Here is a 257,834-nt window from a genome sequence, read left to right on the forward strand (position 1 = left end):
AAATATTGTTCTAGAGTTGAACATTGAGATGAATGGTTCTAATATTTTCGACTGTGAGATCAAACCTGACAATCATAATGATATGATTTATCAATTTCAGCTTAGAAATCGTAAGGCAGACAAGATTATGTATCGGGATTCAAAACGAGGCTCCAATCCGCAACACAAGAACCACTATTTAACATCAACGAAGAATTGTTTCATTTTCATTATCCTCATGCTCTTGTGTAATTTTACTTGCAAGGAGAAAAATAAGGCAACTTTATGTCCTTTGAATGGTATTGATTGTGACATGAACAGTGACAGATGAACACTTGATCAAAAGAAAATTATGCGAATTTGTTAACATGAAAAATTTAGTGGCACATCTACGAGAGGAAAACAACAAATTGTTGCTTTGTCATTGATCTACGGAATCGAAGCTCTTCTACCCATCTCACTGATGCAAAGAAATGAAATTTAAAGTGTAAACAAATGTCCTCAAATACACTTTACTCTGAACAAAATCTTCTTACGTCTAACTTACTGATGTTACATAATTCGATATTGTTTAGAAAATAATGAACCTTTCCCATCTACTAGCACAAACTCGACGAATACACGGCTTCTGCAACGCTTATCACGCCAAAGGAACATAACTCAGGCACAGATCGATATTAAATCATATCTGTATTAAACTATTGGCCTACTCAGATTGTGAAAAGAGTGCGAGCCTTCGTCTAAAATTGATTCCCATATTTTTCTAATAACAAGGCACATAGTTTACCATAACAAAAGCGCTTTTGTTTCACATATCTGTTTTAAAGATTGTGATGTGCAACGTATTTATGTTAAAGACATTATAGAAAACAATAAATATTTTGTCGCCAGCCTTATTTTAATTGCTTGACGCCACGTTTTTCTTTACAATAGCCCAAACATGTAGTTTTCATAATTTCGTGCATCAGGACCGAATAAATCAGCATAGAACACAGTTGACAGATGTTATACAACTGGCTGCAATAAACTCGAACTGTGAACGCATGTTTTTGTCTTTTCTAGCGGTTTTCTTTCTTATTCTTTCTGCATCTTCTCTGGTTCTGCTTTTTTAATCTAGTTTATTCCTTATCCCTTTCACCCAATCTTTCTTTATTGTTTCCTTGTAATCAGCCTTTTGTTATTATTTTTATTTCTAGCAGTTATTATTATATTAAAGTACGTTACGACTTTTATCCAGTAATTTCGTGTTGCCTTCTGCCAAATTAGGGGCGCCTGCAGAATTATTTTCGTTTGGCGGGAGGATTGGTAGGGCGGTGGCAAACATGTAATGATCAGTTATTAAGTTTTACAAAAGTATGCCGAAACATATTTAGAGGTGAAATCCGGGGTGGAGCGAGTGCCCCCGTACCCCCCCCCCCCCGCCACACCTATGTGTTGGTGCCCATATGCCATATGATGTGTGAATATATTCTTTTTTAATTTAAGATAGCTAACTCTAATTTAAGATAGCTAAATCTAATTTAAGATAACTAACTCTAATTTAAGGTAGCTAACTCTAATTTAAGATAACTAACTCTAATTTAAGGTAGCTAACTCTAATTTAAGATAGCTAACTCTAATTTAAGATAGCTAACTCTTGATAAGCTGCAATTGCTTTGACCCTGATCCTGTTTCTACTTATTTAATATTGGCAATAAAATAATAAAATAATCCAAGCGATATCACACTAACGTTGGAGAAAACAGAGGGACGATCGGGAGCAATCAGAACAATGCCATTCAATAACAAACTGTTTTGACACCTAAAAAAATAATGGCCTCTCAAAATAAGAGAAAGAAGACTCGTTGTTAATTGCAGTGCATGCAAGAAATAATTGCTGTTCCCATGCAACAGAGGTAATAGAGAATGTTGGCATCAACAATTTAAAAGTGGGGATTGATCATAGGAAAGAAAAGAAATGATACAGTTCGTGATATCTGGCAAGTACTGATAGGCAATCGAATGGACTGATACAACACCTCAGTATTAGAATATAAATATTGGCACCTGTACCAGATATCTACCTCTAATATAACTTCTGAGATATCCACAGATGTGAGTGCTTAATTAGTTTCATCAAGCTGCTTGAAGAAAAGTGTTGGGGATATTGTGATAAACTTTTTTTCCGTCCCTTTATCCGTTATCACTTCTCCTATACCGCCAGTTGGACATTCACGAAACTATGTAGTTATGTTGCCAATGTAGATATGTTGCCAATGTAGATATGTTGCCAATGTAGTTATGTTGCCAATGTAGATATGTTGCCAATGTAGATATGTTGCCAATGTAGTTATGTTGCCAATGTAGATATGTTGCCAATGTAGTTATGTTGCCAATGTAGATATGTTGCCAATGTAGTTATGTTGCCAATGTAGATATGTTGCCAATGTAGTAAAACCATCGAGAGTGAGATCATCCTTGTCTTCCGGCGCAGTGGTTCATACAATATGGTAAAATGTAATCATTTTAAAAATCAGCTACAAAATTATATTTTCGTACATGTTTCACAAATAATTCCTATCTGCAGACAAATCAGGAAGACGCATGATGCATGTGACAAAAGTTGTTATGACCCATAATGCACTGTTCTGTTGGGGGTGGCTGTGGGGTGGAGTATGGGTGGTGTCGTTAGTGGTGATGAAACTAGAGTTTCCACATGAAGAGCTCCAAAATATGTAACAAATGTGACCCTTTACGACACTGACATGTTACAACAATATATATTTTAGTATTCAGTAAGAAGCAGTTCCTTAAATATAATAATAATAATAATGAGGACTTTGTATAGCGCACAATCTTCAGAAGGTCAAAGCTCTTTACAACATTAGACAACACATATAACATAAAAAACGTATAATGATATTATTACATAAAACAAATCACCATGAAATTAATAAACATAAAAAACATGCTGAAAATATTTAAGGTAGGAAACATTATTAGATCTTTAAGTTTGTTCTTGCAGTCGAAATAAGTGAGTTTTAAGAGCACTCTTGAATGGGATCACTGTGTCTTTGTGTCTAAGTTCAGTGGGCAATTCATTCCATGTTGCTGGGCCCTGGTACGCAAAAGAGCGTTGTCCATATGACTTCGTTTTCGTAGTGGGAATAACGAGTATACGATTATCAGAATAGGAACGTAAGTATATTGCTGGTATTTACGCATGGGTGAGGTCGGATAGGTATGCTGGACTGGAGTCATCAGTGAAACGTAGCACAGAGAACAAATTTCGTGTTTGATTCTGGATCAAATGGATAGCCAGTCTAGGGTACAGATCAGCGGGGAGGTGTGCTCTGATCGTGGTACCCTAAGTATGATCCGAGCAGCTGTGTTTTGAACGTTTTGAAATTTCTGAAGTAGATACTGAGATCAACCGAACAAAATTGAGTTACAATAGTCCAGTCTTGAAAGTACTAATGAACACACAATATATTTGCGAATTGAGCTGATGCGTCTCAGCTCAAGATATGCAGCCTTGCATATGTTCATGACATGTTGGTGCAATGTGAGAGTACTGTCCAGAGTGACACCTAGGTTTCGTACTGACTGTGTGAATTTAATGATGGTGTTCTGATATTTATTGTTTCAGGTAAAGGAGGTGACTGAGAAGGTCTTTGTGTTGTGATCATAATGTTCTCAGTTTTATCGTCATTCATCTGCAGCTTGTTGCATGTCATCCATGATTTCACATCAGAAATGCACCTCTCTACACCTTGGATGGTAGCATCAACTTCAGTTGGGTGGCTAGATTTGTATATTTGAGTGTCATCAGCGTACAATTGGTTAGACATGGATGATAATCTATGATACTTGAGAGCGGCTGAATGTACAGAATGAAGAGAACAGGTCCAAGAACAGACCCTGTGGAACACCACAACATAGGTTAACTGGGCTGGAGTGTATTCCATTTGCAGACACAATTTGTGTCCTATTGACCAAGTATGACTTGGACCACAGTAAGGCTGTATCATGAATGCCAAATACTTGCTGGAGACGGTGAAGTAATATATCATGGTCTATTGTGTCAAATGCTGCAGACAAATCAAGGAGGGTGAAGACTGTAATCTTTCCGCTATCCTAAGCAGAGAGAATGTCATTAACTACTTTTAGAAGAGTAGTTTCAGTACCGTGGCAATGGCGATATGCAGATTGCACATGCTAAAAAGGCTGTTTGAATTCAGATGAGATACATGCTGGGATCGATCAAGATTTTCTAATACTTTTTATATGAATGGGAGATTAGAAACTGGGCTGTAGTTCTTTAAGTTGTTATGGTCGAGTGTTGGTTTCTTCAGCAGAGGCTTTACAATGGCACTTTTGAAAAATGATGAGAATTCCCCGGATGAGAGAAAGGTTTTAATAACATCAGTTAGTGAAGGCAATACTGTATCTAAGCACTCAAGCAGCAGTGATGTTGGAATTTGATCAAGTTCACATGACTTTGGTGCATTCTTCATCACGATTGTACGTACAAAATCCATAGAGACAGGTTCAAATGTTGCTAATGGTTGCCGCTGAAATTATGTATACCAACTGTATGGTAAATACGAGTCAATTGAAATTGTGTTGTCAAGCTTATTTCTAATGGTTTGTACTGTGTCACGGAAGAAATTTGCAAACAGGTCCGGGAGGTCGACTGGAGAGAAGGTAGTTGGAAGTGGTGTACATTTTTTGTTGTTGTTGTAGGGTTTAACGCCATTTTCAGCACACGATAGGCTATACATGGCGGCCAGTATTAATGGTGGAGGAAGAACCCGGTAAACCCCCGAAAAGAACCACCGACCCACGAGAAGCTACTGGTAAGCTTTCTCACATACCCACATTGGCTGAATCCGAGACTCAAGCCAACGCAGACAGAGGTGAGATGGCAGTGATCCGTAACGGAGAGCTCTTTAGACCACTCGGCCACTCGGGGTGTACATTTGTTCCTTGACATATGCTTGTTAGTAATCTCGAAAAGCTCTTTCCAACTGGAACTTTCCATGATCTTAGTACTGTAGTGGGCTGAGTTTGCTGCATGGACTATGTTTGTGACGTTCTTCTTAGCGGCTTCATAGATTTGCTTATGAATAGTGAGTCTGGTGTAAAGCCAAAGCCTCTCAGCTTTACAGCGGTCTCGCTTTGCAGTGCGAAGCTGGTCCCTAACATTGCTATACCTGTTGATACTCTGCACTTGGTGGCTGGGGCATGTTTGTCGAGCAATGAATGCAGGCAGTTATCGAGTTGTTCTGCTGTAGGAGGTAAGCAAGTTGTTAGGTTTGTTTGAATGTCACGCATTAGTTTGGTTCTATTTATCATACGGAGGTTTCTCTTAGTAGCAAATAAAAGTGAAGGGTTATGGACTAATACGTCAAGATGGCATATAATGCAGAGGTGATCTGATGCAAGTTCGTGAGATACCAGGGAGAACCGTAGAATATCATCATCAGGTTTATGAAGAATCCAGTCTAAAATGTGAACATGTTATGGGTGGGTTAGTTAACTGACTGTTTGAGGTTGAAATCATTAATGGAATCTATGAGTTTTTATGTGTTTGGATTTCCGGGACAGTTAAAGTGAAAGTTGAAATCTCCAAGAATAATCAGGTTGCCACCTATCGAAATTCCATACTCCAGGAGATTCGGAAACTGCTCCCAAAAGAGACATTCAGTCAGCTTGTTCTTTTCTACTGGGAGGAGGGCGGAATAGGCAGAAAAAATGGACTGGCCTTTGTTCCAGTGTGAGTGTGGTTTGGACTAGTTTAAACGATGTGTGGTCGAAATTGAAAGTTGTCGTGTGGTTAAGACGTTTGATCATGGAGTTCTTTGTGACGACAGCAATTCCACCTCCGCGAGAGTGGCGGGGGAACGACTTGATGGAGTAACAATTATACAGGTGGCAACAATAGCAGGTGGCAACCGTAGTATGGACTTTGCATAGTCTCATTTAACGAGATTCTCGCGTGACTGAGATCTACAGATTGTTATATGTAAAGGTCTATAATTGACTATTGCAAACTGCTGTCGCTCCTTTATTATTTCTTTCCATTTTACTTCTGTTCGAGAAAGAAAACCTCCATCTTCACTTTTAAATTCGTTAGCACATTATGTGCATATGCGATAAATATAACCATATTTGTAATCTACATCAGAGGTGGTTAAACATATTTTGCATAAAGGGAGCAATAAACGCCTATTTTATTCATTTGGTGAGTTGAAGCGAAAACCTATATTACTAAAACATATTGATGTGGTCGGTCGAAAACATAAACTAAATAAATTTAAAATCGTGCATTCATGTGATCTAAGTTTATATTAAGAATGCTGACAAATGCTGTCAAACAACAACTTTATCTCATTTATAATAAGTATCGTACCCAACGTTTTGTAAGGTTTTGTTTGTATTGCAACCGGAGCAAACTCAAGGCCCCAAACAAGCAAAAATAACTTGGATGTACAAGTCGAACTGTTTCCTCGTTTTGTAGGAAGAAAAGCACCATCACTAAATAATCACGCAATCGTGCAGTACGTCGACTACAATCTGTTATCTGAGCATAAATTGGATTTACATTAGGACATTGTAAAAAAAAAAATAATACCCATTCCTATTTAGCATATCTGATTATCTATGCAGAATTGTTACTTAAATTGTCATAGATCCACTTCTACACGAGTCTCTGATTGGAAGCTGCAATTGATTAAGAACAAATTTCTGATATAGTAAATCAGAGAACTGAAAAGACAATAAATATAAAAATGGCTTACAATTAGGGTTTTCAAGCATGGCAGGTATGGCGTCACAGCACTATCGAAATGGACAGCAAAAGATACGGGAACTGTGAAAGTACGAAAATGGAGTATGGAGTGCATATCAAATGCAACACACAAGAACTTTGTTGTAAAAGTTAATACTGTGGGTAAATAAAAACAAGAAGAAAAAAACGCTTGCTCTAGATCAACTATTGTACCAGCCTAGAAGCCATTAAGTAAGGTTGTTTTGTGCCGGCATACTCATAAACCCTATATATCCACCCATCCATCCATACATACATAAATACATAATACATCCATACATACATAAATACATCCATACATCCATACATGCATGCATGCATACATACATACATACATACATACATACATACATACATACATGCATACATACATACATACATACATACATACATACATACATGCATACATACATACATACATACATGAAAATATACGTACGTGAATGGAATGAAATGTATTTTTTTTAAAAACAATTACAAAGAAGGCATACATAATACATACATACGTACGTACGGTGACAAGTCATAAGATATAAATATCAGTATGTTCTATGACATTATTGCTGTAATAAGCTGATAAGACCAAAACTTAACGTTGTCTTCGTAGTTTCTAAAATTGAATATTTTTTATTGTACTTAAAATATGCTACAATGTGGGCATGTGAGAAAGCTTGCCAGTAGCTTCTGGTGAGTCGGTGGTTCTTTTTTCCTCCACCATTAATACTGGCCGCCATGTATAGCCTATCGTGTGCTGAAAAATGGCGTTAAACCCAACAACAACAACAACAAAATATGCTACAAAAGCATCATTGTCCTCTGCATGTGAAAGTCACGTGCTTTTAGTAGCCTTGGAATGGCAACCAGTAATACGAGCATAGCGCATGCGTGAATGATGACCTTGATTTGTCACTACACATGAGGCCTCACAAGAAAAGTATGCAGCATGCAGTCCACTAATTCCTATACTCATTCACGTGTCCAATACAATGTTAACCTGTTGAGGGGAACTACCATAATATGGAATGTATCGCTGATACGCAACATTTACCACGGAATAAACAATTAGCCCTACTTCCAACTGCACTGCTCAGACAGGGTCTTCTGTGTAGGCTATACCGTGCAAAAATCTATGTAGTCAGGAGTTCAACACGAATCTTTAATCTTTGCTAGTAATGCGCAAAATATAGGTCACGGTTACCTTCTTTGGTTGTACGGGTATAGCACCAACTAAGAAGAATTCCATTATTAAGTTTTATGATTGGAACATAAACAATACGCAATAAATAAACTGTACACACAATTGCAACAAAGTTACTGACGCATAAGGGGCCCGGAGTGGCCTAAAGCGCTCTCCGTTACGGATCACTGCCATCTCACCTCTGTCTGCGTGGGTTCGATTCTCGGATTCAGCTAATGTGGGTATGTGAGAAAGCTTGCCAGTAGCTTCTCGTGGGTCGGTGGTTCTTTCCGGGGTTTTCCCGGGTTCTTCCTCCACCATTAATACTGGCCGCCATGTATAGCCTATCGTGTGCTGAAAAATGGCGTTAAACCCTACAACAACTGAGGCATAAAATATAGGTCACTGAGACTTCATTTTGCAATAAGGATACATTATTTATAAAGATACATCACCAAGTGTCATGAATCTAGATATGATAATATGCATAGAGCATATCAAAATCTCAGATGGTCATAAACTAAATCCCAGAAACCTACCCAAAGCCAGTATAAGATGAAAAACTAGTCCCGATGAGGTTTTCTTCCAATGGTGTAGTAATAATAAAATGTACTTATCATCATCAATTTTTATGATTCTAGCATAACATTAACCGAGGATTTAACCCAAGTCATTGAAGTGCATATGTTAGGGAAAAAAATGAGCTGAACGCATAAAAAAAGTTTTTAAAAAAAGAATGTACATCTATGTACAAAGTTAACATACACAACAGGGGTACGTGTTATGAAATCAATTCCAAACTGTTGCCTAGGGCTCTAGCAGAAGGAACGGTTGAGATACATAAGAGGTTGTATGCGCTTAACCGATGGGACACCGATGCCCATTTCGGGGGTGGGGGTGAAATCAAAGGGACAAAACTCTTCCTAAAATAGAGTACAATTATTTGTCGATATGCATATTATCCGATCATGACTATTAGTACCAAGTTTCAATTCAAAGGGGCAATAACTCTTACAAAAATAAAATAAGCACAACATTTACCAGTATGTGCATCTTTAAATGATGACCATCATATGTGCGAAGTTTCACAGCGCTCCATTAACAAACTGCAATACAATCTGCGATGGATCAGATTTTGTCTTATGCTACCTTTAGCCACAAGACAAAAAGGTCATAAACGTTTAGATTGCAGTACAATGAAGGCAGTACTATGTCGACGTGAAACAGATTAGTTGAAACGGGCAACAACTCTCAACAGAAATCGAAAGAGTGCATTGATTTGCAGGTATGCATATATAACAATGGCATTTCCAAATTTTCAATCAAATTCATTGAAATATGTTATTAGTTTTTGAGAGAGAGAGAGAGAGAGAGAGATGGCCATCAGCACCATTTTGATTAGGAACCAACTCAAGTCATCGTGAAAAAGCCAGGAGAATCGCTGCGACAAGACTGTCAAGTTGACCGCTGCGATGGCCATATTAAATATCCGAGCGGCCTCATTTTCATTTAGCATCAACTAGATTAGGGGACGTTTGTGTGAGCAAAATTTCATTGCAATCCGTCAAGTAACTTACGAGTGACGATAGCAAACTTGTAAACGTTTGCTAACACACGGACAACGGACGACAGGACATCCCATAAGATCTTCTGGTTTATGACCAGTTGAGCTAAAAATAGTAGGAGCTTGCTGATTTCTTAAATATGCGCGTCTTCAGGTGATGACCATAGAGAGCATTATCAAGTTTTTATGACAAGCCATCAACTAGGATTTCTGTATAATCCAAGGCCAAATTCTGTATAATCCAAAGCCCATATGGATCTGAAATCGATCACCTGACTGACAGCCTTATAATAACCAAATGCAAGAGTAGGTGACCAATATGTCTGAACCAGCATAATGCTTCCTGTTGAAATTTATCTAGTATTGTTGATTTCATATGTTATGAAAACAGACATTTTAATGTTTCTCTCGCTGTTTTTTTTTTCTTTCCTTTTTCTAATTTTTTTAAAATTACTTTTAATCTTAGTCCATATCTGGTTGCATGTGAGCATTATTTGCAGATACTGAAAGGCCTCTATACTGTAGGGCCTCTATACTGTACCTCTATTCCCGCTATGAAAAGTCATATGGACAGCGTTCTTTTTCATACCAGGGCCCAGCAACGTGGAATGAATTGCCAACTGAACTTAGACACAAAGACAGCGATCCCATTCAAGAGTGCTCTCAAAACTGACTTATTTCGACTGCAAGAACAAACTTAAAGACCTAATAATGTTTCCTACCTTAAATATTCTCAGCATGTTTTTTGTTGCCTAATTTCATGGTGTTTGTTTTTGTAACCATATCATTATATGTTTTTTATCTTATAGGTGTTGTTTAATGTTGTAAAGCGCTTAGAGCTTCTAAGGATTAGGCGCTATACAAAGTCCTCATTATTATTATTATTATTACTGAAAGGCCTCTATTCCAGTATGTTTAGTGTTTTCTTTTCTTCATAAAGCTGTGTAAATGTTTTACTACTGTTAGTAATGCAGCCATATTGACATCATTTGTATAACTGAAATCCCATCATGCTAGGATGTCTTCTGTCAAATTTTGTCAAATTCAATTCATTGGTGTATAAGTCATCTAAAGGGTTTTATATTTTTAATAGCATACCTCATGGGTTATTGGAATCGTTTGTATAAACTTGAAAGGCATTCGTGCCAGGATGCTTTCTCTCAGGTTTGTTCAAATTCTCTTCAGTAGGTTTTGAAATGGAATCGTTTTAAGATTTTATTAAATGCTGGATCATCATCATTTTGTACAAAGTTGAAAGGTCTTTATATCAGGGTACTTTCTGTCACGTTTGGTTAGGAGTATTCGGCAGTTTGGGATATGTCATACTTTAAAGTTTGTTCTATTTTAGTAACGACGACCATATTTTAAAGCCGATCCGCACTTATAAATTGTAATGGTGCTCATCCCAGTAAGCTTTCTGTCGAATATGATCAAATTCTGTTCCGCTGTTTTGGAGAAGGTATTTAGTAGCGGTGGCCATATTTAATGGCGGATCAGCATCACTTGTACAAATTCGATAGGCCTTTATGCCGTGTGCAAGTTTGGTTGTAAATTGTCAGTAGGTGTTTGAGAAGTTGACAATGACAATTGCTGACAGACGATAGATTTTTTTTTAATTTTAATTTGCGCAATGGTGGCCATATGTGATGTCAGATAGCAACATCTGCATGAACGTGATTGTCTTCATGGCAGGATGATTTCCGTCAAGTTTGATAAAATTCTGTTCTGTTATTTAGACAGAAGTCATTGCAAGACTTTTTCTGTTCTTTGTATCTATTTTTAGTAACGGTGGACAAATCCTGATTGCAGAGGACGAGCATAATTTGTATATAACGGAAAAGCCTTTATTACAGGATGCTTTGTGCCAAATTCAGTCAGAATTGATAAGGCGGATTTTATTTGATTTTGGAAATACAAATTGTTGATGGACACCGAATATATGACGGATGATGGGCTCGATCATAAGCTCATAAAAACTCAAGATGCGGAAGCAGTTGCGCTAACAAGTCATACACTATTGAACTACAAAAGGGGCAATAACTCCGCGAAACGAATGTGGGAGTAAACTAGTTTTCCGATGCGCACATATTTGGCTGATGACCCTAACATTTACCAAGTTTCATGCCGTTCTACAGAAATGGGACTTGTTGCATGTACATGATTTATGATACACTGCATTCAGCTGAAAGTTTAAAAAGGATAATAACTAACATATAAAATAAATTTTAATTGTAAAATTAGACTTTGGCCATGAGAATCCTCGTGAAGACCATAATATATAAATTTATCAATCCATAAAAAAACTACAGGACTAGTTGTACTCGCGAGATGGTGTGCCCGATAGAAGGAAGGATAGCAACAAGGATTCCTACATACCCCGCTTCTATAAAACTCTATGAATAGTAAATGACACTTTTTCAGACGTCTGCAGACGGAAAAACTAATCGATGACGTTTGAATGATATATCAGTGTTAACCTTTTTCATTTCCAACTGTGTAACACTCAGTTATGAAAGCTTGTAAAATACTAAGAGATTTTAACTACATGTGATGATTTCATGGGGGGGGGGGATGAATGACCATTCAACCGTCATTATTCATGTCAATATTTTTACAGTTTCCTTCACTAAACAGCTCATTTAAATTGCTTGAAAATACTTTCCCATTATAATGTTTTGTTTTAGTTGGTTTTAGTGACAAATTATTGGCTACAAAATGGGAGCTAAGTGCTTTCCCCAAGGACACTCCGAGGCAGCCGAACCAGCAAGACTCAAGACTCTACTGTAAAAAAAAAATTGAGCCTCAAGCGTAAACGTCATAACATTTATGATGAAGCAAAATAATAACGGCCGACGTATACCAGTGATGTCATTCACCATTCTTGACACCGCATTCTGTATTCCTCAATAAGAATAATGAAGGTAATAATTATGAAGATAAATGAAACGAATAAAAATGATAGATCCCACACAACATTCTCTGGGTTCTGACAGAAAGAAAAGAAACTGTGAATTTCGTATCTTGACAAAGGATAGTTCTCTACGCGGGATGGCTCAATTAATCCTGACCATTTCACTTTCTTATGACTTCAGAAAAACATTTGATTTTGTTTAATTATTTGAGCATAATAGCAGGAAAGGCTGTAAAGATCAGGAACGTGTTCATGTGACACAGTATGTCCTAATAGTGCCTGAAAAGTGACCGACACGCAAAAGCTAACCAATGTGTGATATATGGACTTGTGTACACACAAGGGTAACATTACAAGTCCCAACCACAGTCATGGTGGATCAGCTGGACTACAAGGTACAGGAAAAGTAAAATATCCTTGAAAGTACCATCCAAATATATGCTTAGACAGACAGAGAGACAAAACAGATTAAGCCTGGCAATACAAACCAACAGACACAAAGGTGGATAAACTGAATTTTATTTCACTCTGATCCAAACATTCTTTTGTTGTTTTACATTTACTCTGAATTTCTGAACCAAGTCCTAAAATGTTAGCAAATATTATTACAAGAGTGTTTGGTAAGAAAGTAATATAACACACCCTCCTTCCTTTTCCACTACAATGTTGGTCAGTACCAGCTTTATGTACTGACAACCATTTTTACCTCTGACATGTTTTACATCCCTTCTTTTACTGAAAATTTTGATCTCTACTTTTAGATCTTGTCTTTTTATTTCATCTACTTTTGAAACAAGTATTACAACAACAATTTCACCGAATGATATACATCGCCTGCTCAGCTGTGGCATAATCCACAATCTCTGCCAAAAACACTAGACATGAAAAAATATAGCTCACTGTAATCTAGTTTCATCTGTGGTGAGAAGTATTGAATATACTCCTTTGTAAGTCAAATCCAACTGCAAACAACAGGGACCCTTATCTTCCATCCCATAATGCTTTGGCAAATCTGGACCAATTTGTTGTTTTATTTATTCTACTAATTAGCTCTAAGAAACTGCACAGACCAAGATCTGCTGGTTCATTATGCGACAGCAGAACTTGGTTTGTGCATTTCACAGTTGGACTGAACTTAAAAGCAAGTAGATGAAATACAGTGTCCCTTCAGATATTGGTACATTACTCATCTAATTAATGTAAATGCAATAGCATTAGAGAAAACGAGTTTGGTGCAATCAGTGGAGTGTGAAAATTCATTAGCTTTGACCTTTTGCCTGTGATAAGCTGTAGCTTCTGCAAAGAATACACCCATCAGGTTTTGTGATTGTATATATGTTTAACAACAATGAACCAAAACCAAGCAAAATGCAAAACTTCATGATGATGCCTACAATAATAACAACAACATTGTCGGAAAAATGAACCTATATATCGCTCATGCATCATACACACAATTTAAAAAAAATCTGTTTAATAACATTAGAGGATTAAAAACTGGAAAATAATTCCAGTTCATTGCCAACCTGTTATGGCAAGCAGGCATTCTCATTACATTAATAAGAACGACAAATTACACACTACATAGGAAACAACAGCTTTCTCTAGCTATGAGTATTTATAAGATATACAGTATGTACTGGAATACAAGTTGAGTCAAACTGCAAACAACACAGACCCAGATCTGCCATTGCATAATGTGCTGGCAGACCAGGTTTATATTGTTTATTCTACTGATTACAAACTGGAAAAACCCAGATCTGCAAGTGCAATATGCATACGAAAACCTGGGACTGTGCATCTTTGTAGCTGGACTCAACCAAAAAGCGAGTATGAGTTGGATTTTTATAAATGAACATATACCCAGGAAATGATGCAATGATTAAGAAAATGACTCGAGTACTTACAAAAACTTTGAGGTATGAGCACAAACTTGAAAAAGAGATGTCAACACGAGACAACATGTAAGAAAATGAAATGGAATCAACAATGTGCAATATATATCTTGCAGAATAAAACTGTTATATTCAAGTCTCAGACTATTTATTTTAAAAAATATGCAATTTTCAAGAAATTATTTCCCATATTTTCAAATCCTGAAATATTAAAAAGCTAGACATCAGAATGAACCTGGACATCAGTATTGCATGCAAGCCAGTACCTGGATACATTCATGTCAGTATACAGGTCCACTCAAACCACACCTGGGTATATTCAAGCCAGTACCAAGGTCTTATTGTAGACAGGACTATCACTGAAATCTTAATTGGATAAGATTTTTGAAAAGATTCTAAAATCCAAACAGACAATAAAGTAAATAAAATTTGAATTATTTGTTCTTGTAGTTTTAGAGAATTTTCATTGCTGCTGCTGGAACAAATGTCCCAAGTCATCACATTTTCATGTGCAAGTAAAATTGTCTTGATCACCTATTTTTGACTATCTGAAGAAATTCTTGACAAAACTTTGCCGATCAAGTACATATTTCAAGCTACTCCCACTCAGTTTTAGCACAATTTATGTTTCCTTTCTACTGTATAAATTCATCAATAAAGTTTCTTACATATAACTTTCTCAAAAAAATGTCATGACAGTAGAACACAAAATGACAAGTCATGAATTCCTAGAAATTAAATACAAGGCTTTCAAAAGCATGACTGTAGTCCCTAGCAACAGTGCCTCAGCTCTATGTTCATCCACCTGATACTAAAGTACTCATTCTGCAGCAAACTATTACTCCCGAAACTAAACAACAATTTATTTAGCTTCATTTGGACACCATAATGACTTTGAGGCTGTCAACTAAATTAGCAATTTTTTTGACCAAATGGAAAATATTGAGAATATTTTTAACAATTATCTCACTTTTATTTAAGCTGCATCAATGTTGAGTGCAATTTTCACTTTATGCAAAGAAATGACTGCTATTCCATTAGGTGTGCATAATGTACAATTGAAACCTTGTCTTGCATGTATAATCAGGACTCTGCAATCAAACACACCACATGACTTGATATACCTGAGGTGGGTCATCAAATTCTGAACAGGTCATCTCTGACAAATACAACTACAGAGTATTGCTGAGTGCATTAATTATACACGCAGTCACTGATATTATCTACACACTAAAAACAACTTCAAAATATTTTAAAATGGAAATAAGCTTTTAGATAAAATAGAAATCGAGTATTTTTCTATATCCAGAGTGACATCAGCTATTTGCAAACCTAGACTGAACCATATTGTGTTTATAAATGTACTTTTGTACTCCTTCGTACACATACAGTTGGTACTAAACAGTTTTATGTCAAATAGCTTCATAAATGTTACAAAGGGTAAATATTACGTTAAATTAATTAATAACCTAATGTTGAAACATTTGTGAGAATGACAGAATTTTACTATCCATAACTATATTGCTATACTGCTCCAAAATAAGCCAAGTCTCATGTGTACACCATGATGGTGAAAAGTCATAAATGAATTTCATTTTTTTAAAAACTTTATTTAATTTTAAGACTTCACCATATAGTTATCTTTTAAAATTTCCTAAAATATTAATTTTTTGGATTAAGTAAATGGAATGAACTGCATTTATAAAACAAAATTACAAAGGCATGATCCTTAGTTGAAAGTGGAAAACCTCTAAAATGTCAAGAAAAGCTAACAACCACCACCACCACATAAATAATAATAATAATAATAATAATAATAATAATAATAATAATAGCAATAATAATAATAATAATAATAATAATAATAATAATAATAATAATAATTATTCTTACAGTTAACATTGTTATTATGGATTTACTGTTATTATTGTTGTAGTTGCTGTTAAAAATCTTTTTATTTTTTTTATTAGATCTACATAGTAAAGCATTGTTCAATACATGAAGTTTGATGGCACAAACTATTAAGTAACTTCATAGTATTTTTCATTGGAAATACCCTCTATATTTTTTTCCAGGAAGTGTATTTCAGAACACCCTGTTAAAATGCACAGACTAAGAGCTGAGATGCTGCATGGTTAATTTAAACATGCTGCAATTTCTTTTATATTTTGGAAATGAATTTAAGGGAATCACCCAATCATACAGCACTAGTGGCTTAGCCAATGATGACCTGTCCAGCAGCTGTTGTAGAACATAATCACATGACTGATTTATGGCAGAAATATATGCTTATCTGACTACAGATGATATATCCAACTGGACAAGAATCTATATTCTTCAAACTATGGGCATAAAAATATTTCTGAAGTAACAAAATGTGCCAGCAGTTAGATAAACTCATTCATCAACTACTAATGTCTAAGTTACTCTAACCCTCATAAAAACATAACAGATATGAACTGACCCTCCTATACATTTTGCTTGCATACAAAACTAATGGTACTTTCCAGCCATTACACTGTTTCGGGAACGTTTAAAATTATTGTCAGAATAATGCAAGTACAGTCACTTTATAAACTTACAGCCAATGCTATCACATGGGTAATATAACCACTGTGTTCAAACAATAAAGAAAGGACTAAATTCAAGCAACTTGTTCACAATTTATTTTGAAGAATTCATGGCCCAGAAGTTAAAATCCACAAGAAATTTGCGATCTCACACTGTTATAATAAGGTAATAAAAGTAGAAATTAAGACACAGCTCCAGCAGTTAATGATTAAACAAATACACTATATACTCACATAGAAGTTGAATGAAAACTGCAAAACAACATAGACCCTGCTCTGTTACTGCATCATTCACCAGCAGATCAGGGTCTATGTTGTCTGTTCTACTGATTTCTCCATACAAACTGTATGGACCTGGATCTGCCAGCACATTCTGTGCTAGCTCTGGGTCTGTGCAGTCTGAAGCTGGATTGACTTATAAATGAGTATATACAGAAATAGATTATAATTTAGTATTTAAAAAAAGCATCGTTGCTCTTAGAGCACATAGTTCCTTTGATATCCTGTTATAACAGAATCAGATTTTTTCCAATAATTGTAAAAATATATAAATTTGTTCCTTCACAAGGAGTGTTACAGTAAGTGCTATATAATACCAAACATATCTTCCACGTGGGGTGGGCAAAATACGGCTTATGGTCACTTCTAGCACATGACCTGGTTTAATCCATTAATTTACATCAATTGGGTGTGGCTTTAAAAATCACTTATCCGCCCTGGTGGATGCTGAATATGCCTGTTCTAAACCATACAACCTTTCCAAGAAGCAACTAGAGATTTTTCCCAGATACCCCCGTAACAAAAAAGATATCCCTCTTTTTCATGGCCAACAGCCAAACAAAAGAACTAGTTTTATGGGAAATGGGTTGTTGGTGAGAGACGTTGGTGAGAGGCATTTCAATACAGGTGAATTATTACCATATAAATTTAGAATGTAATAGTATCTCCAAAAGCTACAAGGCAAGATATTGTGAAGAAAAAAAACAATCCTTTCTTTTACAAAAAATAAAAAATAAAATATTTTTTAAAATTTACAAATGCCACTAACCTACAATGTTATCCTACTGACACAGAGGCATTCCTGACAAACACTGAGAAAAATCAGAGAACGAATAGCTTCTGACATGAGTGATAAAAAATGTCAGTTTATATTGATATCAACACAGATATTTCAAGGTATATATTCTAATCCTGAATATCATATGTGTCCTCTCATGGACATTAAGAATATCAACTGTATTTTAAACATTGTACATATATATTGACAGAAGCTGTAAGCTAGGTTAAAAGAATGCAAGAGAGATAACTCTTATAACTAGCAACTAAGCTTGTGAATCATGGAATAATGTACATCTTCATACAAATTTTTGGTTGTGACAAAATCCATCAGTCAAATGAACATACAAGTTATATATTTTCAAAGGATTTATCCAGAGTATGAACATACAATATGTACTGCCATAACCTTATAACTCTGAACTCTGTGTTTCAGAAAAGCTCACGAAGTCATCTTGGATCTTGGTTGAAAGTCTCATGACACCAGGATCAAAATCACACTCTTAAGCTTTGTGATTCATGACCTGAGGCCTTGAACCAATATATGCCAATTAAATTCAAAAGTACAAACATAAATCTTCATAATTCGCATTGATGGTTTGCTATTAAAATGAAAAAATAATAGATGTTTTAAAAATAATTACATATTCTTTCCATATAAAACAACGGTTTTAATTTCAAGGAAAGATCAAGGTACAGTGAACACTGATGACTTGAAGGGCATGAAACTTTTAAAAAGATCAAAGTCATGAAGATACTGATAATCCTGATCCTGTTTTATTATATGAGCCAATACTAATATTCCTCGCAACACTTATAATCTGAAATAAACATTTAAGTTATTACTTCTTTTTATCTCTTAATAGAATCTTTTCTTTATCTATTAATTGATTAAAAATAATTTATTTTAAAAAGCTATTTAAACAATAACCTTTTATCAGCATTTTCTATTAAAAAGATCTATTTTGCAAGTACCACACGAAAGTAGTCAAACTATATCAAGGGAGATAACTGCTTATAATAACTTTCTTTTAGGATTAGAATTTGAGTTCTGTCCCTTTAAATAGCTTAATAGACTTTACGGTCAAATTGTAAATACAGACAGAAAATAGTATCTATGGTTTGACACAAGAACTATCCTTAGTAAACTAGAATAGACAGAATGTCATAGGCTTTGCAGGAATGAAACCACTCTAAGCCAAACAAGATTTCCTGAAGGGACTTGTGCAGTACGATCCAAAGTGAATTCTAGGAATCTAAAAGACCAATTCTTCTGTCATGTGTTGAAACTATCTTCAATATAAATGAGCAATAACATTTTTTTATCTGCCACTGTGGCAGCCAAATTTGGATTTAAGATGGTACCATTTTCTTTTAGGACAAACTAGATTCCATTAGAAGACGTATGGTGAAAACCCCATGTTGTCATAATGATCCATCCAAGAGAATTAGTGACAGCATTTTCAACCTGTTCAGTGTGACAGCCATATTTAAGTTAGATCAGCAGTACTTCCATTTAAGACCAACTAGATATCATCATTAGTCTTCTGGAGAAAATGCCATGTTGATGTGACTTTTCATTCAGGTACAGCAATATCAAAAATTTTATGATAGTTGCCATGGTGATCAAAATGGATGCCAGATCAGCACCATTTTCTTTCAGTATAAAAGAATGGAGTGTGTGTGATTTGGATTTTTAACATAGCTTTAACAATGTTTCAGTCATATCGCTACTATGTCTGCAATGTGGCAGTTTATAGTAATGTCCAGCACTGGGGCATCATGCCGCAGACATGTAGCATGATGTCCTACCCGGTCAAGTTATCCTGACACCAGGCCGACCAGTCCTAACACTAACTTCTTAATGCTAAACGCCAAGCGAGGCAGCTGTTAGTACCATTTTTATAAGTCTTTGGTATGACTCAGCTGGCGATCGAACCCACAACCTCCCATGCAGATGCTCTAACCAGTAGGCTACTGGAGTGGTCAACATGAAAGAAAAGACACAAGTCTTCTGGTAAAGAACCAATGTTAATATGACCGTTCATCCAAGAGGCAGAGGAATAAGATTTTTAACATATCCATTGTGGTTGCCATATTGGATATCCAATTGGCACAATTTAACATAGGAAATCTTCTGATGAAAACTCCATGCTCATATGCCTTCTCATACAGGAGCAATATCAAAACTTTTGACTTTCACAATGGCTGCTGTAGTGATTAATTTGGAGGTCAGACTGGTACCATTAGTCATTAGAAAACTTTTCAAGAAAACCCAAGCTGACATAACCATCCACTCAAGAGAAAACAAGATTTTCAAGATCGCTGCTGTGGTGGCAGTATTGGATGTCTGCTATGTAAAAAATTTCATCACAATCCTCCAAATAGATTAGGATGAGTAGTGATAAAAAACGTCCGGTAATGGAAAGTTCGTAGTTTTCTTTTCCTCTCAAATAAAGTTGTGAATAAATCTCAGAACAAATGCATGAATATTGTTATTATTACTGTTTTTGCAGTTTCATAAGTTTACATTAAAAAAATACAATAAATATGACAGCTTGGTCTGAAAAGTCTTTGCTTAAAATCTCTTCCAAACATGAAAACCCAATATGCAGCCAGCTAATATTTACAAAAATGCATCCTCTAAAACCGAAGAGTTTGTTTTTAATGATTTTCATTCTTGCATTTAATGGATTTATAAATAAATCTCAATTCTTAATTTGTATATTTGCTTTTGAAATTCTAAATTTCAAATCTGACTATAAAACCTGTGGCCCATATTTATAACTTCACACACATACATGATTTTAAAGTAAAACTATCCTTAACCACATCCTATGTTTCTCTAATTATATACATGATCCCCCTGAAAGGCAAACTACTTCAAAAAATTCAGCTTAAATTTTCAATTTTTTCAATTTAATAAAACTTTGTAATTTTTTTATTAAAATCAGATTGCTTGATTGTTGAAAATTTAAAAAACTGTAGCTTTATTGAGATGGCAACACATACAGTTGGGCAAAGTAAAGTCATTCTTCAAATATTTTCAGTTCAAAATTTACCAAGCATGCACTGGAGGGTTCATGAAGCCTGGATAATGTCCATTTAAACTGTGACCTGCGTCAATTTTCAAATATACAAATAAACAGCAATAAAAAACCTCCTGCATAAACTAACAAATGTATTGACTGCAGCCAACTACTATACAAGTTATATCCATCCACAGCTGACAAACAGAACAAAAAAGCCGGAATTCACACAGTAGTTACATACTGATATGAGAATATACCATATATAATTGCTTATAAGTCAAGTACAACTGCAAAGAATAATGATCCTTATATGCTGTATCATAAAGCACCTGCAGATCAGGGTTTATGTTGTTTATTCTACTGAGAACTCCTAACAAACTGCAAAGACCAGGATCAGCTGGTGCATTATGTGCTGGTAGATCGGACTCTGTGCAGTTTGCAGTTGGACTTGTCTTATAAGTGAGTATATATGGTAGAATCAGATACAAAATATAAACATAACAAACAGGTATGAGCTGCAAATGGACAAAGATGATACAATTATAGGCAATTATCATTCAGAATAAAAGGCATGCAATGTTGCATTATTTGTCATTGCCATGGTGCATGACTTACAATGCAATCCCTGAATTACAGCTATGGTCAAAGGCCACTAATTTATCACGGGAGACTGGTTTGAAATAATTCAATCCTTATAAATACTGCATATCACATAATTCTAAAGGTAAAGTTCTTAAAATTTTCAATGGTATAAAAGAATAAATAAAGTCAAGACTAAAACCAAATATACAGCCTGTAACTGTCCTTGTTCCCTTTACACTAAATTCAAAACTTGAAAAGAAAACTTAAGATTGCAAATTGATGTCTTCCTAATGAAGTTGCATTTCCATAATTAAGTCCAGCAAATCAATTATTATTAAAACTATATACATGTAATGGAGCTAAACTTTTATACAAAAATGTACTGAAATAAAACAAAATGATCCATATTAAGTCTTAGCATCTAAAACTAATTATTCTCCCCTTGAGAAAGAAGTAATGTGTTTATATCAAGATTTACATTAACAAATTAACATGGATATTTTCAAGTTAAGGCCATACAGATATATAAAAAAAATTGATTCTACATATATTTGTATTGATTTTTCTACATCAAGTATGTTTTGAATAAAAAGATATAATAACATGATGGACGTACAAAAAGTTACCATATAGATTTGCTTACAAGTCCAGCATAACCGCAAAACTGCAGATCCAGATCTGGCAGTGCATTATGCAACAGCAGAACTGGGTCTATGCAAATTGTTAGGAGTAATCAGTATAACAAACAACAATGACCCTGATCTGTTGGCCCATTATGTGATGGCAGATCAGGGTCTATGCTGATTTCATTTAGACTTGACTTATAAGTGAGTATATATGGTATAATACTATAATTAATGACAGATCTCCAAATTTGAATGTATGACTCAGAAAATAACACCACAATATTCAGATTTAGAAACTGAGATTCATGGTAAAAACAGATAATCAAGGTCTTTGTAGATGCAGAGATTTAAACATTTCTGGAGTTTTGCTTTTCAGAATATAAAACTGATTTTTTATATGAATGCTTTGGTTATCAATTGTCATCAAAACAATAAGTCCATGATTTTTTATGGAGAGTAATACACTCTGACTTGACTTTCAACCTTTTGACCTAAAAAATCCCAAAGAATGAGTGACTTTTGTTTATATTAGACCAATTGTGAAACAACCGGATTAATTCAGCGTTGAGACGCTATTTTACATCAAATTACCAGTGCACACAAATTTTTTGTACCTATACCTTAAAATAATCAGTACATGTCAAGTCCGCCCATGCTTTGATAATGAAGCCATTTATCTAGCAGGAAAATACCATAAGTATCGCTAAAAACATGGGTCCAACTACACAACAAAGACTCTGATATCCATTGCATAATCAGCTAGCTGATCTGTGCCATTCGGGTTTGTGGCTCGATCCAACTTATAAGCCAATATATTCGGTTCTTACAAAAAACTAACACTGAGGTCAATTTTGGAGGGTTGGAAGGCTGGATGTAGAGATGGAAAAATATGAACATCAATGTGACTTAAGTTAAGCTTCTATTACAGGAAGCTGAATAAAAAATATTAAAAGCAGCCTGCCTTTAAAGCAATAAAAAAACAACAGATAACTAAATACTGTGTCAGTTTCTGCAGATCCTGGTAAAAAGGACATGATGCAGCATACATTAATACTGATGCATAATAGGAAACCATGCAGTCTATCAAGATTCTCATAAGCAAAACTTGTGATTTATAACTAAAACGTTATCAACTGTGGAGAACATGGGCATTAAAATGTCAATCATTAAGAAAACTTACTGAATGGAAAATACATTGCTTGTTTAATGCTGTCAAAATTTTGTTAAAATTAGGAAAAAGCCAAGGAAAACATCAAATTATGACCACTGTAATGTTTAACAAATGTTGATCTAATAAAACTGAAAAACAAGAGTCCCTCTAAGGGACTGATGCTCTACTTAATCAGAAGAATTCCCAGAAATTCAATAAAAGTGCTGGGTTTTGAAACGATCTTAGACACTCTTTAGCAATACGACATCCAAATCAGCCACTGCAGCAGTCATATCGGATGTAACATCAGCACCAATTAGGGCAAACTATTAGAAGAATGCTGGTGAAAACCCCATACCAATAATACCATCCATATCCAGGAGAATTTGTGACAAAGTTTTTAATATGTTCATTGTGGCAGCCACATTGGATGTCTGTGGGTCACCATTATTATTTAGGGCCAACTAGATATCATAAGTCTCTTGGTGAAAACACAGTTTTAATATGACCATCAATTCTTCAGGAGTAGTGATAACAAGCTCTTCAAGGTGACCACCATGGTGGTTATACTGGATGTCAGAATGTTATCATTTTTATTCAGGTTCTACTAGACTCCTGGTGAAAAGCCAATGCTGAGACGACTTTCCATTTAGAAGGAGTGGATACAAGATGATTTTCAAGCTGGCTGCCATGGTGGGGTGGACATATTTGAGGTCAGACTGGCAGTATTTTTTTTATTAAGGACCAACTTGGTATCATAGTCTTCTGGTGAAAACCTTGTTTTGATATGACTTTACATTTAGAAGGAGTAGCAATACCAAAATTTCAAGATGACTTTCCATTTTGTTTCCACATCCTGCATCCAGAGTAGAACATTTAGAATAATAATACTTGTGAACTGGCTTAACCAGTGTAAGACAATTTAGTTGCTAATTTCAAGCAGCATAAAACAATTAACATCTTTTGATTATGTTGGCAGGGTCAGCTGGCTTCAGTGTTTGAAGGTTATTGGCATGTACTCTATAAGCAATTTAGAAAGAATTAAAGGCATTAATTGAATATGGTTGTATTACAAAAGAGCTCAATCAGCATACAGCAATTAATATTACTTTGATTCTCTCTGCTGGTTAGGTTTGGTACTTAACATTGTACAAATGGACTAGAGTCCATACTATGTATTATCAAAAATAATTCAGACTGGAATAAAGATATTGACTGATTTTGGTTGTATTACTAAAGAGTTCAAGTGCCATAAAACATCTGGAAACCCACAATCAACATGACACTCCATTCAAGAAGAGTAGTAATCACAAGAATTTTCAAAATGGCTGCCATAATTTTCATTTAGAACTCAAAAATCATAAGAAACCTTTTAGGGAAAGCCCAATGTTGATATGACCATCCATTCCGTGTAGTGATAAGATTGTCAACATGGTTGCTGTGGCAGCCATATTTACACCTTAACAGCACCATTTTCATTCAGGATCAACTAGACCTTGGGATAAATGTGTGCATCAAGTTTCATGGCAATCCTCCATGTAGCTGAGGAGAAGTAGCATAAACTTGTCTTAATGGCTGGACAGATGACGTTCAACAGGGCATCCCATAAGATCTGGCTCATGACCATTAGAGCTATAAAAAAAAAATGCTTCCATGACTAAGTATTTGCAAATATTCACCATTTGCATTAAAGCGGTCTTAAACACAATTAGAACATGAATATGCTATGCTGCACCAATGCCAAATGAAACACTCCTTTGGATATTCATTTTTAAAAGAAGCATCATAAAAAGATCCTTTAAAGGAACTGATGGGTTGGGTAATGGAATAGTGGTAACAATGCTGGGTCCCAGGTGAATGTAAACATTTATCAATAATTTTCAGAATATTAATTTTAATTGAGCATGCCAGTTCCAAAGATTGTTACCTCATGAAAAGTAAATCTCAGTTTAAGATTAATATAGTCAGAAAAATTAAATTTTTCCTTTGAATCATAAAAACACCTGCCGCTGAAAACATTAAAATTTTTAATTATGTGAGTCATTCAAAATACAAAAATGTCTCTTCTTTACAAGTCATTTTTATAACAGAAAAATGCTTAGTAAAATATAAGGCAAAAAAGTTTAAAACTATAAGTTTAAAAGTACAACAGTTTTTACTGAGGACCATATAATTAAGAGTAAAAAGTCTGCGAGAAATAAAGAAAACTCAAAAAGTTTAAGACATGCATACATTCTGGCCTAAATATAAACTGTACTTGCTAAAAATGTCTGAGTCACAGGAGTTTTCAAGGTGAATCCAAGAACTTTAAAGAATATGTATATACATTTTTAAAAAAGAAAAAAAAACTTTTTGAACTAACTTATTAATTAAGGCCAATCTTTCTTCTTAATGTAAGAAATATTGCAACTTATGTGTAAAATCAGTAATGTCAACATGATTAAAATTAGCAAAGAAATGTTAAATATGAACTGACTAGTACTGACTAGTACACATTTGTGTAATACAGTTGTAGATATTATATATCTTGTAACTTTCTTGCTATATTCTACCTCATTTGCTGATGTACCTTTATATCTTTGAGGTCTCCCGCAACTTCTTGTTGCATTGACTTGTATATACACATATGTCCTATTTCCTGACTTGTTTTTGCTACAATAATAAATGTTATTATAAATGTAGGCTGTGTCTTCCTCTTGTATTCCATTATTTTCACATATTAATTGCCAGTACGTTTGATGCACCATTTCCAGCATGTGTGCTACTCTTATAGGTGTATTCTTTTACATCTCTAATGGTAGCCATCGTGGATGCGTGCAGCTTCCTGCACTATTACGCTTTCATTTCCAGAAAGCTTTACATAAGGTGATACCTCCTTCCACTTAATACTGCTATCCTGGAATGAAATAAAAATTCAACAGATGTAAGATGAAATATAAAAGATACTGTTCTATAAAATCATAAATATCATGAACAGTAAAATTCTCCAGTTATTAAATTTTGCAGTGGGAGATAATGTAAAGGTTCCATAATATAATATAAAATACAGTAATAAACATTTTATTAAATACTGTCAAGTCTGGGTTACTGAAGCCAAATTTCTGCAGAGTGCTATGTCTTTCTTGCTGCATCTGAGCATATTCCAAGTGCCTAGCCAAGCCACTAGAGAAAGAAAAGATGATCACTGTGACCTATTGCTAATTTTGAAAATTAGTCTAAAAAATGAGTGGTTGGTCTTGTTTCATGACTCTGAGAGTCAGTGTGTCAAAGAAATGAAGTTCAATATAATAACTAGGCATAATCAGTGGAATTTTAAATATGTGTCACAATAACCTACTTCTTGCCATGGTGAATAGTACCCAAAAACATAAATAAACCCAACAGAAATCTTGACTTTACATTCAATAGTCTGCAGTCAGAGTGTAAAAAGTAGGTCTCCTTGACTTACTTTGCCCATGATGATTGGTCCCTCTACGGATGAATACATCCTGTTTCATAATGGTATATACGTCAGCGTCATACTGTCCAAGAAAATTCAAAAGTGATACCTACCATAAATACTCACTTTTAACTCCAGTCCAAAATTCCAACACAAAAGCTGATTTGCCATCACATAATGTACCGACAGATCAGGGCTATGTTGTTTGTTCTACTTATTAAACACACTGCATAGACCCATCCCTGGGTCTAAGCAGTTTGTAGTTGTGACTGACTTATGAGTACATATATGGTATGTCTTTGCCTATGCTTTTGACAATTAGTGAAAATGTCAGGCTATTTCTTTTCAGTTGCACTTATTGTTAACAAAATGCATGATGGTGGAGTTATTGGTAAATTTTAGGTATTTTGGTTTTAGAAATGTTTGTTAATAGTTTATAAAATATAGTAAATAACAGAAATGAAAGCGAGCAATTAGGAATAAACTTAACAAGACAAACTGATCAACGATCACTGAAGCATCAACCAAGCAATTATTAAAAAATTTAATTTTTCATGTCAGACTTCTTCCTTCATATCCAACGCTAAAAAAAAGAACTTCCACACTGTTAAATTCTCAGTAATTTACCTTTTTTTAAGTGCAACATGTTTACATGTTTATTTCTTTTTTTATTTTGGCACTTAGTGGCAAAAAATGTTTATTCCCTACAATTCCACGATGATAATCTGTTTTTGATTGTCTATTCATCTGCAAGACCTTGAGCTTTTTTTTTTTAGCAATAACAGATCTAGAAGGCATGTGTGCACTTTTTATTCCATATTTCCTTATTTCCATGCACAGCACTCCCTCATTATCATAATGTCCATGGCAGCCATGTAAAACTGCCTTACAGTGAGGTTGCCTTATAATGACCCATATAAGTCTTATTTCACTACCACATAATGAAATGGGATCCATGACCAAACATACCAGATAACACGAACTCTTCATGGGTACATGGGAAAGCCTGCCAGTAGCTTCTCGCGGGTCGGTGGTTCTTCCCTGGGTTTTCCAGGGTTCTTCCTCCACCAGTTATACTGGCTGCCGTGTATAGCCTATCTTGTGCTGCAAAATGGCGTTAAACCCTAGAACAACAACAACAACAACACAAATTCTTATATTGAGAGACATTAAAGTGAGAATTATTAAAGTGAGAATTAACATATTACAGGATATTGTGAATCGGATCATTCAGAACTACTATTTAAAGTCAGTATGGGACCTAATTTAAGCTTAAAAAAGAGTTTTGTATTTGAAAACAAAGACTGTCCAAAAACCAACAGAAAATGTGGTACAAACAATACTTGATATACATACCTCAGAAGCTCTCGCATCAAACATGTCCCCACTTTCATAGTGGAAGTTCCACACCTCTGCTTCAACCCAGGCATTGTCTGTATTTCGTGGGTCATCCAAGTAGCCCTTGTACAGGAGACATGCACTGAATCCTTGCTGATCAGTATCTGTGCGTAAACTTGTGCGTGACCCCGACATGTAAGGATGCATGGTAGTGGTAGTTGCAGCAGACACATCTAGACTGATTGAGGTCTTTCCTGACCCAGGAGGGACATTAGGAATGGCAAACTGAGCAAAGAACTGTAAAAAAAAATAACGCCAAACAGTTTTAGAACAAAGACAAGAAAAGTGAAATCAATGGATCAGAACAATTTTAAGACCGAGAATTTAAAAGAAAAGGAGAATGTCATTTTTAAATTTCTCATCATTTAAATTTTAGGTCTTAATGTTTCTAAATTTTGAAGAAAAGAAACTAGATATGTGGCTTCTAATCGATGCCATATAAAACAGAACCTATTGTGATAGGAACCATGGTGGCTGGAAAAGGGAATTAACTCCAATTTCTTCAGTATGATATAGCCCACTAAGAACGTGTTAAAAGTGCTAATAAATGAACAAAACTAAAACCAGTCATAGCAGCTCTGTGGTAATGTGACAGGCTCAAAGGGCACAGGTTCAGATCCTATCTAGACCAAAGTCGGCTCTTGTGGTGTGTCCATGGGTAAGGCACTTTGTGTGCTCATTGTGGGTTGCTACATTCTAAACCACAACCACTTGGCCTACTGTGATGCATAGTCTGATTGTTAGTATCCTCTTTAATGAAAACCTTTCTCAAGAGACCACCAATTCTGCCAACAAAAGGCAGTCTCTCCAGACAGGTGGTCTAACATAACAGGTTTGTACAAAAGGACCAGTACCCAAGGATGAAATTCTGCACGGTTTACAAAGGAAAAAAGCCCTTATTCACTGTAGCTGTATTGTATTCTTTATTAGTACTTGTTAAAATGTTGCACTAATTCTTCCAGAAACTAATTTTATGTAACAAGATATACAGCCATCATTAAATGTGAATCACATTTATATCTGAAGATCACATGTATATGTATTAGCATCGGAATTCATTTCTAATTCTTTTATAATACCCTGAATTTGAGTTTTATGGATGTTTAAACTGCTTGCTATTTTTTTTAGCTGACATTCTTCCTCTACTTCTTTCAATTACATTAATTCTTTCCTCCAGTGTTAGAATTTTTATCCTTTTTGTTGCAGGTTCTGCCATTGTTATTAAGGTGTTAACGTTATAAGTGATCAATTGCAATAAAGACTGTAGCAGTTTTGGTCAAGCTCTGGGGAATATATATATATATATATATATATATATATATATATATATATATATATATATATATATATATATATATATATATATATATATATATATATATTTTTATCACAGTAGTCAAGGTCCATCACCACAGACTGTGCTATGTACTGAACTATGTTATACTGAATACCATGACATATGGAAGTGTAATATATTGAGAATAGCATAATATACAGAACAGTAGTCTAGTGGGCACATTAAAATTTGTTAAATAATTGCATTTTGAAAAGGAAATGAAGACATAAAACTAAGTTTCACCTTATTTTCTTTCAATCCTTTCTGCTGTATATTGGAATGATTTGGGTAAAGGGGTCCATTGTAGTAACGCATTACATTGTGAATCACATTATAATGAGGCATGTTATAACAGGGGGAAAATTGTACAATGTACATGTACCCTTGAATTAAATAAAAATACATAATTAATTCACCCAGAAGTAGAATAAATTTATTTAGAGATAAAAGTCAAAGACTTAATTTAGAGACAACAAAATCAGAATAAGTTGATAAACAAACTTTGTAACCAGCTGTACAAGGTGAACAGATGTGGGCTGTAAGTACAGAAAGACCAAAGAAAAAGCAATAAGAAACACAACCCTTTATCGATGACAACTGACTCAAGAAAATGATTCTCATTTACTAGTATTAAAGACAGACAAAAACCTCATTCACCCCAATCATTACAAATTAAGTCAGAATACAAGCGATGTACTTGACTGATATGGCATTTAGTGGCATGTACTTACAACTGGTTTACAGTCTATAACAAAGCAAATTATATGCATGACCTGTACAACTTAGGAAACTAACAGCCAGCCTTATTTTATTTATATTTATGTTTAGAGCATTTGTAACTCGTTAAGCAGTCATGGCTACAACAGATTAAAATTAGGTCAGTGGTGTGTGTCTCTCTCCTTGCAATATAGTCATTCATAGCTGTATTATTTAGAACAATCTGCACTTTGCCTGCACACTTTCCTTATTTACAATGGATTAAAACATGGCCACTGATGATTATGTTGTGTGATGTGGTCATTCAAAGCAGTGACAAAACAAACATTTTGCAAAAACATGGTGGTCACTGGTCACATTCTCTTGGTGACTGCACAAAACGATGGGTTATAAAATAAAAAAGATCCATAATAAAAAGGATCTATGCATTATGAATGTGGTCATGAATGACAGATGGTCACTCATAGCAGAGGTCTTTCAAGACAGGTTTTACTATATTATAACTATGGCATTTTACAGACATGCTCAATATAATTTTCATAACACATTTTTGGGGAAAAAATATGTTCATTCCTATTCAACAACTACTGTGTGGCCCAGATAAATAGTCAAATTTTGAAAGTCTACTGCACTCAGAGAAGCATACAATTTGGCTTTGTTTCATTTCCGAGAGTACATGACCAAATGAAAACCAACTCTATATGAGAACTTTTATTAGCAATCTTTTATGTGTCGAGATGACCACAGATACCCCTGATTCTGTGGCATGAACCTTTCAAAAGGGCTGATTCTTTACTAACTGAAAACAATTTACAGAGACCCAAGATAAGACTGTTTCTTCTTTTTAACTGCGGAGTTGAAACCATGTCTAATATTCTTGGACTACCCATGTCAATATGACTGTCGACAGTGCAGTAGCAATAAGAAAGATTTCCATTTTGGCCATAATGGATCTATTACTGGCATGAATTCTGTTTAGGACCCACAAGAAATCATAACATATATCTTGGTGAAAACCCAATGCTGATATGACTCTCCATTCAAAAACTCAATAACAATTTTCAAGATGCCTGCCATTTTCATTCAGAACCAACCAGGCATATCAGAAATCTTTTGGTAAAAGCCTCATTTTGATACAGTAAAACCTGTCATGAGCGACCTCTGCTATGAGCGACCACCTGTCATTTCCGACCACAATCGTAATGCACGGATCGATTTTACTATATAAACGCTCTGTTATGAACGACCACCTGCTGAACGCGACCAGCGACCGCGATTTCTTGGCAAAATATGCATTTTGACACTGCTATGAACGACCGCATCGCCAAAAAATCAAAACAGATTGACACCACTGACCTTAACTTAATCCTTTGTAAACACTAGAGCTCGGGATAAATGTAGTATGCAAACAAAGTGCACATTAAATAACACTATAGTTCAACAACCATATATCGGGATAAACACCTCTAACCATCATTTAATCCTTTGTAACAAAGACTGCATAAATAGCAAAGACTGCTCTAATAAAGTATTTAAAAATAATTTGTCTTGCTACAGTACCAGTTTTGTGAAATTTACAACTCCAGCGTACGGTGTCATTTGTAAACTGCAGTAAACCAGACTAAAGTACATGTCACTAACCGCCATTGTAGTGCTGAAGTCATGTGAATAGCCAGTAAGAGTAACATCAAAGGGAGTAATGATGGATATACGCAGTCAATTTAGAGGTTTGTATTTTTTCTTTATCTGTATGAAAACTCACAAAACGCCGGTAGTCCTTATGTCCAAGTGAGAAATCGTTTGAAAGGGCTTCACTGTTGGTTTGAGTACGTCGTTTGCTTTCCAGTTAATCCATAATGCCTGGAGGGTGAATGAGCTCATTGTCTTTAATACTAGTAAGTGAGAATCATTTCCGGATTTTTTTAAAATTATTTTTTATTTCTTTTGTTAGTGTTTCACCAAGCCACAATCTGTTTACGTGGGTGCAGATGGTTGGAACATTTGTTTATCGAGCTATAACGCTGTTGATTTAAACTTCGTCTCAGAATAAATGTACAGTATTGTTTCCTGATGAGTTAATTATGTCTTTTGGTTTCATTCATTGGTACATAATATATATTTATTCCACAATTCCCCAAAACCTGATCAAAACCGATAGTCTTTATAACGTCAACACTAATAACAACGGCAGAATCTCCGCTGAAAAAAAGAAAAATTTTAACACTGGAAGAAAGGATTAATGTCATTGAAAGAAATGAAAAAGGCGAGACCACTCGCAAAATAGCAGTCAGCTTAAGCGTCGGTAAAACGCAAGTTCAAAATGTAATCAAAGACAAGAAGTCCATTAGAAACGAATGGCAGAAAGGTGCACAAGCACAGAGGAAATATGGCACGGCACGACGGACAGTTTACGGAGATCTGAACGAGCGAGTATGGGAGTGGTTTTGTGTCGCAAGGAGTAAAAACATACCAGTAAGTGGGAAGTTGATTCATGAAAGGGCAATAATTGAGATACATGTTCAGACCAAATAGCTGAGTAAAACATGTCAACAAAGAAGTATAATGGATTTCTTTAAAAAAAAAACAAGTGAATAAGTGTATAAAATAAGATATATACATCATATCTAACTGTTAATTTTTTGTATATATTAATGTGATGTTGAAATATAAATTTTATTCTCGTTTGATAGATGTATATCTTTATTATATAAAGATATTTTGAGAGGAATGCATGCATTATTTAACAAGATTCATGAATAAAGGATATGATACATGTACAGTGAGTATGGGTATTATTTATTTTTCAACAATGCTAACTATTGACCCTGAAAACCAGTCCATTTTCACACACCTCTTATGAGAGACCACCTGTCTTGAGAGACCGCTTTTGGTTGGCAGAAGGGGCGGTCTCTCATAACAGGTTTTACTGTATGACCATTCATTAAGGAGTAGCATTAGCAAGATTTTCAAGAAGGTGGCCATCTTGGAGATCACACTGGTACCATTTTCATTTAGGACCATCTATTTAGGAGGAATAGCAACAAGATTTTCAAGATTGGCACCATTTTCATTTACAACCAACCAAATATCAGTCTTCAGTGAAAACTCCATGTTAATATGACCATCTATCCAGAAGTTGTAGCAGCAATAAAATTTCCAAGAAAGCTACCATGGTGGCCATGTTGGAGGTCAGATCAGCACCAAATTCATTTAAGACCAAATGGACATAAGTCTTTTAGTGAAATACCAAGATTATCCATTCAAGAGGATTAGTACTAAGGTTTTCAAGATGGCCATTGTGGTGGCACATATTCGATCTCTGCACAGCACCACTTTCATCTATGACCAACTAGAGCTAGTGCCGAATTTGTATGTAAAATTTCATGGTAATCCTCCAAGTAGTTCATTAGATGTAGTGACCAACATAGTAAGAAGTGTTTTGGTGAAAACCCAATGGCAAAATGACCATTCATCCTGAAGAAAATAAAAAGATTTTCAAGATTATCACCATACTGGCCATATTGGAGGTCAGATCAGCACCATTTTCACTGAGGACCAAGTAGGCAACATACAAAGTCTTTTAGTGATAGCCCCACGCCAAAATGCCCATCTGTTGAGAAGGAGTAGTGATAATGATTTTCAAGATGGCCACTGTGGTGACAATATTGGATCTCCGAGCACCATTTTCATTAACTAGATTTTGGGATGAATGTGTGTGTAAAGTTTCATCGCATTCTGAATAGTTTATGAGTAGGCTAGATGGATGGTGGACAACAGACCGTAGCCCATTATAAAGATTGATGCTCTAATGTCTGAAAAGAATTTCCACAAGTTGAAGAAAAGAGCATTTCTTCTTTTTAACTGCTGAGTGCCCGAACCATCTCTGATATTCTCAAGTGATATGCACTTCAAATTAACCACTGTTGCAGCCATATTGGATAGGAGATCAGCACCATTTTCACTTAGGGCAAACAGGACACCCTTAGAAAACTACTAGTGAAAACCAGAAGTTGATTTGACCATCCTGTTACATATACCTATATTTCTTTTGCAACTTTTGTCCATGACTGTAAATTATAGTGATTATCTATAACTAATTTTTGTACACAGGTATAGATTCTATTTTAATATATTAAGAGTGCTTGTAGATTGTCTAGGATCCATAAAAAGCTGTGTCATGTTTCTAATAATAAAACAAGCTAACAAATTTGTGGTTATTTCTCATTGGATAGGTTGGTCAGGTGGTTCTTTGAAGAATTAAGTTATTTTCCATTGGATGGGTTAGGTCAGGTGGGTTCTTTTATAATTTAGGATATCTGCAAAATGTCATGCAGCGAGTAGGAGCAAAATGTTTCATCGCCATAGGAACTGAGCAACTGATTTATTCCTATTTTGAGTTCTTAATTCATATGTTCTCGTGTTAACATCAGTCTGCAGATGTATTTAATGTTGAGTTTTGACAATCTGAATGGAGAGATTTGTTGGAATTTTTCACTGGAGTTCAGGGCAATGCCATGTGATACATCAGAACTGTTAGCAGACCAGTAGATTTGTGGATTTAAAATACATTCAGAGCATTTGTCACCTTTGGACTTGAATAACTTTTTAGGATTATTTTGTGCTCAATTCATAATTCTCTAAGTTCCTCTTAAATTTTCAATTTATAACTCTGATTAAATTACATAAATTTTACAAAACCTGTTGGTTTTTCTTCTTTCTGTTACTTAGTTTATTACAATCGAGTCGTAACAATCCAGTGTGGAGAATTACTGACAAGATTTTTAATATCTTTATTGTCACCGCTATATCTGAGGTTAGATCAACACAATTTTCATTCAGTACCAACAAGATATTGTATTAATCTTCTGCTGAAAACCCAGTGTTGATATGAGTAGGAGTAACAATAAGATTTTCAAGATGGCCACCGTGACAGCCATACTGGATATCAATCAGCATAATTTGTGTTTAAGACCAACCAGACATCATGCTAATATGCCTTACTGTTCAGGATAAGTAATATGCTAGGATGTCAGATCAGCGCCATTTTCATTTGGACCAATCAGTTATTATGGTGGCGCTATACAGTTTCGCATTTTGCATAGGGTTAAGATTTTAAAGAAAAAGAATTTCCCCGGCTTTTCTCACTGGTTATACTGGCTATTTAAAAGAGACCTTGTATATCTTAGGTATAATTAAAAGAACCTTTAATTCCCTTTATTTTGATGTATGATTGATGGGTGTACTATGGGTTATAGAGTATACAGCTTGGCCTTACTTCAAACGTGAACCTTTCAAAAAAGTGCTAGCTCTACTTGGTCATTTTCACTTCCTGAACTTCAGAGGTAAATTGTATAAAAAAGAGCCGATAACTTTTTTTACATTTTACATATTTGGTAATTCATTCATTGCACTTTCAGAAGCGGTATTGTCTAGTCTGGCAAAATTCATTTTCCCTATGTTAATAGCTGCTATGTATAGTGTACTTTAGACTAATTCAGGCTGATTTTTTAACACAAGGGAGCAGTCATTTTAGTTAGCAGTGTGCTTAAATCATGTATAATTTCCAAAAGTACAATATCCAAAGAAATATCATCCACATTACATTACTGTAGCATACAGGTATGCCAACATTCTCTCCATTGTGCATGTTTTAAATGCAAACTACTTCACCTTACATACGTCACTCTCTCTAAAGTACATATTAATTGGTGAGCGCCCCCATAAGATGTCTTGGTGAAAACCCTATGCTGATGTTACATTCCATTCAGGAGGAGAAGTGGTTAGAGCGTCTGCCTCGGATGCAGGAGGTCGTGGGTTTCAATCCCTGACCAAGTCATACCAAAGACTTACAAAAATGGTACTAACAGCTGCCTCACTTGGCGCTCAGCATTAAGAGGTTAGTGTTAGGACTGGTCGGCCTGGTGTCAAAATAATGTGACTGGGTGGGACATCACGCTACATGTCTAAGGCATGATGCCCCAGTGCTAGACATTACTTTAAACTGCCACATTGCAGACATTGTAGCAATATTACTGAAAACATGTTAAAGCTACGTTAAAAATCCAAATCACAAAATCACAACACACAGGAGAAGTTAAAAGATTTTCAAGATGGCTGCCATGACAACCACAATGAACATCAGATCAAAATCACTGTTATGTTTAGACCAACTAGACATCGTATAAAGTATTTTAGTGAAACACCCATGCTGATATCATTTTCTGTTCTGAAGGCTCAGCAGACTGCTGCCATGACACATGACATCAATACTGGTTATCAGATCGGCACCCATTCCATTGAGGAACATAAGAAATCTTTTGGTGAAAAGGTAGCAAAAAGAGTTTCAAGATGACTGCAGTGTCAGCCATATAAATGTCTAAGCATCACCATTTTCATTCAGGACCAAAATTATACCTTGGGAAGAATGTGCATGTCAATATTACTTTCAGTAATAAAAAACTTGCAATGTTTTTATATCAGTAATCCAAATTATGTTGTTGTTTTTTCTAGAGGGTAGGGAGGGGTGAGGGACTAGGATTTTCTTTTGAACCCCACAAAAAATCTTTTTGCCTCGGGATAATTTTGCTCCCCACTAAAATAATGGACATAATCAGCACTGTTTTTCATGAATCAGGATAAAGACATTTTTCTCACGCATTCCTGCTGTGACTAGATAACTACTTTTCCCACCATCCAGCTAAAGAATTGCTTTGACCCCCACCCCAATTGCTTTCAAATTTGACATATTGACACTTATGAGTTACAATTATTTACATATTGATTCATATGCTAAACAATGTCTTCCTCATCACACAAAAGTTATATTTGCATGCAAAGACCAGTCATTGTTGATATGCTCCAGTGACTGCTCAAAAGCAGGAAAAATTATTTGTTTAGAAACACGTGGTGAAAGTAGGTTACCATTTTACACATTTATATTTGCCAGGGGTGCGTGGGGTAAATAAGAAGGGCTGTTGTAACCAGGTGACAGCTATACATAGGTGGTCGCTGGGACAGGTTCATAGTGTAACACCTGTGTATGGTGTTAGGATGGTGTAGCTTTCAGTTTCAGCAGGTCAGACTGGACACTCACCGATATCCAGCTATAACCATTATGCACAAAGTAATATTACACCAAAATTTTAAATAAATATATCAAATGATGTGGATGAGATACGACTTTCCTCTAAATCTTAAACAAAATAAAAAAACCTTTATGATGATAATGACCATTAAAAAAAATTCATGATGATGATGACACCAATTGCTGCAAGTTATACCTGTATACCTGATTCACACCAGTCATGGGCGACCCAATAATAACAACTACGTTCAGCTTAGAATGCATCAAAATATTTATTAGCACCAACCTGTATCATATCTGTCTGCTCTGTTGGGAGGATCTGCCCAGCAGTGCTCTCATTAAACACTGAGTTCATGAAAGTTCTGCACAGTTTTGCATATGGATTTTCCAGACCATGCAAAGCATCCTGAAAATTGATTAAAAATGTAGAGTTAGAAATAGACGATTTTACATGAGTCTTCATATAAATATTTTAACATGTGTTGAATGATATTATATGCCACAAGCTACTTGCAGCAAGTGTCAAGTAGTGACATTCAATGAATTTAATAAATTTCATGTCAAATCAACATGTGTTGAATGATATTATATGCCACAAGCTACGTGCAGCAAGTGTCAAGTAGTAACATTCAATGAATTTAATAAATTTCATGTCAAACCAACATGTGTTGAATGATATTATATGCCACAAGCTACGTGCAGCAAGTGTCAAGTAGTAACATTCAATGAATTTAATAAATTTCATGTCAAATCAACACACGTTGAAGATTCCATTTATCACATAACATTATTTGCACTGCTCAATGAACTTATATGAAGTTGCTAAATTTTATGTCACAGTGTAGTGATGACGATTATGACACAGTGTAGTGACTGACGATTATGACACAGTGTAGTGACTGACGATTATGACACAAGTTGATTCCACTAAAAAGTGGAATCTGTATTAAAAACATGATAGTACATATGTCCCATCACTTTTATAAAGCCATTCTCTGTGATATCACCAGACTTTTCACACAGAGGGTGAATTCAACTTTCAGCATATTTGTACATTTTACATTTACAAGGAGTGGGGGCAGGCAGAAGATTTTAAACAACAACATTATCTATAAACTGACCCCGTATATTATGTTTCAGTAAATGATGATGAAACTTTTTTTCTTCATAACTGGCATAGCTGCAGTGTTCATGTGCTTTGACAATGGCACAATACAGTATGCATCAAAACTGATGTAACAACAGAGACATTATCACTAAATACTGAAAACTGAACATCTGCCAATGTACAACCTCACCAAGTACAGTTGGTAAAATATTTTTAAATACCAGGTAATCAACAAAACCATTTCAATGCTCAACTGCAAAGCCACTTATTAAAGCCCTTTAATTGTAGCAGTTGATCTAAAAGTCAAACATAAACATTATCCAATTAAGCTTTGTTAATGATGATAATGCATGTACAGATGTTACGTGTCTTTTTATGCTCGTGGTAAATCAACTAAAGCCAGTTTTCACATGCTCACTTTATAAGTGGGATAATTCAACTTGGTGGGGATTCACACGCTTTAAAATCATGGAGAAAACACTAGTAGTGTTTCTATGCAATAAAGCTGGTGAAAATCATTTACAAGATATCTCATTCAATGAAATCTTTTGCCCTGTTTATTTATGCTGTAATGATCAGCCAAGTGAAGCCATAGATCTGCCACTGCAGGGTGTGCTAGCAGACAAAGGTCTGTAGTGTTGACTACAAATCTTAAGAGAACAGAATATGCCTTGATCTGCAGTTAATTGTGGAACAGATCTTGGACTAAGTTCATCACAACTGGTTTCATGAATGAATATGGTAAATGGGGTAAAGTTATGTTTCTCTTTCTAATAGTACAATCATGTCTAATTCGCCACAACAAAGTGTTTCTTTTTTACATTTCACGAGTGAATTTTTGTACATTTGACAAATTTTGACCAGCTTTCATAATAAACTGAGACAAACCAAAAACAAGAGTCCAGTGATGAAGCTAATGCTCTGTTATTCAACATTAATGTCATATGTTTCTTTTCAGAACAACAATTAATAAGGTAAGCCAGAAGGTTGCACCAAAACATTTTGAACCTACTTCTTAGCACAGGCTCGTTAGAAGGTAACATCTTTTGACAAAAACAAATTTCTGTGAAATGAATTGTAAGTATTACAAATTTGTTTCTAAATAGAACATTTATACTAAAAAACCTTTTACCAGTAGGTTAAGTAGAAAAATGTAGTTTAGTAAAACACATTTTAATGATGTAATACTTATCTGTCAGTACTGAATACCTTACCTATTCTGAGACAGAATTACCATTGTCTGTATAATAAGAATTCATTCTCCCATGGATGAATCTCCACAATGAATCTGGAAAGAATCCAGACCAGAACACAAACCCAGTCTGCTGCCCAAGTAACTAGCACATGCACCATAATCCTCATAATTTTTCAGGACTAGCAAAAACATTAAATGTCAGTGCGGTGGGAGGCTAATGGCCTGAAGAAATGACACAAAGAAGGAAATACCCTACCATAAGAATGTTCACCACTGCTGGTTTCCATTCACCCAGACCATGGGATCAAGAGGATAAATGCCTTGACTCTACTGTAGCAAGGAACAAACACAGAAGGAGAAGGAAGTGTGTGAATGCCAAAAATGTGACTTTCATAACATCCTGAAATGATGAATGCATTAAATAAGACCAAGAGGCCCAAGATGTAACAATATCTTTGACCTCATGGGATTTAGTCCTCATGAATGAAAGATCCCTGATGATCAAGGGCTGATAAGCTCTCGTATCTCTTAATCATCTTACAATCCACATGAAAATAGTGGATACCAAAATGTCAAAAGCAGCTTTCAAGATAGGAAAGATGCATCCTATCCTTTCCTTTCCTTTTTAGTAATACAATATTAATGCGCTAAGTGGGCATAAAAGTTGATCTTGGATATTACAAATACAGACACAACTGAGACTGGAGATCTCTATGGCAAAGGAAAGATACTGACATGTAATTGCCATTGAACTTTAGACAACCTTGTGCAATAGACAGGGCATGTAACTCACTGCTTCGTCTTGTGGATGCTAAGGAGAGTAAGAAAACAGTATTGAGGGTAGGAGTCTTGAGAGAAGTTTCACCCAAAGGCTCATTGTGGCTATTTAGTTGACGACCTTATGACACATGATTGGTTTCGTTTTGGTACAAATGATCAAGACACCACAAAAGATTCTCCACTTTGCATTACAGACCTTGGACACAGAAGTGTCACCTGATCTGAATGATCCACTCAACAACTTAGCTTGTTAGCTTGAAAACTTGTTCTGGTGGATACATTTCATGAGATGAGCCAAGCATGAAGGTGGAGAAATCTGTTGACTGTTGCATTGGTGGAAGAAGCCCCTGTGTTGAGCCAGAAAGTCCCTTGCCTGTGGCAAAGTTCTGGGCTGGTCTATCAGAAGATTAAGACTGCTGAACTACAATAACTGGGGCCACACAAGGGCTATCAGGATGAAAAGAGCAGTGGAGGTCCTGATGTTCTGGAACATTTGTGAAAGATTGGAAGGCGTGAGTGAACAGGCAATTCCACTTCAGGCTGAAATCATCCATTGCCCAGGCTCTCTGATTTGGAACTGGGGAGATGTAAAAGAGGAGCCTGTTGTTTAGTTTTGTTTCAAACAAGTCCACCCAGGGTCTCTCACCTCCCCAGGTCATAACAGGGAGCCCACCAAACATTAGTGCATAGAACATTCTGTAATGACTATCACGCGTTTCCAATACAGCCCAGAATATAGTGGACTCTATGAGTGATCTCCTCTGAGACTGTGCACTGGAGGAATTTCTAGACTTCCATGTAAAAAGTAGCATCTGTACCTGCCTGATGCCTGAGATGTGCTACTACAGATATGTTATCCATGGTGCCATAACACAATGATGTCATATGTAGGGCTAGAAACACTGCCTGCATTTTAAAGTTGTCTATTTGAAAGGTCACTTCTTCCCAAGGCTGATTCCTTGAAGCACTACCCAACTCTATCTCCAGGTGAGCACCCCATCCCATATCTGACGCATCTGTGTAAAGAAATGAGGGTCATTTGGACTCATGGTATTTGTGACCAAGGCAGTAGCCTCCATCTTTAAGTGTTCTTCCTGGCCCAAAAAGATCAGGGAATAGAACCCAGAGTTTGGTCCTTTTGCACCCTCTCAACCCCAACCCCCCCACCCCACCCCCCGAATAAGGGTGTGCTCCTCTTGCATTAGATGAACTAGTTTGAATTGTAACTGAAAAATCTGTGATTGAGAAAGTTCCCTCATCCCTCCTTTAAAGGACTGGGAGGTAAACACATAACTGACACAAAAAAGTACATGACTGGTTAAAAAGTCATTAAAAAACAATAGCAAAGGTGAACTTCAATGAGCATTCTTGATAAGCATGTAATTCAAAGAAGTCAGAGGAAGGAAAATGGTACCAGTATTATTTATGTTGGCTTTTATTAGGACTCAGATAAGGATCATATCCTTTTCAATTCTGGCATCCAATTACTAAATGAAGGAGAGAGTATTTAGCAATTCAATGGTAGCAGGTTATGTTTTACCATTATTAAAATGTAATTTTTGACCAAGCCATGAAATCTGATAGAAATTTAAAGTGATTCTCAGTCTCTAATTATGGCATTTATATAAGGATAGGACATCTACTGAATCAAATTTGTCTGTCTCATGTGGTTTTTATGCATAATAGTGCAAAGACGACTGACAAATAGATATACAGGATCTGGCAAAGATTCCCCTTGCAACCAGTAAGAGCATAAGATATTACAGTTTATATTCTGTCTTTCGGTGTATATAAAATGCACCCCCCCTCCCTTTTCTTAATTTCAGGAGAGTATACTAATTTAACAGATGAAGAAAGGAAAGATTTTTTCCTGGATAATCTGATGAAAGGATTAAAACACTAAATCTACCTACATGTCACATTCACTCCTTGTTAAATATTAAATCTGTCACAATGTAACTAAACTGCTGACTAGCCTTATTAAAGAAAGAAATAATGCTTGGAAATCTTGAACATCTCATCTTTTGATAAATAAATTGATTTAATTTGACATGGCTTTTCGACCAGAAATACATGTACTCTTGTTTGAATTCTGTCAGATTTACCTAAATGCCATACAGTGTACCACACTGCAGTAGTACAAACATGATTATCATACTCACAAGTGTTCAATATTCGATAAATGTTGATGCAATAAAAAAAAATTCTTCTTAATTTCTTATTTCATGACTGAATTGAAATATAATGTTTAGAATTCAAGAATAGTTAAAGTTCTCAACAGAGGCATACTTTTGGGAAACCTTTTTCATGACTACAGTTCATCTTTTATGGTAACAACAACAAACTGGGTCCTTAGTGTGATTTCTGATTTTTAAACCAAAGTACTTGGTATTTCTTTGTAACTATAAAGTTATGAATGCTTCATGGATACAATGTGGCCTTTTCAAAGTTATCAGTGATGTCTAAAGCTTTTTGTAGTGCTAAATGTAACTACACTGCATTGTCTATCACAATTTATTTACTTTCCTTTGGAAAATAAACTTGGTTCTTTATTCTGTTTCTCATTTTAAGTCAGAGATTTTATTATTCGTGACTTGTTTTTTAACCAGTGCCAGCTAAAGCTTTCATGTGCCAAACATAATTACATTGCATTGTCGTGGTAAATTCTAGCTGGACACTGAGATATAAATATTGATGATGCCATAATAGTACAAATAAGTCAAAATACTGAAAATGAACTTTCAAATAGCATCTTGTGTTCAATCTTGAATCAAATGAATATAATCAAAGTATAAACATGAGCTGTGAAAGAAACCTGTACACTGAAAAAGACAAGCAAACCATCAATGCCTATGCAGAAGCATAGGAGCTGCTGGGAAGGAGTTCAATCTAGAAAAGTCTTTTTTTTGAGAGTTGAGAAGACTGATCGATAAGGGCATAAAGCTACATTTCGAGAGTAACAATGGAATTTGATGCAACACACTGAACTCCACCAACAAGACATATCTTTAAGTGACCCTTTTATGGGTCAACCAAAAAATCTGATACAATTTCAAAACTGCTACTTTTTTCCATTCTCTTTAAGATATTCTTCAAGAAGAATAATGGTCATGACCAGGTGCCACATCTTGACAGGAAATACTAGAGAAATAGCCCAAAACTGGTTTATTATAAACGGCTCAAATGTCATATGAGAAATGATTATCAGTGCACTAACCAAAATGGCAGACTATTGCTGCAGTACAAACATGGAGGAGAAAAATTATTTAAGATTTTAAAATGTATTATATCACATGTGTATACTATGTCAGAACTAAGTGTTTTATCTCATTTTTCATCAAAAATCAGAGTGTGCATGATTGATCAGTGTGTGTTATACATACTAAAATATGGTATGTGGTAGTATTACACATCTAACATACCCCAGGCAGACCAGGAGTTGACTCCAACAAATCATCTGCTTTAACTGCAATGAACTCCAGTACTCTCTTTCCCTCCACATACAGATACTCTTGTGGTCCTGATGACAGATCTTTCCCATGCTTCAGGCGCCACCTGGTGACTACTGCCTTGATCACATGATTAGGACCCCATCTCCAGAGGATCCCTTTTCCTCTCATGCCTGTCCTACCCATAGGGTTCCTAGAAGAAGTAGAGAAAGCAAGCATATTAAAACAGTCATCAGTGTACAATCTGCATTTAACTGTATTATGGACAGGTGCATTTGGGTCTATGGTACACTAATAGTTTGAAATCATATATACAATGAAAACAAAAAAGAGACCCACCCTATTCTGTTGGAATTCACTTCTCCATAATGAACTGTATATTAAAAACAAAGCTCTTTATTCACCAAGTATTCATATTGCTTGATTGCCTTGCTATCGTTGATCATATCTGTGAATGAGTCGGTTGATTTAACTTTGTATAGGTCATTATATTATTAACACAATAATATTTATAACAATGTTCGATTGATCAAATGAAATGAGTTGACTTGACAAATGACTGACTGCTAGCTTGTATGCAGGTAAGATTTGCATACACCTTATATTTTCTTTTATTCCATCCACTTTATCTGATTTGATACGGAAGACATTATTAAAAAGATAACAGAGAGAAGGTTGGCTTTTAACTGAGTTTAACAACAAATACTTATGCAACTTGGAAATCAAAAACACTGCTGGCACTTAATAAGGTTCTCAAAGAAATGCTTGCAGACATAGCTGTGATGGCAGATTGACTGGAGATCTCTATGGCAAAGGAAAGATACTGACATGTAATTGCCATTAAACTTTAGACAACCTTGTTCAATAGATAGGGCATGTAACTCACTGCTTCGTCTTGTGGATGCTAAGGAGAGTAAGAAAACAGTACTGAGGGTAGGAGTCTTGAGAGAAGCTTCACCCAAAGGATCATTACTTACATACATACATACATACATACATACATACATACATACATACATACATACATATATTCACACATGCTGGATACATAATCACACACACGCACGCACACACACACATACATACACGCATGCTGGATACATAATCACACACACACACATGCACACACACTAACTCTCTACCAACTGAGCGACACTGGCTCCCATGATGGACCAAAAGGAATTACCCTACATGCCCCAACAACATTCATCATAGGGTTTAATTACAGCATCATGAGTGTGAGGAAAATGAGTTAGCAATAACAGTTAAACCTGTCCAGAGAGACCTCCAGATCTGCTACAGCAACAAAAACAATCTCTCAATAACTCATTTGTACATTAATAACCTTGTCCTGAATAACTGGTGATATCTTAAAACAGTGATCTTTCAAGACATGTTTTACTGTAATAAAAATAAACTCATTAATAATCAGGTCACCATAGACTGTGTCTATAATGCTCAAGATACAATGCTGCAAACTTACTGTGGGAGGCCAGTTGGATCCAGTGCATATCTTAGTGGTTGACCTTCATCAGTAATCCATGACCTCCTGTCAATCTCACGTTTCTTACCATCCTTCTTCATGATAACAACAGCATTCCAAACTGGGTTAAACTGTGGTATAGGAGGCAACTCTTCTAATTCTACCTCAGACATTTGAGCTCTCTCATCCTGAAGTTTCTTTAACCTGTGGAACATATCATATAATTTTTGGAGATAACAAACACCTCCAATGGAACAGTCAAATATTTGAAACTATTCATGTGGGCGTTGACCACCTACAATAAAGCATAAATTTTCCTGCTGCTGTTATTCAGACTTAACAATCAGGTCTCTATATCCACAATTTATTGTACACTATACTATTCTCTCAGAATCCACATTTCTCAATTGGTCCTGATAACAGAAGTTTTACCATTACCAGTGAGTGTCTGTTTCTAAGGAGAGGGATATTTTATTTTTGCCTATTGCATGGAGAGAACATGATGGTCATTAATATTGTCAAAGGCCTCAAATAAATTTAAAAGAGAACATAATAATAATAATAATACATTTTCTTGCTATTTTGTACAGAAAAGGTTACTCATCCTTGGCCACCAGTATGATCAGAGTGGATTTTTCAAGCCCTTCAACTGGAAAAAAATCACATATATATGTCTTGAGGCTGTCATGTAGAACTAATGATACTGTGTGAAGAAAAAATATTTCTACTCTCTGTCAGTGACCTTGGCCTTTAACCCTGAGATCTTTCCTCCTTACCCCATGTGCAAGTCATCCATGAAGCTTAGTAATCATATATGATGGAGAACTCCAGGACGATGTATGCAAATCATTTTCTTCTTTCAGTCACAGTGACCTTGACCTTTGACCTATTGACCCCAAAATCAAAAGATTTCTTCCTAAACCCAAGTTTAAGCCATCAAGAAAGTTTATTAACTGAAGAAGATTGAGAACTTGAGTTCTTGCGCAGAAATGTTTTCTCTTCTTGCAATCATACCTTGAACTTGCCCCTTTTACACACCAAAAAAAAAATCAATGTTTTTTTTTTTTTCTGTGGACAAGTGGGTGGAGAGATGAACATCATGATATAATATGCTCCACCCTGTGATGGAAATATAAATACTGAACAATTTCAGAAAAATTATATGTATGTCTATCCTATGTTTCCCTTGTGACACAAAATGAACTGAAGTGAAGCAAACAATATACACACAACAGTACATTCCAGCTCTAAGTTCAAGGGCTATAGTCATTAAAACTTGCATTAGGCAATGCTAGAATGGTACAATATGTATAAAAAAAGACCCCCAAAAAACAAACAGTCAAGACAGAGGCAGTTTACTGCAAGCAGTCCTGAGACTTGTAACCAAAGGCAAAGAGAAATCAGATATCCAGTTAAATGCCTTGAATGTCTTATGAATAAGAAGCACTGAGACATTTTTCCATGATGACGACTAATTATGGACTTTCTAAAGACACATAACGTTTACGTGTCCATCCATGAAAAAAAAAAAAAAACAGTTTGAAAGTCAGGAAAATTAGATGATATGCCAACTCTACTCAAGCAATTGGCAACCATGTCCAAAATTTCTACAAGAGGATAGGCTGTTCATCAAAACCTAACAATCCTTGGTGCTAAGAGCACAACACATTTTCTTACAGAACACATCCCAGTGGAATGATATGTGCCCCACAAGCAAATATCACAACTCAACGAAAAACTGAGAAACAATTTGCATTTATAAATATGCTCAACTGTCCAATGCCCCTTTAAGTCAATATGGGAATCTCAATTGGGCTCAACAAATGTATGTGCCGATTCTCACTTTCCCACTAATATGCACTCAACGGAAGTGACTGCTGATAATCAAAAGCAACATCATTACTGACGGACTAGTTTAACACTTACTCTATAATATCCTCGTCTACAAATTGATGGTCCGTCTCCGGGAACAAGCTTTTGGGCAGGGTGTACATCTTAGGATCATACACATCATATGTTACCTGAGAAATAAATGTCAAAAGTTACTACCATATTTACACATTTTATCATGTACACAACTGTTAACAACACAGAATGTGATTGACTGGCCAGGCACTTATAAGTTTTTTTGGTTTACACCTGCATGAACTGAAGGTGAAAAAATGAATTTAGCTTTGCCCAGTGGCTCTTCTTTTCACACATTAGCAAAGAACCATGACAAATCAAAATATTGAAATACTGACAAGGCTTTGGTAGGTTCAGGTAATACTAAATTAAACAGGATCAAAGGGACAAACATAGCTTGCATGATACTGATAACCACCTTATGTTTTTTATGATCATAAACAAATACCCCAATTTATGTAATCATAGTTATACAATGTTTCATCTCTTCTTGTTATCTCTTAACAGTGATTTGGTCTTAACAAATACATAAAATATATTGAGAAAAATAATACAGCAAACACCTTTGATTGTAATGTTCTATGATATGATTCTAAAAATGAAGTGCTACACAAAAGCAGTCAAATTACATCATCCCTCAGGATAAGAATTAAGTTATGTCCCTTTGTATAACTTGATGCCTTTCAAAATCAAAATAATAGAAATGTTTAATATAGAAAGTGCATTATTATTGAAAACACAAACTATCCTTGATGACAGTGAATAGACAGCTTGTCATGGGCTTTAGAGGGATTGAAATCACTCCAAGACCAAAATGTGCATGCTACAAAGATGTAATATTTGTCATCAGTTCATGTGTATGGTGTACAATTCATACTACTGCTATGAAGGACCCCAATAAAAATAAACAATGACTTGAAAAACTCTAAAATAGTTCTTAAAAAATGTAGAGCTGAAAGTCTCATTAATAAAATTTTTTGATAATCCACAGAAAGAGAGACCCTGACATTCCAAATTCTTTTCCTCTGAGTTAACATTTTAACATTTACTAAGGTCACAACGACTCTTATTATTAATCGCATTTGAATGAATATCTTTATTTTGCCTTGTGATCAGTCAAGTTCAAGATCTAGTAATATTTTTAGGGTCTTAACGAAATAGTGGCCTAAATGAAATTTAAAAGAACTAATATTCTGTTCAGATGTAATTCAAATATAAATAAACTCTTGTTGAAGATTTCAACTGTTACCACAGTAGCCAATTCCCCCTTAAAATAGTGGATGCTCACCATGATGGTCATCAAAATGCTGGACCAAAAAGAAATCAGCTCAAATTGAAGCTAGTGCTAGGATTTATAGTGGCAATATGTGTGTTTTTGGCAGGAATATTCATTATCAATAGACTCTGGTCCAACAGAAAAGTAAAACCAAAAGTCTAGCCATGTTATTTACCAAGTTTTCTGCTTTGTAATTTGTGTCTCTCTTTCTCTCACACACACAGAAATACAAACATTTTCACAGATGCTGTCAATCAAATATACATCAGTATAAATTTTAAGTTGTCACCTGGTTTGGCATTTGTTCTTTTGACTAATGCTTTCGCTTCAAAAAGGTTCTTATCAAATTTTATCAAATCAAATTTATTTCATTTGGAACATGTTCTTCACATCATGCATTGACATGATCCATAAACAACGGTGACACTCTCCCTCTCTCCAACATATTTTTTATTAGGCAGACCCATTTACCATTTTCAGTAACTACAAACTGGATTGGAAAAATTAAGAAAAAAAATCACTCTTCTTTATTCGCAACTGTTGTACACTTTGTAAATTAGGTATACATTAGAAGCTGCTACTCCAAATTCTGACATTGAGAAACATGAGCATAACCACACGTAATTAAAGATTAAAATTAATGTTTTGGTTTAATCATATACATTCACATCCACCTGGGATTTCAAAAAAGGTAGTCTGTCTACTGTACATACTAGCTTACAAGTCACTGTTAGGTCCCACAGCAAACAACAGAGACCTGAATCTGCTGCCACATGATAGGACAGTAGATCTGGGTCTTTGCAGTTTACAGTTAGATCCACCTTATAAGTCAGTATATATGGTATATCACCCATATGATTTAATGATCAAGAATCAGTTTGTTCCATGTTGCCAGGCAACTGGTTGGCTGTATGCAGATTATGCACAGTGCTGTTTTGCATGTATTCATGCATGATTAAAAAAAAAGGGTCAGAAAAATATATCAGAGTTTTCTTTGTCATCAGTGTAAAATTTAAACAACAAGACTGACCTGAAAAACTTGGTGCAAATTTAAGTATGATCTGCTTCATGAATCATGTGTTTGCATAGCATATTTCTGATTCATACTTTAGAAAAAACATAAATAGTATATCGTTCTAGATTGGTGTGTTGGACAAATGGGTAAATGTTTATCAGGCAATAGGTACAACCACCTTCAGTATATATAAGCATTCTCCCTTCAACCCAAACACCTCACCTTCTAGTTCTGGCACTATGTATTACTTTCACTGTAATGAGCTCAAAGCATTAACAGATGCTAGATATATTTTTTTTGTACTTTTGCTTCCTCTAGTTTTAAAAAAGATCAGTTACACAAATATTCTACTAATCTGCACAAAAGCCAAATACAGTGTGTAAACTGATTAAAGTAATCACCTAAAAAAAATCCTGGGGGGAATATTATTATGCATAAAATCTTTCTGAGATAAAAATTTGCCAGAAGAATATGAGCTAATCATGTGAGAAATACAGGAGTAACTTTCCAAAACTGAGTTAAGAGTGATCACTTGTGCAATGCTGTAGTGTTTAACTTTATGTGTATGTCTGCATAGCTACAAGACAAAACAAACTAAAATCACTTAAAAATGTATAGACTGGTGCATATTTTTCTTTCTTAATAGAGTATTTAAAACTTCATCAAATTTGTACATGCTGATAATTATAGATTCCTCTATTTGTATACCCCGAGAAATGTGTATACTGGTGAGTAAAACAAATTTCAGTAGTAACGCAGTTATGGAGACCACAATGGTTTCCATTAACAGAAATCCTGCACAGTCAATTTACAGCAGGTTGTAAATCACTCAAGATTTCCCCAAGGTCTCGTACTTTTCATTAATGTGATCATTTTATTTCACAGGAATATTATTGTGATTATGAAATCTATATAAGCATTTTCTTTTTCTTAATTATTAATAAGATATCAAGTTGCAATCATGTCATTTAAGCATCTAATCTGTCCCAAATTACAGCATTTCCTGTATTCATTATTTTAATAAATGAATAAATAGTCCATGACATTATGTTACAAATTTTTTTAACATCAGCTTTCTTCTTGTATCAAGTTGCACTTTCTTGTGCACGATTTCTACTCATTTTTATTTGCTTAAATGCACAATCTCTCCCTCTTTTATCTCTTTTAACCAAGGTCATCAAAAATCAGTGTATCATTCAACCTTTTATACTATGTGATGTACCTTGGTCATCATTGGAAACCCACATTTGATTTTTTATTACCACTCCATTGGGGGCCCCGAGTGGCTGAGTGGTCTAAAGCGCTCTCCGTTACGGATCACTGCCATCTCACCTCTGTCTACGTGGGTTCAAGTCTAGGATTCAGCCAATGTGGGTATGTGAGAAAGCTTGCCTGTAGCTTCTCGTGGGTCGGTGGTTCTTCCCGGGTTCTTCCTCCACCATTAATACTGGCCGCCATGCATAGCCTATCGTGTGCTGAAATATGGCGTTAAACCCCACAACAACAACAACCACTCCATTGATGAAGTGAGTGGTAATGGAATCAATCACATGTAGTTTACCGATGATGCACCTAAATCTTCTAATAGGAATCTTTGCTCAGAAATTAAACTTTCATTTCTCACAATACATATCAATGTATTTTAGTGGGTGAGTCTTTGAATATAGTGGGTGAGTCTTTGAATATAGTGGGTGAGTCTTTGAGTATAGTGGGTGAGTCTTTGAATACAGTGGGTGAGTCTTTGAATAATAAATTGAATTGTGTACAGCCTGTAAAGAATATTCTGCCCTGTCTACAAAGGAGCAGATAACAGGTGTTTAACATGATATAGTGAACGTCCATTATCACATAAATATATTGCTTTACTTTCCGATTAGAACAATAAAACTTAATGCTTCCACTATCATCCATGATGTGGATGTAATTACAACCTCTACATCTGATCAGTGATGGAAAAAAAATCATAGCTGGATTAATATCCACTGTGGAAATGGGGATTTTCCTAAATCTGTGATGTGTGTGGTGAACCTTCCAGTCTGGTTTCACAGAAAGGGGATTTAGCATTTCCTACCAATAATACATAAAGCAAACATAGTTATGATTCCTCTGAAGATTAAAAGTGCTGAGGTCAACTGCAAGTACCATATATACTCACCTACGAGTCAGATCCATTTGCAAACTTCATAAAACCAGATCTGCTATTGTATAATGCACTGCCAGCTCTTGGTTTATGTGGTTTCTTAATAATTCACAGAACAAACAACACAGACTCTGATCTGCTAGTGCATTCTGTGATGGTGTATCAGAGTCTATGTTGTTTGTTGTTGGGCCCAATTATAAACAAGTATATATAGTAATGTATAATTGGATCACATAATGTCCCTGCAGATCTAGTCTACTGATGCTTTCCAGCGAATAGTTTAGACTGTGTTTCATTAGAAATCCATACAAACTGGTACCCCATAAATCTAAAAAAAAATTGGTTCCCCACAAATACAAGAAAATTCCTGGTTTGTTATGGCAGATCAGGGTTTATGTTGTTTCCAGTTTAGTGAGCACTGTAAATGAATACAGAAACAATGAGACTCTGTGTAAAGTCTTACCTCCCAAGGTACATATTTATCAAAGACAGGAAATCTGGCCATAGTTGTACTGGGGTAAGGTGACTGCCTAGCAGCTACATGAATGAAGTAACCTTTAACATTGGCAATACCCATGACCTCTGAAACAAAATCAACAAATTAGTCAATATGTATCATCAAAATGACTGGAATAATGCCTTATAAACATGCTGTGAGCCTCAAAACAGTGATAACAAGATTTTTGAGATGGGTATGGTACCATGTATGTCAGATCAGAACAAGCTATATCTTGCTAACATGAAATCTCAATGTGGATACAACTGTCCATTCAGCAGATGCTGCAATATAACAATAATAATGATGGCTATCAAAACAGCCATTTTGGAGGCTCTATGTAGCAACACCTAAAGATTAAATAACTAGTTGTTTTTTTAAATTATAAATATCTGATATATCATCCATGCCTGAGAAATTGTTCACATTTTGGGAGGACACACAAGCATCATTTTTATTTAGGTCCAAGTACATAATTTGAGAAGCACTGTAGTGAAAACCTCATGCTCATGATGATCAGCATCATTCTTAATTAAGGCCAACCAGCTATCATAAGTCTCCTAATGAAAACCCTATGTCTATGCAACCATCTGTTCAAAGAAGATGCTATAAAAAGATTTTCAAGATGGCTACTATGGCAGCCATATTGGAGGTCTAATCAACACTATCTTATTTAGGACCCACTTTTTCATATTATAACTTTTTTCAAGTGAAAAATAATTTTTTGGTAAATTATATTTCTTTGAGAATCCAGCCATCCCAGACAAACAAAAATTTCAGTGCCACTTTAAGCAAAGTGATACATTAATGAACATGCTTGCATTTGTCGGGAGGTGTGGCAGGGTTTAATTCCAAAGTGATCATGTAAGTATTCCCAAAGAAATATAATTTACAAAAGAATCAACTTTCTCCATCAAATATATTCCCTGAATACATTAACATAATTGGTAACATGAGGAGGAAATTGACAAGCATCCAACCACTACCACTGGTACATTTTGTGAGATGAATCAATGGAGTTACTACATAAATGAAGTCATCGTTAACTAATGCTCACTTAATGCACGATATTAATATGAAACAAATTATATCTTCTGAAAAATAACTGAAAATCTTCTCTGTGTGTATTTCATCAGCTATGTCTTGTGGCCATAGGTACCAGGTCAACCAGATTCAATTCTCATCTTTGCAACACTATATTTCTGAGACAGAAACTTGACTGTTCAAAGCCAGCCAACTGCTTCAATAATGTCTTCTATACCGTCTCTGACTGGAACATTGCAATTGAATGTAAAGCTTGCAGAAATCACTCTAATCTCATGACCTGGAATTGTATGGTGTGTATCGGAGTATGCTCTGAATATTACCCACATAAACAAGACGATGGGGCTAGTGTTACATTTTCCTTACCAGCCTTCATCTGATGAAAGAGATGCTGTCAGGTCCCATAACCCTTTTCCATGCATTTCAAGTAGTGCTTGAAAGAACCAACTGGTCTTATATCACTGTCTCTTGGCATTTCAAATAGAGGGAGCAGATGGACATTTTCTGGTTGCCTGCCAAGAGCAACAAATCTTAGCTATGAAGCCTGTTTGTGTCATTAGGAACATGGATCCATCTGATCTGAACTGGAGATAGTGCACGTCCATCTCACTTACCCTGCATAACAAAATGTGGGCTATCAGAAAACCTATTTACATGATGGCACCTTCAGTGAGATTCTGGCTAAAGACTTGGACTAGTCTGAGTTGAGCCAAATAAAACCAACGAAAGATTCCATTTAGGAAACAAAATTACTTCATGTGACTGACGTTTTACTGGGTGAAGACAATTTCCAGCAATTCAAGATTAAGACTGATTTTCCAGTTGGTTATAGAGGTTAAATGCTAATTTTGGCACATGATGGGCTATACATGGCAGTCAATGTATCTGGTGGAAGAACCACCAACCCACTGGAAGCTACTAGCAAGCTTTCTAATATACCCACTTTGGTCAAGCCAAAACCAGAACTCACAAAGATATGTGCAAAATTTCCATGACAGGCATCATGGCACTTGGACTGGATGCATCACTGGCACATTTTCATTCAGGACCAACTAGGTTTCATAAGAAGTCTATTGGTGAAATCTCCATATTGATAGAGCCATCCATTTGGGAGAAGCAGAGATAACAATATGTTCATGATGGTCAGCATGGTGACTATATATTGAGGATCAATTTGCAAATAGACACCATACGGACTCTTCCAGTGAAAACCCCATGTCAATATGACTTTCCATTCAGAAGGAGTAGCAATAACAATATTTTCAAGATGGCAACCATGGCAGCCATTTTGAAGATTGGACTGGCACCAGTTTCATTTATAACTATCATGCCAGCACAAGTCATTCAGAGAAAACCCCATGTTGATATGACCATCCACTAAGGAGTAACAATAAGGTTTTCCTGATGGCAGGTGTGGTGGCCATTTTAGACAACTGCACTAAGAATCAACTAGACCATGGGATGAATGTGTGTGCAAAGTTTCATGGCAATCCTCCAGGCACTTTAGAAGAAATAAAAGGTACTGTGAACAGATGGATGAACAAACTGATAATGGATGAAAGATCATACCATAAGCTCTTGTGGTCTATGACCAGTACAGCTAACAAAAAGAATGATCAGGGCCCTATTCACACCACAACTGGTCAGTAAGTCTGATAGGTCCTTACTGTGACTTGTTTACCCATGACATCTGAAAGCATTGGAAATCCCTAAGAAGTAGCTTCTGATAGTAATTGTAACACACTTTTCTCTTCAAAAAACCCACAGAAAAAAGTAAGCCAGCTGAAGGAGTGAGTTGGATGGTGCTGTTATCTATGCACCAGTTCCTGAAAGGACAACAATTTACTTCACAGTTATAGGTCTTTCTTGCCTGTGTAATTCTCTCATTGATTGAAGGTTCAAATTTCTTTTTATGCAAAGTTCAAGTTACAAAGACATAAAGTAGAAGCCCCTCTGGGGAGGGAAAGAAGGTTTCTGCCCTTCACTAAAGATGAACTTGAAAAATCTTTTTAAAGCAAACATTCAATGCATCATCTTTGATTAGGGGGAGATCATCATGAAGCTTTTGATGATATCTTCCGGTTAAACTTCCATAGGTTGCTTTCCACTGATTTTGACTTCACCCATCTCTCTTTACTCTTTAAGCTCTTGCACAGATCTATGGACTATATCATCTTCCACCAAATTTTCACAGAATTGTGGACCATCCCCTTTCCAACCACTCTGCACAGAATTGTGAACCATCCCCCTTCTAACCACTCTGCACAGAATTGTGGACCATCCCCCTTCCAAACACTCTACAAAGAATTGTCGACTATCCCCTTTCCAACCACTCTGCACAGAACTGTGGACCATACCCCTTCCAACCACTCTGCACAGAACTGTGGACCATACCCGTTCCAAACACTCTGCACAGAATTGTGCATCATACCCGTTCCAACCACTCTGCACAGAATTGTGGACCATCCCCCTTCCAACCACTTTGCACAGAATTGTGGACCATCCCCCTTCCAACTACTTTTCAGACAATGGATGACATTGCAGATGAACACAGTGCAGGTGATGCATGTACCATGTGTTGCATTAAGAGCATTTCAACGTCATGTTTTAACCAAAATGACAATAATGGTAAAAACAATGGAACTGTTCACATATACTGGTTACTAAACAATTGAAAAAATGCATGCAGTGTGCATGAACAACCAGTGAGTAGCAATGATACTCTGCTGAAACACAGTCAGAATAAAATCCACCAACTCTTATAATTTCATACAAATATCAATAAATAAATCAAAATGCCATTTTATATTTATGATACTGCACATTTGTTTCACTGTTTATACCTGATTTATCCAGTTTGTGAGAAATGTCTTCCAAATAAAGTCGGCATGTCTGAATCACCCTCTCCAGCTCCACTATCCTGTTGTTCAGTCGCTTGTTCATCTTTTTCTGTGTGCGGAGGTCATCCTGAATATTCACCAACCTTTCAAATACAAGTGATCTTACAGTTAAACAGATGTAATAATGTTATAACTAGACATAAATTATCTCTTCTTCCTTTCAAGTACAAGTGATCTTACAGTTAAACAGATGTAATAATGTTATAACTAGACATAAAATATCTCTTCTTCCTTTCAAGTACAAGTGATCTTACAGTTAAACAGATGTAATAATGTTATAACTAGACATAAATTATCTCTTCTTCCTTTCAAGTACAAGTGATCTTACAGTTAAACAGATGTAATAATGTTATAACTAGACATAAAATATCTCTTCTTCCTTTCAAGTACAAGTGATCTTACAGTTAAACAGATGTAATAATGTTATAACTAGACATAAATTATCTCTTCTTCCTTTCAAGTACAAGTGATCTTACAGTTAAACAGATGTAATAATGTTATAACTAGACATAAATTATCTCTTCTTCCTTTCAAGTACAAGTGATCTTACAGTTAAACAGATGTAATAATGTTATAACTAGACATAAAATATCTCTTCTTCCTTTCAAGTACAAGTGATCTTACAGTTAAACAGATGTAATAATGTTATAACTAGACATAAATTATCTCTTCTTCCTTTCAAATACAAAGTTTTGGGTATAATGGGTCATAATACATATTTCTAATATCAACCCATCTCATCTTTTTTAAAGATATCACAAACACTAACTGAACCAATCAACTGCTATTGCTTTTGATTCACCTTGAAGAAAGTCAATAATGTTTTCTCTGATTTTTATTTTCGTAAACTGCAGTTAGGGTTTGGAAATAGGATCAACATCATAAAATTAAATAAAAAGTCATAAATTGTTACATTTTCTTTGAAAATTTCTTAACATACTGTGAATGAAACAATGTGATGCAACATCAATCCATGAAAATGACGGTATTGCCTACAGGTGGCAACACACCAATGAAATAAGTCTTTTCAAGTGAAATTCATGTTTCTGTTTTATCTTTTAATTTGTTTTCAGTGTATATTCATAAATGTGATACGCCCTTTTGTTTTCAAATTTGAAAAGTGCTAATCAACTGTCAAAGTGATGCCCATGAACATTTCCATGAGAACCTAATTAGTGCTGTCTGTGTTCTTATCTGTAATTGGTGGAAGTGTTTGTTGCATTGTTAACATTAATTAAAAGTAGACCCACTTTGCATTATTACCTTAATGATTTCTTTTGCATCAAATCAAATACAAGAGTTGAGTAATATCCATAAGGACATGCAAATCTTACCTGCATAAGAGCTAGTGGTCACAATTATGTCAAGTCATTTCAATTGACCAGTTGAGCACAGTTTTAAATAGCATTATGTAAGTAACGTCATTAACGTATCAAATATTAATCAGTGGTTTGTTCACTTGCAAATGTGATCAGAGTTGGCACGAAAACCAAATGGTGCTTGAAAACCTTGGTTTTATAGATATGGTTCATTACAGAGAAGCAAAATCCAAAGTTGAAATGAGATTTAAGTGGCACTCAGAGGTCTCCTCAGGAATGAGCTGAACATTTGCAATTACTTGCAATGAAATTAGAACCATAGTATTTTACCAGTAGAAGAAAAGCACTAGAAGCAATGCCAATCCTTTCTTAATAAAAGAATCTTGTTTAATTCTGAATCAACCATAACACAAGAATGTATCCACATTTCACATGTAATAAGTAGCAATGTAATACACAATGTTTTTGCCTGTACCCATAATGTGTATTGAAACCACCTGGGTAAAGGTCTGAATGACCTTTCAAAGACTGCTTTTTTTAAAAATGAAGGTAATTTATACAGAAAAGTAAACAAGATATTTTTAAGGAAAAGGCCATCTACTGATAAATATTCCCAACATGATTAAACCATTTATCCATCCCCAACTCTCTTTCTCTTCTCAATGTTGATGTCCATCCCTTTCTTCCTTTTTTGTCAGAGGTACCTCAGTAACTCATGCCCTTGCTAAGGCTGCAGTCTATGTTTCTGGATCCTGTTGTGTGTGAGTCGTTGAGGGAGAGGTGTATATTTTTCAGGCACTAAGTAACTTGATAAGAATCATATACTGAGCCATTTCTTATCCATTTTTTTCTTAAGAAAAGAATTTGTCCATTCAAGATGACACAGAACTATGATGTTGGTAATCTTGATCTGGTCAATTTTGTCAGGAATATATTATATTTTTGGCTTGTAAGGTATCAAATTCTAAATTTCACCATCCTCAACTGTTTAAGCAGCTTGTGACGACTGAAATCAATATACAAATGAGTTTTTCATTCCAAAGTTTATTTGTTGAAATTAACAATGTTAATAATTATGCAATATTATATTTCCCAACATGGTAGTTTAATCTCAATACTTCCCATGTTTCACACCTTGGGCAGACGAGATGTAATTTCCTCAAGTCCTACATGCTGAGATTATAAACACCATTTTAAACTTTTGTGAACCATCATAATTCCAAAACAATAACCTAGGTGGAGTTTGTATTTCTTAATTCAAATAATTAAAAAATATGCCAAATGTGAATAAAATGACTTGGTCTTGTCAAAAGAAATTATGATTTATTTGCAGAAATGTATTCTAACTAACTCAAACATATCAAGGAAGCTTCATTTTGTTATAAGTATGGAAAGTTTGTCCATGTATTTTAAACATGCATTTGTCACACGTATGGCATCACACGATGCTCCACTTAAACCACTCTCTTGTACGATAAATTGTACTAAGCTATTACTGCATCACAATTAGTCTCTAAGAAAATTATTAATGGTTTTTCTGATTTTCCTAGAGAATCACCGACCAGTGAAAATGTTACCTGTATTTAACAAAAAGCAGCATTACACCCATAAACATAAAATACTCATTGAGTTCAGCTTCTTGGTTTTTCGTGTAGGAAGACAAATCAAACGGATGTGATTTGAATGGTTCCAGAAAGGTAATTTGCATTGAAAGCCTCCAGTCATTTCATTGAAATGCAACTATTTCCAGAAAGTGTTTTGGTATAAGCTGTGTCTAATTAGTGACGAACATAAATAAGACAGTTTTGGTGCATTTGAACTTATAATTAATGTATTTAACTGCATTAAAAACAGAGAAAAAAGATGGGAATATATCAGAACTTACTTAATACCTTACAACACATGCTGAGAAAGAGGTAATTATATTGTATAATAAATACCTCTTTTGAAGTTGTGTGTAATCAATCAACAGTAACATTCAATAAGAACCATAACAGTGCAACATCATTATAGGAGTGCACAGGCAACAGTTAAGCAAGATGCTTTCATGCCACAGTAGTATGTCAATAGAGTGCAATCAATGTAAACAAGCTCAATATTGCTTATCTTTCATATTGGAATTTAATTAATGACTTGTGTTTACATTTTTTTTACAAAATCCTCGAGTACACCATGTAATGAAATAAATTTTCTTTCAGGCCTAATAATTTCTGAAACTAACTGAAATGATAAGGGAAAACAAAATGCTGAAGGTCAGCAGGGATGGGGACATCAATTTCATTCTGCAAGCATTACAACTTGCAGGGATGGGATATCAATTTCATTCTGCAAGCATTATACCTGTTGGGATTAAATAAAAAAGGTTCATTCATCTCTCCTGCATATAGTAAAGAGGTGATCAATGGAAGCCAAAGCTAAGTAGGCATTGCAGTTAGCATGCGAGACTCATGACTGAAAGATTGTGGGTTTAAATCACACCACTGGATCAACTCGGGTCAGTTACCTATGTGTATCCTTGGGCAAGGTGCTTTAGTCCCATTGACTCGGCACTAAACATCTACTTGTGTTTTGCTGTGGCATAAAACACCAAACCAAATCAATTATTTATACTGATTCCGCAAAACAAAATGTCTTTCCAGTGAACCAGCTATGATCTACTTCCCACATGCATATGACTTTCACCGTCACTGCACTGCTAAACACAGACCCAATAAAAATCTCACTTTCATTTACTACTTGAATTTGACACAGGGGCTACAGATGAATTCAGGTAAACATGTATCTTACTGAAAAAATGCCCTGGAATACCATGAGTGGTACATTATTAAGCCCATCCTGTGTTAAACAGTCTCTCTGTAGGAACTAGTAATGGCATTATTGACTCTGGAGATTACTGACCTTGACCTTTGTATACGACCTATGAAGTCTTGAACTAAACTACTTTGCAAAAACTACCATTTTCTTTTTATTAGAATTGACCATTAGACCCCAAAGTCTACAAGTTTCTTTCATAATCTAAGTGAAAACCATCCAAGAAAGTTCGGTCAAGGAGCTTACTCTAAGACAAAAATTATTGTGATGAACCCATTTTTCTTTCAGTCACAACAACCAAGAAATTGGACCATTTGACCTCATCCTTAACCTTTGACCTTTCATATTGTTTGACACCAACATCAACCAGCTACTTCCTTACCCTAAATGTAAGCCAATAACAAAGTTTGGTAAGGGTTGATGATGTAACACTAAGTCACTGTGCAAAAACATAAACGTGTAACAAACAAATGGATGTCATATGTGAATGTAATGATATGAGATGGTACAAAGATGAATAGGACAGAAAAGTAAATGCAAATGGGAGCCAAATATATCAGAACTTTAAATGAGAAATGGTACAATGGGCAAATGAAAAGATTGGAAACAATATACCAAGGTATAATAAAAATGGCAGAAAAATGTAAACTAAAATTGTTGCAGGCTGACTGAATCAATTTTGCAAAAATACTTTCACATTTATCTCCAGTTTGCAAATAAAATCCACAATTAAAGGGATGAACTTTTAAAAAAATGAAAAAAGCGGCACAAAAAAAATTTAAGATGTCTTTTATTTTCATAGTAATTTTCAGTAATTCCTCTATTTAGCCACAGTATTTTCAAATACAGTGACATTTTGAAAACAAAATTTATGTTTCATTCCACACAGCATCATGAATGATATGTCTGTAGTTCACTTAAGTTTCATCTCAACATTTTTAAATGTACATAAAATTAATTCGTTTTGTGCACAAATGATTTTCAACACTTGCCACTCATTACATGCTGAAACATGGTGGTCTGTTTACATTACAAGTAGATTCTTTGATGCCACCATCACTTATAAAAGCACTGATTTGTTTAGTAAGGAGTGATCAGCTTTCCTATTCAGCCATAATTTTGTTGCCTTTGATTTCTTTTTTGCAGTATTAAAAAAGAAAATGACTCTTCCAAAACTCAGGATAAGCATGGTTATTACATGTACACAGACATTTACTGAATGAATAATGATGCACTGCATATCAATATAAATCATATTTAAATCAACTGCACACAAATTTAATTCAGTAATTTTAGCGAAATTTCAAGAAAATGAAAATTCAATTAGAAACAGACACAGATATCATTGTGGAATGCATTATAGTAGCAGATGAATCAATTAAAATTAAATGGCATATTTAATAATCCAAATTTTGAAACAATTAAAAAATCTGTACATAGGCATTATCTGTCAAAATATTTCTGGAACAATCACTACAAATCTGTACAATGTGGAAAAATCTGTACATGTAGTCAGTCTGCAGATCCAACAATGTTCAATTACATGTACTGTAATAAAGCTATCCGTTCTCAGCTTGGTCATGATGCAATATATATCACATTAAGTGTGTGATAAAAACTGACTTGATATCATATGGCTAGATAGCAATATGTGCTAGAATATTGAAAAACACACTTTTGGACAAAACAAGACTCTTCAGAGGCTTATCACAGTGAAACTAATTTGCAGTTGTTTGAAAAATGGATTGAGGCTTCCTAAACAGTCTTGTATCATACATGATAATTAAAAAGGTATTGAAAAACACTGATGGCTGAGAGGGTTAAAATGATACTAATTTACATAACATGTGACAGAAGAACATAACACTATATATAAATGGTGCCATTCAAGCTCTTTTTTACTACCTTAAACATACAGCTCATAATAATCTTTATAATATTATTCTAATCTTGTTTTCTTTTTATGTCACTACAAAATTTAAATTAACATCTTAAACATTTTTTGTCTAATTACTGTTGCGATTTCCTTTCAAAAGCACTAATTTCTATTGTTCCAAGTATCACCATCAGTGGAATATCCAAGTGAGATAAGTACCACGAGGGCTGATAATTTGCCACAATCTGAGTTGTCTCTCTTGGCATATTAAACTGACCTCAAAATGCTTTTAGTCAGAGCATAAAGTTTGTTATTATTAATACAAACTACATTTGGTTCAGAAAAAGATGGACATTATGACAATAATATGGAAGGGGTAGAAAATTAATCATATGCAGTCTTCTTTTATGCTTGACAGAACAAGCTGGTTTTAAGATTATGTCATCCTCTCCGTCATGTTAAGATTACCAATTATCACAAAACATACAGACTATGACATTATGAGCTTGTTTTGTTGTATATTTTTCAAATCTTGACATACTGGTGTTATCATGCAGCAATGATGTCACACAAGATTAGGACATAATGTTTGAGGAATCAGAATGTACCGTACTTATGATCAAATAACTAAAATACAAAATAAGTGATATCTCTCATCTTTAAGGGTGTGTGTGTATGATTTGGATTGTTAACACAGCTTAACAATTTTTTCAGTCATTTCACTATGATGTCTGCCGTGTGGTAGTTTATAGTTATATCTAGCACTGAGGCATCATGCTGCAGACATGTAGCATCACGTCCCACCCAGTCACATTACAGTGACACCAGGCTGACCAGTCCTAACACTAACCTCTTAACGCTGAGCGCCTAGTGAGGCAGTTGTAAGAACCATTTTTAAAAGTCTTTGGCATGATTCAGACAGGGCTCATACACGTGACCTCCCATACCTGAGGCAGATGCTCTAACCACAAGGCCACTGGAGCAGTCTCGTCTTTAATTATAATCTTAAATTTATCCTTATTTCACATGAAATTAATAAAACTGGATTTATGTTTAATTGATGTGATATGATTTTCCTAAACTTAAAATTTAAACGTATAGTTTTAACCCCGATGAAGTTCACAAGGCCTGAAAAGCAACATCTTGCTAAGGCAGCTGACAAGCAACAATGTTTTAAAAAGTCTTTCTTGTTGCAAATAGGAATGTGTGCTGCTTGTCTTCACAAGCACATACAAAAATGCTGAGAACAGTTTGTTGGGCAATAAGAGTAAAGTGCAGAAGAAGAAATAGATGAAACCTTAAGAAGTGCTGGGTCATTTTATTAAAAAAGTGATCTACTATGAAAATGAACAAGTGAAAGGGATGACTCCATACGTGCCAGGAGGACCCCAAACTATAAAAACAGGTGTCAAACAAATAATGCAGGAATGGCTTGGGTGCATCATCAAGCTGACGTGCTGGAACATAACTTATTCAGGACACTGGAGGGTTTCAGAGAGACTAAGCTATTAACTTTATGAGCCATGAATTACATGGTCTGACCACAATAATCTCATATTAAGGGAAAAAATATTATTCAGCTTCTATAAAAATGTCCAAATGAAGGCTTACAATGTCTCTACCACTCTTCTTAAATATCTGCATGGTATATATATATATATGCACCTATGTTTGATATTCACAAAGGAAAATTTTAGATTTTTTTAAAGACTATTTCACACTACATAATTTAACTAAATTTGCACAAGTCCTCCAAGTATACTGCACATAAAAATAAATTATATTTTATCATTCTCTAACTGCATGAGTTTTTAGATTATCTTTATATAATTTAAGTAATGTAATGCTCCTGTTTGTGAAAAAAACACGGTGGGATAAACCTTACATCTGATGGTTTCTCATACCTTTTCTTTCTTAATTTCATCGAGTAAACCAGTAGCATACAGTTCTCCCTCATAATAAAACGACAGATTAGGTACATAACTGTCAACCATGTTATTTACCACACCGTAGTACAGTGAGATTGATTGATAATTCAATCACTGCATGCAAAAGTACCATGGTGAGATACTTTAATTCCTGCTTATAAGTCAAGCTGCAAACAACAAAGCTCCTAATCTGACACAGCATAATGTTGTTTTTGTTCTACAGATTTCTCCTAATATAATGCACAGTCACATATCTGTTGGTGCATACTATGATGGCAGATCTGGGTTTGTGAAGTTTGCAGTTGGACTCAACTTACAAGAGAGTATATACAGTAGGTGGGGTGGGGTGGATACTAAACATACCAAAAGTCATATGTATAGCAATAATGTAACAGTTAGGGTATATAACTGCCAACCGTATTACATTCGGAACTGCAGTAATTCAAGAAAGATCAAAAGTTTAATATTGCATGCACGTATGTGTGGGGTGGGTAGGGGTGGATGGTGAGAAACAAAATGCCAGTCAAACATACAGCAATGATTTTTAGCTTATGTAAATTACAAGGATTTTTTTCTCACTTTATGGTATTTGTGCATTAATTTTGTCCAATAATAAAGTTTTAAAATGAAATATAGGTATATTTCAATGCATACTGTCATCTGATAGATCAATTAAAGTACAATGGCTTAATTTTGGTGTGTCCATAGCAGTACCATATTAATTCTGGAATTGATTTTAATGAAGGGAGGTATAAGGAGGGAGATCTCTAATAGGATAATGCTGATAGAAATTCCTCACTGTCACTGTCTGCTTAAATTTGGTGTTTTGAACATCATCTTGAGCAAACATTACATTTATCTACAGTATATTTAACTTTGTACTGCAAATATTAATATTTCAAATCTACATATTTTATGAAGAAAAAAAATCATCGCTGAAGCTTATTGCTAAATTGTGTACTTCTCACCGATTGCTGAAAAACTTGATTTTGAAGAATGGAGACACCATAGCTTAGTTAGTCAAATGTCAGACTTGTTTTCCAAGCATCAGATTTGATACTCACCCAATCCAGCCCAAGGCAAATGCCTCAAGATGTCCTTGGGAAAGGCACTTACCTATTTCTTGGGAATGATAATTTGTAAATAAAGTGGTGAAAAACCAACTAACAACACTGGATTTTACTGTGTGACATGTAAACAGACCCTCCAATGTCCTATGCAACCTCTCCCAAAGCTTAAACATATGTATACGAAATAATATGAGTATTGTAAACAAAATCACTGGTATATGTGACACAGTAAACTGGGAAATTTCTATGGTGGTTAATTTTGTTCTGAAGTCATGTAAAATGGTTGGGGTTTTTTTTTTTTTTGCAGAGTGTAATAGCTGATCTCTAGAGATGATAATAAAAACATGATTTGCCCTTTGTAAAAAAAAATTTCAATTACTTTAATCCCACTGGTCCAATAACTGCAAATAAAGTGAAAATTAATTGGTCATGGAAATCTCCCAGTATACAGTAAATGGCCAGCCAAACTTTCCTCTGTAAAGTGCTTATTCAGTATTGTTTTGATTTTTATGTATCCACCATAGGCATAATGTAATGGTACCATATATTTACTTCTAATTATGAAGTGACCATAGATGTGGAATTTTATTCTATGCAAAAGTACTTTTTCAGCAAATAATATCACTGCTAAAAAGATTTGTCATTTTTTTCTTCTCAACAGAAATGGTAAAGAAGTCCAATTTCTAAACAATTTGTCTGCATTTGTATTTCATTGAAATTCATTTTTAACCAAATCAATAAACATTCTAAACAGAGGGAGAGCTCTTGTTTTAACTACAAGTTGAATTTATATCACACACTAAAAAAAGAAATCATTGCTAAAGACTACATAATGGATTATGATGAAAGCACAAGACCTTATTCAAATGGAATAATAGATCAATCTTTACTTGAACAGTTTGGCTATCCATGTATTTGTGAAGAGTTATGCCAAGATATTTGTTGCAATTTTCCTTGAAAATTCTTAGTTAAAGCAGTCTGTTGCATTAGCACCATATTTTTCCTAAGATTTGTAACCATGGATAAACAAGCTTTACTTGTAAGTGCACCATATTTTTCCTAAGATTTGTAACCATGGATAAACAGGCTTTACTTGTAAGTACACCATATTTTTCCTAAGATTTGTAACCATGGATAAACTGGCTTTACTTGTAAGTACACCATATTTTTCCTAAGATTTGTAACCATAGATAAACAGGCTTTACTTGTAAGTACACCATATTTTTCCTAAGATTTGTAACCATGGATAAACAGACTTTACTTGTAAGTACACCATATTTTTCCTAAGATTTGTAACCATGGATAAACAGGCTTTACTATTAACTGCACCATATGCTGCTACCAACCTACCATCTATATTCACTTATAAGTCAGATCCGAATGCAAACTGCACAGATCCAGATCTGCAATCGCATAATGCGCCAGCAGATCTGGGTCTGTGTAGGTTTGTTAGGATTAATCAGTAGAAGAAACTAAACAGACCCTGATCTGCTGGCACATTATGCAATGGCAGGTCAGGGTTTATGTTATGTGCAGTTGGATTAGGTTTGTAAATGAGTATGTATTGTAACTATGCAGTACAAATCACGATTGTTGATAAGAAAAGCTATATCAGCACTTTTGAAAACAAATACAGGTCTCCCTTATTATAACATGACTTCAGATATAATTTAGTCCTGCTATGGACACTGTGACCAAACTTAAACCATTGTGCTTTGAATTGGTCTATCAAATGTATGACAATAAAAGTTGAAGAAAACAACATGAAGCACAGTATTATAGCTTTATTTCCTTTAAAAACATTATGATTTGACAAAACCAAGGCACAAATACCAAGAAGTGACGAAACAATTTAATTTACAGAAACTGAAATTATTACTAGTGTCTGACTGGTATTTTGTTTATTTCCTCACATCGAAACATGCATATATGCATTCAAAGAATTATTTTATATTGTTCAGTACAAAATGCAGTAGGCAATTATGGACCTGAACTAGCAAGTTATAATGAGGGAGAGCTGTCATTATTTGTGGAATAAGTACCTGAAAACTTTGCACTGTAATACTTTAATTCATTATTCAATTAATTTTATTAAAGAAAGAAGAGGGAAACAGCTCAAAAAATGATATGATTGAAACATAATATAAAACAACAATGAGCCTGTGCAGCATCAATTTTACTTAATTCCAAATCAGTAAAATAAAATACTTCAAATTAGACCACAAATAGAGTAATCCAAACTTAAACATATGTATTTACAGTTTTAGGAACCATCTGTAGTCACAATACATAACAACACTAAATCCAACCAACGTATGATCCAAATTGGAAATGACCCAAATGACACATTCATCCCCTCAGCCTCTAGCACTTAAATATTCTGGTGAAAGTTACAAAAGGCTACCGTAAATATATTTGTTTGGTGCTGGCTAAGCAATAAAACAGTTGTGAAAATCATAACCCACATTTTAATATATTACACGTGGCTATAATGATACTGTTACACAGTACTCTGCACTCAGTTGCATGCACACTGATGTCAGACTGAGCAACGTATCTTTGTATCAATGATGTAACTGATCGTACAAACTGATACAGGTACTGCAACAAATACCTAATAAGATATTCAGAAGTAAGCGAATGATGAACAAACTTTAAAAAATGTAAATAGCAATCACAACAACTTGCCCTGGCCCTAAATTTACTACTTTAGGTGGTGGTGGCGGGGGTGGTGGTTTCCCTCTTCTTCTTTTACGAACAGGTTTTCTAATGAATAAGTAAATAAATATGTGGAAAATATAACAACAATAAATATTCATCAAATATTGCAATACCAGTCTAGATGTTATAATCATTGACCCAGATAAGTTGTTTTATTTGCCGACAGTCCAATTAATTGCTAATCAATTTATCCAAGATTTTAAAATATGACCCTTTCCTGCACAGCTCACATCTATTGAGATTTGAATCCAATGTAAATCACTCTGAAGCTTTTTTCACACATTAATGCATGTGCGTCTGAACATCATTCTTGGGGCAAAAAGCTGCAATTTTTGTCACTTTAAGTTAGATACAAATTGCATAGTAAACACATTAAGAGCAATGATTTTACTTGGATTTTAACTCAGTCAGGAAATTATCCCCTATGGCGTTTTCATAAAAAGGGATATTCAAATTTTAGGTTAATGAGTTTTTATATGAGAAGTGTATTTATGAAAAGACCCCATACATTATGCTTCAACAAACATACATGTAGTAAATAAATCTGAACGAATCAAGACAGAATTTACAATTGTTTATTTTTATTATTGGCACTGCAGCAATAGAATTTACAATTGTTTAATTTTATTATTGGCACTGCAGCAATAGAATTTACAATTGTTTATTTTTATTATTGGCACTGCAGCAATAGAATTTACAATTGTTTATTTTTATTATTGGCACTGCAGCAATAGAATTTACAATTGTTTATTTTTATTATTGGCACTGCAGCAATAGAATTTACAATTGTTTAATTTTATTATTGGCACTGCAGCAATAGAATTTACAATTGTTTATTTTTATTATTGGCACTTCAGCAATAGAATTTACAATTGTTTATTTTTATTATTGGCACTGCAGCAATAGAATTTACAATTGTTTATTTTTATTATTGGCACTGCAGCAGTGAATGCATGTTATAATAATGGCACTACTCCATACATCTTAGAACTGTCTCCAACAGCAACGACATTACCAACAAATACCAAAACCTGCTTGTTTGCTATTGATCAACCTCATCAATAACATTTTTAATAATGAGACTATCAACAAAAGAGTCTCACTAATTAAGTAAAAAATGTCACTTACCATGTGTTGCATTATGGTAATTGATGTCAAGCATTCTGCATGATCAGACTGGGAAGTGGAGTATCGAAATTGGGGTGGGGGTGGGGGTGATTCAAGCAATTATGTGTCTGAGAGTGTACAAATAACTGCCATTTTAAATCCCCAGATAGACCGCTCCGGTGGCCTAGTGGTTAGAGTGTCCAACTCAGACGCTGGAGGTCATGGGTTCGATCCCTGGCTGAGTCATACCAAAGACTTACAAAAATGGTACTAACAGCTGCCTTGCTTAGCGCTCAGAATTAAAAGGTTAGTGTTAGGACTGGTTGGCCTGGTGTCAGGATAATGTGACTGGGTGGGTCATCATGCTACAGGAGACATCGTTTGATGATTTTGATTTCAATATAGATTACCCAGTGCTGGGCATCACTATAAACTGCAACATTGCATACATCATAACATTATGACTGATGTTTTTTTAAAGCTACGTTAAAAATCCATGTACATGTTGTTCTCTCCCAAATTTATGTACCACGCAAGATTACTGTATCCGGCTGACTTGAATCCATTTTATAAATTAACTTGTCACTGACTTAAATAATCATGGATTTTATATTGTTTTGTGCACCATGACAAAACAATAATTTCACTAATGATTGACAGCTTACATATGACTGTAAAGCAGAGGACAGACTCTTTGGTCAGAAAACTAGTACAGTTAGCGAGTTGCTCAACTCAATGAGATTAAAGGTCAGTTGGGGCTTATGTGAGAAACGTGATGAAAAGGAAATCAAAACAAGTCATATATAGCTATTCTTTGTGACCCATGAACCAAAACTTCCACCGCCTTTACAGACAAGCACAGATTTTGCCAGGATTTTATGTAGAGGAGGTAGTTTCCCCCTTATCATGAAAATAAGTGTGGAAATAACCGTAGTTCATTTACCTAACACTCAAATATCCATCTGTATTTTTTTAAAAATTTTTAGATGTATATTGAAATCAAAATCTTCAAACGATGTCTCCTTTAGTTGTATTAGAACTTAATCTGTTCCATTTGTTTTATTCATTACTCCTAACAAACTACAAAAACGAATTCTGCCAGTGCATTATGCAATGGCCAATCTGGGTCTTTGCAGTTGGACTTGACTTACAGTCAAGTGTATATGATAATACAAATCTTTCCATACCATACACATTAAATATATGCATGGAAATACATATTTATTGAGCAACTAGGCACAAACAAATAATCTAGCACAAGTGTGTAAAATCAAGTCACTGGTAAATTGAAACAATTAATGTACGACGATTTCACTCACTTAACACCTACATGTGTGTTTTCCCCTTTAGATGCCCATGCTTGCTTGTCAATGTTCATGAATATAATACTGAAGTCAATTTTTTTAAATTTAAAAAAAAAGAAGTACCAAATACAGCACACTTGTCTTGTGCCTTGTCCTAACTAATAACCTTGACCTTTCTGCTAGTATGGTAACGTGTTGAGCTGGCTAAAGTTTCAACATTATATCTGATGGGGTTGAAACATGGAAACATACCACTGAGGTACATCATTTCTTAGAGTGACCTTCACCTTAAAGCAAAGGGTATGACTGTAAATATGCTAAAAATACAAAATGATGTTGTGGTGACCTTGAACTTCAGGCTGAGGGGATGTTTATGGTATGTCGTAATGTGATAAGTTGTCTATTCATGGTATATAACTGATTAAACTTTCAATAAAATATCCTAAGTGGTGCAAAAGTTATTTTCTGGACAAGAATACAAACCAGTTCCATTCTACCTTGGGGCCCCGAGTGGCCGAGCGGTCTAAAGCATTCTCCGTTACAGATTACTGCCATCTCACCTCTGTCTGCGTGGGTTTAAGTCTACGATTTGGCTAACGTGGGTATGTGAGAAAGCTTGCCAGTAGCTTCTTGTGGGTCGGTGGTTCTTCTCAGAGTTTTCCCAGGTTCTTCCTCCACCATTAATACTGGCCACCATGCATAGCCTATAGTGTGCTGAAATATGGCATTAAACCCTACAACAACAACAACAACAACAACAACATTTTACCTTCCTGTGACCTTCCTCTTTGAGGCAGGAGCCATGAATATAGTATGCTTCACAATGTGTACATGATATTTAACTTGTTAAAGTTTAATTAAGATATCTTCAAAAAGAATTTCTTCCTTTTAATTGCTGAGTGCTGAACCTGTCTCTGATATTCTTCATCAATTACAAGTGTTGTGTATGTTTGATTTGTATTGTATGATTGAGCTTTGTCCATAACTGACTATAGAAGCTTGGGCCTACCTGACTAATGTCTATTTATGGAAAACAACATATTACACAGAGCAGCATTTTTATGGCTTTGATTGTAGGTTATACTTTAAGATTACTATTATTGTAGGTAAACAAGTTTATTTGGATTTGAGTTCAGGACACTGGTTTACCCCTCGGGAATTCCTGGTGCACCTAACATTAACCATATTCTATACTAAACTTTTAACCAGAGACTTGATCTTCTTGACAACTTGGAATGTTCAAGAAAAGCACTTCTGACCCTCATCCTGGTTTTCTTATTGTGTTGTAGGTTTTTACATTAATGCTGTTTATATTAGAACTACTAATTATAAACTTAACATCTGAAGTGGAATCAGTTTTAAATTGTACTCAGTTCTAATCTGAGAGAATTGATTTATTTATTTAAATTATTTACTGGAATTGCAAAGTACTCATTAATACTTTCAGATTAAATGTGTGTGTGTGTGTGTCTGTTCTGGGATTTTAACATAGCTTTAACAATTTAACAAGTTTGGTCATATCACTGCAATGTCTGCAGTGAGGCAGTTTCTAGTCATGTCCCATCTGTTACATTATCCTGACACCTGGCTGACCAGTCCTAACTCTAACCTCTTTATGTTGAGCACCAAGTGAGGCAGCAGTTTGTACCATTTTTAAAAGCATTTGGTATGACTCTGCCTGGGATTGAACCTGGAACCTCCCACATCCAAGGCAGATGCTCTAAGCACTGAGACCACCAGAGTGGTTTCAGACTAAATCACTATTCTGGGATTATTGTGAATTCATTTAAAGACATTATGGATCATGCCATTGTGATATATCAAGACACATCAACACTATTTTGGGCTACTGGTACATCAGCACATTCAAGAGTGGAATTTATTTGGAACACCACCTGAATTTATTCAGAATACTCTATACTCTTGGACTCTGTGAGAGAACTTGCATGACTATTTGGGATTTAATTTAAGACATAGTAAGTTCTTTATAAATGTTCACATTGTATTTTAGAGAAATAAATTATTTGTTGATATTTACTATACTTGTTGCTTTTACTCTTTTTTGTTACTTACTTTAAGACCATAGAGTCATAACACAAGATTTTCAAATCTGATGCTGTAGTGGACATATTGGATGTCAGATTGGCACCATTTATATTATGGACGAAGTAGACATCATTAGAGGAAATAGTGACAACAAAATTTTTTTATGAAAGCCATCATGGCAGCCATATTGGATGCATGACTGGCATCTTTTTCATTTAGGACCAACTAGGCATCATAAGAAGTCTACTGGTGAAAACCCCATGTTAATATAGCCATCCATTTGGTAGTATAGGTTACCTGGAGTATAGGTTACTGTATGTGCTTGCTTATAAGTGTTGAGTCCAGAGACCAGATGCAAACTGCACAGACCCAGATCTGCTGTAACATAATATGCTGGCAGATCTGGGTCTGTGCAGTTTGTTAGCAGTAATCAGTAGAACAAACAACACAGACCCAGATCTTGCGAAGCAGTATGCTATTGCAGATCAGGATGTGCTTTGTTTGCAGTTTGTCCTGACTTACAAGCAAGTACATAGGGTACATTATTTTCAAGGTACTCACAATGGCAGTCATACTTAGTCATTATCATTTTGGACCAAGCAAACACCATATGAACTCTTCTGATGAAGACTCCATTATCAAAATGACCTTCCCTTTAAGAAGATAAGATTTTCAAGATGGCCATATAGTGGATGTCAGATCAGCACCATTTGAATTTAAGATCAACAAAACATCATAACAAGTGTTTTAGTGAAAACCCCATGATGATATGAACATTATTCATTCAGGAGAAGCAGTGACAAAAAAATTCAAGCTGGCTGCTGTGGTCGACATTAAACCCCACCACTTTCTTTAAGGACCAAGTAAACGTCATAAGTCTTTTGTTGAAAACTCCATAACAGTACGATTCCATTCAGGAGTATTGATAAAAATATTTTCTACATGGCTGCTGTGGCAGCCATATTGGATGTCAAATTGTGCACCATTTTCATTTAGGACCAAGCAGACATCATAAAAAGTCTTTCATTGAAAACCTCATGTTGAATTGACCATCCATTCCAGAGGAGTAGCAATAAAAGGATTTACAAGATGGCCACTGTGTGGAAGCCATACCAGATGTCAGATAGACACCATCTTCATTTAAGCCCAACTGGACATCATAATAAGTTTTTTATGAAAACCCCACATCAATATAACTTTCTGTTCAGGAGCAGTTGCAATACAATTTTCAAGATGGTGGCCATATTGTACTTCAACACTACTTTTATTTAGGAAGAACTTGACATCATTAGAAGTCCTATGTAAAACCCCATGCTGATATGACTATCCATGAAGGAGGATTATCAAAGACAAGATGTGTGTAAAGTTTCATGGCAATCCTCAAAGGAGCTTAGAAGGAGTAGCAATCAATGAACAAGTGATGGATGTTAGACGGATGACAGATTGTCCCATAAGCTCTCTTCTAGTCTTTGACTAGCAGAGCTAATAATAATAATAATAATAAAAAAGGCAATAATAATAACAACGCTAATCATAATGGTATTCACTACATGATATCTGTTCACAAACCAAGTTTGAAATGTGAACCTATAAAGAGAGGTCACCCGTGTACAAAGGTCAGTTTAACTTTACCTCATGGTTGGCTGCTTTTGACTGGTTATACTGTATTAATAATTACATTGTGAACACTCAAGTAAAGGAACATAATTTTTATGTGACTAATTCTATTGATCAAATCTGAATTGAGTCAGGATTTCGAAATTTAAGGAGAACAAGTCTGTTGGTCATGAATATTGCATTTGGCACACAAGTCTTCAAAGCATGCATATGAAGATCAAGTGCTAGCAGATTAGGGTCTAAAGTGTTGCTTGAATTAATGAACAGAATGAACAGTGTAAAACCAAGTCTCCTTGAGCACTGTGTGACAGCAGAGCTCAGTTTACACATTCAATACAGCACCCCTCATAATAATGCTGTTCATGGCAGATATGGAGTATACCACCGTATAGTGGGACTGCCTTATAATGAAGTACATTATAACACTGTCTGTTGGAGCCATGTAGTATACTGCTGTATAGTGAGACTGCCTTATTATGAAGTACATCATACATTATAACACTGCCTTATTATGAAGTACATCATACATTATAACACTGTCCATGGCAGCCAAGGATAATACCACCTTATAGTGAGACTGCCAGTAACAGGACAATTACTACCTGGTCATTTACCTCCTACCACCCAGTCAATTACCCTCTGGTCCACAATCAATTCCTGGTAATTATACCCCCACCTCACCAACGGTGTTAACTACCCCTTGGACAACTCCCTCCATGACATGATAATTTCCCTGAATGAAAGAAACTAATACAATAAAATACACAAGTAAAACCAGAAGTAAGAACTGTGCATGGAGTCTCTGTACAATACAAATAAGATGTTTTTGTTTGAGAAAGTGGATGAGTTATAACAAACAGGTTCAAGCACTTAAATCAAACAAAATCATATGCTCCTATACCATAGATTACCCATAAACAACAGGTTTTATGACTTCAATTAAGTGGGAATTTTCCCTGTAATTTGGATAAGTTCCAAAACTCTTTAATTGTCCCCGTATTAGTCTTTTATCTGCCTACTCTATGTATAAAACATGCTCCTTTACAACATATTATGCATACCCCAGCTGTACAATATTAATAACAAGATGCCAAACAGTTGATAATTTTTTACCGATTTGTCATCTGTAGCTGTCAGAAAACGTTAGATATTACATCTGAAATTGAGTTTGGTCGACAGCTTGTGCATATGAAGATGTGTACCAAATATGACCCATATTTATTTAAGTATAATAACAATTTTAAAGTGGGAACCAAATATATAACTTTTGTGACTTACATTAAATTCCAGTCATCCCCAGTGTATACTCTTAGTACTATTCAATTTGCAAAATAATCCGATAGTCTATAATGTGGTTTAAACTGCTTTAGAAGTTATGTCAAAAGTGCAACTTAAATTCTAATACTACATAAGAAGCAATAAAAGTGTAAGTTGTATGCAACGCCAAGTAGGTAACCATTCCTGCTACATTGATCATACTTACAAATTACACCTAGCAGGGGAGCAATAACATCAGCACTGTGCTTTATTCATTGCTGTTGTATACGACCGGTGAAATATTGCGTTATATGAGTGCTCATGTTTGATGCAATCTATAAATCTGTATATGGATGGAAGACAATGTTAACATTAGCTAGGAAGCTGTGATGCCAGCCTTCAACAGGTGTTTGTTTTGTGTAATTCTTCTTCTACATGATTAAACATTTTCCAGAGATCGATGAAGAATGATGGCTGACGGCAATCATGTCTTTGTGGCCTTCCAAGACACACATCCTCGAAATAGTCACTGTGTATGTGTTTCTTTTAGACAGGGAATAACAATGTCTAGGGGTAGTTGTCCTGGGGGTAATCGACTTGGGGGAAAATTTAAGGGAGATAACTGACTGGGGGATAACTGCCCTAGAACCTTCCTGTGATATGTTAAGTATGATAATGGATCCATTTCATCAAGTGGTTGTAAAATTATATGGATAATGTACTTCAAAATTAAATGGTCTCTCTATAAGGTGGTATACCCAGTGCATGCCATGGACAGTGTTATAATGTATAATGTACTTCATTATAAGGCAGTCTCACTATAGGTGATACACTCCATGGCTGAAATGCACCATATTATAATGTATAATGTACTTCATTATAAGGCAGTCTAACTATAAGGTGGTATACTCCATGGCTGCCATGAACAGTGTTATAACATACTTCATTATAAGGTAGTCCCACTATAAGGTGGTATACCCAGTGGATGCCATGGACAGTGTTATAATGCATAATGTACTTCATTATAAGACAGTTTCAGAAATTCTTTATAACACTGTCACTGGGTATCATTTAGTATTCCACCTTATAGTAAGACTGCCTTATAATGAAGTACATAATTCATTATAACACCATCCATGGCACCCACTGAGTATATCACCTTACAGAGAGACTGTCTTATAATGAAGAACATTATACATGTCAAATTTTTCATTGAGGCACATGTCTTTGACTTTCCTATTCCAAAGCTTGGGTCACTATGTGACAACTATTCATCCATTTGTATGAGAACTTTTGAGTAATTTCTGAGACAGGGAACATTACTTTAACTAGATCTGAAGTATTATATGCTAACTTAATCAGGAGATTGTGTTCAGCTGCATCTCCGCACATATATCTTTATCCATATTTTACATAGATTCTGCTAACATAGATTTCAGTGATGGCATATTTATTGTCGTGTTTACTATGCTGCATGAAACATAATGTCATTCTTGCCACCATAACAGATTTTAAAAACAGCTTCACAAGAATGACAGAATGCATATCCATGTCCTTTCAACTTGATTAAAACCACTAAAATTCTTGTTTTCATAAATCCACTGAATTTCTAATGATATTATGGTTGCTAAGATTTTGGCATTTTAGCATCAGGAGATAAAGCACACTTCTTCATCTTGACAAACTTTAAACACCAAAGCTGAATTGACCCTGTATTATGCTGACTAAACTCTATAGATATTCAACGATAAGCAATTATCTCTTTAATTCTGCTAGAGTTACTTTTGCTCACATGTAGTATAATCCATGTCGACAAACTTCAAACACTGAAGCCAACCAACCCTGCTGACAGAATCAAAAGGATGTCGCTTTATGCCGCTTGAAGCAACTAAATTGTCTTGACTGGCTTAAGCAAGGTCACTGTCACTCGACCACAGGCAGTATTACCGTAAATATACAATGTAAGCAGGGTGTGAAATTTATGAAAATAAATAAAAATTCTGAATAATAGTTCTGCATACAAGGGAGATTTGAGTGAATGCCAGTAGGGACAGGAGAAACTCCTTAGTTTGTGATGAAAAAATTCCTCCCGTCGGGTAGGTCTACATGTATACTACTTACTGTTCAGTTTGTTTCATATTTAATTCCTCCTGCTGCTTCTTTTCCTCTTGGCAAGTTGTATACTCCCGAGCACACTTCTTCCAGTAGTTGTAATCATCAGACCTTCGGAACTTCTGAATCTTGGTGACTTTTACAGAACTCTTGTGATCCTTTCTCATACTCTGTAAAAAATATCAACAATGCAGTCTCTCTTTACCTGGCACCAATAGGATGAAACTATTTCTACTTTATCAGCGAGGTGGTTATTTAGAGAGGTAGAATACTAATGGAAACTAAATTTGGAAAACCCTGATACTGCAATGCAGCTGATAATGGGAGACTACCATTATGGAAAATCAGATTGTATTCACCAACATTGTTTAGATGTCTGATGGCATGCACATGCTTGATGATATCCACCCATTTCTAGACAATTCTGGCACAGAAGTAATCAAACCTCATAGCCCAAAGTCTTGGACAATTATTTTCAAAATCAGACAAATATGTTTTTGAAGGCACTAGTGCAAGTACTTGTTTCTTATTTTAAAATAAGTCAGTCTAGTGCTTATTTTCATGTTTTAATCACATTATGTAGTTTAATCTTGCTATTCATACCCTCTGGATGTACTAAATGCTGGAATCTACATCTATCCACTCATTTACATCCTATTATATATCACATCTAGCATAATCAGTCACTGATAACTGTTGCATCTGCACAAATTCTATTTAATACTTCACTGCAAACAGCATAGTTTAGCAGTGGCCCTTGTGCCAATATATTACCATTTAATAGATTTTTTTAAAATGTGTGGTAAAAAAAGGATATGAAAACTTAAATTCTTGTTATTAGCCAGGACCTTGAGTCTTTTTATCATTTCTGTAACAAAAAGGGGTGTGGGGTGTTTAAGATCAAATTTGAAAGGCTTAGTTTGTTTTACTCTATTTAAACTAGGCACAGTTAAATAGTTTTAATTTAAAATGTATTTTATTCTTGCAATTCACTTATTAAGATTTACAAATGAATTGTACAAAGATCAAATAATAATAATAATAATAATAATAATAATAATATTAATAATAATCCCTCTTACATCTTTGCAGGGTAAAACAATGCAATAGGCAGTAACAGCCAGTCCAATTTCAATATCATCAGTGTTACACAACTATTATTTTAAAGTACCTCTTGGACAACATCCAAAAGTTATCACATAGATAAAAATGAAAAATAAAAACAAGGTTTACTGAACACTGTATCACATGTTTGTCTGAAAACAATATGGCTAATGGCACAACCCCTAGTGGGTAAATGACACCATACAATAATTATCGCTTGTTGTTAGGTTCAACAACCATAAGCCAATCACAAAACTTCAAAGAAAATAAAGCCACTAGTACTAGTTAGCAGTGTAATAAATGACTTTCTTATGTACTTTACCATACTTAACCCAGATATGCATGAGTGGAACACACACTGACTTCAATCAACTGAGTCAGTGAAATTAAATTAACGAAAGGCATTTTGAAAAATAACTGTCATTTTCCTTTAAAAACTGATTACATGAAATAATTCTTAATTTTTAATAAATGTTAAAAAGGATCAACTGTCTATGTGTGATACTACATCTGAAGCAAAACAAATATGCCAATTAAGAAGTTTCTGTGCCATATTTAAATGACATAATGTAATGATGACTTTAGAAGTAGTTATCAAGTGCAGTGTCTTTACTGTGTGAATCAAATGAGTATCTAAATTATGTTCGCAAATAAAGTAATAAAAAAATTCAAAGAAGTAAAATACAAATGAAAGTAGAAGGATAAAATTTACTCTGTCTGCCACCAATTCTAAAATCAAATGAGAAGAATTTTATTTTTTTTTCTTCTTGTTTCTATGAATTAGAGTGTAGGATTGTGGAAATAGTGAAATAGCAAATTTTCTTAAACTTCTTGTCCTGGTGTCCTGTTCAAGTGAATTAAAAAAAACCCAGCTGTGTCAGCACTTTTATGTGTGTGTGTGTGTGTGTGTATATATATATATATATATATATATATATATATATATATATATATATATATATATATATATGTATGTATGTATGTGTGTGTATGTGAGTATATATATATACACACACACACACACTCTGCTTCCTCAATAACTCAGACTCTGCTTTTAATGCAGTATCCGACATGGATCCCAATTTTTTTGAAGATAATATCAGAAAAAATTGGCCACTGTGTTCACTGTGAAGATAATGAAATCTTGATATATTGCTTCTTTTGTCATTGAAAATGGTAGTTATGCATTAATAGTTAAAATCAACATCATGAAATTCACAAGATTTATTAAGAAATCACGTAATTTGTTAGATTTCATAGGAAACCTATTTCTCAATATACTGTAAACAATAATACATGGTGAAAATCGCAATTAATGAAAAATCATGATAAATGCTAACTGATGGAAACACTGAAAGAAATAAACACTAATTAAATATGTCTTGTCAGGTGAAATTCAAGTACTAATCTTTTTTTTTTTTTTGTTTCAATGTAAACAGAATAATCATGGCATGTTCTTGTCTATTAAAACATGAAAAGAATCCATCAACCATCACACTGATACCTGTGAATCTGTCTGTGAGAACCAAATTAAGTGCCAGCTGTGTTTTGATGTACAACTTGAGGAAGTGCATGTTGCATTATTAAAGTCAATTAAAAGAGCCATGTGTTCCTTTATCACATCAAGTATGGGAGGTAAAATAAAACAGTTCAAAGGGATGTTAATCCTACCAGCGTAAGCTCTTGTGATCACTATTATGCCTCAAAATCAATCCATTTTATTTGACCAGTAGAACATGGTTTCAAACTGTATGTACTCAACATCATTAAAGTATATATAATAATCAGTAATGTTGTAATGTAAATTTGTAAATAAGATCAGGGTGAGTAAAAGAATCAAACAAAAGCCATACTTGTTGAATGAAAAGCTTTGTGTCATAGATAAGGTCCATAATGGTGAAGAGGGATTGAAAGTTTTAATGAACTCAAAACTTGCAACAATCAAAGGTTGGCTCATAGCTGAGCAAAAATTTCAGGATTACTTGCATGATGTTGATTCCAATGACAGGTTCAAATCAAAATGGGCATGAACTGCAAGCGACACTGAACTGGATGATATTGTGTACACCTGGTTCACACAGCAATGTCACTATATATATGTAACAGACAACAACAGTGCAGAACTAGTTTTTATCTAGCCTAAGTAGTTCCAACTTCCACTGAAACAAACACAAACAATAAGAAGATTTGAACTTACAAAACTTTACATAATTCTAGGTATAATGGAAGTACTGTTTGAAAACTTTGGACATCTCACAAACAACAAATGGGCTCGTTCATGCAAGCAAATTATGTGTTTTGAACCCATACTTTTCAATTAAGTAAATTGATTAGGTTCATAATTCATTTACCAATAAACACTACTGTTTTGGAAGTTCTTTTTAGTTGTTGTTGTTGTTATTGTTGTTGTTATTGATCTTACTGTTTTTGAGATGGCATCAGTTCAAAAGCTTTTTCTCTGCTAGACAGGTAAATTGGCCAACCACAAAAGCAATAATATTGGTAGATCTATTCTCAAACTGACCAAATGTTTTTTTTTATAGAAGTTTTAGGGGTAACTTTAACTTTACCATTAAATTAAAAGTAGATTATTTTGTTAAGAGGTTTTAGGGGTAACTTTTACTTTATCATTAAAATTAAAAGTAGATTATTTTGTTAAGAGGTTTTAGGGGTAACTTTTACTTTATCATTAAAATTAAAACTAGATTATTTTGTTAAGAGGTTTTAGGGGTAACTTTTACTTTATCATTAAAATTAAAAGTAGATTATTTTGTTAAGAGGTTTTAGAGGTAACTTTTACTTTATCATTAAAATTAAAAGTAGATTATTTTGTTAAGAGGTTTTAGGGGTAACTTTTACTTTATCATTAAAATTAAAAGTAGATTATTTTGGTAAGAGGTTTTAGAGGTAACTTTTACTTTACCATTAAATTAAAAGTAGATTATTTTGGTAAGAGGTTTTAGAGGTAACTTTTACTTTACCATTAAATTAAAAGTAGATTATTTTGGTAAGAGGTTTTAGAGGTAACTTTTACTTTATCATTAAAATTAAAAGTAGATTATTTTGTTAAGAGGTTTTAGGGGTAACTTTTACTTTATCATTAAAATTAAAAGTAGATTATTTTGTTAAGAGGTTTTAGGGGTAACTTTTACTTTATCATTAAAATTAAAAGTAGATTATTTTGTTACCACATTTATCACTGTCTTTCAATGTCAATTTTTTTCATGTCAATCAAAGTGCATGCATAAGGTACACAATGATTAGTTGGTTTTTTGGGGGGTTTAATGACACTTTTCAGCGCATGATAGGCTATACATGGTGGTTAGCATAACTATAAGGAACAACCCTTGAAAACCCCATTAAGAATCACTGACCCATGGGAAGCCATTCGCAAGTTCTCTCACATACCTGCACTGGCCAAGCCTGAGACCTGAAACCATGCAGGAAGAGGTGAGACGGCAGTGATTGGTAAAGGTGAGTGCCTTAGACCACTCTCTCACCCAGGGCTCAAAACTGTGATGTGAAGAAACAAACTGTTATACTGCTGAAACAATGACTGAGAAAAGCACAACAGATATTCACATTTAAGTTATCATTTTCTGACAGAGAGAAGTCGAAATAATGTGCACAGAAAATGCCAGAACTCTAAAACAAGTTTTGCAACACACATAATACTCCTACCACAATACTGTACCCGAGTATATTTAAGATCAGTAACTGCAGAATTTACGATGCTTTCTAAGAAATTCTACACAATGAACAAAAAGTACATACATTATTTTTAAGCCATACTTTTATTTCTTCATTAAATCCCTCAAATTTAAAAAAAAAATGATCCCATAAAAATGAGGGTGGAGGTGGAGTTTTCACCCTTAAATGTTCAGTTCTAGAACAGAGATCCTGTTGTACATTTCACAAGAAGTTTAAAATACATTCCACATAAATACACAGAAATAAAAAAGGACTGGAAACTACATTTAAAAGAAGTGTGGACCAACAGAATGTAAAATTTCAAACTCTAAAGAAGCACATAAATACCCTGAAAGGAAATATTGGATACTGCAAACAAGCTACAACTCACAAGCCATGGTTAATAATCTGCTAATATCAACCCTGTCCACATGTGCCGAGATTTCCTTGTTTCTCATTATCATGCATAAACCGGCTTGAACAATCACTGCAAGCGCATATAAAAAATTTTTGCCACTTTGACTCTACATGACCTTTAACGCTGTACAAGTCAAAGTTTCTCTTTCAGTTTTTATCAAGCAATAAAATGAGCACTTTGACATGTAGAAGATTGTTGCATTGTGTTTTTTGGTGATGTATTTAGTTTATGCATACTCATGAAAAACGAGGAAATCCCAGAACAGGTGGCCACAAATGATAAAGAAGAAACTGGATTGTTGCCCATGGGTTATGATGATGGCAACAATTCAAATACATTAAAACCGTCTGCATACCATTAGCACAAGACTAGAAAAATATTTGGCAGTGTGTATTCAATTTAAAATAAAAAGACATCTAGAATATAAAAACATACAACTACTACTGCTAATAATATGACACAATGTTTTTGTTTGTGACAAAAAAATTACATTTAGCATATTACAATATAAATAATACATATAATAACAATAATGACTAGAGGAACGTTCCATGTAGAGCCACTTTCTGTTGCTAAACATAGCAAATTTCCATAATTTTATTAGACATACCCCAACCTCAGGTTTTGTAAAAGAAAACTCAGTACCTAGTCACTCAAAACCCATCACATATATGACATGCCCATAGTGCTACAGCTGAACATTTAAAGTTATGAGAAAACAAATGTCACTTTAACTGCAAATATTATTTGACCCTGGACACCTTACCAAGAATCCCAGGACAGAGAATCGAAAATCAAAGATTTCTGGCAATATATGTACTAAGTCTCATGAGTTTGCTGCTTGTCAAATCCAATTGTTAAAAATGTCATTTCAAGTGTGCATTTAAGAGTTTGGTCGGGTTTTTTCTGAGTTCATTGTGGTATAAACCGTCAGTCGCCAAATCACACAGCAAAAAATGCCCAATGGGCATTATGTGCACTGTGTAAGTCAGAAAAGTCAACAACGGTTTATGCATTAAAAACAAATACATGATGGCAACTTAAAATTGCTTATACAATTCTGAAAACCCTGATGATAAGATACTTTTTTGTAAAATATGACATGAACTGATCAAGCAATTTTGAAGAAACTATTCAAAAACTTTAGATACCTGCATGAACTGCCTTCTTGTAAGGTCATCACATCCTCTATTGTTTTAAATTTAGTCAAGCAGTTATTAATGGAAAATCATTCAATGTTTTTTTTTTGGGGAGGGGTCAGATTTAATAAAGTACAGGTAGTCACTCTTTAGAGTAGCATTATAACTTGAAAGAACTTCATGTCAAAAGACTGTCAAATTTCATTTATGTACAAATTCATTGAAACTTTTTTGTTGTTGCTGTTCAACTGTGTTTACTTCTAAACATGAATCACTGTGCCAATTCATTCAGAATAGTCAACAAAATAGAGGATGGTATGGAGGATTAATTCCTAGGCCATTAGAACCGAGTTATTTGGAGACATGGAGAGTTACATTGCAACAGCTGATACAGGCTTCTATGGAGGATTAATTCCTAGGCCATTAAAGCTGAGTTATACAGGCTTCTATGGAGGATTAATTCCTAGGCCATTAAAGCTGAGTTATTTGGAGACTTGGAGAGTTACATCGCAACAGCTGATAGAGGCTTCTATGGAGGATTAATTCCTAGGCCATTAGAACTGAGTTATTTGGAGACTTGGAGAGTTACATCGCAACAGCTGATACAGGCTTCTATGGAGGATTAATTCCTAGGCCATTAGAGCAGAGTTACATCACAACAGCTGACCCAGGCTGGCCTGGCCAGGATTCAAACCCATAACCCGATGGTTGCAAGTGTAAACTAACAACTAAGACAGCAGGTGAAGAATGAAAACAAAAATGCTACTCATTATGATGCACCCACACCAATTTTCATCACTGTAGCATGAAATGTTTTGATTATATGCAACTGGATAATGATGCAGAGGATGTAACAAACAACTGACAGATGGAAAAAAATACAAAAGTCACTCATCAGGTGAGGATGAAAATATCACAGCAAGTTAAGTTTGGGTATGGATGAAATACTCTCTTTAAGGTTTGTTCACAAAAAACTAATTCATGAGTGCAGGTGAAATAAGATCCAAGACTCCGAGGCTGTAACTAATAAATGAATAAAACCAGAAATACATGAATGAATGTATGAAGGTACATGTAAACAAATGGGTATGAATGCTATATCCCTTCTCAATTTCATCTGAGGAGTGAGAACTGGAGTCTTATGGAATATTAGATATGCAATATTTAAATAAAATAAATTTAAATAAAATAAACAGGTTTAATGTTATGAATCTTTTTTAAAAAAAATTGAAACAGATGAATTGTATGTATTCCATTGGCATGGAACATACCATCCACTGACTTGATCTTATGACCAGATATGCTGGGAGAAAGCCACAGTCAAGCATACAAAAGAGCGCAAAATTACACGCTTGCATAATTATCCATACTTACTTTTTTAATAACGTGATACACTGTGAAATGCTGTATGAAATACAAAACTTGTCCTTAAATTTGTATTTCTAAGTTAATTAAAAGATGTGTTTTTCATGTTAAACTTAATTCGTAAATATTTAGGAATTACTTCAAAAACATGTATCTATAAAGGAAATAGCATCTATATATTTGACATATCTTCTTCATTAAAATAAAAAACAGTCAAAAAACACTGATGCTTCAGGAATGTCTACTGACGAAGCTGACGGACCAGTGAAAGATACCTTTTATCACATACAGCATAACTTCAATATTCTGAAAAATTCCAAAATGTTAAGATTGCTGCAACTGATTTCTAGCATCTATTTAACATGAGACACAAGTGGGCTACACTTGAGCATTTACAATTATATAAAAAAATATTCACTGATTCATCACAATTTATATGAAACTCAGCTTCATGTTGATATGGCCATCCAATTGGAAGGAGTATAGATAACAATATTTTCAAAATGACAACCACTGTGGCAATAGTGAGGGTCAGTTTACATTTCCTTCTTACATTTGGTCTTTTTCATTTAGGACCAGCTGGACCCCATAAGAACTCTTCTGAGAAAAACTCATCTCAAAATGACTTTCCACAAAAGACATGTAGCAATAAGTTTTTGAACATTCAGACTGGTGCCATTTTAATTTAGGACCAACAAAACACCTTTTGCAGATTAATGGTGAAAACTCAATTGTGATTTAGGAATAATGATATCAAAATTTTCAAAATGGCACCATTTTCACATAGGACCAACATGACATCAAAAGAAAGTATTTTAGAGAAATCTCCAAGTGGATATGATGATTTGTTCTTGTTGTTGTTATAGGGTTTAACACCATTTTTCAGCACAAGATAGGCAATACATGGCGGCCAATATTAATTGTGGGGGAAGAACCCGGGAAAACCCCAGAAAGAAACCACAAACCCACGAGAAGCTACCAGCAAGCTTTCTCACATATCCACACTGGCCGAGCCCAAGACTCGAACCCACGCAGACAGAGGTGAGATGGCAGTGATCCGTGACGGAGAGCATTTAGACCACTCGGCCACTCAGGGCCCCCCAGATATGATGATACATTCAGCAGAAGTAGTGATAACAAGATTTTCAATCTTACCAAAGTAGTGGCCATATTAATGTCCAAGCAGCAACATTTTCAATTAAGGTCCAACTAGACCATGGGATGAATGTGTATAAAATTTCACTGCAATCCTCCAAGTAATTTCAGAGGAGTAGCAATAACAAAATAACAAAGATGGACAACATATCATACCATAAGCTCTCTTTGGCCTATGATCAATACAAGCTAAAAAAAAAAAAACACTAAAGGTTCAGAAGTTATACCTGTACATGGATATATGTCGTTGATTTATATTTTCCCTTACTGTGACATCGACTTTGAGGCAAGAGGTCTAGCTGTGGTATGTGATAAGCTGTCAAGCTATGATATAATTGCTTAAAGTTTCATGGGCTCCAAACTTATATTCCAGACAAGAATATATCACCAAATTATGAAAACACCATCTAGACATAATACAAACTTGAGAAAAGCCCTTACATAATTTTTTGATGATTATTTTGGCATTGAGTTTAGATGCATAATGATCTAAAGCTAAATATTATGCTTCTGTTTGCTTATTTTTGGTGTAATTATTACAGATCCAGTCTATGGATGCAACAAGATCAGTCACTGAGTATATGTGTTGATGTGTGCACCAATACATGGGTCTCTGAATAAAGTAAAATCTTATACATGCAATCTCCATGTTTTCACTACATGTGTATTTCTCATTTAATATGCATTGATTTAAGATTGTAACAAGGCCAATGAAGCACATAGTTTTGCACCCACTTCTGTCACCCTCCTCTACCCACTGTCAAGCATGCATCTTTTTTTTTCAGCTAATTGATTTGATGTTTATGGGATGAAATGGTACACAGCACAATGATGTTATGTGGATCAAAACCATTTTGCCATAGTGTCATTTCAATGTTTGATTAAGTAATATACAACCAAACAGGTAAATAACTGAAGCATGGTAAAATCAAACCATCTGTGCATACAATCAATAGCACATAGCATTATTATTTTAGTTCTGGGACTTGAGAAGAGAAATCTAGGTCCCAATTATTGTTTACATTCATAAACCAGGGCAGCATTACTACTTGTGCACCAAACAGCACATGATCAAATGTCCAATATCTTCAGAGTGTCTGTGTATGTATCATGGATACCAAAACTGTTGCAGCTCATCTTAAATGTTTTCCTGACAATTAGTATGGCAGCCTGATATTAGTAAAATTCCTGAACATGAAAACATTCAAAGTTGTAACAAGAAAGAAAACACTGACATTATTTAATTATTACATGTACTAAAATTGTCATTTATATTTCTATAATTGATGTTGCTTTAGTGTTACTACTGACCTGACATACTTCACTAGTTGCTCAAGCTATAATAATAAACATTGTTACCAGTACGGACATGGATAACAAATCCTACCTGACTCAGGGAGAAAAAAACCCACAACAAATACAGGATGCTAGAGTTCTGAAACACTGATGGGAGAGTTAGGAGACACTGATGATACTGGAAGAAATGTCCACCTGCACAGGAGGGTCATGTGTATGATGGCATTACAGAAAAGACTAATCAGATGCTGCTACATTGTTAGAATTAAAAGTGGAAAAGTGAGTTAACATATCTGGACAGTAAACTGCTGACCAACTGGATATCTTATCGAATTAATATTCAAATTTATACATCAAGCTATGGTGGTAAAAGAAATATGAGGCTGAGATGACAGATTAAATGATGACCAAATATACCAGGTGCAAATCTGACAGATTGGTAAATTTATTGTGATTGTAAGAGACATATCTCTCTTCACAAACAAGTACTGCCTTCGTATCCATGTTATGCTACAAAACCCTTGATTCATGCTCATAAAACATCTATGGCCCAAAACGTCCACATCTCAAAAGTTCATAACTTTAAAAGACAAAAACTGAAATACCTTTAATGATACGAGAATCTAATTAGGACAATTACAAATGCATTCAAAATGTAAAGTTGTCACATTTGTGCTAAATCATGCTCACAAGATATTTTGTCAAAAAAAGTCAAAAAGTTCCAAAATGCATACAAACTTGAAATACTGCTTTAATGGCCTGAAAATCTAGTATGGTCATCTATGTATTAACACAAATATACCTATCACGTTTCATTTGTCTATGCTGAGCAGTTTTCCCTTAATCATCCCAAGAAATATTTTTGTCAAACAAGTCCAAGTCCAAAAAGATGAAAAAGTATTAAAACAAGAGTACCTTAAAGGTAGTGATTGACTACTATTCAATAAGTATTTCCAGGAAATCAAGATAATACCATTTCATTTTCCTAACTGCCAAGTGTTAAAACCATCTGATATTCCTGACAAAATTTTCAAATTAGCTGTGGCAGTCATATTGGATATCATATGGCCCCATTTCATTGAGGCCCAATTATACATTATAGGTGGTATTTTAGTTAAAATCCTATGCTGATATGACCATCCATTCAGAAGCAATAGGATTTTCAATATGGCCACTGTGGCAGTCACATGGGATGTCCAAGTGGAACCATTTTCATTTAAAACCAACCAGACATCATAAGATTTTTGGTGAAAACCCCATTTCCATACAATTTTCCATTCATGAGGGACCATAATCAGTTTCAAAATGGCTGCTGTGGCAGTCAGGTCTCACTGGATAGTTTCATATTTTGATCCCCCCCCCTTAATTTTTAAGGTAGAAGGCATGAATCTAATTATCACAAGCCTAACATTTATAAATTCACACATAAGCTAAATCTATAATGTGGTTTAGATTTACTTTGAATTAGGCTTGGAAATAGGTTGGCTTGTTGGTGACTGCCTGTCAGAGTTAGATGAGCACTGGAGACCAAATGCGTAACTTGGGCTGTAAATGAGCTGCCGACTTGGCATACGTATTTGTGTGTGTCTGCTACAGAGGTAAATATCTAAAAATCTAGATGGTTGAGGGGTGATTAAAAGTATGCTAATTTGTTATAGTACTAGTGAACTTTATTCACGCATAAGGCATATATTGATCTTTTTAGCAGCCTTGTCACAGGAAAATATTCAAAATAGCTATTTATTGTCAAAAATTAGTGTAAAATTTAGGGTTTGGTGGCAGTGTTGGTTCAGTATAAAAACCACCAGCTGCATCAGGAATTAACCTGATTACTGCAGTCAAAATCTCACATGTATGCTTTCTACAAAAATCATTAGTTTTTATTTCTATCTTCAGTGTAAAATTATTCTCATTTTTCTGTAATTGGTCATTGTTGGATGAAAATTCACCAGATAAACTGTCTAGTGAGACCTCATGTTGGATATCTGAGCCTCACTATTTTCATTAAAGATCAACTAGATCATGGGCTGAACGAGTGTGTAAAGTTTTGTAACAATCTTCCAAAAAATCAGAGATCAAAAGGCAGTGGACAATTAGGTTCTCCGAAACAGTCTTATTAGTGTTGTGTTTCATATACAAGAGGGCATATTGAATTTAGGATGATTATGCTGAAACTGAATTAAAAGACAGAACTAAAACAAGAATTTCACTTGACAAAACTTGTTTAATTGGTATTTATTTCCTAAAGTGCTGCCACCAGTAAACATTGCTGACATTCCATAGATTGACCGTTGTCCATTATAGTGCACTGAAATTTTTTTTAAAACTTTTTTTAAAACAGAAAACTGAACAAAATAAAATTTCTTATATCAAGTTGAAACTTTCACTAACTACCAGTTTAAATGATAAAATGCATGCTGTAATAAAGCTTCACTGACCAGTTTTCATCACAATTTTCTACACATTTAAAAAATAGGGGTCAGTTCTTCTGGTATTTTTTAGAAGAAAGAAAAAAGGTTCCATGTCTGACCCTGCAAGCTCACGAGTTATTGAGGGAGAGATGTGCTGTTATTGTGAGTATTAGAATTTTATCAGAAATTTTCACTTTCATTATTTAATTTGAGACAGAAGTTGCAATGATATCATTTTACGTCCAGTCTCTTCAAGAGTTCACATAACTATCATTTTATGTCCAATCTCTTCAAGAGTTCACATAACTATCATTTTATGTCCAGTCTCTTCAAGAGTTCACATAACTATCATTTTATGTCCAATCTCTTCAAGAGTTCACATAACTATCATTTTATGTCCAATCTCTTCAAGAGTTCACATAACTATCATTTCATGTCCAATCTCTTCAAGAGTTCACATAAATATCATTTTATGTCCAATCTCTTCAAGAGTTCACATAACTATCATTTTATGTCCAGTCTCTTCAAGAGTTCACATAACTATCATTTTATGTCCAATCTCTTCAAGAGTTCACATAACTATCATTTTATGTCCAATCTCTTCAAGAGTTCACATAACTATCATTTCATGTCCAATCTCTTCAAGAGTTCACATAAATATCATTTTATGTCCAATCTCTTCAAGAGTTCACATAACTATATTATACTTAGGTCACAAGAGATGTCATTTCAATTACATCATAAGGTAATTATTACATTATTGTAAGCTGTGCAGAAAATGTTTATTTGACAACGATGGACATCCTCAACAAAACTTTAACATTCCTAATAACATGTCTCTCCATGTTTACAAAGTCAATTAAATGTAAGCACTATGATCTACTATGTTTACACAGGTGAGACAAGTCAATTAAATGTAACCACTATGATTTACTCTCCAGGTTTACACAGGTGAGATAAGTCAATTAAATGGAACCACTATGATCTACTCTCCATGTTTACAAAGGTGAGATAATCCAATTATATGTAACCACTATGATCTACTCTCCATGTTTACACAGGTGAGATAAGCCAATCAAATGTAACCACTATGATCTACCCTCTTGATGTCTGACTTGTAGAAAATCTAAGCAGTTTTGATGACATCAATGTTGATACCTGAAAATGATACCCATGTCCTCCTTTCAGTTTACATGCACAAAACATGTAAAGACACCTTTGTCTTGCTTTCAATTTACATATAGAAAACAAACATAAAGACATGCAGAAAATAACCTTTGATCTTGCGTCTCTGTTACAACAATGGCAACCGGAATCACAGTTCCTGCAGCAGGTCTTCAGTTTACGGTAGAAGAAGACAACAAGCAAGACGATATAGTTGATGAGGGTAAATGGTGGAGGCAGACTGAATCTTTCCTTGAAGTCAGCCACTAATGCATAGCGCTGGAATTTCCAGATCTCGCTGGCTTCTGAGTCAACCTTAGAGATTGACAAGCTGTAAAAGATAATCAGCATATTTACCCCAACTGCTTTCTGCATAGACTCAGATCTGCCACTGCATAATGAGCCAACAGATCTGGGTCTCTGCAGTTTGTTAAAAGTAATCAGCAGGAAAAAAAAACAATATAGACTCTGATCTGCTGGAACATTGTATGATGGCAGTTCTGGGTCTATGTTATTTGAAGTTGGACTTGACTTACAACTGAACATATACAGTACGTCACTGTGTAAAAAGTATCCACTCTGAAAGCAAACAATTAACAATTAAGAATTGTCTGTTTCAAAATTAAGTTAAACCAAAAACGTGACTGACATATTAAACCTTGAGAAGTGGAAATCATTTCTTTGCTTTACAGTTAACCATGGATGTCTATCAAGGTTAGTTAAGAGGCTGAACAAATGAAAAGCAAGTTTTAGACAATGAACACATCCTACAATAGAACAAAGTTGCTCTACAAGTCCTGCCAATTAAATTCATATAAAGACTTCTGGTTGAAATAAGGTCATCTTTTGTTTAAGGTATCCTGCAGGAACCAAAGAATGCTGTTATTATTGTTTCGGGTTTAACACCTTTTTTCAGCACATGATAGACTATACATGACAGCAAGTAAATTTCATGGAAGAAGAACCCAAGAACACCACCACCACCAAAAACCCTGAATTGCATGAAGCTACTGGCAAGCTTTCTCACATATCCACACTGGCCAAGCCTGTGACTTGAATCCATGCAGACAGAGGTGAGATAGCAGTGATCGATAAAGGCAAGTGCATTAGACCACTCAGTCACCTGGGGCCTTGAAGTTTTATCATGTTCCGTAATAAGACCTTATCAGTAAGGCAGTCAATTTATTTCCATAAGTTATACCAGTTTTCAGTAAGGTGTAACAAAATATCAGGTACTGCTATTGTCAAGCTGGAAAACATGCATTTAAAAGTCCAGAAGTGTGATTCAAGACTCATGTATCGATGGTAAATTTCATGTTCAACTCAAACATTTGTAAAGTCTGCTTTAACCCTTAATTCCCTCAAGCAGTTTCACAAAATGCCATTCCAAACCCTACAAAGCTCAATGACTTCATAATATCTCTCAACTAGACATAACCATTCACACAAAAAAGCTGTGGTGACAGAAATCATATTTCCCACCATGTGACATACTCAAATCAACACGATGTCCACTGAACATAATTGCTGCCCATCCTGCCTTTTCCCCCAAGAATGTGATTATTCCATATTATTCTTCTCTACTATTAAAACTATTCAAGAGGTTTATTGTTCCTTTTGTCCTGACCATTCACTTGTTGGACACCATTAAGAAAAAGCAATAGCATGATCATGCAGATGTCTTGCATAACAAAATATATACAGTTTAAAGTGTCTGCAAAACTTGTCTGGCTCCATGACCAATTCCACTATATCTAATATAAAACTAGTCTGGCTCCATGACCAATTCCACTGAATCTAATATAAAACTTGTCTGGCTCCATGACCAATTCCACTATATCTAATATAAAACTAGTCTGGCTCCATGACCAATTCCACTGAATCTAATATAAAACTAGTCTGGCTCCATGACCAATTCCACTGAATCTAATATAAAACTTATCTGGCTCCAAGACCAATTCCTCTGAATCTAATATAAAACTAGTCTGGCTCCATGACCAATTCCTCTGAATCGAATATAAAACCTGGACCCAAATCAAACTCAGACAAATCAGTATCTGAATTTTACCACAAACAGTCATATTTCCACAAAGTGTGCTTTGATTCTGTAGGAATGTACTTTAAGGGTAATTTTTATAAAACTTATGGCAAAACTATAAGGGTTGGCACGTCTGTCTTCGTAAACAGCCACCCATTCTGCACTGAGATGGTGGCCTTATAAGAGGTTTGGCCTTTCCCAAGGTCGAATACATTTGTGAGAAGTTTGTGTATGTAGTATGAAAGCTACATGTAACTTCAAAATATTTAATATCTTCATCTAAAAGTACTAATACGGTTATTCATGTCTTAAGAATAGACTTATTTAAAGTGATCGAACATTAATAAATATTGTTTGTGGAGTGTGAGGGTGAGGATGAATTCTTGGACTTTGTACCAGATGACATTAGATAGTGACATCTACAGACATCTACAGGTACTGTTAATCACTAAAATGTGGACTTAGCTTTCATTGTTTACTTGTACGCTTTTTATCTGAGTAGACGCTGATGACGACACTAGGTGTAGTACAGTAGCGCTCCCCTTTGCTGTAGTGACCTAACTACTATACAGCTTATTGCAGGACTTTGTGAAGCCCATCTGCAATTACTGGTATAATAGAGTTCATAATCCTTGTCATCTTCTGGTAAAATGGGTTAGAAAAGATTTAATGAGTATTTAAATCTTGTCCAAATCCATACTTTTATACGGCAATATATTTTTTTTGGCTAACACAAGCAGTTACTTACGAAAACATTGCAAAGAGCAATGTGACAAGGATGAGTTTGCAGGTGAGGAGGTACTGAATGACGATGATGTAGCCAGAAAGACTCATGTAGGGACAAGTCTGGATGGGCTGAATGGCAGGATCTAAAATAAAAGATAAACATATTTGTTAAAAATGTCTGATATTTAAAATCAACTTTAACTGAACAGAACAAAATAGCATGATCACTAGTTTTATGCCATCCTCATGCTATGAACTTTGGGAAAAGTGATCGTGACTTGTCTATTACTGAATGACAAATTTTGTTATACAATTTTAATAATCACAAGAAAAGTGCTCTGAAAGAAAAATTACAAAAGTCAAGAGGCCATTTGGGATTCATAAGCTTAAGTTAATTGGCCTCATGGATTTCTGTTCCAGAATTCCAATGTGAGTTCAGTAACTGTGTCATATTTGAACAAGAGGCCCAAGTGAGCCTGATATCACTTACTTAGCTTATATAACAGCTGACCATTTAACTAATCAAGCTAAAGTAGTACTGTAAGAACACAACCTAGGTAAAATGTCTTCCAAACTTTATATCATTTTGGTTTTACTTATTTTACTATATCCTTAGAAAATTTCCTTTTAATGATAACAATGATATTTGACATACAGTCTCTTGCTCATAATGGAAGTCATCCAAAATCCTGCTGATATAAACCCATTTACTAAGCTTCACAGAAACTGGATGAGAATGTAGTCTCTTAACAAGCTCAGCCAATCAGAAACAAGGTATCTGTTTAATGTGCACAGATCACACTTATTATAGAACTTTACTACACAATGATAATAGTGCATAAGCTTACAATGGAGCAAAATGTGATTGGAATTCAGTCTCATGAGTGATAAAACCTTGATACAAAACTACCTGATATTAATGCATAGATCTCACTCATATTAAAACTGACATCTTGATTTAAAATAATCTGTATAATTAACATCTATAATTAACATCTGATCAGAAATATAGCTTCTGGGTTGTAGGCAGGCTCAGCCAATCAAATGCAAGATCACAACATTACACTGCATGAATTTAATTAATATTCATACTCAACCAAGATCTTGATGAGATAGGCTTATTTACCAGTTTGATATAAATCCTATATAAAATATGGTCTTGTGTGTTTAAAAAAAGTCTCTGCTAATTAGATGCAAGTGTACCTCAAAAATACGCATAGGTCTTGCTCGAATAAAGTTTCAAGTTTTATCACAATCACATCAGAGATATTACCTCTACAGTGACAGCAAGTCCAACAAATCAGACGCATGATCACCTCATTAATGTGCACAGATCTTGCTCATTATCAAAACAGTCCAATTTCTTAATGATATAAACATATATTTCAAGTTTGATAAAAACTGGATCAGAAGCATGGTTTCTAGGGTGACAACAAGCTCAGCCAATAAGATGCAAGATTACATCATTAATATGTGTGGATCTCACACCTCATAAACCCATCCAATATCTTGATGATATATGACCATACTTCAAGTTTCACCAAAATCAGATCAGAAATATCATTTCGAGAGATGCAGCAATCTTATCCGATCAGATGCAAGGTCATTTCATTACTATTTAACTCATCTGAGATCTGATGATATAAGTATATATTCCAAGTGTGATCAAATGAGTTCAAAAATATGTTTTCCAGAGTGGCAGCAATCTTGGTTAATCAGATGCAAGGTCAGTTCATCAATACATAACTTATCTGATCATAAGTTATAAATTCCAGGTTTGATTAAATATGGTTTACAAAGTGACAGCAATCATGGCCAATCAAATGCAAGGTCAGTACATTAACATTTAACTTATTTCAGATCTGATGATGTAATTAAACATTCCAAGTTTGATCAAATCAGATCATGAATTTGCCCTCCTGAGCTGAAACAAGGCCAGCCAATCAGATGCAAGTTTACTTCATTACTGTGAGTAGATATCTGTTTACTGACACCATTAACAAGCTTGATGATACAGATCTATATTTCAAATTTAATAACCAGAGTGTAATCAATAATCGCTATTACTTTCATTAGTCTCCAGTAGCCATTGTAAATATTATCATGCAGAAAATAAATTCAGACTATAGTGATCTTTGCCCCTTTGCTAATTAAATATCCTTATATTTGAAATCTGGCACTTTATAGCTTGTATTGTGTTGACATGTTGTGTAAGTATCACCTACCTACCATAACAGTACATAAATCACACAAAAAATAATAAAGAATATTTTTTAATATCATATAAATGCACAAGTAATAAGCTGATAAGGAAAATATTAATGTTGTTTTTATATTATTTTTTAGAATCACTGTTCTTACAATTTCCTTGAAAAGCTATTATCAATGTTCACCCCGAGAATCCAGATAGAGTGAGTGAAAAACTCTGACATTTGATTAATGTTAGATTGTCAAAGTTTATGTTATCAGTCGTTACTTTGATTGACCACTATAGATGAGGTCTCACATGTGAAGCATGCTGAAGACTCACCTAATTCTTATATTCCTTCAAATGCACAATGCAGTTAACCTGCAATAATATTTCACAATATACTGCATACAGACATTAAAATGGAAAGTTGAACAGACATTTATTCCTACTTCCAACTGCACTAGTCAGAAAGGGGTTTCTGAGTAGGCTAGGATGTATACAAGTTTAGCATGGATGAATCAATGTAAACTGTTCGTTATAGTTACTGTCTTTGGTTTTGAGGCTGGTGTTGTTGTTGTTGTAGGATTTAATGCCATTTTTCAGCGCAAGATAGGCTATACATGGTAGCCAGTATAAATGGTGGAGAAATAACCTGGGAAAACCCCAGAAAAAAACACCGATCCACAAGAAGCTATTGGCAAGCTTTCTCACATAACCAAATTAGCCAAATCCGAGACTCGAACCCATGCAGACAAAGGTGATGTTTTGAGGGTGTAGTGGTAAAAGAGATGTATCAAGTTACAAGAACTGAACATCACACCCAAGAAATGAAGCTATAAAACGAAATCTGAAGAAATCTGCTAAGCATAAAATATGATTCACTGATACCTCTGATTGCAAAAAGGATGTAGCACTTTTCCCCAGAACTTATTATTATTAAATTACTTTTAACTAATGCATAGTTGAATTGACCAGTCTGGTGGGAGGCTGATCATCCACAAACTGCTGAAGAAAAAACAATGATCTCAAAAACTGGTGAAAGAAAAACGAGAATTGTAGACTACTGCAAGATGGTATCAAGATGGTATCTGTATGGGCCACCTTTTGTGCTATGACCATTCAAAGAAGAACACGGGATGCATATAATATGCCAAGAATTTGTGTGGTCATGAGCTAAACGTAAAAAAAGTTAAGCTAAGCCAGCAATGGAAGAAAAATAGGTCACAATCAGATTCTTTTGTTCTAACTGTGGTAGTGACAGAGATGCATATCTTCATCATTGTTATGATTCTAGCATAAATAGTGCCTGTGAAATGACCATCAAACTGAAATGAGGCAGAAGTCCTGATAAGGATGTATCAACAAAAGTTTCATGATTCTATTTAAGATAATATGCACCTAGCAAATGAAAACATGAGCTCATGAGCTAAATGCAAAAGCTTAACCTATGCCAGTAAAACACAAAATATAGGTCATATTGACCAGTGTTTGGTATGTGTTTTTTTATGCCAGTAAAACACAAAATACAGGTCATAATGACCAGTGTTTGGTAAAGGTTTGGTAATACGATAGATTTATACAACCACTTAGTTTAATGATTACAACATGAAAAGTAAAAACATAAAATTGATCCTAGCATACTAGCCTGCATCTGCCTTTCAGGATGTAGCCTTAAAACCAGTGGAATATCAGCACAGGGTTGGCAATAGCAACAGGTAAGTATTACATCATTAAAAGTAGTTTTCCCTCCCCCTTCCAAATTACTACATTTTAATATTAGTATTACATTACCTGTAGCTACTGCCTATCTGAATTATCTGATTGCAGAAAGGATGCAGAGCTTATCCCCAGAACGTGTTAGTATTAAATTACTTTTAACTAGTTGAATTAACCAGTCTGGTGGGAGGCTGATGATCCCACAAACTGGTGAAGAAAAAACAATGATCCCACAAACTGGTGAAGGAAAAACGAGGCGTGGAGACTACTGCTAGTTGTTATTCACAGAGCACATTTGTGCTATGACTATTGGCCCCAAAGAAATTATGCCTTCACTTCGTCTCATTGATGGTATAACAAGAAAAGGTAGAAGGTCATCAGAGATCACCAAAATGACACGTTCATCACATCTATGATCCTCCTGAGATGAATGTGTTAGATAGGCCCTCTGGTAGAAACGGCTAGATCCTCATGAACTTTAATTTCCATGAATGAAAGGTCCCTCTTGGTAAGGGACTGATAATGTCTCTAGATAGCTATGGTAATCCACCTTGAAATGGTGGAAGTCAAAATATCAACCAAGCCATTACGGGAGAGGCAAAGACATTTTCTGCCCTTTTTCTTCTCCATGTAGAAGATGCCAAACAAAAACATAAATCCCTAACTGGGCAGAAAAGTCTGGAAAGGTTATACCATCCCAGAAATGACTGTGATAGGGAATCTCAATTGGGATTAGAGTAACCGAGGAAAGCTGTTTTTTGGTTTTAAGAAACCTGATTGGCAAAATATAGAAACCAATTCATAATTTCCACTGAAACTTTGACAGCCTTGCCATATGGGTAAGGCCTGAAATTGCTCCTTCATCTTGTGGCTGCTGAGGACAGCAAGAAAACAGTCTTGAGGGTAAGGTTCTCAGAAGAAGCTTCACCCGAAGGTTCGTAGGTTTTTTTAGTTAAAGACCACAAGACAAACAAAGAGATTCCATCAAGGCATTAGCAAACGAGACACTGGTCTTTGCAGCTCAAAACACCTGATCAAATCTGTATTGTGTGAGTTCGCACCAATGGCTGGGCCCTTAACAAATTTGATGGTAGTGGAAAGGGCTGTGGTACAGCCCTTGATAGCAGAAACCAAGCACTGTCTCTCTTCAAAAAGGAAGAGAAGAAAATCAACCACTAAGCTTATAGAGGGACAGCTAGGATTAACTTGTTTTCCTACTGCAACAAATACAAAAGATTTTCCACTAAGCATCAACGACTTTGGATGGAGCTTGTCTCCTGGACTTAACAAAGCACTTGGCAACTTTGAGTAAACACCTGGAAGAGATATCATTTTACATGAGCCAGGAGTGAAGGTGGGCTGTTGTGAAGGAGAGAGAACCCATGTGTTGTGACAGAAAGTCCCCCATCTGGGTAATATCCTGGGTTGGTCTACCAGCAGGTTGAGAAGATTGTTGAACCACAATCATTGGGACCACAAAAGGGCTATCAAAATAGTCCGAGCAGCGCATGTCCTTGCTTTTGAAGTACTTGTGGGATCATCCTGAAGAGTGGGAAGGTGAAAGTAAACAGGTAATACCACTTCAGGTTGAAAGCATCCACTGCCCAGGCTCTCTGGTCCATGACTGGAGAAATATAAATGGGGATAATGAGCCTTGTTGCAAACAAGTAATTATAGGGTCTTCCCCAAAGTCTCAATGCAAATCTGCAAAAGACTGGTACTGAGACCATTCCTCAAGGACTATCTTACCTCTCCTGGACAGACTGTCTGCCAAATTATTCTTTTTGCCAGGAATGTGACAAACTCAGAGGGTAAGCCCTTCTGAGGTTCCAAATCTCCATAAAGAGACAAGAGGGCATGTGTGCATCCTTGTCATTTGTGGTATACAACCAATGATGTGTTGTCAGATGCTTGTTTTTGTTGACACACCCCTGAAGGGCACTCATTTCTAAATTCTTGATGTGGATGGCAATCTGAAGAATTGACCTTTAAGGCTGTAGATAAGCAATACTGAGTGATGTTAAGGGCATAGCAATTACTCCCATGATCATGGTAAATGCTCTGGGTGCAAAGACTAGACCGAATGACAGTGCACAAAACTGGAAGGCCTCCCTATCAAAGCAAAACTGCAGGTATACATCCTGAAGGTCAGTGAAGACCACCCATCTTGAAAGGTTCTTCCTGTACAAACTTGTTTATGAAAAAAGGTACCAGTAAATCCAGGAGTAGAAGGTCAGAGACTGGTCATTTATCACTTTTCTACTACAACAACTTGTACGAACACGGGGGGGTAACCTCCTTTTATAATCAAGATGAAACACATATTGTTTTTAATGCCTAACACCAAATCCCTCAAAACAGTTCAGCCTAGTACTTATGGAAACCAATGTAAGAGGGACACACTAGGACTGCCCTCTGAACACCCACCATCACCAGTTTCCTTAGGAAAGTGACAAGCACTAGCAAACTTCATTCCTGGGCCTTTGTGGCATGCTCTCAAAGGAAGTGAATGCTGAGCAGAACCTCTTGACTGGGGTAGATGTTTGGACTGGGACTGCAAAGCTTTGAAGAACTTCGCTGAAGGATCACGTGGGCAGTCTAGATGATTCCATTTCATTTAGGATCAACTGGCCATCATAGGAAGCCTTTTAATGAAAACCACATTTCTGCATGACAGTCCATCCAATAGGAGTACTGATAAAATTAAAAATTATCTCAAGATGGCTACCACGATGGCACTACTGGACATCAGATCAACACTATTTTCAATTAAGACCAACCAGACATCATACCAAGTCTTTTAGTAAACAAACACTCGTTGATATGACCATCCATTCTAGATGAGTAGCGATACAAAGATTTTCAAGCTGCTGTGGTAGCAATATTACCGTCATATCTTCATTTAAGACCATCTAGACATCACAAGAAGTGTTTTATTGAAAATCCAATGTTGATACAACCCCATTTCAGGAGTGCAGTGATAACAAAAGTTCAAGATGGCTGCTGTGGTGGCCATATTGGACATCACATTGGCAATATTTCATTTACAAACAACTGGATATCATAAGAAGGCTTTTGGTGAAAACCCCATGTTAATATAACAAATGCAATAAACAAAATTTCAATATGGCTGCCATATTAGATGTCAGGTCACCACCATTATAATTTAGGAACAACTATACATGAAAAGTAGTATTTAGTGAACACTCCATGTTTGTATCACCATCCATTCAGAACTAATGCCTATAACAAAATTTTTAAGATGGCTGCCATTGTAACCATACTGGACATCAGATCAGCACCATTTTCGTTTAGGACCAACTACTCATTAGTCCATGATGAATGTGTGTTTCAAATTTCAAGGCAATCCTCCAAGCAGTTTAGGAGGAGCAGCTTCAAAAAACTTGTGCTAATGGATAAGTGGCATATGATAGACAAAAGCTCTTCTGGTATATGACCAGTACAGGTGAAGACTGCAGGGCTAGTTACATTGGCAAGATTGTTCCTGATGGAATGACAAACAGATTAATGGTTGAATGGACACAAGGATGTGAAAAATTTAATGTAACTGGCACACAATGTTTTCTCACATACATCATTCCACATGGTCACATTAGGTCCATAACTGTACTGCAGTGTTTCTCAAACTTTTTTGTCTTGCAGCACACCAAAAAGATCTAAAAATGTTCACGACACACCTGAAAAGATTTTAAAATTTTTGTCGTTAAGAACTTATTTGTTTTTACATATATATTTAATTTTAAATTTAATGTGAAGGATGTGCCTGCTTTCGAGAGCAAATCAGATTGAAGCGAGGCTCCAAAGTTGACAAACAAGCCCGCATTTCATCGTCGATTTTAAGAAGTCTCTCTCTCTTTTTCGATTTGATTTCAGTCAATGCTGAAAATCCAAACTCACAAAACCACGAAGACACAAATGGCAGGATTATTTTGATTGCTTTCGAACTGATTGCAGGATATAACTTCTTGATTGAGATTCAAAACTCATCCAGGCTCTTTTCAAGAAATATTGACTGACAAAATTTATCGTTTTTTTTTAAATCAACGAGCTTTTCTTCTTCTTAGATTGTAAGATTTGTAGTTTCGTTGTTTCCGAATGGATTGATCACCCATCCATATTCCTCGCTTGCATGTGATGGGAAGTAATGCTGCAGTGCCGATTGTAGGTCTCTCAGTGTGTCCAGAATTTCAGGGATGATTTTCTTGTTTGAATGAGATTCGATGACAGTAGGAAGGCAGTCGAGGACACCCTTCGAGACCTTATTTTGCCACAGCGAAAACTTGTCATCAAATGACTTCAGTTTTGATGTTGCATTGATGATGTTTTCTGATGGTTCTTTGAAGACTTAAATTCAGCGAATTTAATTTGTTGAATAACTCGGAGAGAAACTGAACCTTCAGCCACCAGATTTTGTCATGAAGAGAGAATCCAAAGTCTGTTTTATCAACCTCCAAGAACGAAATCACTTCAATCTTGCAATGGACGAGATGCTTTAACACTTTTCCCCACTGAAAGCCAACGAACGTCGGTATGTTACAGCAGGCATTTGTAGTCTGAATCCATTGCTTCACAGAGTTGAGAGAAAAATCAAGATTGAAGCAGTCGAGATTTGATGAAGTTTACAACTTGAATAACTTGGTTCAGAACTTATATATGTTACTTTTTAACTTTTGCGACATTGATTTACCATTTAATTTTTCGATATGTTAAAGGTTTCAAAACGCTAGCAATTTTTAATATTTGTTAAAACCTCACACAGCACACCTGCAAATCTCTCACGGCACACTAGTGTGCCACGGCACAAAGTTTGAGAATCACTGCTGTACTGTAGGTAGAAACACATATACTAATAATATGTACACTGAATAATTTGTGTCAGTTATTGGGGACATGATGATAAAATTACTCAAACACCTGAATTTCAATATAAATGTCTGGTCTGATTGATAATCAATAACAAGATTTTTAATATGGATACTATAGTAGTCATACTGGATGTGTGAGGGGCACCATTTTCATTTAGGATCAAGGCAATAATGTGTACCCAGTTACCCGACTTACTTGTTCTTTAAAACTTTTGCACAGAAAACTTGAGTATAAAAACTCTGATGTTCTGCATCTTTAATAAAAATGAAATTAGACTAACAAAACTTTCTGGGCATTCTCAACACACAAAATTTCAGGTTTGTAGTTTTACTCCAAGTATCACTCTGAGCTTCAGCTTGAATTTTTTTTAATCACAAAGCTCTGAGAATATGGGCCTGGTCATCTAGTGTGTAAAATTATATGGTTCAACATTTAATATTTCTTTGTGATATCATACAAAAATGGATTTGGGTCAAACATACAGACAGACAGACAGACAGCTGGACCATAATATGCTCCTTATCCTAAGTCAGTAAAGGAAGAAAAATAAATGTCACCAGTAATATCTTACCTGTATATCCCAGGTGTGTCCCCATCAGCCTTGTCTCTGAAATATAATATGCACAAAAAACAAGTTCATTAAAGTCTCAGTCTGTCTCCTGTGGTCATGCATAATTTAATGATGAATCATGCTACTGTCTGCAATGCCTGACACAAAATATATCACACTGCATACTGCCCACAGGTCAAGTACTGCATCTTGTTTAGATCATGAAACAGTTTCTGAAAAGGATATGCCAGTGTAGCTAGTGAAATGCAAAGTTTTCGAAGAAAGGAAATGAGACAGAAACCAACACAAAAGAAGAGTACTATAAAAAGAAACATTATACACCTGCCAATTGAAGTTATTTTCCAGCAACAAGTCTTATTTCAAACTTGGTGTCATTGACCTTTGACCAATTCTTTTGAAACTTATTTCTTTCTAGAGTTCCTCTGCTCATGATCTTTTATATGATCATAATCCCCCAAAATCTGCAAGTGTATTCCTTGTCACAAACACAAGCCACCTACAAAATTGAGTCAATGCATATGATACAGACTCAAATTTCTTTTCTTTTTTCAGTCCCCAGTGCCCTTGACCTTTGACCCCAAAAATGAAAAGGGTTTCCTTGTTTCAAATACAAACTATTCACAAAGTTTGTTCAAAGCAGTTGATAAGGAAAAGGATAAGAAACCATTTTTCTTCTTCAAGTCACTGTTACTTTGTCCTTTAGACCCCAAAATCAATAGATGTCTTTGGTATATGAAATGCAAGTCATTTCCAAACGTTGGTCAAGGTCTCATGTACACTAGTAAATATACTGTGTGGAAATAGTTTTACTTCTTTCAACTGCTGTGGCTTTGATCTTTGAGCCCTGAATCAATCAATTTCTTCCAAGCCCCAAATGCAAGCTATTTGCATTTTTTGATAATTTTGATAATGGCAGATGGTGAGGACTCACATTATTGTGCAGAAATGGAACAGGAGGCAAACAGATGGATGAGCATCATAACACAATATGCTCCACCTTAATGCACATAAAAGGGATTTAACAACAGTCAAGCAAGAGGCCCAAGTGGGCATGCTATTGCTCACCTTTTAACATAGTTTAACAGTTGACCATTCACCATGCAGGCTTATGTAGCATTGTAAGAAACACAATTTAGTTTAGGTCAACTATCTCCAAAACTTGATACCATGTGGATTTGACCTATTTATTATATCCTGATAAAAATTTGTTTTTTTAAACAGTCTCATGCCCATAATCAAAGTTATTCATGATAAGATGATATAAACTGGATGAGAAATATAGTCTCTAGATCTAGAGAGGTAAAAGTTCTTCCAATCAGATGCAAGGTATCTCATTAATATGGTCTATATCTGAAGTCTGATCAAAATTATATTTAAAAGAAAAATATAGCTTCAAAAGTGATAATAATCTCAGCCAATCAGAAGTAGGATCATCCCCCTGCCAATCAGATGCAAGATTATCTCATTAATATGCATGAATCCCATTTATTTTCAATATTGTACAAAATCCTGATGATATAAGCCCTTATCCAAATTTGATCTAAATGGGTCAGAAGAAAATAATTTAGTAAATTACGTTTCTCAATAAATACATAACTCAATCACACTAACATTAGGATAATAGATAAAAGGAAGGGCTTGAACATTCAACCTCTATCCATGTCACCCTGCAGAAAGAAGCACAATGACTGCAATACTTATTGTAATAAGGCCGCTGTAATACTTTATGTAACAGACTGTATTTGATCATCATTACTTTGATATATGTACTAGAAAAGCTGAAATGGTGGAGGATATTTTAATAGGCAATACTTTTAAAAACTGCAAAGATGATTTACACAAAGATCTGCAACACATAAACAAAGCACACCATCCACAAGAATAGGCAAGACAAACTGATATTAACTCACCATCTGCACAGAAGCCTTGAGTGACATTTTTGTAGAGGTGGGAGCATTTTTCATCTCCTGGTAATAGAAAAATACAGAACTGCATGAGAAATGTCACAACTGATTTTCAATGGTTTATATACTGATTTTCAATTTTCATACTGATTTTCAATGGTTTATATACTGATTTTCAATTTTCATACTGATTTTCAATGGTTTATATACTGATTTTCAATTTTCATACTGATTTTCAATGGTTTATATACTGATTTTCAATTTTCATACTGATTTTCAATGGTTTATATACTGATTTTCAATTTTCATACTGATTTTCAATGGTTTATATACAAGACCTCCGTTCCCCCGCCCCACCCAAAAGAAAAGAGTGAACTTTTATCACTCTGATGAAACCACATACACTATCAAATATACCTACCATATTTTATTGTAAATCACAAAATAACAATTGCAAATTCTAATAAGCACACTGAATATTTTTTTATGAATTCAGCAAATTACTTTATTTTTGATAAAATAGTATGTTAAAATTTTGTCATGCCTTATCTGCTTGCACATTATGTGATATCAGGTCAGGGTCTATGTTGTTTGTAGTTAGACCCATCTTGAGGGTATGTATGGTATATAAAAATAGAATCTGATGAATTATAACCAAATGAAGTAATTACAAAGTAATTTTGGTTCCCAAGACACTTATTATAGACTTTTTTTACTTTATCTGATGAGATATTTTCATAGTGCATTGATCATTCTGTCACAATTTCAAATGGTACACAGTCTGCCATGGGCCAAAATCTAAGACGTATTACAATCTTAAAAGTTATGAACATTTGGTTGTTTGGTTGGTTTTTAATGGCACTTTTAACACATCACTGATTTTATCATGCCCAAGAAATAAAATTAAGTGCCTTTCCCAAGGACACATAGATTAAGCCAACCCAGGCTGGCATGGACTGGCACTAAATCCATGACCTCTGATTACGAGTCCAATGATCTAAGTTTAGCTAAAGATTTGAATAAATTGTAAACAGTTTTGCTCTTTCACATTTCATTTTCTAAAACACATCTGTTTGATGTTTTCAGAAAACAACTAATTAGAAGTGCAAATAATTATTTTCATTGTATTTAAAAATGATATTGAAAAATATTACCGTGTGACTCAAAGTTTTGTGAAAACTGCAAGATTTGTGGGCTTAAGTGATCTTGATTTATATAAAATCAGAAGGAAAAATGTTAAGTCCAGAGATAATGTTATTTATGGTCCCTTTGTTATTGTAAAGATAATGCTCTAAATAACCATCATGAAACTTTTCAAAACTTTTCTGCTCTTCAGATGTCACAAGAATTTATATTAACATTTTAAACAGTATTGTAATATCCTTTAAAACACATTTTCAACTACTGTTTCAAGTGGACTTAAGTCACAATTATTACTTCCGATTCAGTTCCTACCAATTTGGTCCCAGTCTATAACTGAAGCATTTTTGCCTCACTCATTTTGATGGTGATACAAGAGTTAAAATTTAGGCATTCTTGTTGGTACTGATTAAAAAGTAATTGTTTATTCTTTAGAATTTGAGCATTATGATGTGGTTGTCTGTTTGTATTTTAGTGACAGTGCACAGTGAGTAATGAGTAACTGTTTATTTTGGCGACAGTGCACCGTGAGTAATGAATCATTGATGCTGATCTGGAAGTGAAATCTGTGGCCCACTGAATGCTGCATAGTCCAGACTCTTCAAAAAAATTATGGATAACCTAGGGCGTGAACTTCACTACGAGTTCATCTCTGAAGGTATTTTAGGTAACGATATGATTTATCAGATTTGGACAAAGTGGAAAATTCAGTACTAAATGTTGAGACTACATAGGAATAATAATTCTGAACAAAATTTCAAGTATTACAAATCTGTTGAACAATATGAAAGGAAGACAACTACAATGTAGAACTATTTGCATAAATCTGAGTTGCTTCCCTTGACAAACTCTGACCTGGCCTGAATAGCCAGTGGATATATTCCTTGTTAGTGATTTCAGTATGCCCATGAAGATTGTTACTATTCTTAGTAATGCAAACAATATTAGAAAATACAGAATGGACACGCATCCTATAAGCATGCAGAAACTGAGAAATTAGTATTGCAATGGGAGGAATAAAAGCAATGTCAATAGCACTTCTGTAACTACTTTCTTTTCCTATTTAGGAAATATGTCAACCTCAGACATGATATATTTCAATATTTAAGTCACTTTTCATTTTAATCTTCTCTTTCTCCCCCCACTTCAATCATTATTACATGTAAAATACACCAAGTATGTTTACATAAGCAACAAGAAGGCACCATCAAAAATGCCTAAAACCAAACAGACTAACAGTTTTCACACTCCAAAACTCTCACTGACTGAACTCACCATGACTTTTTTCTATCTGATATTCAATCTCACCCATAACTCATACAGTCTTTGACTAACAGTAAAGGTTTACCACAAAATTCTTGATCAAATAAAATAATTCAGTTAATTAATGTGTGATTTTATCTCTCATCCCACTCACAACTATGTTCAAAAACAATAGAGAAATCAGAGAGGGATGAGTGGGTGGGTGAGCACATAGTACAAACCAAACTATAGGTGAAGGATTTGTTACCTAACTATTTTTTCATGGCCACAGAATTTACATCTGAATGCAGAAATAGCAATAGAAATATGCAAAACCCTAACAGGTAAACTCACAATAATTAAAATATTTTGTCTGAAGATGTTATGCTCTAAAGGCTGTTTGATCCAAATGACCTGTGATGCTACCCCCACCCCTATAATATTTCATTTTTAACCAGTGCAATAAATGTGTTAACCACCAAAATAAAAAGTCACATTTTCCATATGAAAATATTCATGTGTGTTGTGTGGTGTGATTTGGATTTTTAACGTAACTTTAACAATTTTTCAGCCATATCACTGCAATGTCTGCAATGTGGCAGTTTCTAGCACTGGGGCATCATGCTGCAGACATGTAGCATGATGTCCCAACAGTCAAATTTTCCTGACAACAGGCCGACCAGTCCTAACACTAACCTCTTAATGCTGAGCGCCAAGCGAGGCAGCTGTTAGTACCATTTTTTAAAAGTCTTTGGTATGACTCAGCCGGGGATCGAACCCACGACGTCCCACATCCGAGGCAGACACTCTAACCACTAGGCCACTGGAGTGGGTTTTTTTTATGCCATATTGTGGCTTTTTCATTATAGGGTTAATACACTGGCACACAATGGAAACAATCCATGCAAATCAAGATTTTCCACCTTAAAAATTATATAATAACTAGAAAACCTGCTCCTGCATGTCAATACAACTATCAAACCATTGCTGAAAACTTAAACAAAATCCTTCACAAAGTGTTGATTCCACTAGCTCTGGAAAAGTAACTGTAATGTCAGACTCCCCACTAACACTGACTTGACAAAAATAAAATCTAAGTTTTTAAAAGCAGATATACAGAAATATTTCAATCGTGAATTTGAAACATTTCATACTGTTTTTCAGTACTTTACCACATGTGACAACAAACTGTTTCATCTTCGCCCATTCACTTCACGTCTGCAGCATATTCTCTATAAAGCTTTTTGATACCATGTTTACTGAAGTACAACCGAAAGTTAGCTGTGAACAGTACAGACCTGGATCTGATGTTACGTAATGCACCATTGGATCCAAGTCTATGGTAATCAGTCTACTTATAATTTCAATTAATAGAACTGACAATGATCAGAAAACACATGATGTCAGAGCAGAACTGAATCCCAGCTTGATGCCTGTTCAACATAGGCAGGTATAATCCTTCTGATTCCTATAATAATATAGTTTTTAAAGTTGCCTTTGATAACTAGTGTTCAAATGAGTCTGCGTTGTTTGGAGTTCCATATAAAAGCTATATCACTGGAGACAACCACTGACAAATCACTTTCTCTCCAGATTAGAATTTCAGTTATGTCCCTTTACATATCCTAACTGACCTTTCAAGGTCCAAGTGTTAGATGAGCTAAATACAGAATGTGCTTCATTAGAAACACAAACTATTTTTATTAACAAAGTAAACAGCATGCAACACGTTTTGAGGGGTGGCTTCTGGTGTGGAGCCCAAGTGATCAAACAAGCATTATCTTGACCTTTCATGAGAAGGTGGACATTCTTGAATAAGTCCATATAGTGGAAGGGTGTAATAATTGTAGATGAGATACAAGAATTGCCTTACCATCAAGATCATCAATCTTCGTGAGGAACATTGCAAACAGGGGCCTTGTTAAAACCCTTTTGATGGCATCGATCCCTAGGGGATAGTTTGGGTACAAGACTGCCTGAATTGTCACACCACCAACGATCATGAATATCAGGAACATCCGGATAAAGGTAACAAAATCTTTCCTTATCTGTTAAATAATAATAATAATAATAATAATAATAATAATTATAATAACAACAACAACATTAGCTAAACTTTATAGGATTTTAAAAAACATGGATGTTTGCTTAAAAGTACTTTTGACGTGTAATGTTAGTAATAAAAGAACACACATTCACTATACTAATATAATGTTGACAAAAGACCAAATCAAAATCCAATCAGTGTTAACCTGTATAGTGAGTACTAAAGAGAAAATAAATTAAGTTACTGTGAATTCATTATATTTTGTGAGTACCAATGAAATATTATTTTCATAAAACCACGAAGAAAAAATGAATTCACAGTATTGCATAGAAACAAAAGTTTGCTGGTCAGGCAATCTAGGGCTACAACTATAATGAGGTTAACTGCTGGCAATCTAAGAATTTAACCCGACCTAGGTCTCATCAAACTCGGACTGCATACCAAATTTACTTCAATAGTACTTCAGCAAGTTATTGTGCAGAAAGAAAAGACATATGGATGGGAGGATGGATGTACAGATGGGCCTCAATTTAAAATCCCATGCATTTTGTTATGAAAAGCTAGCCTTGACAATACTGGTGACAAGGTATAAGTATAAACCAGCCCTGCCAGACTCCTCAAAATGGACAAATTTTTCATATTTTCTCTTTTTTCTCATGGGTGTAATTTATAAAATGGTATAATATCTCCACATTAAAATGATGCATTAATTATTGAAAGAAGTCAATGCAATCACAAATTTCATCAATTGAAATCAAGGAATTTGCAATTGTTCAATTTGTCGACATTGTTTCTGATCACACATGTAAGAAAGGGAGCACACGATAGAACCTAGATTCTGGAATCCCATGTATACTTTACATTTTAATCATTTGAACCATTTTTGTTATCAAGCTTGCTATTGGTCAGCAAAGAGTGTATATAATGCTCAGACCGACAAATGTAATGAATACCATTTTTTCTTACGGAACAATTTTATTTCTTCCATTTGCAAAATTTGTAATCCATTCAATGTAAACGAAAGTTTTATTCAATTTGACAATCATTTTGGAGCAAATGTTAGTCATTCTGAGATCAAAGTCAATTATTTTATTTATGATATATATATATATATATATATATATATATATATATATATATATATATATATATATATATATATATATATATATGTATGTATGTATGTCAATGCTATCCTATTGCCATCAGACAAAGCTGATAAGCTGATGTGGAAAAACATACAAATCAGACACAGATTAAAAACTTTCATAACAAATAATTACAAGTGAAATCAAATACAAAAATCAACTCTTTTTGTGTGCCCTTCCTGCAACCCACTCCTCCAATCCCAAGTTCCTGGATGCATTAGGGATATAAAAGCTTAACAAGACATTAATAATCACATTCCTTTTTAATGATCTTAAGCAATTACAAATATCCCTCTATATATATATGTATGTAATATAAGTTATGAGCGTTTTAAATCTTATCTTCTCTATCTATCTCAAAAGAGAATCAATTAAAAAAAATCCATACAATATTTTGACAAAAAGAATATACCTTTAATGAGTCTTTTTCACTGAAATGATTTTATATTAAAGTACAAAGCAGAAGCCAGCAAAACAAAATCAAGGGAGGTAACCACTCTGAGTAATCATTTTAACTCAGCTCTACAGATATGTACTTTTGAGAGAGTGACGGGTTAAAGATGAATTTTTTGTATTTGCAAAATGTACAATGGCAAGAATGTTGTCATATTTCTATGTTATTTTCCTGCACTGTGGCTGATATTGTGTTGTACATGATCTAGGCACACAGCTAACCAAAATGGCTGCTCCCACATGCTCAAAAAATCAGTCTGAAATAGCCTGAAGTACACTATTTTTTAGCAGTTTTTAAAATAGTCAAAACCAAATTTGCCTAACTAGACAATACCAGCTTCAGAAGTGCAATAAATGAATTACAAATATATATATAAAAAAGTTTAAAAAGAAGTTATTGGCTCATTTCTCTTTTATATATTAACTTTGAAATCCAGGAAGTAAAAATGACCAAGTGAAGCTATGTTTTTTGATAGAAGTGCATCTAAAGTAAGGCCAAGCTGTATACTCTATGGCCCAAATTACAATTCTACAACAAAGTAAAGGGAATTAAAAGTTCTTTTAATGATACCTAAGATATACGTGGAAAACCTGGGAAATTCCTTTTCTTTAAATATCTAACCCTCGGAAAAAATTTGAATCTGCAGAACACTGCCTCAGGTTTACAATGAGTTTTATGTCTGTTTGATGGTTTGACTGGCCTTTCAAAAAAGTAAAAATATTAGAAGAGCTAAATACTAAAACTGCCTTATTGTTAGAACACAAACTATTCTAAATAACTAAGAATGGGCAACATGCCACAAACTTCCAAGCCAAAACTGTCAACTATAATCCCCACCCCTACTCTCTGGTGGTGGTGTGTGCTTTATTCCACATCAGAAAATTGAAACTGTCATTTAACCATCCTCCAAAACATAGCACATATCATCACTTTCCTTCATTCAGTATAGGTGGAGTTCAGGTTACAAGCAAAACATTAAAGATCTGACACAAAGACACAATAACGTATGGATCAACAGACAAAGAAACGTAAAGACAGACAGCAACAAAACAATATACCCCCTTCTGTTATTGTAGTGAAGACTTAAAAACTCCTACCATTCTGTTCATCCTGAGTAACATTGGTCCTAGGGTCGGACTGATAGGGAGATAAACACCCAGCAACCTGTAGAAAAAGTAAATGAGGGCAAAACACAGGACTGACTTGGATGTTGTATAGTCCACGTACGGGACCCAGTGAGGTATTATTCGCATGAACAGGTATATGCAGAGGAAGGCCATTATCAGGAATATCTCCACACAATGGCCGATCAAGGATACGGTCTTGTATTTCTGAAAAGAAATAAAAAGAAAAAGTAAAAAATCTTACAAATTGTCATCTTGGTTGAAAAAAGAGCTGCAGTGGCACAGTGGTTAGATTCTTTGACTCATGAACCAACTGGTGCATGTTCTAATTCTACCATCCGATCAGCATGGGTCATCCACTGTAGTGTGTATCTGGGCAAGAGACTTAACTCCAATTACCTTGGCAATAAATAACCTACCTGTGTTGCTGTGCCACAAAACACCCAACTTTTTGGTTCAAAAACAAAGATGAAGATGCATTGTAAAAAAACTAGCTTGGACAACACATTGAATCTACACTTTCGTATTCTTCTAATGCCAAAAATCAATAATTCATGAAACAAACAGAATTATTCAAAGGGAATAAAATAGAGTTTACTGATTCAATTACAATCATGTGTTCTTGGAACATGAACATGAATACCCTGTCACACTAACCTAAATGCAAAACATAAATGAATGTACATATGAACAGATCGATGAAAAGGTTTTCTTAGTTTGATATTGCAAGGCACATAAACATATGAAGGTTATTTTGTACTAGGGTAACAGGAACAGAGTGCCTTACACAAATTAGCAGCCAATCCAGGTTGATCTGATAACAGGATATGAACCTGCACTCTTTCAGATGTGAGTCTGGTAAATTATCCACTATGCTATCATGGCTTTGGATGGATAAAAAAAAGAGTAACACTAACTACCACCTCTCCACATTTGAAGTAAGGCTAAGAATTTCTTCTAGTGTACATGGTCATATGTCAAAATACATCAGAATGAGATTTATGGAGGTCTCGATCATAAGTCTATATCTATAATTTTTTAAGCTTTAATTTCTCATGTTTTCCCCAATCTGTTATCTTTCCATACAAATGCTTCATCTGTATTGTTAAGCTAGTACAATACAGTAGTCACCCTCTTATAAGGCCACCCCTATTGCAGCAGAATTGTTTCCTTATCTTTCACGATATTGTTTATCTGAGTCTCTCCGACATCACAGTTTTCTGCAAGGATCCTCAAACCCCCCGCCCCCATTTTTGGTCAGTTGAATTACTTTCACTTTCTCTTCTAAACTGAGATTTTTTTCTTTTCCTCAATGACATGTTGATCTTTTTGCAGTAAGTTATTCCAATGTTGCCAACTATAAGACTGATAAAACAATTTTTTATGCATTTAAACAAATTGCCATGTGTTTTTAAAGGAAGTGATCTTGTCACAGATTCATTAGTCGCAGCCTGGTACCCTTATGTTTTTTTATACATTTCTTTACATTAAGTGAGAGCATCCAAAACAGCTTCGATATGTACCATTAACATCCCGCAGATTTGACTTCATGGCCGTTAGGATTTGTAATCTTGACAATTATTGTCAGTAGTAATAGCCACTAATTATCAAAGTGAGCAAGCTCAACATCTTACTAAGGGAAGCCATAAAGGCTATCAAACCATTTTCCTGATGACTTCTATTGTACATCAATACTGCCACTTCTCAGCTGTTACAAATGTTCAATAATTGTAATCTTAACAATTATCAGAGTGATTAAACCGGACATCTCATGATAACACAGCAGTAAGGCTAATCAGATTACATGTACTTACCCTTTTGTATGGATTAAAATTTGAGTCTTTCTTGGCTTTATGGAATAAATGTGGCTTCTCGTGAGGGGTAAACGACATAATATTAACCTTAGTGGTACATGTACTTTAGTCAACACTTCTTTCAGTAATGAAAACCTGACATTGGGAAACAGAAATCGGATTACTTAACACATGTTATTAATAAAATACTGGTTCTGGATACACATTAAAAAATAATGTGGCTGCTTGTGAGGGGTAAATTTTATATTATTGCACTAACATGCTGGCCACTGGTCATGTTAGCCGGGTGGCCTTTTGTGTGGGGGACTTCTGAACACAAACTTGTCGGTGCCAACAGATTCTGGCTGAAAGGAGCGGGTGGCCGCTGGTCAGAGGGGCTGTTCAAGAGGGGGACTACTGTAATTACAGACTACTGTTAATCAGTATTTGTTTAATTAAACACCAGAATGAAATTCTAATGACCCTAATTATAGTATATAAAATTCACTTCAACTGTTTCTAGTGGAATAATGTTTGGGAGAATGTCCTGTAACCTGTGCAGAAAGAGCCTCATTCTTTTTTGGATTTCCTCCAGCTTTCTTTTCATGAATATATCCCGATTACAATGAATCTCTAAGTACAAGAATAAATTAATAACAATATACTTCATTAGTTCTGAAGCAATGCAGATATTGCCGGTCCAAACTAAATCTAAATACATCTCTTATGCACTTAAACATTTTGTGACATTGATGACATGAGCTGTCTAGTCTTGCACATGTTAAGTTATTATGGATGACAGTATATCAGTAAATGTATGAATGCATGTGCTCAGATCAAACATGAATGCTCAATACTGAATGTCCTGACAGTAGAGTTCAATGAAGAAGTCAGCATCAGTACGTGCCTTAGCAATTAAAAAAGCCAAAAAAGCCAATCAATACTTGCTCAAGATTTTCACCATGTCATGAAAACAGAGGAATAGTTTCAAAACCTATGATTTTATGAGATAATTTTACTTAAAGCATTTGTAAGATGGCATACTCCTTATAATCCCTTTTGGCTGATGCCTAGGCCATTTTTGAGAGAATGCCTTCTAACGCATTCTATATCTGATAAATTAAAGTCTTCAATCAATCTTCAGATTTTTACAAATCAAAGGGTTTCGAAAAAGGCTATCAAGTAGTTTCCATGATGATGTCAAGACAATTTCAGTACAAAACCTAATGCATCCTGCGCTGCATCCTGGTGATGTGACCTGCCCATCTCATCTGTGATTTCATCAGCAAGTGTGGATGCTTGAAATGCCAGTCCTTATGAGAACCTCGGTGTCTGGGATCCTGTCCTGCCATTTTATCCTCATCAATTTCCACCATTATCCCATGTGAAATTGGTTCAGTTTCTTGCCATGGTATCTGTACACCAACCAGGTTTTGCATGCATACAGCAGGGTAGGCAACACAATGGCTTTGTAGATCTTCAGTTTTGTTTGTCAACTGATACCATTGTCCTTCTCCACATCTGCATGTAGTCTGCCAAAGACCACACTTGCTTTAGCAATTTTGGTATTGGTTCTTCATCGATGTGGACTGCATATGACAGTGTGCTGCTGAGACAGGTGATCTTGTTTGCTGCCAGGAGGACTGGGCCATTTACAGTGATGGTAGGCTCTATGTAAGGCATTCCTGGTGAAAGTTGGTGCTTCATCTCTGTCTTTTTGACTCTGAATGTGAGACTGAAATTGTCACAAGCTGAACAAAAATGGTCCATCCTCTATTGCATGCAAGACTCAGACTCAGCATTCATGGCAATACTGGATCACAACCAGTCACTCCCTGTATCTTTGTGTTCACCTGTAGTCTTCTCAGATTGAAGAGCTTGCCATCAGTCTGATATCCGATGTCAATCAAAGTGTCAGTCACAGAAGGTATCAGAAAGCACAGCAGAGAACATCATACTGATGAGGGGTGGGGCCAGCACACAGCCTTGCTTGATTCCACTGGTGACTGGGAATGGTCCAGATGTCTCACTGTTGTCCACAATAGCAGCAACTATGTCATCTTGGAATTACCAATCCATCACGATGAATTTCTCTAGGCAAACAAATTTTTCCAGAGGCCCCCACAACTGACTGTGTCAAAGGCTTGTTAAGTTGATGAATGTCATGTCCTGGTTGGAGTTTTTTTTCTGGCATTTCCCTGGAGCTGATGGACCCTTGTCTGTCCCAGAAGCCACACTGTTTCTCAGGTGTGAGCCCATTATCAATGTGATGCAGAAAGCAATTAAGCAGATTTCAGGTGAGGATTTTGCCTTTTTTTGACAACAAGGAGATGCCTTGATGGTTGTCATAAGATTATCTGTTGCCTTTTCCACTTGTACAAGTGGACAACGGATACTGCCTTATACTCCCTGGGTATAGTTCCTCGAGTACACATTGACTGGAAGAGTTCAGTTAGTTTCTGTGCTATGTGCAAGCCACTGGCTTTGTAGTCTTCTACTGGAATCACATCTGCTCTGCCATTTGATAACAGGTCAATTGTTGTCTGTTTCAGTCAGTGCTGGGGGATTCAGAAGTGAAACATTGATTTCCACTTGGAGCAGTCAATCAACTGCCTCCTCTCTGACCGATGACTTTGACTGAGGATGCTGCTAAAGTGTTCTGCCCATCTTTGAAGCATCTATTCTTTGTCAGCAAGCAGTGGGGTGCTGTTGGCACTCAGCACTGGAGATGTTCCTGATCACTCTGGCCCATGGATTGTCTTTGAAGCATCACAGAAGTCCTTCATGTCTATCCAGTCTGTGCAGGACTGAATCTCATCTACCTTATTGTTCAACCGTGAGTCTTGTAACTATCACTGTTTGCAATGGACAGTCCTCTTGACGTTGAACTCTAACACTGAAATCACCAAGGAAAATAAGCTTGCTGCCTTTGGTGTATCTGTGATAACTATATTATGATACTTGGAGTATAGCTGCATAATTTAAATTTAGCATCATGATTACTGGACAAGAAGTTATGGAAATTATTTTAATAAAAGTTACGTATTAATCGTCATCATTTTCTAATTTGAGCACATGCTTAAATTTTGTCCTCAAAAGTTGAGAATACCAGGTCTGGCTCTGCTTTTGTAAACTTTCTCAATTCTGAGTACATAACTGGTTGAAATTTTCAAACCTTATTATTTGTAAGGTACAGTGGATATAATAAATTATTCCACTGCACTATTACATGCCAGTCATAATAAACTGTTTTTGTTAGGTCTGGTGTTTTAAAGCACACCAGAACTAGCATGTTATTAGTACTAGAGCAACTGAGTAAAGTGCCTTGCCCACAGGCATACCATGGTAACTGACCCATGCTAATCTGATGGTAGGATTCAAACATGCAATCTGTTGGTTACAAGTCTGGTACAATAACTGCTAAGCCACTGTAATTCCACCAGAATAAACTGTTAAATTGATAAACTGTAAATTTTAATTCATGGAATTTTTTTTAAACAATTTTTTTTTTAGTTCAGTATATACTGAAATGACAAGACATGTATGCGTGCAGGGACAGGTCCTGGGGATCATACACTTACATGGTACTTGACATATGTCCTGTGGACAAGCTCAGTAAGAATGACTGCTGTCCAGAACCAGATGACCAGATCAAAGTACAGATTTCCACAGGTTGGCCACAACACAGCAAGGCAGAAGATACCCAGAAAGATGAAGTAGAAAAGCTGCAATGGAAATATGTGTACCTACACTAAAACTGAAGACCAGAAAAGCTGAATGGCTAAAAGTGATCTTTATGTCAATGAAACTTGAATACCCATTATGCAAAACAAAATCACAAGTTCTTCAAAATTATATGAGTAAAATAACATGATTGAATGGTTTAAAAGACAAATACACTGATTATGACATGTTAATTAATAATTATTACCTGCCACGATGAAATGTCCTCTAAATCAGGGTCACGTCGTTCACAAGATTAAACATTAACTGAATGAGGTGGAAAAATGAAATTTAATTGTCACATTTTGATTTGTATGACCTTATTCAATTCTCTGAAAACTCCAATATTAAATTATTTATTTGTTTAAACATTTTTTAACTACTTTTTTAAACAAAAATCTTGATAGAACAATTAAGCAAAACCACTTGAGGAAAGTAATGTCTTGCTCTTTCAAGATAAATTAAAAAAATGTGAAAGTAGGATATAAACTCACTTTGCATCATCATAGACATTCCATGGAAAAGATAATCATTTAATTTTTTTATATTTTGAACAGCATTTAAACACTCTAATGTATGGACATTCTTTAATTCTACAGAATATTAGTCTGTTCACTTAGATGTCTTACAAGATGCATTAGTATTTTCTTTCTTTTCTGTTTATTAACATTATCTTTGCAAACCAGTGCACTTGGAGAAAAAAATGCATATTAAGATGAAACGTCATAGTTTTCAAATACCTGACTATCCTGACATACAAATATACAATTGCAAAAAGAGACATTATACAGATTTGGACCAAAACTTTCAAATCTGTGCAATAAATATATTAGGCAAATTATAACTATTTAGGAAAAGGGAAGCACAAAAATTCTTTTGTACACATCTTCAAACTTAAAATAGAGGTCTGAAGAAAATGTAATTTAAACTATAACTTAAATTTTAAATTTGTTCCACATCTTATTTGTTCAATTGGCTGCTAATTTTTGCCACTATTCAACTGATTTCCCCGAGTGAGTTTAATAATATTTAAAAAGGAAAAAAAATTACGTGCATTTCCTACTGCATCGGTTTCTAAAATTAGGGTAGGTAAGTAGTATTTTTTTCTTAAGCAATTATATATATATTGTAATAAGTAATATGAAATGTACTAAGAACTTCAAATACTGGGCTAAACCGGCTCAGTTATATGCACAATTCAATTTCAGGATCTTTTTTGTTGCTTTTTGGGGGGTTTTGTTTTGTTTGGTGGGGGGGGGGGATTTTACCCATGGGGAAAAAGTGCTAGGGTTGGTAATGAAAAACAGGATGGTCAGCCAACCAGAAACAAATATCATTTTTGCCTAGCCAGGATTCTATGTACTCAAGTGAACAGGCATCTGCATAATTTGGACTGTTAATGTTCAGTTGAAATTATTTCAATCTAATTTTGTTACCATTTGCTGTGTACCCTTTGTTACCATTTTACCTGATATGTACAAAGACAGCTTATACTTTGCAATAACAAGTCTGATCAGCTGTACATAAATGCCGCAATGTTTCTTATTACAATATTGTTAGCTTTGAGGAATTATTATAAACAAATTGGAAAAATTTATTAATCACACTATGAACTCATAATAAAACTGTGAGAATAGTATTAGTCTTTCTGATTATCAAATCACTGTATTGAAATGAAATTTTGTGTAATATCCAATTGGAACTAAACACTATACAGATGTTGTGGATAGATACCAAGATTCTCGTTTAAAATTACCATTATAAATAATCTTCAATAACACAGATGTCATTTAATATTACCTTCTTGTTTTAAGAGCTTTTAAAGATTGGGCATTGTACTAAGTCCACATTACTGCTATTATTATTATTATTACTATTATTATTATTATTATTGTCATTTTTATTATTACCTAATGACCAATGAGTCAACATGAAAGAATTCTTATTATTAGCCATTATTAAAACATTTATTGATTCCAGTTTCTTGAGAATACAAATTGCTATTATCATGATAATGATCATGATGATGATCATTATTTAAAGTAAAGACTGTTTTGAATTTTGTTTGTTTATTTTATTAAAGACAGTTGTTATTATCATAAGGAGTGGAAATATTGACAACATCACTTGTTTTGGGATTTAACACAGTTTTTCAGCACATGATAGGCTGGCTACATATAGCAGCCAGTACAAATGGTGGAGAAAGAACCACTGACCCACAGGAAGCTACTGGCAAGCTTTCTCGCCTACCCACATTGGCCATGCTTGAGACTCGAACCCATGCAGATAGAGGTGAGATAGTAGTGATCTGTAATGTTTTAGACCACTAAGCCACCCATCATCACTTGTAAACATGCAGAAACAATGTTTACAAAAATTAATTGTAGCTAAGGAAATCAACTTAGTCTACTGGATTAGATTTTTCTGCATCATAATCTCTTTACTAACATCAATTTATTCTACATTACACTAGATGTTATGCCTTTCTGAATATTAGCACTTTCTGACCATGAATATAAAGGGTAATATTTCTGACATGCTGTATAAAAAGGGTAATTTTTCTGACATGCTGTATATAAAGGGTAATTTTTCTGACATACTATGTATAAAGGGTAATTTTTCTGACATACTGTATATAAAGGGTAATTTTTCTGACATACTGTATATAAAGGGTAATTTTTCTGACATACTGTATATAAAGGGTAATTTTTCTGACATATAATATATAAAGGGTAATTTTTCTGACATACTGTATATAAAGGGTAATTTTTCTGACATACTGTATATAAAGGGTAATTTTTCTGACATACTGTATATAAAGGGTAATTTTTCTGACATATAATATATAAAGGGTAATTTTTCTGACATACTGTATATAAAGGGTAATTTTTCTGACATACTGTATATAAAGGGTAATTTTTCTGACATACTGTATATAAAGGGTAATTTTTCTGACATACTGTATATAAAGGGTAGTTTTTCTGACATACTGTAGTATATAAATTTTTCTGACATACCATATATAAAGGGTAATTTTTCTGACATACCATATATAAAGGGTAATTTTTCTGACATACCATATATAAAGGGTAATTTTTCTGACATACCATATATAAAGGGTAATTTTTCTGACATACCATATATAAATGGTAATATTTCTGACATACCATATATAAAGGGTAATTTTTCTGACATACCATATATAAAGGGTAATTTTTCTGACATACCATATATAAAGGGTAATTTTTCTGACATACCATATATAAAGGGTAATTTTTCTGACATACTGTATATAAAGGGTAGTTTTTCTGACATACTGTAGTATATAAATTTTTCTGACATACTGTATATAAAGGGTAATTTTTCTGACATACCATATATAAAGGGTAATTTTTCTGACATACCATATATAAAGGGTAATTTTTCTGACATATAATATATAAAGGGTAATTTTTCTGACATACTGTATATAATGAATAACTTTCCTGACATACTGTATATAAGGGTAATTTTTCTGACATACTGTATATAAAGAGTAATTTTCTGACATACCGTATATAAGGAAAAAATGTATGTTGTGTTCTGATGAAACTTCATTCAATCTTTGTGTCTTGATGTCTCACTTGTTTATATTTATTGGTTAATCAGCAAAGTAAATTGTAATATTATGCCTATCAATGCTTAGATGTTATTCTTTAACAGAACATTTACAGATATGTGAAAATAAATAGTTACGTTAGAGAAAATCCCACTATACAGGGAATAACTCAAACAGAAACCCTTCTTCGACTCTTGCTATCTATGAACATACAAAAAACTTTGCGTTTATGCCTGCCTTGGACTTGGTGTAAACTTATGTTTTAATGTAAGGGAAACTTCTTATGTTTTAATGTAAAGGAAACTTCTTATGTTTTAATGTAAGGGAAACTTGTGAAATAAAAATACATATCCCTCATTAGTTCAACATGCTAATGATGTATATAACAATTTCTGAAAATCCTGGGTATATGTTTGCTTTGCAAAACAGTGCTCAGATCCACTTAGTACACTTCAGGAAATATAACTGCAATGATAATAACATACACAAGTTCATAATGTACAAGATCTTTCAAATACTGCTTCTGCCATATTGTGCCTTGACTAGTTCCTTAAGACTTCTGAGAAGTACCTATAACCAGCTATAAGAGAAAGGAAACAGACAAGTTATGATCACAAAGCAGAATTAGAACAGTAAATTCTGCATGCTGCAAATTTTCGTCTTTCATCATTTCAATAATATTTCACGTATTTTACACCACAAACATGATCTAGAAGACATTTCTTACAAAAGTAGATAATGATTAGGTTTAGTTGGAACAAATATATTTTCTATTTTAAAAAAGATTTCAATCTTACTGTATTAACATTTACTTGAAAAAATGATAAAGGTATACCTGTGCTGTCCAAAATTTGGTGATGGGAGCAGTCCAAAGAAAGTAAATCTGCTTCCAAAGTGGCAAAGATACCTTCTTCTTTTTCCGTATGCCTAAAGTTAGTATCCGTTGGGCCACCGTTTTTCTATTCTAAAATGATGAAAAAGTCTTGAGTAAGAAAACAGTGCTGAAAAGTTATGAAAACTGTATCCATCTTACTCACTGATACAGTCATAAATGGATTATCTGAAACCAGCTGCTGGTCTATAAAGTTACTCAATGCCCCATGCATATGTATTTATCTTTTCCCTGACTCATTATTTAAATGGAAATAATAAACTTCCATGTTTAAGCAAAATTGAAATAGCATTTTTTCAATGATTTCAACTCAGTGCTACTGCATTATTTACCCTTATCTAGTTGTGGGCCAAAGTCCCACAAAAGTTAACGAGGCCAATATCCCACAAAAGCTAACAAGGCCAATGTCCCACAAAACCTAACAAGGCCAATGTCCCACAAAAGTTAACAATGCCAACATCCCACAAAAGTTAACAAGGCCAACATACCACAAAAGTTAACAAGGTCAATGTCCCACAAAAGTTAATAAGGCCAACATCCCACAAAAGTTAACAAGGGCAACGTCCCACAAAAGTTAATAAGGCCAACATCCCACAAAAGTTAACAAGGCTAACGTCTCACAAGTTAACAAGGCCAATGTCCCACAAAAGTTAACAAGGGCAAGATCCCACAAAGTAACAAACTAATAACTTTGTATTGCTCACAAAAAATAAATCTGCAATAACAAACACAACATAGTCCATCTTACTCTCAATAGAGGAAATGTGGTTTACAAACAAACACTGTATGTACTCACAAATCAGATCGAACTTCAAAAACTGCACAGACCTTGATCTGCCATTGCACAATGTGCTGCCAGATCTGGGTCTATGATATTTGTTAGTAGTAATCATTAGAACAAACAACACAGAATGTGGTCTGATTGCACACTATGTGTAGGCAGATCAAATTATATGTCATTTGCAATTGTACTTGACTTATAGGTGAGTATATATGGTAATACAACAGAATGAATTTCAGATAATTACCAATAACTATATCCTTGCTGAATAGCAGTTAAAACAAGAGACTCCTGTATGTTCAGCATGCCTTTCATTTAGGTAGAAAGTAAAAAGTCCTTAAGACTAACTTTAACCAAAGGTAGGGATGGACATATGGATGTATGGACATATGGACGTATGGGGACACACACATAAAGTGATTACCACACTGAGCGTGTAGGAGATTTCACTCTCAATCAAATGTACTTATGTAATGTCACCTAGTCCTTACTAACTATTCTAAATCATATTCATCCACATTAATATCTAGACTTAGTCTAAAAATGTTTAAAGGAACATGGATATCCCACCAGTATCTCAAATGACCTGGAGAAAAAAAACTTAAACCAAGGTGTATAAGACAGATCATACATACAATGGACAGACAGACAGAGGTAACACCATGTGCCCTAAGCCAGTCACCTAGGAGACACTGACAAGAGACTTCCTTTTCTTTGAGCCCACCTTTCATATTTCTAAACAATACATACACAAGGTTAATCATGGGTATGGACAGATGGACAGACAGAAGGGCACTGAGAGACATGCATACAACAATATGTTGAATTTCTGTGGGCCAAACAATTAAACTGTATTTGCTTGTGTAATTGTATGCACACAATAATGAAATACATGGACCCAGATCTGCCTTTGCATAACAGGCTGGAAGATTATGGTCTAGCTGTTTGTTCTTTAATGTGCTGTGTGTTATGTAAAATCAAATCTGGCTCTATACTGTCCATAGATGGTTGAATCTTGTACACCTGGCTGGCTTGATACTGTCAGCACCTTGATACACCTTATGTACCTGTCTGCCTCAAAGCTGTCTGCAACCAGATGCACCTTATACACTTGTCTGGCTATAAGCTGTCTGCACCTTGCACACCTGTCTGGCTATAAGCTGTCTGCAATGGGATGCACCTTATATACCTGTCTGACTCTAAGATGTCTGCAATGGGATGCACTTTATACACCTGTCTGGCCATACACTGTATGTAACCGGATGCACCTTATACAACTGTCTGGTCATAAGCTGTCTGCAACTGGATGCACCTTGTACACCTATCTGACTCTTAAGCTTTCTGCAACTGGATGCACCAGGTACACCTGTCTGGCTATAAACTGTCTGCAACCAGATGCATCTTGTGCACCTGTCTGGCTATAAACTGTCTGCAACTGGATTCCCTTGTACACCTATCAGGCTCTAAGCTGTCTGCAACTGGAAGCACCCTGTACACCTGTCTGGCTATAAACTGTCTGCAACTGGATGCACCTTGTATACTTGTCTGGCTATAAGCTGTCTGCAACTGGATGTACCTTGTATACCTGTCTGGTTATAAGCTGTCTGCAACTGGATGCACCTTGTACACCTGTCTGACTCTAAGCTGTCTGCAACTGGATGCACCTTGTAAAACTGTCTGGCTATAAGCTGTCTGCAACCAGATGCACCTTGTATACCTGTCTGGCTATATGCTGTCTGCAACTGGATGCACCTTGTACACCTGTCTGGCTATATGCTGTCTGCACCTTGTACACCTGTCTGGCTCATTAGATCAACAAATGGATGTATCTTATGCTCTTTTGATTCTATGCTGTCCACAGCTGGATGCACTTTATACACTTGTAAATATGGTCCATTACATTTGGATCAAAATGTATTACAACTTACCCTTTTCATCATTTCCTTCTCAAAGGCTGATTTAGAGGTTGGTAAGTTGACCTCATCATCACTGTCACCACTTGAAGAGTCATCTGACTCACTATCACTACCTGAGGAAGACAGGAAGCATATGTCAATTTAGCCAGAGAAAGAACACAAAGAAAACATAGTAATCCCTCAATTAATGCAATCAAGGGGAGTCAGTGTACTGCGTTATAAGATAGGAAACCTCATAATGAGGTAGGTTCAATATAAAACTATATGTATACATGCATAGCATGTCAGTCCAATCCTGGATTTATAGTGCTGATTAAAAGATTGGTTGAAACAATGAAAAGGAATGCGAATTTACTATTGTTCTTGTTTTTGAGATCTGCCATGATGATGAAAACGCAAAAGAAGTTATACTACAGACAGGAGAGGGTTGGCGGCTCTGAATTCTGTATCATCACAGGCCAAAAAAACTGGTACTACTTTATGTCACATGAATGACTCCCATCTCACCCAACACCTGTGATGTTAACATTAGGCATAGATCACAATAAGTGTAGTATTCATATAATATTATGTCACATGAATGACTCCCATCTCACCCAACACCTGTGATGTTAACATTAGGCATAGATCACAATAAGTGTAGTATTCATATAATATTATGTCACATGAATGACTCCCATCTCACCCAACACCTGTGATGTTAACATTAGGCACAGATCACAACAAATGTAGTATTCATATAATTATGCTCAATTTAAAATATTCTTACAGCCATAAAAGTTAAAGTCATTTTGACAACACTGAAAAGCATATACAAGTGCTGTATTGACAATGAGGTTTCCTCTCACATTGCATGACATGATTTTTCAATAGTCATGTGACAGTCCTTCCTCAAAAATCATCACTCTTACAAGTCTGTAAAGTCTCCCAGTTTAGGTGTGAGACTCCTGCTCTCCTGCTTGGAATATAACTTCTCATGATTTTTCATCATTCTAAAATGAAGCAGCATGATTGCAGTAGAGTGTGAATTTCTACTGGTTACTGGGTACATGTAATAGTGATAACCATAACTAAAATGTTGTTTCCCAGGGGTGGGGTGGGGGGGGTGATACTTACCTGTCAGTATTATAATATATTTAATATAATAAGAATTCATCCTTGCATGGATGAACCTCTATAACATGAATACAGAACACAATACAGACTGCTGCCCATGTCCCCAGCATCATAGTCCTGATCTTTTCAGGACCAGACTTCTGATAAGACATATGAGCAGGTTAGGAGGGAACTGGGCAATATTGACAGGTATTACATCATTAAAATTAGTTTTACCCTCCCCAACAAAAACAAAAATACAATTTAACATTGATAATACATCACCTGTTGGCATTGCCAAGCTGAATTTGCCAGTGTTGTGGGAAGCTGATGGCCCCAAGAACTGGAATAAACAAGGAATACTCCACCTTACTGTAGGAATGTACACTACTGTAACTAAGAAATTTCAGCTACTTTTTCTGCCACAACTATTGGCTCTAAAAGATATATATGCATTCACATTAGGGAAAGAAAGAAGAGAAGGTCATTTGTGAAAATACAGCCTTCATAATAGCCTTCAATTCTGAATGGGCCTTACTCCTCATGAAAGATTTTTGTCAGTCAGGGACTCATAAGATCTCTTGATTGTTTTGACAAGCCGACTAGAATAGTGGATACTGAAATGTCAGCAGAGCCCTATAACAGGAGGAAAAAACATTTTATAACCTCTCTTTTCTTTCAGAAGAGGACACATTGAATCTGTATGTCCTAACTAAAAACATCCAATCCCCATACTCTCCGATCTGGAATTGGGGACATGCAAAAGAGGAGCTTGATGTATGGTTTTGTCATAAACAAGTCCATCTAGTGATGACGCTATTCCTCCCTCAAGAGGGGAGTGGGACATGTTTCAGTCTCATCCCTTTTGGTTTGGAAAGGTTACTTCCCCTGCATCAGGGCGTGCTTCACTTTCTGCTCTATGGCTTGGAGAAGGCACTGTTCCTCCTGGTCATTCCTACCTTGGGAGGGACCTGGACTACACTGGTACTTGGGCCTTATAGCTTTCCAACGAGACAGAACATGAACTAGACAGGCTAGAAATTCCTTCTGAGTCCCTAGGGACCCAGAGATGGAACTGGAGTACTGGAAAGACAAGGACAAAACTGTTTCCTCCTCCCCTTTTTTTGTCCAACAGCTCTTGGAGAGGTCCCATACATCATCATACCAGAGGCAGCAGTGGAGACACACGTCTGTATATCTGCAGTCTGTACATAAAAGATATGTAGTGTGGGAATCCCAAGGGGCCTTCCTGGGACCACATTAACCACACTTTGTTTTTATGTTTCCTAAAAGTCTGATAACAATGAAACAAATACATGGAATGTAAAAAGCTTGAATACTTATGATATTGCACACTGCTTTGATGTATGAACACAAATAATTATGAGTAGTGTGAGACCTGTAACACAACCACTTACAAAAAAAAAAACCTACCGTATATACTCGCATATAAGCCGAATAATTTAGGAAAAAATAAAGGCCTGGAGGGGGAATGGCTTATCCGCGGGCCAATGTCTAAATTTTACAGTTTTAAGTCTTTTTGTTGACTACTGTAATGGCTGTAAATCTTGGGACACAAAAAATAATTTTTTTCCGTTTCCTAAGACATATGCATGTAAAAAAAAAAAATTTTTGGTGACCAGACACTTATTAAACTGTTATAAAGTACTGTGATTGATTTTAGTATTTTTTTGCATGTGCATATTTTCTGATTTCTCCAACACGAAATTAAATATTTCATAATTTGCAGGCTGGTTGAGTTTACCCGGGAGACCAGGCAGAACTGTAATATACAGTACTTACACAGTGCAAATCATACATAGTGTCACTTAAATCCTTATTTATTCCCAAACATATTAGATGGAGATTTTCCTTTATTCATTGCTTCGACCAAATTGCATTCTTCCAGATAACATTTCAGCTAGTCCTTAATATCTGTTTCATTTATGTTACATCACACACTCACGAGTTACTCATTTTCAATGATATTAGGGGTCCTACAACCTGAAGTAAAGGGCCATCCATTTAGTACATACGCATGGAGGGGGGTAACCCAATTGCATATGCTTGCATATGGGGGGGGGGGGGGGTCTGATATTGTACATATGCATAGGAAACGGCAGGGGGGGGGACCTCAATAATAATTTGTCTAATATGTAACCTGTTCGACTGGGTTCAGTTGGCATTTGATTTTTAGCGGAAACTAGACAAACTGTTTAAAGTTACGCAGCTTATTTCTTTGATGCAACCAGACATTCAATGTCAGTGGACTATCTGTTTTATTAAACACATTAATATTATTAATCCTTTATGGTTTCTGCATGGATTAAATATAGGCCATCCTACAAAGTTTGGGCGGGGGGGGGCATCAAGCGTACGTATGCAAGTGGGGTTTGTAAAAAAGTATGCATGTATGGGGGGAAAGGGTCAAGCTTTGCCAGACTTTTGTGTATGTACTAAATGAATGGCCCCTTAATATTTATTAAAAAGGTACGCACGTTTAATTGTACAAGGCACATAACCAGCATAACTTACATGTTCACAAGAGTGGTATTAATAAAGATTAAAATTCTCATTATAGATCAACTAAGTTCAACATCAATCAATTTTAATTTTTTGTTTTGGCTAACAACATATAACTTTCCTCATAATGGAAAGCTTGATGTTTTGGCATCTCCTTTGTTGATAGTCGATGAATTTGTCTTTAGTTTTCTGACAGCAATACAGGCCAGTTAATCATTAAAACCCTGAAACTCGCTTGTGTTAAGAGGGAATTTTGACTGTCAACTATACCAGTACATTGATGTGTAGTTGCCTATTATTCCATAGCACAATTACCGTAGTTTTGTAAAACAGGGTATAAGGCATACCTGTCAACTTGTCAAAAACCAAGTAGGGAGACTGAATTTTTAAAGCCTTGTTTTCACTAAATATTGATCGATTTCCTGGTCCAATACGCATGAAATTCGCATAAAAAAAATCACTGTTTCTCCCTGTGACATGCCTTATTTTCCCCAAGGACATGCCCTTTTTTCATATTCTAGTTAGCTGTTGCCAAACTGCATAATTGCTAAAGGTTAGTCTTAAATAAATAAGCAAGAAAGCTAGCGTGACTAATTAAAAGTTAATCCTTATCAATGCAACTATTTTGTGAAAACGACTGGCCCTCTGTTACAATTCAAAGAAACCATGTTCTACACTACTGTGCATTATGCAAGCACCAGCAACAGATTGGCAGATAAAGGATTCCCAATTTTGGTGAACCAAAGGAACCTAAATAGGCAGCCTCACGGTACCGTACACGTGGCAACTATTTTCCGACCCTATTCCCTTATTGTCAACTCGTAAGGCATTTAGTATTGTTTACTATAAAGCATTTATTTTGAATTAGTTTCTTGAGGAAACATTGGCTGCATGGTATGTATTTTCATTCCTTCTTTTAATTTAACGATAGTAATTAACGTTGGTATATACGATATAAAAATCCCAGGTGTTCACTAGTGAAGTTTCTTTGGTGGGAATGGTGCTATATAGCATATGGAGTTATAGCATCGTAATTCTTAGTGATCATTCTTGGTGCTAGAAAGACATTACACTTGGGATTGAAATTAACTGTTGACGATTTTATTGTTGTGCTTTATTTTTTGTTCTGGTTTACTTTTTTATTTTTTTATTGTTCTAAAGGTAAAAAAAAATCATTCATTGACCAGGGTTCATATGGTCTCTGACAGCTTTGGAAAAATGAGGTAGCATTTTCAAGGGCTTGAAATTTTAGGAAAATGGAGTAGATTACCATGAGGCTTTTAAAAGTCTTTGAAAATTGAAATAAAGCCAAACATTTTAATTTCTTTCCATAATCACAAATAAAATTGTCCAAGATTGTTAGATTTGAATGTAGTCAGGTTTTCCTGGTTTCTTTGTTCTGATGACCCATTTCATTTCATCATTAAACAATAATGTAGTATTTTGCATTCATAGTTTTCTCATATAATTTTTATGCAAAATGTTAGCGAAAATAGGTATTGGAAATCTATGTTTGTGGTCTTCGAAAGTTTGGGAAAAGTCTTTGAATTTATCATTCAGAATTCTGCATGAACCATGTTGACGAGAATAATGTTTAAACTGAACATTCTATTTAGTGAAGAAGTGAATTCTTTCTAGTAAAGTAATTATTTTGTCACAACAATAATTCACAGGTGATACAACAGAACATGTAGGACTTTTCTTCATTTTTTTTTCGGAGAAATGAAAATCGAAGACATATTGTAATAATTGGGAGTTCTCTGCAAAAATTGGAAGATAATATGAAATCGGGAGGTAGGCATGGAGTGACCCCACAAACTGGGAGTTTTTTTCCTTCCTGGCATGAAAGTTGACAGGTATGGTCTAAGGTCGCTTACATCAAAGCAAACTACTACTCAGCTTTTACGGTACAGCATAAGTTTCAAAGCATTATTTCTGAAACTTCATTAATGCATTTTGGAGATATCATTAAAGTTTAGCGCAGTGGTGCCCATGATTCGACTCCAAGAGATGTACTTCATTCAGCGCATGTTCAAACCTACAATGTACATGCAGTGGCGCCATTATGTAAATACGTTCAGTAGCCTAACTGCGAGCGTTGAATCAAATTATATTGTTGTTCATTGTGTTGTCATAATGGGATTACATTTCAATGAGTTAGGTACATATTTACAATTTCTAGGCAAAGTAAAAGCGTAATTACTAGTGCACTGATATAAAATGTCCAATGCAATAATGCATGAACAAACAATAATCAAGTCAAAAGGGAAAGGTAGTGTTCCAGCAACTCGCAATTGCTAAATTCTTGTCATCGTTCGATCAAATTATACAAAAATCTAAATTAGGCAATAACAATAAGAAAACAGAAAATTAAATAAATTACTTTGGGAACAAGTTTACACCATTTCTTTTTAATAATCATGCACGCCAACCTCGAGATTAAGTATACATGTAATTTTTGTTAATTAAAGTTTGCCTAAATAAATGCATTTAGAACTTACCACACATGCATCTTGTGATGTCTTGGAATAGATGATCGGCTTATACACAGGTCATGCACTTTTCAGTATTTATACCTGTTCAGTTTGGGGGTTCGGCTTATACACAAATGGACTTATACGCGAGTACATACGGCAATGAAAAATGTGTCATGTTGAGTATTGTATACCACAGGCAATGAGTGTCATGCAACCTGTAACTCTATACCACTTTAGATTACGGTACTAATGTGTGAGTGGATAGGCATAATCTGTTAACAAAAAGTACAATGAGAAAGAAAAAAAGAGCTGTAAGAGAGGAACACGCCAATCTAGCTGCTCCTTCATGAATATAGTACTGTACTACTATTACTCAATACAAAAAACAACAAAAAAATCTGGCAAAACTGATCACCTGAATTTATATTTTACAAAAATTGCATCAGAAGTGTGAGTTAACTCTAACATACAAAATGCAGTAGCGCAGTAGTGCTCATTCCTGTCAAAAAGAACTAATGACACAGCAATATTAAATAAAAACACCTGAAAGAAAAATAATAAAAGCCCATTACATGAGCGAACTCAACTTGCTATAAAATGGGGATCATAAAGGAATTTCAATAACCAATGGAACATTTTCTGGTAAGAACAGGTCTTGAGATCATAAATGAATGAATCAATACCTTACACCAGTGCCTGAAAAAACCCCAAGTATTTAGCAATACAAATCACCCACACATGTTAGGGGGGGTAACTGGGTATCACTGAGATCACTGGTACAAATACTTGTGAAAAACTTGAAGAGAATGTAGCTTTTTCGCAATGAAATTAAGCCCCAATGGTAATAAACTCTAACAAATATGGAAACACATATTCACTGACATGATGCTTGTGAAGTCACATATTTAACAGTGTAACTTCTGCAACCTTGCAACTGCAAATGGTGTCCAAAGAAAGAGGAAGACTATGATGCATGCAGCAGACTTGTTCTTTATTGTGTTCTGGCTTCTTTTCAGAACTCTTTGGAGGTTTATCTGTGGGAGGATGAATTCTTATTATATGAATGACAGTTATTCCATAATGGATAACAAGCTATACTGACAGGTAAAGTGTTACTGATCATAGAGGGCAAAAATAAACAGTGTTATACTTGATTTAGCAAATGTATCAAGTTTTAATAACTTGTCTTTCTGGGAACCACTTTTGACAATCAAGGCATTCGCATCTGATAATATAATAAAACTAGTACTATATACGCTCGCTTTTAAGTCGAGTCCAACTGCAAGTTGCACAGACCCAGAGCTGCTGTTAAATAATGCACTGGCAGATCATGATCTATGCAATTTGTTAGGACTAATCATTACAATAACAACATAGACCCTGAGCTGTGAGAACATTATGCAATGGCAGATCAGGGTCTATGTTGCTTGCAGCTGGACACAACTAATAAGTGGACATGTATGGAAACAATGGCCAATGTACGAGTTTGTACATACAGAATGTCATAAAAAGTACTATAGAATTACAGAAAAACTTAAACAACAGGAAAAGTATCAGGCAAGATTTAACCATAAATTCAACACTTACATCTCCAGAATAATGCATACAACAAAACCTCCTATTACATGTACCATGCACACAAAGATGACTCCCCTTCTTCATTCAAAGGAACATGTAAACACCAATGTCGAGGGTCACAATTTAGGGGGTGGGGAAAAGGTTCACAATTTGAGAGGGAAATACACAATATGTGGAGTACAAATTTTAAAGCACGATACTGCATTCCTTGGGATGCATGCATCTTTTTTCATGGCCAAAAGTTTTAAAAGTATAAAGATTGCATTTCTTCAAACCAGCATCATAAGTGAGATGAATATGCAAGAATAAATATGACAGAGGTCAAGTCCACCTTACATGCAAACAGGGGACATCTTGTTTATAAACAAACCAACGAACTACATTCAAGTTTATTGCTGTGAACTTTATCGTGTTATGTATATTTAATTTGCAGTGTTTGTTAGTTAGGTTTTTAAAAGAAATTTTTTCAAGATATGCTATTGTAATGTACATATGTTGGACTTAACCTTGTCCAAAATCAAGTTTATTTTTTTTGTGATCTGAATTATTGACTTTTTTAATTTATTCTGTAAACAACTAATACACAGCTACAGTATTCTCTATATTTATGGGATTGTTATCAGGATCATTATTAATAGAAGTAAATTTGTTTATTTGGGTCTGTGTCTATCTTATTGGGATTCCCCTACAATTTACCTAGTGTACCTGACATTGTCCAGGTTATCAATTATAATTTTTGTAGCCAACTTTCTAATAGAAACTAATATGTTTTGTTTTGGAAACATTAGGAACTTTATAGAAGGTTATTTTCCATTAGTTATGTTTGTTTTTTTTAAAAGAAAATGTTTATTGTGACCTGGGGTCAAATAGAGGACTATATAATCTTGTCACTGGAAAGATTATTCATTCGTGCTAAAGATCTAGTGGAATCAATTTGCATTATTGTTGTGTTCAGTATTAATTTGAGCTGGAATTTATTTCTTCAAATTACTTAATTCAGTGATTATTTTCTCTGGAAATACAGAGTGTTCATTAAAAAATAATATCCTTTATAAGTCTTTGGTATGACTCAACCGGGGTTCGAACCCACAACCTCCCGCATCTGAGATGGACACTTTTACCACAAGACAACCACAGCAGTTACTGCAAGAAGGGCACATTATTTCTGATTGATCCAAACTGAAATATAAGCAATAGAATCAAGACAGACCTATTCCAAATGCTCTTATTCCTAAGAGGTCAAGAATTATGAACCAATGATGTCAATGGGTTTTATATCACTCATGGTGATTTGGCAAATCCCTATCCCTATTAAAATTTTAAGAGACGCAGGAGCTTCTCAGAGTCTTTTATTATCTGGAACTTTGCTTTTTTCTGAAAAGCCTTCTTCTAATGAGAGTGTTCTTATTCAGGGAGTAGAGTGCAGCTTTGTTAGTGTTCCTCTCCAATGTGTAAATTTGTCATCAGTCTTAGTCTCAGGACCCTTCACAGTCGGAAACGCGTTGTCTTTACCCACTGAGGGCATTCATTTATTACAAGGCAATGACATATTTGGAGATAAGGTTGTGGTTAGTCCACTTGTAACTGACAAGCCTTGCTTGGATAAGAAAGTCGATCATAATGAAAAAAGAAATCCCTCAATTATACCCAGCTTGTACAGTTGCTATAGAAAGCTCTTGAGAATGATGTTGATTCTCCTGTTTGTTTCAGAGGGCTATTAGCGAAAATTAATCCACAAAAGTACCTGTTTGTTATTTTGTTAAAAATGGCATCCTTATGAGAAAATGGAGACCACCAAAGGCATCTGCAAGTGATGAGTGGTCAGTGAACTATCAAATGGTAGTTCCAAAATCTTACAGACAGGAAATTCTTAGTCTGGCCCATGAAACTCCTTTGGCTGGTCATTTCAGGATTAATAAGACTTATCACATGATCCTGAATCACTTTTATTGCCAAAAATTAAAGTGATGTTAGTAAATACTGTAGATCTTGTCATAATTGTAAAATGGTAGGAAAACCCAATCAGAAGATACCTAAGGCTCATTTGCAACCTATTCCTGCATTGGACGAGCCATATAGCAGGCTAATGGTAGACTGTGTCGGTCCCTTACCTAAGACCAAGTCAGGCAACCAATACATACTGACCATAATGTATGCATCTACAAGATTCAGACACAATTTGGTCTTCCATAGAAAAAGCTGAAAACATTTAAAGGGGGGTTGGGGGTCTTGAGAGGCAACACCCTTCCCTGATCGTGGGGGGCCAGGGTGCCGAAGGCCCCTGACTAAAAGTGCATTTTACACTCATTAAAAAAATGCTCCTGGTGCAATTTATGATCATAAAATAAACCAAAATAATCATTTGAAAAACTAATAAACTTACCAAAAATGTTCAACTTGACTTCAATAATTTCACAATATTTATTGTCACATGAATTTGTTCTCCAATACTACTGATGCTGAAGTGCATGTCAGTGTTCACATCGTAATTAAGTCACAATAATTTGTCAATTTTTGCAGCAAATATATTATACTTTCTCTCTTATCATAACAAATCTGTAAAAATAAACACCCAAGTACATCAACTATAAACAAATAATCCCATACATTCACTTGTCTTTTTTCTCCAATGGACACAGCCTATTGATATACCAGTCAAGTTCTTTTTGCGGCTTTGGCAAAGATTTCTTTAGCCTTCCTTTTTGTCACCACTGACTTTTTTTGTTTAATGTGCAATCGTTTCTTTTCCTTCTCAATGACAGCCTTTTTCCTTTCAAGCTGGTGCGCATATTCTGACAGAGGGCTACATCTATTCTCTCATGCAAGAAATCTTTCTTCTTATAGTAATTAACTGCCCTTTTTCCAGATGCCTTCTGAGCTTCAATTTTTCCATATGCAGCTTCTTTAGAAGATGCTGTTCCAAACTCTTCCAACCAAGATTACCACAGAGCAGAGGTCACAAAATGCCAGTCCTCTAGCATTCGGTTTTCTTATAAACTGACCAACTAAATTTCCAACTTTTCACTCCTGCCATTCCCAATTCCATACATTTTTTAAACCTTTATCTAAACTTTTCATGTCATGGTCTCTGTTAACAACTCGAAACACAATGTTTTGCAAGTATGCTTCTTCTTTCCATTGCCATCATTTTCCATTACTCGAAGATTCATTGGATGAATTTAAACCTTTGACCAATCAGAACACTCTTTATGACAGTCATGTGCTAACTAATATATGGAACAAATAATTTACAAGGGTCATTGCAGAATGGGAATAGACAGACTGTTTTTAAAAAATGAATTGAAGAGGATATAAAAAACCAACTATATCAAGAAAAATCTGTTTCAAGTCAGGAGAAAAGCGGAATTCCACTTTAAAACGGAGAAAAATCATGTCTGAAGATCCCCAGAGGCAATTCCTTTGAGGAATATTTAAAATAAAACAATAATAAAGCTTTGATAAATATTATGTCTAGTATTTTCCAGCAAGTTCTGCATGAATTAGACAACCAACAATTCCAGTAAAAAGTGAAATTAAGGTATGACAGAACTACAATGGAGAGAACTTCTCAGTCTGGTGATAAGAGTTCTGTAGCTCTTGCTGATTATTCAAAATTTCTTCAGATTAAGTATTAGTATTAGGGTCCTCAAAAAATTAGAAAGAAAAAGAGTTCAATTACTGTATTAGTACCCCTGGGATGTAAAAATATTAAAGGAGTTAGGTAATGTTTGTTTTTTTGTTTTTGAAAATATTAATTGTGACCTGAGGTCAAGTAAAGGACTTGTCACTGAAAAGTTAATTTTGTGCTTAAGATCCAGCAGAATCAATTTGCAATATTGTTGTGTTCAGTATTCATTTGGACTGGAATTTATTTCTTCAAATTACTTAATTCAGTAATTATTTTCTCTGGAAATAGAGCGCTCATTAAAAAATAATATTCTTGGACAGAGATATTCACTGGGATTTAGATGGAATTCAATCCTGGAATTATATTACTGTGTTTCAACAAAAGATTACACAATACAGGCAGCCACAAGCACATCAACACCTACAGCACTGGACTTAATTTCGACTTCTATAAAAGTTTATTCAGAACTTTAAATTATTAGGACTTTTGTCTGCAATTCTAGGATTATTATGGGATTTAAGTTGCAATACCGTAAGTTCTATTTTTTCATCTCACTTTGTATTCTAGAGAACTGTTGGTTTTCTCTTACTTAATTCAAGAGCACAGACTCTTAACAATAATAATTTATTTGTCGCCTGACATATATAATGCAACCTGCTCTCCATAAAGATGGAACATACCACCTTGTGTTTACTATAACAATATTTACATTAACACATTTTAGATTCTCAACTGACTGGGGGGGAGGGAGAACAGGAAAACTATGTAAATTACAATTTAACTAAAGTCATGTCACAAGCTTTGTTCCACCTCCAAGCAGAACTACTGAAATATTTGGGGGTGGGGATGGATGGGGTGGTGCTAATTTTAATGATGTAATACTTACCTGTTTGGCATTGCAATGTTTAAAGCTATGTTACAAATCCAAATCACACACACACACACACACAACACATAAATGTTATCAAAGACAGCAAGGCAACCAAGCAAAATGGGAACTTGGTAATGTATTGTCTGATTTGGATTTTTAATGTAGCTCTAACGATTTTTCAGTCATATCACTAAGATATCTGCAGTATGTCAGTTTTTACTTATGTCTAGCACTGCTGCATCATGCTGCAGACATGTAACATCATGTTCCACCCAGTCACACTATCCAGGCACCAGGTCAACCAGTCCTAACACTAACCTCTTAATGCTGAGCAACTAGTGAGGCTGCTGCATGTACCATTTTTAAAAGTCTTCAGTATGACTCAGCTGGGGTTCGAACATGTGTCCTCCTGCATCTGATGTGAATGCTCTAACCACTTAGGCCAACTAAAAGTACTTGGTAAATAAATATCTTTATTTCACAGATATGGTTCATTATGGAAAAGCAAGTTCCAGAGTTTGTAGTGAACTTAAAATTCCTGAATTGGCACTCAGTGATTTCCACAAGGATGTGATGGTTCATTATTACTTGCAATGAAATAACAGCATCACTATTTTATTGATGGTTGTTTTAATCTTATTTTGGTATGAATTAACAACATTAAACAGCAGTCTTGTAATAAACACTGTTTTCATGTATATGTGATGCTTGCTGGATGACATCCCCCCTTTAATTTTCTTTTGGTAATTCATTCATCGGCATATAGTGTGGTCTATTTTATGGGGGACCCTGTCGTGCATACGTTTTTGAGAAGTGTACTTGATACCAATCCCTCTATCCAAGGTGGAAAAACTCTCAAGTAACTTCTGTCTCAGTAAAGAAATAACATTTTAGCACTTTTACTGCTAAAGCAAGTCAAAAATCATTAATGTGTTATATTATTTGGGGAGTGGGGGGGGCAGAATTTCTGAGGTAGAGGCAGGACTCCTAGTGTACTATGACTGGAAAAATGTATTTGAAGTAATCCTTTCCAGGACTTAGTTTTAGTTACAGTGGTAAATTTTTTATATGTGTTGTGTCTCTCAAGTTAACAAGTCAAACAAATGCACCTAAATTCCCTACAAGCATTTTACTCAGCACCTTTCCTCATGAATCATTGTCAACAAATTTAAAAAAAAAAAAGCATGAACCTAAAATTCATCTTCCATATTCTACAGGTACCTAAACAGGCAGTGGCAATGATGGGGGATGAAAAGACAGCATCTCTATGAAGTTCTATCAGTAAGATATTTTTCTAAAGTAAATAGGAAAAACTTTCATTTAACTAATGTTTGTACAAGTTAAAGTACATTATGTGGACAAACAGTCTGTGCATATGTGATTATTTTTACAACTTCTGGTAACATGGAGTAGTAACAAAAAACTAGACATGGAAATTTATCATCCTAAAACCTTGCCACGGAATACACAATATTCATTCCTTGTATCAAACACCTTACCTCTGAGATTCTCGTCCATCAGACCTTTCCAAAAAAGAAGTTTAAACTGAAAATTATTTGTTTGTCAAAGGTCAAAGGTTATTCAAGCCACCTCCATTTTTGCACCTCAACTGTCACCAAAAATCAAAATTAAGGTGTATGCATGTCTTTTTTGCCAGGTTATTGTTTCCAGTGATCTAAATTTGGGACAAAAAGTGGTACATCTGTGCATGAAAACTGTGTACATGAAAGCAGAGAAATTACATGTTTCCATTTTGGCCATTTGCTCCACTATGGATAGTCTGTTTAACTACTTCCATCAGCCATCTTCAGGCATCAGATTGTTTATCTCTAAATCACAAAGTGTGCTTTGAATTACTTTTGAGGGTATTGTAAAATGTCCCCTGTTGCTTTCTCTCTTACAACTCTCACAGTAGGTGGTAGGGCTGCAACATGTATGAAAGTAAGGACAGGAGTAAAGGCGGCAGACCTGCCAACCCTAACAAGACCTCAGTAAGGAGTAAATGGGACAGACCCTAACAAGACCTCTGTAAGGAGTAAATGAGGCAGACCTGCCAATTTTATAAGACCTCTGTAAGGAGTTAAGGAGGCAGACCTGCCAACCCTAACAAGACCTCAGTAAGGAATAAAGAAGCAGACCTGCCAACCCTAACAAGACCTTAGTAAGGAGTAAATGAGGCAGACCCTAATAAGACCTCTGTAAGGAGTAAATGAGGCAGACCTGCCAACCCTAATAAGACCTCTGTAAGGAGTAAATGAGGCAGACCTGCCAACCCTAATAAGACCTCTGTAAGGAGTAAATGAGGCAGACCTGACAACCCTAACAAGACCTCAGTAAGAAGTAACCCTAATGAGGCCAACCCTAATAGGACCTCAGTAAGGAGGTCAACAATTAGACCAGTTTTCAATATGGTGTAACAAAATATCATGTACTGCTCATCAAGTCAGAAAATACCAGGGGTATGCGTTTAAAAAGTTCTTACATGTAACTGGAGACTGAAAAGGCAAAGATAAACATTATGTACAACTAAAATGTGTGCAAAGGACACTTAGACCTTAATTACCTCAAGTACAGTTTCACAAAGTGCACTTCCAAAACCCTATGATCTTCAATGGCTTCTTGCTGTCCTTAAACTTTACATAATTTTATTCCTTGGCATTACCTTTCAGTTTCAAAAAGCAAATGTAATCACATCTCCCACCATGAAACACTCAAAACAACCCATGATGACCAATAAATGTAATAGTTACCCTTCCTGCTTTTTCCACAAGAATCTGAATATTCCTTTTAATTTTAAGGTGCTATTTAAGTTTTTTAGTGGTCCTTACTGTCCCTCTCCTCTTGGACATGTATCGCTTGATCAACGCCATTTTTTAAAATTTCTATAAGCAACAGTTTGTCCATGCAAACAAATGCACTAAATATAAAATGCCCTTTCCCAATTCAACACAGACAAGCCATGGATTTTACCATAATGATTGTATTTCAGTAATTTTTGCTATGATTCTGTAAGTTCATACTTTAAGGATCATAAGACCTGTGGTCAAATCGTAAGGGTAGCAGGTCTGCATAAGTTGGTCAACTCAAACTTGCCTCTAATACTCTAATAGTGATCAGTGACAGTACCATCACAAGTCAGGCCAGTGAACCTGCTTACCAAAATGCCCAACCCTCTTTTCTAAACATTGCTGAAAATTCTAATTTAAACAATTAGTACATTTTCTGTCAAGAAAAAAAAAGAACTTTTACTCAAATGGTTAACATATACACACTAAAACTACACATGAATGATAAAAATCATTACAATGTACTTCAGCTTAACATCATTACAATGTTTCTAGGCTATGTCTTGTACCACTTGCAAAATTGGTTTGATTAAAACAATATGTTATGAGGAAGCATTGTCCACTAATATAGCATTGTATATATACCACACAAATACAAATACATGATACACATGTCCTTTCCGAGTGTTAGAGTTGAAACAAAATCAATGATCCAAGCTGAACATGGGCAAATACTCAAAAACATTTTGATGGAAATGTCTTAAAATTTAACTTGACTCACTAGGTTTTCTCCATATTAAGTTCAATACCAAGTTTAGATTTAATTCATTTTTCAAAGGTATTGTGCCAATAGGTCACATATCTGACTCATGCCCCTTGAAGTGACAACCTAGAGTGATTACACAGAATCAACAGTGGAACACATTCTTGTGGTGTTTATCAACTTTCTATTTTGTAAGTTAAATTTTCATGTAACCTCAATTAAGGAATTTCATGAAGGATGTCTAGCCAGAGAAAATCTTAGAGAGTTTTTGAAGAAATGCAATTTGTATGACAAATCTGGACCTTCTATTTTCACAATGTTCTACCTTTTACAGAAATTTACATCTTTATCTTTTATGTTTAATCTTGTAGTACTTCGTGTTCCCATTTATTTCAATGGGTTTATCTTCCAAAATATATTATACAATTCTTTTTAATTATATTTGTATAACTTAACTTTCAATGGGCACCATGTGGCCAGTAGTATTCTGATAAATCTTAAACACACACACACACATGCATGCATACATACATCCTTTTGCAAATGGGTGGATAGATGGAAAGATGGATGGACATGGATATGTCACATCCATAAAATATGGCAAGTCATATTAATAAAACAGCAAACACCTTTATAACAATGCTTTGCATATATGAAAGCTTAGTTCATTGTATGGCAAGATATTTCCTAGTATGGCATTAAAATGTACTTACCAGTCTCAGTTAATCCCTTGACCTTTGGCTTTGGAATGAAAGTAATCCATATATACATGGGAAAGATCAGGAAGGCGCTTGTAAGGATCTGAAATATAGAAGGCAACATTATTTTCTTTGCAAAGGAGGCAAACAATAACAACGAGGTTAAAATTTGCAACAATGATTGCCTACTACATTTTCCTTCTGCATTGTGTCAAATGAGTAGCAAATTCAAACAATTTTCCATTCTAATATTTAATGGTCGAGGTGAAAAAGATCTTTCACCGATTAGATTCAGCTACACGATTCTTAGCTTCCTCCCACTCAAACTGGAAACATAGATGCTGCATTTTTGAACACTACCTATCTCTACCAAAAGGAATTTATTTAATATTTTTTACAATTCAATTGAGAAAGCAATATTATTCTCATATGATAAGACCAAGGCGCCAGCCTAGCATTTGTCAAAAAGTTAGGTGTGGGCTTACTGTCAAACAACAATGTCAGCAGTAAATATTTGTCAAAAAGTTGGAAGTAGGCTTTTTCTCTGACAACAATATTGGCAGTAAATATTGTCAAAATTTTATAACAAGGCCAGAGCCTGCACGTTAAACACATGATCAGGGCACTGATGTGAAATGTGACCTTGACCGTAAGGTCAAAGGTTGAGTATGAACATCACTGACTCAATTGTGTTAGCTTCATAATGAAGCAAATATATCAAGGGATTCACAATGTTGCACCCTGAGCGCTGGATCACAGGTTTCCCGCAATTTTACTGTCCAATGTCCCTTAAATCTTGACCCTTGTGCCATTCCAAGGTGCACTTTTTGTCAGGAAAAAATTGAAAATTATCCCTACAAACTTTCTTTAGTGAACATCCATTCATGTTGGCGCTATCGATGGCCAAGGTTGCTAAAGGTAATAAGAGTTGTAATATGGCAATTAATATCCATTTTAAAATAATATCCATGGCAACGAAAACATTTAAGATTTGTGATAGCTGACCCAGTTGCAATGCAAAGTCTTGATGGCTGCTAATGTAACATGTTTTGAAGGATCAAGTGGCACCTACAGTGATGACAGTTTAATTTATTCTGAGGCTGAATTAATGACAAAAGAAACTAACATTATATAAATACACAACCAGTCATTACTAAATCAATGATCTATTAGGAAAGTGTCTCAGAAAAAAAATGGGTATTCATGTAATAAATGCTAGTAGATAATTAGTGAACACTAAAATTTCTGGAGAACTAGATCCAGAACATAAAATTCCACGGTGAAGTTAAACAGAAACTGAAACACATTCATGTTTTCATGAGTTACTTGAGCACATGTTAAACTTTCATTACAATAATGTAAATGTCCTATGACCATATAATGAAGAAAACAAAGTAGCAAAACTGTCAAAGAAAATAAAATGATCTCATTTTTTTCAGTGCTACAGGTACATTATGTACTACTATTTTCCTTTGTCCCTGTAAAATGTTGTGTGTCCCATAATCTGTAGGGTGAGGGACACAATGTCCATTTATCTTGGAATCCTAGCTGCAAAACTGGATTTTGGAAATGTAAATAAATGAAAAACTGTAAGCAAAACCTTAATGCAAATTTTCTATAGCTGGAAGATGCAAGTGAGCATGTCCACGAATGAATGGTCTTAGCCCAATAATCAGTCAACCCAAGTATGATGACAATCTATCATGGAGTTTAATAAATATAAGCATATAAAATAAACTAATCCAAACTTTTACTAATATTTTCTATGACTAATATCACATAATGACCTATCGTAGCTTCATAAGGATTCCATGATCTGCACATCCGTCCCTTACACTATGTGCTTTGTAACTATATTGCGGCAATGTGCTGGCATATATCAGTATTTTAGAACATAATGTGTAGCCTAGGTCATAATAACAATGAGAACAGAAAGTATGAACAACAGGAAACTTTATTATCATCCTCTGTGACTTGTATAAAGACCTGATCAAAAAACTTTACTGTCAGACTTGACTGGAAATGCCCACTAATTAAGTGCAGTGCATTTTTAAGGTACCATCTATACTCACTTATAAGTTGAATCATATTGCAAACAACAAAAAAGATCCTTGATTCGCCACAGCATAATGTGCATGCAGATCAGGGTCTATGCTGTTTGTTCCACTAGTTAATCCTAACAAACTGTACATACCCAGATTAGCTGGTGCATTATGCTGTTGCAGATCTAAGTCTGTATAGTTGCAATTGGACTACACTTATAAGCGAGAATATACAGTCGTAAGTTTACTTGTCAATTAAAAAATAATTTTAAAAGCAACAGTAGAGTTGAATAAAATACTGTTGAGTAAAATTCTACAGTATAGTTTTCTGGGGGAAAAATATCATTATTATAATTAATTCATTTTAAAGAAAACCAGTTAAGTATAATAAAAGAACTGACACAAAAGCAAGCCAGAACCAAATATGACACATTTTCTGGTACATTTAATTATTAAAGTATATCTACGTTTTCCCTTTCCTTACAATGTTGTATACCTTCCATGAATGTTTTAATATTAAATCTCAAATATTTGGCCACCATATTGTTTTCAGGCAAAGTGTCTAACAAGAACCATTATAATTTTAACATCTCCAGTGTCCTATGGGATGGCAGATCTGAGTCTCTTCAGCTGGGTACATGGTGTATGCCCCTAATTAAATGGAATGCAGAATCTTGGTTCTAATCAGTTTACAATGAATTGCATACTGAGTGTATGTGATCTGGTTTCTCAGTTTTTCACAATTAGGTGAATGTTGTACATCCCTGATAATAGGGGATGGTGGATCTTGGTTCCAAGCTGTTCAGTTAGGTGCATGCTCTACATCCATGGTCATATGGGATGGCAGATCTGGGTCTAATTTCTAAAATGAATATTGCTGCCAGCTACAACCATCTGCAGATTACGAAACCAAAAATATAAACCTCTCTGTTGCAAAATGAGTCTTCTGAATCATAAGATATCAACCTTTTCACAAGGCCGTCATCAGAGGAACGACAGCTTGACTGGAGTCACATGATCAACTAATTGTTGATCACATGACAAAACCTTATATGCACCAACTGAGAATCTTGACAGCTGGTGAATATTACAAAGAATCAGGACATACATTTTCTTCAGATAGCATTAGACTACTCAGTACATAGAATAACATCATACGGAAAAAAATGAGGGAAGCTGTTGAAATCATGGAGGGGGAGCCAGTGTTTAAATGTGGTTCTGGATTGGAACTCCTGCCACTGTACAGAAGGATTTTCTCACGTGATCAACATTCATGTTTAGGAGTCAAAAACTTATTTTGCTACACGAAGGTGTCTGTTTATAGTTTCATAAACTGGGCCTAATTTGTTCACAGTAAGGTGCATGTTGTAAACCTCTGATTATATAAAATGGCACATCTTGATCTATGCTGTTCACACTTTGGGCATGTTGTATGCCCCTAATCATAGGCTGGCAGATCTCAGGTGCATATTGTACACCACTGACCATATGAATGGCAGATTTTGGTTGTTAACTGTTGACACCCCTGATCATTTTGAATGCAGATCTGGTTCTAAGCTGTTCATAGTAAGGTGGATGTTGTACAATCCTGATCATACAGGATCTTGGTTCAAAGTTGATCACAGTTAGGTTGATGATGTATGTAAACCCCAAATCCTATGGGATGGCAAATCTTGATTCAAAGTTGTTCAGTTAGGTTTATGATGTACACTCATAACCCTATGGGGTAGCAAATCTTGGTTCAAATATGTTCTCAGGTTTATGATATACACTCCTAACCTATGGAATGGCAAATCTTGGTTCAAAGTTGTTCTAAGTTAGGTTTGTGATGTACACCCTAACCCTATGGGAAGGCTGCCCTCGGTTGGATGCATGTTGTACACCCAAGACGACAAAATCTCCATCTTAGCTGTTGACAGTTTGGTGCATGTTCACAATCACTTTTCATATGAGACAGCAGATCTGGGCCTACAGTGTTCACAGTTAAGATCATCTTCTAAACCACTGATCATAGGATTACAGACCTTGATTCTAAGTTTGATATGGCTGGATGCATGTTGTACACCCCTAACCAAATGGGATGGAAGACCATGGTTCTAATCTATTCACAGTTAGTACATGCTGTACACCCCTGATCATAAGAAATGACAGATCTTGGTTCTAATCTATTCACATTTTGGAACATGCTGTGTACCCTGAGAAATGACAGATCTTGGTTCTAAATCTATTCACAGTTTGGTACATGCTGTGTACCCATGATCATAAGAGATGACAGATCTTGGTTCTAATCTATTCACAGTTAGTACATGCTGTACACCCATAAATGCCGACCCCTGGTTTGGAAAAAGTGTGATCCAAGTGGACAAAAAGTGTAATCAGAGCAGAAAAAGAGTAATCAATATATAACATAACAAAATTCAATGACCATATGTACAAAATGTATTATTTATCCCTCTGGAATTTTAATATCAATTACTGCTTCAAGTTTTCGTATATAACACTTTGAGCTTTAAAAAGCAACCGACTTTCATATTACATTTCAAAACACTTTGTAGCAGCTGAGATTATGAATGTTTTGCACACAAGTAAAGCACTAAGTGCTGGGTTAGAGAGCCTGGATCTGAATTCAGTTTTATTTTTGTGAACTATAGTGAACAATCTCTCACAGTCAGCATTAGAATGGTAAAGAATAAATATTCCTTTCATAACCTGACAAAGAAGAGGAAATTTATATCTTACAGCTATTGGGTCTTTTAGCTGGGAAATAAGATGAAAAAATCAACTCTATCCGTATGAAGTACACTGTCAGGTAGTGTGCAGTGCCAACTTGATACTTCAGGAGTATATCTAATTTATCAGCAGCTTTTCCTGCAACATGGTGCATCTTATTACAGAGACAACCTGATATGTACAATGATGGAGACATTTTTCAAAATACAGAATGCAACTCCTTTATGAATTCCAGTCATCACTGATACAGTATCAGCTATGAAAAAACATACAATTATGCCAACTTAAGTTTATTCAAAGTATTATCAAGCAAATAAATAAAATGTTTTCTCCAGCGGAATCTACTGTTAAATCTGGTAATGAAAGAAGAGCACTCTGACTTTGAACTTTTCATTGTCAAAGTCTCTTACACAGACTGGGTACAACTTTTTGTCACAATCACTACTCTTGTCTGTTGCAATACTAAACGGCCCAATTTTCATGGCTTCTGCAATTTCAAGTGAAGTATCTTCTGCTAAACACCTAACAATATTAGATGATTTTGTTCTTGCACATGCATATTTTCTGCAATTTGGAATCAGGAAACATTCATCTGAACAAGGACCAATGTAGTCTTCTACCGCTAGAGGTTGTCTGTGTTTTATTAAGAACTCGGAAGATAATGCATCTACATTTACAAAATTCATGGCAAAAATTTAGTTCTGCTGTATAAAAAGAAGTTACCTCAGTACTGAAGTTAGTAAATGAGCTAATTCAAGGTTTCTTTGTTTTACTACCATGACCAATATTAAAATCCTTTCCACGCAGCCTGCAAGGGGCATGAAGATCCCTAAAATGGAATGTTGTATTGTGTAATTCATGTATTCATCTCTGAATTGGTTTTTCATCTTTTCCTAATCCATCTGTGAAATTATTTGAAAAATATTTTTGCTCTAACGCATTGACTAAAATAAATCTAACTTGACTTTTAGCGCCAAATACCTACAGACTGGTTCTGTTCTGAACTAGAACAAAGAATCTGTGAGTAAAGATTAAAAGTTAGAAAACCATTCTGTTCTCTCCTCACTAAGCCATACAGCTGCTATAAATAGAAAATGAAGGTCAAAAGTTGAAAGTAGAAACCAGCATGTTTCTTGAAGTAGGGCAACTGCTATAAATAGAACATAATACTGTTAGGAAAGTGCATGCAAGTCTTGGACAAGCATACTCTTATATCATAGTTACATCGAAGCTGTCTTTTCTAGAATACAGTCTGTAGGATTAATGGGATGTTAATAAAAATAAGAAAACAAATTATTATTTTTTTGGAGGGGGATATATCTATATCCGAATACATTTATGTGTAATGCATAATTTGGTGGAAAAAAAGCGTAATGATTACACCAAAAGCGTAATGGTTAGCATGTATGTACACCCCTGATCATAAGAACTGACAGATCTTGGTTCTAACCTATTCACAGTTTGGAACATGCTGTGTACCCCTGATCATAAGAGATGACAGATCTTGGTTCTAAGATGTTCACAGTTGGTACATGTTATGTACCCCTAATCATAAGAGAAGACAAGTCTTGGTCCTAAGATGTTCACAATTAGGTGCATCCCGCATCTTGTGGTCATATGGGATGCAGACATCAGTCGAAGCTGTTCAGTTAGGTGCATGTTGTACATCACTGATCATATGGGATGACAGAACTAGGTCTAACCTGTTTACAGTTAGGTGTATGCTGCATGCCCATGTTCATACAGGATGGCAGATCTTTGTTCAAAGCTGTTCACTGTTAAATGCATGTTGTGCACCTATCAATATGGGATGGCAGATCTCTGTCTAAGCTGCTTAAAGTTAGGTGCATGTCGGACACTCCTAATCAATGTAGATCTCGGTCTCAGCTGTTCAGTTAGGTGCATGTTGGACACCCCTAATCAATGTAGATCTCGGTCTAAGCTGTTCAGTCAGGTACATGTCGGACACCCCTAATCAATGTAGATCTCTGTCTAAGCTGTTCAGTTAGGTGCATATTGTACAGTTAAATATGGTAATACTGACCTTGAACCAATAAGGAAGCCTGAATGGTCCCCAGTCCAACTCCTTCACTTGTACAGCCCCAAAGAATTCTTTAGTGAGCCACTTCTGGCAGCAAGGGTGGGCAATAAAGTGAATATAACCAGCTTCATGGGCAATCTCAATAACAGTCTTACTGTTGAAATCAGGTAGCCTCTTGCTTAGGACATCAAAAGCCAAGACACTGGACTCTCGGTAACAGATATCCAATACCCCAAGTGCCATCTGACCAAACTCGCTGAAAAATAATCAAACTGACTTCCAAATATAAGTTAAATTGTGGAAATATGTGAAATATAGGGATCACTTAAGGTAGGCTATATAACACAAAATTTTTAGCTCAATGTTTATAATGGGCTATAACAAAATTTGCTGGAGTAAACTGATTCATCAAAATTTGCATCTTAAGGTATTTGTTTGTTGTTTTATGGCAAAAAAACTAGTAGGTTATTTAGTGCTGAGGCAATTGCAGTAAAGAGCCTTGCCCAAGGACAAATAATAGTAGCTGACCCAGGCTGGTCCAGCTGTAGGATTCAAACCTGCACTGCTTCAGCTGTGTATCCATGATGCTAACCACTGAACACTGAGCCACCACAGCTCACATCTTCAAGTGCTGACCATAATAATGACTAACTTGACTAGTAACCCAAAAAAATGGGGGAACAAGTTGCACTAACAAAGTTATGTCATACAATGCATTAAGCTCCAAGACAAAAAATGCAATTATTCTAACTAAATTGCAGCAGCAAAGTGATTTGTTGATATACAGGTCTTCATGTGCTGACCACAATATTTACCAATTTTCATAGGAACCATAAAAAACTGTGGGACTACTAAGGCTAACATGATAGTGCCAGACTGAAACAAAGACCAATGAATTGACAGATTACATGTACCCCTGCTCCAAGACAAGGGTATAACTAGAAATGTGACCATAGGCCATGAATGCCCCGGTAATGTGCTGCAATTAAAGGGTAAAGGTTCTTGCATTGCATTTATAATGCGTAATTGGCACTTCTAGTTATTGCTGTTTTAGCATGTGTGTGTGTGTGTGTAATTGGCAGTTCTAGTTATTGATGTGTTAGCATGTGTGTAATTGGCATTTCCAGTTACTGCTGTGTTAGCATGTGTGTGTGTGTGTAATTGGCACTTCTAGTTATTGCCCTGTTAGCATATGTGTGTGTGTGTGTAATTGGCAGTTCTAGTTACTGCTGTGTTAGCATGTGTGTAATTGGCATTTCTAGTTACTGATGTGTTAGCATTTGAGTATGTGTAATTGGCACTTATAGTTATGGCTTTGTTAGCATGTCTATCATTGGCACTTCTAGTTATTGCTGTTAGCATGTGTGTGCAATTAGTACATCTAGTTATTACTGTGTTAACAGGTATATGTTATTGGCATTTCCAGTTATTTTTTTGCCTGCATGTATGTCAATAAAAAGACACATCAAAGCAACTGTATATTAGTATTGCAAGTGCGCGTTAGGGAGCTTGCTGCATATTCAGTCACAAATTATTAGGTATGTGGATTTATAAAATAACAAACACAAAGTAAAGATGGAACAACTGTTATCCACACATTTCATCTAATTCATATTTCTATAATCATTAAAAAATGAAATGTCTAACTGACATATCACAAAATAATTGAAGTATGTCAAATGACAGGTTTTGTAATTGATCAATCTGTTAAACTGGTTTATGAGATGCATTTCAACATCTCAGATTCTGAAACTACTCAGATTCATAAAACAAACAGAAGAAACATAGCATTAATAACAGCGTTCATACTACGTATCGATTTGGGCGAAATAGTTGCCAAAGTGTCATCATTCTGCCCAATATGAAGAATCAGCAAAATTTCATGCATTTAAGGCCCAATAACCAACTACCCTTGCAGATGGGTATGATATGAATAAGATAATTACTAAGTTTGTTGAATTTCTATTCAATAGTTTTGGAAGCTATATGTTAACAGTCATATAGATGGACAGAGAAGGATAATCACAATATCCCCAACACAAAAAATGGGGATAATAAGAAAATGTAATGAATACGATATTGAATGCCTCACCCAGCAAGCTTTTCCACCTCCGTTCTGAGATACATCTCCATGCAAAATTTTGCGAGTTCCTTGTACATGTTACTACAGATCAGGGCCACAGGCATGGGGTCATCACATCGATTCCACAAGGCCTTGGCCAACTTTGGGCGATTCATCAATACAGCCCAAACAATCAGACAGTTTATAGCCTTTAATAAAATATATACAAGTTTGGTTATCAAAACTCGAAATAAAAATGTAAATACTATAAATCAAGAAATTATCAAAACAACAAATTTATGTCTGACTGCAAAATACTGAATTTGAAACAATTTTATTCATTTAAAGAGCAACAGCTTTCACTACATTCCTAATTAATCATACTTTGGTGATCTGGAGTTTGATAAAAATGTTCAATCTGTTTAATTCATATCACACACAGTGCTGGAAATTATTAGGCCCTATCTATGACATACAACCATCAATATTTTTAGGCACACCAAATCAAACTACAACAAATCTCACTTCATTTTTTAATTCAATTTAAAACTATAGTGTGAAGAAAAAAATAAGCATAAACAAGAGAGAATGTAATGAATGCAAAAGAACAGTTATCTGAGTCAGGGGAGAGAACTAATTTAATTTGGCTTATGAATACGATGAGGACAGATAGCATCAATGTATCCCAACATCATATAAAACTTGTTCTTTCCACTAACTCAGAATCAAACAAGAAGTGTTGTGATCTACATCTAATCTGATTCAGGGGAGAGAACTCATTAACATACTTATGAACAAGTTGAGGTCTGAACTTGTTCTTTCCACTGACTCAGAATCAAACAAGGAGTTTTGTGTATATACAACATGTCTCGCTGTTAATGAACAAACTGTAAACAAAATGAATCTCCTCAATTTGCAAAAATGTAATGATAATTGGGAACAGCAGATAATGAATCATTCTTAAGATGTGCGACAATTCGTTTTAATAAAAAGTTCTGAATTCTAAACATTGTATGACTCAAGACTCTACTGTGATGAAACGTTATTTAGTTTTGTTAGAAACAAAAACACATTTATACTCACAAAATAAATTAATTCAAGCGATTAAATATAGATGAAGCCATTTTTAAAAAAAAAAAACAAATCGATTCCTTACTTGAAGGATTTGCACTTTAGAATTAATACATGCTTCAGAATTGACAAATTAATAAAATTTGAGCTTTGGTCAAAACATTATATTTTCTTATTAGAGTCTAGTTTCCTTAAGTAACTGGTTGAGACAGGAAATGTGAAGTTGCAGAATCAGTACAAGAAGGGGAGGATAAGAAAGAATAGTGGCAACCTGCATTCTGTATATGCAGGTTTAAGAAGTCAACAAAATTTTATATATTGTTACAAGCAAGGGGTCTTTAACTGACCGAGTGGTGTCAAACCCTGGCATGATTCCCACTAGAAGTCATAAGTTTGCCCCAAATTTCCAAAGACTTTCATACAATTTCATTTGTAAATTAGAAAGCCCAATGTGTCCGTTCCATGCATAAATTTTACTCTAATCAATGCAAGGCCACAGATCTCACAACCTGCCAAATATCTATCAACTGCACATCTGCATGGTTTCTCTTCATTAGGTTTCTGTATTGCCAGCAGTTCACGCTGTTGAAACTATACAACTATCCCATAACAAAGGGAACTATTTTAACTATGCCACCTATGGCCTGTAAAACTATGGTTTCCAGGCACATTTTGCCAGTACAACTGCATCACATTTGGCCACCATGGCGACATAAACAGTATCTGCCAAGTCCCTTCTTATTGATTCCATTGTGTAATTTACCGGTTTCCTACTGTAAATACTGCCATAGCAGTCATACCACCAATGTACACCACAAGAGTTTAATAGGGACTTTGTTATTCCAGGAACACTCATTCGGTTTGGACCTGAATTCACTACTAGTGAACCATGGCATCATGGAAACACACTAACACTTTACTCCATGACATTTGCTCCTAGTAATTGGATAATCAGACAAGTAATCACAAAAATCTAAGAATTCCTTTTAAACAGGGTGCTACAACCATATGTGCATATTCCAAATTTATTACGATATTTATTACAGCTTCTATTCACAGTATTAACACTACAAACCTTCCTTTCTGCAACAGCAGGGTCAATGACATACAATCCTGCTGCAGTCATGGACATTTCATATGGCTGAATGAAGTCCCGAATACCACACAGCTTGTAGATCAGACGGTTTAAGTCATTACCCAAGAATGAGGCTGGAAGTGGCTGATTGGGCATCTACATGAAAGAAAAAAAATATCAAATTTTAGGAATGTGTAACATCAGTGCAATGTCGTATCAATGCTCTGCTTTCTGTGAGACTTTTTAAAATCACATTCAGTGACCCCATAATAGAAACTACTGGGCAATCCTATATAACAAGCTTGATATAACATGACTGTGACACTGAAGCTGCCTTTTTGTCTTAGATGTCCCTTGTTTCCGAACACTACTTGAAACATCAGCCAAGAGATTCAGTTATGTTTCAGAAACATTGATTGCAGATTATAATTAATGTTCTTACACAGCGATGACAAAGTTTCACTGGGCATATATTAATCCAGATTTTCTATAAAATGGTAGGTAGTCAATTATTACTAACAATTTCACTGGCATTCCCCTGCCATCCCATGACACTCATACAAGCATTCACAAAAGGTCCTTACAGTCACACCATAGCACATTTCAGTCAATAATGCAGTCACCAACTATGAACCCCAACTAAAGAGTTTACCCTGTATAGAGATATGCCTCTTTTGCAAACAGAGCAGACCCAGATCTGCTTATTTACACTGTTCTCTCTCTCTCTCTCTCTCTCCATATATATATATATATATATACTTATGTTTTCAAGTAAACACTGTACACTTTATGCACCAATGAATTATTCCATGTAAGATCAGAACCTATACTATGAACAATTGAGTACATTTATAAAAGGGAAAATATGATGCAGTGTTCTAGTTTAGTAGACAACAGTCCCATAGGCTCATCAAAGATACACTGATATTATTTGTACATAAAAATGAATCAAAGATCATACATGCTTCATTAAGTAAACAGGTAGCTTTTTCACAACATGTGATTTTTTTGGTTAGTTAGTTTTTATAACCATAAAAGTAATATATTTGCAAAAGGAAAGGAAACAAGTGAAAAAATTACAAGTTCAACCCATTGCATTTATACAAAAGAAACACATGGCAGTTAGACATTAATAAATAACATGCTGTGTATTCATTTATTTACATGGGAATTAATTGTTGAGGCCAGATGAAGCATGACCTATTTTTCTGTATTGAGATTCGTAATTAAGGAAAGTATTATATTGTTTCACATAGGAATAGTTCTTCATTGAGTGTTTAAATTCATGGATTCTAACAAACTCAAAATATATAAAAATGTGGATCCCATGAAAAATGGCGAATTCACTGAATGTGGTTGATTTAATATTAAGAATAAATATAAAAATTAAGAGAAAACACCTGGCAGAAAACAGCTAAAGTAATGGTGATGGCAGACATAAAATGATGCATTTTGCCCTGGGTTAATTAATATAAATTTCAGTCCATATATTTTTTTTTGGGGGGGGACTCCACTGTCCAAAAGCCCCAAACAAGTTCAAATTCTGCGCTAACAAAAGCTTGTATAACTTATCTGGAACTTTCAACAGAATATTAACAGAAATTCTCTCAATTTTTGTGAGATAGTGATAAAATCATGACTGTGGACAAGTCAACCAGTGTGAACTTTTCTAATAGTGGTACAAGACAAATATATTTCAGTATGCAACACTTCTATGTTGTTACTGCAAATCACTTTCAACACACATGTAATATTACTATTTTATGATGTAATTATCTGAATATTGATAATGATATACAAAACAAGAGGTCCAAGTGGGCCTGACCACACACCTAGCTGACATCTGCCCAACAGCCAACTGCAAAATGTCCAAGAAATCTAGGTCAATAGAATACTTTCTCTAGAAATTTATCCTGAAGCTGCCAATTGTGTATTTTATGAAACAACTGTTTCATGTTTTTTCTATTAGCATCATTTGTATCGATCTGAAAAGAACTCAAGCATGATGCTTTCTGTCAAATTTAGTCAAATTCTGTTAATCATATTCTGAGATGACATTTTTAAAAGTTTTTTTAATATATTTAGCAATAGCAGCCACATTTGATGGCAGATCAGTAACATTTGTATAAATTTAAAAACCCTTCATGACAATGTTTTCCAATAGTCAAGATTAAGACCCCAAATCAGCTCCAATTTTATGGCGCCCCGAGTGGCCGAGTGGTCTAAAGCGCTCTCCGTTACAGACCACTGCAACAACAACAACAGTTCCAATTTCACTTAAGACTAACTAGACATCATAAGAGGTCTTTGAGTAAAAACTCCATATTCATGTAACCATCCACTCTGGAGAAATGACAAGATTTTAAAACTGGCTGCAAGATCATTTCAGATGATGTTTTAATTATGCCTCCTTTTGTTTAAATTTGAGTGAATAAAAAAGGGTGGTGGAGTGGCCTATAGTGTTCACCTTTACCAATCACCATCATCTCACTTGTGTCTTCAGGCGGAGGGAGGGGAGGCTTGTATGTATACATGTATATATACACACATTTAACAAACAAGGGTTCTAACTCTAAAAGGTCTATGAGAGTGCCATTACATGATAATAAACACACAATGGACTCGTGTCAATAATGCCTACCATGTTTGAGGATAATTCATCATATCAGTTGTACACACAAAAATTATCATATATATTGTGTACCTTTTACACCAAGAAGGGGCATAACACTTAGTCCATGTTGCCAGAGCTGTAACACATGTTGACCCCAATTATATCTGCCAAGTTTCAAGACCATGCAAAGATGTGGTCGTAGTTAGTTAAACACACACAAGAACTGGTGGATGTATATATGTACAGGATCTCAGACAGACAAGCCTAACACTATGTGCCTTGCCATATTAATGATGGAGGCATAATAGAACGTCAATTTAAATTACCACAAATTGTCCCAGAACTTCCTCCAAGCAAATGCAAACAAAGAACTCTCGGTCCTCTGCTTTCTCGAACAAATACTTGAGCTTGCGATGGTTCAGGAATTTGTGTATACGCACTCCTTGATCCAAGAAGAGCTCCACAAATGCTTCTCGATCTTTCTTCAGCAAGCACTGTTCAAACATGTTCTTGTCAATCTGAAGGAAAAAAGTCCTGATTGAACAGCTTTTATTTGCCATTTTTGGTTTTGTTATATTCAGTATGGACAGTGGATAGTTTTTGAACTTCTATTATTCTAATATGCATACAAATTATATCCATTCATACAAATGCAGTAAAGTTTATTAGATTCTTGGATACAATGTTTTCTTGATTTAAACATGAGATTAATTTCCCTGGCCAAATTTCTAAAAATTATGCATTCCAAAGGCTTTGTACAAAGGCTTTGTTATAATGTACCTTTGGTACAATATTTAAATTGATTCTGATCTGCCTTAGAAAATTTGCTCAGTTAAAATGTTTTTATCACCTGACACATTGAATCCAGATAAACAACAGCAGTTATTTAATTAAGAATGGTATAACAAAGAAGGCTCTGAGTAACAAAAATGTGAAAATTATACATCATTTATAATCAGTATATAACAATGTCCAAACGACAGTGCCAGGTAACAAAAGCATGATAATCAGACCACATTCATAATCAGAACTTTAGAATCACAGGTTGCTGGTCCATGCAATTAAATAAGGAAAAATATGGTTTCATTTTTTGTACTGTTTTACTAAATAATTTAGAAATATCCTTTAGCTTTCATTCTATACACATATGTTAACTGAGTACAGTGTGATGATTATATGGTCATAAACTAAGCAACAGAAAGAAGAAAACCAGCAAGTTTTGTAAAACTTAACAAATAATTTAATTATCAAAGTTATCAAATGAAAATGTAACAGGAACTTACAGTATTACCAAATGAATCCAAAATAATCCTAAAAACTTCTACTTAAGTCCAAAAGAATCAAATGTTCTGAATGAATTTCAGATCCACAAATAAAGCATCCATTTTCTCAGCATGATACAGCCAATAATGTACTAAAAGTGCCCTTGAAGTAAACAATAATCATCTATAACCATCTATATCAAAATACCTAGTGTTTCCTGATTAAATACAAAAACAGGAGTAGTTTGACCTCTTGCCTGCAGACTATGCTATTATGTACCTTCCCTGAGGGTCAGATGGGCTAACAATACATCTTAAGCCTTATCTGTCACATGCTACAAAAATACCTCATATGTAAATAAAAGATGTTTTGTCATTTCCAAGATGCAGCCACACTGCAACTTTGATGGAAATAGTTTAACCAGATACTGAAATTAGAGCCTACAACAATATTATTTTAGCCATATTGAAAATAGGTTACCGCTATAAAGGACAAGTCTTAAACACAGTCCAGTGTCTTTCATACATAGCCTATATACGAGATAGCATTTTTATACACTCCACTGGAATATTTATGGAGTCAAAAATGAATGTTTCCATATGCCATGCATTATGCCTCTTGAGATTCAAGTCAGTGCAGCCCCCCAAACAAGGCATGATGCCACCCAGATAGTGTAGGGTGCAGCATCCTCCTAAAATAGGCACAGCACTGCAGGATTGCATATCAGACTCATATACACTGCCTGCTTGTGGTGCAGCGGCAAAATGTTGTCACACCTTTACATATTTCTGAGCAATTTGGGGGAAGGAGATTGTTACAACATATTCACACTTACTCTGATTCTGTTTTGAAAGTCTTCCTTCTGGAAGAGATCAGATGCAATGTCAGATCGGTTCCAGTCCAGAGTCAAATGTAAATCCTTCTGCTGCCTCTCGCGCCACTTGCTTCTCTCACGCTTCTCAGCTAAAATAGGATGAGTTACAAAATCAAAGCATTTCCTGATGATTCAAAAATTAACCTGAATAAGAAAATCACGGGCAAAGTACTCAAGACTCTGCAGGTCATCCCCACCCCAAAGATTTTGGTAAATTAGTGTTGTAAACATTATGATGAAAATGCACAGCAAGTAATAAGGATCTGTGGCCAACTATATTTGAGAAAATGACCACATAAAACTTAAACACAGGTTTGGACAGTTAGGCAGAATATGTATGTATGGATGTACAAATGGACATACCCATGGATCAGAAGAGATTGTTATACTGCATGTTTGCAAAGGAGAGTTCAAGGCCAGGCTTTTGGAAGTTATTTGTATTTCAGTATCAAATCGTTATTAGTCATACCTGATCCCTTAAGAGTTCCAAGTACACTGATTTAATAGCTCATTTTAGGGAAGCAGCCAGCACTTGTTGGGGTTATGTCTTGCATTCCTGCCATCAGCAGTAGAAATATTCTTTTACAGTTAAAGCAGATATTGTTCCTGCATCTCAGGTAGCATATGCAGGTACTTGCAACATCACATCAACAAATTGTTAGTGGACATTGAGCAATTAGTTATCTGCTGATTGACTAGTGATGGAAAACTGGTTTCCTTTTAGAACAAATGAAAAGGGAATGGAATATCTCACTCAACATGTTGAAGCTAGTGTTATCATAAGTTGCAAGTCTTGTTTGATAGCTGCTTCAGAGAGACGGAAAATTGTGGTTCAAACTTAGACAAGTTTGACCATGTTAAAACCTAAGAAAGGTTCCATTTGGGAATAACATGAATGAGCATGGTCCAGATGTCAAAAATGGACAACATGTTGGAGATTTCCATGCAGTTAACATCATCTCCTCCCTGAAGTCTGAACATGAAAAGGTATCCCTTGACTGCAATAGCGGCTTACTTCTCATTTTCAAAAAGAAAGAAAATGAAGTTCGCTATCGGGAAATGGGCACTGAAAGTGGTGTGACACCAATAACACATGATTTTCCTTGAAAGTGGAGGATCTTCAGCTGATACAATCCTCACCATGATTGAAGCTCTAATCCCTTTTCAATCAGGACATCTCGGAAAGGAGTCAGGCATGAAGGAGGAGTATCTCCTAACATGGATGAAATAGAGGTTGAGCACTGAAATAGGCTCACCATTGCACTGAGTTGAGTTGCTGTAAGAAACTTTTTCGGCTAAATAATGTCTTGTTTAATCCCTTCTCCTATAAATGAGTTATACTTCAATGCATTTTAGTAGAAAGATGCCAGGCTAATATGTTAACAGTTCCTTATCAATGGACAAAATGGTGAGATGGGATAAAGTTCAACTTCTCTACAGTGAATATTTTCTCTGAACTGCCAATGAAGGAAGTAAGGTGGGTCATATCATGGACGTTTTTGTTGAATGTTGTCCAGAAACACATCCATCTTTATGGAGGGCATTCTAACCTCAAATGTCTTGGAGACGCCTTCTCCAAAAAAAGAATGATACTTCTGAAACTAAGGGTTCGTTCAAAAAGCAAAATATGAATTGACATGATAATCCACAAAATATAAAATAAGCAGATGGGTCAGAAAAATAATTAAATATTGGGCTTGGCACCAAGAAAACTGAATCCCCATCTCATAGTCACAATTTTGTTTTTTTTGTTCAGCTAAGCCTTGGATTTCCTAGTCTTGGTACCAACCCACCCAGAGATTCTAATACATACAGAATATAGCTTACATTTGAAAAGAGCTCTGAGGATGAACTTATCCAAATCTCTGAGATTTGAGTCATATCCCTTCATGTTGACCACAGTCAAGAATGTTTGTTCACCCTGAAAAATGAAAATAACAAATATGAAAACATATATGACAAGTGTATATTCATAAAGACTGCTTTATTAATATTCATTAAAATAACGAGCTGCAATGACTCAGTGATCAGCTCATCTTGTAAATGAAAGGTGTGGATTCAAATCCTACCCATGAATTACCCTTGGTGGGCTACCATGGTGCATCCCTGGGCAAGGCACTTGATTACTATACCTTTGGCACTAATTACCTAAAATGTAATGCAGTGCCATAAAATATAAAAAAAACATGAAAATAATGAAACCTCTTTCTAAAATGTTTAATTCTATAAAACTGCTTTTACAGAAAAGATCTGTTACAAGATGATTCATCTCAAAAAAAAAGAGTTATGTCTCTTTTTAAAAAATTTGTTTGCAGCACAATTATTGTCCTGACATTTGGTTGCAAAAGTGTGTTTTGATGAAGTGCTATTGTGTAAGATCCCAATATAACCACGAAAAAATATTTATCTTGCAAGTGCATAAACACATACATCTGTAACAAATATATCAGTGGAGGGAGGGAGGAAAGGTGTGAATATTGGCCAAGAGAAAGAAAGAAAAATGGACAGTCAAACATAGACTGTGACAGAGAATTTGAAGGGAAACTTTTACCTCATTAGCTAGATGAACACAGTCAATGATTTTGTCCCTGAATTCATTTTTACCAAAATCATTGTCCTGAAAGTCTTTTGGGTAGAATTTGGAAATCATCTTGATCAACTCTGGTTTCAGGAAACTGTCTTCGAAGTCCAGGTCATCTCCCCTGAAAAAAAGGAACAAAAAATATGGTATGGCCAGAATTCTGTGGTGGCTGAAGTTTTGCTATTAAGCTATCTCAAGCTATGATCATGAAAATAAATCACATCAAACTTTAACACTTGAATATTGTAGACTCTGGATCTGGCAATCATTAACTATAATCATCCAATATTAAAATCTCCCTTTTAAAGAAAGTTGTCAGATTTTACCACCATGAGAAATACTGTGTTCATATATTATGCACATTCCACTGTGAGCAATAAAAATACAGATCTGCCATGACTCAATGTGTAAGCAGCTCCAGGTCTGTGTGTAAACTGCTCACAAAGAGCATCTCGGTATGAACAGTAATGAACCATTTCTGCAATGACTCAATGTGCTAACAGCTCTGGGTCTATGTTGAAACTGCTCACTAAAAACATCTCAATGTGAACAGTAAAGACCAAAATCTGCCATGGATCTATACGTAAGCACATCTGGGTCTATGTATAAACTGTTCACAAACAGCTTCTCGGCATGAACAGTCACAAACCAGATCTGCAATGACTCAATGTGCTAGGTGGGTGGGGTGGGTGTTAATAACCTGGATGGGAATTTCAGCGTGGAGATGTTTGCATTGTGGCAAGATTAACTATTTTGCTCTTTCTAGATGAGGATCAATGACAGCATCTGCTGGTAAGATTTATCGGTATAAAACTAAGTCACAGTTATGTTTGGATCATACTAAGGTCCTCTGTAACTGAAGTAAGACCTTCTGACCTGCTCCCCAATCTACACTTGTACTTCAATTTAACTTGAATCTTGTTAACCGAAAGTGCCATACAAAATTTGGCTTCAATCCAAATAATTCTAACAAATAAATACACAGAGCAGAACTGAAATGTGTGATGGACATAATGGAAAACATGTGTAATAAATATGACCGAAAGTTGACACAAGATGAATGGTCAACATAAATGACTGGCCATTACGTCATGCATTTTTTAAATACATTTTTTCAAACAAGACATGAGAAATATGAGATGTGAAATTGTTCCGCTCCAACCTTTCCAAGAGCTCCTCATAAGCAAAAGCAATCAGATCCGACAGCCCTCCACTTCCTTTAAGGATTAGGACAGGCATCTGATTCTGCAGGTAGTAGAGCACCTGCTCCACACAGCGCGGACTTCCCTGAACCAACATGCCCACAACTGGAATTGTCTCCTTGGCTTCATTAAACACATTCTCCATTTCAACTGCAGCATCCTGGTCATCAGATCCTGCAAATATTTACAGAACCATACAAATAGGATCACCTACCATATATATTTGCTTACAAGCTGAATCCAACTGCAAACTGCACAGACCCAGATCTGCCTTCGCATAATGCAATGGCAGATCTGGGTCTATGCAGTCTGTTGGAATAATCAGTATAACAAACAACAAAGTCACTGATTGGCCAGCATAGTATGGCAAGGCAGATATTGTTCCTTGTTGTTTGCAGTTGGACTTGAATTAGAAGTGAGCATATATAGTATATGATAAAATAATGAAAATCATTTATTTCACATTTATGTTATCTTGCATTTAAACCTAGTTCTGAATGTGGATGTGCTAGTGGAAATCCAGCAATGGCAAATCAAACATATTTAGGTTTCTATTGAAAATCACTTTGTAAGTACCATCATACCATAATACAAGATTAAAAAAGCATCAGCTAACAGGTGGATAACTAATTCACACTCAAATACCCATAATAAGAATCAGTACTAAATCTAAAGCAATATGATGACTAAAGCACAATAACAAACCCTAAGGCTGACAGAAATGCACCACAATCCTTAAATAACAGCAGTGTATACTCCCAATGAATAACATCACATACTATATCACTTATCATATATACTCACTTATGAGTCCAACTGCAAACAGCACAGATCCAGATCTGCTGGCACATAATGCACTGGCAGATCTAGGTATGTGCACTTGTTAGGAGTAATCGGTAGAACAAGCAATATAAACCCTGATCTACAGGCCCATTATGCTATGGCAGATCAGGATCTTTGTTGTTGGCAGTTTGATTCAACTTATAAGTGAATATATGCAGAGTAAATAAACCATGTTTTTTATTTCAAAACCACAGTATATCCTTTTATAGTGAAAAGTCTGTCCAAATTATCCTTACTGGAATGCTTTCTGAAGCACTGCCTTTCTCTAAAAAAAACTTCCTTTGCCCTACCGACTGCACACTTCAAATGTAAAACCTTATTAAAATCAATGGTTTCATATAATAAGATTAAAAATACCCATGCTTATGGGCAATTTCATGAAAATGGACAATCTAATTAAAATTGATAATATCTATGCCTGAGATAAGATATGGATAGTGCCTTGCACATATTTTATTAACCAAAGGTTCCCCTATCCTGATCACATACACATGAGGAAGAGTCTATTTCCAGCAAATTCTTCAGTTGTCTCTTGAAAATATAGCCTTACATTCTGTAGAAGTTCTCTGTTTATCAAGAACATTCTGTGTAGCAATGCTGTCATAAGAGTTTGCGTATCCAAGGCATCAGCTTTATTGTTTTACTCAAAGATAATCTAGCTGCATCTATTTAAGTGTACATTTAATGTTATCTCCTTTCCAGTGGACAAGAAATAATGGGTACATGAATAGAATGTCATAAAAGTACATTGTATTGAAAGACTATGAAGCAGTGATGAATAATTTACAAAAGTGCTGAAAATATTCACAAAGTTATCAGTAAAAGCAAAGTATAAACAGTATTTCTAAGCGAACTTTATTTGTTAATGTGGCTATAATACAAGAGAATCGCATTATAATGCACTCTGTTATAATTCGATTTTGCATATAACATGGTTGCATCATGGCATCCATTTTTTGTCTTGGATGTCCATTATTCCCTAACACTCCCTAAAACATATGAAAAGCCAAAAAACAGATAACATGAGTACCAAGTGGAATCAAAACTGGATAAAAAATGCAGTCTCTAGATTAATATCAAGTACATCCAAACAGATGCAAAGATTACCTCATTAATATGTATTGATTTTGCCCAATATTGAACTCTTGCTGAAAAACTGTTGATTTAAGCCTACTTGAAGTATGATCAAAATCTGAACAGAAATATGGCCTTCATAATGGTAACTAATTCAGCCAATCAGATGTAAGATAACCTCATTAAAATGCAGATCTCATTCACTATAGAAGATTTCTGACATACTGATGTATAAACATGTTCCAAGTTTGATAAAAATCAAATCAGATGTCACCTCCAGAGTGTTAACAAGCTCTGCCAATCAGATGCAACCCTATCCAAACCTATTTAACCTATGTCCAAGTTTGATCAAAACTGAATCAAAAACATGGCCTCCAGAGTCATAACAAGCAAATGCAGATGGATGACAAACAGTGGGCCTTATCATAAGCTTACTAGGTCCAATGGTTAGGTGAACTAATAATAATTCAGTTAAATCTCAGTAATTTTCACACAAAGCAATGGTTCATTTTACTTCGAATGTTACTGTGTTAATCCTTATTGTTATATACTGTTTGGAGTAATCATCAGAACTAGGAAGGCAGCTGTTAGCACCATTTTTATAAGACTTTGGTATGACTGCCAGGTTTGAAACCACAACCGTCCACATTTGAGGTGGACACTAAAACCACTAGGCCAACAAAGGAATGGAGTAATCAAACAAACAATATAGGCCTTCGTCTGCTGGCACTTTATGCAATGACATATCAGGGTCTATTGTGTTTGCTGTCACAGTCTCTTTTAAACTATAACTTTATTTTAATACAACTAAACAACATACCTTCACAGTTCTTAATAGCTCAGACATTTCTTGACCATTAAATAAGGCAGAGTGCAACTGCCCAATGAGGGCAACAGTGGAATAACAACATGCACAACGGCAAAACTGTTCAGTGGTGAGGCAGTAACTGAAACTGTGTTAGTTCTTACCTTTATACCACAGAACTATTTGGAGAAATTATCATGTCAAATACTCATTATCCAAGAGAGATAACTATTGCAGTCTACCCATGTATCTAAATTTGAGTTGCTGCCCTTGACTTTAAAAACGGTTTAGCAGCATACCATGCCAAGGAAATGGAAGCTAAGTGCTTTTCCAAAGGACAAACCAAGATGGCCAATTCACGCTGACTTGGATGGGTAGTAAACATGTGACTCTTGAATTACAAGCAAGACACTCGACTGAGTTATTTGGAAACAAGAATGGACACTATAACACATGCACTGAGGGACTGAAATACCCTCAAGCCAAAAAAGATGAATGCAAGCTGCGGAAAGAATGCAAATGTTATTAATGTCAATGAAATTAAAATAAGTTACTCATTTATTCATTTACGTTTAACTGTTCAATTAATTAAAATGTGGTAAATTGTGCAATGAGTCTGTTCCATTATTTAGGCAACAAGACACACTGAAAGGAAGACAAGTCTCCATACTGTTTCTTACATGGAAAAACACTGACATACAAAAATTACACAAATTCCACATTTTTTTTAGATTAAGAAAGAAGTCTACAGACTGTGAGTTAGTTACGCATTCTATTCTCTGAAATGGACATTTAGAGTTAGTAGCACACTACTTCAGGGAGAATTCTTAGATCTGTAATTGCTAGTATGATTACATCAAAACAAAAAAAGAATAAATCCAGTGAAAACAAAATTACTTCCCACATGCAGACAATTAACACTCATTATACACTCTGAACTGTACATGCTATGCACACTGTATACTTGAAATTATTTCTAAAGTAGATCTAGTAAGTTACTTTAGCTATGTTGCTACTGGGTTATTATAAGAATTCTACTCAGAGCTCTCACTCCCGATGCCATCACAGTACTGTGAATTGTTAATTCAATACGTTACATTTCCTATTTGGATATTTTAAACTTCCAGTTATACAACATCAAGTAGCTATGCTCAAGCTAAGAAGAAGTAACCATTAAAAAGTTTGTGAAACATGGTACTAACCATATTGCACTGATAGCCATCTTTTCTACACCTAACTTTTAATTCACGTGATTCCATTAAAAATGGAAACATGTCATTTGTTGCAAACAATATACATTGGAACTAACATGCAACATAACATCCATATTCTTAGTAACCAGGTTCAAAACTGAGCAAAATTTTCAACTGGAACAAAGTGTTAACTTGTAAACATAATCCTGACCCTACATACGCACATTTGGAGTAGCTGGCAATATACAGACTGGTACAGAGGATTATTGTAGAGGTAACTGGAGTTAACAGCCTTGCAAAGACCTATGAGATGACACATGGTTTGGAATGGTCCTCGCAGGATTCAAACCCATTACCAAATGGCTGTAAATCTAGGCTAACAACTAAGCCTGCATCAACACATGTCATTACTGAAGAGTCAAAACAAAGTCTAATTAGCATGTATGAAATAGGACTAAAGACACAGGATTTTTCTCAACCAGCTGCTAGGCAAATCATATCACTGCTAGGGGGGGTCACATCAAACACAGTTTTGATAGAACGTGTACTAAGAAACATTAACACCAAGTTTTATTTACTGTTTTAGTTGCTACTAGGACAGACCCCAAACATAATTTGGTAAAACATGTCCTGAGGAACACTCCCACCACTTTTGATCCAAACTGGACAGGAAGCTTTTGAGAAGTTGCAACACTGCATTGACAACAGGCAACACATGCCAAATGCAGGGTCATACCATGAGATCACTTGATCTGCAGTCAGACGAGATAAAAATGAACAACTGAACAGATAAACAAATGGGGAAAATGCTACATACCCTTCACACTTCACTGGCATAGGGATAACAGGAATATAATGAATGGCATATTACTGGCTCACCTATGTTTAATACTCCACTATATAGATAACACCCGTTTTTCCATCCAATTGACCCTGACCTTTGACCTATTAACCCCAAAATCAATAGGCTTCTTCCATACCTTAACTGCATGCCATCCACAAAGTTAGAGAAAGGTCTGTGGTATCTGACGATTACAATTATGATTACAACTATGGTTCTGCAAGACCTTTATACAATCATAATTCCAAGCCTCAATATGCAAAATGAATAAAAGTCAATGTTTCCTTCAAATATCAATAATGTAAAGTCAGTAGCAACAATCAATTTTTTAAAAATGCTTGAGCATAGCTACATCAAGACTAACTACATACCTACAAGTCCTGGTTCTTCTGAAAAGCAATAAATGGACAAAAAATTGCAAATGAGGTTTAAATGAAAGAATTCTTAGCTGAGTTGAAAAAAAATCTGAGAGCATGTAGCCTGGGAAACCTTTAAATCCAGAGCAGGCCCCTCTCATGCCTATTGGGCCTGCCCCAAAAATGTGCTATTTATTCGGCCTGAAAGAAATCCTGAGCATGCTGATGAAGTGTAACATATTTTTTTGTAAATTCTTTAAAGACACTGGTAAATTATTAAAACTCAGCTCTCTGCTGGGACCCATCTGTAGATTTCTACACAGTATGAAGATCATCTGCTTCACTGTCTCAAAGCTATAAATTGTGTATTCATACGTGAAGCGTGTGGCATATAAATGGAGAAACAGACTCCCTGTTGAAAAATTGTGTTGACAACAATACTCTCTGATCATTTATTAATCCTGAGGACAATATAACGATCCCATCAGGATTGATGCTGTATCAACACCATGATGTACCACTGGATGAGAAAGCAATAAGAACCTTATATAATACAGCAGCCGTTTTATGTTTTGTAATCCAAAACACAAGCTTTATTTGCTTACACAGTCCTTGTAATTATTAAATAAATAACTGAAAAGGAGTTTTCTAGCCATCTCGTGTTTTACCTAAAAACTTCTTTGTTTTTATGTTCAACTACTACTTAAGTCAAATCCCAGCTGCATTAAATAACAATGTCATTCAAATCCCGGCTGAATGAAACATTAATGTTATCCATAAACTTTACACCAGATGAAATGTCACATGACCCAAAAAGTGGCACACCGGCAACTAGGGGGTATATTCCAACAAGACACTCTTATTAACTGAACAAATGAATCAACAAAACCTATTCCTTCTGATGAGTTACAAATATAACAAAACTGGTCTGGGAACCGGGGATGACACAACATCCCAGCATTCCTTGAGGCAGTACCTCTTAAAATTTTTAACTTAATCAGAAAAATACAGGATTCCAATCTCAGATCACAATTCCACAGAGAGCCAAATAAACCTCTACAGAAGTGCACAAGTGCTTCTATCCAAGTGATTAAAAGAAATGGTAGCAACAAAAAGAGAAAACTGGATGATCCAATTTCAGAATGCCAACAAGTCAAGTGTCTGCTACTCCCAAACCACTTCATCACTTTCTAAAGAAATCAGGAACATTCCATCAAAGTTTATCAAACTATAAAACAGCATGATGTCTAGAGAAAAACTTGCACCAGAGATTGACTAATTGCCCCAAATTCCTCATGGAATAGTTCTTTCTGAAATGTAACAAAAACTAGCCAGCCTAAGTTTTACCCATAAACTCATGCACATGAGTGTGATACAGCCTTTCAAAAAGCTGGAAAATCTCTCTGAGACAACTGCCAACCAAATCTCTCTGAGACAACTGCCACCAAATCTGAGACAACTGCCAACCTAATCTCTCTGAGACAACTGCCAACCTAATCTCTCTGAGACAACTGCCATCCCAAGCATCCAGATTAATGCCATAACATTTCACCAAATAACCACAAACAACTTCTTTCAAACTGGTACTATACCACAATTTTGTAGTGACATACAGACTATCTGTACATATGACAGATAATTATCTTTGAATAAGACCTCAATTTTCTAGCAAACACCCAGGTTTCACAGGTAAATGCTAATAAAGTACTACATTGCAAAACTATTAATTAACCGTTTCACATGAAATGAAAAATTCTAAACTATTTAGAAGCACATTTATAACCCTTAAATACAAACTTAAAAGTCCATTGTACAACACATAATGTTATCTACTTACTCACCTGCCACTTCTGCGGCAAACAATATGTAGGCAAAATTAAAATCAAATTCCAAATGAGAAAAAAAGAACACCCTAGGGATATATGAAATAAGAAAGAGACCCTGGTGTCTAAACACTTGATCCAACATGACCACAACATAAACTGTTTGGAATACGATAAAAGATATTATACTTTGATCAGGAGATCTCTCTAGTAGCAACATAAAAGAAATTACACAATCTGATCCACAGCTCTCTAGCTGCAGCATTAATCAGAAAAATACACTGTACTTAGATATACCAAGTACATGCTCTACATCTGGTAGCGATCAACGTCTCTGTGTAAATGGTAGTCCAGGCATTGTTATATTACATACAGTTACCTCTTTTGAGTATTTACAGCAGTTCAAGCAACAATTCAATCAATGGTTCGAGTCTAAGATTCAGCCAATGTGGGCATGTGAGAAAGCTTGCCAGTAGCTTCTCGTGGGTCGGTGGTTCTTTCCGGGGTTTTCCGGGTTCTTCCTCCACCATTAATACTGGCCGCCATGTATAGCCCTATCGTGCTGAAAAATGGCGTTAAACCCCACAACAACAACAACAACAACAACAACAATTCAATCAACAAGTTAATGGAAAAAAATTGTTGAAAGGGTTAAACCTGTAAGCTTTAAAATGTATAATCTCACAACTCAAGACTGTTTCTTTCAAGAAGACACTTGAATGAAATCTCACCTACAGTAAAAGTCATGCAGGTCATGTATGCATATTTATACACCTTAAATTAAATATAAATTGTTGTTTTAAAAGATAATATTAATTTTATTTAACCAAATTCTATTCAAATCCTGATTACTGAATGCTCTGTGCCTTAAATGTCATCAAGAAACTTCCAGATGAAAATTATCGATCACAATGGACTTTTACAATGGTGGCTAGGTACTAAACTGAGTCTAAAAAAGAGCACGTTGAGTCTAATCATCACAATATATGGTAGTACAAAAAAACAAAACTTTCAAAGCGACATCACAGCATGCAGCATTCAATCGGGATTGTATTTAATCAAACCTTTCGGTTGATCTTGCCCCAAAAATATGATATAATTTAACATTGATTTTGCTGTACGTACTTCTCAGGGCCACGTAAATAATGACCTTCCTAAAGAACATCAATGTATGAGGAGCTAAATAAAGTGAATAACTGCCATTTAAAGGTATTCAGAATCAAATTCTAAACAATGATACCGATTACTGAAATAATCGGTGTTGAGCATCTACATTACCTGTATGACTTTTACTATAGGAATCCAGCATAGCATGGTATATATTTTATACCCATAGTAATACTGTCTGATTTTGTTCCCCACACCACCTGTGCCTTAACACAGGTGATAGCTAAACATATTTTCCCATATACATCTTTTTTTAAACATTATACTTCACCAATAAGGACAAATGTCATGAAAATATGTCTTAGAATGTTTAATATCACAATGGCAGTCAACTTTCCCAATATACTCAAGTGTATCACAACTGGAAATTACGAATAAAACTGAGGACCCCATTTGCTTGCATAAATTTCAAATCCTACTGCAAGCAGCATAGATCCAGATCTGCTGTAGCATAATGCACTGGCAGATCTAGGGTACTGTAGTATGTTTGGAGTAATCAGCAGAACAATACTGGCCCAAATCTGGCTATGTATGATGCAGAAACAGACCAGGATCTATAATGCATACATGCCAACCCCTGGCGAGGAAAAAGTGTAATCCAAGTGGACAAAAAGAGTAATCTGAGGAGAAAAAGACTAATCCACATATAACATGATAAAAATTCAATGAGCATATGTACAAAATGATTTATTTACCCCTCTGGTCTTTTAACATAATTACTGCTTCAAGTTTTCATATACATAAAAACATCAATCTCTCATACTGAATTTCAAAATACTTTGTACCCACTGAGATTATGAATGTTTTGCACACTAGCTGAGCACTAAGTACTGGGTTAAAGAGCCTGGATCTGAATTCCAGTTTTATTTTTGTTAACAATACTGAACAATCTCTCCCAGTCAGAATGGTAATGAATCAATATTCCTTTCATAACCTGACAAAGAAGAGGAAATATGTATCTTCCAGTTAGTGGGTCTTTTAGCTGGGAAATGAGGTGAAATTGCACATCCACTCTGTCCACATGAAGTACATTGTCAAGTAGAATGCCAACTTGATACTTCAGGAGTTCTTCTTTTAATTTATTGGCAGTCTTTCCTGCAGCAAGGTGCATCATATGACATCGACAACTTAATATGTAAACTGATGGAGACATTTTTCAAAATATAGAATGCAACTCCTTTAGCATTATCGGCTAAAAAAGAACATACAGTTCTACCAACTTATGTTTACTCAAAGCATTATTAAGCAAATAAAAAATGATTTCTCCACTGGAATCTACTGTTAATTCTGGTAATGAAAGAAAAGCACTCTGACTTTGCCCTTTTCATTGTCAAAGTCTCTTACACAGACTGGGTATAACATTTCATCATCATAATCAGTGCTCCTGTCTGTGGCAATACTAAATGGCCCAAATTTCATGGCTTCTGCAATATTAAGTGAAGTATTTTCTGCTAAACACCTAAGAATATTAGATTATTTTGTTCTTGCACATGCATATTTTCTGCAAGTTTGGAATCAGGAAATATCCGTTTTAACAAAGGACCAACATAGTCTTCTACTGCTAGGGGTAGTCCGTGTTCTAGTAAGAACTCAGTAAATAACGTCTCTGCTTTTATAAAATTCATGTCCACAATTTAGTTCTGCTGTAAAAAAGAAGCTGCCTTAGTATTGGAGCCAGTAAAATGAGCTAATTCAAGGTTTCTTTGTTTTACCACCATGACAAATATTAAAATCCTTTCCACACAGACTGCAATGGGCATGAAGCTGACTAGAATGGAACGCTGTATTGTGTAATTCGTATATTCATCTTTGAATAGGTTTTTCGTCTTTTTCTATAAAAGATAAATACTTTTTAAAACTATTGTCAGCTGTATTATAAAGTTGGGCCGAATTGTCTTTCGAGTTGGGCTGAAATGTCTTTAAGTTGGGCCAAAATGTCTTATTTTCTGTCCATATTGGGCCGAATTGCCCAATAGCCCTTCTTCTAATCCATCTGTAAAATCATTTGAAAAACATTTTTGCTCTAGCACACGCATCAACTAGAATAAATCTGACTTGACTTTTAATGCCGAATATCTACAGACTGGCACTGTACCAGATATGAATTACAACAAAGAATCTGCGAGCAATGATTAAAAAATAGAAATCCAGTATGTTCTCTCCTAAGCCATACACCTGCTATAAATAGAAACCGAGGTTAAAAGTTTGAAAGCAGAAACCAGCATGTTTCTTGGAAATAGGGCAGTTGCTATAAATAGAACTGAAAGTGCATGCAAGTCTACGGACAAGCATATACTTATGTTGTAGTTACGCAGAAGACATCTTTTCTAGAATACGGTCTGAAAGATTAATGGGATGTTAATAAAAATGAGAAAACAAATTATCAAATTTTTTGGGAGGGGTATATACCGAAAACGCGTAAGCTGAATACATTTACGTGTAAGGTGTAATTTAGTGATAAAAAGCGTAATGATTATGCCAAAAACGTAATGGTTGGCATGTATGATAATGTTTGCAGTTGGACCCAATTTATAACAAAGTATATACAGTAAGTGAAAACAAAATAGCCTGTTTATTTCCATACATTTTTATCTCGCTAAAGATCTGGTTAGAGATGCTAATAAAAAATAGCATAAAATGAACATGTTATTTTATGTGTCCTGTCTGATGGCTAAGTGGTCTTCCTGTTTTTGTGCAAAAGCATGTCGCTCACTGCCAAATCAACTAGAGACATAAGACAGTAAAAACAAAAAATTAACCTGTTATTATTCCAAAATTTAATTTAAATAACCAAATTATTTAGTAGATACCTGACTTTCAAAAACCAAAAGATATAAACCACTGTTAAAAATGACTGTCACTTCCAGGCATGTAATACCTATGTCCTGCCAGGCATATAATACCATATAAACTCACTTATAAGTTGAGTCAAACTGCAAAACAACACAGATCCTTAGCTGATGTAGAATAATGTGTCAACAGATCAGGGTCTATGTTGTTTATTCTTCTGATTATTCCTATCAAACTGGATAGACCCAGATCTGCAGATGCATCTGGGTCTGTGCAGTTTGCAGCTGGACTCAACTTAAAGTGAATTTTAATGGTTCCTATGTCCTGCCACTCATCTATGAAACAAAAATGATTCCTCACATGAAAACAATGTATTACAATGCTAGATGGCTACTTATGAATGATAACAATCAAAAAGTATTTAAAACTGCTGATCTTATATATTTCTGATGCTAACACAGGTAATATCTTGTTCTGCAGATTAAATTACATCAACCCAGATCTGCTGGCATATTGTGCAATCTCAGATCTGTTTCACTGCTGTTTGCGGTTGGATATGTCTTGTATGCAAATATATACAGTAATTTATTATTACACCTACTGAAAAAGTTATAGCAATATCTCCCTCTCTGCTGCTAATGCAAGCAACACTACATATTCTGAAAAATGTACCTTACCCCAACTCATCAGTCTACGCTTTTTGGACCTCCCCAGGTGGATCTCAAACTGTTTTTCAATAGCACAGCGATGACTGGTGAACATGCCTGATTCCTTTCCGTCCTCTTCCAAAACAATAAAGTGAGTGTGGGCTGGATTAAGTTCATAGGTATCTGAGTTGGGCTTGCTCCCCTCATTTTTCACCTTCATTCCCTCCTGTAAATACATGTTCAAATTTTTAAAATATCATCTTAACCTGACACTGCTTTCATATACCCATTTCATCTTTGAACCTGTACTCAAGATTCTGAAGAAAAGCATGAAGACATATGTTGTGAAGAAAAAGAAAGGTTTATGGGGGTGGGGGTTCTAATACAGTTTCAACAGGAGTACTGAAACCAGCATTACCATATATATTCACTTATAAGTCAAGTCCAACTGCAAATTGATCAGATCCAGATCTGGGTCTGTGCAGTTATACAGGTCATGAAGTACTTGGTAGAACAAACAACAGAGACCTGGATCTGCATGTGCACTATGTGATGACAGATTGGGATTTTTGTTGTTTGAAGTTTGACATGACTAATAAGTGAATATATACAGTATACCATATACCCACATTTAGCAAGTTGTCAGAATGAATTGTTTGAAGCATACACTGAGGACGCACAAAAAGACAAGTACGGACATGATTTCAAGGGTCCCCTTAGGTCTGGGATTTGTTCCTGCCCTATAATTTCCCAAGAACTGAGATGCTACTATGTATATAGTGACATCTGTTGCAGATGTGTACATCAACACTGGTATTCAACTATTCACAGACTTTAATCTGTCTCATCTGAAGAGTGGACTGCTTTTAGGTCTTTGCCTTTGATACTGACTAAAATGTTTTCACCTACCAGAAACAGGGGTCTAACCCAATCAAGCCCATATGTTCAAATTATCTATAGGTTACTCCTTGGAGCTAAGGGGAATAAATGTACTGTGTGTTGAATTTCATTATCTGCAACTTAAGTTAACATCTGGAAATAAAATACAGAAGCAATGGTGGGAATATTGGCATTAGATCTGCACCATTTTGATTAGGAACTACCAGACATCTTAAATCTTTTAGTAAAATCTCCATGTAGATATGAACCTTAGTTAGGTGGATTAACTATCAGATTTTGAAGACTGCCACTGTAATGGACGTTTGAGTGAAATATCCTACACGAACACAATCATTAATGCAAGGTAGTAGCAATAGTATGATTTTCAAAATTGCTTCCAATGCTGTGATATAGCAAGTCAAATCTGCACAGTTTTAATTTTTAATTTACAATCATGAAAACACCACTGGTCTTTCGGTGAAAAATCCCATCTGTTCAGGAGAATTAGTACAAGATTTTCAAGATGGATGCTGCGGCAACCAAACTGGATGTCTAATGGCCACTGTTATTCCTCTGGATAAACTAGACATCATAAGAAATCTCTGAGTGAAAACATGACGTTAATACAAACATCAATTCTTCTGAGAAGCAATAACAAGATTTTCAAGACAGCTGCAATGACAATCATAATGGCTGTTAGATTTGCATAATTTCTTATCATCATCATTAGAAATTCAGAGAATTGGGGCCCAGGTGGCTGAGTGGTCTAAAACACTCACTATTACCAATAATGGCCATCTCAACTCTGTCCACTTGGGTTCTTCCTCCACAAGTTAGACTGGCCACCATATTATAGTCTATCTTGTGCTGAAAAATGGCACTAACCAAAACTGACAAAGCTTCAGTGAAAGACTCTTGCAGATATGACCATTGATTCAGGAAGAGACCCAGTAATATTTGAAAAATTATATTCAATGTTCAAGGGCAACATTGTCATTTAGGACCAAGCAGATCTCAGGATGAATGTGTGAAATTTCAAGGCGATGCTTCCTGTACGAGGAGCAGTGATAATAAACTTATATTATGAGATGGGAAAACAATGGACAAGATACCATGCAAAAACTCATACATCACACCTGCCCAAGGAGAATATATGGTGTACTAGTAGAAACAGAAAGTATGCTGTCTCATAAAAAATACAGCATGCTGCAAGCATGAACTAGCGTCATACTACATCATCAATTTTACTGCACCATCAATCTTACCGAGCCATCAAAGTACATGCCGTAGGCCACCACATCCTTGGGGACAATTCCAATGACTGTCAATCTCTGGAACTTTGTAGTGTTGACTGTCTGCAGCAGACTGTAGGACAGTTTGCTGCTTAGCCGCTGCAGTTTTTCTTCAGCAATAGCATCCCCAATAATTTTGGCCACACCACCATCCAGGCCATTTGTCACAATCCACATCTCTGTAGTGTTTGCAGCCTAAGAAAAACACAGAAAATAAACTCTATATTTATAAACATATACAGACCTCTCTCTCAATAATTAGTGCACAATGGGGTCCAAAGACAAAGACTGCACTTTAAGTGAGTGTGCAAGTTACAAATGAACCTCTGAAAAATGAAGAGTGCTACCATCCCAGCTAGATAGAGAAGACTGTTGAAAGGGTTGCATACTAGTTTTAAAACTTTATTTGGAATAATTGCATTCAAAAAGCTTTCTCTGATGAAACTGCTTCCTTTTCTGTATAAATTACCTTTCAAAGGTAACCAATCTATGAAATATCATGAAAAACACAACTCCAAGTGGTTTCAATAAATCACATATGAATGCCTCATTGTGTATCTGCAACACTGTATTATGTCATTACATTTTACACAATAAAACAAGATTCCATTTGTTCCAAAAGATGAGACATTTGTTTCACACACAAAAATGGGTAATCTGTGAGTGACTAGGATAATTTAAAGGTAGTTTACTGTGAGTGCGTGTGATTTTGATTTTTAACGTAGCTTTAACAATGTTTTCAGTCATATTGCTACGATGTCTGCAATGTGGCAGTTTATAGTGATGTCTAGCACTGAGGCATCATGCCGCAGACATGTAGCATGATGTCCCACCCAGTCACATTATCCTGACACCAGGCCAACCAGTCCTAACACTAACCTCTTAAAGCTGAGCACCTAGCAAGGCAGCTGTTAGCACCATTTTTGTAAGTCTTTGGTATGACTTGGCTGGGTACAGAACCCACGACCTCCCGCATCCGAGGAGGATGCTCTAACCACTAGGCGACTGGAGCGGTTAGGTAGTTTACTTGTTACTTACACAATAATATTGATAACAGTGTTTGAGTGGTCAACTGATACGAGTTGGCTGATACATGACTATGGGTGCTTGCTCCTACACAAGATTTACTTGCCTTTAAACTTTTTTTCCATTCCTTTTATTTGATTTGATTTTGAAAATACCAATTAGTAATCTTGAGAGAAAACAGCGTGAAATCAATTGATTAGACCCCTTCAGACCTGCACACTGCAAATTTTAATTTAGGGCTGGCATTGATTTGTTTAATCTAACAAGGCTTAGCTAAGAATAAATGTTAGTATATAAACATACTAGTATTTACATTAGGGTGGCATGCTGTAGTAAAATCAATGCTTACCAAATTTCTTGAATGATATATACATGACATTATGACATCATCAATATGACATCACTTTTCACTATAAACTCTGGAAGTGATGAGATGTACATGTAAATGGAAGAGATCAGATATATATGTAAATGGAAAAGATTGGATGTATATTTAAATGGAAGAGATGGGATGTATATTTAAATAGAAGCGATGGGATATATATGTAAATGGAAGAGATTGGATGGATACGTAAATGAAAGAGACTGTGGATGTATATGTAAATGGAAAAGACTGGACGGATATTTATGTGGAAGAGATTGGATGTATATGTAAATGGAAGAGATTGGATGTACATGTAAATGCATGAGATTGGATGTACATGTAAATGGAAGAGATGAGATGTATATGTTGTTGTTGTTGTTGCTGTTGTAGGGTTTAACGCTATTTTTCAGCACAAGATAGGCTACACATGGCAGCCAGTATAAACGGTAGAGGAAGAACCCGGAAAATCCCTGGAAAGAAACACCGACCCTCGAGAAGCTACTGGAAAGCTTTCTCACATACCCACATTGGCTGAATCCGAGACTTGAACCTACGCAGACAGAGGTGAGATGGCAGTGATCCATAACGGAGAGCGTTTTAGACCACTTGGCCACTCAGGGTCCCAGATGTATATGTAAATGGAAGAGACTGGATGCACATGTAAATGGAAGAGGTTGGATGTACATGTAAATGGAAGAGATTGGATGTACATGTAAATGGAAGAGATTGGATGTACATGTAGATTGGATGTATATTTAAATGGAAGAGATTGGATGTATAAGTAAATGTAAACAGAAGCAAAAAAAGAAACATTTCAAAGCTGGCCAGCGTAGAACAGGAAGAAGAATTCCAGTTATCTCCCTTACTTCAGCTCAACAATTTAAAAAAAGTTCAAGCGTTAATTTAGATAACTTAATTCAAATCCCTATTAATTCATCAACCTTTGTGTCAACTATCCAAGAGATACCTCTGCATATTGCATTAGTCAATGCCCATTCAGTAGGACCACCGGAAAAGCGCACAGAAATAGTTAATTTTATCAATGACCAGAATATTGACATCTTTTTCCTGACAGAAACATGGCTAAAAACATCAGGCAATGAGCCCAAGTGTGTGGATCTAACAATCACTGGTTACTCCATCAAGTTGTTCCCCCATAATTCTCGCGGAAGTGGAATTGCTGTCCTCACAAAGAACTCCATGATAAAACGTCTTAACCACACCACAACTTTCAATTTCGACCACACATCGTTTGAACTAGTCCAAACCACACCCACACTGGAGCAAAGGTCAGTCCATTTTTTCTGCCTATACCGCCCTCCTCCTAGTAGAAAAAATAAATTGGCTGACTCTCTTTATTTGGAGCAGTTTCCAAATCTCCTGGACTATGGAAATTCGATAGATGGCAACCTGATTATTTTTGGAGATTTCAACTTTCACTTTGACTGTCCCAGAAACCCAAATACATCAAAACTCATAGATTCCATTAATGTTTTCAACCTCAATCAGTTAACCAACCCACCCATAAACATGGTCACATTTTAGACTGGATTCTTCACAGACCTGATGATAACATTCTACAGTCCTCCCTGGTACCCTATGACCTTGCATCAGATCACCTCTGCATTATATGCCATCTTGACGTATCAGTCCCTAACCCTCCACTTTTATCTGCTACTAAGAGAAATCTCCATATGATAAATAGAACCAAACTAATGCATGACATCCAAGCTAACTTAACAACTTGCTTACCTCCTACCGCAGAACAACTAGATAACTGCCTGCATTCATTGCTTGACAAACACGCCACAGCTACCAAGTGCAGAGTATCAATTCAAAAGTGTTCTCCATAGTATAGCAGTGTTAGGGACCAGCTTTGCGCTGCTAAAAGAGACTGCCGTAAAGCTGAGAGGCTCTGGCTTTCCACCAGACTCACTATTCATAAGCAAATCTAAGAAGCCACTAAGAAGAATGTCACAAATATAGTCCATGCAGTGAAATCAGCCCACTATACTACTAAGATCATGGAAAGTTCCAGCTGCAAAGAGCTCTTCGAGATTACTAACAAGCTAATGTCAAGGAACAAATCTACACCACTTCCAACTACCTTCTTTCCAGTCGACCTTCCGGACACGTTTGCAAATTTCTTCCGTGACAAAGTACAAACCATTAGAGATAAGCTTGACACCACAATTTCAAATGACTCGTCGTCACCATACAGTTGGTATACAGAATTTGAGCAGCAACCATTAGCAGCATTTGAACCTGTCTCTATGGATTTCGTACGTACAATCATGATGAAGGGTGCACCAAAGTCATGTGAACTTGATCCAATTCCAACATCACTGCTGCTTGAGTTCTTAGATCCAGTATTGCCTTCACTAATTTATGTTATTAATACCTCTCTCTCATCCGGGGAGTTCCCACCATTTTTCAAAACTGCCATTGTAAAGCCTCTGCTGAAGAAACCATCACCAGACCATAATGATTTAAAGAACTACCACTCAGTTTCTAATCTCCCATTCATATCAAAAATCTTAGAAAAGGTTGTTCTATCCCAGCTTGTATCTCATCTAAATTCAAACAGTCTTTTTAGCAATGTACAATCTGCATATCACCCTTGCCACAGTACTGAAACGACTCTTCTAAAAGTAGTTAATGACATTCTCTCTGCGTTGGATAGCAGAAAGATTACAGTCCTCATCCTCCTTGATTTGTCTGCAGCATTTGACACAATAGACCATGATATATTACTTCACTGTCTCCAGCATGTATTTGGCATTCATGATACAGCCATACTGTGGTTCAAGTCCTACTTGGTCAACAGGACACAAATTGTATCTGCAAATGGAATACACTCCAGCCCAGTTGATCTATGTTGTGGTGCTCCACAGGGGTCTGTTCTTGGACCTGTTCTCTTCATTATATACACTCAGTCACTCTCAAGTGTCATAGATCATCATCCAGTGTCTCACCAATTGTACGCTGATGACACCCAAATATATAAATCTAGCCACCCAAATGAAGTTGATGCTACCATCCAAGGTGTAGAGAGGTGCATTTCTGATGTGAAATCATGGATGACATGTAACAAGCTGCAGATGAATGATGATAAAACTGAGACCATTCTGATCACAACACAAAGACTTTCTCATTCAAATCCTTTACCACAAACAATAAATATCAGCAACACCAACATTAAATTCACACAATCAGTACGAAACCTAGGTGTTACTCTGGACAGTACTCTCACATTGCACCAACATGTCATGAACATATGCAAGGCTGCATATCTTGAGCTGAGACACATCAGCTCAATTTGCAAATATCTTTCAGTTGATGCCATTAAAACACTTGTATGTTCATTAGTACTTTCAAGACTGGACTATTGTAACTCAATTCTGTCTGGTTCATCTCAATATCTGCTCCAGAAACTTCAAAAAGTTCAAAACACAGCTGCTCGGATCATACTTAGAGTACCACGATCAGAGCACACCTCCCCGCTGCTCTGTACCCTACACTGGCTATCCATTCGATCCAGAATCAAACACAACATTTGTTCTCTGTGCTACATTTCAATGTCGGACTCTAGTCCAACATACCTATCCGACCTCACCCATGTGTACACACCAACAAGATACAATATACCCTTTCCTGTATCTATCTGATAAGGAGTCTATGACTAATATATCATTTTCTGTATCTATATCATGAGGAATCTATGACAAATATATCCTTTTCTGTATCTACTTGATACAGAGTCTATGACAAATATACCCTTTTCTGTATCTCTCTGATACAGAGTGTATGACAAATATACCCTTTTCTGTATCTATCTGATACAGAGTGTATGACTAATATACCTTTTTCTGTATCTATCTGATACAGAGTGTATGACTAATATACCTTTTTCTGTATCTATCTGATACAGAGTCTATGACTAATATATCCTTTTCTGTATCTATCTGATACAAAGTCTATGTCTAATATATCCTTTTCTGTATCTATATGATAAGGAGTCTATGACCAATACACCCTTTCCTGTTGTTGTTGTTGTTGTAGGGTTTAACACCATTTTTCAGCACAAGATATGCTTTATATGGCGGCCAGTATAAATGGTAAAGGAAGAACCCAGGAAAACCCCGGAAAGAACCACTGACCCATGAGAAGCTAAGCTACTGGAAAGCTTTCTCACATACCCACATTGGCCGAATCTGAGACTCAAACCTATGCAGACAGGTGAGATGGCAGTGATCTGTAACTGTGAGCGCTTTAGACCACTTGGCCACTCGGGGCCCCCACCCTTTCCTGTATCTATTTGATAAGGTGTCTATGACCAATATACCCTGTTCTGTATCTATTTAATAAGAAATCTATGACAAATATACCTTTTCTGTATCTATTTAATAAGAAGTCTATAACAAATATACCTTTTCTGTATCTATTTAATAAGAAGTCTGTGACAAATATACCTTTACTGTATCTATTTAATAAGAAGTCTATGACAAATATACCCTTTTCTGTATCTATTTAATAAGAAGTCTATGACAAATATACCATTTTCTGTATCTATTTAATAAGAAGTCTGTGACAAATATACCTTTTCTGTATCTATTTAATAAGAAGTCTATGACAATTATACCTTTTCTGTATCTATTTAATAAGAAGCCTGTGACAAATATACCTTTTCTGTATCTATTTAATAAGAAGTCTGTGACAAATATATCCTTTTCTGTATCTATTTAATAAGTCTATCACAAATATACCCTTTTCTGTTTCTATTTAATAAGAAGTCTGTGACAAATATACCTTTTTCTGTATCTATTTAATAAGAAGTCTATGACAAATATACCTTTTTCTGTATCAATTTAATAAGTCTATGACAATTATACCTTTTCTGTATCTCTTTAATAAGAAGCATATGACAATTATACCTTTTCTGTATCTCTTTAATAAGAAGCCTATGACAAATATACCTTTTCTGTATCTATTTGATAAGGAGTCTATGACAATTATACCTTTTCTGTATCTATTTAATAAGAAGTCTATGACAATTATACCTTTTCTGTATCTCTTTAATAAGAAGCCTATGACAATTATACCTTTTCTGTATCTCTTTAATAAGAAGCCTATGACAAATATACCTTTTCTGTATCTCTTTAATAAGAAGCCTATGACAAATATACCTTTTCTGTATCTATTTAATAAGAAGCCTATGACAAATATACCTTTTCTGTATCTATTTAATAAGAAGTCTGTGACAAATATACCTTTTCTTATCTATTTAATAAGAAGTCTATGACAATTATACCTTTTCTGTATCTCTTTAATAAGAAGCCTATGACAAATATACCTCTTCTATATCTATTTGATAAGGATTCTATGACAATTATACCTTTCTGTATCTATTTAATAATTAGTCCATGACAATTATACCTTTTCTGTATCTATTTAATAAGAAGTCTATGACAAATATACCATTTTCTGTATCTATTTAATAAGAAGTCTATGACAAATATACCTTTTCTGTATCTATTTGATAAGAAGTCTATGACAAATATACTTTTTCTGTATCTATTTGATAAGGAGTCTATGATCTTAAACCTATGTAAAATCTTGAAAGGTTTTTCTTTCCCCACTTTTCTAGATAATGATACTCACAAAGAAATAGATATTTAAACTTAGTGACAGAAACAATGCACTCTAACCTATTAATATTTAGTGTCTGCATGGATCTCTAACAAAGAAAAAATATTGATTTGTAAAAATATTAAATACTCTAGCATTTCACCATTGATTATTCTTAAAACTGCCAGTACTTCCCATAATAATCAATGGAAAAAATAACAAGTACTTGCCATTATTTCTCTGGATAATTAAGTTCAATACTGACCCAGAGTCAATTAGTAATACTGAGTCATAGAACCTAGCAATGATACAACACTAATTTGATTTTCTTGAATTAGGTACATGTATTATTAATCTGTTTTGAGAGAGACTATAACAATTATTTTTGATTACTGTAATCTTGTCTCATTTGATATTCAATCTATTAAATTTCTGCAAAGCTTTTGGTTCATTTATGTTCTTCATAAAACCAAACTGGATGCAATAAGAAAATAAGAAAAGCACAAATAATAGCAGATTAATTGCACAATTAATTACCTTTTTTTTGAAAATACAAGAAGAACAGCCTAGCAGCTTTTTAAAGAGCAATATCAAATCTTTTATGTCGAAGTTTTGTCCATATACAAATTCTGAAATGGACAAAACTGCAGCACATAATAGAAAAATGTCATACTCTAATAATGTAATTTTCTTAATTTACAGATAAGAAATTGGTTTTGCCCATTACAAGTTACAAAGCATCTTTCACATCTCAATTTTGCATATAATAAACTTGAGTTTTTATAGAAAAATGTGGAAGATGCATTTTGAAAAAATGAGAATGACACTCTACTAGGCACAAAGAATGTCCATGTATCCAAGTTAAGATCATTTCTTCCTTTTAACTGCCGAGTGTTGAAACTGTCTCTGATATTCTTCAGTAATATCAAGATTTTCAAATCAGCTGCTGTGGTGGACATACTGGATGTAATACTGGCATCATTTTCATTCTGGACAAAATATATATCATTAGCAGTCTTTGGGTCAAAACCACCTGTTTCTTAATGATGCTCATCCAGAAGGAGTAGTGACAATAAGTTTTACATAGCAGCCATCATGGTAGTTATACTGGAAGCATGTTTGGCACCATTTTCATGGTTGCCATAACAACTCCTCTCACGAAAACCCCCATGTCAAGACTTTCCCTTTAAGAATAGCTACAGCACAATTTTCATGATGGCCACATAATGGATATCAGATCAGCACTATTTTAAATTAAGATCAACAAAACATTATAAGTCTTTTAGTGAAAATCCCATAATGATAGTACTGATAACAAGATTTTTAAGCAGCCATGTTAGTCCCAGATAAGCACCTTTGTTATTCAGGACCAGCTAGACATAATAAGAAGTCTTATGGTGAAAACCCCACATCAATATGACCTTCTGTTCAGAAGTAGCCATGAAAAGATTTTCTAGATGGCTTCTGTGGTGGCCATACTGTATGTCAGATTGTCACCATTTTTACTTATGACCAAACAGAAGTCATAAGAAATCTTTTAGTGAAAACCTCATGCTGAATCTACCATCCATTCAGCAGGATTAGTGATAATATTTTCAAGCTGAGCACTGTGTGATGGCCATATTGGATGAGAGTCCAGCATTGTGTTCATTTAAGACCAACTGGACACCATAAGACATCTTTAAGTGACAACCCCATGTCAATATCACTTTCTGTGCAGCAGGAGTTTTGCAATAAAAAAGAAAGATTTTAATGTGGCTGCTATACTGAATTTCAGATTAGCTTGAGTGGACAATCCATAATCTGTTAAAAATATTAAAAATCAACAGAGTACATTTGCATACCTTGATGAAGCCTTTCTGGAAATCATCTCTAAGCTTCTGGTTCTTCCATGGCTTGAAGTGTTTGATGTCAGAGATGACTGACAGGACAATCTTTGGACTACGCATTTGCCAATAAGTTGACATAAACGAGGTAATTCGCTCAGGTACCGTGTCAGCAGGAACAACAACATAGTGCCTCTTTGGCTGAAAAAATGACATGTACTATTTGCATTCTGCACCAGAAAAAAAAGTTACAAATCCCCATGAGACAGAAACAAATCTAGGTTAAAAAAAATTTGGTCCTTGTATTTATATGTTTAAAGTTTATAATTCAGAACTCCATGTGTCATTTGGAGTTTTTAGAGGGAATGTTTACAAGACCCATATAAATGTGAAAGTAAACTTTAGAATAGACCTTGGGGTTTTGCAAGATTTAAGTCTGAAATTTAATTTTTTTAAAATTAATATTTTAAATTATAACAGGTATCTTGAAGGTACTGAAGCTCTGCATGCATCATGGTGATTATGCAACAATCATTAAATAATTTTTCGATTTACATACATGTAGGAAATATTGGCATGCAAGTTCATAAAGAAATGAACAATATATTTTAACAAATCAGCAGGTATTTTAGTCTTGAACAGTCTTTTACTCACAGCCAGTGTGTATCTACAAAAACCACTTCCAAATATCAGCCTGGCAAGAAAAGATGTATGGTTGGATGAATGGATGAATGTATGGATGGAGGGATGGAAATAAACATTATGTACATGTTTGACCTGATCATTTAATTAATACAGTATAATCTGAATCTATCTGCACTATAAGGAAATGACAATATATGTTCCAAATCAATTAAGAACATAGATTGAGTGGTCAGAAACCAATCCATATCAGTTTTACTGGTTCTTATTGTAATAATTGCCTGTTTTGAATGTCAAAACATGTCCTTCAACAGTTAGACAGAACATAGACTCGGATGCAAAATGCTGGAGATCTTATCTGAAAATGTGGGAGATTCAGCAAAATTCAAGTCTCAAAAAAAAGAAGTTAATTAATAATGGTCTCCTTTAAAGGATATAGATATAAACTGTACAGTAAACATATTTTTATAAAAAGGAACCAAAATTTCAAGACAAGTAAAGAGTGGTAATGTGACTGACATCAAGTTTATCTATTTATGACAAAGTCAGCACATCATAATTATGTATTTTAATAGTTGTCTCAAATAACATATTTTGTGAAAAAGCATAAAATGTTTGTCTCCCTTACAGAGTGCTGGATATTGGTCAAAACCAGGTGCAGAATGCTGCAGATTCCAGCAAATGTTGGAAACATAACATCTACAGTCAAATCTGTCAATAGCAGCCACTCAAGCAAAAAGGCAACTGGTCTTTGTACAGGTGAGGATCACCTTTCAATATTGGTTTTAAAACAAATACCATGCACCAAAAATCTTTATCGTTATTATTATTATTGTATTTTGTTATTATAATTATAATTATTATTATTATTATTATTATCATTATTACATTATCAAGATTGTATTATGTGCAATATTCAACAAAACCATAAAATATGTATATGTGCTCATGTCTCCCAAATTTATGTTCCATACAAGGTTACTTTATCCTGCTCACTTTAATTCATCCTATAAATTAAATCTCCCATAATTTAAATAATCACTGATCATTGTTTTTTTTTGTACATCATTACGAAACACTAATTTCACTATTGATTGATAACTTGTATATGACAGTTAAATAAATGAGGACTGACTCTGACAGAATGGACAATGCAACCAGATGACCATGGAAAGGTGACTGTTTTGACAGGTTTGACTTCACATACATGGACTGACTGGGTAAAATAGCCCATGTGGTTCAAGCAAACTGGCAATTAATCCATACTGTCATATAATACTGACCTCCACACCCATTATTCCATAAGTTTCTGAAACAAACTGGATATTCCCACACGTGAATGGAGCCGTGTCATATCGGGCACTGTCCTGGGTATCGATGGAGATGCCACCAAGTGACTGTACTGTACGCTGAGCTTCATCTACTTCATGTATGTACTCCAGCTTCGTCCCAAAATCAGGTGGTGCTCCAATGACCGTTGGTTTATCTTCTGATTCAAAGGCATTTGGGCTTGAAACAAGTGGAATGTCTGAAAAGCAACAAAAGAAAATCATCAACAAGAACTGGAAAATTTTATTTTGTCTAAATGAAGTAATAAAGCCAAACCTGTCCTAATGGTCACTGTAGTTCTGTGGTCACATGGTCACAACAGCCATTCTAATTTCACCCAAGCAAATTTCATATAAGATCACCTGTCTTCTGCAGTCAGCAGCCACTTGTTTCTTAACCAAAAAGTGATTTCATCATGCCTTCTGCAGAGATGAGCCTGGCATTTCTTAATGAAGCAGTGGTTTCATCTTGTCTTCCAGTTTGTTACATGAATTTCTTAACAATTAACTAAACAGTGGATTCACCCTCACTCCATAGTCACTGAAGCATATCAGCAGTGACTGGTCAAAGTGTGCAAATTAAACTTTTGTTTGATAAGCAAGGCATGGTATATATAAAGGTATATTATACTAATTGCAAGCTGCAGGAAGCTTAATTTCGTTCCCTAATCATCTCTCATAAAAGCCAACTGAATTTTGGTCTCTGTGGAGTTTGAGCAGCTGCTTAGTGTATCAATTTTTATAAGTTTAAACACCTGTTTTCATGCCTAATTACTTAAGTTGACGTAACAAAAATGTCAGTCTTATCTTTCAGACTCATAGGTAAATTTTTAGAAAATGCTAAAACTGGTCAAAACTTTAGCATGTGGGATTATAGTGAGAATAAAGCAATCTTGTGCAGAATTTTTTATTTTGTTAGTTTCTTATTTTTGTTTGTGCTAAATAGCTAATCTGGTTAAAATCAAACCTCTATTGTCCTACGTGAAGATCTAACAGTGACCACTTAGGGGTCATGTTCTGGTGACTTTTATTATTACCATAATCACTAATTTTGTCAGATAATCAGATGCAGTATTATATCTGAGAGACTGAGCAGTACAGAGGAAGAGCATCAGTGCGTGTGTATCAATTTCACTTTCAGATTTCTGTAAGCTGCATCTCCATTGGCTAACTCAAAGGTAACCAGAACATGACTCCTAAGTGGTCACTGTCAGATCTTCACCCAGGACAGTGGAGATCTGATTTTAATCAGACTGGCTAAATAGCTACACTAAATACATGTACCTTGATAACATACAACTGCTAATAATCATAATAAATACAAAATAAGAAAGATACTAATAATAATAATAGTAATAATACTATTGGTGCAAAGTGCATGCATTTGTCATGAACCAAGTTTGAGAGCTGAACTTGCCTTCAGATATCACCTGTCTAAATCGAAAAAATATTCAACAGGTATATAATTGTAGCAAAAACTTTGTTTCCTCATTAAATCTGATATAATTTTTAGTCATACTAAAACCTGAAAATTCACATTTTTGGGAGGGGGTTGTAGAAGCCTGTGCCCCAATGGTCAGAGCATCAAGATATTCATGGGATCTGGCAAACAGTGGCACCAAAAATTCATATATGATCACTATCTGTACATAACAAGAGTTCCTTAAAAGGACTGATGCTCTAATTGCCAACAGATCTGTCCAGAAATTTATGATAAAACCATTTTTATTATTAACTGCTAATCGCTGAAACCATCTCTGATATTCTAGAGCAATAAGACTGTCAAATAAGCCAATGTGACAGCAATACAGGATGTAAGATCAGCACTATTTCATCTAAGGCAAACTGGACACAATGACATGACTTTTCGTAATAACCCAAATTTCCATTTAGGTGGAATAGCAATATCATTGTTTCAAGACAGCTGCCATAGTGGCCATACTGACTGTCATATCTACACCATTTTCATTTATTATCAACATAATTAACCTTCTGGTGAATACCCAGTGTTTCTGTTTAGGAGTAGAAATAACAAAATGTTCACAATGGCTGCTGTGGTGGCCATACTGGATGTCAGATCAGTACCATTTTCACTTGTAACAAATAGACATCAGAAAGAGCATTTTAACAAAAACTGCTGACATGACCAGCCAATCAGATGGAGTAGCAAAACCAAGATTTTCAAGAAGGCTGTTTTTGTCCTAGTGGATGTCCATGCTGAACTTTTTCATGTAAGACCTACCAGACATCGTAAGAAGTATTCTGGTGATAACTCCATGCACATCTGACTTTCTATTTATTACAAGTAGCAATAATAACATTTCCAGATGGCTGCCATGGAAATTATATTGGAAGCCAGACCACAGCCACTTTCATTTTGGACCAACTCTACATCATAAGACTTTTGCTGACCCCCCCCCCCATGTTGATATGACCATCAATTCAAAAGAAGTAGCATTAACAATGTTTTCAAAATGGCAACTCTGGTAACCATAATGGATGCCCAAGCAGAACCATTTTCACTTAAGACCAACCAGACATCATAAGAAGTCTTCTGGTGAGAACCCATGTCAATAGGACTATCCATTCAGATGTTGATTTTCAAGATATCAGCAACACATCGATGAATCCGTTATAAAATGACCAAGTCAACTGAGGATGATTTTTGTTGTTGTTGTTGTGGGGTTTAACAGCATTTTTCAGCACACAATAGGCTATGCATGGCGGCCAGTATTAATGGTGGAGGAAGAACCTGGGAAGAACAACCAACCCATGAGAAGCCAAATGAGGATGAATGTATTCATTCTAAAATATCAATGTAACATGATTGAGTTGTCTGGAACCTAAAAGTACAAGCATTATTGAAATTCTTCAAAAATGAAAGATTTGTTTTCAGAGTTTCTTCGCATACATGTACATAAAATTCATTAATACGTGTACATAACATGATATACATGTACCATCACAAAGTAACATATTTGCACATTTTATGCAAACAAACTGACCAAAAACCAATAAGAAATTTTCACATTGTGCAACACAATTTAATTTTAACCATTTAAGTTGCCAGTGTATGATGCCTTTGTGTGTCCTAATGGCACTTAGCTTACATTTCCTCAGCACAATAATATAACCAATCAATTTTAAAAGTGCCATTAAAAACCAACCAACCAAATAAAAAACACAGTTGTTAATGTAATGCTCCTTCTCTAAGAACATGATGGTACATTCAATCAAATCAATCTATACTATGCAATCAGTTCAAGTTCCAGATTCTGGGCAAGCAAGAAACGACTGTACCGTATCAATGGAAGAACACTCCCTCAAAAGGAGCTATATAACTGAATGCAGCCATAACTATTCTTAGTCTTTAAGCAATCTGAATGATCCAGACAAACACGATTCAAGTCTTGGTGATTAGGATCTAGTCTGGTATCATGATGTTCACAAAATAAACAACTGTATTTCTAACAGGAATTCACTGAACTATGAAGAATTTAACGAAAAGAGGAAAACTAATTGTGAAAATACTCCAAATATCACTTTCCAAATTTAAAAAGAAAATTCCATACCTCACTTTCCGAATAATAATAAAAATACTCCATACCTCACTTTCCAATTAAATACAATGTCCATGATCTTTTAGTCAACCCATTCACAGACCTGTTTTACAGATTACCTCTCATTTAGAAGGGATGATTCCAATTACCAGGCAAGGTTTTGTTAGATAACAGTTGTTTGAAACAAAAACTACAACAATAAAGCTGATAATAAATAAGTTTGGATTTTGTTTGGTCCTACAGCAGCAAAACACATAAGGTTATTTCATGCTGAGGCAATCTGAGTGAAGTGCAATAAATACAATGGTAGTATGAAAACTGAAATGTTTTGGTTCATAAATCATTACTAATAAAAATAAGTAGAGTTGAACAATTTCTGGATAGATTAAACACGCTCTATTAAATGTCAGCTATGATCTGGGCCACCAAACTGTTTACAATTTATGAATTTTACTGTCCTGTCTTTGAATGCCAAACATATTTGTACATATATGTACTATGTAAATGGTTATATGGTATTGATCTCAAAAGCTTCCAAGTTGTGACTTGGGGCTTTAGTTCCTTGAGGGTAAGGATAGATGCTGTGACTAATGTTAGTCACATGTGTAAATCTGTCTTTTCATGCCTAATTAGTATAAATACATGTATGGTCATTGTGAAGGAACCTCAATAATTTCCAAGTATTGACCTAAGGACATGGTCCCTAGGGTAGGGTATCAACAGCTCCTATACTTTGAGCAGGATAATAAGTTGGGGGGTGGGGGGAGAGGAGAGAGAATGGGAAAGACCCTGGGAACCATAACCCAGAGGTCCCTATTTAACATATATGTACACTTGGGTTATTAATCACACATGCCAGACATGTGAGACAAACATGTGAGACAAACAACTATGGAGTTATCTTTAATCTATGCAGGGCCCACCCACCAGACTAGCAGGAAAATTATAAAAGCACATGTACATATATGTTACATCACAGAAGGCATACGTTTGAAAATCAGGATAAGAAATACGACAAATATGCTATTAAAATACACAATATACCATATTAATTAATAAAGATATGTGCAATGATGATGCTAAAAATGAAGTTTCTTGTGGAGTCAAATTAATTCTTATTATGCATTACCAGTACTTACCTGTTGCTATTACATACAGGTTACTTTTTTGTGTAAAAAAACTACATCCGTTTGATGTGAATACATCCTCCCAGAGAGTGGAGAATTGTCAATAGGACACTATCGTCTCATGCACCTTGTATGCAGTCATCTTTTTCAAAGATGGTAAATATGCTGGGAAATCAGAGTGGGGTGGGAGAAGAGCATTCGGCAATAGAAACAAGTAAGTATTACAGAATTAAAATTAGTTTTACTCCACCAAAAACTTTATTTTAAAAGGAGCAATACTTACCCATCACTATTGCATAACTGAATGTGTCAGTTAGGTGAACAGGATGATGTGTTAACTGATAAAAAACATAAAAAATAGAATGTACTAACCATCATTGGGAGAGATCTACTGTACTGACTGTTACTGTCACTCTGGGTCACATATTGTGCCACAACTATCTGTTTCCAGTGGAAACCAAAAGAATGACTGCACTTGTGCTAATTAAATGTGGTACAAGGAGAAAAAAGGTAGTATAGAATTTAAAAAATGCTGCCTTCATGATGTCCTCAAAGGAAGAATGATTAAGATAACCCCATGAGGAAGTGATGGCTCAAAGTGCATGGGATTCAAGTTTCATAAAGATGAGGCCTCAATCAGTAAAGTGTATGTGTGTGATATGGATTTTTAATGTAGCTTTAACAGTTCTTTTTCTCATATCACTATGATGTCTGCAGTGTGGCAGTTTATAGCGATGTTTAGCACTTGGGCATCATGCCGCAGACATGAAGCATGATGTCCCACCCAGTCACATTATCCTGACACCAGGCTGACCAGTCCTAACACAAACCTCTTAATGCTGAGCGCCTAGCGAGGCAGCTCTTAGCACCATTTTTTATAAGTCTTTAGTATGACTCACCTGGGGTTTGAACCTGCAACCTCCCGCATCCAAAGCAGCAATCAGTAAAGGGCTGATGGGCTCTTCTGATTATTGTGATAATCTACTGTGAAATAGTGGAAGCCAAAATATCAACGGAGCCCTAAAGAGGGAGCAAATGACGTTTGCTACCCCCTTCTTTTCCCTTTGGAGGCATTTAGGTAGAAATGCAGTGCCACAATTGGGCATAAAAGATTATCTTGATCATCCACAGCAAAGATTCAAATGAGACTGAGAATCTCTATAGGTAATGGAGTTTTTGAAGGTAACTAATTTTTTGCTAAAAGTCCTGATTCAAAATTTCTATTAAACTGGAGACAGCCCTATTAACAGATAATGCATGAATCTCACAATCAACAAGGCCAGTAAAATCTTGAGTGTGAGGAGGTAATGAAAGGAAGTTTCACTCAATGATTCATAGGGGTTTTTAGTTAAAGACCATAAAATACAAGATTGATTCCATCATGGCTTAGGAAAGTGGAAGACAGGTCTGCAACTCAAAACTACTTAACACATTAACCCCTGGAGGTTTTTGTTGTTTTCACCTGAAATTTGAGTAGGAAAGACATTCTGAAAGCTATTTCTAAATAAATCCGAAAATACCAAATCCCAGGTGATCTTCAATAACATACTGCCTAGTTGTGTTAGAAATATCGTTTTTCATTGGCTATTTGGCTCGCACATGAGCAGAAGGGTAAAAGTTAAGTTTTTTAGTTTTATTTTTTTTTTGCTAAAAGGAGCCATTATTTTTGTATCGAGACTACTCTTTATTCCAAATGCACATCTTATCCTACTTTTTGCAAAGGTTCAAAGAATCGGGTAAAACAAATGAGGTTTTTCCATCTGTATTTTGTAGTGCAACTAGAAATTCCAGATTACATGTATTTGGTATCATTGTAGAGCTACATCTGTCTACCTTTCAATAATACCACCCACTTTAGTGTATCATACATGACCTTGACACAACAGAGCTCAGCAGTATGCTACTACCCAATGCCACGTTAACTCGTCGCTAGGGGTTAACGTGTCAAAGAGATCAGCAAGGTGCAAATATGATCAAATTGTGTTGGAAATAGATGAACAATATGGTATTACCAGTATAACATGGTAATTTTTTTTGGTGTTATGTATCACGTTACTTATTCAGTGTACAGTATTTTGGTAGTTTCCATCAGTAAGGAATGTACGGGAATTCCCAAGTAACCTTGCTACATATTAAATGCTACTAATAGCATGCTTTCATTTTACATGAAATAATTCAAAATATTATACTTATTTTTCTTACAAAACAGTTATATTTGCCACACATTAATTTTGAATTTTACATATACATGTATATTATAATTCTAATCATGATCTTTTAATCACACAAATGACACACATCACATGCCAACATGATGGCCAAATAGGACATTATGTAAAATATTCAATTTAAATCCAAATTTTTGGAAAATTGTCAGATTAAGAACTAAGAATAAATAATATTTTGGTTATTTTCTAGCAACTGTTACACTTCCATTCTCAACAACAAGCTCTCCAATGTCAGCACAATGTCTTTAACAGTGTTAGTGTAAGCTTAGTCAACTTGCTTCAGTTAACATTTTCAGATTACAACTTGTACAAAGATTAACATGCACATAGCAAATTTATCTACTTCATGGTTTTTATCTACTTCAAGGTTTTGACTATTCAATGGTGGGGTTTCGCAATTTCTTTTAAAGTTGAAATATTTTTTCAGAGGGAATTTGCTTTAAAATAGTATCTCAGAACATTGGTCACAAATATTATTGTGGCATACCGTGGTACATATCACTTCATGTTCAGAAAACCCACAATACCACCAAAAACAATTTGGTGGCACCCAGCTCTTGGCAATGGCAGCTCCATCAACTTTAATGATACTGAAATCAGCAATGGAAATTAAAGATGGATAGCTTGGATCAATGTGCTTACTACTGCACCAATCTCACAGATTCTCCATCTAGCTTCATGGACCATGGGTGTTGAAGATCTCCTGGTGTGAATGATGCAACTGGCAGGCAACCAGGCTGAGAACTTGTTCTGGTGGATAGACTGCCTGAGATGAGCCAAGCGTGAACGTGGAGAATGTGAAGGTTGTTGTTTAGGAGGGAACACTGTGTTTTGTTGTTGTTGTGGTGGGGTTTAACACCATTTTTCAGTACACGATAGGCTATGCATGGTGGCCAGTATTAATGGTGGAGGAAGAACCCGGGAAAACCCCAGGAAGAACCACTGACCCACGAGAAGCTACTGGCAAGCTTTCTCACATACCTACATTGGCCGAATCCTTGACTCGAACCCATGCAGACAGAGGTGAGATGGCAGTGATCCGTAATGGAGAGTGCTTTAGACCACTCGGCCACTCAGGGCCCCTCCCTGTGTTTTGTGAATTCAGTCTAGATCACTCAACATGACCTCTAAGAATGATATGAACAGTGGAATTTCTGACTTTTGTAGAACTTGAGGTAGCAGTTAGATAGGCAAGACAGAATATGTGGACCGACGATTCTACTGAAAGCTGAATGTGTCCACTGCTCATGCTCTCAGGTCTGGGGCTGGAGAAATGTAGAAGGGAACTCTATTGCTGAGCCTGGTCAAAAACAAGTCCACCGGGGGGTTTCCCACAGTGAGAAAATGGACTCTCTTATGGAGCCGTCAACAGACCATTCCACGGAGATTGCTTTGCCTGTCCTGGAGTGTCCACTAATATGTTTTTTCTTTTCCAGAATGTGGCCAACTTGGAGGGTGATGTTCTCTAACACTGCCCTGAGGAGGAGGTTCCAGGCCACCATGCAGACAGAATGGGGATGTGTGCATCCTTGGCATAGGAGATGTGCTATCATTACGATGGACTTGTTGTCTGAGGAGAATATTGACACATTCTCCCTTATTCTGTCTATGAACCATTGCTATGCTAAAAAATATAGCTTTCATTTCTAGATTGTTGATGTGGGAAGTTCAGTGACTCAAGAGAGTTTTGTTCTTTGGCTCTAAATGAGCACCCCAACTGGAATTGGACACATTGGCAAACCAACTGGAATGGAGATCAGCTACATGAATGGGGACCCCAGTCAGGACTTTGTCCCAATTCATCCACCAGCACAAATGGTGAAACACCTGAAAGGTCGTAAGTCAAGTCCAAAAAAACCAAAAGCTATATTACATCACTGACCAATTCTTCTTTCAAAATTTGTCAAGTGCAATTGATTTCTCCTTTTCTGATGCAACATGTTCTTCACTTTGACAAAATACTCTCCTCCAACTTATTTTAGTCCTATAACATCCACGAGTCACATCGATAAAGCCTGTTTAACTTAATATTTGACACCATGTTTTTTTAATATCGACTGGTCTGCAACTTAAGTGTGTATCAGACTATAATGAATCTGTAGCACATGGTTTTAAATTCAAGAAACCTGTCTGTTTTCTTGGAAACGTCTCATGTTCAGTTACTGTAAATAGAAAATAAGGAAACTGTTTGATGTATATAGACAAATGGTCACACTAACCGAAAATACAAGATCATTAAACAGAGGACTATAATGGATCAATGTCACACATGACACGAGCCTCAAACTGTGCTCATTATTCTGTGTCTCACTCGCTCCTGACATCAGAAGGTAAACAATGATTCACTCATGAGAAACGGTCTTTTCTTACTAATGATGATGTTCAATTGTTAAAGCTTTATTGTTCTCGACAAGCAACACAGATATACACAATAACAGTGAAGTGAGTCACACAAACTTTATTTCATATACAATGGTGAATTGGAAAAAAACACCGAATTGATGTTTCTCGTTCATCTTTAAAATAAAGGAATATGAGTTCCTATTAAGTTGAGGTTGGGCCTATGTTGCATTATGTATAATACCAAGATTTACCCATAACTATTTGTATATTAAAACAGGGGTGTAGTCTAACCCTTAAGGGTGGGATAGACATGGTACCCTAACTAGCATATTCAGAACTGATTTGTAAAATGGGGTATAAGTTACCAGCACATAAATGAAGACAAGACAGATGAAAAGTAACAAAGAGAAAATTGCTGGATAGAAAACAGCAAAGTGGTTTAACTGTTCTGCAGATGGGCACGTAGGTTGCACTTGTGAACCATGGCAACAATTCTCCATTCTTCATCATCAATCCCATAACCCATGAGGTCAATGGGGCACCACAGATGACTACAACAAATTCTCTTCATCTTTCCCTGTTCTATACTGCCATTTGGGAATCTCTAAACCCCATGCCTGTCTACTCTTTAATGTTGTCTTCCACCTTTTTCTGTTTGCCACTTCTTCTGCCCACTCACACTGTTTTAGTCAGTCCAGATGATATTTAGACATGATCCTACCACTTCAGTTTGTATTTTTTCATAGTGGTCAAGAGTATTCATAGGATTCTTGGATCCTGTTGTGGATCTCTTTGTTGGTTACATGATCGATGTATAAGATGCCCAAGTAGCATCTCATTTCAAAGGTTTGAATCCTTTTTGTAGATCTGACGTGAGCATCCATGTTTCACAAGCAATACAGAAAAATGGATATGACAATCATGTGCATCAACTTTTTTTTAGAACCAATAGCAATGCTGGTCTTCGATTTCACAGCATTGTATTTCTATCCAGGACTCTGTTGTCTTTTTCATGGTTTTCCTGATCGTGTTGTTTATCTCTGTATTTTCTAGCTCCTATGTGATATCTTTTCCCCTTTTTCAGTTCTCTTCTTTTGTCACATAGTTCAAGGACAACTGATATGACCCAAGGTTTCTGTTTCATGATATTTGCCAATGATCTGTCTGTGCTGAATGTGGTTGTTAAAGACTCTAGGCTGGTGTCTTGATTGTCCAGGGTTATCAGAGGTTCAAATGTACCACCTATCATTGCTTGGGATGAGTCCAAGCAATCACACCAAACAGACAAGGTTAAAGAATTTCCAGGAATCCAAAATAAAATTGATTCTTCTTCTCACCTGCCTAATGGTGAAACAATTTCTGGTATTACTGAGCAATAACAACATTTCAAATACCAAATGTCAGATAAGCACCATTTTCATTTAGGACCAACAAGACATCATCCATTCAGAAGCAGCAGCAATAAGATTTTCAATGAGGCTGCTGGGGTGGACATAATCGATGTCCCAAGGGGTACCAAAAATAAACTTGTGTTAATGCACAGACAATAGGTGACTGGTCAATGCATAAGCTCATCTAATCTGTGACCAACAGAACTAGATAATAATTACAATACATTCAACTCACACACATGAGAACATTTCAGATGTGGGAAACAAAAAAACTTGCTGCTTACCTTCAGTTGAGGGGCTAGCACTGGTTCTGCTATTCATCCTTGACACAGTTAACTTCAGTTTGACTTTCCGTTGCATATTTGGTGCAGAATGAAAAGATGACACAGCTGCAGATGGCAAATTGTTGTCCACTGATACACTTGAACCCAGTTCTGTCACAGAAGAACTATGTTTCCCAATGGCAGTCTGTGGTGTGGGGCTGACTGCAAACCTCCCTGTTGTCTTTCTTTTAAATATACCTCGCCCACCTGAGACTGGACTTTGTGACCTCATTGATAACCGTGTCTCTGACAAACTTGCTGTCTGATTTGACTGATTACTCACATGATCTCCCTCTATCAGGAATATTTCTTCATGGTCTGCGTCACTAGGGGTCCTGACACTAGCCTGAACTATGTTGAATTCTTGAGAGGCATTGTAGCGCAGATCAATTTCATTTGATGCTCGTCGGCTTGTCAGGGCAGATGGACTCAGACCTGGGACCTGAATTGGCTGTGATGTGGCCAATAGAGTTTTTTCATCCGTTGAGAAATCTGAAGCAATGGAAATGGATCCCTCTCCACGCTCTCTGAGCTTCTGCTGAGAAGAACTGTCCACAGCATACTCCTGACTGGTCACATTCGGAGATGTGTACAGAAGAAGGGGTTCCTCTTCTTGAATGCTGCCATTACCTTCCTGTAAAGGAAAGAGTAGAATTGTATAAATCTATATCTATTTTGTTATCTATATAATTAATATATAATCATTTCCTCTGTGTCATCTTTCATGGTCTGGAAAAAAATACATTTTCAATGCAAATATAATTTGCCCATATGCCTGGAAGGGTGGAAAGACCAGGGACTGTGCAGAAAGAGATCATTTTATAATGAGGCATTGCTTTCATGGTATCAATCATGAAATCAACAAAATGGTACCCTATGAGTATCCTTGAAGGGACCGAAGCTCTACTGGAAGAAGAGAATTTCCAGGATTCCAAACTAAGCATATTTCTACTTTCCATTTATTCTTTTAATTGTTGACTATTTAAACTATCTCTAATATTCCAAAGTTGGGAAGAAGTATGTTTTCTTACATGCAAAACAATCACAACACACCTGCAAGCGCAGTAAAAAATTGTTATTGCTTTTGTCATTGAACCTGATATCATGAACATAAGATCACACAAGTTTTTATCTGTTCCTGACAAGATATACCCACATGCTAAGTTTGATTATGTCAATAAATTAAAGTTGTGAGCAAAGTTATTTAAGCAGTATAATTCAAGGTATTCTTATGGCCATAAACCTGCTTTGATCAAAATCCTTTCATATTTGCATGTGATCTTAAAAAGTTCGTAGAGCTAAAACCAGAGTAAAGACCTTTAACCTTAAAATAATATTACAGTGCAGACAATCACCTTGCTCATTGGAATCCAACTAAATACAAAATTGAGTCAAAATTCTCTTGCATATGTAAACATCATTTTATTCAAAAGTGCAATGGAGTACAAAAATGTAAAAAAATGACCTCAGACTTGACCTCATGGTCAATTAGATCTTGTTTTCAAGCCTCTTTCACTAAAGTACAGATATCTTAGTGATCAGATCTGCACCATGTTTATGCAAAACCAGTTAAATGTTGCATGAAGTATTGTAATGAAAACCCCATTTCAATGCCATTATTTATTCAAGAGTAATTTTTTCAAGATGGCTACTATAGTGCTATGTTGAAGATCTGATGAGCATCATTTTCATCCTGGACAAACTAGACATCATAAGTCTCATTGTCTAGCAAGATTGCTGCCATGGTATCGCTAATGGATGTCTGAGAGGTATTATTTTCAAGAAACATTATTCAAGTATAATTATGAAGGCAAAATATAGAACAATTAAAAATTGGTCTGGACAAGTCACTTTTCCAAAGTAACCTGTCCTGGACAAATGGCTGGGAAAATAAATATGTACAATCATGAATACATTTACTTGCTGTTTCATGAGGCAATCAGAGTTGTGAGACTGAAAATCTGGATTAGTTTATTAAATACAAGGCTTCTGTACTAATAACATAATTCTTCCATGCAGTCAAGTCTAATACAGCAGAAACCCCTTGAGTTTAATACCAAAATGCTCACATAATCAATAACTTCAAACAGGGCTATCTAGTAACTAGTGCAATGCATGCAGTCACTGATACAAATCCTTTGACGATATTTGTTTCTAACAAATTTTCATTAAAAGATACATTATATACTCACTTGTAAGTTGAGTCCAGTTGCAAACAACACAGATCCTGATCTGCTGTAGCGTAATGCACCAACAGATAATGGTCTATGTTGTTTATTCAACTAATTACTCCTTACAAATTGCACAGATCCAGATGGTGCATTATGCAATTGCAGATCTGCATCTGAGCAGTTTATGGTTGGACTCATAAGCGAGTGCATGTGGTAAAGTCTCGAGATCAATATTAGATTTGCCATTCAGGAGACCTGCTTTTGTTAACCTGATCTACTACTCTGACCATAAAAAATTTCAACATCCACTGAATCTTCTCTAGTTTCAAAAATATACACCGCTTTCTTATTTAAATGCACCTTGATAACTCATGAACCCACATATATAAAGAGACAGGTGTAGATTCTATATTTTTTGTAATGGAAAAAAGTATATGTTCCTCTTTCCTTAACATTATAAAATCACAAACAAAATTTGTACATGAAGACTCTATATATATGTATTGCTCATTCTATAACTGAAAATGGTGCTTTGTTATCATTAATTTGGAATCAACATCATGAAATTCACAACTTGAGAATGAAAACAACTGTATTTATGAATGCCTCTGGGCATCATTAAATATTATTCTACCCATCATTTTGTCACATATTGCATGTTGACTATATGGGTTTAATATATATGATATGGGATATATATGATATGGGCGAATATCCATCTGGTGAGAGACAGGAAAGAAAGTAAATATAGTGTTATATGTGTGTGTGTGTGTGTGTGTATATATATATATATATATATATATATATATATATATATATATATATATTATATATGTGTGTGTGTGTGCTTATTTGTAAATAAATAAGTTCCTTAGTATGATGGACATTACCCTCATTAAATTAAGTCATTATTTTTATTATTATCATTAATATTAATTTTATTAAGAAATATATTTTGCAAGATCATCTTTGTCAAAAAGTTTCTCAACAGATAACAATATATGACAAAACAGTGATAAATGAAAATGTTGGGAAATTCCAAGTGCTAACAACAGTTAAGCTGCAATGTAATCATCATAAATGTGACATGTCTTCTTTATTTAAATCAACCGCTCTGGTGATCTAAGTGGTTAGAATATCCACCTCAGATGTGGGAGGTTGAAGGTTTGAACCCTGAGATAATCATACCAAAGACTTATAAAAATGGAATTTGCAGCTGCCTCAGTTAGCACTTGGCATTGAGCAGCTAGTACATGTATTAGGACTGGTGGTCTGGTGTCAGGATAATGTGACTGGGTGGGACATAATGCTACATGTCTGCAGCATGATGCCCCAGTACTTTACATCAGTATAAACTGTCACACTGCAGACATCATAGCAATATGACAGGAAACTTGTTAAAGTTATGTTAGAAATCCAAATCACACATACACTTTATTTAAATAAAAAAGTCAACTGATGTAGCAAGTTCTATGAACTATTACTTGAGAAACTACTCTCTTGCTTACTCAGCTGGATATATTTTAGAAACCAATGAAAACTTTCTGGTCCTTTGGCAAGATAACACAAGCTAATTTACTGATTAATTATCACAGCCATCTGCAGTATATGAAAGGTACCAATCATTACAGTAACATCCGTGAGAGAAGGAGAAAAATGTAAAGGGGGGCATATTGTTATGTATATTTATTTCTAGAATGGAAAATTCCATAAAGTGACGGAGTATTTCCAGAAAATGGTAATTACAACCTAGGTCAAGTACAGGGATATATATATATATATATATATATATATATATATATATATATATATATATATATATATATATATATATATATAATCTTGTTTATCTAACAATTACTCATTCTTGCCTTAACATCTGAAGCACTCTTATTGAAGTGTTCAGTTTTTCAACTGTATGGATTAATTTATTCAAAATCGTATCCACTGGAAATACAAGATGCTCATCAATAATGTTCTTGGATAGAAACATTAATCTGGAATTATAGTGAATTTAGACAAGGCCATTTCTGGATTATAGTATTTTAATACATCAAAAGGCTGTTAGCACATTATCATAATCAAGGCCACTGGCACATTAACACATTCAAAAGAACAGGCACATAAACACATTCAACTGGACTTGTGATAGAACTTTAAGGACTTTTTGGGATTTAATTCACAATATTGCAAGTTCTTTTTTTTAATTTTCACTTTCTATTCTAGAGAAATATATTTTTTGTTCAATTTTACAAAACTTGTTGGTTTTCACTCTTTTCTTTTACTTAGTTTAAGACAATATTATTGTAACAATATGGAGACATCCTAAGGGAACCAGACTGCCATAGGCATTCAAGGTTCCCTATAGAGATAGGTAAAGGCAAGCAGACAATGATGTGTTCGCTCATAATGCCTTTAGAAGTGCCAGGATTCAATCTTTCTTCTATCCATAAGATGCTACACCTCCCACAACTCGGGTGAAGACTCTGGGTGCAGAAGCAATTATGAACAGCAGAACCCGGATTTGAAAATTTCTTTGTCCAAGGAAAATTGGAGCTGTCTGGGATGTGAATGAAATATAGGGATATGCAAATAGACATCATGAAGGTCAAAGGAGATGCCCAATGTAATGGAAGTTATGGGCTCCGAAACGTTGCATTTTTGCGAAGTTTTACTGCTGAGACAAGTATGTGCTCCTCTGATAATAAGTATAACCTTTTGAGCCAATCATATTTCGGAGTTGAAGTGTCTGCTGCATAGTTTGCCTATTTTGAAAATAGAGATGCATGTAAACAATGTATGTGCAGTGAAGAAGACAATGTCTAATTCTTGCATGGAACAGGATTCCTAAAGTTTAATCCAGTTAATGGTATGTAAAAACGTATTTTTGCATCGACCACTTCTGTAATTCAAGAAGGGATGCATCGTAGAGTCGCAAACATGGTACATTTAGCTCTCTTCACCAGTTTTCACATGTGCACGCACTTGTCCAGAAGACAAAATTCGCGAAAATGCCATGTTTCAGAGCCCGTAACTTCAGTTTGGTACAACGTAGAAAAGTCAATGATGGCTTGAGGGATAGAAAAATATCTCAGGCGTAAAACAAGCCATATAGCGTGGATGTGTGCCTTTAAAGACGGAAATAGCAGAAGGAAATCAAGGGTCATGGGTGGAACGAAGTATTTGGAAGTTCCGTACCTTCTCTCTTATATATTGTGATAGAGAGGGTCATATGTCAGAATGGGTCATGAAGGAAATCTAAGGTGTTTTTGTCACTCTGTATGATTTTTTCCTTTAGATTATTGTTTTTTTTTTCTCAACATTAAGCTTGCGTTGAGTACCTGTGTGTTTAGCTACCATATACTTTTTTTGCATCAATAAAGCATGAGTACCAAGAATATAAAGAATAACTGACATCATCAAATAAATAAATTTTATAATATTCCACGGAACATACTTTAATTCCTCGTGGAACTTGAGCTCATTATAGTTTTATATATGAAATTGTTTGGTAAGAAGAACTGGGCGTGAGAGCACTGGTCTTGCGAGTTAGAAATGTGGAGCAATGGTCACTCAGGTCAGTGGATGGGACATCAACTAAAACCACATTACCTGTGGAAATGCATTAAATATGGTGATTCCGAGTCTGACTTTGTCAAGGGACAAACCTAACTGGTTTAGTTACATGCTAAACTAATCCAAATCGGGCCATGTAACTGAGCCAGTAATTCTCAATTTGTAAGTTAATGTCACAAAAGAGGAATGATTCAATTTGTTGACTTCAAAACTTTCATTCCATTAGCATCTGGATTCTTACAAATGTAAATGACAAGAGAAGACCTGATATTCTATGGTAAAACCTGTAACCAGGTGCTTTGAAAATCATTAACTTGCAAATCTTCCCTGTGTTTATATACCATCATGCCAAAAAAGCTACAGTTTGTCTTCTAAAAAAATGAACATGATTGATCTGAAAAGCATTGTCGGGCTGATTAGTCCCAAGTTTGCTTTCCCTCAGTCCATGCACTGAAATAGTATTTACTTTAGATACACAATGTAACACTAGCTTAATTTGATGTTTGGTGATCATATATATTCAGATATAATGCAAAGAGCCCACTTCAGTGCTATACTGGTGAAGCTATGAAGCTGAAGGATAGAAGATTCCAAACTGATTAACTCACTAACCCCTGGCACCACGTTTATGTGGCAGGAGGTAATAGCCTACTGCCGAGCTGTTGTGTCAAGGTCATGTATGATACACTAAAGTGGGTGATATTATAGAAAGGTAGACAGATGTAGCTCTACAATACCAAAAAATCAGGATGTTCCAGTTGCACTACAAAATACAGAGAGAAAAACCTAAATTTTTTACCCGTTTTTTTCCACCCAAAATTTGCTCGTGGTCAGAATCTGATTTTGTGTCAGGATTTTTAACATTTTGGCCTCATATCCAAGGCAGACCAGTTTGTTCTGCACACAGATAGGTGAACCTTTGCAAAAAGTAGGATAAGGTGGGCATTTGGAATAAAGAGGGGTCTCAATATGAAAATGATGGGTCCATTAAGCAAAAACAAAAAAGAAACTTTTACACTTCTGCTCATGCACAAGCAAAATAACCAATGAAAAATGATGTTTCTAACACAACTAGGCATTAGGCTAATGGAAAGTCTCTTGAAAGTCGATGTATTAGGATGTATTCAAAAAATAGAAATAACCCACAAAATGTTATTTCCTACTCGCATTTCAGGCAAAAACAACAAAATCCTCCAGTGGTTAATGAGTTTACTGACTGCCTGTGGTAATCACATTCTTGCCTGTGCATACATGATATTGCACAAGGTAAAGTGATTTTTTGTTTGCTTCAGGGAAAACACTAATTGTGCACTAATTAACACATTACTGTATCTCAGTCAAACCCCAAATGCATACCAAATCAACTGACAACTGAAAAATATAATTGCTGGCATAGGTGTGAAACATTAAGTGATGTACAGTCACAATGGAAGCATGTCAGGCATTCAAGCCTAAAATCTATCTCACTGCTGACTGCCACTATATACAGGTATCAATAAAGATACAAATCATATTAACTTGAATATTTTTTAACTTTTATTCATGAAATTTTCAGCATACACTTGAACAATCATGCCTGCAAGAGACTGATGTTCTAATGGCCAGAACTTGAGTCCCTATAAGGGACTGATGTTCTACTCGCCAAAACCTGAATCCCTAGAAGGGACTGATGTTCTACTGGCCAAAACCTAAATCCCTAGAAGAGACTGATGTTCTACTGGCCAGAACTTGAGTCCACAGAAGAGACTAATATTCTACTGACCAGAACTAGTCCCTAAGAAGAGACTGATGTTCTACTGGCCAGAACTTGAGTCGCTATAAGGGACTGATGTTCTACTGGCCAAAACCTGAATCCCTAAAAGGGACTAAAGTTCTATTGGCCAGAACTTGAGTCCATAGAAGAGATTAATATTCTACTGACCAGAACTTGAGTCCCTAAGAAGAGACCGATGTTCTACTGGCCAAAATCTGAATCCCTAGAAGGGACTGATGTTCTACTGATTAAAAAGAACTTCCATAAATCCAAGTGAAGACTGTTTCTTCCATAAAATCAATAAGATTGACATGGCTGACATACTTTGGGTCTGATTGGCACCATCTCCATTTTGATTAAAGTACATTTCATAATAAGTCTTTTTACTAAACATCCCATGTAATGCTACAGCTATCAATTCTGAAGAAGTAGCAAGATTTCAAAGACAGCTGATGTAGCCAAAAAATCTGAGATCTGATTAGCACCATTTTGATTATGAATCAGACATTACAAGGGCTCTTACTGGATGTGCGAGGGGAAATATCTTCATTTAGATCCAAATAATCGTCAAATGTCTATTGCTGAAAATTACATGTCAATACAATAATCCACTTTGAATGTCAGATCAGCACCTTTTTCATTTAGGACCAACAACATATCATAATATCATTCAAGTGTCAATATGACGAAAGATTAAAGCCCCAATACTGACGTTCATCATAAATTACACCATTCTTCCTATCTAACTCAAGTTTGGAAAGAAGTAAATGATTTGTTAAAATCTATCTAACTCTGAAATAATCAAGATATTAGGTTTAAATGACATTCAAATATTTAGTTTAGATTTAAGCGGTACCACCCCTTAATTCAGTCGATGAAGTCACTTTTAATTCCATTCTTTTTTGGGAGTGTTTCAAAAGTAATGATGTGATACATTCAACATATTCCATTTGTGACTAATCTAATAACAACAACATTCACACGTGACACACAAATTGATTCAAGAGGGAATAGAGAGAGACAAGCCCACTTTTTTAAAGCAGATCTGAGAAGAAAAAAGCATGCATTAGATAAATAAAAGACTCATATGAAAATGGTGATCAGCTGGTGTGCAGGAATACTTTGAAGGGAGAAACTGGGCTGAAGAAAATATGACAATGTGGTGAAATGCGACAGTGTGGTGTTGGCCTCTTATGTTTACAACAGTGATACCATCCAACTTTTGACCAAAATCAGTTGACCAATAGATGTAACCGATGAACATTGGATTAATTCATACATATGTGAAAAATGGCAGGGTTTCTCATGGAGAAATGACATGGCTCATAATGTGATCAAAACATCCATATTATCTGGTTTTAATGGAACCCAATGATATTTAAAACCAAAATCTTTTTCAAGACTGAGAATTGTTCAGATGATTTGGCATATACAACATTTTGTACTTAACGGTGGCATTGGGGCTCTAAGAAGTATAAACAAATATATACTGATAAACTCTTAATGCCTGTTAGTAACCTGTAGAAACAAACAGAAGAAATGAGGTAATAATTAGGGGCTATTTATGGAAAAAGGGTCACTATAACGTGTGAGATTGCTAGACAAAGAGTTCAGAAATGGCTGCATACATCCAGGCCACTCCAATACCTGCCAAAAGGAAGTGTTCAGTCAGCACACAAGCCAGTACAGCACAGCACAGTACAGTACAATGCCGCCCTAAACAAGCGAGAAAGTCCAACAGAGTAAAGTCCACTGAGAACTGAACCTGCAGAAAGCTTTCACGGCCTGACAGAGATAAATGGATAGACAAATATACAAAGATATACAGAGATAAACAAGATAGAAACACAATACAACTAATTTTCTCAAAACCTTAAACAAACCTAGTGTACGAGATGCACAAGCAAAGAAAGATGTCGAGAAACAGAGAACTGACAGAACTGGAAAAATACTTTGATACCGAAAGAATTGATAGAACAGAAGGATCATACTTTAAATGTTCATATAAAAAGGGAACACAAGAAACAGACACAACAAGAATAATGGTAGATCAAAAACCAAGAATGAGTACAGTGATAGCAGCTTTAAGCATAAGGAACAGGGAATTTACAAACCTAGCTGACAGCTTGAATATGAATGAAAAAAGGTTTTATAGTGAGACCAAAAGGGACGGAACCAATTATACCATACAGGGAAATAGAAATTACAGGAGGAACAATTATCATTAAAAAAAAACAGAACCATTTCTGAGGAAAATAAAAGAGGAGAGAAGAACTGCACATAGTGGATATACCGGTACCCAGAGAATTTTTTATTCCACTGTAAGCCATGATAGAAAGATTCCAACAAAAATTCCAAAACAAAGTAACTAAAGTGAGAAGGGACACCATCCCTGGACACATGATAAAGAACAGTACCAGAATACTGGAAATAGAAAGAAAAAAACTTTATACCATCAAGAAAGTATTCTTTTTACATGGCTTTTTAGCAAAAACACGGTACAAAGGATGTATCTTCCACAGGAAATGCCATAAATGTGGAAAAGTGGGGCACACGCCCAAGAGGTGCCAAATACAACAAGAAATAACAAAACAACAGCAACAAATATAAGAGACACACCACATTAGTGAGATAACAATATTCCCAAAACAGAATAAATAGCAACAAGCAGGAGAGAAAGAAAAAGAAAAAGAGAAACAAGAACATAGACAGCAAACAACTCAAAAACAAATGGTCAAACAACAACAACAGCAACCAGTAGGAAAAGAAAAAGAGACACGACAGTAAAGACAGCAAGTGACCCAGCAACCAATTCAACAACAAAAGAGTAAACAACAACAACTACCAAATGGCAAACAAAAACAAAAACAAAAACCAAAAGAGAAACAAACAGAAAGACAAGAAAAACAACAGAACCAACAACAAAAGCAAATAATATCAACAACTAAGGAAACAAGAGAACAACAACAAAGAAAGCAAAAGAAGTAATACAAGAACAAAAACACCCCCCACAAAAAAATTAACAGATGAACAGAGGAAAGAACAGTGAAGAAGAATAAAGTGAGATTATCTGTAAGTCAGGAACTTGAAAAAGAAAAAGGCCTATCAAAATCAACATCAGAAGAAAGCGAAAGACAAAGGAAGAAGCATTATAAGTTATCATACCTAGATGAAATAAAGTATGACATCAGTTAGATGGACAGTCTTACTGAAACAGAAATTGTGTAAAAAGTAAAAAATAATAATATTAAAATAAAAATTAAAACAAAAAAAAATTCAAAAGGACAAATAATGCATACAACCAAGACACTACCCATACAAGTCCCCCCAAAAATACATTAATAAAGAAAATAAACAAAAATTAAAACTGGTACACAAAAATTAAAACTAAAGAAAATAGCAAGCACTTTAAACAAAAACACTAAGCCTTCTAGTAAAATTACAGTTAGGGAGGAGGGCTATCCTGAATGGTCTGTAAAGATCTGATGATGGACACCCTACCCCACCCCCAAAAAAGCCAGTACAAATGAAGATGGTGATAAAATGGTTCATGAAGCACAGGAGCTTCTTTCATCATGCCTGCACATTACCAGATACAATAGAAGAATTAGTTACACCCATCACAGCAAATAGAAGACCATTAAGATATGATACAAACAATAGACATATCAATAAACCAAAGTCCACCAGACACAATGATGGAACTTCAATTATTGGTTCTTCTATCATTAAAGGAATGAGAGCAAAGTGGCTAATGATGACACACGTAAAGAAATTAACCCGGGCAAAAATAAATGATGTAATTGATTCAGATAGGCAGAAATGATGTTAGTGATAGTCACAGCCTGGATGAAATCAAAGACAAATGCAAAAGTTTGCTTTATACTCTGCGTTCTAAATGTTCAAGCAACATAATAGTGTTTGGGATACCTCGTGTTGATGCACGAGTGAAGCAAGTAAATGAAATACTTACTGATTTATGTGAACAGTTTAATTTGCACAAAGGTATATAGATAGACCAGTATCATTAATTATTTTATGGAAACAAAGGAAATAAAGTGAAAGTAAAACTATTCGTGGGACAAAATTCACCCGAGTACAAAAGGAACTGCTTTATTACTTAGAAATAGAAATTGCTATACTCAGGAAAAAATCCACTAATTGTCATTTTTGTGGTGAAACAGGCCATGTAACAGAAATCTGCCACCATAGCAAAGCCATCTGGTGTTATATTTGCAATGGACTCGGACACATGCAAAAGCTGTTCAACTAATAATAATCTTTAGGGGTATGGCAATGAAGAGAATACCAATTGTACTAGATGCTGGGCTGTTACTTTTCACAATCTCACTAACAAAATAATCAATAACAAGTTTAATGTTTTACTAGAAATATGCACAGAATGCAATGAAACTAAGTGTAAATGCACAACACCAATCCACTATTTAACTGTCAGCATCCACACTCTAAAGTAAACCGAGTGTAACAATACAGGTACTATGTTTCCTGAACAAATATCCAACTCTGCATTTTCTGATGCAACACTATCTTATTTGTGTGCACAGCTTATTAACATGTAAATAACTATGTGATAATGTTAAAGTTACTTCTCCCTCTGAGGCTTCTCAGGTGTCGAATACGTCAATGTCTTCTTGTACATTTCTAAATCAGTCTCATATTTATATGTGGTCATGGTACAACAGAGGGGTTGTGCATGTTATCTTCCTCATGTGTTTATGTAAATAATCAAGGTGATGAAAAGAAATCTGTCAAGTCTAAAAACAATACATTGCATAGTGCCATGTCTAAAAAATCAATCAAAACTGTCCTGTGTTAGGCCTCCTCAAAAGGGGCCTGAAAGTGGTCGACATACATATCAACCATATCCCCCTGCACTGAATGAGGTTCGATTAATGTTACAGCAAACTAGATCAGTCAATATTCTGGTCTACGTGAAACCTTTCTCTCTGATACTGATGATTTGGCTCTCCAAATACAGGGTTTCAACTTTGAAAGAAATGATAGGGTATCCATGGGGAGTGGGGGTGTTCTCTATGTTGACAGTTCCATTAGTTATAACAGATGTGTTGATCTAGAGCAGGGGTCTCAAACAAGCGGCCCATGGGCTGTATGCGGCGCGCCAAGCTCTATCCTGTGGCCATTGAAAATGCATCCATGCAGCAAGATGGTTTGAGTTTGAGACCCCTGATCTAGAGACTATTGGGGTGAAGAGTATCTTGATCTAAGTAACAAATGCCCAATCAAAGCCAACACCCTTACATTTGGTTTACAGGACACCTAGTTTGGATTGAGAGATTTGAGGATCAAATTCAGAATGCCTTAATAAAGGAAGATTGAGAAACAATCATATTAGGTGATTTTAACATTGACTACATGAAAACTCCACCATTAACATGGAAAAGAAACTCTGAAACCTATAACTTTATATGCAAATAATTAACACCTCAACTAGAGTAACACACAATAGTGCTACTTTCATTGATCATGTTTATAATAATAAATCTGAAAACATAAAAGTGAAATTAATGTGCCAGTAAATGCATTAAGTGACCACTATCTGGTTTGTATAACTAGACATGTTCCCAAGTTGTCTAAAAATGGTCACCACATTGAAATAAAATACAGGTACTTTGATGATGAGAAATTCAAAACGATTTATTTTGCAACCCCTTCCACTCAGTTTGCAATATAGCTGATGTCAACACTGCCTTAGACAAATAGTATCAGATGTTCAAAGCATCCTTAGACAAGTATGTGCCAATAACAACAAAATGGGTTAACCACCAAACTACATCCAAGATCAATGAGGCTAGGCACCTATGAGATAATTTCCATAAGAAAAAAGAGATGAAAATTATAGAAAATAAAGCTGAGCACCTGATAGATAAATCAAAGGAGAACTACTATAAACAGGCTATTGATGAAAGTAAGAGTATTAAAACATTGTGGAAGCTCATCCACCCAAGAACAGCTGTTTTTCCCCTAGGCTTAAGCAAATTGATAACATAAGAACATATGTACAAGAAAGGCATTGCTGAAATGTTCAATAATTTCTTCACAAGCATCTCCAGTAACTGTATTCAGAACCAGACTAACATCCCAATTGAGTCTGATGCTCTTTTAAAGAGCTAAAAATATCCTGATGATAAATATGTGTCAGTAGCTGATGCTTTTGATATGCTCAATAAGTTGAATGTTAATAAATCCACAGGTCCATGGATTCTAAAAATTGTTGCACCAGTAATAACAAAGTCGTTGATGCATATGATTTTCATAAAATTAAGTATAATTAGTGGCAATTTTCCAGATACCTTGAAATGTGCAAAGGTTACACCTATCTTTAAAAATGGAGAAAAGAAGTATCCTGGGAACTACAGATCAATATCCAGTCTACCTATTTTATCAAAACTATCTGAAAAGTAAGTAGTCATGCGGGTCTATGAATTTTTTAAAATTTACTCTATTTCATAAGGCACAATCAAGATTCAGAAAGTACCACTCATGCCAAATAGAACTTACCAAATTAACCGATCTTTCACAACAAAAAATGGATAATGGTTCTATGACTAGGATTGTTTTCCTTGATTTCAAGAAAGCTTTTGATCTCACTGATCATGAAATTCTGCTACAAAGCTGAACTGTTACAGATCTGACAATCCTTCTTTAAACTGGTTTAGATCATACTTTTACCAAAGGTCTCAAAAAGTAAGTATTGGCAAAATTATCTCACAAACTCAACTGATGGACAGTGGATGACAGACCATAGCATCAGCTCTACTATTCTTGACCATTACAGCGACAAATGAACACCAATTCCCATGGGGTAATGGTCAACATAAAGTATTCTCATTTAATATTACATGTTATGCTTATGAGCAGGGTGTGGTTACCTCTGCAGTCTTCTAATTATGATTCACCTGCTGGAGGTATCCATTTAGAGCAACAAAGGATGGGGATGGTGTGGGAGGACATGTGTGTCAGATAAATGTATAAGAAACTTATAATTATTGTTTAGCACTTGAATACCTGTAATGCAGGGATTGTAGACATATAATGACATAATATAATACAAAACAGGTGTGGATCTTCCCCTATCCTTGCATAAAAAATTCCTTGGAAAAAGGATGAATGTTACAACTACTCAAATGCAAAAGTATTACTTTACAACTTGTGTTTATTGGTTTTAAAAAATGGCCCCAAGTCCCTGTAACTGAAATGACTGCTGAAATATTATGATGTGATGAACCAGAGATGTATTCACTGAATACAAAGGCCCCACCATCCACCTACTGTACCACTCAAAGTGCATGAGAAACTATATGTATGGAAAACAAACTAGTCATTGATGTGTTTTATATATAAATCAATATGACTTCATTTTGGCAAGATAACAAGGTACACACAAAGTTGCATACCTCTGCAACCAATAATGCCTGAGAAATCAACTTCAGTGCAAAACTGTACAAGTCACTGAATAGCAAGAGAGAGAGAGAGAGAGAGAGAGAGAGATCAAAGTGACCTCACTATGGATGATGACACTGGGCCCACACAGTTTCATGCCGGTGACCAATAGAGCCTAAGAATGAAGTGCAAAACATGACCAAAGTCAGATAAGAAATCTAAACCAGCTACATACTTTTGATAAGATTTAATATTGTATTCATGAAGACACATCCAAATACTAAGCTGTATGACACTATGGCAAATCATGCCAGAGAAACTTAATCCAAGTCAATGAAACATGAAATATAAGCAAGTGAACAACTTTTTGTAAGATGATGATTGTATCAATATGCATCTACATGACTATGCCTAAAATACTGACCTAACTTCACCAAAGTCACAAAAGCACCCAACCACATGTCACAGTGCAGTAATTTGGGTACAGTGATGTTGTACCCTCAAAGACACAACTACCGGTAGATACTTTGCATGCTACATGTCTCTGGGACAAATGAAACTGACATAAATGACAACAAAATTCCATCAAAGACAACAGAGCAAGAAAATTAGGTTGCAGTGATGGGCTTTTCGTTGACGTGTGGTACTCTAATAATAAAAAACAACTAGATGAAAAGTTGTCCATATATATGAAACTTAACAATCAAAAGAAAAAGGAACATACTACAAAACCCAACCAAGGTGTGATAGATGGACAGATGGATGAATGGAAAGACAAGGGTAACACTATATACCCCTTCCACATTCATAAGGAGGCATAACATGTAAGTTATAAAGAGTTTAATGCGTAAATGCAAGTTTTGTATGGCCGCCTTATTCTGCAATGATTCACACCTAGCTGACTATCAAAACTGGGCAAGGGTAATGGCCCAATAAAATCCTTATCAATTGTATTTCATATATTTCTTTCCACATTATTCTAACATTAAATCAGGGCTCATTCAAATAAACACCACTCACTGAAAACTATCAACTCTTCATTAGAATATCTTCTCCACTTAATTCATTAACCTCAGGGGCCCTGAGTGGCCGAATGGTCTAAAGCGCTCACCATTACGGATCACTGCCATCTCACCTCTGTCTGCGTGGGTTCAAGTCTCGGGCTCAGCTAATGTGAGTATGTGAGAAAGCTTGCCTGTAGTTTCTCATGGGTCGGTGGTTCTTTCCAGGGTTTTCCCTGGTTCTTCCTCCACAATTAATACTGACCGCCATGTATAGCCTAACTTGTGTTGAAAAATGGTGTTAAACTACAACAACAACATTAACCACAGATGCTATGTCTACATGGTATGAGATTGCAACCTACTTCCGAGCTCTGTACCATCAACATCGATTAAGATACATGTACAACAGAAAGTGGGTATTATTACAGAAAAGTGGACAATGTATACAATGATAACAAATAATGTGGACTTTCTACTTGCTTCACAAAATACAGCACGAAAAATCTCATTTTAAGCCAGAAATTACCAGTTGTTGGAAGTGGAGTCTGTGTCAAGATTGTAGACTTTTAGGCCTCTGATCTAGAGCAGCACAGTCCAAACAGGTGAACATTTGCAGCATGTATGACAAGCTTGAGATTTGCAGTAAACAATGGCCAGGACATGAAAATGATGGGTCCAAATAGAAAAAAAAGTTGAATTTTCAGCCTTCTGCGCATGCACAAGCAAAACAGCCAATCCAAAACAATGCCTTTAACACATCTAGGCATCTGGCTAAATGAAAATCTCTTGGAAACAAGTGTATTTGGATGTATTCAAAGGAAAGCCCATTTCAAGCAAAAATGACAAGAATCTCCAGAGGTTAATAAGTAGGTAGCCCAGCTTTCAGAACCTCAACCTTGATTATCTAAATTAGCTCTCTGGCAATGTTTTCTGAAACAAAAATAACAATAACAGCAGCAATGACTTTATGTACTGAGGGTGAGATGACAAGTTGGTTGAACTACTTCCTCTACACAGTTGCCATCTATCATTTGAATATTTATAACAAGGAATACTCAAAGATTTTTAAGCATCTCTCTTTCTCTTTCTCTCATATCTTCTTTGACTAAATTAAAATCATATTTCCAAAAGAACATAATAAATTGTAAAGTATGCAGTAATGTCAACTTTTGCATCATGCCACACTAAGAGTCATACAGTGATGATCTGTATCACTTTCCTGAATACATAATAATGGACTGAGAGTTAATGGATCCCTGTTGTCAGAACATATCTATCCATTAGCAAAACAAAATTACCAAACCCATTTTCAATGAATATATTAATACTAATGGTTTGTCATAATAACTACTGAAAACTGAAACAGCTTCATAGGCATTTTCAATAAATAACTTTCTTCCATGCAAACTACCCATACATGGAAAAAAAGCAATAACTACTATACATGGTTTAGAATAAACACATTACTTGAATTTGCTTCACTTTTTTAAGCAGTGATCATAACTCTTGCAGGAGAATCTAGCTGGATTCCAGAGTCTAACTCTTTAATCCAAGAGCCAATCCGTCTTTGTGAAAGTAAGAGAGGTAAAACACAAGGCAAACCTGCTAAAAGGGACATGGGATTAGCAATAAAACATGACATGTGCATAATTTATGTATGCAAACCTACTTACACAAACATGTATTTCATTTATATATAATAAAAAAAAACAGATGGCTTAAAAGCTGTTTTTACCAGACTACATATGCATAAAAGTTTTTGTATGTACCTGGTAACAGATTTTCAAATATGGATCTACAAAACAAAGTTTCAGATTAAAGAAACCCATCTGTTATCTTGGAAATGGGTCATATACAGTTGCTATAAATAGAAAATTGGGAAAGTACACAGATCTACGATGGACAAATTAGCTCTTATGCTATTTTTAAGCAGCAGTCTGTTTTAGAATATTCGAAAAAAATTATAATGAGCAGAATTAAAGAGATAATAATATTAATGACAAACAACTTTTCATTGCTTTATTTTTATATTTCAATGTGCTGGAGATGAGTAATCCAAAAACTAGGTGGAAAAAAGCATAATGATTATGCCAAATGCATAATGGCTGGCATGCATTAGAAATTAAATTATTTATTGCTACGGATGTGTACAATGGTGGCCATGTACTAAATTGTGTTAAGAAATGAGGATGTCAATCTTAACACATAACAGGATAGTATACAAATTTTTCAACACGCCCAGCTTTCATTATGACATCACAGCATGCAATATTCAATCCAGTTTGTACTGGATCACATCTTGAAGTTGACTTCATCCAAAAATGCCCATGTACATGTATTTTAAATTTGCTATTATATATTTATCAGGGTGTGTATACAATGACCTTCTGATGAATAAGGATGCAAAAGGATCAAAATCAAGTGAATAATTACCAAATGTATTTGAAATAAAAATTGAAAAATAGTACACCCATTACTGAAATAGTTGGTACTGAACACCTACATGACCTGTATGACTTGTACTTCAATGCAGGTCACCTGTTTGATGTGGGATGCAACACAATTACAATATTTAGTGCCAAGGCAACTGGAGTAAAGTGCCCTACCAAAGGTCACAACATGACCCAGATTCATCCAATGGTAGGTCTCAAATCCACAGCCTAAAGTCTGGCATGTTAAGCACTGAGCAACAACAGTTCTGCCCTATATTACTTGCTGCTTACAACAGCACCAGGCCTATTCTACATCGATGGGCATACAGGGGGTAGTTTTGAGAGAAAACAATTTTTAAGTGGGAAATGTAGTGGTCTAAGCATAAATTATTGTTTACAAATGTAATTAATGGCTATGCACTGGACAATATTCAATATTTTTATTTAGTCATCTCGAAAATACCCCAAAAGAGTCCCTGCATGGCTGAGTGGTCTAAAGTGCTCACCTTTAACACTCACTGCCACCTCACCCCTGTCCATGTGAGTTCGAGTCTCAGGCTTGGCTAATGTGGGTGGGTTAGAGTCTCAGGCCTGGCCAATGTGGGTATGGATATGCTAGTAGCTTCCCACGGGTCAGTGGTTCTTCACAGGTTTTCTTGGGTTCTTCCTCCACCAATTATACTAGTGGGCATGTATAGCCTATCCTGTGCTGCAAAATGACATTAAACCCAAAAACAACTACCCTGAAACATATATAGTGGTCAAACTAACAATGAATTTCAGAAATATGTTTATCTCTTTGTATTAACAGCTAACAGTGAAAAGTTATTAAATTTGGACTTCACTTACCCAAAACTTTGCCTAACAGATTGTATTTGTAGCATAAACTAATTAGGCTACAAACATATTAAAGGTCATTTATGGAAATAACCATTAAAATGTTAATTTTCATGATTTTTGTAGAATATTACAAAACTGTTTCTGCAGTGACATTTACACACACATACCACAAAACTCCTAAAATTTACCTTTGAATTAATGGTGCCTGTGTGCAAAATTACTGACTACATTACCATCTACTAACGCTCAATTTACTGCTTTATGTCAATCGGCCACTAATGTAGGAGTATATTGATTGCACTCATTTCAGGTCAAATTTATGGATTTGGTGCAATATACAATCTCAAACTGTAATCAGAAACAGGAAAAGGAATTTTCTTTTCCTTTTTTCAATTTCTAAACCAAGACTCACACAAAAAGAACTAATCAATAATACTGTCAAGCTGGGAAATATTCCTGCTCATTTTAAATTCATTTCCAAGCATACAACAAACAATCAAATAATCATGAAGCCTTGCAAACAATGCAAAAATGTGTGTGTGATTTGGATTTTTAATGTAGCTTTTAATAATTGTTCAGTCATATCGCTATGATGTCTGCAGTGTGACAGTCAACAATGAAAGAAAAAGAATTAAGACATACATGTACCATTTAGGTAATCATTATGGAAAAAATAAGAAAGTGAGCAAGTAAGCAAGAGATAGAAAGAGTGAAGAAGAAAAATTTTGAAAAACAAGTCACCCTTTTATTCGGTACAGAAATCTGAATTGCGAATGTGTATCTTCATTTAACATTTGCTCTGCATATTTATCATAAAGAAATAAAAGCAGCAAATATAAAGCTGAACATGGCAAACATTTGTGGTAAGAGATAAATGATTACATTTAAATGGGACATGATCTCCATCTACCATTTTGAACTGAAATTTTTAACGAGTTTTGACTGTCACTTAACAAAACATAGGGATCTAATGTTTTATTATCCCAGTGTGATTATATAATATGTAGATACAATGAGACTTCAGTTCTGCATTTGAATGGATAGCATTTTCATAATCCTTTGCAATCACTGTCATCATTTTCTTTTTCTTTTGATTTATTGATGACCATGTCATTTTAATTTAATCTGCATAGAATCAATCACTGTTCATTTTAAAAGAAACTATTGCAAACTCCCTTTACTATAATCTCTATGTTAGCGAGTTCTGTGTTCTCATGCTACATAACTTCCACATACATAGCAGAGACAGGTCATAAATGAACATTTCAACACAATTATTTGTACATGATGCAACACAGACGTTCAAATCTGTCCTAATATCCACCTCCACAAAGCAAACACCTGGTCAGTATAACCATTCTAATTTCCCCATGGCAAATTTCCTACATAAGTGGCATGTGTATGTAACAGTCACATGCTTTCTGCTGTCAGTGACCAAGTGTTTCCTGACCAAACAATGACTTCTCCCGTCTTTATGCTCTTACTGAAGCATATCACAGTGACCACTCAGTCTATGCAAATTAAACGTTTCTTTCACGAGGAAGGCACTGTTTAAATAAAGAAATAGCACTATATCAATCTGAAAACATTTCTTTTCTAGCTTGTATTCACCTTATTCCAGCAACATTGTCAACGTAACTCAATTATGTCACTTATGTTATGTTAATTCAAAAGCAAGGCAGCTTTTATCATTAGGGTAGAGGGTCAAAGCAATCTTTCCAAGCCTAATTTATCCAAGTTGGCTGACCAAAGAGTCTGTCATGCTGTCCAGTCAAATCAAGAAGCTGTCAATAAATAGTGAAATTAGTATTTTGCATAAAACAAAGAACAATGATTATTTAAGTCAGTAATGATTTAATTTATACAATGAATTAAAAGTGAGCAGGATACGGTAAACTTGAATGGAAAATAAATTAGGAAGAGAACAACATGTATACATATTTTATGATTTTGTTGAATAGTGTACATGAGTGTGTGTGATTTGGAGTTTTAACGCAGCTTTAACAATTTTTCAGTCATATTGCTATGATGTCTGCAGTGTGGCAGTTTATAGTGATATCTAAAACTAGGGCATCATCCCACAGACATGTAGCATCATGATCCACCCAGTCACATTATTCTGACACCAGACTGACCAGTCCAAATACTAACCTCTTAATGCTGAGCATCTAGCAAGGCAGATGTTGCAAAATTAGCAACTTTATAAACACAATGTCATTTTTTTACATGCCTCTCTTGCTAAATTGTTTTTGAAACTTTAATATCTTGTTTAATTGATTGCAAATCACAGTCTTCAGCTGGTAGAGCACTGGACACATCATCCAAGGGTCATGTGTTTAACACTCTCCCAGCTGCCATGGTATGTCTCTGAGAAAGATAGTTAGCTCCCATTTCCTCTCCATGATATAGTCTGTAATGTGCTAAAAGTGTCATTAAAACACAAATGAAAAATATCCTCGCATGAGCTCAAGATCAAAAGGCATTACCACAAGTAGTTGAACCTGGCAGTCTACCCCATTAAAGTTCACAAGTAGTTGAACCTGGCAGTCTACCCCATTAAAGTTCACTAACCCAAAGATTTGTTCTTTCTGCCACATAAAGGACCCAACATTTTCATAACCCCCACAAACACCAAATGAAAACAAAGGACATAACAAACACCATAAATAAATTCAGGACATGAAAGACACTTGTTTTTTAGTTTATACTCCTTTTAAATCCATCCAGACAACAGCAACAAAAACTGTATGTACCTATCTACCCTACACTTTACTTTAAACTAGAACCACATATTTATATTTTATTTGGTCAAAGTAACTAAACTCATCTTATTGGTTAATTTCATTTTTGTGGTAATACATGTGGTAAATTGTCATTCTTAAACCCACCCACCCTTGCACAACTGATACATTTAACAAGCGCATGAGTAGAACAGTTTACAGTACACCTACAAGTGTCACGTGGTCAACACTTTCTATCTGTGGCCCAGGTCTGTTATATTAGCTGCAATGTATAAGCAGTACCATAGCCCACCTGCTTTACTCAAGGTTCTCCTAGATGTCAAAATCAGCACAAAAGTACCCATAGTTTTACTTTTTTCTTCTTCAAAGAGTTGGGTCCTCGTAAGCAAGTTTTTTCTGTCTGTGAAATTCATTTCTGTTTTATCTATTTCTACAAAGCAAATATCTGGATACAAATCTTGTTTAATGCGAGCTATCAAAGTTTAAGCAATTATCATGGGATTAGATGATCTGCATAGGTTTGATCTTAGCAGACAAGGAGATGAAGACACTTGGTAAAAAATTTTGGTTCCTATTGATCAAAACAATAATCACATGTATGTGTGATTTGATGCCTCACTTTGATAAATATTACTCAGTTTTTATCTATGATATTATAAATCTTTAGGCAATTTTTGGAGCACCTGCATCTAAATCAACACCTACTGTGTTCAGAAAATAGTGGCAAGATTTAGGGACTTATTTTGCTAGTTGGATGAATATGAACTCCTATCATCATAAAATCAGATGTCTTTTGGTATCATGTACAGATATGCTCTCATTCTCAAGTGATTATCGTGTGTACTTTATCAATCGCAACTCAACATAATTTTGTTGGTAACCAAGCACAAGGCTGAAGATGAGCAAGGCCAAGAGAAACTTGTAGATACATAGAGTTTTGATAAAGAAAACAGTGCTAAATAGACAGAGATTTGTGAAATGAATCATGGAATAAGATATTTCTATTAGCTGAAAAATGAGGGAAAAAAAACAATGGAATATAATTAGCTTTATGATATGGTGTTGTAACTGTGGACATAAAAATGCAATGGAAATCTGTCATGGAAACATTTGTTACGTTTGTTTAATTTATTGTTCTCTGGAGATTCATTTCATTTCACCGGAAATGGGGGGGGGGGGTAGGAAACACATTTGGGAGGTTATTTTTTAATGGACTGAAATATATATATATATATATATATATATATATATATATATATATATATATATATATATATATATATATACCACATGGAAAAACTAACAGCAAAATTTAAAGAAATATATTAACTAACAAATAGTTTAAAATAATATTTTAATGGTAAAGAGATCAATGAAACAGAAAACTAAGTAAATTGCCTAAAAATTCCTCTCCCTACAAATGGCACAGGGATGGGTCACTAATAAATGTAGTCATGCTTAGGCCATGCACACAAAAAATGTGTGTCCTACTGCACTGGTTTTAAAAGATTAGGCAGGTAATTCTTTTTAGCATTATACATATTTAATGTGATTTATTTTGTGATTTTATTTCACCATGGGGCAAAACTTGCTAGGGGTGAGTCCTGACAAAAAAATAGCATATTGCAATATATTTCAATATGTCTGTCTTGTGATATGTATAACTATGTACTGGTCATTGATAACATTTATTATTCTAGTTGTTGTTGTTGTTCTGGGGTTTAACGCCATTTTTCAGCACACGATAGGCTATGTACGGCGGCCAGTATTAATGGTGGAGGAAGAACCCGGGAAACCCCTGGGAAGAACCACCGAGCCACGAGAAGCTACTGGCAAGCTTTCTCACATACCCACATTGGCCGAATCCTAGACTCGAACCCATGCAGACAGGGATGAGATGGCAGTGATCCGTAACGGAGAGCGCTTTAGACCACTCTGGGCCCCTTATTATTCTAGTACTAATGTCCTTGCTTTGTACTGTATTGAGCAAGTTTCTTGCATGTAATCAAATCTGAATAAGAAAATATGTAAATGAAATATAATATATAAAGGATTTAGAAAATAATAAACACATCAACATGAGTGAAAACTTCTACCAGAGGATTAAAAAAGTCATCAAGAGTTACAGAATTATTTTGCCAGATTAGAAAGATATTTTTGGTGAACAAACTAAAATGATTAAAAGGTTCATATATTGCAGTGCAGGACAAGGGACAAAATAAGTAATAATACATGTAATCATAAATTATCACATGGACAACTGTCTTGTTTTGATCTGAAAAATGAACCATGTGATGTGATGTGATTTTGATTTTTAATATAGCTTTAACAATTTTTCAGTCATATCGCTATGATGTCTGCAATGTGGCAGTTTATAGTGATGTCTAGCACTGAGGCATCATGCCACAAACATGTAGCATGATGTCCCACCCAGTCACATTATCCTGACACCAGGCCGATGAGTCCTAAAAGTAGCCTGTTAATGCTGAACGCCAAGCAAGGCAGCTATTAGTACAATTTTTATAAGTCTCTGGTATGACTCGGTCAGAGATCGAACCCATGACCTCCCGCATCCGAAGCTGACACTCTAACCACTAGGCCACCAGAGCAGTGAAAAATGAACAATAAAGTGAAGTAGAAATATCAATGATTCCAAACCTATAGTGGTTTCAACCTGAGAGACTAACTGCTACAACAGGCAGCTAAAATAAAATCACACAGGAACCAAGTTTGTTAATTAAAATAGCATACAACTTGATCATTGATGAAAACCCTGTGTTTACATGCATAGTTTTGAAACACTGTAAAAATAAGTTTCTCCAAAACAAGAGAGAAAACAAAATATTTAATGTGACTAAATGAAATAAAATCTTTTATAACTGGATATAAAAGGTGTTGGTTTTGTTTCTAGCATGTCAGTTTATCTAGTTGTGTTTGAAACAAAAGACCAGCAAAGGAATGTTCATCAAGGAAAATGTGAGATATAGCAGCATATCAATGTTCTCTGTCTGATTGCTGCTCTTTGGCTTGAAATAATATTTTCTTCAGTACTAAAGACCCTCTCAGAAGGGCAAGATGTTGCTCAGATAGTATCTTGAGCTACTCTCTTGCATAACTGGATAATACCAGAAACTGATGTAGATTATTTTGTCACCACAGTAATAGATTTTGTGCAGGAGGAATGGATTCCTCATCGTTGTAACTTATCAATTTCTTTTTACTTTTTCAAGAACAGTTGTTTTTTTCCACATTCATAGTAGACACATCTACAAAAATTGAAGAAAGTCCATGATTTGTTGTCTTTGATGAAAAAGAACATGCTTTTGTTGGAGTAATGCAGGAATCAGCAGACCTGGTTGAAGCAGAAACAGTCAACTTTTGCTGATGGGGATGAGTCAGAGGCATTCTGGTCTGTCTAAACAAAATTATTTGGTGAGATGTAGCTGTGCTGACATCCTCTGCTGACAAGGCTGGTAATGCTGGAAAAGGTGGACATCTGTAGCACAATCCTGATTGTGTTCCTGTTTAACTTTCATGGGCTGATTCTGTTCATACCAAGTGGATGTTGACAGAGCCAATCACTTGAAGACTTCAAAACGATTATTGTCAGGGAGGTTTTTCCTACATACCTGGTTGAAAGATCACTCACAATAGTTGCTTTAATGTCTTTCACCAATGCTGAATCATGATTGGATGTTGCTATAAATATGTCCAAGAGATGAGTCTGCAGTGGAAGAATGATGAATATCGTGGGTGTTTCTTCTGTGCACAGCACTGCTGTAATTGTCCACAGTGGGTTAAAACGTGCCAATACTTCTTCAGCATTACTGATGTCAGTTTCTGACAAGGTGGATACATCTTTGTTCACATTTTGCACCTCTCTGCTTGTTAGGGTAGCAAATACAGCCGACTGTAGTGAAGTTGCAAAAATCTTTCAATCATGTCAGCTGCTGAGTTCCATCAAGTACAAACATCTTGAATTAGTTTATATTTTGTTAAGTTCAGGAGCTCAACTTTGTCTCTAAGTATTCCTGAAGCAACTGCACCACAGTGAAAAAAAGCTGATAATTCTTATCCTCCAAATAAGTTTATTAACAACGTTGATTCTCAGGGTTGTCTGGGCAGCTAAGTTTAATATGTGTGTAGCAGCCAATATGTGGGTTACATCTTGCTTCTGATGCTACAGCCATGTTGGAAGCATTATCAGTTACCAGTGGAGGATTGGATGAAATTCCCCAATCATCAACAGCTGACAAAAGACATGCAGCAATATTTACACCTGTGTCACTCTTAGGTAGATAAATACTGGGGAGCAACAATAAATCTGAACAAATATATCTAACCTTCAAGTGAACAATGTGTTCTCCACAATGACTTGTCAAAGGCCAAGCAATACATCACTATCGACATCAATATAACCTCATTTTAATTATTTTCCAGAATTTAATAAGCTTGAGACAGCTTACAGATTTGTAATAAATACAATTTTTGCAACATTATGATAGCCCATATTAAAACCATACTGTGAACAAACAAGGTTTTAATTATGTTGTTGTCACACTTTAGAATTGCAACTGAAGGTCTAACTGTGGGAATATCTAGTTTTGCACTAGAATATTGGGGAATATAAGTGTCAGTCAACCCATTATTGTGATAATAAATGCCCAGTCTAATAGTAGATGATGATAAAATTTGTGTTAATTCTGAATGAAGCAGACGATTTCATTAAAGGTATGGTGGTCAACCAAACTGAAAAGTACTATGTAACCTGTAATAGTGACGCCCCATGATGTAAAGAGTTTCTATTATGATAACAAAATGACTCAAATAGCTTGACTATTTAAATCAATGGAATTAAACCCACTACTTGGCCATCTCATCCAGTTAATTATCTTGGCATAGACCAGCAATTACAACCTGGTACAAAACAGGTTTGTACAAGCTTTTGTGTGCTTAATGCCTAATTACACATACAATTCTGGATCAGATATGCAAAAATATTATCCAAGCTGCTTCTAGCAAAGGGCAGTTAGTGCAGCTATGATTATTATGAGCAAATGAATCACTACATGGTGGGTTCACTGCAGCTGGTTTACAGAATAATCAACATCATGTTTAATAAAAGGGTACAGACAAAATGCCCCCGGGAAAAAATCCCATGGAGCAAGGTGACAATGTATATGTACCTCTTTTCACCAGTTTTCACCTGAGCATAACCTTGTCCTGGTAGGCAAAATTCATGTTTCAGAGCCCGTAACTAAAGTCTGATGCAACACAGAAAAGTCAATGATAACTTGATAAATAGAAAAATGTCTCAAGAGTAAAACAAGCCATAGAATATGGCTGTATGCCTTTAAAGACAAAGTAGAAGGAAATTGAGGGTCATGGGTGGAACGAAGTATTTGGAAGTTACTTACCTTCTCTCTTGTATAGTATGATACAAAGGAACCTATGACAGAACGGGTCATGGTGGTAATGTGAGGTATTTTTGTCACTCTTTATGATTTTTTCCCTTCTGATTATTGTTTTTTCCTGAACATCAAGCTCGCATCGAGGACCTGTGCTTAGGCTCTTTGAAATTTTGTGCCGGCTTCCCTTGAGCAGACATAAAATGTGTGTGATTTGGATTTTTAACATAGCTTTAATATTTTACAGTCATATCGCTACAATGTCTGCAATGTGTCAGCTTAAAGTGATGTCTAGTACTGGAGCATCATGCCGCAGACATGTAGCATGACACCCAGTCACATTATCCTCACACCTGTCCGTCCAGTCCTAACACTAATCTCTTCATGCTGAGCGCCTAGCAAGGCAGCTGTTAGTAACATTTTTAGACGCAGACGTAAAGTGTGCGGGTTAAATGTTAGATCTTAACAGACAAGGAGATTAAGATGCCTACTGATCGTTTGCATGCACGCGCAATTTTACAATTTCGAAATTTAAAGATCTGCTTTCATTACGCAATTCCGTTAAGACTGACATATGAAGCTTTTTAAAACTATGACTCCACAAATAAAAGAAAAACACTATCAAACTACTGTTCATACAAAAAAAAAATATAGTAAACGCGACGTAAATGGTGTATTTTAGTTACATAGTATTATCCAATTCATTATTTCGTTGTATCGATATCAAATTATTTCCAGTAGGCAATTAGAATTTAGAGATATGAGCTTACTGGTTTAAAGATTGAATAAACTTAACTCAAACAACAGTTATAGTTCACTCTTGTCCTAATATTAGTATCATTAACTCATTCGCAGGCGGTAATGTCTCTTGAGGGTACAGTATCGCCGCGAAAGTTAACGAAGGATATACGCTGAAATTTAAAATAGAATATAAGTAGACAAAATGTGCTACCATTACCAAAGCTAAGAAAATAACCATTTTTCAAATTCAGGTCACTACTGTTTCAAAATATCAATCTGCACTAATAATTGATACCTACCCGAATATCTTCTGATACAGGAGGCCTTATAAGTCCCTCTATATCTTTCAAATGTTCTTTGTCATCCATTCCAGCAACAGTAATCTTCCATCATGCACAACACATCTTCGCCATTTTCTTTTGCAGTGAGTTACTTCCCTTAATAGGTCAGCAAGAGGTCGACTGACATCACCTTCAAAATATCCTATTAACTTTAGCGCGGAATATTGAATCATTGCGAAAGCTATTTAAAGTATCGTCCCCTCTCATTTAATCACGAAAATATATGGTAGTAATGTATTTAAGATAACAATAATAATAATAATAATAATAATAATAATAAATACTAATAATAATAATAATAATAATAATAAATACTACTACTACTACAACTACTAATAATAATAATAAGAAGAAGAAGAAGAAGAAGAAGAAGAAAAAGAAAAAGAAGAATTAAAGTAATAATTTTGCAGATTTTTTATTTACCTGAACACACTCTAAGCCAATTCTCATTTTTGAGCCAGATACATTAGTTGTCTTATTCATTCCAGCTCAAATTGACTAAAATCAGAGGCGTATATAACACATTACGTTTTTGCTAAAATCAATGCAAAACTAGTATCTAATTAGCCTGAGCGCTTTCGACTCTTACTGAGTCTCTTTCAAAGGGAAAAACAAAACATAGACAAGATAAACAAATAAAACACAAAAACAGTTGTGTTTGCAAAACATTACATGGCTGTTTCTACAGGAACGAAACCTTTATATGTAGTATGTTTCAACTAGTTTATTTCAACTTGTTGTCGATGATGGAAAATATTTTCAGTAACCTAGAAATAGATCAATAAATATCAGCAACACCAACATTAAATTCACACAATCAGTACGAAACCTAGGTGTTACTCTGGACAGTCCTCTCATGTTGCACCAACATGTCATGAACATATGCAAGGCTGCATATCTTGAGCTGAGACGCATCAGCTCAATTCGCAAATATCTTTCAGTTGATGCACTAAAACACATGTGTGTTAATTAGTACTTTCAAGACTGGACTATTGTAACTCAATTCTGTCTGGTTCATCTCAATATCTGCTCCAGAAACTTCAAAAAGTTCAAAACACAGATGCTCGGATAGCAGCAGGGGGGGCGAATCCGACATTTTGTCCAATCGTTATTTTGCTTTATTAATACTTTCTGCACTCAGCGGATCCGGTGTCGTCAGCGCCCGGTAAAAAAAAAACGACGTCGTCGGGGGGGGGGGGTCGTCCAATCGTCATTTGGTTTAATTAATACTTTCTGCGCGCCGATCCCAGCGTCGTCAGCGTCCGGTAAACACAGCGACGACCGCGTCGATGTCATTTCCCCCCCCCCCCCGCTGCTAAGGGGCTATTTACAATGATCTTACAAACAGAGTGATCACTAACTCCTCCTCTTGTAGATCAATTAGGTTATTTGACTGATCGGTAAGTCTAAAATTAATTCTCGTTAAAAACCGATTATGGCATCGCATATAGACCGGATTAATCAGGCTCTCAACGATTAAGAATCCGGGAGGGGCTGTTGGTGAAAATGAATAAAGGATATACCCCTGTTGAGCTTGATTTGATTGCTTGGTATCTACCTGGTAACTCCCTTCGATAACATCACACACTAGATTGATTGCTATCACCGATGCGATATTTACGTTGTATGGAGCAATATGCCTACCACCATCTCCGTTATCGTGTCTGAGGATAATTGATGGACTGAAAAAATCATTAAGAGACTTTCTTAGTTCTGGCGCGTTGTATCCTGGAAACTTGAAATCGGGTAAATCGGCTTCTGTGATATTATACTCGGTTAGGAAATTTTGTTTATCATCATCGCTGTAATCGGATATCATTTTAACGAATCGTTCATTGATATATTCCATGTCTGATATAAGTTGATTTAACACCTCAACGTGTTTTTGTGCTTTTGTTTTCCGTAGTTGTTCTAGTTGCAATTGGTAATTACGATTAATCTCGATAAAAAAAACTATCGATATCATTTAAATTAACTACTAATATGACGATCGATTCAGGAGTTTCCTTATACTGAAAATACCATTCAATGGTATTCCTGTCTTGAAATATAAACCCGCTGGGTAATAACGTGCTTTTCATAATAGACAACTTATCTCGATAACTGGGATTAATTTCATGATACGATTGCGCATTTGTGTTCAAGTCCGCGGGGATTTCATGAGGTGGATTCTTAGGCCAACCTAGTATGGTTCTTATTGAACTGTTATAAATATCAACCATATACCCCGGTGTGCTTATTTCAATCGTCGACGATAACGTCGGTTCATGAACCGTAATAGCGATTTTTGATTCTTTTCCTGTGATCGATTTTATCCTGCGTTGAAATTCTTTATTGATTTGTTCTACTTGGTATGACCCAGTTGGTATTGTAACCTCCTTCCAGTCTGGGGTCCCATCGGGTTTATTTGTCCATGCAAAAACCAGCGAGTTATTAGGTTGTTGTCCGTTAAATGCATCCGCTCGGATATTAGGCCAACTGTGATATACTCGCAATTTTGCCAGCGCTATTTCCTTCACTGGAATCGGAGAAGGGAAGTTTACACTGAATTCTGGCTTCGTTGATGTTATCGATATCATACTTGTTTGTACCGGAGTGGTGTTCTCCGCGATCCGTTGAAGTAATTGAAACCCTTCGGGGTTCAGCGACATTATTATTATTCGTCGTTTCTAGTGTTTAATTTCAACACCGAATATTAACAACCTGCTTGTTTTCAGGAGAATGTTTTAAGCCCATTGAAGTGGTTTCAGCGACGTGGTTTCCAGCTTCCAGTTGAAAATCCTCGATTTTTGACATCGCGGAGTCATACAACTGAACCATCGTGGAGAATTCAACATCGGATATAAACGAATTATCTATCGCCAACGAGATCAACCCGGATAATTTCGAGTACGCGTCGGATACTATTTGATGTTTTACTGTATACTCGTTGAGTTTTTTCTGAGAACACGATGATATCTTTCTAGTGATTGCGTTGGCGACTCCAGCAATTGTTGTCGCCGCGGAGATAGCGATTGGAACAGCGATCGGGGCCATCATGGTCACCGTGGATAAAATAACACCGGTACCGGCTACTATACCTGACACCGAGTACACGACCGCGTCGATGGTGGTTATTTTTCGACGGTATTTTTTTATTTTTACACGGTATTGTTCGGAAAGCGTTTTCAAATTCGCGGAGAATTCTTTTACGGTATTGAATCGATATTGATGTGACGTCGGTGATACCTCTGATTCAATTATCTTGGTGGTCATTTTTATTTTAAAAGAGCTAGTGTTTTTAATTACTTAGATCCGCTACAAATTCCACATACCATGTAATGTTTGCCCTGGTTAAATTTCTATCAACGGCATAAATTGTAAACTGTTCAGTTGCGTCCTTGTCTATAATTGTTGATATTGTATTGTTAAACCCGGATGAACTCGACGATAATATATTAAACTGCATCATTGAAACCAGTGTCAATCGATAAATACCCTTAACAGTTGCGGTAATATTTACTATATTCTGTGTAAGAGTCCAAGTGAATGATCCATGCCGAATCGTGTATACTGTGTTGATGGTGTTCTCGTGAGGGATTTTTATTTTTGTCATTTCCGGTATTCTGTCTTTGATATCTGTAACATCAGCTCTGATTGTTCCTATTTCCTGTGTATACGCGTCTATATTCCCCTTAATCGCTGCAACATTAGTTTTGATTGTTTCTATTTCCTGTGTATTTTCGGTCATACTTTTTTTGTTCGCTGCAACATCAAGTTTGATTGTTCCTATTTCATATGTATGCACGTCTATACCCTTTTTGTTCGCTGCAACATCAGTTTTGATTATTCCTATTCCCCGCCAATACGCGTCTACATTATTTTTGTTCGCTTCAATATCAGTTTTGATTATTTCTATTTCCTGTGTATGCGCGTCTACACCCCCTTTGTTCGCTTCAACATCAGCTCTGATTGTTATTATGTCCTGTGTATGCGCGTCTACATTATTTATGATCGTTGTAACATCAGTTTTGATTGTTTCTATTTTCCGTCCATGCGAGTCTACATTATTTATGATCGTTGCAACATTAGCGCCGATTATTTCTATTTCCCGTTCATGCACGTCTACACTCCTTTTGTTCGTTGCAACATCAGTTTTGATTGTTCTTATTTCCTGTCCATACGCAGTGATATCATTTATAGTTGTTGTAATTTCATCCAGCTTGGTATTTTTTTTCCAAAGAATTTATCAAAGTTGTCATCGATCCTGTTAACATTTTTTCGTAACGTGTAAAATTGGCCCGACAGCGTTGTAAACTCCGAAATAGTACTTTTTATCCTTTCAAGATTTGGTTCGGTTACCGTCGGGGTCCCAAAAAAACTAGCAGTAGTGAGTTGTATACCGGTGACAGACTTTTGTATCCCCTCGAACTGATTTGCTTGCGCGTTAAATTTATCATACAAATTTTTTAACGAATCCGACATGGTTATATAATTGTCGTCTAGTGTATTTATTTTTCCATTTATCGTCAAGATGGATTCACCTGATTTAAGTCGTCCGTCGCCGGTATATAGCGCGATAGTGTTCTCGGCGGCATTACGTTGTCGTATTAAAACGTCATCCAGCGACACATTACTGGATTTTAATTTACCCTGACGATCTTGAAATACAACTATTTCGCCCGGGTCAACACTGGTTAGATTTAACGTATCAGCGATTTCATCCTCGATTAGTTTTTTTATGTCATCGGTGGCGAGCGTTTCCGTGGATTCTTTCAGCGCCGAAACCGGTCGTCCCCAGATATCAATCATTATTATTGTAAAAAAACACAGTGTTTTTAATTAACCCGCCGGGCCTCTACGACCCCACTAGTGTATTCGTTTACAACCACATGAGGTGGTTTCCGCGATGATGAAATCGCCGCGAGTACGTTCAATACCTCACGGCCGCATATCGGTGGGTCACTTAATTGTTGTGTTGGCAGAGTGGAATAAAAAACCGGGGCTGAACACGCCCGGATATACCGCATGAACTCGTTTGGCGGGGCTAACCCGTATGAATCAAAATAGACGATCGCACGCGGATCAATTGCGTATGCAACCCAATGAGTCCCCGCTCCGGAGGATTTATCGAGGTTAATTATACCGGTTTCAATATTCCTTGGTTTTGTCGGTAATTGATCCCTCATAAAAACACCTCTGAAGTTTTTTTATCGCTAACGCGTTTGCGGCATCTATTAAATCAAAATTAGACATAGGAGTCATTAAACGGTTCCCGGTAGTCTTAGACCCTTCCCCGAGTACCATGAATACGGGGTTCCCGGTAGTCTTAGACCCTTTCCGGCTACGGGTCGTCCTCGTTTCTTTTTTTTATAGCCTTTCCCGGTTGCCTTCTTCAATGCCATTCCCGCCGCGGTACCAACGGCTCCTAACGCCGCCGCCTTCGCCACTGCTGGGGCCTCCGCGGCAATCAACGCTGGAATCGCAGCTAACAGCGGAAATATCCCACCGGTCTTTTCCATGTTTTTAATCGCTGCGGCCGAAAAATCTATTTGAACACCCTTTTTATTCTTCATTGCATCATTGAAATGTTTTATTTGACGCGCCGTCAACGATATCTTATGATTACCACCTGCCATCTGTGACGGCTTTAACGTTATTGTGGTTCCACATTGTTTAGCCGACTTTGATCGTAATTTCTTGACTTGACCATCGGTCAACTCTACACCGACAACACTATACGACATTTTTATTGTAAACGCGTTTATGTTTTCAATTACATGTTTTCCACTGGTGCATCAACGATTCTCATTCGTCCACCAACACCTTCCAACAGCATTGATTTATCGCTGAGAATGACAGCAACCGCTCTATAATCAACACCACCCGGGGCTATACGAGCTCGGAAGTGTATATCAACGACGGACTGTCTCGTTAAATCAAGATGTTCCAGCGAAAAGTAATAAATCGGATACAGGTTTTTAAAATCAGGTTGTGATATTTGCAAACCGGTGTCGACGTTTTGATCACGACCCATATATGACAGCATCCGATGGTACACGCGAGCAATATGGTTGTTGTCGTAATTAAGCTGTATATCCTCGGATGGTTCCTGTTGTCCGTTTATTCTCAGCGAAACCTCCCTGACTCCTAATCGATCAAATATCATATGACTGTGTTCTTGATTATTTAATCGTCTTATATCCTGTAACGCAACAAATATATGACGCGGGGCTGAAACGCCTTGTTTTGATGCCAGGTGCCATGTAAATGTATCAGCGACATTATCCTCTTTGACATCAGTTGTTACCGCTAGCCAACTCAACAACGATTTCCCCCCCCCCCCCGTTCCATAAATGATAACAATCGTGCTTCCGTGGTAACTGATGGAGTTAACACCGGCATCCACAATGCTATTTTAGTTAAAATGACTTTACCGGCAGCGACACCAGCAGCACGCCATATTGCATTGTTATCATCGCCCCTTCGCGCTAGCGCAATTGTATGCTTAGCCCCATAGATAACTTTTCTGACATTTCTACAGAATCCAAATATGTGATGGAGTGGAATCGCGCATGAAAACTGTCGGCGTTGTCCTTGCAACATCCCTAATCGTGTTGCAAACCCTAGATTAAAATTATCGTTAGTACTTTTTATAATAGTAAAATCAGCGCCTGGTCTTGCCCTGCGGTCTGGGTTGGCTGCTTCAGCTTGATTAGCAACTGAAGTATCTTGTGGTGTCAGCACGTTAATGTCCTGAATATGATCAGCGTTATTAGTGGTGTCCTTTGCGGACATCATAGATGGGCCCGCCGATCTTGTATAATCATCTGAGTATCTCGCTAGCCCGATTATCGTCGTTGCAACATCAACCTCGCGTTCTATTGATTCAATTTCTCGCCCGTCAATAAGATATCTGGCACTCTCAAATAACGCCATGATACCGTTGTTGACGAAGCCAATTCGAACACGACCGTCATTTGCGTATGGTGCATTATCGGCAGCATTTGTTACAAGTTCTCCCTCAATTTCGATAAACGCTTCACACGGCAAAAAGTATTTACTGGTATCTTGGACTTGAAGTTCAATTCGCGATCGTAGGTCGGCTTGTGGTGGTTGATAGGAATAAAATTGATAATCACGGACAGAATCATCCCTGCGCACTGGGGCGTCCATATCAAACGCGGGATCAGCGGTTCGCGCAAACATTTTATTATTTATCATGTTGATGTTTAATTCATCAACGTCGTTTTCGTCGTAAATTCTTTAAGCCACTTCCCGCTATCGCGTTCATGAGCGCGTTGGTTGTTGCATCGGTGGATGGCTTTGCCAGAGCTGCCAACGACTCTAGTTTTTCTTCCACGGCGTTATTTATTACTTTACTGACATTTGCAGGCATCACTGTCGTTGATGGCATCACCGGTGGTTTCTGTTTTCTTTTTCTCACCAACGACATTAGTTTATCTCGTGCTGCAGAAAACGCCCTTCCGGCAACATCTCCAATAGCACTAATACCCCTATCACGAATAACATCAATAGCCTTCATTCCTAATTGTTTAGCTAACGGCGCTACTTTTGGAGCCATTCTTGTAAATAACCCCGCAATGGTGCTACCGAGACCGTCTCCGTACCACGCGCGGTATACAGGCAATCGTGAGTTTACCACGTAGACGCTGACTGGTTTATTATGGTTGTAGTGTATAATCATCTTTATTATAAAAACACCAGTGCTTTCCAATTAGTGATTGATCACCAGTGATTGGTCAATCGCTGTAATGACCGTGGTCCACGAGTTCGTCTATGAGCGTTCGATATACATTTATGTCCATGATACCACCGGCAAATAACCGCCTGCAAATATCAGCGGCCTCATTGATTATTTCCGGAGAGTTATTTCCGGCTCGTTTCCCTCCGATTAATACCTCCAGCCGTGATATATCACTGAGAACATTACCAGGACAAGTAACGCTAGCGTTGAAACCAGAAGAGTTTCCAACGGAGTATCCTTTTCCGTGCTTTGGTCTTTCACTTTTTACTTTATTGTGGAATATTATATAATTATTATCACGCGGTGGTAATACATTTTTATGTTTACTTGCCAAATACACTATTCTTGTCCAGTCCTTTAACGACTTTATATTTTTCTCGTAATCGCTATTGATATACATCTCTCGTGAATCCTTATCAAAATTTATGGCAGTAAAATTAACTAATCCTTCGTAGTCAAGATTTCTAATTGTGTCTATTGTGCTCTTTGTAAGTACTTTAGAGGGTATATTGTCCTTTATCTCTATTTCTTCCGGTATTTCTTTCGGTATTTCTTCCGGTATTTCTTCTTCTGGTTCTCTTGCGGTGACGCCTAGTTCTTCTTCATCGGCCATTGTAACATAAGGTTCTTGTGGGTCCGTTATAGCGAGTGGTGGCGGTCGTGTTGTAGCAACCGCTATTTTCGCAGGAAGTGTTTCTAAAGACCTTTTTGTTTGTTCGGTCTGAGCCGCTATCTTTTCAAGCGCACCGATAACGGGCACAGTTGCCGCCGTAACATCTTTGGTCGCTTTAGTTACCGGGGCAAAGAGTTGTTCGCTTCCAACAGCAAAATCAGTTTGCATTTGTTGCCGCGTTTGAAGTTTCTCTCTCACTCTGTCTCGTAACGGTATAAACTTTTTAAGCGCTGCTAGTCTTTCACGTGCTAATCTCGTTGTAAGTGATTCACCTACCATTTATTATAAATAAAATTCTTCTAATTTTATAATACAAAACCCCAACACGTCATTGCAATTACCAGGTCAAACTATACGACGCAATCCGGGAAATCACGGGGAGGGTTTTAAACTAGTGGTTAGATGATAACACCATGTCGCAGTAATCAGTACGCACATAGTTGTATAGGAAAATCCAGATTGATACGAATTATTGGAGGAGAAAATATACCTGCATACGTATATAGCAAAAAAAAAAAATGTTGTTTTAACGTTTTATTTGTACACACGAGTATAATCGGTGATTTCAATTGAGAGTTCTCTCCTCCACAGCGTCTTCGTCTAGAATCTTCCTGATGTTTTTAATTTTATTAGAGATTTCTCGACGCCGTTCAAAAGCCTGTCCGAGTTTTTTTCGTATTTTTTCAACGGCAGTAAATAGTCCAATAAATGCGTTTACGTCATTGCCATACAGGTTTTCATTGATCGTATATTGTAATCGCTTTATAAAAGAATACTCACGTGGCAGGGTATATCGACCTTTCTTTGATTGCTCGTTAATAATTTCATAATCGGACAATATTTTTTGGTTATCAAGCTTATCAGATAATACAATTCCTTGATTTTTTAATTTTGAAATCTCGGTTAATATATTATTGATGTCTTCGATATTCATATTCTTATAAACATCTTTATTTCTAAATAAAAAAAATTATTTTACAAAATGAACTCTGCGTATCAATCCCGAGGTGTGTTATCTAGTATCAAGTATTAAACAGACAATTCGTCATGGCGACTTCGTCACTCGCTGATATAATCGGAGGATTTATTTATATATGAAAATCGAATTCTGTGTCCATTTTTACCTGATAAAGCTGTTTGATATACTCGTTCTGCAACATTTTGAACTGATTTACTACAAATATCGAAGTACCTACCGGCTTCATTCATCGACTGAAATATTTTTTCTTCGTGCGTTATTGTATCAAACGATTTGACGCTTTTTGCTTTTTTTGCGTGTTTCCCTGTTTTTCCAAATTTGGAATTTTGACTCGGTGTAACAGCTCTTAAATTACACAGTCTGTTATTTTGAGGGCATCCATCAATGTGATCAATAACGAGACCGTCGTTGATCAATCCGTTAAACGCTTCATATACCACCCTGTGAACAAGATAGCTTTTTTTCCCGGCACCAAATATCAAATACCCCTGATTATTTACGGTACCAACCGGCTTCTTCAGTCTACAATTTCTAACAACGCCGTCGCGAGATGCCTCGTAATTAACGAGCACAGGATGCGGCTGAAATTCTTGGTTCATTTGTATAATAATACTACTTGTCTAATTCATTATTTGGTTTAATTATAAACCTTGCAATGTAGTCCTGAGGAGTTTTGATGATTTTGTCCTTGACGGAGTCAGCGGTGGGGTCAATGACGGCATTTTTTATTCGCTTGTCGTAATAACGTTTTAACTCTCTGTATCGTTTGCCGCCACAATTGATACACAACTGTGATTTTCCTCTTACACCAACGTGGCAAACCAAGCACGGTAGGGGGCCAAGAGAACCATTACGAACGCTTTGTAAATGATACCCGCAGAATTCACCTCTACATGATTTATTGCACGGGGTTGTCGACCCAATCATCAACCATTTGCAGTGATTCATTATACTATATTCTTTCATTTAAATACTTGTTTTAATTATATGGAGGAGTTCGAGAGATTAGCAGCAATTAAGCCCTGGAAAAATATTAAGTTCAATCTCGATAGAGCCCTCAAGGACGCACCAAAAGCGTTAATAAACGATAGAACCCTGTTGAATAAAATACGCGATTGTATCAATGAATTCAAGCGTGATGGTGCATCTCATAGTTGGTCAACATTTCGAATTGATGGCGTTGTTGATGCTACCATGAACGACAACCGCGCAGCAACGATAATATCACAACTTGACGGTAAAAAGTATTTCTTCAGAGTAAAATTCATTGTCCGGGTGGAATCAGGTAATTGGATCATACGTGATAAATTTCAACCGGTTCTCAGCGACAAGAAAACAGTTATTGTTAGCCGCGACTCCAAGCCAGGGCTGTTAACCGGAATTGACAGACCATACTATGAACGAGCGTATCCTGAAACAGCAGTTGTCTATGGAATATACCCGTTAAATAAGAAACCTGATATCGGAAAACTAGCGCCGATGAAACAGTCAACGGGGATAAATTGTGTAGCAGAACGAGTAATAGAGCATTTTACAAATGCGTGTCGAGGAAATAAACTGACCGATTTACGACGTAGCAAAATAAACCAATGGGAGGAGACAGTGCGCGAGCGAGGAGCAACCATCAGCGACATAGTGAAATTAGAAACGTCGTTGAGATTTCCAATAACCGTTACAACAATAACCGGTGAAGTATTATATGAATCAAAGTATAAATCAAATGGAGCCCCAATCAAAATTATTGATCATAACGAACACGCATGGACGTCCGCGGTCACAATATTTCCACGGGATAGAACAGTAAAGTATATCCCCGGGGAATTCCTGGGAGAGGATGGTTTTCTCGCGGAGAGGAAACTATTTGATGCTATTGCCTGCTTGTGTAAAAACGACCCTGTGTCAGTGTGGTTACTTCGCAGCGCTGAAAACGACATGGATACCTTTGATCAGTTTGTAAGACCAAACGGTGAATTATATCGCACTGAAGCGTTTCACAACAAGATGAAAAAAACCGCCATGGAATTTGAAGAGCATGATGAACAACTGTAACAAATTGTTTTACGATTCCATCGGTTGCGGCTCATGTTGCAGCAAGGAAAAATGCGTGGAGACCAACGCGCAAGGAATTTCTACCGGATGTACAATCCAGTTGTTTGGAATACTATCACGGTGGACTATGGAACACTGAATACAACCGCGACGCTATGATTTCCGTTGATATGGTTGCCTGTTATCCAGCGAGTTTTCTCGGGTATGGATCCGCCGCTGAGTACTTTAAACGATTTGGACACCCCAGACATGAAATGACTCGTGTTGCTATTAATGGACCACTGCCTGATTTTGATTTAACCGGATTCGCTCGCATAGTATCATTTGAATTCGCGGCAGGACTTCATCGCTGTTGTTATATTTGGATCGGTAGACACATGGCTGAAAAGAGATGGCTTCTAATAGCGCTGCTACGGTATATGATTGATTGTAAAATGCTTGTATCGTTGATTGTCAGTGACGCGATTATATCATATCGGGCGCAGACTGAAGTCTGGTTACCAGAACCAGAGCGTCTAGATAGCATAATTGACGAGTCCAGAAAACACATTGATGCCGACGAGGAATATACCATCGAATGGTCCAAAAGGATATTCAACCAACGAAACCGCGAGGCAAAAGATCTCGGTAGAAGAATAATTGGTAAGTTCACACAAGGTGGAAAAAACTGCGACTACAAACGATATTGCTCACGGCTGATTATAGATGACGCAGAATATGATTTCGTAATCAAGGACGCAGTGGCAAAAAATAGATACGTGAACTGCAAAACAGCTTTCTTGTCCAATGGAACAAAGTTGGATACAGTTGTTACCTACAGCGATGGAGACAGCCCGGCATATCCACATTTGAGGGCGTCTATGCTGGGTTGCGCCGCTATCAATTTATTCTCGATGATAAATAGATTCCCCGACACCGCGGTTAGAGTTGCGATTGATTCATTTTACATAGACGTAAAGTATAAGGGAAACATAGCCGAGTTTACTAGTTCGGACGAGAGTTGGGGTATATGGAGAATTAAAAATGAAATACGACGCGATTATTCCCCGTCAGCAGATGTCACCGTTGAAAATAATTACTTACGCGGTGATAATCTATCAGAATGGTCTAATGCACCACCGTGTTCTGATCCAATTTGTAGATATAAAACAGTTTATTTAAGCGGCTGTGGCGGGTCAGGAAAGACGACTCGGGCAATTGAATTATTTCGAACGCGGGCAAGTATAATCGTGCTTACACCGACCCATAGACTAGCGCGAGAGATAAAACAACGAAATGTTGACGCCGTTACTTATCACAGCTTTTTTCGATACAGCGGCGGTGAGTGGACTCCTGATCGAATGGGGGAAAAATTTATTCCTGAGGTTATCATCTGGGATGAGATATGTACTGTTTCGTTAGATGTTTTACAAATGTTTCTTGAGTGGTTGCTGCGCGCGGATACAGCGGTGATAATGTGCGGAGATCATGGCCAACCACCACCATTTGTCGGCGAGGGTCCACATGATTGGTTAAAGGGTTTTGTGGACTATTATGAAGAAACCGATACTGATTACCGAGCACTTGATGAACAACTGCGCGAGGTTAAAAAATTAATCAGATTAGAGCCGGATAGAGTTCAATGTGAAATAATCCGCGAGGTGATTCCGGAAACGCCGTTAAATGAATTCTGGGAAACATGGAGACCAAACGATTTGATTGTAGCGAGTAGAAAGGTAGTCAGAGACACACTTCAGCGGAAGTTGTTTGCGTTGCATAAGGAAAAGTTTCCAACGCGCCCAGTGCCGTTATGTTATAGACCCGCGGACACACGGCGGCAGAACATTGAAGTTGAAATCCCGGGCCCGACAGCGTCAGGGACAAAAAAACAAATTCTTGTGCTGAATGATATTGTGCTCGTTGATATAAGCGTCGTCGAGGACGCGCTACGTGCTGATAAATCCCCGTGGACGCTAGGATACGCAACGACAATACATTCCTCGCAGGGATTGACTATCACGGATACAATTGTTTGGATGGTTGATAATCGCATCGAATGGTCAAATCTAGTCTATCTTGCAGTGTCCAGAGTACGGAGAATAAATCAGCTTCGAAGAATTGTTATTGACGAAGCCAGTGACAACGATGACATTATTGATGCTAGCGTCATTGATAGAAAACTCTCGGGTTACCGCCAACAGGATAAAAAAAAACAGCGGCGTTTTGATATTGATGCCGAATTAATAATTGCGTTACGACAACAACAGAATAATCACTGCGCGAGTTGCAATTGTGTAATGCGCTGGCGTTATTCGGATAAAGACGCTCGCCAATTTACCGTGGACAGGATCGATAACAGTCTCGGTCATGTCAAAAACAATGTGAGGTTGACCTGTCTTGAGTGCAATAGACGCAACGGCGCTAGTTAAGGCCACGTGGGGGCAATTGAGTATCGTCAGGTATCACTTGTAGTTGCTCGCGAGTAAATCCGCGCTGAGGAGCAGTTGAATCCAGTCTATAGATCGGTGGTCTACCAGTTGATCGTGTTATCGTTGATATGTTATGCGTGGTAACACTCCAAATAGGATCAGTAGCTCTTGCTCTGCCGCCTTCAAGTTCTCCTGGTTCATACAGATATCTAACAGTGACATCGCCGAGAATCGGCTTGGAAACGCTATCTATTTTTGATCTTCCGGGTATATACTTTTTTTTAATCGCGTCGCTGGGCTTCATGTTGATTGCTCGGGTAATCTCGTTATTTAACGCTGCAATTACGCCTGGTAATCTTTTAACCCATTCACGAGATCGTTTTTCCTGGATGAATTCCTTCGCGTATTGATACCCAAATAACCGTTCAGCAAGAGTCCGATTGAATCGTTCAACAATTGCCTGATCACGATGTAGCGCAGTATGACCTCGTCGTATCGCGACGCTATGATGTTTCAGCGTTGATAAAACAGCGCCGCGAAATTCACTACCAGGATCAACTTGTAATAGATTTGGCCAGCGCAGAGGACCCCTTCGGTAAATCCGCTCAAACGCATCGGCTACTTCAGTTGCTGACTTTGTTTTTAACGGCTCCGCTTGTTTGTATCGACTCGCAACATCAACTACGGTTAGCGCGTATTTGTAACCGTTGTCATGCGGCAGAAATAGTATATCAGCCTGATGAACTTCATTGGGTACGCTGACATCAAAGTGTGAGAAGTTGATTTGTTTAGGCGGTGGTAGATAAATTTGCCATATAGCCTGTTTGGATAACCAATTAGCCGCAGTGGCCTTTGTTACCTTTGCAGCGCTTGCGAGTTTACCAATTACGGCCTTTCCTTTCCAGTATCCTCTCGGAGAATAATAGATGGATTCCATGTTGTTATTATAAACGCTAGCGTTTTCAATTACCAGCGCGAGAAGCTCCGCTTCCAATCATTAATTTACCTTTCATAGCCGATTTTACCAACCATGAAGCCAATTTTTCTTTGAATGATTTATCAGGAATAGCATTTAACGCGTGAATTAATTTTACATCCGCGATATGACGCTGTTGCAGATCGCTACTTTTGTAGTAAGCAACATCATGAGCATGACACGCCTTATCGATAGCGTTTATTGGATACTCACCGGGTTTGGGCTGATTTTGATCATCGAGTCTGATATCTAATCGTGTTCCGGGGCCACAGTAGCTATATCCTGGGAGGTGCTTTTCTCCTGGATACTTTGCCCACGGTGTTCCGGGGAGTTTTGATAACTTGGCTGCAATATCACCTCCTCGCTTTTTTTTAAAGCATCCCCGGGTCTAGCAGAAATAAATCTAAATTTCTTTGTACCGCATTGTACACACTTACCAGTAAGTGCCGATCTGTTATTTCTTGTTGTAACGGTTGTCATATCATTTGTGCCAGTACGCACTCTACACTTCACACAATATAAATCCATAATTTATGTATAGAGATATGAATATAATTGATTTACGGCGACTAAAACAAGAGAACCAGTTAAGCATGTTGCAGCGTTACCAAACTCGATCCGGATGATTATCATCGGACCATCTGGATCCGGCAAGACGCAATTGTTACTCAATTTAATAATGAGATGGATGAAGTGGGATAAGTTGTATTTAGTCGCCCCTAGCGTGGATGATCAACGATGCTACGAGGTGTTGAAAGATTTTAACGAGAATGCATCAGCGATCGCTGAAAAAAATGTTATTGAGTTTATTACAGATATCAATGATGCACCAGGTATTGATGATATTGATGGCGACGTTAACAATCTAGTCGTGTACGATGATGTTATGTTAGACAATCAAAAAAACCCAGCTAGGATATTTTCCAGAGGCAGGCATAAAAACACCGACGTGATATATGTCACTCAACGATACACTCAGATTCCAAAAGTAATCAGAGACAACTGTAATATTCTTGCTGTATTCAACGGCGTTGATACACACACGCTACGAAATATTTGGCAGACATGGTGCGGCGGTGACATGGACTTTAATGGTTTTCGAAACTTTTTTAGTCATGCTCAGTCGACCCCACATGGATTTGTAACGATAAATTTACATGATCCTCGGACACGATATCGTATTGGACTTGACCAAATATTCGGTTAAATTGTAACTAATTTTCATTGTAAATAACTTCTTAGCAGCGGGGGGGGGGGGAAATGACATCGACGCGGTCGTCGCTGTGTTTACCGGACGCTGACGACGCTGGGATCGGCGCGCAGAAAGTATTAATTAAACCAAATGACGATTGGACGACCCACCGACGACGACGTCGTTTTTTTTTTACCGGGCGCTGACGACACCGGATCCGCTGAGTGCAGAAAGTATTAATAAAGCAAAATGACGATTGGACAAAATGTCGGATTCGCCCCCCCCCCCCCCTGCTGCTCGGATCATACTTAGAGTACCACGATCAGAGCACACCTCCCCGCTGCTCTGTACCCTACACTGGCTATCCATTCGATCCAGAATCAAACACAAAATTTGTTTTCTGTGCTACGTTTCACTGTCGGACTCTAGTCCAACACCCTATCCAACCTCACCCATGTATACACACTAGCAAGATGCTTACGATCCTCTTCTGACAATCGTATACTCATTATTCCAAGTATGAAAACATATGGACAGCATTCTTTTGCATACCAGGGCCCATCAACATGGAATGAATTGCCCACTGAACTTAGACACAAAAACACAGTGATCACATTCAAGAGGGCTCTCAAAACTCACTTATTTCGACTGCAAGAACAAACTTAAAGACCTAATAATGTTTCCTACCTTAAATATTCTCAGCATGTTTTTTTTTATGTTTTCTAATTTCATGGTGTTTGTTTTTGTAATCATATCATTATCTGTTTGTTATCTTATAGGTGTTGTCTAATGTTGTAAAGCGCTTAGAGCTTCTAAAGATTAGGCGCCATACAAAGTCCTCATTATTATTATTATTAATATATATATATATATATATATATATATATATATATATATATATATATATATATATATATATATATGAGTCGGATGCAGTCCTGGTTGTAAGAAGAATACCAACATATTGATTGGTGCAGCTAATGAATCTTCATCTCACTACTTATCATTGTCATTGTCCCTAGGTAACGAGATGCTGCTCTGATATGTAAGTATGATTGATATTTTGGAACGATCAATCGATTTGCATTATTCTGATTTATCTGTACTGACCTTGCCACGAGCAAAAGAAAATCCCACTTTTAACTCCTAACATTCACATTTTTTCAAACTTCTTAAAGTAAATTCAAGTAACATAGTACTGATAATACAGGCTGTACCTTTAGGCTCGATATGTGTCTTCATGGTTGATGTTGATGATTACTTTGCATTCCTTTGTGTAAAGCACTGTCAGTTGTCCTAGTGTCTAATTTCGGCCTTTCACCTGTCTTTAAGACTGATGTTGAAGGTTACTTTGTACTTATTTACCTAAAACATTGTTAGTTGTCTGTTAAATATATTTGATTTAATTTGTATTTGATTTAATTTAATTGTTTGTAAGTTTTAAAATCTTTTTATTTTTAATTTCATTATTTGTCAAAATAATGTAGTTTTATTTACTAGGAACTCGATAATTCTCCTGAAAATCGTTTGACCTTGACTGTTCATTTATAACACTTACGACTGACCTAGTTCCCTACCTTAATTCAGAAATCAGTGAGAGAAGTAAACAATTTTTATCCCATTCTTAGAGCAATATGATTGGTTTTTCTCAAGGTCATACCGGGAATATGTGTGTTTATACGTAAATACTTCTCGAAGGTTCTGTAAAGTTGACCCTCATCCGGGAATTTGTTTTGCGTTTCGAGTTACTGTATAATCATTGTTTATAGAGATATCTCTATGTTGGGCTTCTAAACACGGGGACGTAAAGGTGCTTTTGTTGTTGTGTCATTATTTTTGGATTTGATTCTCAAAACCATAAGTTCGATTTTTTAAATTTTTTGCAGAGTTTTTCCAGGGAAATAAATTATTTGTTAAATTTTTCAAAGCTTGTTGTTTTCATTCATTCTTTCTTTTGTTACTGTTTACTCGAGCCTAAACAAGTAAAATACGATGTCTAAGTGTCTAATGGGTGTAGGGTTAATTACAAGTTCCACCATGTCAATTAACAGTACTTAACACTCCTAATAATTTCTTCTATATCTGACCAAAAACCGAATCACCAGCCGTAGAAATTATTGCAGTATTACACATAATACAGATATACCCATTGTCACGTTTCCTAAGCGGAAGCTTTAGAAGCATGTATAAGCTATCATCTGCCTGTCTTGGGAATATTGTAATTGATCTCTAAACTTTGCCGCGAGGTTAGTGTTGAACTCTTACGCAAGGTTACCATGACCAGTAAGAGACCGGAAACTTGAGTTGGTGAAGGCGACCGGTCGCATCACATAACAAAGGATTGCCGTCATCAAACCTATCTGTTAAATGTTAGTTCAAGAATCAAAAGGAAGTCCAGGGGGTGAACGAGGCATGTTCGTATCCGTCCCCACGTTGACAGACAGCGAGAGGGACATTGTCCTCCAAGTTTGATTGGATCGGTCCACAGCGATATCCAAACAAAAATTGAGATAGAGGGCGCGATTACAATTCAGACCCAAATGATACCTTCCGAACTCTTAAGATTAATCTAGTATTCGCCTTAAAGGATTGCAGATTGCAGAAAAGAAGCCACTCGTAATTTGGTGGCAGAACTTAGAGGCAGAGTTTAAGGAAAGACAAAGCTTCGAAAAGGTCAGTGATTTATTTGCTTGATTTTTGCAGAATATTACGGCATCATAGTTGTAATTATTTTTAGTATGTACACTTAATTACTAGGCTCGTTAAATGTAGAATTGCCTTTTAGTATTTGATTTACATGCGTATTTGAGAAATGGGCTTGACCCTTACGTAGAAAACTATTAGATGGGAGGCGGAGTTATGTAGCTTGTTAACTTGTGGTCAGATTAATTTTGTAATTCGCTATTGTGTTAGTTCGTAGTAAACCAGTGCATTTATTAATGCGTTATGTTAAAATTTGCACATGCTTCAATTGTGAATTTGGAAAATGGTTGAATTATGTAAGATTAGTTACTATGGACTTATGCATATATCAAATATTTGAATATTTGCGTACTTTGTATGAGTTGTAAGGTAAAGATTATTGTGATATTGCTTAGTATAACGGGAATTAGGAATATATACTGATGTAACGGAATTTATTGATGTATGTATAAGAAGTAATTGATACCGTGCTGTATTATTTACCATACAAGAACGTATGGTTATCTGGATGTGAATGAATGCGTGACTGAATAAATTTAATAGCCGTTATCTGATGATAGACTGTGTGTAGTGTGAGATGAAAGGGCTAAGGAAAAGGTCTGTACCATCCTTGTGTTTTCACAAAAAGCGTTTTAGGCGTCAGAGAATTTCCGGTTCCATTGAGTCCCGAGTCTTCAAGAGTTGGAGACGGAATTGAGACTGTAGCCGAGAGAGTCGGAGTTGATAGGAGTGTAGTCGTGTGAGAGAAAGTGGAGGAGGAGGAAAAATATTCCAGAGAAAGTCGAGGAGGAGGAGAAGGAATTGGGAGAAAGGTCGGGGAGGAAGAGGAGAAGGAATTGGGAGAAACAGGAGAGAAAAAGGACACAACATATGAGTGGAAATACAAGGACAGGTGGAAATGAATCTCACACTCTAATCAAGTGACGCAATAGGCTTATAAAAGGGTCGAGCGGAATGAGTGTATTTGGAAATTTTAGTGATTTGATTACTGAATTGTTATTAAATTGCTATTCATTGAATTTCAACGTTTTTGTATATTTAACCATCTAACTGTCGGCATTGCTGACCGGAGGGGTATGAGTTTTACAATCTATCGTAAATTTAATTTAACTTCTAACAAAATAGAGCCTGGGTGGGACTTCTATAACATTTTAATTAAAATACTGGGAGCACCATACCCCAACCTTATTCTTCGTCACACACATAGTAAAGGTATACACATAATGAGAGTATACACATAACAAATGTAAACAGGTGGAGCAAACACTGGCAAAATTCAACAATTTGGATTAAAATATGTTCAGAATAAGCTTGTGTTTGGATAAGTCCCAACATGTTTCAATTTACTCAGGTTTTTAAAATATTATGGTTCGTAGAACTTTGTGTTTGTAATAGAAATAGAATATTTTCAACATCTGAAAACATCTTATTTTTATTACAACGGTTAAGTTTGTTCTTTTTTTTACAATTGGTGAACACATTTTCCTACGAAATGGGGATGGGAGAGGCAGGACTGGCATTAGCAAACGCGGGTACCAATTTCGATCATTTTGGCGGGACCTCCTGGATTTACGCTCGGGACCCCTGTGAGCACGGCATTTGGAAATTTAAATAAGTTTTATATAGATATTAAAATAAAATTTTCTTCGATCGCTATTAAAATAAAATTTTCTTCGATCGCTTTAAAATTTCTATCCCTCTTTAGATATATTTCTCAAAAGTAATAACGCGCGGGGCCCTTGTGAGCGCGGTGTCCAATTGGGCCAAATCAGTCCAATCGGCCTAAGGCCGGACCTAGAGAGAGGCTAAGTACCAAGAAATTACATCGTATCAGTAATCACAGTAGCACGCAAGTGGTCACTTCTTATACGCGATTGACTTTGAGTGCTTGAGCGGCGGTAAGGTCAGAATTACGTATAAAATGAATGCAAGAAATTTTTTACTTGACCAGAAGTTGTTTATCTGCTTAGTATTGAGACAAAGAACGAGGTCAGACGATAGGTAATGTGTATGTGTTACATTTCTCACGCAAATGACGCAGAAAAAATATTTAAACTTTTTTTAATTTCAAGTCATAATAATTTTATATGTCACTGAAATAGAGACGTTGTAAACAATACAACAGAACTACTTTGAGTGAGACTTTGCATGTAATACAGAAGATACAATTAAAATCTATCGTCATGCCAAGTGGAATGATTTTATTGTTTATGAACACGTGTGTATGTGACAAAAGCACCGCATATAAAGAAGTTTGCACATCATATAAGTACAAAAGCACATCATATAAAGAGGTTTCCACGTCATATAAAGAGGTTTCCACATCATGTAAAGAGGTTTCCACGTCATATCAAGAGGTTTCCACATCATATAAAGAGGTTTCCACATCATATAATAACATTTGTCATCTTAAGACAGCTCTGGCGTTCCATACGTGTGGTTTATTGTGAACCCAAAATGGAGAGGGGCGGCATGTCCATATAAGCGAACTAGGCGGTTGCCTTGTGCGCACAATTAAATCGGGCCCCAAATTTGAGGAAGAATAGTGTGGGTGTTGATTGCAGTGTTCGCCTAATGCGCCAGTTGTTGGCAGCATTCGAGGATCGCTCTTGCATATTGAGAAATCCTACCGTTACTGTTCTGGGTCTTTGGATTATGCTGGAACAGCTCCGTTATTCATACGACCGTTTACATGTAGTTTTCTCCACAATGAGACCCACTCGTCGTTGCTTTTTTTTATTTATGTGAATGCCACGAAATTAAAGCGAAATAATTATTTACAATATTTTGTTATTAGATGTCGATAGTACTAGCATTATGTACCACAAAAAAAAAAAAACCGAAAAACGCATTTCCATTCATTTCTTAGTCTTCAATTCTATTTTCTCTCCATTCATTTCTTAGTGTTACTATTATTTTCTCTATAATCAGACTGTGATACTTTAATGTAAAACGAAGGTGAATTTCACTTAAGAATTCCTGATAGCATATATGAAAGCTTACTGCCGGATAATAATTTATCTCAATGACGACAAAATTTGATTTTTTTTTCTTCTTAAATAAAGTAAGATCTGCACGGGATCTAACTGAATTTATGGTACTTCAGTCGAGAATATACTATGAGAGAATACCTTGAAGTGTATAATTACCTTCTATTATTCCTAACTAAGTATGGATGTTTTGCGAATAAGGCATGTTGGAAACGTAAGCAAAAACTGTTATTGTTTAGGACAAAACCCTGATATAGTTGTCACAAATAAAGCATATATTGCTGAAAGCCTTCAGAATAAACCATGCACTCTAGTTGTTTTGAGTTACATTTGCACAAATACACATGAATATATAGTATGATGGGATAGTATCATCACAGCGATTTGAGATTGACCGGATGGTCACAGTTCTCGATCCCTAAACACCTTCTGCATTCTTCATGATCCGACCCCCCCCCCCCCTTCTCCCTCCGTGGATCATTGCATACTCGTGAGTCTGTGATTGTAACCCGCGTGAGCCACGAAGTAAAAAACTGTCCCAGCTTCACAATATATTTCAACTACATTTCAACTGTCTCTGTTGCAAGGGCATACGAAACTTGCGGAGGTTAGCATCAGAAGGGCGTTCATTTTTATTTATCTCCACCACCAAGAGCTAGTAGGTAAACCCAATATGCTAGAGAGACCACCAAGCGAACGACCACATACGCTATAAAAAGTCCACGGAAACTACCAACACCCACGAGTACTAGTAATCGAAATGTTTCCAATTGGAGGAAAGACATGGAAACCGAAAACATGCTTCTACTAACACACTGCTCGAGCGAAACAACAACGCACATTCCAATGAAGGTCCACTCTAATGCGAAGATATAAACAACCTCTCATGAAATGGGTATCTGGTCTGTTGGACAGTGCACCAACATGCACGTGTTGCTGCAGAACGTCCACCACGGCATCTGCACGATGATATCACAGACATTGACCATTTGCCAACAGGCCGCCTCGATGAGCTTCGAACCTAACTGCAGCCTGAATGAGATACTTTCATCGATGACCTGTGCCTGTGGAGCCTTCTCTGCGATATCGAGGTAAAGCGTATTAAGGTCACAGTCACTGCCCTATCTACCACCAGAGCCGTAGTAAAAGCAATCATGTTTAACGTGCGCACCAAAGCTGCCACAACCGGACTACTCTACACCACCCACGTTTGTTCGTATTGTTTATACGAATACCTCTTGGCCGTACCGTCGATACGCCGCTCCACAACTGCAACTCGTTTCCAGAAAGATTCGCATGTACTCGAAGTCATTCGAGTGAAAAACCCGAACACGGCGGTGGTTGGGGGGGGGGGGGGCGTGTAAAAGAACTATATTATTAACACCATAATAATGAATTATACTTGAAAAACTATTTTTTTAGAAAAGATAAAACATGAAGCTGAACTTAGGTATTTCAATTTTGAAAAATATCTATGATTCAATAATGGTGAAATACTTGTACTGTTTGACTGTGTACACGTTATGACAAATTAATCAATTATTTTTTTATACCGATATGATATAATGATGTACAAAAAAAGATACAATACAAATGATTATTCGTGAAAAACACTCCTCGCGGATCCAGGTTAAATATGAAAGGTGGAACACCCTGTCGCCTCACCCGCCCCCCCCCCCCCCGCGTAAATGCCCTTGTTCCTGCCTATTAAGTAATACTAAGATTTGAAATGAAACTACTACTACTACTACTACTACTAATAATAATAATAATAATAACAAGAGGCTCATGAAGGTCTGAGATCGTTCACCTGGCTGTAAAAAGAGTGAAATGTATGCGCAGTTGGTCAAGATGTATCTGGCATAGTATGTTGCTTGTGACGTGCAAAGATTTTCCATTTTAAGTAATAGCTGCCATTTTTGTGACGGATAAGTATAATTTGTACAAATTTAAAAGGTCTTATAGCGAGATGCCTTTTGCCAAATTTAGTAAATGTTTATGTTCATCGGTTCTTGAGAAATAAAAGGTTTTGAAGTTTTGTCTATTGTTAGTAATGGTGGCTATATTTGATGGCTAATCATCATCATTGGCACAAAATTAAAAGGTCTTTATCCTGAATAGTTTCTGAAAAATTCTGTTCAGTGTGTGTGTGTGTGTGTGTGTGTGTTAAAAGAAATCGTTCAACGTTTCCAAAAGAAATAGTTATAGTAATGGTGACTGAATTTGATGCCGCATCGAAATCATTTCTGCAACATTAATGGGCCCTTTGACCAGTATTATTTCTTTTAAATTTGGTAAAATTATGTTCAGCGATGTTTTTAAATAAATCGTTTAAAGGACTTTATACATTTAATATCAGCGGTCATATGCCAGAATACTCCCCGCCAAGTTTGGTTTAAACTTGTCCAGTGTTTAATTAGAAGTTGAAATAAAAATTATTTATACACGATCAACAAAAGACGACTGACGCAAGACCAGACTCTACCCTCACAAGGCATCTTGGCTTGGAGATATACTACTACTACTACTACTACTACTACTACTAATAATAATAATAACAAAAGTCATGCAGGGATAATTCCAATTCTCCCTTAATGGAAGATGTATGCCTAGTAAACTATTGAAATTTCATTATAATCGTTTTTAATGTGTCAAAAATTAAGTATGTAAGTTGTTTATTTTTTAAATAAATATTCACTATCACGTATATTGAAATAAAACTTGACTAAATCGGTTTATATTTTAAAATAATTAAATTCATCAAATGCATCACTTCATAAAGAATATTGATTAAAGTGAAATAAATGGACAAATTAAACAATTAAACACTTACCTCAGAATCAAGGATTCGAGCAATACCACTAATATAATATTGCAGTTTGTTGCTTTGTTTTGCTTTTTGTTTTGTGTTTTAGCCTCCCGATCGTTCTGTGCTTGAATCGTAAATCCACAATGGAATCTTTTTTTAACGTCAATCGTTTAATGCTTACCCACTTGCATGCAATATCATGTGACAAAGGATGGGAAGGTTAAAAGTCAAGTGAACCAGTCAATAAATGCACCGAGTTAACCAGAGCAGACTGACGCATAAATGCATGACCATTCGGGAATGCATTTTGAACACATATAACCGTTTTGTTTTTCTTCTGTAAAAAATTTATTCATTGTGACATTTGACCCCATCATCTTTTAGTGTTGCTTATCTTTTCATTCTCACGTCAACGAGATCTGCTGACGCATGATTCAAGTTTTGTTACATGATCAGCTCCGTTACAAGTAGGACAATTGCACGGCATGCAGATATTATCCTACACAGTCGTGTTTCTAAATGACAACATAAAATATTGAAACTCTCAGACTTTGATGTGAGTAATACGTCCCAACAGAGTTAAATAAACTCTAACATACAACTCCCCGAGGAATATGCAAACCAAACTAATTGCCTCGACTGATACTGAAATTTCTAAGTAGATCCCAGTTTGGCCAAACAGTAGATGCAGATGAGATATTTTGCATTATCCCTTATGATACGTATTGAATGGAAGAGTAAGTAGCCGTCTGGGGGATATAAAATTACACATATTCAATATCAAGTTATTGGTGAGATATTTTGTTCTTTCTGGCAGATCTGTACGACCATTTTCCAATGTTAACGGCCTTCTGTAATTTCAGAAGTCGAGAAAAATTAACTGAAAACAAGGTTGCGGTGTACCGAAATAATACAAAATCAGTAGACATACATATTAATGGGAAAATGACACTTTTCCAATGATGCTCATTAACGAAAGCGGGCGGTTACGAACGGGCACACACACACACACACACTAAAAATTAAGAATAAAACGCTTTTCTAATCTTTTAAACTTCATAATTAACTGTTTTAACTAATTGACAACATTCACACCATACTCATTTTTTCAAACTCTACATTATATGCTGTGCTTTGTTCGGATTTTTTAAATATTTTAATTTGCATATTTGTGTTATTCTTCGTCAGAATTTAGCAGTGTAGTTTGTATTTTTGGGTTACGTTTTTTTTGGGCTTAAAAAACATAAGTAGTATTTCTCAGCTTTTAATGTAGCTAGCTTTCTGTAGCGAGGTCTCCCCTATTTACGTATGGAAAACTATTTTAGGCGGACATCTGGCTTCAAACCATAAACCTATGATTTTCAAGTCGGATTACGGATGCGGGAGGTCGTGGGTTCGATCCCCGGCCGAGTCATACCAGAGACTTACAAAAATGGTACAAACAGCTGCCTTGCTTGGCGTTCAGCATTAAAAGGTTAGTGTTAGGACTGGTCGGCCTGGTGTTAGGATAATGTGACTGGGTGGGACATCATGCTACATGTCTGCAGCATGATGCCCCAGTGCTAGACATCACTATAAACCGCCACATTGCAGACATGACTGAAAAATTGTTAAAGCTACGTCAAAAATCAAAATCACGCATACACATCACACAAGTCGGATTATTACAGCGATTGCGCCGTTACCCGCATTTATTAATACTTTAATGCTATGCATATATGAAGATTGAATACGCCTCCCGGCTTTTAGATAGTTGAGAAAATTACTTTAAAAAAAGACCCCATCTAATTAGATACTATAGTTTCATACAATTAACTTTTTCTAAGGCTCATGAATATCTCCGATACATGAATCCAAAATCGAATCGTATCTCTGACAGAAGTCTTGTCAGTGGTTCAAGGTCGAATTGAGAGAAATTGTGAAATTTTCATCCATACAGTTTTATTAGTAAAACCAACTACGTTATCAGCTCATTCTAATAAAAATGAACTCCTACACAGCTTGTATACCCAAATACTGACATAACAAATGTATAGGATTTAATTTATAGACCCTATGAATGTCTCCAATTAAACCAGGATTAAATATGCTTTTAAGCATAGCGTAAATAAGCACCAATCTGGAATGGTCCTACATTTCAACCTTGTCGTAAAACTGATCAATAAGTTACACGCATAACGTCATTTATGTTGGGACAATCATTTTGAAGGTCATAAAGCTTGGATTATTAAATATATATTGTAACAAATAACAGAATTTATGGGTCATACACTACAACTCTTCTATTATTAATATTAACAAATTGTGGTACAAAGCAATCCGTAATTCCTATAACATATTCCGAACCATTAGAGTGGATGACAAATCAGTATGTTTAAACAAGACACAAACAGATCAACAAAAATAGATTTCTATAAGGAAGATTTTATGTTAAGCACGCTGATGACAACTTTTTCAATGAACCCTCCCTAGCCTCCCTAGCAGACAGGAAGTAGAGGTCGCTATATATATATATATATATATATATATATATATATATATATATATATATTGTAAGCGACCTCTCCTTCCCGTTAGACAGTTCGCTAATGGATATATATTGTAAGCGACCTCTACTTCCTGCCTGCTAGGGAGGATTAATTGAAGAAGTTCCACTCAGCAGTAAAGTAAAAAAAAAATGTTTAATGTATGTCACATAACTATGAAACTGGAAAGCTGTCACCAGTACATAATATTCATTGGAATAAGACAAATATACTCATGAAACACTCGCTGCTTGCACTCTTGTATTGTAAAAATTAGATACTGAGGTTAAGTTTCGATGTCTTGTTCTTGTTCAATAAAATGTCTCAGCACATAATAGTCTGTTTCAGTGTTAAACAAATTAAATTTGTTGTTGTTGTTGTGGGGTTTAACGCCATTTTTCAGCACACGATAGGATACATGGCGGCCAGTATTAATGGTGGAGGAAGAACCCGATAAAACCCCGGAAAGAACCACCGACCCAGGAGAAGCTACTGGCAAGCTTTCTCACATACCCACATTAGCTGAATCCGAGACTCGAACCGGCGCAGACAGAGGTGAGATGGCAGTGATCCGTAACGGAGAGAGCTTTAGACCACTCGGCCACTAGGGGCCCCCACAAATTAAATAATGATTGGAAATCATAGAGTGACCCCAACAGACGAGAGTTGAAGATTTGCTTTGTATTCGTTTACTCCAGGTTACCAATATGGTTGGAGATAACTGCACGACAATTTGGAAGATTAATTTACTTACTCAAACATTTCCTACGTAATTTTCCAAAATGCTTGCCTCTGCGTATTGTTAAAAACACGGACGTTCAAATGTTCAAAGTATTGCTTATTTTACTAGCTTTTCACCTAAGTAATGTTCAAATAGTTCGGAGTATTGTTATTACTTTGTCAGTCCTATACTATTATTATTATTATTTATTATTATTATTATTATTATTATTATTATTTAGCAATTTAGATCTGTAATTACCTAAAAGGGGTGTTACTTCTGGTTTTGAATTTTACCGCGTTCTGCAGTTATCTGACAAGTACCGTCTTCCACTCCAATATATAACCGTTGGTTTCAACCACGTGACAGTACTGAACCAGTCAGAATTGTCAGACCGAATCCGCCAACGAATCAGATGTGGCAAACTGGCAAACCTCAGTATAGCGCAAGTTTTGCGATATCAACCACATATGAATAAGGTTTAATATATTTCAGTATATAAAACATTCTCACATCTTATATCTTACTCTGTACAAAACTCTGAGACAAAAACTCTGTAACTAATCTGTCTATATAGTTTACAGTAGCATAACAACAGTTCTCTAATGGATAAACTGTGGCAAACCAATGAGAGGGTATAATGATACTAAAATAATTGCGGTTGTTGGGGAGGATGCAACTATGCACAAAACAAATTGCATTACTCAATAAATCTAACAGTTTTTATATAAAGTCAGTATATTTCAGATATTACTTTCGGCAATATGTTCAGTGTGACTTCATCTGAGTGTAAATGTATGTGAATCACATACCTGTAATATGGAACCATCGAGGTCATTCGTCACAAACGAACAAAAAATGGCGTCCATAAGAACTTGACTCGATCGTTGAAAAGTTCGTATACCGTGAAACACGAACAACCCGAAACTTCATGTTGAATACACGCGTCGTGATGTTCCCACCAAGTAACCACATGATATAGAAACACATTTGGTATTAAACTAGGTAACACAGGCATGTAATTTTTGCAAGAAACGGTGCTGAATGTAAAATGTCAAACCTACACAAGCAAAGTGTAATATAATGATCAACATGGTAATAGCTAAAACTTACTGACAGAGATTTCCTACCGGCACAATAAATATGGGATTAGCCAACTAGTATTTCAGTATAATTTGACTCCATGGACCACAGGAAGTCTGAGAACATGCATATGAAGCGGTGCATTATCAAAAATAGGGAGAAGCTATACGTTAAAATTCATGTAACCACAAAGCAACTAATTCGCCACAACCACATGCTCTTGCCCGGCCCAAGGTCCAATGAGCTTAATATGTAACACTAATGTTTTAATAGAAACATCTCTAATAACATATGTAGATTTCACATGCATTAGTAAATGTCCACCCCACCCCATAGTAGTGCACAGCTGGTTAATCCTGAGTCTATGACTATATATATATATATATATATATATATATATATATATATATATATATATATATATATATATATATATATATATAATCCAATAATACTTGTTTTGAAATTAAGTTTATTAACGAAGTTGAATGTCGAAATGATCGCTGCACACGACGTGAACATTGTTTAAATACATGCTTAATAAAAGTTAACAGAGCTATATTAACGGAGTCAAGAAGATCAGAACATTCAACCAAATATAAACTAGCTGCGAATGTGAAAAAGCTATTTTAAAAAAAGGTGATTAAATATTCGATCCTAAGTAGCAAATTTTACACCAATTTTGTGACTGTGAAAACAACAATATCAAGACTAAAATGTTGAAAGAAATTTTGATTGAAAGAAAATAGTAGATTGCAAACAATACAAATTCCACAAAGTTTGATTCATATAGGAGTAACAAAATCCAACTAGAAGAGAACTAAAAAGAATGGTGAAACAGGCTTGTAACAAGAAAACTACAAGACTGGTTTAATAACGCTTAAATGAAAACAGATTTAATACTGGAAAAGAGAAACTAAAAAGGTTCCAATTTTGTACAAAATAGCGACAATAGATGTTTTTAATTGTGTGCAATAGAATCATTTGTAAACCCACCTATAGAGTATCCGTATGGTTAATCAAAATATAACATTGATAGATATAAACACTGGTTACATAAATGTCCAAGAAATATACAAAATATAAAGACATTTGAAAAGTAATTTAATATATCGTCAATGTCTCTGAACCAGTAGAAAACTTATAACAACAATTACAACGACAGAAACAGACAGAGACAGACAAGTAGATATCTGAGTCATATTTGAAGAAGAAAAAGCATTATTGTGAAATAAAGGACTTTTCAAGATTTTTATCATACCAAGATAAAATAAAGATAAGTGGTATTGCTCGGATCCTGGATTCTGAGGTAAATGTTGTATTTCGGGGAAATGGAAACCATATTTTTTGAGAAATATAAATATGAATATATTGATTCATTTGAAAGCTTTAACGAAACCGAATTACCACCAACAGAGAAAATTTAGTCAAAACTAACCGGATCAGGAATTAGGGCAGATATTACGAATGGGTAAAATTAGATTATGCTAGGTTTCTGATGATTTATTCTGGATTCGGAGAAAGAAATAATTATGGTACCTACTAGCATTGCTAAAGCAAATCATGAGCATTATAATGACGACCAAGCAAGTAATACAAGAGAATAAGATTCATCAAGGTTTAGAGTCATACATTGTATACCTAAATTAACACAATTTATATGGCTGGGCCATGTGCCAACCATTGCCCGTTAGAAACAATAAATGAAGAGATGAAGAAGAAATAAAACCAATTAAACAAAATTTTATGTTTTTGAATGATAAAAAAATGCATTTTGATGAATTCTAGAAATAGACTTAGAAGTACCAAAAGATTTACATTTCTGTTAAAGAACTATCCATTGGCGCCTGAAAACTAATTTGTAGTGAGGGTACAAAATATTAAATCCTTAAATTATTATGTACTTTAAAACTGAACAATTAATGTTCAGTTATAAATAAAACTAAAACGATTCATTGAGCAGTTATATTATATTAAAAGTCGTGGCTAAAATCATAATTTAAACTTTGTGTAACTTCAATCCATAGAACAGGTAATGTCATTTTTTAAAAAAATGTTGATGAATACTATTGTCCTTCGAAGGCAAACGGAAAATTTAGGAAAGAAAACTAAAGTAAAAGTGTCTGCTGGCGAGAAGAAATGTTTAAAACTAAAACAGACATTTTATTTTAAAGAAAAAGAATACAAATTAAAATATTGTATTAGATTGAATAAGGGAGAAAATAAAAGTAGGCAAACAATTTTATGCTGGCTGCACAGTGGTAGAATTAAGTTGCTGATGTTTACAAGCTACAGATCTAATGTAGTGACAAAAATGTTAGTAACGACGGATACATATTATCTGTGTATCAGTGTTGATACAGAATTACTTCTATGAAATAATATATACGGTTTCATGTCACAAATGATTACATCTGATAACATCTGGAATACCATTAGCTAACAAGAAAGTTGTTGGCTTGCTGAATGCTGAGATGAATGGTTGCTAAAAAGGATATAAAATTAGGTAAGTACAAAGATTGTTTTATTTAAACAAACCATACATAATTAACACATGAATGGAACAGATTAGTCAAGAGATATACATTGTCATGATGCAAAAGATTTTTCTTTCGCAATGTGATGATAAACGTTATTTAGTTAATAACACAAAAACGTTATTCTCTCGGAAGTCAATATAGTTAATATCCTGCTACTTTATAATCAAATGAATTTTCCAGCATCTTCAGACATTCACTTCTTTTCTTTTGTCGTCTTGTAACTTTTCGTTTATTTCATCTATATTACCTGACTGTACTAATCATTTTCATTACAAATGTTTTACATTAGGTTTTATCCTTTGAGCACATAACTATTATAAATCCAACATTTTCACGAAGATATATAAGGAAATAATTCCATTTAGTTTTATTACCCATAAATACATTGCATAATGACTGCCACTCAGTGCCACTCAATGCAAACTTCGTTAAGTTGATTGTTTTCTTTATCACATTATGTAAATACCCATAATCGTTGATAAGAAATAAAATATTATTTTCTCTGTATACACAAGTAATTGCAACGATGCTTAAAAATGTTTGCCAGAGTGAGAACCTCAGTGTCTGGGTCCGAGTCCTGTAATCCAATCTCATCAGCTTCCTCTGGCAGCCAGCGTGAACATGGTTCAACTTCTTAGCAAAGGATTTGCATACCGTCCCGGTCTCACATACGTAGAGCAAGGTTGGCCACACGATGGCGCTGTAGATCTTCAATTTTGTTTGGTTGTTGTTGTATGGTTTAACGCCATTTTTTTTCAGCACAAGATAGGCTAAACATGGCGGCCAGTATAAATGTTGGAGGAAGAAACCGGGAAAACCCCAGAAAGAACCATCGACCCACAAGAAGTTACTGGCAAGCTTTGTCACATACCCATATTGGCCTAACCCGAGTCTCGAATCCACGCAGACAGAGGTGAGATGGCTATGCTCCGTAACGGTGAGCGCTTTAGACCACTCGGAAAGTCGGGGCCCCTCAATTTTGTTTGGAGACTGATACCTCTGCGCTCCCTTACAATTTAGCGTAGTCTGCCAAGGCCACACTTACTTTGGCGATTGGTACATTGGTTTTGTCTTCGATGTGGACTCTGTATGACAGTGTATTGCCGTGGTAGGAAAAGTTTTCAACACCCTGGAGGGTTTGGCCACTCAGTGTAATGGTAGGCTTCAGATACGATCTTCCTGTTGCAGGTCATTGCATATATTCTATCTTCCTGATGCTGATTATGAGACCAAAACTGTCACAAGCTGAAGAGAAATTGTTCTTCCTCTGCTGTGTGTCAGACTAAGATCCGGAATCGAGGCAACAATCGTCAGCAAATAGGAGATAAAGAACAGTCACTTCCTGTAACATAGTCTTCAACTGTAGTCTCCTCAGATTGACGAACTCGCCATTAGTCTGGTATCTGATGCTGATCCCGGTGTAATATTCAAGTAAGGTATTTGTAAGTGGCAGAGAACATCATACTGAACATCATTTGCATCACCATGCCACCTTTCTTGCCTCCATCGGTGACTAGGAATGGTTCAGATGACTTACTGTCATCCACGAAGCGAGCGAACATCAGGGAATCGCTTATGCAGTACATTTAACGTCTTTGGACAATCAAATTGTGCCATGATC

At 35.7% G+C, this 257,834-nt stretch overlaps 1 protein-coding gene across 3 annotated transcripts; it reads right to left on the reverse strand.

Annotated features, from left to right (window-relative positions):
* Positions 1–12,945: 12,945 nt before the first annotated feature.
* Positions 12,946–224,890, reverse strand: LOC149798166 (transient receptor potential cation channel subfamily M member-like 2). Of its 3 annotated transcripts, none has more exons than XM_089963273.1 (34): positions 224,777–224,890; positions 196,351–197,023; positions 185,373–185,617; positions 183,466–183,648; positions 174,577–174,798; positions 172,463–172,658; positions 166,021–166,038; positions 160,854–161,067; positions 159,662–159,812; positions 158,938–159,031; positions 157,072–157,199; positions 155,300–155,491; positions 152,360–152,515; positions 150,244–150,422; positions 148,155–148,407; positions 141,354–141,441; positions 124,932–125,032; positions 122,166–122,294; positions 117,591–117,734; positions 112,190–112,423; positions 109,317–109,491; positions 105,068–105,124; positions 103,158–103,193; positions 93,815–93,935; positions 91,140–91,359; positions 77,296–77,456; positions 56,062–56,201; positions 52,142–52,260; positions 47,269–47,363; positions 45,343–45,546; positions 43,833–44,052; positions 37,614–37,733; positions 28,149–28,427; positions 12,946–26,249 (listed from the first exon to the last, which is right to left on the reverse strand). In XM_089963273.1, the coding sequence occupies exons 1-34, from the start codon at positions 224,843–224,845 to the stop codon at positions 26,145–26,147; spliced, it is 5,721 nt and encodes a 1,906-aa protein (XP_089819399.1). In that variant the 5' UTR covers positions 224,846–224,890; the 3' UTR covers positions 12,946–26,144. The 3 variants fall into 3 exon arrangements, with proteins under 3 accessions (XP_089819399.1, XP_089819400.1, XP_089819402.1); XM_089963274.1 differs by having other exon boundaries at positions 196,351–197,019; positions 224,773–224,890; XM_089963276.1 differs by lacking the exon at positions 166,021–166,038.
* Positions 224,891–257,834: the final 32,944 nt, after the last annotated feature.

The sequence above is a fragment of the Sinohyriopsis cumingii genome, chromosome 6 (genome assembly GCF_028554795.1).
Source record: "Sinohyriopsis cumingii isolate HCF-2022 chromosome 6, ASM2855479v2, whole genome shotgun sequence".
Lineage (NCBI taxonomy): Eukaryota > Metazoa > Mollusca > Bivalvia > Unionida > Unionidae > Sinohyriopsis > Sinohyriopsis cumingii.

Coding starts and splice junctions, on each gene's coding strand:
- LOC149798166 (XM_089963273.1), bottom strand. CDS start 224,845: ATGGATGACAAAGAACATTTGAAAGATATAGAGGGACTTATAAGGCCT. Junction 157,200..158,937: donor CCTCAGAGCTCTTTTCAAAT/GTAAGCTATATT, acceptor ATCCTATTTTAG/CTGAGAAGCGTGAGAGAAGC. Junction 103,194..105,067: donor TCAAGGCTTCTGTGCAGATG/GTGAGTTAATAT, acceptor ATTATATTTCAG/AGACAAGGCTGATGGGGACA.